This window comes from Oryctolagus cuniculus, chromosome 7, assembly GCF_964237555.1.
Source record: "Oryctolagus cuniculus chromosome 7, mOryCun1.1, whole genome shotgun sequence".
NCBI classification, from domain to species: Eukaryota; Metazoa; Chordata; class Mammalia; order Lagomorpha; family Leporidae; genus Oryctolagus; species Oryctolagus cuniculus.
The window spans coordinates 90,555,109-90,843,466 of NC_091438.1; the positions used below are offsets into that span (position 1 = coordinate 90,555,109).

The following is a 288,358-nucleotide window of genomic DNA, read 5'->3' on the forward strand; positions in this document are numbered from 1 at the left end:
AGGCTTGGGTCCCTGCATCCACATGGGAGACCTGGAAGAAACCCCTGGCTCTTGGCTTCAGCCAGGCCCTGCCCTGGCCTTGGTGGCCATTTGGGGCGTGAACCAGCAGATGGAAGATGTATCTCTCTCTCAGTCTCTCTCCCTCTCTGTCTCTATCTCTCTAAACTTATCTTTCAAATAAATAAATAAATCTTAAGAAAAAAATTACGTCTGCTTTGTCTACAACCGTGATTGGTAAATTGCTTGTTAAGGTAATCTAATGTCCATCTACTAAACTAAGCTGATCCTGTGAAGGGACTGGAAATGTGCAGATTGCTTTTAACACCAAGTCTATCATATTCACTAATACCGAAGTTAGCATTGGTTCTCTGAGGAAAACAAAATACCTCCTCCTCTTCACAAAGTCATTGTGATCGCAGAAAGGCAGAAAGCGACAGTGGTGCTTTGGCATCCTCAGAGAGTTGGCTCTGTGTCACCAAATATGATTTGGGATGCGCTGTGAGGCTGTACTCAGCTGGGAAGTCCAGGAGACAGTGACAGTGATTTCTCGCTCACCGTCACGGGAATGGAGCACCAGCTAGTTTCCTGTGCAAATGGAGAAAGGGGGTGTGTGTGGTGGGGTGGCTCTGTGTGGAGGGGTAGGACTCAACTCACCTTGCAGAGGATTTAGAAGGATCTTGCTTAGTGTATGTGTAGTGTCTTTTATGTCAATTGTTCTCCCTTTCTCTGTCACTTCTTTTTCTATCAATGAAATTTCTAAGAATAACATTGTAGTGGAATTTGTGGTACCAGTCTATATAGACATTAAATAGTTAATTCGAGAATAAATGTGATGCGTTTTTAGATATTTCAGCAGAGGCCTTCCTACATCTTACTGGGTTGGTGAGGAATTTTCCTTTAGATATATATTTAAACACAAACCAGAGTTGAAATGATTACAGCTGTAAATTAAATGTAACATACAATCAAATAAAGTGGATTTTAGAGAATATAAAGGCAGATCTGAGATTTATCTAGTGGACTCTATTTCCTATCTGACATACCTGAGGCATGGGAGGTAACATAACTCCTTAAGTTTTCTCTGAAAGTTTGTATCTGCTCCAGGATGGAACAAAGACCTTCTGCCTCTCGGGTGACGGGTTCTTTCCATTATATCATGCTTTGCTATGATGATCTGTCAGAGATATTCAAGCACAGGCACAATGACTGTCAGTCAATCCGAATGTAATCCACTAAGTTATGCTAATTCCCATAAAAACGAAGATGACACACAGCTGAAGGAATCCCCACTAGGATTTTGTTCATATGAATTTGCCCATTTATGGCAAATTCCTCCTGCTATTTGGAATCTTTTTGTTCTCGTTATGTTATTCCTATTGTCATAAGCCCAGAAATCTCTAGGATTAAAGGAAGACCTAATGAGGAAAAGTGAAATAATTGTAAGGGGTGCACTTTTCTACATAAGCTAGTGTTTCTGTGAAAAGTACTTGTAATAAAGGAGAAGCGGAAGACAGAAGATGGAATGTCATATCTGATAAGTTTCACCAGAATGGTGGTCAGAAGAGAAAGTGTCTGTTTTTAAACAGATCAGGGGAAAAGGAAATTCACATGCAGTACAGTTCTGGTAACAAGGGCTTTTAATAGTTTAAAGTAATTTAGCAAATACAAGATTATCATGGACTCAATGAGGCTTTAAATGTAATCAGAATGTGAAAAAATCCAGTTTTGAATATTCAATAATAATTATTATTATTTTCAAGTTCAATTTATTAAAATGTTCAAAAAAGACTAAAGTCTGAACACTTCAGGAAAGCTGATTTAAAAATTAGTATTAATGAAAGGAGAGAAATTCTGCAGAAAGAATTATTAAACTGTTGGCTGGAATGTTTGAACTCAGGATTTTGGTTTGGTAATAGGCAGGTCAAATTTAGGATTGAAGGAAAAGAGGTAATTTGAATAATCCTCTGCAAAAAACGTTCTTTAGAGGATTTTTTCCTTGTTCAGGAGACTAAAGAGGAAAAAGGAGCATTTCCTTCTAAACTATCCCCCAAATTTCTGTATTATTTTTCCTTCATATAAATTTCATTATCTGATGTCTCTATTTAAAATTGTCCAATGATTCTCCATTCGAAGTCAAAATAAAATTTGAATATAACATATTTAAAACTTTGATTTATCAGTGTGCTATACCAGATCTTTCAATTGTCCAAGGCTTCTCTCCCATGGCTATATATAACATGTGGATTCCATACACATGGAATACACACTGTTGCCCTATGTGCAACATGCTCTCATACTTTAGTGTGTTTTTTTTAAATATTTATTTTATTTATTTGACAGACATAGTTACAGAGAGAGGTAGATACAGAGAGAGAAAGAGAGAGAGAGAGAGAGAGAGAGAGAGAGAGAACGAGAGGTATTCCATCTACTGGTTCACTTCCCAAATGGCTGCAATGGCCAGTGTTGAGCTGATCTGAAGCCAAGAGCCAGAAGCTTCCTCCAGGTCTCCCATGTGGGTGCAGGGGCCCAAGGACTTGGGCCATCTTCTACTGCTTTCCCAGGCCATAGCAGAGAGCTGGATTGGAAGTGGAGCAGCCTGGACTCCAACCAGCACCCATATGGGATGCCGGCACTGCAGACCGGGGCTTTAGCCCACTGCACCACAGCGTCAGCCCTACTGCAATGTCTTGACATGTACAAACATTCCATTTGTCCTTTTTGGCCTAGTTAGCTTTTGGAAAGTCCTGTTTAATTGTCTGTTGTGAAACCTTCCACAACTCCAAGACGAGTCTTGCTGTGTTTGATGGTAGCGCTTACACATGAATCTGGTAGATCCTGGTAGACTTTGGTTATATGCATGTGAAAGTGGATCAGCGCTAATCCACTTGATCACCTGATCAGTGCTGGACGTGCTGGTCAACAGATGATTTAAGAATTAATGAATTAAAGAATCGATGCATTTACTGAAGTTGGCCTCACACAGAAAAAAATATGCAAGAGTAGGGGAAATTTGCGATTTCTACATGGATATTTTTTGATTGATACAGTGAGTGCTATCAAGCTAACAACAACATCAACAGCAGCTTCATAGGGAGAAAAGTGTCAAACATGAAGGTGTATGTAAAAATAGAAATAAAAGGAAACCCAAACTTTCTCACATTTTTAAATGTTTCTACCTATATGGCAGGATTGGTATACCTGAATCTCATCTTTTTAAAACAAAATGCTGCCCAGCGCCGCGGATCAACAGGCTGATCCTCCGCCTAGTGGCGCCAGCACACCGGGTTCTAATCCCGGTCGGGGCGCCGGATTTTGTCCTGGTTGCCCCTCTTCCAGGCCAGCTCTCTGCTGTGGCCCAGGAGTGCAGTGGAGGATGACCCAAGTCCTTGGGCCCTGCTCCCCATGGGAGACCAGGATAAGTACCTGGCTCCTGCCATCGGATCAGCGCGGTGCGCTGGCCACAGCGCGCCGGCCACGGGGGCCATTGGAGGGTGACCCAATGGCAAAGGAAGACCTTTCTCTCTGTCTTTCTCTCTCACTGTCCACTCTGACTGTCCAAAAAAAAAAAAAAAATGCTAAACAGGATGAGAATAACTTCCTTCTTTTGGCCTTATGTTTTTTTCTTCACCTTAGCATAGCTCTGATCTTCAGAGTTCTTCTCTAGACTAAATGACTCTAAAAAACCCTTTTCTAAATAATCGCCCCTAGGAACAGATAGCATTACTAGAACCAATATTCAAAGGTCTTTCCTACATACAAGTAAAGAGAACTATGTTGCTCTAATAGGTACCTAAAATACTGCAGTTAAATACTATGCTTTGGATATTTTGCTTCAAAGAAGAAAATATCCTTCTAAAAGTCACCATATTCATTAAGGATATAGTATCTCATAAATCAAGGGTTTAAAAGTAGGTAGGCATTGGATTGGTTACTTACAGATGTCAAAACCCAAGATTGTTCCCTACTTTTTCTTTCCTGTCTTCCAGATGTTGGCTTTTATCCTGAACTAATTGCTTTATTATCTCAAAAAAAAAACCTTTCATGGGTGTTATGGCTACTTTGAAAAGCAGAAAATTGGAGCCATCATTTGTCTATGCAGAAAATAAAGTCTACACTTTATTCCTAGCTACATTCATAAACAAAAGTGCCATCTGGCAGCTTCCAGGAGTATGGACATAACCCTTGATAGACAGGCATATGGGGTGTTCTACAAATTTAATGTATTTCCAACAGGACAAAACAAGAAAAATCTGAACGTTTCATATATGGGGACTTGAAGAGAGGGAATATATGATAAACATTTTTATACAAGTTAATTTTGCAAACATGAAAGCATGTTGACTGTAATTATATGTATAAGGGATGGCTTAAATTTTTTAAAAAAAGAAACAATTTTTTCAAGACATGCATATATAAAGCAAAGGCTAGATCAGATTTGCCTTTCTTGTTGTGACACAACAATAGGAAATTTGCTTCAGTAAAATTTTGCAAAAATTGTTAGCCTCTTTCTTTACTTAATATTTTCCAGAATATTTTCAACATGAAAACCTAGTTACAATTAATTAAATAAATCAATAGGGTGTGTTCAATGAGCCAGTGCTCAAGTTTTTAATGTTTGCCTTCAAACTATTTTTAAAGGAAGTTTTTGGTGTAAATAAGGGACTTCACTTTATTCCTTCCCTTTAACTCTGTTAAGGCACGTTTGTTTTTTTCTTCCTGCAGAGACAAGACTTAAAGTAATTGCTGCTCACAGCTTGAAAGAACAAGACCTTCACTACTTCTTAAGTCTTTCCTCCCCAGAGGTAGCCTCTTGCTTTAATAAATTGAGGCTTTAACCCTAATGATTTTTTTAAAAATTTGGTTCAAGGGTAAAGGGTTGTAAGGTAAAAACCCAGGCTGTATTATTTCTTCGATGAAAGAAATTTATCATAAAAATACATTATGCTAATGAAACTTACTCTGTTCCCCAAAAATAAAATTACAGAAAGGAGATGATAGTAAATATCTCATAACATACATTGGTTGTAGAAATGCTTAGCATTTTTCATTAAGAACGCTAAAACAAATACAGTTTTATAATGGAAAACTCTCAGGCATTTTAAAATAGAAGTATGAGGTCTTTTGCCCTTCATTTAACTCAGGACTGGCCTTAGTGATTTGTTTATAACTTAAAGAATGCTACAGAAGTGATTCTGGATTACTCTCAAGGTAAGATCAGGAAAGGTCATGTAACTTCTGTCTGGTTCTCTAGGGAAGCTCACTCTGGGGAAAGCCAGCTGCTTTGTAAGAGTTTAACTGTCGGGAGACTACCATGTTTATGGGTCACGTGCGGATGCTCTGGGCAGCATCAACTGCCAACCACACATGTGAGCCATCTGGATGCTGGTTGGGGACTGTAGTCCCTACCAACAACTGTCTGCACCAGGGACTCAGGTGAGAACTGTTTGACCAACCACTTCTTGAATTTCTGATCCATACCTCTACCTCATGAGCCCACTCAAATGCCTATTTTAAGTTACTAATTTTAGAGTAATTTGTTCTGCAACAATACCATGAGAAATTTTAATTGTTTAAAATCAGTTTCACAGAGGACAGGTTGTGGAACAAATTCAATGAAAATACATACATTTCAGTCATAGCATTGGAGTTCTAATTTACACCCTACTTTTTTTTTTTTTTTTAAGGGAATGAAATCTGCTTTGTTTTTAGGGAAAGGAAATGTGTGACTGATAGTTTTTTCTGTTGTGTGTATGCTTTAATTTCAGAAGTCTATTGAATTCCATAGCATAGTCATAAAAAGGAATATTCTCTTCTTCCCTGGAAATTTCTATGTGAGGTAAGACAGATTAGAACATAAATATGAGCTCACATTAAAAGGGATTCTTCTACTGTTTTTTAAAATTTTAATTCTTTTAGTTTTTAACAGATTCAAGGTCGTTTGTAAATACAATTCTAAGAATGTGATGATATTTCATTCCTCCTTCCCTCCCCCCTCTCTCTCCCACCCTCCTTCCTTCTGCTTTTCATTCTTTTTTGTAGTTTTTGAGATAACATTTTAAATTTACATTACAGTAAAAGGCTTAATACTTCACCAAATAAGAAGCTTAATAAGTAAAAAACAAAAAGACCCTAGTTTAGAGGAAATATAGACAATGGCTATAAGCAATAATTGAATGGAGAAATGACCATTTCACACACAGAGAGGAGAGTTTAAAGTAATCACCAATCATTAAAACTACAGTAGTAAAACATTCTTAACCACTGGTCTGACAAAGGTATAAAACAAAGTTTTACAAAACTATTATATTTGCAGCAATACTGATACACCCAGACATTTCTTTCTTGTTTGCTTTTTAAATTTTAGCTCCCACATATCAGGGAGAATACAGTATTTCATTCAATATTATGTCCTCCAGTTGTGTCCAATTTGCTGCAAGTGGTACAATTTCACTCTTTTTAAAAAGCTGAATAATATTCTATTGTGTATATACACCACCTTTTCTTTACCCATTCATCTGATGTTAAACACCTGGGTTGATTCCAAATTTTGGCTATTGTGAACAGTGCTGCTAAAAACTTGGTCATGCAGGTATCTCTTTGATGCATTGTGTTCAAATCTTTTGAGTGAGATTGCTGGATCATATGGCATCTATTTCTAGTTTTTAAAGAAATTTCCATATTATTTTCTATAGTGGATGCACTAATTTACATTCCCACTAAATGTGTATAAGTGTTTCCCTTTTCCACATCCTCACCAGCATTTGTTATTCTCTGTGTTTTGGATTTTAGCCATTTTGACAGGCATGAGGTGATATCTCTTTGTATTTTTTACTTGCATTTCTTGAATGGCTAGTGATGTTGAGATTTTTTTCATATATTTGTTGTCAACTTGTATTTCTTCTTTTGAGAACTATCTATTGAAGTCCTTTCCCATTTTTCAACTGGATTGGTAACTTTTTAATTGTTGAATTTTGTTAAGTTGCTGATATATTTAGGATATTAATCCTTTGTCAGGTAGTTTGCAAATGTTTTTTTGCATTCTGATGGCTGTCTCTTCACTATATTGATTTTCTTTGCTGTGAAAAAGCTTTTGAGTTTGACTTAGTTCAATTTGTTTAGTTTTGCTTTTGTTACCTGTGCTTTGGGGATCTTGTCTAAGAAGTCATCCCCTATACCAATGTCTTAGAGTGTTTCCTATATGTTTTCTTCCAGCAACTTCATAGTCTCAAGCCTTAAACCATCTTGCATTGATTTTTGTATATGATGAGAGGTGCGAATATAATTTCATTTTTCTACATATATACATTCAGTTTTGCCAGAACCATTTGTTGAAAAGATGATATTGGCCGGCGCCGCGGCTCACTAGGCTAATCCTCCGCCTAGCGGCGCCGGCACACGGGGTTCTAGTCCCGGTCGGGGCGCCGGATTCTGTCCCGGTTGCCCCTCTTCCAGGCCAGCTCTCTGCTGTGGCCAGGGAGTGCAGTGAAGGATGGCCCAAGTGCTTGGGCCCTGCACCCCATGGGAGACCAGGAAAAGCACCTGGCTCCTGGCTCCTGCCATCGGATCAGCGCGGTGCGCCGGCCGCAGCGCGCCAGCCGTGGCGGCCATTGGAGGGTGAACCAACGGCAAAGGAAGACCTTTCTCTCTGTCTCTCTCTCTCACTGTCCACTCTGCCTGTCAAAAAACAAAAAACAAAAAACAAAAAAAAAAAAAAAGAAAAGATGATATTTACTTCACTGTATGGTCTGAGCACTTTTGTCAAAAATTAGATGGCTATATGTATGTAGATGAATTTCTGGACTCTCTATTCTGTTCCATTGATATAAGTATCAGTTTTTATGCCAATATCATGATGTTTTTTTTTTTTTAACTTTTATTTAATGCATATAATTTTTCAAAGTACGACTTATGGATTACAATGGCTTCCCCCCCATACCGTCCCTCCCACCCACAACCCTCCCCTTTCCCACTCCCTCTCCCCTTCCATTCACATCATGATTCATTTTCGATTATCTTAATATACAGAAGATCAGCTTAGTATACATTAAGTATGGATTTCAACAGTTTGCTCCCACACAGAAACATAAAGTGAAAAATAATAGATGATTTTTTTAAATGATGATGAAATCAGAGCAGACCTATTGTCATGTTTAATCCCAGTGAGAGTCAAGTTGGGAATTGATAATTTTTTTTTTTTTTTTTTTTTTTACAGAGGATCAGTTTAGTATGCATTAAGTAAGGATTTCAACAGTTTGCACCCCCATAGAAACACAAAGTGAAATATATTGTTTGAGTACTCGTTATAGCATTAAATCTCAATGTACAGCACATTAAGGATAGAGATCCTACATGAGGAGTAAGTGCACAGTGACTCCTGTTGTTGACTTTACCAATTGACACTCCTGTCTATGGCATCAGTAATCTCCCTATGCTCCAGTCATGAGTTTCCAAGGCTATGGAAGCCCTCTGAGTTCTCCGACTCTTATCTTGTTTAGACAAGGTCATAGTCAAAGTGGAGGTTCTCTCCTCCCTTCAGAGAAAGGTACCTCCCTCTTTGATGACCTGTTCTTTCCACTGGGATCTCACTCGCAGAGATCTTTTGCCAGAGTGTCTTGGCTTTCCATGCCTGAAATACTCTCATGAGCTTTTCAGCCAGCTCCGAATGCCTTTAGGGCTGATTCTGAGGCCAGAGTGCTATTTAGGACATCTGCCATTCTATGAGTCTGCTGAGTATCTCACTTCCCATGTTGGATCACTCTCCCCTTTATTTACTCCATCGGTTAGCGTTAGCAGGTACTAGACTTGTTTATGTGTTCCCTTTGACTCCCAGTCCCTTCACCTTATAGCTTTGTAGTGTGTTTTGAAATCAGGTATTGTGATGCCTACAGCTTGAATTTTCTTGTTCGGGATGGCTTTTGCTATTCTGGGACATTTGTGATTCCATATGAACTTTAGGATTATTTTTTCTAATTCTGTAAAGAATGTCATTAGTATTTTGATAGGGATTTCATTGAATCTGTAGATTGCTTTAGGTAGTATAGACATTTTAAAGATATTGATTCTGATCCATGAGCAAGGAGTATCTTTCAATTTTTTCTGTCCTTGATGATTTCTTTCATCAATGTTTGATAATTTTTTTTTTTTATTTTTGACAGGCAGAGTGGACAGTGAGAGAGAGAGACAGAGAGAGAAAGGTCTTCCTTTTGCCGTTGGTTCACCTTCCAATGGCCGCCGTGGCTGGCGTGCTGCGGCCGGCACACCGCACTGATCTGATGGCAAGAGCCAGGTACTTCTCCTGGTCTCCCATGGGGTGCAGGGCCCAAGCACTTGGGCCATCCTCCACTGCACTCCCAGGCCACAGCAGAGAGCTGGCCTGGAAGAGGGGCAACCGGGACAGAATCCGGCACCCTGACCAGGACTAGAACCCGGTGTGCTGGCGCCGCAAGGCGGAGGATTAGCCTGTTGAGCCGCGGCGCCGGCCAATGTTTGATAATTTTCATGATAGTGATCTTTCACTTTTTTATTAAATATATCCCTAAATATTTAATTTTGTGGGTATTGTGAATGGGATTTCTTCCTTGATTCCTCTTTCTGTAAGTTCATCATTAGCATACAAAAAGCTACTATTTTTTGTATGTTTATTTTGTAACCTGCAACTCTACTTAATAGATTTATCAATTCTAACAGATTTCTGGTGGAATGTTTAGCTTTTTCCATGCACAACATCATGTTATTTGCAAACATGGATTATTTGACTTCCTCTTTTCTAATTATGATGTCCTTTATTTCTTTCTCCTCTCTAATTGTTCTTACTAAAACTTCCAGTACTATATTGAATAAAACTGGTGAAAGTGAACATCTTTGTCTTATTCCAGATCTGAGGGGAAATACTTTTAGTTTCTTTCCCATTCTGTGTATTTGTTGTTTGTTTGAAATATATAGCCTTTATAATTTTGAGAAATATTCCTTCTGTACCTGATTTCTTGAGGTTTTGTTTTTTCAAATCATGAAAGGATGTTGAATCTTATCAAATGCTTTCTCTACATCTATTGAGATGACCATATAGCTTTTGTTTTTCATTCTATTTATGTGATTTGTAAGATTTATTGATTTGTGAATATTGAACCATGCTTGCATATCTGGGAGAAATCCCACTTGATCTTGATGTATGATCCTTTTGATGTGGTTTTAGGTTCAGTTTGCTAGTATTTGTTGAGAATCTTTGCATCTATGTTCCTTAAGAATATAGATATGTAGTTTCCTTTTCATGGTGTGTCTTTGTTCTGTTTTGGTATCAAAGAAATGTTGGACTTATAAATAGTGGCAGAGTTCATCCTGTTCATTATTTTGGAATAATTTGAGGAGTATTGGAGCTACTTCCCCTTTGAATATTTTATATAATCCAGTAGTAAAGCCATCAGATCCTAGAGTTTTCCTTAATGTAAGAATTGATTACTGCTTCAATCTCATTGCTTGTCATGGATCTCTTTAGGTGGTCTATATCTTCTTGATTTAATCTGGATAGGTTATATGGCTCAGTAATTTATCCATTTCTTTTATTAGCATATAAATATTCATTGTAGTTTCTTATGGCTCTTTGTATTTCAGTGGTGCCAGTTGTAATGTCTCCTTTTTCAACTCTCATTTACTTATTTGATTTTTTACTTTTGTTAGTCTGACTAGAGGTTTATCTACTGTGTTAACCTTCTCAGAAAACCAACTTTTCATTTGTTAATCTTTTGTACTTTTTTGTTTCAATTTCATTTATTTCTTCTCTGAGCCTCATTATTTCTTGCCTCCTAAAGATTTTGGATTTGATTTATTCTTATTTTTACTATGTCTTCAAGATGCATCATTAGATATTTAATTTGAGACATTTGTCTTTTTTAATGTAAGCACTTAGTGGTATAAACTTCCCCTCAATACTTTCTGCTGTATCCCACAGGTATTGATGTGTTGTGTGGTCATTTTCACTTATTTGACAAAATTTTTTATTTATTTTTAATTTCTTCAATGACCCATTGATCATTCAATAGCATGTTGTTTCGTTTCCATGTATTTATGAGTTTTCTATTGTTCTTGTTGTTGATTTCCAGTTTTACTCCTTTATGGTCTGAGAAGATACAGGGTATGATTCAATATTTTTAAATTTGCTAAAGCTTGATTTGTGGCCTAATATGTGGTCTGTCTTAGAAAGTGTGCCATATTCTGATGAGAGGAATGTATATTCTGTAACTGTTGGGTGAAATGTCCTATAAATGGGGGCCAGTGCTGTGGTGCAACGGGTTAAAGCCCTGGCCTGCAGTGCTGGCATCCCATATGGGCACTGGTTTCTAGTCCAGGCTGCTTCCATTTTGATCCAGCTCTCTGCTATGGCCTGCAATAGCAGTAGAAGATGGCCCAAGTCCTTGGGACCCTGCACCTGCATGGGAGACCTGGAAGAAGCTCCTGGCTCCTGGCTTCAGATCAGCACAGCTCCTGCCATTGCAGCTATCTGGGGAGTGAGCCAGCGGATGGAAGACCTCTCTCTCTGTCTCTAGCTCTCTCTGTAACTCTGTCTTTTAAATAAATAAAAATAAATCTTCAAAAAAAAGGAAATGTCCTATAAATATTTGTTATGTCTATTTGCTTGATGGTATGTTTCAACTCTGATTTCTCTTTATTTATTTTTTGTCTGGATGATCTATCCATTGATGAGAGTAAGTGTTGAAGTCACCCACTATTATAGTATTGGGGTTTATCTCTCCCTTTAGGTTTAATAGTATTTTCTACATATATCTGGGTTGTCTTATATATTTATGATCATTATGTCTTCTTACTGAATTGAACTTTTATCAAAATGTAATGTCCGTCTTTATCTCTTTTTACAGCTTTATCAGGGGATTCCAATACAATCCCATCAAGGTTGCATGTACCAATGCCATCTTGCCAGTCCAAGTGATCAATTTCAGTTCACAATTGATCATACTGATAAGTCTAAGAGTCAAAGGGATCACACAAACAAGACTAGTGTCTGCTAATACTAACTGATAGAATAAAAAAGGGAGAGAAAATCCAACATGAGAAGCAGGATACACAGCAGACTCATAGAATGGCAGATGTCCTAAACAGCACTCTGGCCTCAGAATCAGACCTTAAGGCATTTGGATCTGACTGAAGAGCCCATGAGAGTATTTTAGGCATGGAAAGACAAGAGACAAGACACTCTGGCAAAAAAAAAAAAAAAAAAAAAAAAAAAAAAAAAAAAAAAAAAAAAAAAAAAAAAAAAAAAAAAAGGACCTAAATGAAAGATCTCTGTGAGTGAGATCCCGGTAGAAAGAACGGGCCATCAAAGAAGGAGGTACCTTTCTCTGAAGGGAGGAGAGAACTTCCACTTTGACTATGACCTTGTCTGAATAAGATCGGAGTTGGCGAACTCGAAAGGCTTCCATTGCCTTGGCAACTCATAACTAGAGCCTAAGGAGATTACTGACGCCATAAACAAGAGTGTCAAATTGTTAAGTCAACAACAGGAGTCACTGTGTACTTACTCCTCATGTAGGATCTCTGTTCTTAATGTGTTGTCCAATGTGAATTAAAGCTATAACTAGTACTGAAACAGTATTTTACACTTTGTGTTTCTGTATGGGTGCAAACTGATGAAATCTTTACTTAATATATACTAAATTGATCTTCTGTATATAAAGATAATTGAAAATGAATCTTGATGTGAATGGAATGGGAGAGAGAGCGGGAGATGGGAGGGTTGCAGATGGGAGGGAAGTTATGGGGGGGAAAAGCCATTGTAATCCATAAACTGTACTTTGGAAATTTATATTTACTACATAAAAGTTAAAAAAAAAGATTTTTAATATGTGTTAATCTCTTGAATCATGTAGTAAAAAAAAGTGAAATTTTGAACTACTGTTACAATAATCTGTTACAAAAATCTCAAAAAAGACTGTTTTCCCTGATATCAAGATAGCTTTGCCTGCTTGCTTTTGGCTTCAATTTGCCTGGTATACCTTTTTCCAGTCCTTTACTTTTAGTATGTGTGTCTCTTTGTAATGTTTCTTGTAGGCAGTTTATAGTGGAGTCATTTTTTTAATGATTTATTTATTTATTTGAAAGACAGGTTACAGAGATTAAGAGAGAGAAAATACAGGACACAGAATACAGAATCTTCCATTAGCTGGTTCTGTCCCAAAGTGGCCAGAGCTGGACCAATCCAAAGCAAGGAGCCAGGAGCTTTTTTTGGGTCCCCAACATGGAGGCAAGGGCCTAAGTACTTGGGTTATCCTCTGCTTTTCCAGGCACATTAACAGAGAACTGGATTTGAAGTGGAGCAGCCAGGACTTAAACTTGTGCCCATAAGGAATGCTGACACAGCAGGTGATAGCTTTACCCACTATGCCACAGTTCCCAGGGTCATTTTTTTTTAATCCATTCAGCCAACTTAAGTTTTTTCCTTGATGAATTTAATATTTTTACATTTGAGATTAGTATTGGTAGATAAGAACTAAAGTAAGAACTGTCATTTTGTTGATTAGATAATGATTCTAACTGCTCTGTTAGTGAATTTGGTGGTATTAGGTGTTTTCATGATGTTTACTTCTTTTTTTTTTTTTTTGACAGGCAGATTTGGACAGTGAGAGAGACACAGAGAAAAAGGTCTTCCTTCCGTTGGTTCAGCCCCAAAATGGCCGCTACGGCTGGCTCACTGCGCCGATCCAATGCCAGGAGCCAGGTGCTTCCTCCTCGTCTCCCATGTGGGTGCAGAGCCCAAGCACCTGCACCATCTTCCACTGCACTCCTGGGCCACAGCAGAGAGCTGGCCTGGAAGAGGAGCAACCGGGACAGAATCGGCGCCCCAACCGGGACTAGAACCCGGAGTTCAGGAGCCGCAGGTGGAGGATTAGCCTAGTGAGCTGCGGCGCTGGCCTATGATGTTTACTTCTAATGCAAGACACCCTTCAAAATTTCTTGTAAGTCTCATCTAGGGGTGGTGAATTCTCTCAGTTTTTGCTTATCTGGAAAATATTTCTCCTTCACTTTTAAAGGTTAGCTTTTCTGAATATAATATTCCTGGTTGGAAGTTTTTTTTTTTTCTTTTAAGACCTTGAATATATCATCCCACTCTCTTCTGGCCTATAGGGTGTGCACTGAGAAGTCTGATGTTAATCTAATTGGTTTTCCTTTATATGTAACGACATTTTTCACTCACTGTTTTTAGGATTCTCTCTTTGTCTTTAACTTTTGAAAATTTTATGGCAATATGCCTGAAAAACTTTTTAGTCTAGTCTGCTTAGGGTTCTTTGAGCTTCTTGAATCTGTATGTCCATGTCTCTTTTAAGACCTGGGTAATTTTAACTATCATTTCATTTAGCAGGTTCTCAACACCTATTTCCTTTTCTTCTTCAAGAATATCTATAATATGAATATTTGTTCATTTAATGGTATCCCATATTTTGTGCAGACTTTCTTTGTTCTAATTATTTTCTCTATTTTTTGTTTGATTGGGTCATTTTGAAATTCTTGTTAGAAATTCTTTCTTCCACTTAGTCTATTCAATTGTTAAAGCTCTCAGTTGCATTTTTTATTTCACTGACTGAAGATTTCATCTCCAAAATTTCTATTTTGTTCTTCCTAGTGATTTCTATCTCTTTAGTAATATTTTCAACCATGTCATGCCTTGATTTCCCCATTTCTTTGATCTGTCTCTGTTTTCTCTTGCATCTTGTTATGTGTCCTTACAATCATTTTGAATTCTAGAGCTGTAATTTCATAGATCTAATTATGGAGTAGTATTTGTGTTCTTTTGGAGGCATCATGCTATCTTGCTTCTTCATGTGCCTTGTGTCCTAAAGTTGATATCTGTACAACTGGTGTTATTGTCTCTTCTTTATGGAGTAGGTTTTATTGTATAAGAGTTTATGGTTTAGCTGGAATGCAGGACGTCACTTAGCTTGTTGCTTTGGCTTAGGTTCTAGATGAGCCTAGGAATTCTATCTGAGTGATTTATTTTATCTTAATGTCATCTGAGTCTGTAAGTGACACAGTGGTGTAGTCTGATGCAGTGCATAGGGATAGATGTATGACTCTGAGATGAATAAGTGTTTTTTGGGATGTGTATCTTTGGTCCACATAGAATCTAGAGTGGGTCTCCCTGGAAAATGTGATAGCCAGGGCCTTGTTCTTGGTGCTGAGGGAGAAAAGGGTGGATGCCCCATGGTCTTACTGTCAAGCTTGAGTGATGCTGGACTTGTGGCACCAATTGCTATGGCTCTAGTACTATGTTATATGGATGGACCCTTTCTCAAGTCCTGCTAGGAGAGTCTAACTGCTGGTGTAGCTTATAATACCAGCTTCCCTAGTTGTAGGTCTAGGGAATGTGAACTGACCCTGTTCCATTCCTACAGGGTGAGTACCACGTGTACAGGAAATTCCAGAGACACTGAGTAATTTAGAATGAATTGTTACAGTCCTGGTTTTGCAGAGTTCAGTGGGATCATTACCTAGATCTCTCAGAGTAGGAGCAGATTTTTTTATGGGCTCCTTCTTGTATTAGCTCCCGGAAACTAAAATGAATCCCCTTGCTCACATACAGTGCCTGAGTGTAGCTGTGGGGCTAATGCACAAAAATTCCTACAGTTTCAAGATGAAAGGGATCTCTCCATTGCCCCACATGTTGCCCTGACTCTGTCTATGATGCTTGTAGGAGAACACAACTTTTAGGCAGGATGCACAACTTCTTGCTAGAGTATGGTGCTCTATGGGAGAGGGGGCAGGGAAAGAAGCAAGGCAGCTTCCCTGTCCCAGCCTGGCAATTGCTCAGACCGTAGTCAAAGCTCCAGGTTGAAGTCAAAGTCAATATAGAGATTTCCCTCCCAGCTAAAACTGTGAGTGGCAGAGCATGTGGCAATTTCTTCCTTTCTTGACATGACAAGATGGCGGCTCACAAGGTGTCTTCTCTCTTGTCCCATGAAGTATTTCTTATCTTTTTTTTTTTTTCACTTTTTCACTGAAAATTTCTGTCAGTCAAATGCCCTGGAAATGAGGTCCTTCTCTTGTTCTTTTCATATGTCAGAGCAGCTTAAGTTAGTATGACTATACCCTATTCACTCATCGTGGATCCCCTTGATTCTTCTAGTCCTTAAAAGTAAATTTTTATGACCTCTTTTTGAAGTTTATAATAATTTGTCTAGCATCATATACTGTTAGACAAAACACAAATTGAGCAGAAATATTAGAAAATAAATGGAAATGATGAAATTTCTTCTCAGGACTGAGAGGGTTATGAAAGTTTCAGAAGCACTGATCATAGCAAAAAAAAAAAAGGAAAGATTTGTGGGGAAGTAGGAACGGAGCAATCAGCATTAGTGATACAATGCTTTGGATTATCAGCAAAGGAGAGTTAAAGACATAAAACTTTAAAGATGTAAATGAAAATCTATATGGAAGAGCAGGTTGTAAAGAATAACCGTATGTCCATAGTAGGCATTCCGTTACTATTTGTTTAAGCTGTCAAAGATCAAAGAGAGCTCTGAAAAAAGGAGAAAGTTTGAAATTTTTTATTCCTTCTTTAACATTACTTGTTCCTTATTTTCTCTCTGTCTGACTACATGAGCTTATCACTCTTTGTGAATTCTTTTCATATCTGATCCTTCCCCACTTTTATCTTTCTTTTCTAACACATCCTTTCTGCATAATTTTATTTGTTCCATTACAATACTAATAACTCTAAATCTAGAGGTTTATTTCTGGCATTGTTTCCTTCACTCCACACCCATTTTCTTTTTTTCATTTTTCTTTTTTTAACCTTTATTTAAGAAAGTTAAATTTCCAAACAACTTTTGAAATATAATGACTTTTTCCCCCCATAACTTCCGCCCACCCACAACCAGCCCATCTCCCGCTCCCTCTTCCACCCCATTCACATCAAGATTCATTTTCAATTATCTTTATACACAGAAGAAGATCAATTTAGCATATACTCAGTAAAGGTTTCAACAGTTTGCACCCACACAGAAACACAAAGGATAAAGTACTGTTTGAGTACTAGTTATGCCGTTAATTCACATAGCACAACACATTAAGGACAGAGATCCTGCATGGGGAGTAAGTGCACAGTGACTCCTGTTGTTGATTTAACAATTGAAACTCTTGTTTAAGGCATCAGTAATCACCTCAGGCTCTTGTCATGAGCTGCCAAGGCTATGGAAGCCTCATGAGTTCGCCAGCTCCGATCATATTTAGACAAGGTCATAGTCAAAGTGGAAGTTCTCTCCTCCCTTCAGAGAAAGTTACCTCCTTCTTTGGTGGCCTGTTGTTTCCGCTGGGATCTCACAGAGATCTTTCATTTAGGTCATTTTTTTTTTTTTTGCCACAGTCCACACCCATTTTTAAGCCCTTAAATCATAAGATATTAATTTCAACAGGCCAAAAATCATAATCATAATGTTTTTATCTGAAGTGTTCATTCTCATAATTCTTAAAAATCTTGAGTTAACTATATAATCAATTATATACTCCTTGCTTTTTTCAGCTTCTGTTTAATTATAAGTAACAGACAATCTGACCATATACAAAAATAGAATATTGATTATCATATATTGAAAATAAAGGATTTGTTTAATATCTTTTTCTCTCAGATAACAAAAACAACTAGAGATTAGGGCTGCAGAAGCATGTCTACTGTCACCAGCAAAAACTCAGTCCCCTTCTGTCCTCCTGTTCTCTTATCCTTAGCATTTGGCTTTCGGCCTCATGGTCACAAGATGGCATTTCATTTAGAGGCTTGATTGCATCACTGTTCCTGTCAGGAGGAAGAGGGTATGTGAATGTGAAGGGCAAATGTTCAAAGAGAACATGTCTGTTAAACTGAATCTCTTTAGAAAGCATTCTGAAATCCCATGCAGGACACTCCTGCTCACGGAATTTGGCAATAAGGGCAACCCTAGCTACAAGAGCCCAAGGCAGGGGTCAAGAACGTCTTGTCCATGGGCTGTATAAGGCCTGTGAAATGATTTTCTTTGGCCCTGTCAACGCAATCACCAGTGGAACTGGGAATTCAATAAATATATAGCAGCCTAAGGTCCTTAGCAGATAAAAAGGTTCCTCCCCCCTGGCCAAGGAAAATAATAGTATTATCAAGATACAAAAACATTCTTTCCAAACTAGAAATTTGTAGGTTTAGAAGATGAGAAAAGATATTCACAGATAAAGAGCAGGGTCTCCTATTTCTAAGGCAGGAATATAAGTCACTCTTAAATTTTCCGTCTCCCTTAAACCTTCTTTTGTGACTCTGCCCCTGTGTATCAATAATTCAACATATTTTATCGTTCCCCATCAAGTCTACCATTCTTCAGTTTCTCTTTCCATTGTATTACATTAGTGGGTTGAATGGTAGCTCCCCCAAGAGATACATTTACTTTCTAATTCCTAGAACACATGAATGTTATCTTATTTGGAAAAGGAATCTTTGCAGCTGCCGTTAAGTGAAAGACTCTGAGAAGAAGAGAGTTTGGAGTCTCCAGGCAGGTCCTAGCCCGATGATCCAGGTGTCTTCTAGGAACACACAGGGGAAATTTGACCGAGGATGAGAAGGCTGTGTAAACATGAAGGCAGAAGTTAGTGAGCAACCACAACCAAGACATGCCAGCAGCCACTGGGAGCTGAGAGTGGCAGGGAATGGAATTTCCCAAAATCCTGACACCTTTCTGCCACCGTGATTTCAGACTTTGGGTTTCCAGAGCTGAGAGAATAGAGTCTGTAGCTTTCTGCCAATAAGGGTTTGGTAATTTATTATAGCAGCCGCAGCAAACTAACATAATCACCTCAGTCTGCATTGGTTTTTTACCTGCATTGTTGCAGCTCTCTCTCTCCATTCTTCTCTGGTCTCATCTGTGCCATCAGGAGATTACTGTTATAACACAAATCTGATTATTACTTTGTCGTAAAGCTGTTTACGTGGCTATACATTTCCTATTGGCTAAAACTTAAATTCCTTCACAGGTCTTTTAAATGCCCTTACAATCAGCCGCTTATTTACTCAAATTTAGCCTCTTAAATTCTGAACTTGAATCATAGGTGGGTTCCTGCAGTGCTGAGAATTTGCCCCTACTTCTGTTATCCTTCAGTTCCGAATGCATCAGTTTCTCTACCTGGAATGTTCTTCATCCTTCTCTGGCGAGTGAGTGTCTCATCTTTGTATTCAGGTGAGTGTTCCTTCTGTGAACCCACGGTGCATGACGCTATTTTGTAACCCAGTTTGTCCTAGTTCAGTGGGAAGCCCCCAGCGGTCTAGCTGGTACTTCATAGTCTAGGTGGGACAACACAGCATTCCTGGCCCATTAAGGGCACTCTGACGTCCAGTAGCAGGAGGTGAGTGTCCTAGTGTAAGAGGGAGACTGTGAATTCACCTTTCCGCTAAATAATGCTTTACAGGCTGGCTACAAAACCCTTAATCCAATCACAGTGACACCTATCACAGTATGTGACTCAATGTTGGCCAAACGTTTCTCATGTTTGGTACTTTGAGTCTAGAAAGTACAAAAAAAGAAAGGGATCTAAATATGTTCATTCCAGTGGGGGCCCTTGATCACACAGCTGAGGAGTTCCTGACACTTCAACTCTCAGCTGACTTTTTTTTCATGACTGGATTTACCTTCACATTGTTTCTTGGAGCTACTAGCAATTCTTCCAAAAAACTTTCCTGCTCACATAAGCCATAATCAGTTTATATAATTTACAACCAAAATGGCTAACAGGCTTAACTGATAAATTTATTTATCTGAAATTATTATTTATATTAATGAATGAGGGACAACATTAAGACAAGAAAAAAGGCAATTATTTAGTGAAGACTAAAGCTAATATTTGCAGTGTGGCTATTATTCTTATCACGTTCATCAGTGCCCCATATTGAGAAAAAAAAAAGTTCTCTTATTCTGGGAGAAATTGAAAGTTAGAGCACATTTGAAAAATAATTTCAGAAGTCTTTGCGAAAAGTTAAATGTCATAGATTCAAGATTATTCAAATTTACACAGAGAACTACTTAGAGGAGATCAACTAGATAAAAACTGTGATGTTTGTCATTTCTAATTCCGGTAATTAAGTGCTGCTCTCGTTCTACTTGAAAAAGCCTCTATGGGATTATATTAATGGCATAATGGAGAGTCGGAGAAAAAAAATCAAAACTATTATGAAAAAGAATGATATTGAAAAATTCATGAGCTGGAACCTTCAGAAAAGGAGAGTGTTTATGGTGATAGATAATCAGCATTACTGGAATGCTATGTGGTCTTTTGTCCAGGAGGATGTGCCACCTCTCATATTCTTAAAATCTATATAATGCATTAGGACTATTCTCATCATGAAAACTACACTTGAGTGCTTTAACTGAAGTTCTTCCATTAAAATCTCACTACTTAGGTTTTTTCCTTATTTCTCCTAAGAAAAGTTTACTTATTTTAAGAAAGGATTATAATAAAATATTTTCACTAATTTCTTTCCAAAGGAATGATTGCTTTATTTCTGCTATAATTATTTGAGAAAGAGAAAATGTGATTGTTATGTCGAATGGTTAATGCTTTTTCAGTTTTAGAAATGAGAAGACTATCCTGTTTGGGCTTAGAGTGACAGTTACTTAACAACTGACAGTTACTATTTGTGTCTATTGGACTGATTATCTGGATTCATCTCCTCAGTTATCAAGACTGTCACTTCTCTAACCAGCACTTTGTGACAAGGACATCCCGAAATGGGTATGAGGAAGGTCTGAGAGGGATTTCAAAGGAAATTCAGAAAAACCGAATTGAACCCTGGAAGTCAAGTAACTGTGACCATCAGGAAGAGTAACACGCTTGTGTCTTAATTTTTTTTTGTTTGTTTCTGAACAGATTATTGTGCCTAATCTGCTTATCTCTTGGAATTAGTATAAGGAAAAGAAATAAACTATGAGAAAAGATTTACAAAATGATTCTATGTAAATATATATTATTAATTGGTTCTCATATTATTTTATGAAATAACTCTATGGATGTGCTTATTCATAAATAATAAAGCACACAAATTTATTAAAAATCATAAACTATGGGGAGGGCTGGTTTTGTGGTGCAGCAGGTTAGGTCACCACTTGTGATACTGGAATTCCCTGTTGAAGGGTCTGTTCAGGTCCCGGCTACTCTGCTTCCAATCCAGCTCCCTGCTAATGTTCATGGGAAGACAGTGCATGATAGCCTAAATTCTTGGGCCAGTGCCTCTCTTGTGAGAGACCTGGATGGAGTTCATGTCTCCTGGATTTGGTCTTGTCTAACTCTGGCTGTTGTAGTCATTTGGAGAATGAACTAGAGGATGGAAGGACTCTTCCTCTCTCTCTGTCTCTACCTCTCTGTCATTCTGCCTTTCTAATAAGTAAAATAAATATTTGAAAAATCATAAATTATATACAAATTTAAAAGTATTCAAATTCAATAAAATATACACGGTCATCCCTCAATATCCATGGGTGATTAATATTGTAACCCCCATTAATATCAAAATCCACAACACTCAAGTCTCATATATAAAGTGGCATAGAAATCATATCTGTGTATAACTTATGTATATTCTACATATACTTTATATCATTTTGAGAATACTTACAATACCTAAAATAATGTAAATGTTACACAAATAGTTTCTATACTGTTTGGTTTAGGGAATAATGATAAAGGAAAAAAATCTGTACAAGTTCAGTAGATGCAATTTAAAGAAAATATTTTTGACCCTTAGATGGTTTAACCCTCGGGTGAAGAATTCACGGATACAGGGGGCTGACTATATAACTTGAAGAGGTATTAAATACACATACTCTTAAGGCAAACAAAATACATTTATCCATCTTGTACATCTGGCATTGATTCTTTGTTTAAAAAAAAAACACAACAAAGAATCTGTAACAATAACACTAACAATACAAAAGGTGATGTTTGGCATTAATATGAAATTTGCCTTGAGTCTATGGTCTGTACTACCATGGGCTTTTACTCCAAACAAGTACTGACCTATTTCAATTAGTTATAATACCAACACTGTCATATAAAATGTGGAGTCCTTCACCCCACCTGTGTAGCAATTTTCTATTCTTATTCTGTAGTAAGTTGTAAGGGAAGATACAATACAATTCTTTTGTAAGTGTGTATTTATCAAGACATTTCAATGCATTAAAGAACTTCTTATGGTAGGCTAGGTTGAAATATTCTGAATGTTTACAAAATGTAACTTATTTTTTATAATTACATTTTAATTGAGCTATATATGCATTTTAAAAGATAACTGCAAATGTATTGTCTATTCGGATAATAACTCAAGGTACATCTTTTAATTTTATTTGTTTTATTGATACTGTTACAGTTTGTGATTTCCCCACAGCTGTTTTTATTTCATGAAAATCATTCTTCCCATGAGCATGACTATAGCTCTAAGCATTTTGTAATAAATTGTTATGATCATTAAACACATGTAGTTAAAGACTTCTTTGCATCCATTTCCTTGTTCTTAGCTTTAATTTTTCATCATCTTTATTAATTTTATATATCAAATATAATTTTTAACCCCCCAAATTAACAAGCTACATATGCTCTGCCTGTGCACTGAGAGCTGTCTGCCCACATCGCTCCCATACACAGTGTGCATCCCTTCCCAGGACAGCCTTCACAGCACTTTGGCTGTCTTCCTGTTCATGTTGCTGATTATCTCCCAATTCTGCCCTGTACGTGGTGATTTTCCTTCCTCCTGCTAAGTCTTCCTTTCAGATCTCCTAACCATATTCCAAGTACACTTCCTTTGCAGCTCCACTGCTCACTTTGCTCCCACCATCTTTTCAATGTAGTGCCTGTGATTGTCACAAGATGCTCATTTCACTGTTAGCGTTGATTATTGTTCGTACATTCAGTGTTCTCCCAATCCACAAGCTACTCTTTAGGGCCTACTCATTTTGAACATGAGTATGAGTTGAGAGATCCATGTTCTAGAGAGCAACTTTCAAAATTTGAAGGCTTAAAACAATGGTTTATACTTAAAATGTTTGGACCCCAAGCAAAGTTTGCTCTGGAAAACATCTATTCTTGGATCCCTTTTCCTTCCTTGAATTCCCAACGATCTAGAAGGTAGAAGCTTTGGTGACAGACAAGTTTTCATAAAACTTCAATTCAAAGCTATTGACTGTCGATATGTAACACCTGTGAACGAATACTACCTGTGACTTTTACCCTGCATATTGTACCTTCAGGAAACCCAGTACTTCATAAATAAAGGAAACAGTAATCAAATCTGTGCAGTAAGTAGACCACCACAGTTTGTGTTAGATTTATACTTGTAATCTGAAAAATCCGTTCTTGGCTTTACTTAATGCTAGACAGTAAAGCTGTTAAAATTCTGATTAAAAAAAAAAATTTGCACAATTTCTGTGCTTGGTGTCCCACAGGATAGCATTTCTGATGCAATTATAGAAGAAGCTGGACCCCAGGAACTATAAAGGTATGTAGACTCAGCCCAATGTAAACAAAATGTAAAGCCTAGACTAAACAACAAAATCCATAAACACTAATAGCAATCCTGCTTTGAATTTCCAGAAGGAGGAATTTTCCCTTCTTGTAAATCAATTTGCTCTTATAAAAATAAAATTCCATTTCATAGATTGTATTTTTTTATACATTGTGATCCCAGAGAACCTATAAAATACACACACAGAACCAGTATTGAGTAAGTGGAACAGTGTCATTCAACATCTGAGTAAGATTTCTACTTATAATGTTCTTTTAAAAGTCAGATGGGAAAATTTTCCGTGATATTAATGAGGAAATTCTAGCCTTCTGAAATGAGTAGTTGAGAGTAGCTGAGACCGGCTTCTTTGAGTCGTAAGAATGTAAAGTTATAATTAAACTGAAAAAAAAAAAGCCTCAAATTATAAGGATATGACAGAAAAAGCACATAATATAACAAGGAGGCTAAAAACTTAATGCAAACATAGACTACAGTAATACAAACAAAATGTCCCGAATAAGGAAATTTATAGTCCCAATGAAGTATGGTGTCAGGTAGTAGGTTTTGGCTGCCACAATTCTGGTAGACTTTGAGTAACTAGGATGCATTCGGAGAAGGCAGGCAGAATGGTAACTATTCTGAAAAATCTTGTTTCTTAGAGGAACAAAGAATTGTTAGCTTGGAAAAGAAAATATCCTAAGGGGATTTCAAAAGATGTCTTAAAGTATTTGAAGGATTGTAATGTTTAAGAGTGTAGACTTATTATTATTCTTTTTCGGATGAAAAAAAAAAGAAAAAAAATCAGTTGAAAGTTTTACTGATACAGGTTTCAATCTGCTATGAGAAAGACTCAACAACTGTTAGAGTCATCATCAAGAGCCTCTGGAAGGCAGGTCTTGTTGCAGTAACTACTGACTCCTGGAGGTATTGCCAGGTTGGGCCTGAATGTTCCAAGACTGAGGCTAACACTGACATACAGAGTTCTGTTACATAGATTATTATCTATCTAGCTAAATTAGAGAGGTCGAAGAATTTGGGCAAGTTAGTAAATAATTGCTAAAAGATTTGGTTAACAGATGTGACTTTTTTTAAAACTTAGAAGCCCTTTTTTCTTCTTTCATTCCTTCTTGCCATTATAGTAATTATATACATTTTAAGTTTCATATTTTGGGTACCCATATTAAGCAGCAAGAAATAAAATGCTAATTTTGTTGTATATCACTAATATGTTCAACATAAAAACTTTCCGTGATACTATCAATTCATAAATTGGCCAGAAAAATAGTAGTGAATCAATGGATAGGCATTAAACATCGCCATTACCTAAACTGATTCTCGCCTTTGAGAAGCTTATAATTATATTGTATAAAAACTGCTAACCTTATACATTGACTAAGGATCATTAAAAGAAAGACTATATGGACAAAGCAGTGTTGTCCTTAGATTTTTTTTTTTAAGATTTATGTATTTGAAAAAATTACAAAGAAAGGGAGGAAAGAGAGAAGCTGATTCACTCTCCAGATAGCTGCAATGGGGCCAGGGTTGGACCAGGCTGAAGACAGCATCCTGGAAGTCCATCTAGGTTTCTCCTGTGGGTGGCAGAAGCCCAAGGAAGGATTTGGGCAATCTTCTGCTGCTTTCCCAGGTACATTAGCAAGGAGCTGGATTAGAAGTGGAGCATCTGGTATGCAAACCAGTGCTCACAGGGGATGCTTGCTTTGCGGGTGGCAGCTTAATCCACTGCACACAACGCTGGCCCCTAATTTATTTTTAAGACCCTTATGAACTGTGGCATATAAGGCTTATCAAAATTGTCACACAGCAGGTGAAACTGCTGGACTTTTATACAGCTGCCTTGAAAATTTATTGTGTATACTTCTGTAAAGGAATGTCTGGCTCTTCGCCTCTGAGGCAAACCTTGAAACCTTGATCTGGGCTTGTGTCTAACAAAGAATTCAATAAATGACAGCAGAAATCTGGAGCCTCTGTCAGTGAAGCTGGGGGAAGAGATGCAGACACTCACCTCAACAGCATTCAAGGCCATTCAAGTAATTCCAGAATCCCACAGCATGGAATGTCATAATGATATTAAGTTATAGTTATACAGTGCTTGAGAGAACCACAGCTCTTTCTTGTGTTTGTGTGAACTAATTCTTTAAATCCTCTGTTTAACTATGCAACATACATAGAGAGGTTCCCCCTTATCCATGTAGTATACATTCCAAGACCACTGGTGCATGCCTGAAATCATAGATTTAACTTGTATCAGTTGTTTATTTCTGGAATTTTCCTTTTAATATTTTTGGTTCAAAAAATTTGGTTCACTTTGAGGAACTAAACCCACAGAAATTAAAATTGTGAATACAGATAAGGAGATGGTATAGAGGGGTTAAGTAATTTTTCCAAACCAGATGTGTTGGATCTAGAATCTGAACTCTTAATTATTACATATACTCTACACATAGGATAAATCTTCATGTAAAATTTCATGGCTAAGTCTACAGGTAGAGTTTAAATAAGAAAATATTCCACAAAATGTGTCTTAAAAACATGTAATATTTGACTTGGCATAGTCTAGGTTTAATAATCTGGGTTCATGGAAACTTATGAGACTCTAGTGGTCTATGGATACCCCACATCTGTCAAAATGAGTGTGTATTTGCTTGTATCCTCTTTTGAACACAGTCTTGTAGCTTTTTATTAAATGTAGAAATTTAAGAATCAGTGTTACAAGACCAATGAGATGAACAGATGTGAAGGCTAATAAGTGTTCTAATTTTAAGAAAGCAAAGAAGAAATTCTTGCTAAGGATGGAGTTTCTTATTTAGAATGAGTTTAGCAATCTGCTCCCCAAATGTTTCTTCCCTGTATTCTATGTGCTAGGCACTGCTCTAGACAGATGTTGAGGAACCAGTCATATTTTAGTTTCAGTTTTTCTGGAAGTGGTCTTTGAGACAAGGATTCAAATTTAAATAGTTTATATGGTAGATGATCTTCAGGGAGGAAGTGAGACAGGGAAGGGAAGAAAATCAATAAAAATGTATTATCAACCAAGTTACCATTATGAGTAACAGGAGCTTAAATTTGCTGAAGCTCTCAGGACACTTTTTAGAAATATTCCTCATTTTAGAAATATGGGAGCTGGGGTGATTACCTTCCAACTTCTACCAGTCTTTGGTAAAGGATTGTCCTTTAGTACAGAGGAAGGTTATTAGTTTGTGTAGGTTGACAAAAAGCCAGATTGGCTCTTAACTAGCTGCATTTAACAAGATATTACAAGTGGATGACCTCAGTCAAGAATTATACAGTTTAACATATATTATAACAAGCGTAAGAGAGCCCAAAATGTGGGAATTCTTCAAGGTTGGCATGTTGATGTACTGTGCTCTATGATGTAAAGAAGAGATATTAAAGTAAAGTTTGAACCAGAGAAGCTCAGTTAGCCACCTCAGCTAAACATAGGAAATTCTCTCTCGGTAAAGATCAGATTAAGGGTATTGCCATATTTATTTGAATAGTCTCATCTCAGTTGTCACCAGATTGTGAGAGAAATCTTGAAACGAGACAGCAAAAACATTAAGTCATACTTAAGAACTGTGTATGAGAAAAATATAAACAAAAAAAGGAACATTTTTTCTAGTGGTGGCTGGTACATAGAATTGATTTAGAAGCAAAGACTACAAAGATTGATATTGGGTTTCAGGGGACTGAATTTTCAGAGACCATGAGACTTGCCTGGGAAACACTGTCATTAAAACAACTCTTAGGCCTCCAAACTTGCCACCAAGAAGTAGGCTGGGAGAGTTCTACAGTACCAAAGACAGCATCTTCCTCAATAAAGCAGATGAAACCAGAGAAAGTGGTTGGAGCCTGCAGATCCTATTGCCAATCAGAGCACTCTGAATGAGAAGAGAAAGGACGCATGATTTAGTAAGACGAAGCTTAGACTGTTCAGTCAGGCCAATGTGGGGTTCTCAAACCAAAGTTGTTTGTTGGAAAAGTTCTGTGCATCACAGAAATTGGCCTGTCTTAGTATCCTGCCATATTCAATCATTGCCTGTGAGCGGTCTATGCAAAGTATTGCTTCAATACAAAAGCAGTTGTGGAGCCAGAGGAACAGCACCTGGGGACAATAATATATTATGTTTTCTGCTGCAGGAGACTTGCCACAATCTGCCACTTCTTGGTGAGCCTACATACAACTGGACTAAATTCTCGTGTGTCCTTTGTTGATAAGGATGGCCACTGACATTTTACCAGTAGAATGTGATTAGAAATGAGGTGCCAATTTCAGGTATGGCCAATAAGAGATCCCAAAGGACAACCTTGAAACCCACAGAGATGACAGTCTCTGTGATCATAGATACTAGAATGCATGGAGTGGAGTAGTCTTCCCAAAATGGCTGACTTTGAGTGAGAAATAAAGTTCCCTTACATTTTGACCAATATATTTGTTTGATTTATCTGATACTGCAATCTACCCTACCTTAAGTCTGATATTCTCATAAAAAGTTTTAAAATATCTCAAATGTCATTATTATATATGCAGAGAATGCTGCTTTAATTCTAAATAAGACAAAGGCTCTTTTGTTACCATGCTGATTCATGATTAGCACTTACTATTTGGTGAGGTAGGACCCCAGATTGGTACATATCTGTGTAACTAGTCTATGTAGCTAATTATGTGTTTTGGAGACATAGCATATCACAACTCAAGAAAAGCATCAGACTTCCAATCTAGCATTTTGGGTTAAGGATATGCAGGTGTAGAATAAATATATGGCCAGCAGCATGGGCCATTCTTCAAAAATGTCCCCGCAGTTGGCCACCATTTCAGTCTGAGGGCTATGGGCAGAGAAATGTAAGAGTGAGTATTGCATTGGAGTTATGCCAAACTCAGTCTACCAGTTGTGCTTTGGGAGTTGAAAAATTTCAAATTGTTTTATAAAATCATTAGATCCAATTATACAACTAAAAATTAAAATGGATTGGCCTGATCTTTTTCACAGAGTATTTGTTTAAAATCAATACATTGATAATTATTAATATTGGACTGAGACTAATGATCCTGTATTTGCTCTAAAAACATTCATTGAATCCCTTTTGAGTGCTAGGTACTGTTTTGGGCACCAGTGCTATGTTAGTGAATTAACCAGAATAAAACCCCTAACTATTTAGTTTCACACAGACTTGAAAACTGAGTGGGTTATAAAGAGATGATCATTTTTCTCAGACTATTTAATCAGGTGAACTCTCCTTGACTTAAGCTGTAGAAGTTCAGAATATGTAAAAGCAGATTGAAGAAAATATTAAAGACAACTTTCTGGAATGGTTGGCATTGCAGAAATTTTTGTTATTCATCGTTTAGCAGATGAAAATTATTGAGCAATTAAGATAAATGCAAGATCAAACCTTTATTATACCTCAATTAGGTAAAGTTTCTTAAGTGATAAATAAAATTTAAGAAAGAACTGAGAATTTGATGAGAAAAATAGTTATTTTAAAAATAATAGTTTAATATTTGCTTTGAAAGAGAAAATAGGCAGAACATGCTAAGGAAGGAAATAGAATTTAAAAAATAGTCTGTAAAATATGGTGCAAATGACTTATAGAAATTCTAATGAAAACATCAAAAAGCAGATTACTGCAGAATTTATAATTGAAGTATATTTTCAAATACACACATACACACAGATTAAGCTGCAAATATGTGGCCCAGTTCACAAATTTGGTTTTTATGTAATATAACAATTAGCATGACTCTTAAAAATTTGTCTGCAAATATTACTTGTGTTGAGTATCACTGTAACATCAAGCTCCTCACAAATGGAAATCCTGCCAACCTAATCTTGCATTTGAAAATACACATGGCCCATGCACATTTCTGATTTTCTTCACACATTCACAAACCTGATTCTTCACACTTTGCTATGTGAATAAATCTAATTAAAACAGAAAAGAGAAAATGAACTTATATGCTTTTCCCCTAGACACATTATATGAGAGACAAGAAAAAGCCATTGGAAGTTTTCAGATGGACTTATTCCATCTTGAACTACTGTACAATGTGATCACACTTAATTTATCTTTCCTAAATTTGAAACTAATAATTAGCACCTGAATCATTTCTCCTTTACTAGGAAAGCAACCATTTGTAATATACCTTGTTAAAGTATGAAAACTACTGATGGAATGAAGCTTGCTTGCTTGCTGGTTTTTCAGGCCTATCAGCTACTCCAAAGAATACTGCAACTAGTGAGAAGTTGTGCAACATTTTTCACTCAAATTGAATTTGCTCTTCTGTAATGTGGTCTGGAAAAAAACAATAGTGATGGAAATTCTATAGAGACAGATTAATTCATGGGTCAAACAATAACAGAATAGGAAAGAGAAGTTAATGAATCTTTACCATGTGAGGAAATGCACAGAGTGTCCTGGAGAATCCATAAGCCTGGTGAGAAAAGCTTGCGTAGTTTGTTAATGACACAAGGGCTTTCAAATTGAATTTATCTTGTATACTCAGCTGTTTGGAGAGTACATCGTTTATAAGCCATTCTTGTTATTAATATTTTCCATTCCATAGACTCTTTGACAAACTATATACTTTTTCACCACATTAATTTCAAATTTAAGATGAACATCTGGTTACTGCATTTGTTCATCTAGTTCTCAACCATCTACCCCCTCTGATTTTTTTTCTCCTGCTTTTCTAAATAACTGCAGGGAACCTGGATTTAGGGTCTGTAGATTTAGTCATCAAGTGCATAGTGTTCTGATTAAAAAGATAATACCTTTCTTTAGTCACTCAATCAATCATTCAATCAACCAGTGTTCTACAAACCAAAGATAACTTGCTTATCTTTTTCTGGTCTCAAGTAGCTTTCCTCTATGCAACCAGAAAACTTTATTCGTTGTTTTGTTTGCAGTTAACCCAAAAGCAGAGCCTGACACAGGCCTTGATGCAGGTAGTTTATTTGTGGAGAAAAGGAAAAAGGAGAGTGTAATGTGGGAGAAAGAAAAACTCATGGAACTGTGCATTACTGAGTTTGCTGCAGAAGGCAATGGAGGCTTAATTCTCTTGAGCCTCTGAATGACTTCCAGAATTGTCCATGTGAAGGATGGAGACTGGGGCTCTTCACTGCCTGCATGTCTTCATAGATATAGAAGATTATCATAGAAGATATAGAAGATTATTCATAGATTCCACTGTGTTAGAAAAGACACTACGGCAAAAAGTGATAAGATGGGTGGCAACATTTTGAGGTGAATCCCTGCTGTGGGGATGTAAATCTGAACTCACAAAGAAATTTCAACAATAACCGAAGCTGAATTTAGAAGTGGGCTCCATTTTTCTTCATTTTAATTATATTTGAAAGGCAGGGGAACAGTTGGAGAGATATCTACTATCCACTAGTTCCTCAAGCAATGTGAAGATGGGGTAGGGAGTTGACTATGTTATTCGATGTATCACACTCTTTAATTTTTGAAGTGCAATTGACCATCTCTTTTTACTAGACTGTGAATTTCTAAGGGCAGAGACCCCCCATCTCTTTCCTTAGTGCCCAAATCTGTGTCTGGCTTACCACAGAGTTCCACAAGTTTTTGTTGAATGAAAAGTGAAGTAATACTTCTCTATTCCATTGTATTTTGTACTTGATTGCTTAATACTCTCACATATTTTTTCAGAATCAAAAAAAAAATCATATTTACTCACCTAACTACAATATTTTATTCATAGACTTGAATCCATTTATTTATATATTAAAGTGTGGGAGGCAAGTCTCAGAGAAGAGTCTAAACTATTTACTCATTGATTTTATTATCTGTTGCTGCATGGGAATTCACTCCAAACTTAGTGGCTTAAAACTCTAATGATGCTATTTGTTTTCTGATTCTGTGGGATGCCTCAGCAGTTCTTCTCTTTCACATGGTATTTCCTGAGATGCTTCAAGTTCAACTTGGCCTCAGGTGCATAGCCGAAAGTTGAGTAAGCTTCTGCATGGGAGCGCTGGTGGACTGTTAGCCATGAGGTTCCATTGTTCTCAATGTGGGTCTCTAGAGACTTAACAATTTGGGTTTTTCTCATACAACATTGACTAGTTTGCAAGGGAAAAAGTGTTCCAAATGGATACCTATAAATTGGCCTTGGACATTATGCTGCAATATTGTCCCCACATACGAGTGGCTATAGTTCCTAAGTTCAGTATTTCAAGGGAGGAGAAATCATATCTTTAAAGGTGTGTGGCAAAATCTTCCCACAGAGGAACATGTAGGTTAGGAGACATCGTTGTGACCATATTGGGAAACATACTACCATGCCCAGTGAAGGGCTACATGTATTCAACATACTTACACTAAACACCAAGATCAATGAATGCATAGCCCATATCTAATTCATCTTTATAATCCTAAAAACAAATGAAACATCTAATAAATACTGGTATATAATAAAGGATGATTGGATCATTATTTGGAATGTAAGAAACACAGATTTACTAAAAAGGATTCTTTGCCTGTGGTGATCTTGGGATTGAAAAGAGACCTCCCTTTCAGAATCAGTTCTGCACCCACCATTCTTGGGTACTCATTGAATAATCAAGGACCATGTCTTGTCCCCTGGGTAAGTGACCTAGAGAGGAAAGGAGGTGTCCTTTTCAAGCAGAGAGTTTAAAAGAAAAAACTTGAATCAGGATTGTGGGTTGAGGATGAGTGCAGAGAGGCATTCTAGTTTTTGTGTCATATTTTTTCTCCTTTTGTTCCCATGAAAATGAGGGGAAGGGGACCCTGGTGGGGACTCTAATGAGAGATAAGTGCCAGACTGATGTGTCTTACTTGACAACTTAGTCTCTACTATGTTTTTTTAAATAGTGTCTCCTGCCCTTAGTTCAAGGATAACAAAGGCCTGAATAAGTTTTCATTTAGAAATCTGAAGAAAATGTCATGGCTGGAATGAGAGTGTGATCATTACATTTGTGACTCTCAGAACCTGTAAAATAAACACAAGGACCAAAGCCAAGGATGTTTCTTATGGGTGTAGGAAGATATTTTATGCTCTTGTTAAAGGAAGAGTTGCTAGTGACTCTTCAAAAATGACCACAAAATGCACTGCAAGTGTACTACACTAATTCTTATTAATATGGCAGCTAAATTTCCACTATTCTTTCATGTTCCATGTTTCCATTGAACATTTCTGTAGGGCAAAGTTACCTTGTCTCTTAGTATGTATTTGTTTAATGCATTATCATTGTTTCGGACTATATTTCTGGACCTCATTTGTTTAGCATTTATAAAGTTTTTTATTCTCCTTAGAAGGTCTACTAACAGTTCTGCTCCCTTATGCACCTCACATAAAACACACAGGTGACTCAGAAAGTTTTATGCAATTTTTAGGAAACTTGCTTTATCTCCAAACTTTCAATCATATTAAAAGAAACAGCAGAACAGAAGTGATAATGCATATGCTAACATTTGAAAAATTGCAAGTATCAAAAAGTCTTTTAAATGTTTATGGACTTCTTGCAGGAAAAAATTGAATATATTTATTAATATGCCCAAAATAAGATCCTGTCATTTGCAAGCTTTTGGGTTTTTGCCTTTTTTTAACTCCATTTATTTTGCTCTTTATTTTGGCACAAAACTGATATCATGGCTTGATTGTTTGCCTCCACTCCAGTTAAACTGTTTCTTTAGTGTAAGATTTTTCCCTTCCAACCAACCCTATTGACCCTGTTTTGTGGTCCTCTGTTTCTTCCATAGTCTCTTCTCTGCTGTGGTCCTAATTGTTATAGACTCTTCAAGGGATAAACCACTTACTCAAGAATAACTTAATGAATAAGTTATTACTTACTGTTCAAAATAACTTAGACCAAAGGATCCATAGATGGAAATATTTATGAACAAACAATGGAGTCTCAATAGCTATCTAATCTTCATGAGGAAGGCAGCTTACATAGTGATACAGAATGTAGGCTGTAGTTGGCAAACATGACTTTGCCACATATTTTTCAGTCTCTTCAAGATCTAGTTTTTACTGCCCACTGTGGCATAATGGGTTAAAGCTCTGGCCTGCAGCAAAAGCATCCCAAATATGCTCTGGTTCAAGTCCTGGCTGCTCCACTTCCAATCCAGCTCCCTGCTAATGTACCTCGGAATGCAACAGAGGGTGGCCCAAGTCCTTGGGCCCCTGTACCTACATGGGAGACCCAGAAGAAACTCCTGACTCCTGGCTTCAGATCTGATCAGCTTTGGCCATTGTGGCCATTTGGGTAGTGAACCAGCAGATGGAAGACCTCTCTCTCTCTCTCTCTCCTTCTCTCTATAACTCTTTCAAATAAATAAAATATTTTAAAAATATCTAGTTTTCATGAAGATAAGGAGATAATAAAAGTACTAAAATCATTGAATGTTTTACTGCTTTAAAATCATGTGATGGAACTTCAATAAGTTTGTGGAAAATGGAATTAAAGATGAGTTTATTTTGGTAAAAAATAACTGAAGTCCATGCACTTTTTTTCATAATATGTATTTACAATGAAATTCTTGAAGGCTCTTTAAATGTAAAAATTCAGTAGAGGATAGTAAGATTTCAATAGCATGCTCTGTTAATAGCATCTTGCCAAACAATAGTCTGGAGTGCGATTCTTTATGGGCGATCTTTAGGACAATTAAACATAGTAGTTCCTTGAATTTGAATATAAATATAATTTGGTTGATTCTTGGACAGCTCTTTATGGAAAAGGTTTTACCACATCTTAGTTCCAGTTCCAAATATGTGTTTATCTAAAAAGAAAAAGAAAGATCATGTTTTATTTGAAAATATTGTGACAAACATATAATGTTAATATGAGATGTTAATAATAGGGGAAGCTGGGTGAATTATATGGGAACTTTTTATACTACTTCACAACTTTTGATTGGTAAATTTACAATAAAAATAAATAGAAAAAAATGAAATATGTATCTCAGAACTTAGCATCTGAAATTTTCCTGATTAAGAATATTAAAGAAAAACTCCTTAAGTATATTTTCATCGAAAAGAATGTTATTTTCTGAAGACTGTTAATTTCTGATAAAAGACAATGAACATATTTCATTCACATACCATAGCTATGCTAACACAGAAATTTAAAAAGTTTTAAGAATAAAGAAAAATAAAAAATCGAAGAAGTCTCACAAGTTTTAAAAAATAAGTTTTAATTGCTTTTATTATCAAATTAGTTTTCAGAGTGAAAAAATTTTGGCTAATCACAAATCTATCTTCAGACAAAATTTCCAAATCCAAGTGGTTCTAAGTCTATCCACTTTACTGGGAGCACAGGGTGCAGAGTGAGTCAGTTACAGAAAAGAGTAGATAGAGCAGAGTTCGCTGAGAATGTACCACCTCTACAAAAGAGGTTGGCTTCATTGATAATTTTCTTAAACGGGGTGTTGTTGTAGTCTTAATTTTCACATGTATTCCATTAAGAGGTCTGCTTTATTTATGTGAGTCATCTCTGTGTTTGCACTGGCTCCTAGTTTGCTCCTAAGTGCAAGTTGGTTGCATTGAAATATTGATTTTAGTCCATCAAGTCCTGTATGGTTTGGGTACTATCTTCATTCACTAAATTTGCTTTCTAGAAGCTAAAGGGAACAAAGAGAGAACTGTTCACCATCTCTAGATATGTTATACTTACCTATCAGGGTGCTTCAAAAGGAAAATTCTCATTTAAAAATGAGAAAGAGAGAGGGTGGATACACAGAGAGAGACACAAAGAGTGACAGAGAGTATGTGAAACAGAGATCTCCCATCTACTGGTTTACTCCCCCAATACCCACAGCATCCAGGTCTGGGTCAGACTAATGCCAGGAGCTAAGAACTCAGTCCAGGTCTACTGTGTCGTAGGCTGAGACACATCCACTTGGGCCGTCTCTTGCTGCCTCCAGGGTTTCCATCAGCAGGAAGCTGGAATAGAGTGGAGCCGAGACTCAAACTTAGGCACTCTGATATGGGATGCAGCCATCCTAAGTGGTGCTGTAATGCTGTGCCAAGCACTTGTCTCAATCCACATTATCTTTTAATTCTATTACTCTACAGACTTTTTACAGCCCCTCATATGTTTGTGTATAGCTATATACTATAGCGTAGAGGCAGGGACAGGTTTAGATTTTGTGGAGATGAAGGTTGTGCAGTTCGTGAGAAGATGTTTAAAAGAAGATGTAATTACAATAACAATCACATATGAAATTGGAAAAAAAGATAAAACTATGCATTTTTTAAAAACAATCACGTTTATGACAACATACAAAGAAATACCAGTATTTTTTTCAAATTTGCAAACTGCCCATGATACCTCTATTGTTCATTTTATGTACATTTTCCCCCTTGTCTGGCATACTCCTCTATCACCTCTTCATATGCCAGACAGTATTTGTTATTATTATTTTCTTTAGAAATAACAGTAAGATAATGCAATCTTTTCTCGAGTAATTCAATCTTTTGTTGATTGAAATGTTTTATTATTCATGGTTTTAGAAAAGTTTCTGTCAGCTTTATATCTTATTACAGTTTTAGAATTGTAGTCAAGTTTGAAAAAAAGAAAGCCTTTAAAGGTGTAAAAATCAGAGTGCTTCAAGGGTTCTTGTTCAGTAACTAGTGTTAAATATTTTTTGAAGCAAGCTCTAACCTATCGCCATTTGCTGATGATGGCAGACACCGTAAAGCATACACTCACGCAGTTATCTGACCTCTGACCTTGCAGTATCTGTCACAGTCCCGGTGGGTCAGTACTGGGTGGCAGGTGTACTCTGAAGCCATTTGTGGTTCCACATGGTTGGCTAGAAATCCCTGAACTATGTACAGAAGTGACTGTGAACCGCTAAACCCAAACTAAACAGATTCATAACTGGCATAGGCTTTTGTTCACACCAAAGCCAGCAGACAGGAGGCAGAGCACAACTCAGGAGATTTTGGAGTTCAAATAGGTAGCAAATATATACAAAGACAGTTAAGTAGCATGTTTTAATAAATTTTACAAAAGTTAGCAGCCATTTAAACAAATATACAGCCAATCAACATGTTGTAGTTACGAGATGAAAATAAGGGTGTGCCACTAGGGGAACCTTGACCAGAAAGCCATTGAAAAATATCATTCCCTCTATTAATACAACAGTGTTACATTAAAGCATAGATTCCGGCTACTTAAGACTTGGGTAAACTCTGAGATGTTATTTAAATTTGAGTACAATAGTTCTACTTCTACTAAAAAAGTTCTGGAGTATATTCTTTCTAAGAGAAAGGACACAGATTGGGCCATCTGGGGATCTGAGCATTTCAGCTGTGTAGACCTTTACCTTGTTTGAGAACCTGCATGAGCACACTTGAATAATTTCAATACAGTCCAGTCTGGAAGAATATAGAAGGATTAAATGACAGAGTTTATAGTGGATCATCCATTATTCTCTACTGTTTGACACCTAAATAGAAGAGTAAAAACACATTCTCCTATATTTGTATGATACTGAAAACTAGTATAATAAAGACATATGTGGTCCAGATAAGTTAAAAGGGCAAAATGATTTGTTTTGTTTTGTTTTGATTTTTAGTGACTGAAAAAGGGCTGACAATTTTGCATGTTCGATATGAATTTTCTATGCTTTACCTTATGATTTGGGGGAAAAGAAGCTCCTGAAGGAAAACTGCGTAAAGGCAAAAAGCTTCATCAATTTGCTTTTCCTCAAATAACAACTGCAGGCTGTGCTCTATCCATTTCTATCTGAAGTCGGGACTCAAGAGTGGGATAAACAAGTCATGTCAGATAACAGTTGGCGAGAGTCGGGAGAGACATGGCTATGTACAGAGAGTGCTCCAGAGAGTGGAGCAGGATAGAGAACAGTGACATTCAGGGAGACACCAGGCTTTGCTCGGTGGGTAAGGGTTCCAGTAGACAAGATGCAGTGCAAGGCCAGTAAGTGGCTGTGAAAATTCAGATCACCAACCTGTGTTCTTGTCCAACACTGGGGCACATGACAGGACAAAGGGTTCTTTGAGGCCTTGTCTTGCAGATTCTGTGGTCTTAGAAGAAAAACATCCTTGAAGGAGAAAGGAAAAGGGAATTATAGCACAAAAGCATTGGTAAACAGAAATGTGGTTAATGTAATAAAAGAAAATTGAGCCCAGCAGAGATTAATGCTGGTACTACCTATCACACTGTACAATAGAGGCAAAAGAAGAATCTTATATTTTTCTGATGAGGCTGAAAAAAAGTGTCTGCAGGTATTCATCATCATGCACATAAAATTATGTAAATCCATGGAGAATAGACAAATGATAAACAAGGAAGAGCAGCAATCGTTACTTCAGAAAGCCTGCTACATTTGAATTCAAACTCAAGCATGCAGAGAGGAAAAATGCTAAACAAATAAATATTTAAGTAATAGGCTGTTCAATAGGATTTTCCCATTTACAGTGCTGAGACATTTTTCCTACATTCCTGGGGTGTGGGGGAAGTACTCTTACACAGCCAAATCAAGGAAGAGGCTAGAACACCACCAGGAATACAGTGAAACATTCCCCAGAAATGAAGGTTGACATTTTGATGTAGGCAGGCAGATAGGATAAAATGGATCAGATTTGTAAGCTGGCATCCATGCCCTCCACCACACCCCCTGTGTGATCTCATGCCCCTACCTGACCCCACCTATACACCCATCTGCCAATCAGACTACATAACCCCTCCCCTTTGGGAGAGAATAAAAGACCTGGAACACAGTGGGTCCCTCCCTTTTTGTTGCCCCACAGGTGCATGGCTTCCGGGCTGCCCACTCTGTCTTTGCTTTGCTACTTGTGCTAAGATACTTGTGGCTGATCATAACCAAACTTGTTCCACGTGGTTCCTGACCTGCCCTCTGTTTGGTATGTACCCGACTTAGCTTCTAGACTTCTCTTTCTCCCCTAACTAAACTCCTCACTCTCCTGCGCATTTCTCTCACTGAATAAAATCCTTAAAACTTACCATGTTGTCTGGTCTATTTGAGTAAGTATTCATAATTCTTCTCTGAATACATGGCAAGAACCCACAAGCTTATTGAAATTGAAAAATAATAATTGGATGGTATCAAGCTTTCCCTAATGGGTACTTTTCATGTTTCAGAAACCCACAGACTCATCTTATGGTGCCGCCAGAGTAAAGCACAATGCATCAGATTTTTTTTTAAGATTTATTTTATTTATTTGAAAGACAGAGTTACAAAAAGAGGGAGAGCCAGAGAGAGGGCTTCCATCCACTGGTTCATTCTCCAAATGGCTGCAATGACTAGAGCTGAGCTGATTTGAAGCTAGGAACTAGGAACTTCTTCCAGGTCTCCCACTCAGGTGCAGGGTTCCAAGGACTCGGGCCATCTCCCACTGCCTTCCCAGGCAATAGCAGAGAGCTGGATTGGAAGTGGAGCATCTGGACTTGAACTGGTACCCATATGGGATGCTGGCACTGCAGGCTGGAGCTTTGATCCGCTGCACCAGATTGCTGGCCCCCAAAGCATTAGATTTTCTTTTTTTTTTAAACTTTTATTTAATGAATATAAATTTCCAAAGTACAGAATATGGATTACAATGGCTTCCCCCCCATAACGTCTCTCCCACCCGCAACCCTCCCCTTTCCCACTCCCTCTCCCCTTCCATTCACATCAAGATTCATTTTCGATTCTCTTTATATACAGAAGATCAGTTTAGCATACATTAAGTAAAGATTTCAACAGTTTGCTCCCACACAGAAACATAAAGTGAAAAATACTGTTTGAGTACTAGTTATAGCATTAAATCTCAATGTACAGCAAACTAAGGACAGAGATCCTACATGAGGAGTAAGTGCACAGTGACTCCTGTTGTTGACTTAACAAATTGACACTCTTGTTTATGGCCTCAGTAATCACCCTAGGCTCTTGTCATGGGCTGCCAAGGCTATGGAAGCCCCCTGAGTTCACCGACTCTGATAATTTTTAGACAAGGCCATGGTCAAAGTGGAAGTTCTCTCCTCCCTTCAGAGAAAGGTACCTCCTTCTTTGATGACCCGTTCTTTCCACTGGGATCTCACTCGTGGAGATCTTTCATTTAGGTTTTTTTTTTTCCCCAGAGTGTCTTGGCTTTCCATGCCTGAAATACTCTCATGGGCTTTTCAGCCAGATCCGCATGCCTTAAGGGCTGATTCTGAGGCCAGAGTGCTGTTTAGGACATCTGCCATTCTATGGGTCTGCTGTGTATCTCACTTCCCATGTTGGATCATTCTCTCCCTTTTTGATTCTAAGAAGTGATCTTTGAAGTGTGGGTCCTTAACTCTTGCCTTAGAAGGCCAGGAAAATCTGGCTGAAATTGTCTTGAAAGATGTTATGAATGTCCTACACTTCCCGACTTTGTTTGACCAGGCTCCTATAGGGCAGAGCGGTCAATACAGGAAACAATTAGCCAAACCCAGCTTTCTCCAAAGGAGAAACTCCAGGGCATGACTGTGGCAGTGGCTCACCCTAGAAGAAAGTGGCTATTACGAGAGTAAGAGCTAAGAGTGCCAGGCACGCAGAATTCATCTCAAGATACATGGCCACTCTTGGAGAACTGTTAAGTTTTCCAGTTGGAGAAATGAGTCTGATAGTACTTTACTAGACAAATTGTTGATATTTGGCTGTTTGCCTTGCAGCAGTGAAGTCTAATCAGGAAAGGTCTTACCATTTTCCTTGCTTTTGAACTTCCCATCTTCTTTTCCACTCTTAGATGATGAATAGTTGATCACTTTTCCCTTACTCAAAAGCGGAAAAGATTTAAACCATATGTGAAATATGAACTTCGATTCAATTCTGATTAGACTTCTTAGTACCTTAAAATTCTACTTTCAATCTCTGAAAGCTAACAGATCTGCCTAACACATCTTCCCAAGAGTAGGAAAGAGGATATGGCAGAAAAGCAGTGGTGAGCAAAAAATGAAAGTGTATCTATTTTGTTCTCTCTCAGTCGTGACCAGAGGACCAACATCTGTGCGAACACCCCTTTGCGATGCGGCATTCCAGTCCCTCCATTAAGAAACAGGGGTTAGCTTTGAGATCTACTTCGGACATTAGCAAATATGAACAAAGCAGGGCTCTGAAAAGCACCTTGAGATTCGTCCTCTTTTTGCTCCTTTGAGACTTGTGCCACGTTAAGAAAACTGAACTAGTCAGCTGGGATATGAGAGACAAGTGGTCCAATTGTCCCCTCTGACCCAGTCAATAATCTCACTAGGCAAGTCATAAGTTGATCTTAGATCATTATACAGGCATGCATAGACAACACATGGGGACATTTCCTGACAGAAGTAGAGAGCCGATTGGCATGCACGTGGTGCATATATAGGGACTCTGGAGTGAGCCAGGGAAATGATAGTATTTCGAGAACTGACTATAACTAACAAAAGAAAGTGAATGTGTAGGCTTGCTGATAGTTCTCCCACATAGTGGTGAAACTTTCTCTGAAGTCACCTACTTGTGAACATGTACTGATCCAGAGGAATGGTGGGAACTAAAATGTCAAGGCGTAGCCAGGTGGTAGAGTTGTCTGCATTTGGGCCTCTCTTGAGGAAATTGCCATTCTGATCACAAACAATTTTTTCTTTAAGTTAAACATGTCATTCTCTAGGGTGTTTGTTGCTAATGGAGACAGAAATACCACTCTCATCTGGATTTAATTCATTTCACACACATCTCCATCAAGTGCACTATTTTCTCAGCAGAAGGAGAATTTTAACAGTTTTTTTGTGACTTTTGACACATCATCACTTACAAAGGGCCTTCCTTTAAGGGACTATGCAGAGAGATGTGGTGCAAAATTTGGCTTTGTCTTGTTCACAAATGGATAAACAGATGTCATTTACAGATTTTCCTAACAAAAACCAAATGACATCATGCAAAGAAACTGTCACAACAAAGCTTCTCTTGTTTTCTGTCCATTCTAACCATGTTGTACTTGACATACCGGAATGCTCTCACTACTTCCTCACTTTGTGCCAATAACCAAGTACAGTTAAATATTTTGGAACAATCGAGCCCTTCATAATGCACAGTATCATTTGGGGAGTCAGCCTGAGTCATTACAATAACCTCACATCCCCACCCTGGGATTTATCTTCCAGAGTTTTCATACTGAACTCATTTTATAGGGATGATGAGTGTAATCATGGCTGGTGAATTAAGCACAAAGCTTTGGAGGTGTTGTAGACTTTACTGTTGAAAGACAATGTGACACAGTAAGAAGAAAATGTCCTTTGAAGCCAGGCAAACTTGGATTTAGCCCTATACATGGGATCTGTTCTACACTAAGCTCCACAGGTGTTTCTGATAGAGGGACTCAGATTTTTGACCCTCAGTTTTCTCACCTAAATAATAAGGGCCTCCGTGACCTACCTGGCATGGTTTGTTGTAAGATTAATTTCTGCTTCGGAGGGGCGGGTGTTTGATGCAGTGGTTCAGATGCTACTTGGGATGCCCACATTTTATATCAGAGTGCCTGGGTTGGAGTCCTGGCTCTATCTCCAGTCCTAGCTTCCTAACACAGGGAGGCTGCAGGTGATGGCTGGCTCAGACACATAGGAACTCACTATGCATATGGGAAACTGATTGAGTCCCAGGCTCCTACATTTGGCCTGCCTTTTGGCCCTGGCTGTTGTGGGCATTTAGGGAGCTAATCAGTAGATACAGAATTTCTCTGTCTGTCTCTGTCTTTCAAATAAGTAAGAATAAAATGAAAAAAAAAAAAAACCTAAAATGTCAATTACCTTTACTAGCTTTGAAGAGTTGCAAAACATTTGCTGAATATATAGAAAAAAAGAAAACAATTCTTTTCATCCTCTCTGTAAACGTCGATTATGGAACTCCAAGAAAACATTCAGCAATGATCACCATCACCTGTAAAGTGGCATCTCGTCTTTCTTTCACAACCTGCCTGCCCTGGCAGGAAAGCTTCTGTTAACCCTTTTCCAAGGGTCTCACAGTGCCTTGAAAGTGTTTGGACCTGCACTGGACCTGCTGTGCAAATGTATGCTCTCTACGCTGTGCAGTCAACTGGGGAACAAGCCAACACATGTGCTGAGAGGCGACTGCAGGGCCAGGGCTAAATGAGGAACTGTCACATTTCTAATCTCATTTAATCGTTGTAACAACAGTGGAGGCACAATGTTAACCCCTATTTATAGTTGAGGACAATAATGTTCTGAGAGGTTCAGCAACTTGTTTATTATCATACAGATCCTGTTTCAAAACCCAACTAATTTTCTAAAGTAGCCCTTTGTTCACAGAAGCAGAGTATGTTCAGCAAAGCTGCCAATAAGCACATTATTCCAGGGGATTAGCACTTGTTGTCTCCTAGTGCCACGATGCATTAGATTTGGAAATAGTTGTAGAAATTGAGCGTAGTACTCTATCATTTTAGAGTTATAATAAATAAGACACTAGCAGGTACTTGCTCTGAAGTAGAGCAGAGCTGGAGCTTATGTCTCATAACCCCAGGAAGAAAAGAGAAGTAAAACTAAGGGAATGGCATAATTTTTCATTTTCTCAAATTTTAGTGTCTGTTTCTTAGAAGAATCTCCAGGATTTTGAGTTATGGTTAATGATAACCAAGGTGTAATAAAAATTTGATAATCATTTTACTTGTTGACCTCTTATACAGAGGGCCATCGTTGGAGTTGCCACTATAGGAGAAGTCACTTGGAATGTCATCAGCTCTGAAGTACCACATATGGCAATCACAGCACTTTTTTCTAGCCCAGTGCTGTTTGTATGACGCCATTTTATTGGCTTAGAATGAAAACATTTCATCGTAACCGAAGATAGACTATCAAAGCATTTTCTGTAACCCAATGTGCCTTGCCTATGCTAGAAGGAAAATAAAGAAGTTGAGTGGAAGCTGGAATGGTATCCTTTATGTCTGTATCTCTTTCAGTGAATTAGTTCTTTTTCTAGGTCAAAGGAACAGACCAAAATGTATAATGGTTCAAATACTGGAAACATGTAGTTATTTGTTGTTGTTGCTGTTGATTTTAATTAACAGTCAAGGTGTATGGTGAAATGAGAGAGTAGGGAGTCCATGTCAGGGACCTGATCTTCTTTAACACGGAACTTCTAGTCACAGTAGAGCTTGTCTCCTCCCCAGTAAGCCAAAGGAGACAGGTACAGGGCAGGTCATTATGAACAAAGCTTGGAAGTGGAATCTGTCACTGTCTTTTCCATAAATATCTAGAATAAAGTGTTGTGGCCACATCTGCGAGGAAGACTGGGATAAGGAAAGAAATTTGGGTGACCATTTATCATATTTTGGGGAGATTTTTCTAATACATTTTGGGCCTAACTATGTTGTATTATTTTTTTTTTCTTATCATTATTTATTTTTGTTTTTGCTCTGAATGTTTGTGGCTCTCTCTATGTATATAACTTCTGCTCATGGGTGCCTTTCTAAAGGCAGGTGTGAATCTTTTTCAAACTAATGTACTTAAAATGTGTGTACTGAGTTTACTCCCTGTCTGCCTTAATATATGAATGCAGCTTATTTTGATGCATACTCTTACTTCAATTTGAAAAATAGACTTTTGTTAAATACAGGTAGCTATAGGGATTAAATGATTGTTAAACAATAACTGAATCTCATAGGGATTAAATGATTGTTAGACAATAACTGAATCTCATAATACCTAACCACCATTCATGGATTGTTGAAGCATGTCACAGATTGCTTTTCCTACATTTGTTGAATTTTAAGCATTTACAAAACCTGTCTTTTGCTAATAAGAACTTATCAGCTCAGCTAATTTACATAGTGAAACTAAATATGCAGTTAATTTGCACATTTAAAATGTCTAAAAAAAAACATTTTCCCTTGCACACTGGGGGGGCTCTAAGTTACACAAATAAGAAACCTGAACTCAAAGAGGACCAGAAAAGCCCATGGATATACAAATAGGACTAATTGGTATTTGGTTTATAGCTGCATGCTGACAACGATTAAGTTAATTATAAGGCACATGGTGCTAAATTACCATCTTTTTCATATATTTTCTGAAATAGCAAGAACCCCAGAGAGGTTCTAGTTCAAAGTCTAGTTATTCTAAACAAGAGTGGAGTTGAAATCATTTTCAGAGTTAACCAGTTCACACTCTCAAGTACAAGTAATGTTAATATTCAGAAAAGCATTACATTTTGTAATATGAAAACTAAGAAAGAATAATTCAGGTTAATAAACACTAACATAGTTTCAAGCATTTCTGCCATGTTTTGATATTGAAAAATTGGCGTGTCAATAATGGATTCTAAAACAACATTTGAAGGGAAGACAAGAGAAAGTTTGTTCTGGAAGTGATAGGGTCAGGATCTACCAGCCATATAGGGAAGAAATTGAATTGATTCCAAAGACCTTTCATCCTTTCAAAGAGAGCTGGAGCAGAAGTAAATAGTTGTAGAGAAGATTGCATGTAAATTAAAAATCACTTTACAATGTAGATAACAATTGTTGTGTGTGTTCTAGAGACCTTTGTTAATTTTCCAGCTATAAGAGGTTCATTGCTAAGTCAGTAATGCATTCATTCCATTTTGTTCTTTTAGCTTTAATAAAGCTATATGTGATTTCAAATCTGTTCAAACTACTGAAATTTACCGGAGGCAGAAGAGGAAGAATCATATCTCTAATACCTTCAAATGGAACGTTTTTTAGTAATTGGGTTGCTGAGTTCATCAGGTAAGGATATTCTTCCCGTGTAAGCATCCAAATCCAGAAAATTTCTTTAACTGTTATAAATGTTAGAGCACGAAGACTTTAGTTATGCATGTAATTAGAGTTGATAAATGGCATTACAGAATCTTGGGTTATAGATCATAATTGAAAGGGGCCATAAAATTTGGTGTTGCAAAAAATTTTAAAAATTCATATTCTTTCCTTGATTCTTATCAAGTATTCTAATACTCCAAACCTGGCAAAGACATTCAAGATTTTAAGAAAGATATGTAATTGGATTAAAATAGACATGGTAGAGTGACCCAAACTCATAACCTTCCACTTGTACCTTCTTTCATTCTTCCCTTGTTCCATGCCTTTTCCCTTCCCTTCTCTTTTTTTTCCCAAAGAAACATTTTATTTAATAAGTGCAAATTTTGTAAGTACAATTTTAGGAATATAATGATTCTTCCCACCATACCTGTCCTACTACTCCCACTTCCACCCTAATCCACCTCCTCCTCCCTCTCAAATCCCCGATTTGAATCCATATGATTTCTTTTTCTTACTTATTGGCTCTGGCTAAAACTTCCAGAACTATATTGAATAGCAATGGTGAGACTGCTAATCTTTGGTGCTGGATCTCAGTGGGAATGTTTCCAACTTTTCCCCATTCAGTAGAACACTGGCAGTGGGGTTGTCATAAATTACCTTGATTGTGTTGAGGAATGTTCCTTCTATACCCAATTAGCTCACAGTTTTCATCATGAAAGGGTGTTGTATTTTATCAAATGCTTTCTCTGCATCTGTTGAGATAAGCATATGGTTTTTTCTTCAGTTTGTTAATGTGATGTATCACATTGATTGATTTGTGAATGTTGAACCATCCCTGCATACCAGCGATAAATCCCACTTGGTTTGAGTGAATGACCTTTCTGATGTGTGGTTGGATTCTATTAACTAGAATTTTGTTGAGGATTTTTGCATATATGTTCATCAGAAAAATTGGTCTATAGTTCTCTTTCTCTGTTGCATCTTTTCTGTACTTAGGAATTAAGGTGATGACAGATTCATAGAAAGAATTTGGGAGGATTCCTTCTCTTTCAGTTGTTTTGAATGACTTGAGAAGAATTGGAGTTAGTTCTTCTTAAATGTCTGGTAGAATTCAGCAATGAAGCCACCCTATCTTAGGCTTTTCTTTGTTGGCAGAATCTTTATTACTGATTCAATTTCTGACTTGGTTATGGGTCTATTTAGGTTTTCTGTCTTCATGGCTCAATTTAAGCAGGCTGCATGTGTCCAGGAATCTATCCATTTCTTCTATGATTCCCAGTTTGTTGGCATCCAGCTCTTTGTAGTAATGTCCATTGTTACACTTCCTTTTTCATCTCTATTTTTATTGATTTGGGTCTACTCTCTGCTTTATTTGCTTAGGGCCAATGGTATGTCAATTTTATTTATTTTTTCACAAAACCAGCTCTTCATTTTGCTGATCTTTTGTACTGTATTTTTAGTTTCAATTTTGTTGAGTTCTTCTTCAATTTTCTTTTCTCCTACTAGTTTTGGGTTTGGTTTATGGTTGCTTTTCTAGATTCTTAAGTTGCATTGATATTTCATTTATTTGGTGCCTTTCCAATTTCTTGTTGTAGGCACCAATTGCTATAAACTTTCTTCTTAACACTGCTTTTGTTGTATCCCATTAGTTTTGATATGTTGGATTATCATCATCATTTTTTTCCAGAAATTTTTTTATTTCTCTTTTATCTTTTTCTATGACCCACTGTTCATTCAGAAATGTGTTGTTCAGTCTCCATGTATTTGCATGTATTCTAGAGATTCCTGAGTTGCTGATTTCCAGTTTCATTCCATTGTGGCCTGAGAAGATGAATGATATGATTTCGATTTTTTTTTTTTTTAATTTGCTGAGACTTCCTTCATGGCCTAGCATGTGGTCAGTCTTAGAGAAGGTTCCATGCACTGGTAAAAAGATTGTTTATTATGCAACTGTAGGATGAAAAGTCTGTCGATATCTGTTAGGTACATTTGGTCTATAGTGTTGATTAATTCTGCTGTTTCCTTGCTGATTTTCTGCCTCATTGATATGTCTGTTGCTGAAAGTGGGATATTGCAATTACCCATTACTATTGTATTTGAGTCTATGTTTCCCTTTAGATTCTTTAGCATTTTTTAAAGTTTTATTTTATATATTAGAAAGAGTTACAGAAAGAGGTAGAGACTGAGAGAGAGGTCATCCATCTGCTGGTTCACTCCTCAAATGGCCACAATGGCTGCAGCTGTGCCCATCCAAAGTCAGAAGTCAGGAGCTTCTTCTGGGTTTCCCACGTGGGTGTAGGGGCTTAAAGACTTGGGCCATCTTCTACTGCATTCCCAGGCCATAGCAGAGAACTGGCTCAGAAGAGGAACAGCTGGGACTAGAAGTGGCACCCATCTGGAATGCTGATGCTTCAGGCTAGAGCTTTAACCAGCTGTGCCACAGCACTGGCCCCTAACATTTCTTTTCAATAGCCAGGTTCCCTGTAATTAGGTGTATATACATTTATAATAGTTACATCTTCCTGTTGAATTGATCCCTTAATCAATCATTCTTTGTCTCTTTTAAGAGTTTTTGCGTTAAAGTCTATTTCTTCTGATATTAGGATGTCTACACCAGCTCTATTTTGGTTTCTGTTAGCAGGGAATATCTTTTTTCTATCCTTTCACTTTCAGTATGTGTGCATGTTTGTTGGTGAGATGTGTTTCTTGTAGGCAGCATATAGATGGGTTTTGTTTTTTAATCCATTCAGCCAGTCTGTAAATTTAACTGAAGAGTTGAGGCCATTTATAATCAAGGTGACTATTAATAAGTGATGACTTTGCCCTGCCATTTTCCATAAATATTTCTATTTTTTACTTTGGATTTCCTTTGTACTTTTATTGGGAGATTTCCTTCCTTTATCTTCCTTCGTAGTGATGACCATGTTTCTGTGTTTCTGTGTACATCAGATCCTTAACCATCTTCTGCAGGGCTGTATGGGTGATGACAAATACTTTCAATTTCTGTCATGGAAGGTCTTTATTTTACCTTCATTTGTAAATGAGAACTTTGCAGGGTATATTATTCTGGGTTGACATTTCATTTCTCTTAAGATTTGGAATATATCTCACCATTTTCTCCTAGCCTACAATGTTTCTGATGAGAAGTCTGCTGTAAGTCTAATTGGAGATCCTCTGAAAGTAAACTGGCATTTCTCTCATGCACATTTTAGAACCTTTTATTTATATTTTACTGTAGAGAGTTAGAGTACGATGTGTCTTGGTGAAGATCTTTTCTGGTCATGTCTATTAGGAGTTTTGTGTATTTTCTGTACTTGGATATCCCTTTCTTTCTCCAAATTGAGGAAATTTTCTGTTATTATTTCACTAAAAAGACCTAATCCTTTCTCTCTTTCCATGTGTTCAGGAACTCCTAGAACCATATTTTGGGTTGATTGATAGTATCCTGTAGATTACCAATGTCGCTCCCCCTCTTCGTGGAGGAGCAACACAGGACCCTGCGCTGTTCTTTTCGTCTGCTCGGCCCTCCCCGGGTTTGCTGCTGGTTCTTCCCGGGTTGGCTACTATCCCTTCCACCTCCGTGGAAGGGCAGTTCCCCCTGGCCGCATTCCCCACTTCCGCAGGGGAGCGGCAGACCGCCGGCCGGCTTTCTCGGGGGCTGCACGGGTTCCCTTAGATGTTCCCCATAGATGTTCCTGGTGCATGCCGTCTCTCTCCTCCTTTATAGTCCTCCTCCGCCAATCCCAACTCGGCTGCCCACACGCCGAGTACGCTGCTCTCCTCCAATCAGGAGCAGGTCCTGCTGTTTATTGGTTGAACTGGAGGCAGCTGGGTAGAAGCTATTTTCTCCTCTCCCAGCGCCATATTGTGGGAGAGCAGATGCATAGAATAAGTCTTAATTTGAGTAATTTAGTCTAGTCCGGGTTGCTCCCCACAACCAACAGTGTTTTTCGTTTTCTAATGTCTTCTTCTTGTGTTTGGTCTGACTGTTTAATTTCCTGTGCTTTGTCTTTAAGTTGGATATTCTTTCTTTTGCTTCACCAATTCTGTTGTTAAGAATTACTACTGCATTTTTATTTGTTCTATTGAATTCTTCATTTCTCAGATTTCATTTTTATTTCTCATTAAGATATCAGTTTTGTGGGAGAAATTTTCTTTCATATCGTGTATGGATTTCATTTCATTCATGCATTTGCTTCTGATTACTTTTAAGTAATCCTATGATCAATTTTTTGATTTCCATTTCTGGCATTTCTTCAATCTCATCATCTTCACAATCTAGTATTGAAGTATTGTGTTCTTTTGGGGGTATCATGTTGTCTTCCTTATTCTTGTTTCTTTGAATGGTTGTTTGTTATTCAGCATTTGTGGAGATAATCCTTGGTTTCTTTGTTTTTTCACTCTCTGGCTTTTATCTTTGGACTATGCGTGGATTATTAGAGTGTCTGCTTTCAGGGAATACCTAGAGGCATGTGGCAAGTGTGTCCAAGGAGCTCTGTTCAGTGCTTCAGGGTGGAGAGTGTGTCTGATTTGACACACCCAGGTTTGGCTTGGCAAATCTTTTTATTCTTTATTATTTTTTTTTATCAGAAGGGAGGTTTGTTCTTGTCTGTTGGCATAGACTCAGCTGAGCTCCTCTCCTCAAAGGAGGCCAGTGCCTGGGCGCTAGCCCCAGTGGGTATATTATTTGTCTCGTCAGCCACAAGGACTATACAATGGATTTGGACAGTCCTCAGTGTAAGCTCAGAGTCCTAAGCAGTGTCCCTTGTCGGGTAACCTGGGAGCTCAGATCATGTGAAACCTCCCACAGTGACTGCCCGAAGTCCCAGCCACACTTTGGGTCTTCTCATCCAGCCTCAGTGTTTTCACAGTCCTGGCATATAAGCTTCCCACAGTCACAAGCACTCAGCCCCCTGTCTGTTCTCCCCACCAGAACAGGAGTCTTTGCTTGGCTGGTTGCTGGGCACCAACATGAGCTGGCACAGCTGTTATGTATGTCTAAAATGGCACCTGTTCTTTATCAGCTTGTAACAGGACACTGTTGCAGGGTGATCAGGGAGAGAGAAAATGTGCCCCCCTCTTTATCCTCAGGTTTAACAGATACACTATCCCCCATGGGGCTCCAAGATAGATTCCCTCTAGGCTCTTCCTGCAGCTTTTTTCACAAGTGGCTTGGGCTGCTGCAATTTGGTATCATCTCACTCTCCAACTCTAGTGCAGAGGCTCTCGGCTGCTGGGGTCCTGGGTTGTGGTATTGTCACCCTCCATGTAGGTCCACCGTGTCCCTCCAATTTGCATACAGTTTCCTCTGCTGTTTTCTCCCTAACTCTTCCCTGAGACTGCACTCTTTCTACTCTTTTGGAGCTATCTTTTCCCAGACTCATCTCTTTTCTTTCCTATTATCCTTTGCTACCTTTTCTATCCTGGAGCATGACCAGCCATGACCAGCATGACCAACAAACCACAAGCCTTCCAAAAAACTGCTCTCAAAAGATATATGCTGGCAGTTATCAATGTGGAATTGTACCAACAATAGCGAGTAAGAGGCAGGAAAAACTAGAATAATCTCCAGCTATTGTAACCACAATGTTCTGAACAGCTAGAGATGAAAAATTATTAACTGAGCCAAACCACAAAGATGTGTACCACTCTCTTCTGTTCACCCTCAAAAACTCAATTTGCTTCAACCTAGGAATTAAGTTTTTCAGATGTTCTCCCATGCACATTAAATGTTAGGTCTTTCACCTCTCTTTGAAGCACTTAAATTATTTGCTTTAGACAGGTTATCAGGCCAGGAGGAATCTGGGGGCGTTTTTCTCATTTTTTTTCATCTGTTTGATCCTTGTGCTTCTTTATCCAAGCCTTGAGGCCATCTTATCTTGTATGGTTAGGTTACCACTGTCAATTTACAAGACAGTTTGAAATTTGTGTGTGTTTAGAGTGATCAAATCATGCATGTTGAAACTATCAAAATGCAACTTATGTATATAAGAAATGCAGAATATCAATGAGGTCATAAGACTTTGTTTATTGTTTCACTTATCCTGCTTTAGCATTAATTTTCTTATAAAAAATTTAAGAGGGCAAATACACTACCAGAAAAAAAAATCTAAATTAATGAAAACACATAAAGCAAGACATATTGATTAATTTTTGTTCTGAGGAGAACAAATCAAAAGTAACCAATTTTACTCATAAATAAATCAGTGTAAAAGACATGGAAAATGTAGAGCTAAACTTAAGTGGCAACAAAATTTTACCACTACTTTTACTGCTTGTGCTAGTGAGATGGCTAACATCTTCCTGTAAGAAAAGAATTTCAGGTGAGAGACAGGGAGTAAACAAGGTAGCAAGGTTTAATGAGGTGGGTCATCCATCAGCATGAATGGGTGCCTCTTAAGATGAAGCCAAGACTGCTCAGTCCACATTCAGATGGGATTATGAGGGTGTGGAGTCTGCTTCTCCCCCCCCACCCCAACCTTGTCTCCTAGACAAACGTTTTCCTGTGCGTGAAATAGGAGAAATTCCTCTCAAGGCTTTATGTTATCAGACTGGGTAGCCCACTTGGTGCCAGGATTCTCCTAGGATGCTTTTTTTTGTGGTGGAGAGGGTAGGCTGGGACTACCTACAAAAGTTATTGGGGCATGGGCGAGACTGTTGTGTAAAATATTGGGCTGCTTCCACAGCATGCTCCTAAGACCCTTTCATTTCTTTTTGCAGATGTTTCTTTTTTCTGTCCCTTTCACACACATAAACTAATTTCTGTTTTCCTAATTAACACTTGGAAAATCAAAAAGAAATAAGAATCATGGGAAAAAAAACTTAGGATACTTTATTTCAAGCAAATAAATTTCTATCGCTAAAGTAGACTGATAATTTGAAATGTACCCATCATTTTATACTCTAATATAGACAAAAGGGAATATTTAGAGATAGTCATCAGTGTCACCATGTGAAATATATGTAATGACACCTGACATCTCTTTTGTTTTAAAAGGTTTGGACAAATCTAAAGCCCAGACTCACAACGTCTCACAGGTACAAGCTCTATCACACACAGATCATATCGGTATTTTATAGACTTAAAGTGTGTCCACGTACAGACATTGTTCTTTGACACACAATACAAATAATGCACTATTGTATTGCCATTTGAGAAATGAGACAATTGTGACAAAGAGATACAGTTTGCAAAAGTTACTCACATGTTGGGAAATACATACTCATATACGGAGGAATTAATATTAGAAACGACAGACATAGGATTTGGTTCTCACAGCTAAAAAAAAAAATACCACCTAGAGTGTGATATTAAAATAATCTTAATAACAAATAAATTACTTTTCAAATTATGTAAATGTTTGGCTATATTAAATTATATAAACTTTTTGGCTTTGATATTTAAATTCACTATAAGTTTCAGAATATAAAGGATTTATCGTCTGCAAAGAAAACAACCAAATGGGATAAACACTGAATGAACTTTAGTATATTTGGCAAGTAGTTGGGAAGAAATATCTCCTAAATGTAGCATATGCTTTGCATGCTATCTCCTGGTTTTATTGAGAATAATAATGGTACAAATATGTCAGCAAATAGAAAAATTGTCTACTGTTGGTATAGATGAAAATCATGTGATTATGGCTTATGTCCTTTTTACATTTAACTACTTGTTTCATGTTGTAGTGTGCCATGCACAGCCGCTAATAGAAGAGTCTTCATTTGGCAGTGTGCTTGTGTGACTTGCTAGTCAGGAGTTAGAGCACCTGGCAAACCTGAGTGGAGTCTGAAGCAGCCCTCCAGGCATACTTACATATCAGAACAAATAACTGCAAGCTTCACTTCCCTGCAATGCTTTATTTGGGTGACTGAATCTTTTCTATTGCACTTTGCTTAAACAAAAATTAAATTAAACTTCAAAATTTTAATGATTGTAGAGCTGCAAAAGAGAGGCTTAAGAAAAGATTATAATTAACATTTAATATTTCCTTATGCAAGATTTTTACCTAATTTTTGAGTAACATACGTTCATACAGATTTAGCGCTTTATAATAATATTCCATTGAAAAACATTACAGGGAATTAAACAATGAAAGTTCTCAAATTACCTAAATTTGCCAGTGCAAAAAGATATTTTAGTTTCTGTTTCACTATATTCCATGTTGTAAGTATACTTTAAGCAGAAGATTATTAGATATTAGATAGAGTATAATAATCTTATGTGTACTTAGAAATGAAATAAAACTTTTAATATTATAGATAAAAAGATAATATCGGTAAGAGTAAAAAGCCATGTTTAGGAAACCTAGATTGTAGTTTAAGCCAGGATAGACCTTTTTAGGTAGATTTCACCCAAGTATAAAGTTAATAGACAGGACATACCTGGTTTATAGGAAGAGGCCTAAGCTAGTCTATAGAGGTTTATAATTATCTGGGATTTCTCATTGTTTATGTATTTTCTAGATATAGTGTTTTGCCTCGGGTGTTGGCAATCTCTCTATCTTCATTCTCTGCCAACAGTTAGAACAAGAATTGAACTCCCAGCCCTTCCATATCAACCAAGAGAACACACATTAAAAGCGAATATATCTCTTTTATGATTCAGGTAAGCCCATTGGGGTGGGGCAGGAAAGAAATCCAATGTGTTTCCACACACTAATTGGGATCCATTGACTCAAAGAGCAGACAGTCTCCTTGCTAATTGGAGAAATATGTTTTCCCTTTCTCAGTATGTATTTAGAATGAAGCTGAAAGATAAGTTAACATCTGTCCTTGATAGATGTGCTTATTTTAATAGTTACATTTGATAAAGGAAGGAGCAGACCAGAGTGATACTGGTGAGAATTTTGAACAGGAAAAGCTAATTGTGTGCATTACTTCCTTTATCGATAGGGCAGCTGTTCACAAGCATCTTTGGAGTTGATTAGCAATGTATATCATTGTCATTGGGGGCAAACCTGAGGAAGACAACTTTTACAAGATCTTGACACAGAACAATCTATGTGGATAGTAATCTTAATAAAAATAATAACTCAGTGCTTTTGGGGTTGACATTTGTGGCATAGCGGGTACAGCTGCTGTCTGCAGTGCTGGCATCACATAAGGGCACAAGTTCTGGTCCTGGCTGCTTCACTTCCAATCCAGCTCTCTGCTTTGGCCTGGGAAAGCAGTAGAAGATGGCCCAAGTGGTTGGGAACCCTGCATCTGCGTGGGAGACCTGGAAGAAACTCTTGGCTCCTGGCTTCATATCGGTTCAGCTCTGGCCATTATGGCCATTTGGGGAGTGAACCAGTGGATGGAAGACCTCTCTCTCTCTCCCTGTCTCCCTCTCTCTCTCTCTGCCTCTGCCTCTCTGTAACTCTGCCTTTCAAATAAAATAAATAAATCTTAAAAAAATAAAAAACACACATCGGACTTATTAAATGACAACAATTCTTTAAGAATTTGTATATAATGGTTCATTCAATCCTCATAATCATCTAATGATATAGGCTCTATTACCATATTTATTTCACAGATAAAGAAATGTGTTATAAAGGGGTTAAATAAATACCAAGTGGTCACAGCATGGCAAAGCCAGGTTATTCTTCTTGTGTCTATTTTCTTAAACACTGCCATATGAAAAACATCGGTGATGAAGCTAATTTTGCTGCTGCTGCTGATATTCATGACATACTGCGTTCAGGTACTGATCTAAGCCTTTCCCATGTGTTAATTTATTTAGTCCTTTCAATAATTCTGTAGATAGGTAAAGTGGAAGGAATATGAGGCAAGCATTTAATGAATCCAGAGAATGAGATTTCACCTATGAAGGGGATTGGAGTTCTCCTGAAGAAGTGGGGTTGGAGTTGTATGGGATGATCTTAATCCAGAGGTTCTTTGAAAAGGTGTAGGCACCTATGAGAAGAGAAGAAAGGGCAAAATAGAGAAGACATTCATAGAGATTTTCTTTGATATGGCAGTCTTCTGTATTCAGATTCTTTCCTTCTTGCACTCACAGAAAATTCATAGTCGCTAAAACTTTAAGATTTTCTAACTGATGTAGAACCATACGGCAATTTAGAAAAGAAATGAACACACGTATCAAAACCTTGTATGCTGGTCTTGGAAAAACAAAAGGAGCAGTTGACTTCTGTTTTGTATCTTCTGAAAATTGAGTTAAGCAGGCAGCAGGGCACATAGCATGTGATTTGCTCATCGTGGACAGAAGCAAAGGACACTCTGTATAAAGCTGGCAGATACAGGGTACGGGCATGACATCAGTGAACAAGTGTAAAATAAGCAATAGTTTCATCACATTAGCGAGAAAACAGCTCTCTAAACCTTTCTTCTTTTCAAAAGACTAGGGAAACAAAGGAAAGTCAATGGACATCTGGGATACACAGGTGAATGGCTGTACAGTATTTTTGTGTGTGTGTGAAGTAAAACACACAATGTGAGGTGTTAGAAGTGACATCATCCTACATTTTAGGTGTTTTTCTGAGTCCTAGTAAAGAAAGAGAAAAGCATGATCTAGAAATATTTTCTGAAATTAATTACCTAAGTGTGTTAACTATCTCTATACTATGTTATTGAATTCATCTGTTCTTTACATTAAATGTAGATAATCTTATACACTCTACGTACTTCACTGAGTTGAATTTAGTTTTGTTGCATTTCATTTAGTTCTGAATTGTTGAAAATAAAATGAAAAACTACAGGTGACAGGTTATATAAGTGGCAGTGAACTAGAAATATTTGAGAGACAATTTTATTGCTTTCCATTGATATGCTCACTCCAGATCTAAACACAAGAATTCTCTACTTTGAGCCGAGGTTATTTTGGGTGTAAGAGATAGAATACCACTTTATTTACCCACTATCAAATTATTTGATCGGTATTAGGTTACCTCACAGAGCCCAAGAAGGGTTAGGCTTCATGAGAGGTAAACCAGGAACCAAAGAACCGGAAACAAAGTCAGATCTTTTATGTCTTCCAAGTTTATCTGCTAGCCTCTTTGCCCCTCTTTTTGAACCAAGCTTTGCCATACACGGTTAGGTTCAGGGTGTATCAGGTCTTTGCATCGGATGGAAATATGCAGGACAATACATTTTAGATTTCATTTAAATTCCACTGGACAGATCATTTGATTGAACCAAGCTGGCACAGGTATTAACCCCTACTCAATAAGATGTGACGGATGGCAAGTGGGGAGCTGGGCAGTATATAAAATTATATTGAAGAAGCTTGATGTACGCAGACCGTTCCTGTGGAAGAGTGGCAGTGCTCAGAAGATCATGGGACAGGACGTGGGCCAAGAAAGTCTTCTGAGCAAGCAATGCAATCTGAAGATCATTTCTAAAATAAAACTCTTGTTACACACACACAGACACGCACACACTCATGCACATATGTGCCAATGGGGGCAGGGATGTGGCCAATTCCACTGCAATGGCTGATTTCTTTCTTTCACTACCTCACCAGAGATCCTCCCTTTGAAGTTGGCATTAGTTATCTATTAGTTATAAGCTTCAGTTTATAATGGCAATGAAAGTGGTAATAACAGCTGCCTGTGGAGATTAAAAATTCATTTAGAAAGTATTCCCTCTGTCTCTCTTTATCTCCATGAGAAGACCATATTTCCCTATCCCACTAATGTTGGGCTGCACCAGGTGAGTTACTTTGCTGCCACGTTAGCAGGTAACATGTAAGCAAGGGGTTGAGATATGTCATACAGGTGGGCTAGCTCGCTTGAGCTCCTGCCTTCAACTGTGAAGAGCATACGCTTTAGGTTCCCAATGGTTCAAGGTGATGAGAGATAGGCAGAAAACATTTGGACTCATCACAGTCTTAGAAATCAGTCCAGAAGAGCCCACCTAAGATTGGTCAAATCCTAGCTGAGCCATAGACATGTGAATAAGAAAAAATGCCTGGAATTGAACATTGCTGAAATTTTGTTGTTATTCTGAAAAACATGGCAGTTACAAAATCTGCTTCCCATGTACTAGATATATTGTTTCATTTCGTGTATTACTGACATCATACTATGAAGCATAACTCAAGTTAAATGTCCAAGTTTTTTTTTTATTTATATAACATCTATTATGTTGGATATTTATCTTTTATAAAATTTGACCTCATTCAAGTTGTATTAAATGAATTACTGTTTACATAATTAACATAGCTTTTGTTTTTTTTTTTTTTTTTCCTTTCTTTTAGGTTAATTTAAAAGATTCTGAGGGGGTGGGTATTACGGCACAACAGGTTAAGCTCACACTTGCCACACCAACATCCTTTATTGAAGTGTTAGTTCAAGTTCTGGTTACTCTGCTCCTGCTCTAGCTCCGTGCTAATGGGCCTGGGAAGGCAGTCGATGATAGCTCAAGTACTCAAGTCCCCATCACCCACATGGGAGACCTGAATGGAGTTCTGGGCTCCTGGTTTTTATCTGACCCAGTCCCAGCTGTTGTGGATATTTGGGAAAGGAATCAGTGCATGGAAAAATCTCTCTCTCTCTGTCTCTCTGTCTCTCTCTCTTTGTGTGTCTCTCCCTCTTTATCCATCACTCTGTCTTTTGAATAAACCAGTGAATGAATACATAAATAAAACATTTTGATTTCAAATTCTCATTAAGTCCAACTGTTAAAGTTTGCCATTTTGATAGATGAATATGAATTGAGTTCTAAGTCAGAATTCTTAAGATATATTTTTCCACATTGATTTCAAATGCTGAATATTTTATACAGTTATGGACAAGGTTTATAAATACTGCTAAAGAACATAGGTATGATAGACTGAGGAAACTTAAACACTTTTCTTGTTCTCCTTTCTCTCTATTCTTGCTTCTTAGTTTATGACTTCAGTGATTAACTTAGATTTCTGTGGTAGCTGGAGTTGTCTGCTCTTAAATTGTAGAACAATTGATTCATCAGTGCTATGTTTTATAAATAAGTTTAAATGCCTTTATGAGTATAATAACTTACAAAATACACTATACAAGGAAAGTAATTTCATAGAAAGATTTTATTTATAGATATAATACATTACATTTCAACTGGTTCAGTGTAACTACAAATTGTAGTTTATATATGATTTTGTGTAATATAGAGCCAATTAAAATCCCTGTCTAGGGTGGTAGATGGTTCCAATATTATTTTGGTCTGGAAATTTTTGGGTCATTTAGAGAGGAAAGTAATAATAGCAATTAATGGTTTCTCACATAATGTGTTGTTTATCTAACAGGCTTCAAGTCAGCACCTGTAGTTTTCATTTTACTCTTGAATTAGCTGTTCGGAAATTTTTGAAGCATGTGATTTGATCTAGATATGTAGAAGAGAATAAGGAAAATATGACCCCTTTATGTTTTTTTCAATTTAAGGCTAATGCTGAAAATATATTAAAAAACAGTATGGAAAAAGTAGCAAAAATTGCTTACCAAATAAGTGTTATTGAAAGTGTGCACATTTTGTCCTAAATGCATTGAGTAGGAACAATGATATTTAAGTTTATTCATTTACATGTTTGGTCATCCACATAAGAAACTGCATAGATATATGTGTCTCAGAGATCAATTCCTAACATCTGTCTCTTTCCAACAATATCTGACCATCAGGGAGCTACAACTCCCTTGTAGTTGCTGGGGAAACAATGACAGAACTCAAGCCAGGAATCAATTAAACTAAGGAGACTGTTTCATATCTTTGTTTTCTGGGAAGAGAACAGGTGTTTAATAATTTACATAAATTATGCAAAATCTGAAGCATTTACAGTAACTAAACACTTAGCAACAGACATGAATGAAGAGGTGAATTGGCTGATGATGTTTGTATTGCAGCGGCGCCTGCTAGCACTGCTATTGTTACAGTCTGTCAGCATTTCCATCATAAACAGTTTTTCGGGGATTTATATTTTAGTCATAAAATCTGCCTCAGATTTTATTATTTTCTTAAAACCATGATAGACACGGCCCTTACATGGCAATGTGTCTTATTTTTGTGTACAAAAAATCTTTTAAGTTATATTTAAATTACTGAAGCACAATATAGTAATGACACTTAAATTTAAATTCTTCTTTGAGCTAATCTTCATCAACAACTACAATCAAAGAACGTGCCTTAGAGATCACTTAAAAACCCACAATATGGCTTTGAGTATTTGTGTTATATTTTGTGTACAGTGCTGAGGGCTTCATCTCAAAACAGAAACATTGTACCAAACACAGTAAGCTTGATCACTTTAATCAGAGATTTTATTGCTTGTTAATTTTTTGGTGTTTATTTTAGATAATTTTCCATTTTCCAATTAGTGAATTTTCCATTCACTTTCTCACTTGCTAACTTCAATAGGGCATAGAAGAAATGAAACTGGGTATCTGCTTAAAGGAGACAGTCATCCAAGTTGGGAAATAAAACACGGATAAGTTGGGAAATAAAACACAGACTTCTAACAATAAATGAAAATGTCAGCTGTACTTGAAACTACATTTTGTGCTGATACAGCAAGGAAATGTTGAATTATTTGTCATGGTAAAATGTGCCATCACAATACACTTTTATCTCCTTGTAAATAACTTCCAAATTAGTTTGTCAATATAAGAACTTTTAAAATCCAACCTTATTATTAATACTTGCTCCTTAATTCTTATCAGATATACGAGAGTCTTAAAAATTTTTGAGTAAATAAGTCCTTGGGAATAACACGCTTTCAGTTCCTGATATGATAACCAAGAAATTTAAAATTCCTCCAGAGGCTGGCGCTGTGATGTAGCTGGTAAAGGTGCCGCCTGCAGTGCCAGCATTCCATGTGGGTACCAGTTTGAGTCATGGCTGCTCCACTTTCGATTCAGCTCTCTGCTATGGCCTGGGAAAGCGAAAGATGGCCCAAGTCCTTGGACCCCTGCACCCGCATGGGAGACCAGGAGGAAGATCATCGCTCCTGGCTTCCAGATGGGCCCTGCTCCAGCTGTTGCAGCTATTTGGGGAGTAAACCAGTGGACAGAAGATCTCTCTCTCTACCTCTCTCTCTCTCTCTCTCTCTCTCACCATCTCTCTGCCTCTCTGTAACTCTGCCTTTCAAATAATAAATAAATATTTAAAAAATAAAATCTCCCATATATAACATGTTTTAGTAAGTTAAACATATCCTCTGTGTCCTGGAAATTTTAAACTCATCTGGCAAGCTGAACCCCAAAGTAAACCCAGCTGTCTACCTACTCTGTACCTGTGCCTCCATAGCTGAATGTAGTTGGAGGAAAACATACCAGTAGACAACTTGTCTCATTTTAGATTCATGACTATGAATTTCAAGAGAGGACTCACCACAGCTAGTCATTGCAGTATACATTCGGAGTCTCTTCATTTTCCCAGTTTGACGAATATTTCTCACTTTTGCTTCAATGTCAATACCTCCTCTGTTTTTCACTGTTAGCTAAGGATCTTACTACCATTTTTATTGAGAAAATTAAACCATTTAGACAATGCATTTCACCTACCACAGCCAACCTCCTACACTATTTCTGCACTTACACACTCTGTTTTCCTATGTGGTTCTTTAAATGAGTAACATTGCAACTGCTTAAGGTAATGTCTCCTTGTGAATACAAGATTCATGTATAAAAATTGTCCATCATATCTCCAGGGGATTGATTCCAGGGCTCCCTGTAGATACTAAAATCTGTCAATTTCCAGGTCCTTTATATAAAATAGTGTAGTATTTCCATGTAACTTACCCACATCCTCTTGTATGCTGCCACGGTCTCTAGGTTGCTCCTGATGCAGTACTCAATATTCTAATAGCCTTTTCCATTTCCTTGTACTTGCCGAGGTCAAGAAATTATGGACTCATACTTGATTGTTTTGTTTTGCAAACACCATATATAAAATGTCAGAAAAAGCTTTTGTTTCTGTCTTCATACTGTATTCATAATCTGCTACATTTCACCACAACTGTATTTCTACTGTGATCTCTGGGTCAAGCTATTATTTCTTACCTGATTTTCTGTAATTAGCCTCTTAACTTGCTTCCATGTTTGTTTATTTAGATCAGTTCACAACATAGCAGATAAATCTTTGAAAAATGTAATTTAGGTGATAGCATTTCTCTGCTCAAAATTCCCTAAGACTTCTCATTTGATCCATATTAAGGCCAAAGTCCATAAAGTGGCCAAGGAGATTCTACGTGATTTTTCCTCTGTGACAGTTAGATCCGCTAATGGGCAGTTAGATTAGGACCCTGAGGAATAAGAAAAGGGGTAGTCGCTTTAAGAGTGTACAAGATGGGGATGGTGCTGTGGCATAGAAAGTTAAGCTGCCACCTGTAGTTCAGGCAACCCGTACGGGTGCCAGCTGGAGTCCTGTCTACTTCATTTCAGATCCAGGTCCCTGCTAACGTGCGTGGGAAAGCCGTGAAGGACAGCCCAAGTGCTTGAGCCCCTTCACCCAGATGGGAGGCCTGGATGAAGCTTCTGTTATTGTGTATTGTTATTATTTATTGTTATTATTGCTTATTGTTAAAAATTCCCATGGTTTATCTGCAGTAGAGTCTTTACATTGGCTCTTTTCTTCCGTTTGGTTCTTTCTTCCCACTGTTACCTGCACAGCTCCCTTGTTTCTTCTGTTTGATTCTTTCTTCTCACTGTTACCTGCACAGCTCCCTTGCTCAGCTCTTGAAATTTTGCTCAAATTCTGCTCTTTGAATGGGGCCCATCTGATCTCTAATTAATGTTATAAGATGGACTCCGCTGATATTGTGCTAGATCCCCCTGGCTTTACCTTTCCTTTTTTTTTTTTTTTTTTTATAACCTTTTCTTTTAACAAAACATCCCCTAACATATCATCCTCTAGTATGCTACTAATTGCTTCACTGGTTTTTGTTATGGGGGTTCTATCTCAATAGAACGTAAGCTCTATGAGGATGAAGGTCTCGTATTCACTGGGGCAGTCCATGTTTCTAGATCAAGTCACATTATTGATATTTAATATATAGTTATCTGGATGAATGATGTGACTGACGAAGACCCTGGAACAGCATATCCAGTTAGAATCACATATGCTGAGACCCAGGGAATCTAGAAATGACAAAGTATTTTATTTTTCTGCCTCATATTGAAAGTTTTCTTGAGAATAAAGCCACTATGGGAGAAAGTTAAAATAGGTGATTTACTTCCAAGGGAATTATCAGAGCGCAGCAACACAGCTATTCCCAAAGCTAGGAATCTTCAGGGTATATTGATATAAGTGAATGTCTGATAATATACCTTCTATTTCCTTTACTGTTCCTCTTTTCACTTCTTTAAACAGCATGTAGGTTCTGTCAATTTTGTTAAAAGGTAATTTAAAGAGTAAAATCATGACTAGCTTAGAGATATAAAATGAACCATGATAAAAGTTTTTATTTAACTCATTAATGAGAAAGCTGCTGAGGCATTACAACCAATTCAAAGGAGAATCCAAAGAACAAACACATTTATAGACTTGGAATATTGAAATGAATGTATAAATTGAAGCAAAACTAGCCTTTTCTTCAGTGAGGGAGGGAAGCTAATTGAAGTTGTACTGGACAGAACAAAATTTGCATGAGTGCAGACTGGAATTATTTTGTATTTCTGTTATTTAAAATTTAGGTTGCAAAATAGTTCCAATAAAATCATAACCAGTAAACCCATTTGGATGTGTTATAGACAGTGCTATTTTCCATCAGTATAATTTTTCTCTATACCTTGCAATAATATCTAAGAATTTGTATCACAATAAGTAGATTCATTTTATATTAAAATTAAGATTACTACTTGCATTGGTTTCCTATTGATGCTCCAATAAGTTAGCACAAATTTACTGATTATAAGTAACTAATATACCGTTTTACATTTCTAGAGGTCAGAATTCCAAAATGGATCTCACTGGTCTAAAATCCACGTGTGAGGAGATAGATAAACTAATAGGCAGTTAGGTCAGGTCCCTGTGGGAATGAGAGAAGCAGAAGGCCCAGTAGAATGTACAAAATGATACTTCACCACAAAATCTACTTTTAGCAAGACGAAAGTGCTAAATCCACCCTTGCTAGTTTCTAATTTTAGCATGAGAAAAGAAGTTTCCTATCTCACCCTTCTGATTTGTTTTGTTTGTTTTGTGTTATGAGCAGACTAGACTGGATTACAATTCCAGCCTTCTGATTGGTTGGTTTTGTTCCTACTCTTTGATTGTTCCCTGAACTATGCTTAAAAGACTCCAGGATAAGTAGTTTCTCAGGTCTTCCTGTCTTGGAGGCCCCATCCTGGTTGCTGTGGCAGGAGTTTTCTGACTTAAATAAATGTTGCTTTGCTCACTACCTTGTCTGTGAGGAAATTTGGAAATTCTTCTACATGAAACAAAAACTCAGGTCACCTCCTTTGTTATCTTTTTCCCTGTACCATTTTGTCATATATTCCTTTTAACATGGAGGTTTAATATATGTTTGTATCCTAAGCTAGAAAATAGTATGTCTTTATCTTAAAAATCAATAACGAAACAGGAGGATATTTTGTGCTTTGTTCCTGCTAAAGCTCTAGGACCCCGTCCCACCTGTCAAGACATTAACAACATTTCCTCCTCCCTTTTGTAGTATCACTTTTTTTTTCAGGGTTTAGTTTGAATTCTGCCTCTCCTCTGAAGTTTGTGTTGGCTTGACTCGCCTTTGAAGCTGAACCTGATAGGTACTGAATGCAAGTGGTTTATTTGGGAAGAAATCTCAAGGAGCACATTGCAAGTGGGGACAGGACAGAGGACATGGAAGGGAGCTCAAGTAGGTACAAGAGAGCACCTCAACACGCTTGTGAAAAATGTCGTCAACAGATAAATGGACATTTCCCATGAACTTTTTGAAGAATCAGCATATAAATGAGAAGGAACCTCTGTAGCTACCTGAGGCTCAGTCTCTCTGGGAACCTGTGAGAAGTCACAGAGAAGGTTCCTCAGAGACATTCCACCTGAGAATGAGGAAGTGAAGTCATTTGTCTATGGATTCTTTTTCTTATGCTACTGATTGAGAGCTCTGGGAAGCGAGGAAGAGGAGGTCATTAAGTCTCAAGTGCATCTGACCTCCACAGCCCAAGCAGAGCAGCTCACATGGCGCGACTGGCAATCAAAGTTGCCTGCTCTTCGGAGCGATGTGGGAGAGTTTAGGTGGATTGATTTGGGAAGAGCACTGTGGACATGAGTTGCTAATCTATGACCTCAGTTATTTGTAAGTATTGCTATATTTCGGATTATATAACCACAAGTACACATAGACACACATATGCCTGCAGTGGGAATGCCTAAAGCGTAGTTTTGTCAGATCGCTGCATCATTAAATCCTGTCCAGAACTGTGTTACTTTGTGCTGCTTGTTTATACTCTGAGCCTTAGGTTACTGGCTAGAGAAACTTGACTGTGCTATTTTATTTCCAGAGTTATTGTGATAATTATACGAACTGGTTGAAGTGAGGAATCCCATAAACCTGAGAGCTCTCTTTTGAGCTCTTACACATTCTTCACAAGCTTTCGGTATTTTTTAAAGCTGTTCTGTCGTGCATGTGCTCACTTACATAGAAGAAAGCGTGTCCCCCACATTCGTTTTCACTTTCACTCTCACCTAACCTCTTTGCTTTATTATTTCTCTCCAAATGGAATTATGTTAAAAAAGAAACTAACCTTAAAGTTGTAACAAGTAAGATTTTTTTCCCCCAATCTGATCTACTTTTTCTACTCCTTTCCTAATTCTTCTATCCAACTATGTACAATGCCAACCTCAAGGGAGCCCAGAGTAAAGAAAATGCTGTCTTTGAAACTCTTCTACAACTTTCCCTGGATATAGGCTCTGAACTCCCACAGGATTCACATGGTAAGATAGCTTTGTTGCTTCCTTGGAAACCCTAATATACAAAGAAGGAAAACCCCTTTGGATCGTGCTGTTCATTATAGTGGTGATTAATCTGACAAGAGTCTGAAAGCAAGGGGATATTGGTTCTGTTGACAATGGTTTTTCTTGTTGTTTTTTTTTTTTTTTTTTTTTTCCCTTAGGTTGTAATTTTGAATTCATGAATTAGGGATCTGGGTACATATCCTGTTACTTTCAATGCTGTAGAATGTTGAGAAAGTTTTCAACATGTTCATTTCTAAAGTGGGATAATAGTACCTACCTTGATGGATTATTGCAAGAGTCCAGTGGGAGATGACATGCAAAATGCCCAGCATAATACACAATAGCAGGTTTGTAATAAACATTAGTGTCTCTGCTATGCAATTCTCAATATTGCTTCTTAAAATTTTGTAATGATTCCACCCTTAAAGTTAATTAAGATATGGGAGAAACAAGATCATTCCTATGGATATAAAAGCATTTTTGTTTGTTCCTTAAAAATGCCAGTGTTCTCTGGTGAATTTTCATATGAAAACCAGAAATTTCTGAGTGGTAAGCACCATATGCTGTACTGGCTTTTATTTTATTTATTTTTGAAAATTTATCTCTTATCACATTAGTGCAAAGCCCATTTCAAAATGCTTCACAGAGCCTTTTGCAGCCTGTAATGAATTGTTGAAAAAAAAAGAAAAACAGGTTTAAATAAGCTATTAAAAACAGGAGTTTGTTGAATTGAATAAAAGCTGTCCTTGGAAATGTGGTTTCAATTGAAAAAAAAAAAATCTTCATGGAAGTGTTTACTGGTAAAGCTTGTTTGATTATCCCCACCTGATGTGTCTCACCCTGCAGTCACTGCTGGGTAGATTACATAACGTACATGGGTTTTGAAAACATATAATCCATTGCTTTTGCTATAGTGCTTGTATTCCATGCTGACACATTCAGCTAAAACCCTGTCTGATATATCAAGCTCTTTATTTTGCCTTACTTGATGGCCTGAGAAAGGAACAGCAACATTAGTGTCTCCTTTTTTGCTCTCTTGGGTACCTTTTAGTATAATCTCCTTTCAGTGATGGACAAACAACTTTAAATACATATGTATGTGGTTTCTCCCTCTCCCTGCCTCTCTCGCTTTCTCTAGCATTCTATTTTTCGGTCTTTGGTAACTATCCCAGGGAATATTCAGTTAATGAGACAGTGTGCTATACTTCTGCACTCTCTCATAATGAATAAGGCATTTGTCCTCATCTATAACAGTTTCTGATTGCCATAATTCCCAAGTCTTTTTGCACTTTGCTTTCCACTTCCACCTGCACAGACTCTGCCTCCTGCTGATTTTGGCCCCCACCCACCCCCAATCCTAGTCATAACTTGCTGTTCTAGAGACTTAGCAGTTCAAGTTGTCCTTGCCTTAGCCTAAAATAAAGGTTTAATGTTGTGGAATATGTAGAGAAGGATCAAGTAAATTGGCACTCAGCCAGGCAGAATATATTTGAGCATGCCCCTGATTGTTCAGGATCATGACATTGATTTGATTTTTGGCATCTCATGCCAGTTGGAAGTTATGGACATGGCAGTCAGAGATACGATCAGACTCACCCAATGATTTAATGGATATGACAAAAATTCATAAGTTACATGGCTGATACAAACTAAAGTCTCAAACTAGTTGAATCAAGAAATGGTTCTAGAAATGAAGTTTATTTGGCTAAAACTACTAGTAAGAGAACTGCTCCCCTCATATAGTTGTACTTTACAAATGGCTTGGCTTTATCTGGAAATTGATTAGAATTGCAGCTTTAGTATGACCCACACAAAGTGATGAAGAAGAAAATGATGCCTAGGGAGCAGGCCTGATCATCTATATCAACTGTGGGGATCAATAGGCCTGAAATGTCACATTCGCTCCTGGAATTTATTTCAAGCATTGATCAATTGACCTGGGAAGGAAACTAGACACCATTTGCATGTATTGGCAAGGAGAGAGAAAGCATTCTATGCTTGCCATTTTCACAGAGTGAATTTTGCCACAATCTCTGCTCTGGGTAAATGGAAACACCTCAGTGACATATTCACAAGATATTATCTTCAGATTATCTAATTTCTTTGCTAAAGAAGAGGCATCTGCATAAAGCATATTTCTTTTGAGATTGAAGAGGAAGAATGCTGCTTGCTTTGCTACTTGATTTTTTGATTTTCTATTCTTTTTACCTGATAGTGTATTAGTCTATATATTCTTTCTACAGTTTGAGGAAAATCTCTTCATCAGTTGTTTTCATTGAGCCCTGTTTCCTTCCTACTCCATTCCTTCGAATTAGTAGTGTTCCACGTTGAGTAGATCAAAAAAGTTGTTCACTGTATGACTATATTCTGTCTGGATAGGATAACTTCACAAGTTTAATATTATGTAATACTTACAAAGGACCCTACTTTCAGCCAAGAAATGCTATTTAAACTTTAAGGAGCTCTGCTTGCTTGATGAGTATAATTATGATGTGTTGAAGGCTTTAGCTTTTGTATGAAAATACTCTTTCCCAGTATTGTTTTATGGAGTATGTTAATTCCACAGTTATTCACTGCATTCATATCCATGGTCCCTCCAGACATGGTATTATACACTTTATGAGCATTTATGCTATAAGATCTGTGGCTTAAATGCAATATCAGACTTTTCTGGCACACCCAACTATATCACAAAGAATTTTGCCAGTTTCTATAATTGTATATTTTGTATAATTCCTATCTACAGAGTGCAAATTTGATGTGAACTTTCTGCAAAAAGGTGAAGAGACTCAAATCCCTAATTCTTTCCCTTTAGAAAGAGGTTGCAGCAATACTCATTCAAGTTGGAAAAGAGAAGGCTATGAACAGATGGCTATGGCAAACAGCACATTGCAATTGGGGAGCAGTGCACAGGTACTAGTGAACACGACATTTGGTATTCCATAATAGTCTTGAAAATTAATTTTAAATCAGTCTTCAAAATCATAATAAAGAGCAACTCATATATTATTCATTTCTTTATTCTGAGGGCTAATGTTCAGAGCATTAAGTACAATAGATGTAGATAGAAGGCAAAGGAGAAATGATTTTTCAATTAAATACATAAAGTGTGTTTGAAAACCACCAACATGACCTTTGTTATTATTTCTAGGATCATTGGATAACTTTTTCAGCACCCTGAGACTGTTAGCCTCAAGGACTACTTAGAACTAAGGAGAATACACAGTTAAATGTTGTAAAGAAACTATTTTAAAAGTTTAATTTCTCGTTTTATGCAGACTCTGGTTGAATTTTTCAAGGTAATTAGTTGGTCAAATGCCAGAAGTGGTAAATATTTTATAGTTGCTCATGGAAACAGGTAGCTAGAATGTCAACTTCATACACATCATCAGAAAGCAGGCAATTATTATCTATGCTAATGTATAGATGGATGCCTCTGGGGTTCACAGGCAATCAGAACTTTTATCAACAGTTCAGCACATATTTCTATTTCTGTTCAAAATAAATATTGCTGTCTGAATAAAGCTTTTCATATTTTTTGAGGAACTGCTTGAGGAATGGTGGTATCATGATGGGAATGGTGACGTGTTACAATATGATTCCTTTGAATTACTGGTTTTGATATACTTAGTGGTATCGCAGGCAGACCATTCTTTAAATGAATAAAAATGTTTTCGAAGTGAAACTTTCCAAATTGCACTTGCTTTTGCAAGAGAAGATAGTTATGTAAAGAAAAGAAATTAGAAAATAAGAAATATTTCCATGAACATAGAGTTTTCACCACAGCATGTATTATTCTCATTGTAATCATTAATACCATGAAGACATATACTTCCTCTGTGTGTGTGTGTGCGGGTGTGTGCATGCATTTACTTGACTTTGGAACAGATTCGAATTGTTTGGAGCTTGTTTTGTAATTGGGAGCCCTTAGTGGGTCTGTTTTTCATGCTGATAATATTTCCTTTAGGGATTCAGGAAAAAAATAGACAACAAATAGAATAGGAATAGCATGATGAAAATAATATATATAATATTAACCAGTACACCTGTGTTGAACCTATTCTCTTGCATCTACCAATTAAGAAACCTGTAATAGTTATGTAACCTCTGTAATACTTATGTGTGAAGTGAAGATAAGTCTAGAGTCCTCACTGTGCTGTTATAAATATTATTTAAGTATTATATATAATTAATATAATTCATTTACTTTTATTATAGTTTAATGTGTTATTAAAACCTTCATATATGTGCTATTGAAGGAGCTTAATTTTGATGAATGGAAATTTATGGAAGGTCTAGTGTACATACAGAATTGTGAGCAGCAACAAAATAATTGCTATTTTTCCAACTTGGCAGCATTTTTGTAGAGTTGTGGCACAGATTATCTCATTGGAGTCTTGCAATATCTCTAAAATTGGAAAGCTAAGAAAAGTCACAAAAACTTGCCTGAGATGCTGCAAGCTCTTCCTGGCAGATTGGAGACAAGAATGCAGTCCCTGACTACTGATCCAGGAGTTGTTTCTCCACACTCCATTGCCTCCCAATGAAAGTGAAAATTCTCTGCCTCTGAGTGAGATGGAAAGTTCTCTTCACTGACTAAAATTTCTCTCATCTTATCTATTTTTATTTGAGGTCACTGTAATAAACATGTTAATTGTTTATAATGACATTTGATTAGTCTGACTTCTCTTCCTATTGATTCTGTCAAATAAGAAGCTAAATTTCATACAGGGAAAACTAAGTATGCAAAACATAATTTAATTAAAGGAGACAAAGATTTATTACATGCTTTATCTGTGCAAAGAAACTGTGCTAGGCGAAGTGTTGGTAAACTTGCATCCATGAATAACTCCTAGGATGTACTATTGTAATGAGAAAGGAAGTAGATTTCATTCATAACCAGGAGGAAATTTATGTCACTATTAGTTGATTATATGCACAAATGGAGTCTTGAAGGCCTTACAAAAACATTTTATACTTCAGTTCTGGGGTACACAGTAATTATATTAAGTGTCTAAGGGACTCATCACAATGGTTTTCTTCTTTGTCCTCTCAGCCTTGTAAATTGCCTTGATCTTTTCCCTCACTCTGCTACCTGCTGAGGGTCCTGCCTCAGATCTGGAAGTATAGAGTATGTCTTCCTTGGATGGTGATGGTAGTGGATGGTGTATAACTTCAAGAGTTTAAAAGGGGAAATATCTAACAAACAAACCTTTTTCTTATAATGATTGCTTCTTAAACCATGAGTATATTATTTTTAAAAGAAAACCAAGTCTTTCAGGCATTAAAGTATTAATATTTAAGAGGATTGATCATTTCTGTTACTCTGAATTGTGTGACCACAGCAAGTAACTTAATCCTTTTGAGCCTCAGTTCTTTATTTGTAAAATGGGAATAATGGTAAGATCTTTCTCTTCTGGTTGCTAGGAAGATTATGATTTGATGCCTATAGGACCATTAGAATATTACCTGATACAACTTACTAGAGTTATTAATACCCTGATTTTAATGGCTTAATATCCTACCAAAACTTACTCTTGTTAGGTTGAAAGGGAAAGAAAAGTGTGAGGAGAGGGAGAAACTCAACCTCTCCCCTATAAGGGAACTAAAAGTTCATGGAAAACGTAATTTAAAAATAAGTTTATTTTGGTAGAAAAATTGTTTGAAATCCATCGACAGTGCTTTTTTATAAAATACATTTTCCATGCACTTTTTGAAGACCCCGTCATACCTACTTATTGATCAATTAAATGATTAACAAAATATTTAATATGCAAAGGTTTTGAATCTTTCTTACCCCTGATTCTCGCATATCACACACAGGCATACACATAACAATTTTCTCCCCAGTCCATGTATATGGCTATGAAAATATGTCTTTTCTTTTTTTATTTTACCAAAAACAAGAAAGAATGTAGGGAATTCCCACATTAGTGCTGTAAGGTTGCAACTGATGGAGTGACTAATTTTATTTTCTGGAATGAATAATGAAACACACTTGAACCTTGATCTGAAAGTAAAAGAAGGAATTTATCCAGTTGAAAAATGGCATTTCAGGATGAAAGAAAATGGGCTATGTTTATGTCATAGAGATATGAGTTACCAATGTTACAGAATGGAGGTCACTGAAGGTATGTTTGTGTCTTAGTTTGAGTTCTCTGAAAGTAGACTCTGAGACAGAGTTCCATGCAGAGGTCCACTGGGGAATGCTTTCAGAAGAGACACTTTTAAGAAACTGAGAAAGGCAGGATTTGGTGGAAAGAAACTGACCCCCAAATCAGTTGGAGTTGAGATCCTAATCCACCAAGAATAACCTTCAGAGGTGTTGCTCACTGGGATAGGGAGGGTCAGATCTTGATGTGCCCACGTCAGCAGTCTTAGCTGGAACTGTCTTTGGATAAGATATCTACATCTATGTCCTAGATCAGGGATCTTGTATACCATACTTTCTGTCACTTCACTTTGTTGATGGAGTACAAAAGCAGATGATGTACTCATTTGCTGCTGAGTTGTGGGATGTATTTTTCCTACCCCAAGCCCAGGGTAGTTCTCATGGAGGAGCAAGTTCTCGGTCATCTGCAGTTGGTTGATAGGTGTAGCAGTGGGGGCATGATCCTGAATAGGAAATTTGGGCAAAGTGTCTGGAGATGTGTTGCAGTTCACTCCTTGAAGATCTACATCATATGCATTTGGTTTTATGATAAGTTTGCCACATCTTGCTTCTCTGTCTTTAAGGCCAGTCTGCATCTACACTTCAACTAAAGTCATCACTTTTTTCAGGCTTCCAAGCATATCATGGAAACATGTTAGCTGCATCTCCCAGGGTCCTTGTCAGAGCTGTTCTGCCATGAGAGAATTCATTCCCAATTTAGTGAACTCCACTTTAGCCAATTTGAGATTTCTTCCTCCATTCTTACCCTTGATTTATCATCCTAGGGAATCCACTCCCCTGCAAACTCTCCTGACTTATGTTAATACCTTTCAGATAAGCTGTATAACATCTTTGGTGTTTATTCAATTTTCTTTCACATCAGGCCTCCAAATCCCTAGTTAAAGCTATGCTGCAATTTGACACTGGTTATTTGTCTAATTGTCGCAAGGGGAAGTGAGGATAGACCTTGTGTCTTGAGGAGGATTTATTTTTAAAGATTTACTTTTCTGAGAGGCAGAGTGACAAAGAAGAAAAGATGAAAGAAAGAGAGAGAGAGAGAGAATCTTCTGTCCCTTGGTCCACTCCCCAAATGCTCACACCAGCCATAACTGTATTAGGCTTAAGGCAAGAGTCAAGAGCTCCATCAATCTGGGTCTCCCACATGAGTGGCAGGGACACACATATTAGAGCCACCATCCACAGCCTTTCCACATGCATTAACAGGAAGCTGGATTTGAAGTGGAGGAGTCAATACTCAAATGTCACTATGATATGGGCTCCCAAGCATTAGCATAATTGATTATGCCACAATGTCCAGCACCTGAGAAGGATTTAACCCTGGTGTCATGTTTATCCATATTCTGAAATGTTACCTTCTCTCACCATGGTTTCTTAAGTTATTCTGGCAGGTTTCTTATGTAGGAGGCAGTGGAGACACAACCACCATAGAGCAAATCTGAAAATAATTAAACACTCAAAAACAGTACAGCATCTATGTTAAAAACGGGAAGTTCAGAGGTAAATTTAAAATTTAATGAGTTTTTTATATATAGAAAGATGAAAGAAATCTCAAATGAGACCTGCTTTAACAAAATGTCTAGATTCTACCCAATATTCATTTTCTCCTTCCTTACTAAAATAATTCTGATTTTTGGTCTTTTAAAGTGCTACCCAAAACAGACATCCTGTTTTTCAATCTCATTTGTAGCTATGCTAAGATACATGACTATGTTCTGGCTAATGGAATGGAAATGAAAATGATATGTGAAACTAAGAATTCTTCAAAAAATATTGGCAGGAGACTCAGTTTCCCTTTTCTTCCTTTTTAATGGAGCACAGAAATCATGGCTAGGGTACTAGTGACCACCTTTTATGGGGATTTAATGTAAGGGTTAAACTGTGCCCTAGAAATTTGATAATTACAGAGAAACTTATATTCAAATTTGGCATTCTGTTATTAGAATATCTCTAAGTTGATGTCTTATAGTTGAATTATCCTAATGCTTTCATTTGATCTTAATACAGAATCTCTAGACTGCTTATTTTTGACAACATAGTTGGGTATGAGAAATAGAAGGTGTACATTTTCAGCCTTGGGTATAAATTGGCCTTTGGAGTTGATGTGTTTAATGTACTGTATAATCAATTTCAGATCAAAATCAGTTCAGCACTGCAATCAATTGGGATTCAAATCTTTACTGCCCACCAGTGGCTTGAAGAAGATACTCAAAGGAAACACTATCAAGAAAATGGTTTTAGGAAGATAGGAGCAGCTCTATTCTGATGAACTGTAAATGCTTCTAGTTGCTTCCTCATATAATTGTCTCCTTTCTTACTAAAATATCTCTCACTTTTATTGCAATGAAGTCCCTTTCAGGGCAAAAATTGCTGCTATCCAGCCTCCTTTGTAGCTATGTGGAAGGGAATGATCACAGACCCCAGGAGTCCTTTGCTTTAATTCTTTTTTTTAACTTTTATTTAGTAAATATAAATTTCCAAAGTACAGTTTATGGATTACAATGGCTTTTTCTCCCCCATAACTTCCCTCCCACCCACAACGCTCCCATCTCCTGCTCCTTCTCCCATTCCATTCACATCAAGATTCATTTTCAATATCTTTATATACAGAAGATCGATTTAGTACATATTAAGTAAAGATTTCATCAGTTTGCACCCACACAGAACATAAAGTGTAAAATACTGTTTCAGTACTAGTTATAGCATTAATTCACCTTGGACAACACATTAAGGACAGAGATCCCACATGAGGAGTAAGTACACAGTGACTCCTGTTGTTGACTTAACAATTTGACACTCTTGTTTATGGCATCAGTAATCTCCCTAGGCTCTAGTCATGAGTTGCCAAGGCTATGGAAGCCTTTTGAGTTCGCCAACTTCGATCTTAATTCTTAAGATCAATGAATTAAAACCACAAAAACCTTACAAAAGTCTAATGTTGGTGTACATTGGCAATGCTTATTCTGCATTCTTGGTGTTTCTTTTTATGTTGACTAGGCTTTATGAACTTAATAATAAGCCCATGGTTTCTCTCTTCCCTTTTTCCTACTCCTTTCAGTAAAGGTCGAGTGACATCTAACTAGGGAGAGGTGTCCTCTCTCTTTTCTCTTCTGAATGAGCTGCCTGAAGAATGTACATATCCGTCTGAGAGGTAGTTCAGTGTTCTCTCTACATGGGTAGACAAATCAATCTTACCTGGGAAACCTCTGACATAAAGCACACATTCAAAATAGTACATAAATGGATAAGGAATAAATTGAATGATAAAGTTAACACTCAACTGTCACTTTATCAAGAAATACATTATCAGTGCCTAGAGACTCTCTGTGCCTTTTCTGGATCTCAATTTTATCCTTTTTACAGCAGCCCTGGCAATCTAGTGCAGGTTTATGCAGTTGTGTGCTTTACAGACTGACTTCTGATTCTCAATAATTTTGTGTGGTCACATATTTTTATGTAGCTTGTGTTTATTTTCATTTTATATTTCATTCTGTGAGTGTTATAAAAATTATTTATATACTTGGCTGGCGCCGCGGCTCACTAGGCTAATCCTCCGCCTTGCGGCGCCAGCACACCGGGTTCTAGTCCCAGTCGGGGCGCCAGATTCTGTCCCGGTTGCCCCTCTTCCAGGCCAGCTCTCTGCTGTGGCCTGGGAAGGCAGTGGAGGATGGCCCAAGTGCTTGGCCCTGCACCCCATGGGAGACCAGGAGAAACACCTGGCTCCTGCCTTTGGATCAGCGGTGCGCCGGCCACAGCACACCGGCCGCGGTGGCCATTGGAGGGTGAACCAACGGCAAAGGAAGACCTTTCTCTCTGTCTCTCTTTCTCTCTCACTGTCCACTCTGCCTGTCAAAAAATTTATTTATACACTTTATTCATTTTGCCCTAGGTGAATATTTCTTTCCCATGCCTTTGAACAACCAACCACACCATGTTTCATTGGTTCATATAATTTTGAGCCACTTCCTTTTCCACAAAAAGTAGATGAATGTTTTCATCCGAGATCTGCCCATTGGAAGGATTTTCTCTCATCATTGTTCTTGTTTTTAATGATTTATTTATTTATTTGAAAGTCAGAGTCACAGAGAGAAATGTTGCCAGGGGAGTGATGGAGGAAGAGATCTTCCATCCACTGCTGTACTCTCCAAAGCATTGACAGAGCTGGTGCTGGTTCAGGCCAAAACCAGGAGCCTGGAACTCTGTCCAGGTCTCTCACTTAGATGCTAGTAGGCGATGCTTAGATGCTTTGGGCCCAAGCACTTGGACCATCTTCCATTGCTTTTCCAGGTGCCTTAACAGGGAGCTGGACTACAAGTAGAGCAGCTGGGACTGAAACTGATGGTAAAATGGGAGGCTGGCATGGCTGGTGGCAACTTAACCCACTGTGCCGCAACAGTGGTCCTGTGTCCCCTCTTAATTATTATTCAAGCCCATCCCTGAGTGAGGCTGTGTTGTAGCAGCCATTTTGGTTCACCTCAAATGTAGACTCTGACTCTATAAATCTGTATTAGTCTGGATTCTCCAGGTTTTAATAACGTGTTCATTATTGCCATCTGAGATAACACCAGAACCACCTTTTTTTTTTTTTTTTTTTTTTTTTTTGACAGGCAGAGTGGACAGTGAGAGAGAGAGACAGAAAGAAAGGTCTTCCTTTGCCGTTGGTTCACCCTCCAATGGCCACCGCGGCCAGCGCGCTGCGCTGATCCGATGGCAGGAGCCAGGATCCAGGTGCTTTTCCTGGTCTCCCATGGGGTGCAGGGCCCAAGCACCTGGGCCATCCTCCACTGCACTCCCTGGCCACAGCAGAGAGCTGGCCTGGAAGAGGGGCAACCGGGACAGAATCCGGCACCCCAACCGGGACTAGAACCCGGTGTGCCGGCGCTGCTAGGCGGAGGATTAGCCTAGTGAGCCGCGGCGCCGGCCAGAACCACCTTTAACATAAATATTTCTACCAGCATTCTGTTCATGACAGTATACGTGTATCTCTAAGAAAATACAAATGTTTTTTCTGTAGTTCTCCTATATTCTGAGTCCTCACCAGAATCACCTTTAATGCCCATATCCTAGCAACAATGTTTTCAAAGCAACCTAAGCCTTTTTTTTTTTTTTTAACATGCACCTAAAAAAGTTTTCCAGCCTCCAATTGTTACGCAGTTCCAAAGCTACATATACATTTTTTGGTATTTGTCACAGTAGCATCCCACTTCTTGTTATCCAAATCTGTGTTAGTTCACTGAAGCTATTTTCTAGAACTTCAGGATATGAGTTCTGGGAGGAACTCAATTCTGTCCATAACAGTAGACATGAACCAAGTTCAGTTTTTTATTTTCCATGTGGCCGTGCTAAGAGTTTTCTCAACTAATGCCTTAATGGTATTAGTTGGACATTTAACTGTTTTTGAAGTTAAGCTACTCTATTAAGTCTTAGAATTGATCCTCAGATTTCTTCTACCTTTTCAATAAAGTTGATGAGAATTTTTTGTAGGAAACCTAGAAGACAAGAGAATTTCACCATTGACTTTGAGTTGCCAGTTCATTGCCTATAGCTACTCAATATCTTTTTGTAGAGCAGTAGTTATTCGGCACATACGGCCACTGCTTTTTTCAAAGCTCTCCAAATTCTGATACAGAGGCATTTCCTCTCAGCAGCACACCCTCCCCACTCACTGCCAATAAAAGTTTTGCAATATGATCAACACCTGTGTATAGGGGCAGTTCATGTTTCACCTACCACTGTTGATGTTGCCAGCCGGGCAGAGTCTGATCTAGCCTCAAATTACAACTTGTCAGCTACTCTCTCAGACCACTCCTAACACCAGATGTCCTATGTGGATTTCTCTAGAAGCAAGTACTGAGATGGGATTTGGTGTATGTGATACGTTGTCGGGACTAACACCTGTAAAGGAGAGGAATCTATAGCGGGATTGGGCAGAGAAGTAAGATGAACTGAAATAAAAGTCTGACTAAGTCTCAGCAAACTTGGCGGCCAAGTCTGAAGCAAATATATAATGTCCAAATGGCATGCCCTTGGAACCCTGCTACTCTGACCTGGAGAGGGCATGACGTCGGGCAGTGTAGTTCTCTGCAGCTGAGACTGACAGGGAAGGAGAATGTTGCTGGAGAGTGTTGGAGACTGTTGGCTAACTGCTCTGCAGCTGGGCGGCAGATCCTTTCCTGGAAGTAGGTCTTGAAAGCAGATCACTAAGTCTAACTCAGGTACTAAAATTAAGTCTCCTGAGAGTATACTTGATGAGTAGTATTTCTGAGTGGTAGACTATGTGTACATTTCATTTTAGTCCATAATGTCAAACTCTTTCCCAAAGTGGCTGTGCCAGTTATTACTTTTATTAGTATGTATGAGAGTTTTAGTTGTTTCAGTTGAATGTCAATAGTTAGTACTGCATTTTTCACCATAACAGCTCCAAGGGGTCTACAATTATGTTATTTTTGATGTTAGTTTGCATTCACACTTTACTAACAGATTATTTTCTTTTTCATGTGTTTATCAGTAAACTTGGAAAAGCTCTTGGAGGGTGACCATTCAAGGATTATGTCCATTAAAAGATTTTTTTCTTGTATCATATGTATGACTTATTTTTCAATTGTCTATATTGCAAATTTCTTTTTTTCAGTCTAACTATGTTCATGATAATTTTGAAGAAGAAAAGTTTTAACTCTTATGAATTCCATATTTTTTCCTTTTTATAAGAAGGACCTTCAAAAAGATCATGGAAAATATATATTATGGAAAAACTACACATGATTTCAAAAAATTTTTGCACCAAAATAAACTTATACACCCTAGCTATAACTTGTCTGAATAGAATCTAGTCTGCTGTGTTAAGTATAGACATCAGTTTGAAAAAGCTCCTAGGAAAGAAACATGAATTCTGCTAAAATTTAAGCAAGAACAAAGATCAAACTTATGATGAAGCTTTGATGGAAGAACAGGGAAATCATTGATTGACTACAAAAGTTTTGGGGATAATGCATCCCTAGAATCAGTAATTGGCAAATGGATAACATTTAATGCAATAATGAGAGTATGTTGGAGGTAAAACCTGAAACGTCAGCCCTCCTACCACCATTTGCTAGGAGAAAATTAATTGTGTTTGTTCCCTAAAGGAGGGGTACTGAACATCAGCAGAAGAAAAAGGAGCCAACATCATAGACAACTCAATTAGCTCAATTTATACAATTCTGAATGAGACATTGAAATGAATAAAACTTTCTGCTCAATGAGGGCCGAAACTGTTGCATCCAGATCAGCAGCCAACCAGAGAAGTTTTCAATGGAAATTGGAAACAAGTGGGTTCAAGATCCTGAAACAGTTCTTTGAAGAATTAGGGCAGGAGATCAGACATAGCTTCTCCAGGATGACCCTAAAAATGGCTACCAAGAGGTGGAAGCTAAGGTAGACTGGTCAACAGCAAAGGTCATGGCAAAACTTTCCGTGAGGAAAAAGGCATTTTGCTTGTTGAACTCTGGGGGACCAAAGAATAATAACATCTGCTTACCATGATAGTGTTTGGGAAAGTTAGCCAGAGCTTTAGCAAAAAAAACACCCGAGAAATTTCACGAGAGTCCTCCAACGATTGGCAGTATCCATATGAAATCATTAGGCCTCTGTCTTACAGTCCTTTTTGGGATCTTTATGACTTCCTTTTCTTTCTTAATCTCAAAATCTATAAAGCGAATACAATTTTCTTCAGTTAATAATGTAAAAAGACTGCACTGACAATGATTAAATTCCTAGGACCTTCATATCTTTAGGAACATAATTGGCTAATATTGTCACTGATACACATTTCCTGAATTTGGTGGAGATATTAAAATAAGAAATGAAGTTTATATTTTAATTTTTTAATTCCATTTTCCATGAATTTTTGTAGTCCACTTGTATAGATAGTGTTTTTGTGTGTGTGTTTTGTTTAGGAACATTATGCTAACTTCCTAAACATGTGCCCCTATGATAGCTGTTGAATTAATTTTTTGTTTTGATGTGACTTGCAGCTCACTAGATATTAATTTTTGTATGTAATATGAGGTAGAGGAGGGTTTTAGAAAATTCTTCTCTATTTTAAGCTACTTACATCCTGGCATGATTAACAGAGAAAACTACAGAAAATCTTCTTACTTCTTTAAAGTAGAAACTTGGATCATTCAGAAAAGGCTAGATTTTGCTACAATAAAAATGACTCATAAATCTCAACAGCTGAAAAATCACAAGGCTTATTTAATTTACACCCTTTATCCATCATGTATAGGCCTTAGTTATAGGCCGTAGCCTCCCTCTGGAGCATTCCTGGTCTTTGTGGAAGAGGGGTAAGGATGGAGAACATGCATGGGCTCTTAATCCTTTTAAATTTCATGATGTGAACTCCACATATTTCATTGGCCAAAGCTATCACTTGTGAACCTTTCAACAATTTTGTGCATATAATATCCTTGTGCAGAGAGGACCAGCAAATTTTGGCATACATTAGTGCATTGCATCATACATCTTTGATATAAAACAAGTCTAAATATATAGATCAATCAACTTTTTGTCTTTCTATTCATTTCTATTTAACCCTGTACCAATGTCCCACTGTCCTAATTACCAGAACATATTAAGACTTAGTAATAAATACAGGAGTCTTCCTACCATCTTTTTAAAGAATGTCTTACCTGTTTTGGATCTTTGGCATTTTTTATACATTTTTAATTTTAATGAGAACAAAAAGAGTGCTTTGGGTTTTATTGATATTTATTGACTATGTTTATTTATTTATTTATTTATTTTGACAGGCAGAGTGGACAGTGAGAGAGAGAGAGACAGAGAGAAAGGTCTTCCTTTGCCATTGGTTCACCCTTCAATGGCCGCTGCGGCCGGCGCACCGTCAGGTGCTTCTCCTGGTCTCCCATGGGGTGCAGGGCCCAAGCACTTGGGCCATCCTCCACTGCACTCCCAGGCCACAGCAGAGAGCTGGCCTGGAAGAGGGGCAACCGGGACAGAATCCAGCGCCCTGACCGGGACTAGAACCGGGTGTGTCAGCGCCGCAAGGCGGAGGATTAGCCTAGTGAGCCGCGGTGCCGGCCATTGACTATGGTTTTATAAATCAAGTAATTCATTGTTTCTTATGTCTCAGGAAAATAATGTCTACTTTCTTAAAGTTATCACATACAAAACATATATGAAGTATATATTTGAAAATTATCTGAACATCGTCCTAAGTACTGAGATTTACAGTGAAAATGGAGTCCCATTCTTCTTGGAGCTCAATGATTGAGGGGAATGTTAAGAGTTTGTTATAGTCCTTAAGAACCCAAGATTTGATGCCTGAATATAATAAAACACTTATTTGGTTTCAATATTATTGAGCATGTACTCAATTCATTTTGCTAGGTATTACAGGATCAGCATTGAAATCTAAGCTCTAAAAGGCACCTAATATAAAATCCAATGTGATAAATGACTGAAGAAGTTACAGATGCAGTTCTAGAAAAGTAAGAAGGAAATATTTCTTTTTGCTATTGTAATCAAAGGAGACATAATGGAGGAACAAGGATTTGATGAGGGGCCCTGATGCAAAATTAAAGTGTTTGGAGGGGTATTCCAGAGCTGGCAAATTAATGATGCCTCATTACTATTTCCTTCTATCTCCTATGGCTTCTTTCAAGAATTTTAAACCATAAAGTCTGGCTCTTTAAATTGTAAAACTCATTTTTATTTCAGATGAAAAATTCTGGGAAAGGGAAAAGTATAACAAGTGCATTTATTATAATGAGTACAAATTCATAAAAGGATGCATAATTAGGCATTTAAAATTTTGTTCACTGAATTTTAAATCACACATTCATGAGAAAATGTATTATGAGTGAAATATGAGTTTAAGAATTCTGCAGATGTTTTTATATTTTATTTTCACTTTTTGCTATGGAAATAAATAGCAAAATACGTTATTAGAACATTAGGGAAATGTTTCTTGTCTAAGTCAAAAGTTCCAAGTTATGTCTCCTTTAGTAACTGCAACTATTTGTATACATATTAAAGCAATAATTGTAATATGGTATACCATTGTGCAAAATGATCATGGAACCTGATTTATAATCATCATATATAAAATTCAGATGTGGAACACTCACGTTGAAGGGAAGAAGAAAGTAAAAACAGAAATTGATATTAATTATGTTATTCTTTTTCCTTATAACATTGCATTTTATGCAAGTATCTTGGTATTAACATAGATATTTTAGTTTTTTGTACTTATGTTTATGTATTTGAAAGTGAGAGAGAGAGAGAGAGAGACCTATATGTTGGTTTACTCCCCAAATGTCTGCAGCAGCCAGGAGGTCCGGGACATGCTGAAGCCAGGAACTCAACAAAAGTCCTCCATTTGGATGGCAGAGACCCAAGTACTGGAGTCATCACATGCTGCCTCCCAACTACCTCCCAGAGTACACATTAGCATGAAACTGGGATTGGCAGTGGATATGGGACCCAAACCTGTGTGCTTCACTGTGGGATGCAGGCATTCCAATCAGCATCTCAACCTCTGCACCAAACATCTGCCCCTAGATTTTTGGAAAAAGAAAAATGTTTAAAGCCAATGGTAGTCTGGTTCCCAAATATCAAGTTAAGCAAAATGGCTTGGAAAAGTTCAGGATATCTTTAGTTTACTGTCAACTTTTTAAACAGTTTTTTTTTGGCATCAAATTATACTATTATATATAAAACATAATTTATAATATATATGACATAACTTGACATCTCTAAAGTATTATTTCAAGATTGTGCAATGATCAACAAAATTCAGTATTAGAATTTTCTCAAAACCCACCTCCACACACATACCCACACCCCAAAATGCCCCTTATTTACTCAAGTCCATTTATAGGCAATCTCTATTCACATTCCTGTCCAAAACAACCATTGTTCTGTTCTCTGTCTCAATAGAATTGAGTTTTCTGGAAATAGTGTATAAGTGGAATTATACAACTAAACTTTGCATTTTGCTTCCTACGCTTAGTGTAATGTTTTTGTGGTTCATCCAGGTGGCAGCATATGTCAGTAGCTCATTTGTAATTATAGATGAATATGTTCCAGTATAGGGATAGATATTACTTTGTTTAAACATCTCCAAGTAAATGGACATCTGGGTATTTTCCACTGTTAGGCTATTATGAATAATGCTGTTGTGAATATTAGTGTGTATCCTTTCAGTGGAAGTGTTTCATTGCTTTTCCCTAGACTCTTAGGCACGGCATTGCTGAATTACATAATACATTGAGCTTTAGTTTTTTTTTTTTTAATTTCCAATATTTTACAATTTAACATCCCTGTCATCAATAAGTATTACAACTCCTCCAAATCCTCATCTACTATTGTTATGAATGATCTTTCTAACTGTAGTCTTCCCAGAGGATATAAAATGATATTAATTTCATTATTGTTTTAGTTTTCATTACCTTGATAAAGAACTCTGGTAAGTGTCTATTCATGTATTTACTAGCCATTTCCTTCAAAGTGAAATGCACATTCAAATCTTTAACCATTTTAAAATTTGGTTGTTCCCATTCATATTTAGTTGTGAGCGTTCTTTATATATTTTGGATATAAATACATGACCACATATATGATTTGCAACAATTTTCACTTATGCTGTGGCTTATCTTACCATTTTCTTGATTTCCTGAGAACAGGAAGTTTTAAATTTTGATGATTTCTGAATTTTTCCTATTCTGGTTTGTACTTTGGGCAGAATATTTAAAAATTTATTGTGTAATATGAGATCACAAAGATGTTCTTTTGTATTGTTTCATATAAAATGCATAATTTTTATCCTTATATTTAGATCTTTTATCTAATTTGAGTTGATTTTCTGTATGTTTCATAAAGTATGGTTCTTAGCTTACTGTTTCATGGTTTAATTTTTTGTTTTCTATATCAAGCAGCATTTGTTGAAAAGACTGCTGTTTCCCCCATTGAGTGACTTTGGCACATTTGCACAAGATCAGTTGAACTTAAATATAAGGAATTATATCTCACCTCTTAATTCTGTTTCATTGATCTATTGCTTTTTTAAAAAGATTTAGAATTTTTTTAACTTTTATTTAATGAATATAAATTTGTAAAGTACAGCTTATGGATTACAATGGCTTCCCCCCCATAACGTCTCTCCCACCCACAACCCTCCCCTTTCCCACTCCCTCTCCCCTTCCATTCACATCAAGATTCATTTTCGATTCTCTTTATATACAGAAGATCAGTTTAGCATACATTAAGTAAAGATTTCAACAGTTTGCTCCCACACAGAAACATAAAGTGAAAAATACTGTTTGAGTACTAGTTATAGCATTAAATCTCAATGTACAGCACACTAAGGACAGAGGTCCTACATGAGGAGTAAGTGCACAGTGACTCCTGTTGTTGACTTAACAAATTGACACTCTTGTTTACGGCCTCAGTAATCACCTTAGGCTCTTGTCATGAGCTGCCAAGGCTATGGAAGCCCCCTGAGTTCACTGACTCTGATCATATTTAGACAAGGCCATGGTCAAAGTGGAAGTTCTCTCCTCCCTTCAGAGAAAGGTACCTCCTTCTTTGATGACCCATTCTTTCCACTGGGATCTCACTCGTGGAGATCTTTCATTTAGGTTTTTTTTTTTCCCCAGAGTGTCTTGGCTTTCCATGCCTGAAATACTCTCATGGGCTTTTCAGCCGGATCCGAATGCCTTTAGGGCTGATTCTGAGGCCAGAGTGCTGTTTAGGACATCTGCCATTCTATGGGTCTGCTGTGTATCTCACTTCCCATGTTGAATTGTTCTCTCCCTTTTTGATTCTATCAGCTAGTATTTGCAGACACTATTCTTGTTTATGTGATCCCTTTGGTTCTTAGTCCTATCATTATGATCAATTGTGAACAGAAATTGATCACTGGGTCTAGTGAGATGGCATTGGTACATGCCACCTTGATGGGATTGAATTGGAATCCCCTGGTATGTTTCTAACTCTACCATTTGAGGTAAGTCAGCCTGAGCATGTCCCGAATTGCACATCTCTTCCCTCTCTTATTCCCACTCTTATATTTAACAGCAATCACTTTTCAGTTAAGTTTCAGCACTTAAGAAGTATTGTGTATTGATTACAGTATTCAACCAAAAGTATTAAGTAGAACAAACAAAAAAAAATACTAAGAGGGGTAACATATTAAGTTGCTCATCAACAGTCAGGGTGAGGGCTGATCAAGTCACCGTTTCTCATAGTGTTCATTTCATTTTAACAGGTTTCCTTTTTGGTGCTCAGTTAGTTGTCACCTATCAGGGAGAACAAGTGGTATTTGTCCCTTTGGGATTGGCTTATTTCACTCAACATAATGTTTTCCAAATTCCTAACAGGGATCACTTTTCAGTTAAAATTTAAACACCTAAGAATAATTGTGTGTTAATTACAGAGTTCAACCAATGGTACTAGAACAAAAAAAAATACTAAAATGGATAAAGTATTACATCGTACATCAACCATCAGGACAAGAGCTGATCAAGTCACTATTTCTCATAGTGTCCATTTCACTTCAACAAGTTTCCCCTTTGGTGCTCAGTTAGTTGTCACCGATCAGGGAGAACATATGATATTTGTCCCTTTGGAATGGGCTTAATTTACTCAGCATGATGTTTTCCAAATTCTTCCATCTTGTTGCAAATGTCCGGGTTTCGTTTTTTTTGACTGCTGTATAGTAGTCTATACAGTATATGTCCCATAATTTCTTTATCCAGTCTACTGTTGATGGGCATTTGGGTTGGTTCCAGGTCTTAGCCTGAGTGTTTCATTTGCAGTGTGTAAGTTTCTCAGGTTGATATAAGCCCATTTGTCAATTTTAGCTTTGATTGCTTCTGCTTCTGGGGTCTTTTCCAAGAAGTCTTTGCTTATGGCAATATCTTGCTGAGTTCCCCCAATATTCCTTTCTATATTAATTTGATAGTATCAGGTCATACATTCAAATCCTTGCTCCATTTTGAGTTGATTTTTATAAGTGTGAGGTAGAGGTCTTGTTTAATACTGCTGAATGTGGTGATCCAATTTTCCAAGCACCATTTGTTGAACAGACTGTCCTTTCTTGAGATTAATTTTATCTCTCTTGTCAAAGATTCGAAGGTTGTGGATGCATGAATTGATTTCTAGGGTTTTTATTCTGTTTCATTGGTCTACATGTTTATATTTGTTTTGATTATAACTGTCTTGTAGTATGTCTTGAAATCTGGTATTGTGATACCTCTAGCTTTGTTTTTGTTGTTTAGCATTGCTTTATCTATTTTGGGTGCCTTATGTTTCTAGATGAATGTTAGCATATTTTTTCTTGATCTGGAAAGAGTGTCATTGATGTTTTGCTTGGGGTTGCCTTGAATCTGTAAAGTATTTTGGTTGGTATAGAAATTTTGATAATATTAAATCTTCCAATCCATGAACATGGAAAATTTTTCCATTTTATTGTTTTCTTCTATTTATTTTTTTTAACTTTTATTTAATGAATATAAATTTCTAAAGTACGGTTATGGATTACAATGGCTTCCCCCCCATAACGTCCCTCCCACCTGCAACCCTCCCCTTTCCCACTCCCTCTCCCCTTCCATTCACATCAAGATTCATTTTCGATTCTCTTTATATACAGAAGATCAGTTTAGCATACATTAAGTAAAGATTTCAACAGTTTGCTCCCACACAGAAACATAAAGTGAAAAATAATAGATGATTTTTTAAATGATGATGAAATCAGATCAGACCTATTGTCATGTTTAATCCCAGTGAGAGTCAAGTTGGGAATTGATAATTCCTTCTTTTTTTTTTTTTACAGAAGATCAGTTTAGTATACATTAAGTAAAGATTTCAACAGTTTGCACCCCATAGAAACACAAAGTGAAATATACTGTTTGAGTACTAATTATAGCATTAAGTCTCAAGGTACAGCACATTAAGGACAGAGATCCTACTTGTAGTGATGTTTCACCTCCTTGGTTAAATTTATTCCAAGGTATTCACATTTTTTTTGTAGATATTTTGTGTGGCATTGATGTTGGAAGTTCTTCCTCCTCATGGCATTGTCTGTGTATACAAGGCTATTGATTTTGTGTGTTGGTTTTATATTCTGCAACTTTACCAATGTCTCTTTTATGAGTTCTAATAGTCTCTTAGTGGAGCCTTTTGGTTCCCCTATGGATAGAATCATGTCATCTGCAAGCAAAGGCAATTCAACTTCCTCCTTTTCAATTTGTTTCCCTTTGATTTATTTTCTTGGATAATGGCTCTGGTTAAAACTGCCAGAACTATATCAATAGCAATGGTGAGAGTGGGCATCCTTGTCTGGTTCTGGATCTTAGTGGAAATGCTTCCAACTTTTCCCCATTCAAAAAGATGTTGTCTGTGGGTTTGTCACAAATTGCCTTGATTGTGTTGAGGAATGTTCCTTCTGTACCCAATTTGCCTTATCATGAAAGGATGTTGCATTTTGTCAAATGCTTTCTCAGCATCTATTGATATAATTATATCATTTTTATTCTTCAATTTGTTAATGAAATGTATCACATTTATTGATTCACAAATGTTGGACCATCCCTGCATACTAGGATTAAATCCCACTTTGTCTGGGTGAATAATCTTTCAGATGTGTTGTTGAATTCAATTAGCTATTACTTTGTTGAAGATTTTTCTATCTATGTTCATTATAGACATTGGTGTATAGTTCTCTTTCTTGGTTGTATCTTCTAGTTTTGGAATTAAGATGATACTGGCCTCATTGAAGGACTTTAGGAGGATTCCCTCATTTTAAATTGTTTTTAATAGCTTGAGAAGAATTGGAATTCATTCTTATCTAAATGTCTGGTGTAATTCAGCAGTGAAACCATGCCTGGCTTTTCTTTGTTGGGAGGGTCTTTATTACTGATTCAATCTCCTTTTTTGTTATTGGAACTTTGGTATATGTCCAGGAATCTATCCATTTCTTCTAGATTTCACAATCTGTTTGCATATAGCTTTTTGTAATCCTTGATGATTCTTTCTATTTCTGTGGTATCTGTTGTTACATCTCCTACATCTATTATGATGATTGAACTTTTTGTCCTTTACTAATATAGTGTATAAATTAATTGGTTTATAGATGTTTAAAAGGCCTTCTATCCTAGAGATAAATCTATTTGATTAATATGAAATCTTTTCACACATGGCCAAGTTTATTTGTTGCTCATATTTTGTTGGAGATGTATTTTGATGTCTGTATTCACAGTGATTATTGATCTCTCTAGTTTTATAAATTCCATTGTAGTTTAGGTATCAGGGTATTATTGAATTAACAGAATGAGTTGGGAAGTATTGACTTCTACAAACTTTTTGCAAAAAAGATAATTTATTTGAAAGGCAAAATTATATATAGAGAAGAAGACACATAGAAAGAGCATTCTTGCACCAGCTGATTCACTTCTCAAATGGCTACATGGGTTGAGGCTAGATCAGGCAAAAGCCAGGAGCCACAATAGGCTGATCCTCCTCCTGCGGTGCCGGCACCCCGGGTTCTAGTCCCAGTTGGGGCACCAGATTCTGTCCCGGTTGCTCCTCTTCCAGTCCAGCTCTCTGCTGTGGCCCGGGAGTGCAGCGGAGGATGGCCCAAGTGCTTGGGCCCTGCACCTGTATGGGAGACCAGGAGAAACCACTAGCTCCTGGCTTTGGATCAGCACAGTGTGCCGGCCACAGCAGCCATTGTGGGGTGAACCAATGGAAAAGGAAGACCTTTCTCTCTGTGTCTCTCTCTCTCTCCACTCTGCCTTTCAAAAAAAAAAAAAAAAAATCCAGGAGCCAGTAACTCCATCTGCATCTCCCAAGTGAGTAGCAAGGGCCAAAGGCAGCTTAATTTGTTGTATCTCAACTCCTGTTCCATTTTTTTTTCTACCTTTTTAGAAGAGTTTTTGTAGTACCAGCATTATTTCTTTTTTGAATATTTTATAGAATAGTTTTCTGGTTGAGCCTCTGGGCTTTGGGCTATTCCTTACAAAAAATTTCTAATTAATAATTCAATCTCCTTTTTTATTCCAGGTTATCCAAGATTGTTCATATTGAGTTAGTTTCTATAATATCTCTCTATAAAAGAGTATATTTATTGAATTGAAGTTGTTTATTTTTAAAATAAAATTCTTAACCATCTAATGCTTTTAATTTTTCTAAGTTGCATAGTAATATCTCAGTTTTTGCTTCAAAAATATGCTTATGTTCACCATTTTTGTTTTCTCTTTAGCCTATTTAGCAGAAGAATGCCAAATATTTTGTTCATTAAAAAATTCTCAATTTCATGGATTTCCTCTATAATTTATTTATTTTTTACTTCATTGATTGTTAAGTCAAATTTTATTGCTTCCTTAGTTCTCTTTGATTTTTTTTCTTTCTTTTATTGATTTTTATAGTGAATGCTTAGGTTGTTATTTTTTCCTTGAGTTGTATTTCATGTAGCATAAAATTTACTATTTAAAAGTGCATACTTTAGTGATTTTTAGCACACTGTGATCCCATTACCACTCTAATTTCCAATGAAATATAAATCTACTAACATCCAGTTCTAATTCCCCCCACTTCACAAGTCCCTGAGAAATCACTAGTCTACTTTCTTTCTCTGTAAACTATCTGCACATTTCATATACATCAATTCATATATATATATATATATGTATATATGTGGTCTTTTCTCTACTTATTTTTACTTAATATAATGTATCCTTGTTTCATGTATATTGTAGTATGTATGAGTCTTCTCCTTTTTATAGCTCTGTAATTGATCATTGTTTACATATATATTTTGATTATTCATACTTCATTTGATGGACATTTGGCTCATTTCTACCTCTGGACTATTTTGAATAATGTTCCTATGAATGTTCACATTCAGGTTTTTGTATGAGTAGATATTTTAAATTCTCTTGGGTATAAATCCAGGAATGAAATTGTGGGATTATGTGCTATTTCTACGTATAAGTTTTTGACAAATTATTTTCACAGAGGCATGTTATTGAATTTTTTTGGTCCTTTTCTAATATAGGCATTTAAGCTGTCAACTCCTGCTAAGCACTGTTTCATTGGTGTCTCATAACTGGTGTGTTGTTCTGTGATTTGTATGTGCCCTAAAATGCAAGTGTTAGAAACTTAATCTTAATGTAACAGTATTAAGAGTTGGGATCTTTAAATGGTCATTAGGCCTCCAGGAAGCTGAGCTTATCACAGGAGTGCCTCTATCACTGTAGATGTGGATTCCTTTATTAAAGGACAACTTTGGTCCCCTCTTGCTCTGTCGTTCTCATCTTCCCTTTGCCTTTTTGCTATAGACTGACAGAGTGGGATGATGCATTAGGATTCTCCAGAGAAATAGAATCAACAGCATATATGAGAGAGGATTTATCACGGAGAAGGGTTCACATAATCCCAGAGGCTGAGAGGCCCTAGGGCAGGCTGTCTGTACGCTGGACAACTGGAGAAGCCTGAGAACCAGGGTGGCCAACCATGTGGCCCTAATATGAGTCCAAAGAACTGAGATGACTCAGAACCACTGCTGAAAGTCTCAGAGCGCAACAGCCAAAGATCCCAGAAGTCCTCCTTTGCTCTGGGAAAAATTCTGTCTAAAAAATCCCTTTTTCTAGTGTCAGTATAACCACTCCATATTTCTTATGGTTTGATTGGTATATGCTTTCTTTTTCTTTTCACTAGACTTATTAGTGTCATTAAATGTGAAGCATGTCTCTTGCAGATTGATTATTGTTGCTAATCCTACTTGGAATTTTGTTGAGCTTCCTGAATGTATGAGTTAATGATTTTCATCATGGTTGGGAAAAATTCACATATTATTTCTCCAAATATTTATTCTGGCCTTTCTGACTTCCTTTTCTTTCCCTTACTCCAATTATAGATATATATTGGCTTGTTTGGTGGTGCTACATAGCTTTTCTGAGGCTCTTTCTTTTCTTTCTAGAAATTGTTTTTTCAGATTATATAATTTTTATTGATATTTCTTCAAGTTTATTGATTCTTATGCTTCCTTACAAAGGTGTTCTTGAATACCTTTTTGGATTATAGTTTTAACAGAAAGCTTTCCAATTGATTCTCCTCATTTCAGTATTTTATTGACATTATGTGTTTTACAAGTCATTGTCAGCACAGTTTTCCTTTAGTTATTTACATATATTTATATCAGCCATTTTGGAATCTTTAGCTTCTGACTCCAATATCCAGTACACCTCAGAGATAATTTCTGTTGTCTCCTATTTGCATGTATCATTTTGATGTTTCTTTGCGTGTCTCCTGTTTCCACCTGCAAACTAGACAATTTTTAAAACACAAAAATCTAGATTATGTCTTCCCCTCTTCCCATGGATTATTGTAATGCTTAATATTTTTACTTATTTTATTTGTTTATTCTCTTGACTGTACAAATTCTGCAGAGTCTATGTCTTCCTCAGTGTGTGGTCACTTTTAATTCTGCTCAGGTTTTACTTTTTTCTTTTTTTCATTGTATTTCTAAGCCTGACATCCTGGAGATGAATCAGTATAACTCAGTGGTTAGACAATGATTGCTCAAAGTCATAGTTAAACACCTTGAATCAATAAATCTTTGGTTCTTTGCCTATGGAATTGGTTGTGGATTCTGGAATGTACTCACAATTTGGGCAGCTTACAAAAGTGCTCTATATTTTATATTTTGCTGAGTCATCCCATTTTTATCTTTCCACACCAGACCTCAAAGTTAGTCAGCAATAAACAGATAGCAATAGACCTCTCTGATGTCTCCAGAGTATGTGTATGCTCATGTGTGTGTATAGCCTACAAGATCACGAAGGTATTGGAAGCACACCAAGACCCCACATGGTTATCTTACCCTCTGTTACATTTCTGGTCTCATGTTAGACTGTGGCTTGATACTTCCAGTGTCGCTGCTTCAGTCTAATTGTAATGTTGAGCTCCTTGAGCCACTGCCACCAGGATTATTATTGTTTCAACAATACCTTTTCAGGAAACATCTTGATCTAAATCAAGTCATCTTGCTCTAGCAAGTGCGATAATTTTATAGCTCACCTCACTCTGACAGATCTATTGAGCTGATAGAGCTGAGGTAAGTGTGGGGTTTTATCCAAGTTGCAATATTAGTTCTTGAATGAAAACTTCCAATTTCTTGCATGCATTTGGTTGATTTCCAGAACACTAAAATTGTTTCTTACAATTTAATCCAGATTTGTCATTTCATTTTGCAGAAAGCATTTGCAGAGCTTCTGTCTCCACCATTCTGAATTATATATTTTTTATTAGAAAAATAAAAATTTTCCTCAATGCTTGCAGTTATTCCTGATTACACATCATTGAATAAAGCTGAGTCATCTGGATTATTCTTGGTGCAAGGGATACTGGGCAAAGCAAATAATGATCTTGGTAACCCATATAGGGAAAGCTGGCAAGTGATATCATGCATATTCGAACATGGGTTTGAGATGAAATAGACACTAATATTGCACCCTCAAACGCTATCACAATAAGTATGAAACAAATATTCTTTTAAAAATACTTTTATAACACTATTCCAAAAGCAATTACACATTAATTTCATTAGGTCCCAAGGTGAAAGCCTTAGAGAATAGAAAGTTATGTAGTGAATCCTGAGGCATGCATTCTGAAGTTGAACTACACGTGTTTGACACTAGCTTAACCATGTAGTAGCACCATAACCTTGGGCAAGTTACTTAACCTCTGTTTCAGTTTTTCCAGATGTCAAGTATGGGTAATAATTCTATATTTTTAGAGATTGCTGTAAGGATTTAGTGCCTATCAAGTCCCTGCCTAGAGTCTGGCTCACATCTACCATTTGACACATATTAGCTTCCTGTACGCAGAGGGCGCTTTGTGGAAAACACAATCCACTTTAATAGGAACCCTTCCTTTCTCCTCACATAATATTTTTCAGTGATGACAAAAGTGGACATAAGAATGTTTTAATTCTACATCAACCATGGATTATGAGACACATTTGTATGTTATTCCATGTAGAGAAATGTCTAAATTTTATGTATGAAACTGAAATTAGGAAAGGTACTCACTGATGTTTTAGCTAAATCTCTCTGGAATTGAGTCATGAAACCAACAACTATGACTTAGAAAGCAATGACAAGAGACACCATTGTGTAAAAGACAACAATATCCTTGTGGCTGATGTACTGCTTAGGATCTGAGATGAGAAGAAGAACAGAAATGCATTTTAAAAACAAAAAAATGCATTTAACAAACATTTTAAGCATTAGTTATATGTTTCTGTATACATCATAATACATGGTATACATTTCTCACTGTGATCATATACAAAATTGATTTATATATTATAAAATGATTATGAAAATGAAATAAAAAATACATGAAATTGTTTAATATAATGAAAGTGACTAAGAGTCAGAAAAATAAATCAGCATCTATATATGTATGTGTGTAAATACATGTGTGTGTACATACATGTGTATACCATAAACAGATTTCATTTTCAGTCAGCCAGAAGTCATTGATAATTTGGTTATAATTAAAATGAAGTTGCTTTGTGTTTATAATGAATTAGTGCTCATTAGTGATACCTACAAGTAATTATAAAATGTTTTCTTAATAAACTGGAGCAAAAGTATAAATCATGTTTTGGAAATAAAAATATATATAGTCACAATATAGTTGAGAAATTTATTATAAAGATCAGGACTTTGTGACGAATAAGGAATGGAAGTAAAGCTACCTCCAGTACAGCTTTATTTAAACATGAAGCAATGGGAACCATCTTCTGCTATGATTAGTGCAATTACCACAGTTCTTGCCAAATTTTCCACCCACTGCTTGTTATCTCATTATTTCTCCAGAGAAGCAATGCCTGAATATGTCATTGTTGATGGTACAGACAGTGTGAATACATTTGCGCTTTTTAGGGGGAGGGTTGGAACGGGGGCAGATGCATTGTGTGCACAGTGACTATCTCTCTACTGAGATGACAGTGAGTGTTTTTCTAACTGGTCTCCTCTGAAATTTAGGTCACTGTTAGTGCCCTGTACTGCTCTCATTTCCCCGAATTCCTTCCTGAAAATTGCAGACCACCTTAACATTGCTTCTTCCTACCTCATAATAGCTGAGCTGTAACTGCTCTGTTTTCTGATTACCTGAAACTGAGATCAGGATTGGTACCTAATAAATCCTCCAACTCAGTACCCACATTGTGTACCATATGTTGATTTCAGAGAGGCTAGTCAAAACCCATGAAAGGTAAAAAAGTACAGACCTTTCAGCAAAATTCATTACAAGGAAAAAGTCTTTAGTAAGACACATATCATTTGTGTCATGTTGCTGGGACTCCATTGTGTAAGAAGAGCTAAGGTGTAATTCTCTCTTAGCCAAGTTGAGTGGGGTATTGAGGAAAGTCCTGTGAATATATGTCACCTTTTAAAAATTAAAAGAGATACACAGTGGCTATGAAGAAAAAGGAGATAACAACTTAGGCTGTAGTTACAGATAGCGAGAGTAAAAATGAAAATAATGAGGAAGGCAGAGAAAAAATTTCAAAATATCAAAAAGTATTACACATCAAGTGTAATATTTGTTGGACAGTAAGTGCCTTGCTCTAAAGCTGCTTATAATTATGCTATGAAATTAAGTCTGGTATTAAGATCTTTGCAGGTGGACACACTCAGGGATTGGAAAATTCATTTGCAAATTTATGCTACCCCATGGATTCTGTAAAGATATATATTATTTTATGATTTGAACCTGAGATAAAGGATGGATTAAAGATTATCTGATATGTTCTGTATATTGATATACCTGTGCAGTATATCAATACACCAGGAACCAACAGAGTTTAATAGTTCAATGGCGACTGTGGAGCCAAATTATGTTTGAAATCAAGTTCTAGCATTTACTATAGATGCGAATTTTGAGTAAGTAATTTTGACTGTTTCTTCTCCTGTGTCCTCATCATTCATAAAGGACATATATGGGTATGCAGCAGAGTTGCTTTAGGGTGTACTGTGTTGTCTCTAATCCAAAAATAATAATTTTAGCATAGGTCTCTATTTTATTCAGTAAACAAATTTACTCTTGTCAGGAATTTGCAATATTATTATAGATCCAATTTGGATCAAGTGCCTACATGTAGATGTACCACGTGGTAGTTGTAGGTTCTGCAATTTTGCAGCAGCACTAAATCATATCCCACAGTTGTGATCAAGGCATAGTTCCTTTTAAGACAGAATTGCTAATTCCCTTATTGGACAGATAAAACAATCAGTTTTGACTCCAAAGTCTGATGTGATTAATCTGAATGTCATAAAATCCTTGAGATCATCCTGGGCATTTGGGTATCAATGACATCCCTCATCATAAGGCCATTATTCTTTTTATCAGGCATGATTTGTTTCTTACTGTTTTATTGAAACAGCAATTATACAAGTTGAGAAGTTGAGAATGAACAGAACATTCGCTATTAAATTGTTCTAGAATTTGCTCTTCCAATGAAATTGGATGATATTAGATGTAGATCTGTGTTCTAAATAATAAATAACTGTTTTTTGATGAATTCATTATGTGTTTTGCTTTTACATAAATTCAGGCAGATAACTGAATCTATATATTTTTCACAGTGTCTTCTGTGAGATTTATACTTTCACATGCTTTTGTGTTATAGCTTGCTATCTTTCTGTTTTAATTTGAAGATCTCTTTTAGTACTTCTTGGAAATGGGTCTATTGATGATGAACTGTATAGTTTATATATATACATATATAATTCTATGCATATATATATAAAGGAAGAGGTCTAGAAAAGTCATTTATCTACTATTTATTCATAAACGATAGTTTATTTCTGAGCATAGTATTCATCTTGTCTGGAAGTTAAAAATGATTTTTTTTTCCTTTCAGTACTTGAATATATCATCTCACTCACCCTTAGCCTGTAAAAATTCTCCTGAGGCCGGCCAGCGGCTCAATAGGCTAATCCTCCGCTTGTGGCGCCAGCACACCGGATTCTGTCCCGGTTGCCCCTCTTCCAGGCCAGCTCTCTGCTGTGGCCCGGGAGTGCAGTGGAGGATGGCTCAAGTGCTTGGGCCCTGCACCCCATGGGAGACCAGGAGAAGCCGCTAGCTCCTGGCTTTGGGTCAGCGCGGTGCACCGGCCGCAGCACACCGGCCGCGGCGGCCATTGTGGGGTGAACCAACGGCAAAAGGAAGACCTTTCTCTCTGTCTCTCTCACTGTCCACTCTGTCTGTCAAAAAAAAAAAAAAAAATTCTCCTGAGAAATTCACTGATTGTCTAATGGGGGTTTTGCTGTGTGTGACAAGTTGTTTTCCTCTAGTTGCTTTTAAACTAACTTTCTTTCTTTTTTTCTTTCTTTCTTTCTTTCTTTCTTTCTTTCTTTCTTTCTTTCTTTCTTTCTTTCTTTCTTTCTTTCCTTCCTTCCTTCCTTCCTTTCTTTCTTTCTTTCTGAGTTAGAGTTACAGACAGTGAGAGGGAGAGATGAGAGAAAGGTCTTCCTTCCGTTGGTTCACTCCCTAGATAGCCGCAATGGCCAGAGCTGCATCTATTGGAAGCCAGGAGCCAGGTGCTTCTTCCCGGTCTTCCACTTGGGTGCAGAGGCCCAAGGACTTGGGCCATGTTTTACTACTTTTCCAGGCCACAGCAGAGAGCTGGATTGGAAGATGGGCAGCTGGGACTAGAACCGGCACGCATATGGGATGCCGGCACTGCAGACAGAGGATTAACCTACTACGCCATGGCGCTGGCCCCTCAAAGTTCTGTCTTTGACTTCTGATAAATTAATTATAATGTGCTTTGTTACTGTATTGGCTACCTTTGGAATTTTTTTAACCTTTAAATTTAATGAAACTGAATATCCATGGCTTTCCCTAGATATGAGAAATTTTAAGCCGTTAACTCTGTTTTCAGCCCTTTTTTCTCTTCTTTTTCGTGAACTTCCATAATGTTTCATTTGATTGTCCCCCGCAGACTTTCTTCACTTTTAAAAGTCTTTTAATATTTTTATTTCTTCTCACTAGGTAATTGTATATGACCTGCTTTCAAGTTTGCTGATTCTTTGGCTTGTTCAAATCTAGTTTTTGCAGCTCCATTTTGAATTTTTCAATTTAGTCATTGCATTAGCTGTAGGATTTTAGTTTAAGATTTTTTTAACTTTTATTTAATGAATATAGATTTCCAAAGTATAGTTTATGGATTACAATGGCTTCCCCCCCATAACGTCCCTCCCACCCACAACCCTCCCCTTTCCCACTCCCTCTCCCCTTCCATTCACATCAAGATTCATTTTCGATTCTCTTTATATACAGAAGATCAGTTTAGCATACATTAAGTAAAGATTTCAACAGTTTGCTCCCACACAGAAACATAAAGTGAAAAATACTGTTTGAGTACTAGTTATAGCATTAAATCTCAATGTACAGCACACTAAGGACAGAGGTCCTACAGTGACTCCTGTTGTTGACTTAACAAATTGACACTCTTGTTTATGGCCTCAGTAATCACCCTAGGCTCTTGTCATGAGCTGCCAAGGCTATGGAAGCCTCCTGAGTTCACCGACTCTGATCATATTTAGACAAGGCCATGGTCAAAGTGGAAGTTCTCTCCTCCCTTCAGAGAAAGGTACCTCCTTCTTTGATGACCCATTCTTTCCACTGGGATCTCACTCGCAGAGATCTTTCATTTAGGTTTTTTGTTGTTGTTGTTTTTCCCCAGAGTGTCTTGGCTTTCCATGCCTGAAATACTCTCATGGGCTTTTCAGCTGGATCCACATGCCTTAAGGGCTGATTCTGAGGCCAGAGTGCTGTTTAGGACATCTGCCATTCTATGAGTCTGCTGTGTATCTCGCTTCCCATGTTGGATCGTTCTCTCCCTTTTTTTATTCTATCAGTTATATTTGCAGACACTAGTCTTAAGATTTTTAAATATTTTCATTTATTTAATTTTGAATTTTCTTCACACATTATTTTCCTGATTAGGCTTGTTTGTTTGTTTTTAAATGGTATGTGAGACCACCTGGCACCATGCAATTTTTTTTAAAGATTTATTTATTTATTTGAAAGACAGTTACACAAAAGCAGAGGTAGAGGCAGAGGCAGAGAGATCTTCCATCTGCTTGTTCACTCCCCAGATGGCCACAATAGCTGGAGATAAGCCCATATGAAACCAAGAGCCAGACGCTTCTTCCTGGTCTCCCATATGGGTGCAGGGGCCAACACACTTCATCTTCTGTTGCTTTCCCAGGTGCATTAGCAGGGAGCTGGATCTAAAGTGGAGCAACTGGGATTTGAACTAGTACCCATATGGGATGCTGGCACTGCAGGCATGGTTTACCCACTATGCCACAGCAACAGTGCAGATTTGGTTTATTTTTTTTATCAGTGTTCTTTAGTGGATCATGGACCTTCGATATAAATGTTTTGAAATCTTTGTCAAACAGTTCATGGAGGTCATATATTTAGGGAACTCTACTAGTTACCTTTGGTTGGTGTCACATTTGCTTTATCCTTGTAGTCTTTTATTAATGTCAAAGCATTTGAAGGAACAGTTGCTTCTTTCAGTTTTACAGACTCGTATCAGTAAGTAAACATCTTCTACCAGATACCTGGACAGATGGGACTTCTTCCCAGACAGAAGGGACTGCTGACAAGCAGGCTGAGAGACAAGTCCATAGGAGGATGAGGATGCTTCTGGGACTGTAGCCAAAGTTCTCATTTATGGATCTACTACTGAGGTGTAGCTATGCCTTCTCAAAATAGCTTTCCTTCATCTAGTGTTCAACAGAGGAGTTACAATCTTCTATCTGGTTCCTGAAGTTGCCACAAATGTATTTTTTAATGAATTGTAGCTAAATCATCATTTCTATGGTGGGTGAGGCCTGGAGACAATCTGTTCCACCACCTTTCTTTGGTCATTGGCCCAGAAAATTATTGAAAGCATTGAAACAAACTGAACATATTAGAGCCTTAATGAGTTAGGATAAGAGACAGGAAGAAAACTAAAGGGAAGAAACACTTGAGACATTATATTAATAAAAAGGTATGATGTAAGTAGAGCAGAGAAAATTTGAAACTTGAGCATTTGTATACTTTTATCTTTAAAAGGGTTAATTTTAAATAGAAAATGTTGAGAGAATTTTATTTCCATGGATTACCACAGTGTCCTCTCTGAGTTTTTGTTAATTACATTGAAACACAGATGCCTATAGAATTGGTAATGTAAATTATTATTGCATTATTCTTTAATGTATACCACTTTGAATGAAGAGAAATTCAACACTGACATTAGCTAATTTTTGAATCTTATGCATTTAAAAAATTAAAAATTTCAACATTACCTTCTGCTCACCGAATTATTTGACACAGGTAGTCTTGTGGATGTAAAGACATAGTTCAGATATCTGAACATAATGGAATGTAAGCAGAAAGCTTAGGTAGAAGTCACAGCTCAGCATGTGGACAAGCCTCTCAATGTAGGCACTTGAAGGCAATTATATTTGCAACTCATCTAAATGATGTATAAAAGCATACACAGCATTACTAGGGTGATGTTGAATGGGAGTCTTTAAAGTAAGTTGAGTATCCTTATCTGAAATTCTTCAGACCAAAAGTGTTTCCGATTTCAGATTTTAGAATATATACATGTATATAATAAGATACTTGGGGATGGGACCCAATCATAAATACAAATATTTCATATTGACTTTATACACATGGTCTGAATGTAATTTTATATAATATTGTTTTATATAATATTGTACAAGAAATAAAGGTTATTTACACTGAATAGTCAGAAGGCAAATGTGTCAGTATGTCAGCCACTCACATGGACATTGTGTGATTGTTTGGAATCACAATCACTCATACCTCTGAATTTATTTGCTACTGATAAGCATTCTTTTTCTTACATACATACAGACTTAATAATAAGAAAGAGACCCACCATTAGTACAATGAAAAACAATGTGTTTAGTGCAACTAACTAGCATAGTAGCAATACCACAATTCCTTTCTCAGACATCACCAGACTACCTGTATCAGCTATTAAACAACTGCAATAGCAAACAATGGCAGGCTTTCAGTCTCCACCTATAATGCTTTGATTTTATAAACTGACATGATTTCTTGTTTGTTTATTAATACATACTGTTCTAGTCCTTCAATAATTTCATTGCACATTTAAAAATATTTATTTATGTATTTATTTATTTATAACAGAGTAATAGAGATACAGGGTGGGGAGAGGATCTTCTATTTGCTAGTTCACTCCCCAAATGGCCACAACTGCCAGGGTTGAGCCAGGCTGAAGCCAGGAGACAGGAGCTTCATCTAGGTCTCCATGTGGGTGCAGGGACCCAATTACTTGAGTAGTCTCTGCTGCCTTCCCAGGCACATTAGCAGAAACCTGCTTTGGAAGCAGAGCAACCAGGGCTTGAACCAGTACTCCAACATGAGATGACAGTGTCACAGGCAGCAGGTTAGCCTTCTGAGCTACAATGCTGGTCCCCCACAACAAATTTTTACTATGTCAGCGATAAGCACATTTTCTGCAGTGCTGACAAGAATATCATCTTCATTATCCCTAGTATCATGGTCATCTTGATTCATAACTTTCAGTTATTTCACCATTGATCACTGAATGAGCAAGGGTGTCATTGTCAATGTTTAAAAATCTTCTGTATCCTCTTATTCCTGATGGATTCTGAAGGTACTTTTTTATTTTCAGATACCAGGTCATCAGATGTTATTTTTTTCTCACTTGTCATATGGGATCTTTAAAAGTCACTACTTGTTCATCATCACCACTGAACAGTCACAGACTAGTTGTGAACAACTATGACCTTAGTTACTCTGAGTTCCAGACATTATCAACAATGTGTGTGACATCTTTTGCACCAAACTCCTTTTGAAATCCTTCCTCACCCATACCTCTGTTCACTGCTGCTATCACGCTGTTCAAGAAAGTATTTACATATTATATGCACAAAATATTATATCACTTTACTATAGAAAATTTTTAAAAATAAATTATGTAAATAGCCAAATTATATATAAATAGTATGTATATTCTTCATTGATCTGTAGATGCCTTGGTCAAATGACTGATGATGAAACCACAGTTTGGCGAAAGTAGATGGCACGAATATTTTAGACAAGAATTTCAGTTGGAGGATGAGCAGAACATTTGTCAAGAAATAATAAAACCTTGCTGTTCTCATTCAATCCAGCTTCCCTGCAGTGAGCATGAGCTGCAGTACAAAATGTTTGTGAAACCATGTAGCTCACGATCCATGCCTTTTTTGTTAGCATAATAATATACTGGTAAGAAATTCACTCCCTTAAAGCAGGGAGAACACAAGTTTTTGCCTATCACAGCAAGTTTACGCTCAAGTGTGCCTCTTGCATTAACACATCTCCACACAGTTATTCTGTCCTTGGCATCCTTAATTCCTGTAGAGGCTGTCTCATCAGATGTAGTCAGAGTCTTTCTGGAGCAATAATGCCAAAACAGTGATGTTTCATCAGCATTGTAGACTTATGCTGGCATCATATTTTCATCAGCAATAACCTTGGCAAACTCAATGAATTTCTGTACTGCTTCATGATCAGCAGATGCTTTATCACCACCAATCCTTAAAAATGCAATACCGTGTCTTTTCTTAAATTTCTGCACCAAGCCAGTATTCACAGTTCCTTTCAATTTTCAGTTCATCGTGACAGACTTTTTTGTTTCATGATCAGCATTTGATTAAGTGGTATGTGTTCATGGTGATACTGATTGACCCACTTTTTCAAAGCATGATCAAGATCTTCAGGTTTTATTTTTTAATTTTTAATTTTTTTTATTTATCTATTTGAGAGGAAGAGTTACAGACAGAGAGCAGACGAGACAGAGAGAAAGTTCTTCCATCTGCTGGTTTGCTCCCCCAAGTGGCTGCAATGGCTGGAGCCAGGCCAATCCAGAGCCAGGAGCCAGAAGCTTTCTCTGGGTCCTCCATACAGGTGCAGGGGCCCAAGCACTTGAACCATCTTCTACCGCTTTCCAGGCCATAAGCAGAGAGCTGGATTGGAAGAGGAGCACAGGGACACGAAGAGGCACCAATATGCAATGCTGGTGCCATAAGTGGAGGCTTAGCCTACTATGCCACAGGGCCCATTTCATTAATGTCTGTACATCAGTGTCAGCATAGAACTTCTACAATGTATCCTTCTTTTGTTCAGGTCATGTACAGTGGGCATTGGAACACTGCACTCTTCAGCATGATGTTTGACACTTGCACTGCTGTCCAGTTTCTCCAGCAGTTTACCTTTCAGTGTTACAGAGTAACATAAATGTTTCCAATTTTTCTTATCACTCTTCCTCATATAGTATTCTAAAGGCTTCTTTGACATATTTAACAATATCATTATTGTCTCAGAGTAGAGAATACACGAACACAAACTAGGGATAGTGAGAAATGCATGCAGGTCTGGGCACCATCTGAGGCATTGTGGGAAAAGTATTGGTGGTGCATCCGGCCTGCACATGTGCAGTTTTATTGCTTTTTGTGAGAATTCTTTCATGTGAATCCAGTTATGAGTGAGAAAGATATATCTGAGCTGAAAGGAGTTTTGAGGGTCTCTTCCTTTGGGGACACTGAATATTCTTGTGTGCTGTGTACTTGCATTTTGACCATGACCTGTTATATCACATCAGATGTGGAATTTTCCACTTGTGGCATGCTATCACAGCCAAATGTTGCGACTTTCACACTAGAGGTGTTCAACAAGTAGTAATGAAATAATTCCATCAATCAAGACATGGTATGTGGATTTTCATATACAATATTCAGTTTATCTAACAAATTATCATCTCTACAGAAAAATTTTTGCAGTTGAGTTTGATGTAAAAATTTTTTTCTGATTGTAAAAATTTCTTTTTCTTCTGATGTAAAAATCTTTGTTATCATTCAGCAAGCTTTTTATTGAGTGCTTACTGTGAGCCAAGAAACATGCTCTTCATTAAAGATGAAAAAGGAGTAAGATATCATTTTCCAATATATTTTTTACTTGTGTTAATTAAAGTCAATATAAAAATACTACATCACTAATGTCATATTTCACAAATTCCCCTGAGCTGTTCATGGACGTTTTTTCTATTGCTTAACCCTCTATGCCTTCATCAACCCTTCCAGCCTATCAGTCTTCTCTCACACTACTGAAAAGACAAATATCTCTACACCATATTTTAGTAAACATTTATGAAAAAAGTATTATTTCCATGAAAAAAGTATCTTGAGTGTAGATACCTTATTTTTCCCATGGATGTACACAGGCAGAACTTTGAAGAAGGCCAGGCAGTCACTTCCAATACTACCTTGGTCTAATTGCTCTCTTGCTTCTCAATTGGCAATGATCCCACCTCCAGCAGCTAAGTCTAAAGTTGTTTTATTTCCTCTTTTCCAGAAGAATGGAGATCTCACAGCAATCTGCTTGGCATACTCCCCATCTGAAGTGCACACATAGCAGTAATGCACTGTCATTTTGTCAGGGGAGAGAGGAACTTAGCACATTATGTGCATCAACCATATTATTTCCTTCCTTCTATAACTTTTCGTCCCTTGGCTAGAGAATAGCTTTCTTACCAGGTACTCCAAAGGTATTTCTTGTCTTTCAGATAGTCTTTCTATTATACTTCCACCAACCATATTGAAATTGTGAATTTTTAGAAATCCGGAAATAAATAAATTTGCAACTGTAATGATCATGAGAATGATCCAGAGAGATTGTTAAAACACTGAGTCCCGAATCCCACCAAAGAGATTCTGATTTAGTAAATGGGGTGGGGGCAGGGGATGGAATTGGATTGCTAATCTTCCAGGGCGTGCTTTTCCGCATGCTACACCTTTAGTAGCACTGCAATAGAATGATTAAGAAATTTTAATATAAATATTCAGCAAGGCCGAAGAGATGACCAATTTAACCCACTACTTTCTGAAGAGCAATCAAAGCAGCGAAATTATTTGCATTGAATTATGAACAATCATTCTCTCTTCTTCACATATAGGATGTAAGAGGGGGATATATCAGGGAGGATTGCATTTCAGTTGGTTAAGGAGGGTAAATTTTGTCGGAAAACAGTTCAATAAGAAAAGAAAAAGAAATCTGCATGGTTGGCAGGTAGAATATATGGTAATAAAGGTGCTGTGGAGGATTACAGCCAGAGAAGAAGGCAGGGGACAAATAATGAATAATATTGTTATATTTTAAATATGTCTTTAGGTGATATATAGGCAATGAGATAATCATGTATCTTTTAGAAAGATTCTTTGGCAATAGTTTAGAAATTAGAGCAAGATGGTGCAAGACTGAATGCAGAAGGAACAGTGTGAACAAAGCAGTTAAACTAGGATAGGTGACTAATAATATAAGATCTGACTAGAGTAGTAAGTTCTAGTGGAGATAGACTGATACACTAGTTAGGAGAATCTTTTTTTTTCAAGACTTATTTTATTTATTTGAAATACAGAGTTACAGAGAGTGGTAGAGACAGAGAAAGAGGTCCTCCATCTGCTGGTTCATTCCCCAAATGGCCACAATGGCCGGAGCTGAGCCAATCTGAAGCCAGGCACCAGGAGCTTCTTCCGGGTCTCCCACGTGGGTGCAGGGGCCCAAGGACTTGGACCTTCCTCTCTTGCTAACCCAGGCCATAGCAGAGAGCTGGATTGGAAGAGGAGCAGCTGGGACTAGAACCTGTGCCTGTATGGGATGCTGGCGTTTCAGGCCAGGGCATTAACTCACTGCACCACAGCGCCAGCCCCAACAGGAGGATCTTACGGTGATTGATTTGATGCAGGGATTTTCATATGGAATGTCTCCCAGTATTTAAATACTATTGACATGATTACTGCAGATGGCAGGGTAATGATTACAGGTGAAACAACAGGTTTGATGGCAAGAGGGGAGATGAAGATCAGTTGATAACGTATTTTGGAGATGTGGAGCTTGAGTTTTGGGGCTCTACTCAGTTGCAGATATGTTATAGGCAGTTACCTATACAGTCCTGGAGCTCAGCGAAAGAGCCTGAGCTGAACGTACAAATTTTGGGGTTATCATATAATAATTGTAATATTGTTTTGGGGACAATGAGATCAAATGGAAACACTTAGGAGAAGGTGGAAAATAAGACGGATTCTAAGGACAGAAAAATCTAAAGCATATTTTCCACTTTGACTATGACCCTGTCAGAATAAGATTGAAGTCGGCAAACTCAAAAGGCTTCCATAGCCTTGGCAACTCATGACTAGAGCCTAGGGAGATTACTGATGCCATAAACAAGAGTGTCAAATTGTTAAGTCAACAACAGGAGTCACTGTGTACTTACTTCTCATGTGGGATCTGTCCTTAGTGTGTTGTCCAATGTGAAGTAATGCTATAACTAGTACTGAAACAGTATTTTACACTTTGTGTTTCTGTGTGGGTGCAAACTGATGAAATCTTAATACATACTAAATCGGTCTTCTGTATATAAAGATAATTGAAAATGAATCTTGATGTGAATGGAATGGAAGAGGGAGCAGGAGATGGGAGGGGTGCGAGTGGGAGGGAAATTATGGGGGGGAGAAGCCACTGTAATCCATAAACTGTACTTTGGAAATTTATATTTACTAAATATAAATAAAAATTAAAATTAAAAAAAGATAGCATATTGCCTGCAAAAAAAAAAAAAAAAAAAAGAATAGCCTGAGTAAGTAGATCTCATCATGGATACTGAGAAGGTTGAGATAAAAGAAAACAGTATCACAAGGCAAAGGAAGAAAAGCTCTAGGTTGTCACCACATGACTCAAAGACACCAAATGCAATTGTTATAGAAAATAATCTTCTGTATTTGACAATCAGGAGATCATTGGTGACCCTGAAGAAATGTCATTCAGTGAGGTGATAAACATGGTAACCTTATTGGAGTAGCTAGAAGATTTAATAAGGACTGAGGAATTTGAGATAGCACACACACTTCTCTCTAAGAGAGTCTGATTAGGAGGCCAAGAAGGCAGAGTGTGTCTTTCCTTGTTTTCCTTAAATCAGCACAATCCACAAGTTGGCACCAGTAGATAACCAAGATGGGGATTAATCAGAGGTCAACAAAAGGACACCATGCATGAGCCTACTGCAGGAGACTAACAGGAAGAACTCAGTTATAAAGGAGGAGGAGATGACTATCAGGGAGCAGGAGGGGAACCCCCAGTGAGTGATGGCTATTTTTCAAGTGCTTCCAAACACATCAACAAACAGCACCTGATCAAAGCTTCTGAGAACCCTAGCTCAGAAGCCTGATTTTGCAACCCAAACTTGGCAATTAGTAGTTGAAAACCACATTCATTGTCTAAAAACCACCCACGATTACTTTGACATTTATTGTACCTAAGAGAATACACAACCTTGATTTGAACTGAAATGAAGGGGAAACAAAAAGCTATTTGCAATAGTTCCAATCAAGTTTCTCCAAACATCAGACTACCAAGTGATATTGCCAAGTCCAATAAATAATCTCTTGAGTAATAGTTCATTGTGTTTAAAGGAAAAAACAAAACAAAACAAAACTCTGTCCCTGATTTATATACACATGCATGTTTCATTTGTAGAAACCAGTGATTTCAGCTGAAAATGGCTTTTATTCACTATGTTTCCCAAATTAGGAATACTTAAGATGATTTTTTTACTATATTTTTTGAAATACATTGAAAGAAAATTTTTTTAGGAATGTGACTTGACATACTGAATGCAGGTCTGAAAGTAGGTAATGATGAATCCTTCAAGAGAAATAGATTTAAAACTGAATGGGAAAAAAAGAGAGAGGTGAAGAAATTATTAGATCATTTATTGAGGGAAAAACGGTTACCCAACTAGCTTTAATGATTACATACCCTGGTTCAATTATTTATTTCCTTCATGGCTTTGTAGTAGTTTTTAAAACTGGACTTCTCACATTACTAGTAATCTTTCAAGTATTAATATATATTGCTTAAGAAAGGAGTTGTGGCGTAATATTATACCTATATATTAGTTTTTTAATATTTTTATTTATATAAGGTGAACCAATTTATATATTCATGTGTACAGGCTTAGAAGCACAGTGATACTTCTCACCCTACATTCCCTCCCAACCACCCTCTAATTCTCCCTTTCCCTTTTCTTTTTCATTTTTCTTTTAAATTTTATAATGGCATACTTTATTTTATAATCATAAGCTTAATCCTCCCCCAAGTAAATAATTCAACAAATAATAATAAGAAAAAACCACTTGCTTCTCAAGAGTAGAGACAAGCGCTATAAACAATAATCGAATCTCAAAATGTCAATTTTGCTCATATACACTACATTTGTTTGTACTCTATTAGTTACCACAGATCAGGGAAAACATGATATTTGTCTTTTTGTGATGGGCTTATTTCTAAGAACAATGGTTTTGAGTTGCATCCATTTCCATTTTATTATGAAAAATAGGATTTCATTCTTTTTTTTTACAGCTGAATATTATTTCGTAGTGTATATATACCACATTTTCTTCATCCAGTCATTGGTTGATGGGCACCTGGGTTAGTTCCATATCTTGCCTATTGTGAATTGAGCTGCAATAAATAAGTGGATACAGGTAACTCTTTCAAATTATGATTTCATGTTGTTTGGGTAAATTCACAGGAGTGGAATGGCTGGGTCATATGGTAGATCTGCTTTCAGACTTCTGAGGAATCTCCATACTATCTTCCAAAATGGCTGCACCAGTTGATTAGGGTACCTTTTCCCCCACATTCTCACCAGCATGTGTTGTTGTTGATTTCTGTATGAGTTATTCTAACTGGGTTGAGGTGAAACTTCATTGTTGTTTTTATTTGCATTTCCTTGATGGTTAGTGATCCTCAGCATTTTTTTTTTCATCTGTTGGCCATTTGAATTTCCTCTCTTGAAAAATGCCTGTTCAAGTCATTTGCCCAAGTCCAGGATTGTTTGTTTTGTTGTTGCTGAGTTTCTTGAACTCTTTATAGATTCTGGATATTAATTTTTTATCAAGTGCATAGGTTGCAAATATGTTTTCCCATTCTGTCAGTTGCCTCTTCACTTTGTTGAGTGTTTCCCATGCATAACAGTAGTTTCTCAGCTGGATGTAATATCATTTGTCTATTCTGGCTTTGATTGCCTGTGCTTATAGGGTCATTTCTAGGAAGTCTTTGCCTCTGACAATGTCTTGCAGAGTTTTCCCATTGATTTCCTCTACCAATTTGATAGTATCAGGTGGTAGATTTAGATCATTGATCCATTTTGAATTGGTTTTTAATAACATGTAAGTTAGGGGTCTTGTTTCATACTTCTGCAAGTGGAGATCCAATTTTCCCAGTACCATTTGTTGAAGAGACTGACTCTTCTCCAGGGGTTGATTTTAGCTCCCTTGTCAAGATCAGTTGGTTGTAGACAGATGGATTACTTTCTAGGTATTCTATTCTGTTCTATTGCTCTAAATGTCTATTTTTGTGCCAGTACCAGGCTGTTTTGATTTTAACTGTTCTGTACTATGCCTTGAAATCTGGTATTGTGATACCTCTAGTTTTGTTTTTACTGTTTAAGATTGCTTTAGCTATTTTGTGGTTTCATACAAATGTCAGCATCATTTTCTCTATTTCTGAGAAGAATGTCATTGGTATTTTGATTGGTATCACAGTGAATTTGTATGTTGCTTTTGGTAGTATTGACTTTTTGATGATATTAATTCTTCTAATCCACTAACATGGAAATTTTTTCCATTTTTTGTGTCTTTTACTTTTATTAATGCTTTATAATTTACATTGTAGATATCTTTCATATCTTTGGTTAAATTTATTCCAAGGTATTTAAATGTTTTTGTAATTATTGTGAATAGGTCTGATGTTATAAGTTCTTTCTTAGCCACTTCTTAGCCATTTTCTGTGTATATAAAATCTATTGATTTTTGTGTGTTGATTTTATATTCTGCAACTTTACCAAAGTCTCTTATGAGTTCTAATAGACTCTTAGTGTAGCCTTTTGGTTCTCCTATATATAGAATGATGTCATCTGCAAACAGGGAAAATTTAACTTCTTCCTTTCCAATTTGTATCCCTTTCATTTCTTTTTCTTGCATAATGGCTCTGGCTAAAACTTCTAGGACTATATTAAATAGCAATGGAGAGAGTGGGCATCCTTGTCTGGTTCTAGATCTTAGTGGAAATGCTTCCACCTTTTCCCCATTCAATATGATGCTGGCTATGGGCTTGTCATACGTTGCCTTGATTGTGTTGAGGAATGTTCCTTCAATACCCAGTTTGCTTTATCATGAAAAGATGTTGTATTTTATCAAATGCTTTCTCAACATTTATTGAGATAATCATGTGGTTTTCATTCTTCAATTTGTTAATGGGATGTATCACATTTATTGTTTTGCATATGTTGAACCATCCTGTATAACAGGGATAAATCTCACTTGGTCTCTCTTAAAACAGTTTTGCTACAATTCATAATTTTTTATATGTCGCACTGTCATCTTCAAACATTTCCAGGAATGTTTTGATTTCCTTATTGATTTCTTCTGTGACCCACTGTTTATTCAGAAGTGTGTTTTTCAGTCTCCATGTGTTTGCATATTTTCTAGAGATTCTTAAGTTGTTAATCTCCAGCTTCATTTCATTGTGGTCAGAAGATATACATGGTCTGATTTCATTTTTTTGAATTTGATGAGACTTTCTTTATGGCCTAGCATATGGTCTATCCTAGAGAAGTCTCCATGCACTGATGAAAAAGATGTTATTCTGCAAGTGTGGGATGAAAATTCATATATATAAGTTAAGTCCATTTGTTTCATAGTGTCTATTACCTCCTTTTATTCTTTGTGCATTTTCTGTCTGGTCGATCTGTCCATTGATGAAATTTGGGTGTTGAAATCACAATTTCTATTGTATTGAAGTCTCTGTCTCCATTTAGATAAATTAACATTTGTTTTAAATAGCTGGGCACCCTGACATTGGGTGCTTATACATTTATTATATTTATATCTTCCTTTTGAATTGATCACTCAAACATTACATAGTAGTATTCTTTGTCTCTGAGCAATTTTAATGTTAAAGTCTGTTTTGTCTGATATTAGGATGATTACACCTGTTCATTTCTGCTTTCTGTTAACATAGAATATCTTTTTCAATCTTTTCACTTTCAGTTTCTTTGGTGATGAGGTGTCTTTCTTGTAGGCAGCAAATAGATGGGTCTTGTTTTTTAATCCCATCAGCCATTCTGTATCATTTAATCGGATAATTTAGGCTTTTTACATTGAACTTTATTATTGATAAGAAACTATTTGTACTGTATCACAGACTGGATGCCTTTAGCAAAATAAATTGATTTGCTCACAGGTCTGAATGCTAGAAATCTGAGGTCAAGTTGTTAGTAAAGCTGGTTCCTTGCAAGAGCCTTAAGGGAAGGGATTGTTATAGGTCTTTCTGACTTATAGATGGTTCTCTTTGTATCTCCGCTTAATCTTCCTTGTCTGTGCATCTGTGTCTAAATCCCCTCTTTCTTTAAGCATAAAGGTCACATTGGACCAGGGATCATCCTAAAGACCCCATTATAACAGAACTACCTCTGTTAATATGCTGTCTTCAATATAGTCACATTTTGAGATACCAGGGGATAGGACCTCAACATATGAATCTTTGGTGGAATAAAACTTAGCTCATAATAATATGTATTGAATACCTTTTACTACATAACTATGTCACTACAAATTTTAGCAGGTTAGAAAAGCATATATCTATTACCTCATATGGCTCACCTGCATCTTCTGCAATACTTCAACCATGGTATCACTCAGGGGTAGAGTTCTACTTCAGGGAAAAATCTACCTCTAAGTCACTTAGTAGTTACATGAATTCAGGTGTGTGTGTGTGTGTGTGTAGGTGTGCTGTTACACTGAATGCCTCAGGTTTTTGATATGTGCTAGATGTAACTTTCAATATTTTGTTCTGTGTGTCTCCTCAACATGGTCAACTTACTTTATCAAAAACATCAAAGGCAAAGTCATCTAGCAAGACTGATGGTACATTCATATATATGATATAACCATGGAAGTGACATCCCATCATTTTTGCCATATTTTGTTGACTAGAATGTCATGTGTCATGCCTATACTCATGAGGAGGGAGCTGCACAAAAATTTGTATTCTGGAAGGTGGTGATCATGAGTGTTGCCACACATTCTTTCCGCCATAATGTCCCTTTAGTGTGTTACAATGGTTTAAATAGATTAGATTCTCTGGGCATGCCATATGGAAATATCCAACTAGGACATTAGGATAAAGTATTCTTTATCTCAGCATATATGGACTTTCCACAATTTTCTTCCAATATATTTCCTCAGATGATGTCAATATACATCACTTATGTACAATTTAACTCACTACATTGTAGAGCTCACTCTTCTCTAGATATGCCAAGGCTTCTGTCTGAAACTTTGCTAATTTATCTTTCTACATTCTTCACAGTATTCAGGGTTAGTTCAGAATTCACTATGTCCATGAACATTTTTTCCAACATTATATATATATATATATATATATACACTATATACTATATATATTATGTAATATATATATATATTCAATTCTTCATTCTACAAGTAATTATTTGAGACTATGAAAAAATGCTAGGTATGGAATGTAGAGCAATGAAGAAATCAGATATGATCCCTGTTCTCCTGAAATTTATATTCTGAAGAAAGAGATAGGTGTAAATAAAAAGTAAAGAATCAAATGATTGTATAGCTGCAAATACAGATAGGTGCCATGAAGGGAAATATAGCACGATGCTCTTAGAGAGAAACAAAGTAGAAGCCTAATTTTGTTTGGAATGGTCAGAAAAGGCCCTCCCCCCAAAAAAGTGACTCTGACCCTTCAAATATGAAAGAAAATTGAGGCAATGATTCCAGGTGGACAATAGACTTTGCAAAGTCGCTGAGTTGGGACACAGGTTGGCATTCACGGAATTGAAGTAAGACAGATGTAACTGGAATGTAATGAGTATATAGAAAATGTGAAGAGGGCAGCACAGTCCAGATGATTGCAGGCTTTGGGACCACTTATCAGTTCTGCTTTTTTTTTTAAGATTTATTTATTTATTTGAAATTCAGAGTTACACAGAGCGAGAAGGAGAGGCGCAGAGAGAGAGAGATCTTCCATCTGCTGGTTCACTCCCCAGTTGACCTCAATGGCCAGAGCTGTGCCAGTTGGAAGCCAGGAGCCAAGAGCCTCTTCCAGGTCTCCCACGTGGGTGCAGGGAATCAAGGACTTGGGCCACCTACCACTGCTTTCCCAGGCCATAGCAGAGAGCTGGATTGGAAGTGGAGCAGCTGGGACTTGAACCAGCGCCTATATGGGACTGTAGGCAGCAGCTTTACCCCTTATGCCACAGCACTGGCCCCAGCCAGCTCTGTTTTGATACTAATCAAAATGTACAATGAGTAAAGGACTTTAGGTGGGAAAGCAACACTCTCAGATTTATCAAAACACCAATCATGGAGCTGGCTCTGTGGTGCAGTTGGTTAATCCTCCTCCTGCAGTGCCAGCATCCCATGTGGGTGCCGGTTCTAGTCCCAGCGGCTCCTCTTCTGATCCAGCTCTCTGCTATGGCCTGGGAAGGGAGTAGAGGATGGCCCAAGTCCTTGGGACTGTGCACCCGCATAGGAGACTGGGAGGAGGCTCCTGGCTCTTGGCTTCTGATTGGTGCAGCTCCGGCCATTGAGGCCATCTGGGGAGTGGACCAGTGGAGGGAAGACTTTTCTCTCTGTCTCTCCCTCTCATTGTCTGTAACTCTACCTGTCAAATAAATAGATAAAATACTTTTTTTTTTTTTAAAAAAAGACACCAATCATGTTGTTCTTTTAAAAGTTCAAAGATGGATAAGGAAGCAGAGAAATCAACTAACATTAACTTTTCAGTGTTTATCTAGTAAAGTTGATGGTGGAATCGTGGTCACAGTTCAGGAGTTAGCAATCTATGGCTTCTGAGTCCAAAGTCCACTATAACCTGCTTCATATTGCCTGTAGGTTAAGGATGGTTTTTATATTTTGAAGGTTGTAAATAATAAACAAGAATATGTGACAGAAACCACATGTATCCCACAAAGCATATGGATATTTGCTATACAGACTTCCACTAAACAAGTTTGCTGAGCCCTGGTCAAGATCAATAGTGGAAGTGGAAATGTAGAGAAGTGGATGCTGTTCAGACAGCTCTCAGGAAACCATGAATCACATAAATCCATGCCGATCATTGCTAGCTCTTGAGGAATTCTGCTAATATACGTAGTGATGATAGACTACAGCTATCAGCGGGTAGGCAGCCGTGTTCACAAGATCATCTTCCTGGGTATGGACATCAGAGTCACCTATGGAAAATTTGCATGAGTGGTAGCCATGTAAACAGCAGCTACAGGGCTTGTTTACAGTAGCAAGGGCAGTGGTTTTCTCAACAAGGAGGTTCTGTTTGTTCTTATTTTTCTTAGTGATTTAGCCTTAAATCTATGTTTCCAGCTCCAACAATATTTCTAGTTTCTCCATATTTCTTTCACTACTTCTTTTTGATTTTTCTAATTAGCCAGTTTTTGTTGCTTGCAACTAAGAGCTCTAACTGATGAAGACATTTAATTTGATATGCCTGTAGGCTATTCAAACAAAGTCGTTAGATAGAGAGTTAGCTCTATGAGCCTGAAACTCAAAAGAAGTCTTGACTAGAAAGTGAAAGTTTGGAAATATGAGGTTATAAATGTGATTTAAAACTAAAGGACTGGATATAGTTGTTAGGAAGAGTGTGCAGGGAGGACACAGAATTGGAAATGGAACAAATTCAACACGATTAACATAGAGGAGTTGAAAAGCAGCATATTTTTCATATTACTGTCATCATAGAATTTTAGGACTATAGTACTTAATACATCTGCCTCTACATTATGATTGGTTTATCAATGAAAAAGATTTGTCAGTTTCTTGGTGGAAATGGCTGTTTAGTTTTTAGCCCTCATGTCTTCTCCAGCAGTAGGCATGGGACTCTCTGTGAAGCTGGTACTCAGCAAGGGATTTTCTGATGGAAATTAATTTTTCACTCTTTCACTTGACCCCTCTCTCAAATGTATTGAATATTTATTTAGGAGCAAACTATTTTTGAAACAATTGCTGTTTATGTTATTGGGGTTTTCTCTTGATCTGTTGGCACTTAATGGAAAAATAATTGTTTTCTTGCTCCCTCAGGCATTTCCAAATTCATAGGATAGATTGTTACTATACATTTTTTCTAGAATGCTCTCTTTGGAATGCTTAATTGGGAAATCTGCAACTCTACTTTTTAATGTTTTCCCTCACATACCAGTAATGGCCTTTTGCCGCTTCCAGAAATTTGCCTGATATTGAACTGTTTTTCAAAGTGTACAATATCTTCAAAAACCGCTGAGTACATAATTTGACAACCTTTCTCTTCACTTTAGATAAAACACTTTCAAGTTAGCATCATTTCTTAAAATCCCCATGGAAAACATCTTGCCATATCTTTCGCTGGATATATTAGTATAAGCAGATATAATATGAAAATCCTATTATTTTATTTAGTTTATTTTGTATTACAATATTTTGCCTACAATACAAAGATATTTTCAAAATATCATGGAAAATAGAACCAATAGATGTTTATTTTGGTGCAAAAATCTTTGAAATCTATGCCAATAGAGACCTTCAAAAGCTTTATGGAAAATGCATATTAAGAAAAACAGCTGCATGGATTTCATTTATTTTTTGCAATAAAATAAACTTATCCTTTCCGCTTAGGAAAAAACACAGTTTATTTGGTGACCAAAACACACACAGTTACACACACATGTAGCAAAAACGGTATTTATTCTTACCAAGTGGGATGTGTTGTAGAACGTTCTGCACTGTGTTCTTTCACTAAAAAATGTGCTAGTCACAACTTAATAGACAAATTTTGTTTTCCGTGAACTCTTTGAATTACTAACTTATATAAAGCTAAGAATGGAACTACCATGAAGTTTTCTATTTTAAGAGTATAAAGAAAAATAAAAGAAGGCCCACAAAGAATTCACAGGCAGTGTAAATAGCCTTGAAAATAGTTGATTTTTGTGACTTATTCTGTTATCATATCTAATATTTCTACTTATAAAAATATTTTTAAAAGGCCCAATGGTATTGTCTTTGTTTAATATAAACTTACATGTGAAAAAACATATTTTGTGAAATATTTCATGAAAATCTAAATACTGTTCTCCTAGAGAGTAAATTTCAATAGAGTTTCTGCAGGATGCTATAAATTAGGAAATCTACTTTACACACTCAAAGTTCAGTTGCCACTCAGTGGGCCTCATCTGCCTCAGCTTTCTGTACATTAGAACAATTATGACTTCTTCACAATCAAAATAGGACCTTTGAGAGTCATTGTCTGGGGAATCCTTCCATCTTTCCATTCTTACATGTTCTCAAATAACTGCTATATTATTTCATGACACTTGCAAATACACAAAACTAGGTAGATGCTATTATCTGAATTAGCAATACCAAGGTCACCAGAAAAGTAACTTGCTTTGCTGGGAATAGAAATATGATCTTGAGATTTTCATTCCTTATGTTTTTCCCCTCTATATTTCAGAAACTACATAAAAAAGAGGGGGAAAAGTACAAAGGGATTAATAGCTATAAGTGATTTTAGTTGTGATATACCAACCAGAAGTTGTGGGTTAGAAAATTTCTTTAAAAGATTAAAATTTTTGGACATGCGGTTTGGAGCTTTTGATAATGTGTATTTACTATAATTATTTCTTCAAATGGTACACATATTATAAATTATTCTCTGCTTCATGTGTATGGCAGATAAAGAAGAAGAGCATGTAGATATGTAGAGAAGCACTGGAAACTGATTCAAAAAGCACATTTGTAAAGGCACACCCTCTGCTACTGCAGGGAGATAATTATGCTAAAAGTATTCTCATATCTAATAATAGATCTGTGTTGGCTAAAACACAGATATAACAAGTGATTTGCCTTTAGATGGTTCCTATTGCCTTCTGTCATTTCCCCAATATATTTAAAGCATTACAACATCTCTTCTGATCAATGTGTGGGGCTGAGTACAGCGAGATTTGTGTTTTGGGGAAGAGGGTGGTGCACGTGTGACACTTCAGTGCATCCTCTGTTGAGAATCGCTGGTCTGACCATTACCACCGGCCTTTATGCTTTACCAAACCTGGATGCTTGTTCTTTCCTAAAGTTGCAGCATAAAGAACTCCGTTCACCTTATTCCATGAATTACTCAATTGTGATTACCTTTGTGTGGTTGTCCCTAACTTTCTCCCGTTGCCCTCTGAAAATTACCGTCTCCTTCTCTTATATCCCGAAAATGTTGCACAATGCTTGAAATTCAGTAGATATATCTGAAAATGTTCAATGACCAAATTACTTTATTTGACTGGAATCAAAACGCTATTTAATGCCTGTTGCAAAGGAAAACAGTTTGGGACTTAACTGCTTTTACTTCTTGTTCCTAGTGTAAGAGATTTTGGCTTAATGGCAGACCAGGAAAATTGGTGTATATTAAAAACAAATTTTTATTTTAAAAATCCCATGTTTCACACCATATAACCAACACCACTAAACAGCTTTATAATGAGGGCTGGGAAAGTGCTTGCTAAATATTCTTCTTTCTAGTGGAATAAATGTCTTTTAACTTCCATACATTTGTATTTAGAAAATAGTAATCTATTTACTTTTTCAAACCCCTGACATTCTACTCCAAAGAACAGGCTATGCTACAATATTACGATGTGTTTAGTAACTGTTCAAGTGAGCCATTTACCATGTCTAAGTCAAAATCTTGTCTTCCAGGTTCAAAATACAATTAATTTCTGGCTTTTTGGGAGACAGAAAAATAAATAAATAAATAAATAATTATGTTCCCTATGTAATTATACTACCAAAAGTGTCAAGTGATTCTGTACCCTTTACATATAAGTCAGCTGGAATAATTATTAATAATAATGCTTGATATTATGTATTTTAATGTTTTTTCCTCAGGAGATCAAGTTGCTTTAAACACATTATTTCATTAATACCTACACCAGTTTTGTGAAACAGAAAGAAGTGGGCTCCTTTCTATGCCTAACATGTGATTCCTGCTCTGGGATGTAGCAATTGAAGCCCAAGGAGGTTGAGGAAGTTGCCCAAGGTCGCACACTATGTCCATTGCTGACTTAGATCTTTTTATTCCTCACTCCTGCATTTTCTCCTCAAAACGACACTGCCTTCAGAAACAGTCCCTTCAGGCTCCATTGCATGGTATACTGACCCATGTCAGGCCTGAATTTTATTAAGTAACACAAGGTTAAGCCCTGTACAAAAGAGGCCCTGAGTCCACAGGGAGTGCATTGCGTCTTTGTTTTATACAAAGTCGTCTCTATATGATTGAACTGTCAGAATAACATCATAATTCATTGTTTTCAGCCAGTTTACAAATGGCATTTTCTGGTGAATGGGGAACACACAAATGATGTTAAGCCATAGCAATGAGAAGAACAAGATCCCACTGTCAGTAGAATTAATTCTTTCTGTTTTCACTAACTGTGTTATTCTAACACTTTTTGACTTTGGTCCTAAGAATGTAAATGAAAGGGAACAAAATCTAAGCAGTTTGAATATTCTAATGAAGAGCAAACAGGACTGGAATTTTACATTGAGCCACTGTGATACTTACTTAACTTTTCAGCCCTCAGGCTGCAGCCTTTAACCTACAAAATGATAGTAGTAAGCCAAAACAGGAATTTTAAAGATGCTTCACTGTTAGTTTGTTTCAGAAAGCATTTCTTATCCTGATGACATTTAGAATAAATGATGACAAAAACTGAACTTCATTGCTAATGGAAATGCTCCAGACAGGCAGACTGGATGGGTATTTTTCATTTTCTCCTGGTATGAAAAATAATTGATGTTTAGCTGGGGACAAATTAAAATAAAAACAATAATATGATTCCAGAATGCTTTAGGGGTAATAAGGCAACATTGCTGGGGAATGGCTTCAGCCAAAGGTTAGATAAAACATACAGGGTACAGCTTCTCAATATGGAGTCTGGTGCTCAGCGTTGTAACTCTATAGGAAGCTTCCCGACATCTCTCACTCTGCCCCTAGCAATATTTGACTCCTTGGGTAATTAATTCTTTTTGCTGAAATATGCTATTCAAGCCCTGCTATACATTTTTGCCTACATCTAGAATTCCTAGAGAGGAACAGAGTACGGCACTATTCCAATGGTGAGATCCACTCTTCAAAGATAAATATCTCCTCTGCTTTACGTTTTGTTTAAATTGGAAAAGAACAGTCCAACAAAGCCTGTGTAATGTCAGTGTTGAAGATTGAGTTGTTATGGTATTTACAAGAAAAAAAAAGTGAAGGAAAAATAAGCCATGCATAGCAGAAACCACGGATCTTATTATGTGACTGCCTCTTATTTTACCAGTTGATTTTAAATATTTTTAAAAATTATTAGAACTTGGAAGCTCAATACAAATTATAAGTAGATTGTAATGAACTTTGAAAAATGAACTCTTTAATGGAAATATCATCTGATACTAAAATCCCAATTCATAAGTATATTAAACATAACACATGGTAAGCTTAAAAATATTTAGAGATTATAGGAAAATAATATGGAAATAGAAAATATGATGATAAAATGTTATTAGATTATTTTAATTAATAGTGTCACTATTTTTCTGAATCTTTTATTCATACAACTAATTGTATTTCATAAGTCTCTTAAAGTAACAATTAGGCATACGTTTTTCTTTTTTATCACATCTTTCTATTACCTAATGATAATACATTTGTGTAATTTTCTTTCCTTTTTATGATTTATTTATTTATCTGAAAGTCAGAGTTATACAGAGAGGGAAGGAGAGGAAGAGAGAGAGAGAGAGGTCTTCATTCTCCAATAGGCCACAATGGCCAGAGCTGAGCCGACCCAAAGCCAGGAGCCAGGAGCTTCCTCTGGGTCTCCCACACAGGTGCAGGGGCATAGGAACTTGGGCCATCTTCCACTGCTTTCCCAGGCCACAGCAGAGAGCTGGATTGGAAGTGGAGCAGCTGGGACTCAAACCAGTGCCCATATGGGATGCTGCACTGTAGGCAGCGGCTTTATCCAATGAACTACAGCCCTGAGCCATTCTTTTTCTTTTTTAAGATTTATTTCATTTATTTGAAAAATGGAGTTACAGAAAGTGAGAGGCAGAGAGAAAGAGATGTCTTCCATCTGCTGGTTTACTCCCCAAATGGCTGAAAAGGCCAGGGCTGGGTCAGGCAGAAGCAAGGAGCCAGTAGCTTCCTCTGGGTCTCCCATGTGAGTGCAGGGGCCCAAGCACTTGTCATCTTCTGCTGCTTTCTCAGGCACATTAGTAGGGCGTTGGATCGAAAGTGGAGCAGCTGGGACTTAAACCACTGGCACCCATTTAGGATACTGATTGTGCAGGCAGAAGCTTAACATGCTATGCCAAAGTGCCAGCCACTTTTTTCTTTTTCTTCTTCTTCTTTTTTTATATTTATTTACCTGAAAGTCATAGTAACAGAGAGAGAAGGAGAGGGAGAGGAAGAGGGAGAGGGAGAGGGAGAGGGAGAGGGAGAGGGAGAGGGAGAGGAAGGGGGGAGGGGGAGGGGGAGAGGGAGAGGGAGAGGGAGAGGGAGAGGGAGAGGGAGAGGGAGAAGGAGAGGGAGAGGGAGAGGGACAGGGAGAAGGAGCAGAAACTAGGGCCAGGAGCTTCATCCACATCTCCCACATGGGTGACAGGGTCCCAAGCGCTTGGCTCATCTTTCATTGCTTTCCTAGGCACATTAGTAGGGAGCTGGATTAGAAGTACAGCAGCCAGGGCTGGGACTCATATGGGATGCCAGGGACACAGGTGCAGCTCAACTTGGTTGGCTACAATGCTGGCCCCTGTAATTTTATTTTCGTAAACAGAAATGCCTTCCAAATTAGGTAGGTACAGCAAGCTCTTAATCAGAAGTTTGGTTGCAAATTATAGTAATTAGGAGCACCTTTAGTTTGTGGTCATGGGTAAGATACAAAACCACACCATAGAGCTTTTGTGAAGACTTAATGACTTAATCTGAGGCAAGTGCTTTGTGTTTGACATATCATAATTTTCATAAAGTGTTAGCTTTCATCTATATCATGATCTATCAACAGTTTTAAGGTTTTTTCTTTTGTCATTATCCACTTTCCTTTTATTTATTTTATATGTTTTTATATGTTTATTTATATATTATACATATTTATATATTTTATATTTCAGTGAATGTTAGTGGTGGAAAGAGAACCAGATAATAGTGTTCCTTATGTTAGTCCTGAATATATCATTGTTAATGTTGCTGAGGAATTTCACATCACCACTTCAGGTTTTTAATGTTCTTATTTCAAAAATATGAAGGAACTAAAGATCAGAGTCATGCTTTCAAGGTATTTTGAAATCAACCTGTAAGTTCAAAACCAAATAAAAGATGAACATAGTGGTCAAATCTTTATTTTATCAAGGAAGCATATCATAAAACTCTATCACTAGATTTCACAAAAGACTTTTTTTTTTACACCACAAAAAGAAAATGACAGTCTCAGCACATAAAGAAGTTCTTTTTATTCAATAAATTTAGCTTCATAAAAACTCATATGACAGAATAATAAAAATGGAATATTTTTGTATAAGTTTTGGCTGAGGACCCAACACAAAATCATATTAGAAGCTGGTTTATGAAGGCTGGCACTGATGGCATAATGGGTAAAGGCGTGCCCTACATCTTACATGGGCATCGGTTTGACAGCTGGCTGCTCCACTTCTGATCCAGCTCCCTGCTACTGGCCTGGGAAAACAGCAGAAGATGGCCTAAATGCTTGGATTCCTGCAACCAGGTGAAGCTCTTGGCTTCGGATTGGCCCAGCTCTGGCCATAGCAGACATTTTTGGAGTGAACCAGTGGATGGAAGATCGCTGACTCTGTCTTTCCCTCTCTCTCTTCTCTCTCTCTCTCTCTCTCCCCCTTTGTAACTCTGCTCTTCAAATAATTAAATAATATCTTTAAAAAAAAAAAGAAGCAGAGTTATGAGACCACCATGAAGGAACTGCTGGAGAAATTATGGAAACCAGTTTTATGGATCTAAATATTCTCAGCCACTTTGCAAGGGGGAAATCATTAAAAGTAGAGGTAATAAGTGGATTTTTGGGAAAACGTATGCTGTTATGTCCTACTCTACCTTCTCCAATGGGAGGTTTTGGAGGGTGTGGGAGAAGTGTGATCCACTAAACAACTCTGCATTTGAAACGTGTACCTTGGAGCTTGGGAAACAAAACATACTGCCAACATCCAAAGAATGTCAAAACATCTGAAAGGCACCCTCCGTACCCCAGGAACTGCCTAGGAGGTGAATGAAGTGTAAGACCTCCCCTGGAGGGGCTGCAGACTGCTAGAGACAGCCAACAAGAGGCCATAGCGGAAGTCCTATCCATGGGGCTGCTTACAAGCTATGGAGTCTGTGAGACAGGGGGGTGGGGAGGGAGCAAGTAAAGAGCAGGAATTGCCTTCTTTGCGCTCTTCACAGGAACGTCACCCAAGAATTGTTAGGTGAATGTCTTAGCTAATCTGTGACTATTTCCCATAGACGAAGATGTCAACTTAAACATGTGACTGACCAAGCAGCACGACTCAGTCAAGGCACATGGCAGCTTTAAGAAGACTCTTCTTCTCCTCCCTTTCCCCATGGAGGTAGAGCATCTTGTGAGCCACATGGAGGAAGACGGGTGAAAGGGCCAGGGACTGGTCGGGGAGAAAATGCAAATCAGTTTCTACCCCCTCCATGCAGACACTTAGTCTGAGTCAGGAGTGAGCTGGTGAGGGGCAAGAGGACTTCCTCTTGAGTAAATGCAAAGCTTTTATTATTATATCCATAGGGAAAATTAATTATAGAGCAAAGACTGTCTTCATGAACCGAAAGTAAGCAAAAACCATAGGACCCATCAGACCCTTTGTCCTTCGGCAGAAGAGCAAGTCCCAAAAAATGAATTGACAAGGATTAAAGGGATGAAGACGTCTTACAAGTTGTGCATTTCAGATAACTTTTGGGCTCAGGGCACCTCCTTCGTTGATTGTTTTTTATATATTTTTAAATGTTCTTTTTTGCTGCAGAGTCTCACATTGGGATATTAGTGAACCAAGGAGTCATTAGAGTAGATGAGATCTGTGGTCTCTGTACCAAACACAGATAGGTCAGAACTTGCAGTACATGCATTTGTAAATTTCAGTTCAATTTCTGAATACTGGACTACGAGATGGTAGCATTTAATGTACACATACTTTATATTGAGAAGCATATATAGAACATGTTAGTTGATATTTATATTAACATATGAATAGATGTTTATATTTTAGCTGAAGTATTAGAGGATACTTCATAAAAAACTCACTTTGGGCTATAGTTTTCAGGGTTCACTAAAACAGTAGTTGTCATCAGAGATAGAATTTCATTTTTTCTTAGTGGGAAAGAAGATAGGTTAAGAAAGTTGTATTTAGGGGCTGGCACTGTGACGCAGTGGGTTAAGCAACAGCCTGCAGTACCAGTATCCCATATGGGCACTGGGAAAGCAGTGGAAAGCCAAGGAAAGCAGTCCTTGAGCCTCTGCATCCACACAGGAGACCTAGAAGATGCTCCGGGCTCCTGGCTTCAGCCTGCCCCTGCTCCGGCTATCATCTAACTCTCTGCCTCTCCTTTCTCTCTCTCTCTCTCTCTCTCTCTCTCTTACTCTCACTCTCTACCTTTCAAATAAATAAATAATCTTAAAAAAAGAAAGTTATATTTATCCCAATAGGTTTCAGAATTTTACTACAAATTGGCAAAAGAAACTAACCTAGCTGAACAACTGCTATGTTCCAGGGAATATGTTAAGTGCTTAGCATGTAAAACTTCATAGGGAACTGGTAATGGCAGTTATTACCCTGATTAATGACAAATGAGGAAACTGATGTTAATATATTTAAATTGACATTCCTAGGGTCTAAAGTTTCAAAATACAGGACCAGAATTTTAAATCAAGTTTAATCTCAGGGGCCAGCACTGTGGCTTAGCGGACAAAGCTGCCACCTACAGTGCCTGCATCCCAGCTGCTCCACTTCCAATCCAGCTCTCTGCTATGGCCTGGGAAAGCAGTAAAAATGGCCCAAGTGCTTGGTCCCCTGCACCTGCATGGAGAACTGGAAGAAGCTCCTGGCTCCTGGCTTTAGATCGGCGCACCTCTGGCCATTGCGGTCAATTGGGGAGTGAACCAGCGGATGGAAGACCCCCCCCCTCCACCGTCTTTCCTTCTCTCTGTGTAACTCTGACTTTCAAATAGATAAATAATTTTTTTTTAAAGTTTAATCTCTCCAAACTCTGTTCCTTTTCCATTATATGCTATGGAAACTTTGCAAATTTCTTTATTTAGCAAAATTTTATTTGAATATGTTGGAAAGATTTCCTTATTATACAAATTCTTTCATTTTATCAAAGCGCTTGCTTTACAACATTTTTATTTAGTCTTCTTACCTCTAGTCTTATCCTTTCTAGAGACCCCAAATCCTTTAAGATTATACTACCAGGTATTTGAACAAAAATTGCTGTATATCTATGTTTAGTATAATCTAGTAAATTATTTACAAAACGAAATACTGTCTCATTTACTTTCTGTTCATAGGGTCTAGCACAGCACCTATAAACTAGAAAGTACTACATGAATATTTTATTGATTTTATAAATAAATGATTGCAAACAACACTTCCATTCATTCATTCATCTAACACTTTTTTGCTAAATGTCTACTTGTTCCAAAAATTGTTGATTCCATCAGTGGTAGGCAAGCAAGGGAAGATTCCTGCCAAATGGATTTTGCCATCTAGTGGGGAGGATTTAGATTTAAGCAACATCGGTGAATGAAAGCACTGCATTGTTGGAGTCCCATGGGAGCACATATCCGGATTCTCTAGCGTAATGTGCATCCTTGTGGTTGGGGGGAGTGCTTTCAGTGTTTTCCATTCATAAGTTTTGTTAGAGGTTTAAATGTGGCATACGACGAGGTAGCATTATCATTTTTCTATGTCTAAATGGAGAAGCAAAAGAAGATACAAAGTTTACTCAAAATAGAACCAGTATCACCCAAGATCCATCAAGAACAAGAAAAGAAAAGCAGATGGTTACAGAAATAGTTACAGTTTGGGTAGCTGGGACATCAAGGAAACTGTTAATGATAGATATGATGCAGTTGCCAAAGATGGAGCTACACCACAAGACCTACCCACCTTTCTTTAATACTTTGTATCTTTGCCGGCCTGTTGTTTTTGTCAGTTAAGATTGCCTACTTTCAAGTCTTAACTCAAGTGTGTCTTGTGGATAACATCAATCTTTGAATTCCCCAGAAAGTGCAATCACGTCTTTCTTTTATGAACCTGCTCCATCTTCTACCTTGATTTTAGCACTTACTACAATGAGCTACATTTTTTGGTTTACATTCCTCTTTTACTATCAGAATCTTCCCTCTTGCAGGTCACAATAATTTTTTTTCAATCTCTGTATCCAATACCTAGAAAATATGTATTTTTGTGGAATTTATATAAAAAGGATTGTTGATTTTTTTTAAATGTAAAACATCCCCATGAAAACTGCAATCTTATATTACTTGTCCAGATGTCTCACAAAATGGAATCAGACATGAGGATATTGGAGTTAGGGAATTTTCCACATTTTTATGTGACTTTTTGGGAGCATGTATTTTGAAGTGTTACACATACTGAAAATGAGTAGCATGATTTCTTGAGATAAATGACCAGGAACTAATGCTAAGCTTTGTGCTTTATGGACTTCATAGACTTCCTTGCTGTGGTTTTCTCAGCTCTACAATGGTTATAACAGTGGTACCTAACTGAGTACAGTGGAAAATACTTAAAAGTGCTTTCCTTAGTCCTTGAGCATGTTCTCAGTGAGTGTTAAAAGTCATGATTCCTGTTTCACTGTTTAGCGTTTCTATAATAACTGTTACAGATTGGATTCAACAGGAAGCAGAGGCTAATATGGAGATTGTGGGGAAAGAAACTTCTTAGGTACTCATATGTGAATGGAAGGAAGGGTTCACAGTTTTGGGTCGAGGAGGAAGGTAAGCCTTGGTGCTAGTCAATAAAGTCCCTACCATCCTGAAGTGGAGCTTGGAATGAATACGGCATGGCAGTCTCTTTACCTGAAGGTAGAATATTCTGGACCTCACTTAACCATCAGGTGTAGATGACTTCAGAAAGCAGAACAAGACTGTGGACAGGTAGCTTTCTGTAGCATACCTTGAAGTTGCTTCAAGTTGGGAGGTAACGTGCAGTCCATGGTTGCAGCTCTCAATGGCTAACACCCTAGCTCCACATGTTGTGAATCAATGGAACACTGCAGTAGCACAATGCACTGAATTGAAATGATGAATTTCAAATTTCCTTCAATGTATTAAGACAGAAGTCTAATAATTTCCCTTTAATTTCTTCAAACTTTTTGTTCTAGCTACAGAGACGTATGTCTCTAAAAATCTTTTCCTTTCCTCTTCCTTTCCAAAAATAATCAATAACAAGTATCCAAACTAGAAATGTGTGTTTCTGTGTCAATCATGGCCTGGGATGGCACATATAGTGTCTCAGTCTATTATGTGCGGTTATGACAGAATACCACAGATTGGGTAATTTATAATGGGTAGAAATTAATTGGGTTTATGACTTGATCCTAGAAGGGCACGAACGAAAGACCCCACCTGGTGAGGGCCCTTTTACTGGATCACAACAGAAGGCATCACCTGTGAAGGTATGGGGCAAGGGAGGGACACACTGCTTTCATAAAAGCTCACTCTTACCATAAGGACATTAATCCATTCTAAGTGCTGAGCTCTTCCCGACCTGATCACCTTCTAGAGGTCCCGGATGCACTGAGGAATGTTTCCGATACCTAGACCTGAAGGGCACATTCAAACTATTGTTATATGATAGGCATTTTCAGTGATTGAAAAAAACAACCAACCACCCCCAAAAGGAAGAATATTTTATTTTGCTTGATTTGTTTCCGTTTTTTTCCCCCTGTTCCTTGTTCTTTCCCTTTGGTTTTTATTCCTTCCCTCCTTTCCTCCCTACCATCTCCCATTTTTCCTCCCTTCCTCCCTTCCCTTTCTCCCCCATCTATTGTAATTCTATTTTGAGTAGTTTCCAGTCCTGTACATTTTGCTTATTTTCTTACAGAACCAAGTATCAAAAGACCCAATGTTTATTTGTGCTATTTGGCTTTCAGTAAAGTTGTATTTGTGCTTTACTTTTCCTCATTTGCTATTAAAATTTGCCATGGTCCTGCTTCAAGTGACCTTGGGGCTCCTACTAACTGAATACGTTGCAAAATTCCTTTCAGCAGCAGCAGTAAATATGTTTTTGGTCCAAAACTAAACAAAAGGAAAAGTACATAGATAGAAATTAACAGATAGATCATACAGACTGAATCTTTTTCTGTGTTACAGAGAACATGTTAATGTTTTGCAGAATTAACAGAAAGTTATTCAAGGTTGTTTTCTACTAAGATCTAATGTTACTTTTTTTGTAATATAGTCAAGCTTTTAGTAAATTTTTCTATAGAGTGTCCAAAGTTCTATTGTATCCAAAGAACGTATTTTTAAAGGTTCTGTATGGGTGTATGGTTTTGATTGAGAAGCATAGATTAAATCTAGAAACTATTTTTTAGGGTAGAAATATCATGAAAGAGATTGCGTTACCCCTTGAGGCTATATATATATATATATAAATACATGCAAGCTAAAGGTAAATTGCAAGTACATCCTAACCCCAATTCCAATACTCTTCTCTAAAAACAGTATTTAGTGTATTTTGTTTGTAATTCAGACACATGGGGCTCAATTTATTAAATTTTTTCTTTAAAACTTAAATCATGATGATTAAAAAAATCGAAAGAAAGTGCATAAACTCACTTTTTCCCAAAAGAGCTACAAAAAATTATTCCGTGATACACTGGACTACAAGGAACATTTGCCTTTAGTAAGCTGCATTATTTATAGATAGAGAACTCAACTCTCATCCTCGGCTAGTGGTTTATTCTAAATCTATAAGATTTACAAAACAAAAGTAAGTGAAACATGTGTTGAGCAGTAAATAAACACTGCTAGTGAGCTTCTGTATTCTTTCAGCATTACACTATTTTCATCATTTTTGACATAAAGATGTGTTTTGCAGGGAGAGGAAAGCACATTTTGAAATAACTAGTTAAGCAAGGGATGAAAAACTGGTAACAAAAAGAAAGGAAATGGTTTTGATTTACATTATGCTAAAGGTCATATACAGGTCATGTTTAACACAGATTCCACTTTCATAGATTTTAATAAAATCTGTATAGGAAATTTAAGTAACAGCTATGGAAAGAATGTGATCTAAAGGGACAAAGCTAAGTGTCATTTTAACATTAACCTTCTAGTGATGAATAAGCAAACAGAAAGAAAAAAACAATGCTTTGAATCCAAAGGCAGAAATATTTGTGTCCTAGCGACCAATGTGAAAGAAACATTTGATAGAAGTGATCTTATCTACCCAATAACCTGCGTTCGATGTTACACTAAAGGTAGTCACTTATGTAGCAATAAACATATATTTCTTAAACACTGAGCATAACTGGAGAGAAAGGGTTAAGTGGTAGGTTGTCCTGTCCTTGGAGCTTTGGGCACATAGTGCAGCCAGAACTGAAATTGTCCCAAAACCACCTACTTCTGCTCTTCTTACTTTGCATATTTTCCCAGAGACATGGCATCTCCTCTACAACTTTGCAATCATTCTTGGAAGAGAAGGCTGGTCTGAATCTTGTAAGTCTGTCTCCTGTCCTTGTGCTTTTTAAAGACACACTTTGCATCTCTTTCTGTAATAGCTTATCTGGCCAGGAAGAATCTCATTGCAACTTCAAGCACAATTTCAAGCTTCCAAGATGAAATCAATCACATTTCACTGAGACATGGCGTTAAGAATCAGCTTTCTTTCCCATGGGTGGTATTCTGCTTATTTCTCTAATTTACACAGCTGTTTTCTTTTGTGTTGTGTGAAATGTAAAATAACCCACAAGTCGTTCTGAATGAACAGCACCACGTCTGCTACTCAACTGCTTGAGTCCGCATGCAATAATGGGCCTGAATATATAGCTAAGCCATTATGGAACTTGTTAAAGTTTGTGTCCGTTCCCTGCAATAATTACTGCAGGCCTAATTCAGACCAGCTTTCCTCTACAAAATTAAATAAAAGAGGTACTGGATCCACCATGCGTTGGAAGGATTAGTCAATTCTCTTGGCACAGCAGTGACCTTTGTCTCCCCTCTGTTAACGAGTGGGAAAGATTTAACTGCACTGCACGTGCCCTTGTATTTTCCGGCTATTATTTAAAACATGTCAAAACGAGTTCAGTAACTCTTCAGTCTTTTTTAACCTCACCTGTTCCTCAATCAAGTATTTCTAGCCCCACTCCTTCCTTCTTCCGTGCTTTCTTTCATTCGTTCTCTTCCTTTTTATCAAACTGAGAGCTACTTGGAGTTTTTATCCTGCATAATGCCGTAGGAGTCTTGGAACTGCACACTGCTGAAGTTCTGTACAATAACTGTACTGCTTGTCAACGAGGAAGTGAATGTATCCCCTGATTCTTGCCATGAAGGTCACTCTGTGTCTGGTATTTTGTGATTTAATTGCGCACTGAATGTAGACTTGAATCTGTTAGAAAAAAGACAGATGCAGGCTTGATGAGGTAATCTTTTACCCTCCACACCATATTTCAGTTAAGTGGTAGTCAACATGCAGCCCTAATTGGCAGTCAAATCAGAACTCTGTTGACTGTAGCTAAATGCATATTGCCTAATTGTATAATTCACATAACTTCATGCAAAATTCAAGGTATGAATGCACTTCCTAAGGATCGAATCACTGAGCATAAATCAATGACTTTTTTTTAATCTTGAAAATTTCATTTATTCATTGGCCTATGACTTCATGGGTCAGTTAATTACTAGATTTCAGAGTTAATTAGGTTAATGGATATATAAGCACCGTAAGTGATATGAAACCAGTTATTTTACGGTTTCATAAATAGGGCTGCTTTTTGGGTTGTTTTCCAAGGTTACAGTACTTTTAAAAAAACCTTGCTTGCATAAACCAAGTTTTTCCTTATTCTTCCTCTTCTTTTGTCTTCATATTAACTTGTTAACCTCGTTTTGATTAAGCGACATTATATAAATACTGTACCAATATGATTATTACTGGATTTTGATTGAAAAGAATATTTAATGCATTTTAAGTTCTTAAACCTTGCTTTTGTTGATTAATTGAAGCAGTGTTCAAAGAAACATTGGGTAATCATTTGTTGAATTTCTTACTCAAAGGAAAATTAACCCTTATTAGATACTGAATTAATCTTATTCTTGTAGTTCACAGGAACTTGCTGCATTTCTGGGAAGTACACTATATTATCATTTGTAAAAGTTTTACATTTCTTTCTCATGTTAAGTAAATATCTCCTCTCTCCATCTTTCTCGTTTTGTCACTAAGAATCTCTGAAACTAAGTCCAATATCTTTCAAATGATGGCCATTCAAATACTTGTAGTCTGATGTTCCATTCTCTCTACTTTTAGTTCTTCCAAACAACAACCCCAGCTTCTATAGCCAAGCTATAGAGGATGTTTGTTCCTACAGCCATCATAATTCTTGGAAATTTTCTAGTTTAGAGACTTCCAAAACAGAATAACCTGCTCTAAGTACAACATGAATAATATAATATAGACTATTGTTTATTCAATACCTATGTAATTCAATTAATTTAAACAATATCATATTAATTATTTTATTGACCTAATGAAGGATTGGCTAATTCTAAGCTAAAAGGTAAATAAAATATTTCAAGATATTTCCTCTCTAATTCATAGACAATATTGGTAAAAATGGAGTATTAAGTTATATGTGGAAATTTGAATTCTAATTTTAACTCATTACAATATTTTGAATCTTTTCTTCCAATTTCATATTATTTATAAAATTCATAAAATAATGTACTTTCACATTTAGTTTGTGGGACTGTGTTATATGAAATACGACAAGAAAATAAAAACCAGTTTATTACATCTTTCCTCTCCATCTCATCTCCCAAATTACTCACTAATAGAGGACTTAAATCATGTACATACAAAGAATTTAAAAAAACACAGATGGAAATTCAATATATGACAAATATAAGCTTTATAAAACACATGGGGAAATGCAGCATATGCATTCCATATGTGTGGTTAAAATTCACAAGAGGAAAGAAAAGGACAAATTTTTAAATGCTCTTGAACTGTATTATCTCATTTAATCCTTACAAAAACTTTTGAAAGAAGTGTTATTATTCTCATTTTACAAATGAGAAAAAATAAGACAGAGAATTAAATTATTTAACAACAAATGCATGGCTATTAAGTGGTTTCTCTGGAATTAAAGCAATTGGTTCCAGCTACAAAATTTACACACTATCTACTGTACCAAGGCCTAAAAGGAATGTTTCAACAATCAATAAGATTTTGATAAATAAGAGTAAGAAAAAAGACCTTCAATACAAACCAAAATGGGCATAGTGTATTTTTCAGAAATGCTAAGATGTTTGAATATTAAAAAAGGCGTAAGATGGTGAAATTTGAAAGATGTTGTTTTCATCTAAAATAAGTCTCTGCCTTGTACATATTGAAGTGCTTCCGAGGAAATTCGTAGAAGCTGGGGCCCAGAAGAGCTGTATTAGAAACTGCTGATATTAGACGGCTAAAATATTAACCAGACTCAAGGTTGAACACTCAGTCCTGATGACAATATGCAGGCAATTTTCTTCAAGTTGGCATCAAAGAATCTATTTCAGCCCCTTCTGTACATACTTTATTGTACATGGACTGTGAGAAAAAAGATTCACTAAATTTTTTCATATGCATTACAGCTTGTACTTTTATCAGAGGATAAAAAAATAAATCACTATATTACAGTCCAATGATGGTAGATAGATATAGGTGAGTCTTGTTAATAAAAACACTTGTTCACAGGATGCTAAGGAGAGGCTGTATTTCAGTTACAAATGAACTGTATTTTGAAATATTAGTAAAATAGTCTGGAAGAAAAAGGAGTTGAACAATCTAGAAATAATGAATAGTAGGAGCAAAAGCACATGATGTCAAAAGAGCATGTTGGATTTAGGGAGGCATTCCTTATATGAAATTGCTTATGTTTAAATTGTAAAATGGAGTGTAGGAAAGGAAGGAAGGAATCTGAAAAGCCAAGCAGAGACTAGAACTCAGAAGTCCTTGGATACCATACTTCAGGATGCAGATTTTGTCTTATGGTTACTTGTAGCTAGGAAAGAGAATGACAGCAACTTAGACCATTTAGTTTTATCAATATAATAGAATTAATGCTGGATTTTGAGAAGGAGAACTAGAGAATACCTGACCATGAAGAATGAACTTACTCTGGTGAGATTTACTTCCTGTATGAAACAAAGTCTAGCTTAAGTAATGGGACTTATTACATTCATACATATGTGAGAACAGGAACTGTAATAGATATTATGATCAATTTCAATAGCAAGAATTTCTAGTTCACAGAAATGCTTCAGCAAACATATAACTCCATTTTTCTGCATTGTCTTATTAAAGATATATCTCAGGATAGCCATTCCTCCCTCCAGAGTTTTTGTTTGTCTGTTTTTTTTTTTTTTTTTTTTTAAGATTTATCTTATTTATTTAAAAGAGAGTTACAGAGAGACATAGAGACACAGAGAGAGGTATTCCATGTGCTGGTTCACTCCCCAAATGGCCGCATGGCTAGAGCTGAGCCAATCAAGCCAGGAGCCAGGAGCTTCTTTTGGGTCTCCCACATAAGTGCAGGGGCTCAAGGACGTGGGCCATCCTCCACTGCTTTCCCAGGTGCATTAGTAGGGAGCTGATTTGGAAGAAGTGCAGCTTGGACTTGAACCAGGGCCCACATGGGAATCTGGTGCTGCAAGCCAGGGCTTTAACCTGCTGTGCCACAGCGCCAGCCCTGTCCAGAGTTTTTAATCACTGCTTATTCTCTTTTATCAATCTCTTCATGTTTTCACCATTCTTGTAACATTGCTTTCAAATGGTTTTTGCTTATTAATAGCACATCATATCTTCTTAGGTTTTTTTTTTCCTGCATTGGCAATCTCTTAGTTCCTGCTTCTATGCCAATTCTCTTTATAGTCTCCATTTCCTGTATATTGATATTTTGGTGGACACGTTTTGGAACACAGATTGTCACACAAGACCACCTCTAGTGTTTTTTTTTTTTTTTCCATCTAAGGTTATATGCTCCCACTAACTCTAATCCATTATAGCCAGAGGAAATAGGGTCATGGTCTTCATTACATACAGCTTTCCTTTCAGAACAGTTTTCCTTAGAAATATAATACAATATCATATAATATAAACAATAAATATAATCAACCTACATCCTGGCAAATGTGATAATGCTTACATGGTAATAGAGAGTAAGGACAGTATCAAAGAAGTGGCAATGAAGATGTAGTCATGAACTATTTAGATAAATTTGTAGGTTGGTCTTTACATTTATGAAGCTTGGTGATGAGAGGAAAAGAAGACTCAAAAAAGATTTCAATGATCTGAAGTTGTAGGTGTATTTGGTGTCAAGCAAACAATTGAGATTGGAAAAGATGGAGACAGAACAATTTTATGCATAAACAGAGTGAAAATCTGTGGTATAGTTTTCAACCCATTACCCTTGAGTTGTCTGTGGTTCACCCAGAAAGATGAATGAACCTAATTTTTTTCCATTAAATCAGTCCTATCTGTATGTACATAGCAGTTAGTTCTTCAAATTATGAATGCGAATGATGTTCCTTTTGGAGAAGACAGGCTGTAAAATCGTAAGGGCAACAACATCACAAAGTCAGACAGAAAAGGAACATAAGACTTGCAAAAGAAAACAGATTATTAAAAACATAAAAATCAATAAGGAGAACATGTCAGAGAAATCTAAAACATAGAATTTTAAGAACATTGTTTCATGTTTCCAAAAAATCAAAAAATAAGGCAAGATAACTTAAAATTGTCTGCTTGCTTAGCAATTAGATGTCCTTGATGGTGTTTCCAGGAAGAGTTTTAGAGATGCGTGGGGGTCGGAATAAGATCATTCCTGGTAAATGAGTAGCAGGAAGGTGAAGGAATGAGAATTTAAATGTGATCTATTTTGTTAAAGCTCTTTATGGGAAAGGAAGAAGACAATAATGACATAAGCATAAACAAAGGGATTTCAAAAGATTCAAAGAAAATGTGTGCCTTGAAAAAACTATCCATGGATTTCAACTATTTTACGTCAAAATAAACTTTTAATTCAATTTTCTACACAGTGCATTTCTTTTTGAAGCACCCTCATATGGCATCAGGAGATACAAACTAAAAGAAAAGATTCAAATGAGGAATAAATTTCAACTGATCAAACCAGGATACCAAAGAAAAAAGGGAAAAGTGAGGTTTTGAGGAATGGCCATGAATCAGAGGAGAGCAGGTCAATATAAGGATGTGTTATGAGTTTGGCGATTCTGTTACAGTTTGGATAATACTCTGGCTGTTCCCCAAAGTCCCATGTATTAGGATTATGCTAGTGGTGAAAGATTAATATTAATGGTGACTGGGTTAAGGGTGAAGACTTGAGCTAATTATGAGGTACACCCTATGGGAGGACTTTATATCATAATTTTTATTACTATTACTATTACTTTTATTTATGTGAGAGGCAGAGAGAACATGGGGAAAGTTAGAGCAAGAGAGAAAGAGAGTGGTCCCAGCTACTAGATCACTCCCTAAATGCCCGCAACTGTCGCAACTGAACTGGGGCTAAAGCCAAGAGATGGGAATTCAATCGAGATCTTCCACCAGGGTGGCAGGAACCCATATCCTTAAACCATCACCACTGCATCCCAAAGGCTGCGTCATCAGGAAGCTGAAGTCAGAAGCTGGAGCTCAGTACTGAACTCAGGCACTGTTATGTGGTACAAGGGCATCCTAACTTGCATCTTCACTCCTAGGCCAAATGTCTGATCCCTAAATTGCTTTTTTTATTTTGTGCTGCTCTTATCTTCTATTATTATTCAAAGACTATCTGCAGGAGTACTGAGATATATTTTGCTCATTCCAAGTTTCCTACACATTGTACTAGATCTGAAAAATAAATTCATTTAAAATCATTAGATATTTTCTTTCTAGCTTTCTACATATCCTGGGGTTCAGTGGCTCGCTTATGGACTACATAAGTACCCAACAAAAAATTATAGCAGCTGAATTAAAGAAGTTGTCCTCTTTTTATTTTGTATTCTAAATTAGATTTAGGCTTTTTAGTTCTTATAAAAACTATGTTAATTTTCTTACATGAAAACACGTTTTCAAACTAAACTTGCACTCATGAGTGTTACTGCAGTTAATTCATGTCAGTCATGTTTGCAAAACATATAAACAAGAAATAATGTAATAAAGTCAATAGTTTTGATATTATCACCAAAATGATCCAGTTCTGAAAAGTCTCCTCCAAAACTAAGCTTCGCAATGATTATGTTGCAACAGCTATTTTAACAAGCTCAAGTGGCCCAGATGTCCATGTGGGATCTGCTCTCTTACCTGAAATAGAGAATAGCATAGATTTTTCCTTCAAGATCAGGCATATTTTAAGCGAGTAGATTCACCCAAGTTCATTCTCAAAGAATCCCAGCAGTGTAATTTAAATGAAGATAGAGGGAAGTGAGTTAAAACAAAACACTTTGCATTGTAATTTCAATGGCACTGGTCAACCATGCCTGCAACAGGGGCTGTGTGTCCATCAATTTATTCTTTGAGATGAGGCTAGAGCCACATTAGCACCACTGGACTGCTGAGAAGCAGATTTTAAAAAGTGTACACTGGTTCAGAGGCTGCAAATTAGACTAAGTTTGTAAATGATATCTTCAATTTAAATTCATATTCCAGAGCAGACTCAGCAGTCAGCATGTTTTATAATATCAGCATTTAGGTACTAGCCAGGTTAGATTTATTACTCATCCCATTGTCTGCTGAAAAGACGGAGAGAATTGATGAAGCTATTTTATTAGCTGTGCTACATATTGAGTGCTCTTCCGAAGCCTCCTTTTATCACACTTTAAAAATCATTCTCTAATTTAACAACGATATTAAGAGAGCTCTTTTATTCAGTCCAATTACGTGAAGCCACACTCATTTTTTTAAGGGGTTAATCTTCAGGGATGAAACAGATTATCAGCTTTTGAACCAATTTAAGTAGAATCTCTAGAAACAAAGCCAGGACAAATAATTATTGGCAGTTCTCAGAAGGCATTCTGTGCCCACCGCTCTGCTGGATTCCGTTAAAGTCAGCTTGCTTGTCTTAATGGGAAACACCTGTGGTCCGGAACGTAAGAAGACAAATCAAACTAACTGTGCTTTGAGACACTCAAACTAAATTATGGAAATAAAAATCGCCTCCTCTCAGCATCACCGATGTCCCTCTTTCCCTTGAAACAGATATTAAAGAGAGGCTGTTTTGAAAGTACTTATTTCCCTGAGGCATTCCAGAACTCTCCACATTGTCAATGAACATATCAGCCCAAAGACAAATCCCCTGGACCCCATGGCCATAATTTCAGTGGCCCATTAAATAATTTTAAAAGTGCAAGCTTGTAAAAATAAATGTAAATTCTTTTCATCTCAAACTTGGAGAATTATTAGGATATAAAAAGGCACAGAAATAATTTTCTGTCTATTTATTCCAGGTAAGATATTCTAGCTAGGATGACTTTTTTTTTTAAAGGACAAGCTTATTTAATTATTTTTAAAATGACTAAAGAATTCAAGTAGGGAGGGTGAACTGATAGAAAGGTGATGATGTCTGCAAGATATCTTGTATTAAATATGATGAAAATGATACATTTCTGCATTATTGGATGCTCACAGAAAACTCCAAGGAATAAAAGGATACCTTTGAAAAACTACATACAGGACCACATGGAAAGAAGAGGCTGACTTCTTTAGGGCAGAAGCGATGCTATCATTAGCCAGGGGTAGAGTTTCCATTTTACTTTCATCTTTCCTAGAAGAAGAGTAGCCCTCAAATTGGGCATTGTAGAGCATAATTTATTCAGAACAGACATATTTCCTGAGGCTGCAAAACTTACAGGATACTAGAAAGGCATGATTGACAACATAATTTGATTATTTTTCTGGATAAGAATAAGAAAAGGAAAGTAGCAAGGAACGTCATAAGTGAAACAAGGTTTACAAAATCAAATGCCCATGGAGAAGGGGGAAAGGTTGACTGGCATGCAGAGCACACGGAGCTGTCCAGGATTTGGGAAACTCCTGTCTTGGGTATTTTTCTCTTGGAGGCTAGAACCATGATCTTCTACCCCTCTCTTCTTTTGATGGGGATATTGGTACCTAACTGTATAGTGTATAAGACAATAGACAATAAATAATAATGAACTTGTAATCCAAATATCAAAACACCAGCAGGTATTTATGAGTATTATGGTAAACTAGAGAATACAGGCTTTCTCTAACAGAGGCAATCTAGATAATTCTCACCACTTAGGAGTGTGGCCCATGGTCGCCAAAACTTCCAACTTTGCCAGAGAAACTGGAAATCCAGGTTTAAAGAAGAATCTTATAATATTTACTTGTCAATTTTTTTTCGTTTTATTTTTAAATCTAATATTTGTTGGAGGTTAATCTTCAAAATCACTTTATGTATTTGTTTCTTTGTAGATTTGTTTATGACACTACCTTGGTCCACACTGACAGGTTATGTAAACATCTCTGTAATCCAGGTAATCACTGAAGGTCATTGTTTTGGCACTCCAGGTTTATAGAGGGTGAGCTGTGGAACTAAACAAGAAGAAATTCATAAATAAAGGAGGAACACATGCGATATTCTCCAAAGGCCTAACAACATGGAAAACTTCTAGAAGGACTGGATAGTAAAACTTTGCTTCCTAGGTAGTACAAATACGGCAGTTGGAATAAGATCTAAGCCTACTTTCCCCCTCTTTCCTAAACATGTTCCATTTTTACAAGATCACTTAAGCCTCTTCACTAAGGAATTAATTAACTTTTATTGGGGGATCTGGTGGGCTTTTACCTCAGAGAAAGGGAAATGAAGCAGGACACAGAATGGGTAACATGGGTATAGCCTCTGTTTTTGATCATCAGTGGACAATAGAAGCAGTTCCTCTGTAGACCCCTAGCTCCACGCTGTACTAGCATCATACTACTGAAGATGCTGCACTTCTCTTAGATTTCCCACTTTCTAGAATGTATCTGGAGAGAAACAAATTCTGTAACATGGAATTGCTCTCAAACAGACTACTGGGCTGTACTTTTCATACTACTCTGCAATATGCCTTTTTGCATCCTTCTCATTCCTATGAGTGACTAAAGGTGTGTCCATAGCATTTATTTAAGTTGTTTAATCAGTGGTTCCCAATGATGTTGCTAGAGACCAGTTTACATATATGTATGTACTAGAAAGTATTTATGTGTTTCTGATAAATATCCAGAAATAGTATTATACATACTTAACTTTAAATGGATAATACAAAATACCATCAAAAGGGATAATGAATTTCTGCTTTGTGACCAACAATAGATATCCATATATAAAATATTTCCCAATCTAATGCATAAAAGTAGTGTCCCCACCTCCATTTTTTTTTTTTTTTGGTCTCCAGTGAAGTTGAGCATCATTTGTCATGTAAAACTAATTGTTTGAACAATTTATAAAAATTCAGAAAATTCACTCTAGGAATCAATAATCTTAATTCAACTTTTGTGTTGAAGGAGGCAAGAGAATTTTAGCCCAAAATATGGAACCCTGATATGCACTTTAGTTCAAATTCAATGGCCCTTGAAGGCCAGTGGATGCTGGAAAACACTTTACTCTGATATTTCCTTCCCTTATTTCACTCCAAACTGTTAAAGGGAAAAAAAATGTTTAATTTGTTCTTATTGCACAATGAGCAAAGCCACCATCTACAATGCTGACATCCTGGATGGTTACCAGTTCCTGTCCCAGCTCCTCCACTTCCAATCCAGATACCTGCTATTGCTCCTGGGAAAGCAGCAGCAGATGGCCCATATGTTTTTTTCACCAATGAGGGAGACTAGAAGAAAGCTCCTGGCTTTTGGATTCAGACTGGCCTAGCCCTGGTCATTGAAACCATTTTGGAGTGAGCCAGTAGATTGATAAATTCTCTGTCTCTATGTCTCTCACTCACTCTCTGTAACTCTACCTTTCAAATAAATTTAAAAAAATCATTAAAATATAAAATTGTATAGCCACATTGGATGGACCATGTCACAAGCTAATGTATGTCCCTGGGACACATTCAAATTTCAAATAAAATGATTTAACAAGTTAATCTGTGGCTCTGAGTTCATTCATTGCACTAATAATAATTTACCACCCTTTAGAATTACATGCATTCTTCCACCCCCTTTCTTTATGATAAAGAAGTGTTGATAAACATACGAATGTCACAGGGTTGGTGACATAGTTCTATGATTTCCCCTGTGTACATTAAATAAATAAATTTTCATACCTTCAATTCCTATTGATTTGTTACTGTCAGTTCACTCCAGTGAACCTGCACATGGCAAAGGAGATTTCCCTGTGTCTTGTGCTGACAAAACACTAACTTGCACAATCAAGAATAAAAGAATATTTCCAAACATTTAAACTTAATGATTATAATGTCTGATTTGAATAATAATCTGTTTCAATGGATAGGCAGCTCCTAGAAAGAGTAAAAATACTCATATTCCAATGATTATAATGTAAAAAAAGCAATATGGGAAATTTGGTATTTATTTTACAAAAAGTGTTAAATATTTACTTTAAAATATCAAAAATTGTTTAATAGATTTTCAATATAAAATTTTTGCTTTAATATACAAAGTAAAAGATATTATATGATGTGTTCTCCTTTAAAGCAAATTTGGTAGATAAAATTAATAGAAAGTAAATAATATTAAAATCAAGCACTTCATAAAAATGTATCAAATTTGGTGAACCATCAAAGTTGAAAAAGCATATCATTGAAACTTATATTAAAAGAACTCTCTTAGTACATAAAATGCATCTGTGGTATTATCACTGAGTCCTGAGTGTAGTTTTGTGGAGATTTTTTCATAATGTTGATAAACTCTTTCTGAGTGTGTAGTAGCCTTGGAAATGTGAAGAGATATTTCTGAGCTAACTGGGAAGAGTTTCTTCTGACTTCTTCATCTTCAAATAACCCGATCTCTTACTTGAAAACAGGAAGAATCTTTTTCAGAAAAACTTTTTGGCAAGGATGAATAGTGAATATAAGTTTAGTTTCAAAGAAACCATTTCTAAGTTTGTTGCAGATTCCACTAGTGTCATGATGCATGTGTGAACATTTTGAGGCAGAGTTACCTGTGTCATTTTCAAGATTGTCATGTTCCTATTCCACTTGTTGAGAAAGTCTTTGAAACAGAGAAAGAAATATACTTGGCACATAAGCTTTGTTTATTGTCGTTTTCTTCCTCATCTTGAAGATTTTGAGCCATAGCATAGCACCTGTACTCAATACAAAATTTAATGCTGGGTATAAAACTCCAAGAATGTGTCAAAACTTCATGATTCAATTTTCAGATTTTATAAATCAAAGGAAAATTTGTATCCACCAATATCCATAAGTATCATTATCAATGTTTTTGAATATCTGGGTTCTGTTTTGGTTGAAGGGCTATCTCTAGACAGTGGTCTTAATTGTGTTAGGTGAGGCTTTGCCCTGTCTTAGTGAACATTAAAGTCAGTTGATTATAGAAGGACACTGAAATCTGCTTGTTAAAGCTTTATGACCCAAAGCTGAGACAGGTAGTAAACTACATTTAATGTTTCTGAACTGAGATTAAATGTAATCTCTATTGGTTAGACTTTAAATCCCAAACCAAGAGGAAACAGGATAAGTATGAGTGTAAATAATCAAGTAATTGAGTTTAAGAAGCTTCAGTGTGCATAAGAGTGTTAGCAGTAGACATAAAAATCTTCGTGAGTTACAAAGGAATAAAGCTAATCTGACAACTATTTGGTTCCCGGCATATCATGGGCAGTTGTAGAGGACAAAATCCCATTGTTTTCTTCACTGGTCAAATTGCATCACCTTGATTGTTTGACATTGTCATTGTTGACACCAAGATACACCAGACTGGAAACTTCCCAGACAGTGAGTCTACGAGAGATATTAAAAACCCATTCTTTGGAGATAATCAGAAATATAGCTCTGGTTAACTCTCGTTTGCACCAGCAACCACTAATTGTCAAAAAGGAAAATGATCCAGTTCCAGAGCATGTATGAAATCTCTTATTTTGGATCTGAACATGTGACTCCCCCCCCCCCCCAAAAAAAAGTTATTTATAGCCTTTCATTGCTTTCTAAGACTGGTGAGTTGTACTAACTATAGGTCTTTTGTTTTCCAAGCATTCACACACAAAATTGTCATCTTTATCCTAATGACCTCTGGCATTTTTAAAAACAGTAGTGGGTAGGGGTAAGGGTGCTGGAGAGTGAAGCAAGACAGAGCTCAATTGTCTTGACTGAAATAGGGAGAGGGATTTGGAAAGTAAGGAGTGGAAATGAAAAATCAGAGGCAGAGAAAGGATGAGGCAATGACTAAGAAAGCCGAATACATGGAAGAGAACAAATCAAGAACTGGGGTTAGCCAAGGCTGAGAGACTCGTTCAATTGGGATTTTGGTAAGAAAAACCCTCAATGTATACACTCTCTTTTATTCTAATTAATACACCTTTGGAAAATTCTACATTGTTCTTTGGTGAAAGGAAGTTATTTTGTGGAGAGCCCAAAGAAGAAGACAAGGGAAAACTGACATACATTACTTCCAAATGTCAAGAAAAGGATATATAGGGGTGGGCATTCGGTGCTTCATTGAAGCTACCATGTGGGGTACCCACATCTCAGAATACCAGGTTCAAAGCCCAGATTTACTTTCTAATCTGGCTTCCTGCTAATGTACATCCTGGGAGGCAACATTTGATGACTGGGGTACTTTTTTCCCTGCCATCCATGTAGGAGACCCACATTGAGTTCCTAGCTCTTGACTTTGCATTGGCCTAGCCCTTACTGTCACAAGTATTTGAAGGGTAAACCAGTGGATGGGAGATTTATGTCATTCTGTCTGTCTCTCTGCCTTTCAAATAAGTGAGGAAAAAATTATTTTAAAAAATGCATAATTATATTAACTGAAAATAAGTTTCTTCAAACCTCATTTAAAAATGTTGGTCATACTATAAAAGAAGAAATCAGTAATTATTCACAATTAAATATAAAGGAGATTTAAATGAAGATCAAAGAGCATAAACCTAGGGAAATAAGATTTTACATTTTTTAAATCAACTTTATTCTTAGAAACTTCTATGAGGGAGAAGAGCATAACAGGAAAAGTAGGATAATGAAAGAACAGAAAGAAAAAAGAGGAGAGGAGGGAGAAAGAAAGAGAAAAGGGAGAAGAGGAAAAAAGAGAAGGGAACAGAATGGGTGGGATCAAGGGTGAATTTGTGTGTGTTCTATTTCCCATTCCAGGGCCTTTCAACAGGAGGACTGGAAGAGCAGTGAGAAAAAAGATTTATTTTTTAAACATGTACAATTATGGAGAAAAGGCCATGACATGCCAAAACGTTGAAAAAAGGCAGCCCCTGAACTCTGACTAGGAGGATTATGAAACTCCAAAAATACACCAGACTGTGAGAAGTACCACCTACATTTGCAATGTTTTACAAGTTAAAAATGTCACAGTGCATAAAAATAGTTTTTTTCACCCCTAAGGACTGGTGGTTGGTGGTTTAAGTTGAGAACAGAACTGCTGTGGTAGTTTGAATAGCCTGAGTATGCATTCACAGCGTGGAAATAGAATGAAAAATGGCTTTCATCAGACTTTCCTTGTGTCCAGGAAGCAGAGTTAGTCTTCTGTTTCCCTAAATGTCTTTTTTAGGGAGCAAAAAGGGGGACTATCTGCTATCTGTTTTCAGACGTGCTTGTAATCCATCCTTTCAAATCCAAAGTGATTGTGTCAGTTTTTGTCGTAATTACATAAAGGTCTTTACATTTTTTTTAAATGTGGCAGACTAGGAAGAGTAAAATATGAAACAATGCCACAGAATTTCTTAAGAATGGACTGATTCCGAAAGATCTGCTGTGAAATCTGAACGGGCTGACTTGAAAGGGCTGTTTGCCTGTGTTCAGCACAGTAGCTCAGTGTGGAGAAGCTTCCAGCTTTGATCCCCGCCACACAAACAAAAGGGGCTCTCTTCCAATCTCCTTGCGTTCTCTGTTCAGACAGAGTGCTCTCATTTTCTCCTGTGGATCTTCTGCTTCACAGTCCTGGGGCATTAGTAAACACCAAAGGTGTCCCAAACATATGGCTAACCACAAGGCTTCCGTGTGGGCTTTGACTTTGAGAGTATCTCATGATTACACACTTCAAATAGAAACCCAGCTGGTGATCCCCGGAGCCTAGCAGGTCTCCATTTGGCTCCAAATGATCTGGGAGTGGATTTTCCTGTATGAGGATTACCCATCTCTGTAATGGCTCAGCTTCTGTTCCGTTGACCCTTTGGTCACCTCTGCACCCTGGTGATCAAGCTGCAATGATAGCTCATTGAATTGTTCAGGAGCTGCGGCAGCCCAGCTGAGGCCAGGTGGGTCCACGGGAGCAGGTGGAAATGACCCATTAGTAGAAACAGAAACATATTTTTAAATAGGTTCACATGTGCAATGTACTGCTAAGGTTTTTATTTTCTCCTTGAACTTTTAAAAACAATTTTAGCTTGTGGTTTTCCTTTTAACCCTGACATTGGTTCATATCATCAAAAATTATTGATAATGGAGAGTTGAAGGCTCAATTTTTATTTTGCATTCTATCAGAGGGAAAAGCTAAGAAACTCTTTGAAGTCCTTGAAACATCTGGGGCAGTATAAATGCTTCCACATAGTGTAACTGCGTAACAAGTTATCTTTCTTTATCCCTCTTTTTTTCTCCTCTCACTTTGTCTTTGAAGATACAGTTCTTTCTGCCAGGAGCACTCCTTTACTTCTTTTTCAGCTAAGTTCCTTAGGAAAACCTATCAAAACAGATGCCCTGTCGTGGAATGTGTCCCTTTTATGTGTTCACGTAAGCCCACGTACCTTTAACACACATGTACCAGTATACAATTGTTAGCAATTATTAAGTGTGTTATAATTAAGCAGAGGTTACCTGTATAACGGCCATCTCTCTCTCACTAGTCCATTTTGTAAGAGAGCTGAGGTGGTGTCAATTTTTTTCAAACATATCAGTGGTTAGCAGAATTCCTGCCCCAGTTGGAGACACTCAATAAATATTTGTTGAATAAAAAAATAGAATATGTGGATGAATGAAGTAATGGAAATCTCAGTAACCATTTCCTTCACTTTATAGATTTTAACAAAGCATTCTTTTAAAAAAACTTCTTGGCTAATTCAATAACTTTTTTTACACAAAGAAGTAGTTTGGGCAACCTAAAAGAGGAAACAACCCAAAACAGGGGTTCAAGGCCAGCAGGTGGTGTTCCTCTGGGCTGTCCTATTGCCAAGTGTTATACTCTCCAAGACCCAGCTCTGAGTGAACAGAAAGAAGGGAAAACCCAGGAAATAGCAAAGACAGTTAAGAAATGAGCATGGAAGTTGAGCTGATTTGGCTTTTAAAGGTGTACAGCCAGGGGCCAGTGCCGTGGTGCACTAGGTTTATCCTCCACCTGCAGCGCCGGCATCCCATATGGGCACTGGATTCTAGTCCCGGTTGCTCCTCTTCCAGTCCAGCTCTCTGCTGTGGCCTGGGAAGGCAGTGGAGGATGGCTCAAGCGCTTGGGCCCCTGCACCCACTTGGGAGACCAGGAGGAAGCACCTGGCTCCTGGCTTCGGATCGGTGCAGCTCCATTTGGGGAATGAACCAACGGAAGGAAGGCCTTTCTCTCTGTATCTCTCTCTCACTGTCTATAACTCTACCTGTCAAATCAATACAAAAAATAACAGTAGATAGTAACACTAGACATGTGATCTAGGGCTGATTTTTCTCCCTCCTTCATGCAATGACATACATCATCTGTCTGGCAGATTGCATCTGCTTGAAACAGCACATAACAAGGACAACAAATACCTGTTTTCTGTTTTCAAAGGTCTCTGTTAAACTTCTTGTGCCAGTGATTGCCCCCCCCCCTATTTTTTTTTAAATTAAGATTTCTTTATTTTACTTGAAAGGTGGGTGTAGTTACAGAGAGGGAGAGTCAGAGACAGAGACAGAAAGAGGTCTTCCATACGCTGATTCACTCCCCAAATGGCCACCATGGCTGGAGTTGAGCTGATCTGAAGCAGGGATCCAGGAGCTTCTTCCAAGTCTCCCACGAGGGTGCAGGGGACCAAGCACTTGGGCCATCTTCAAGTGCTTTCCGAGGCCATAGCAGCAGAGCTGGATAGGAGTGGAGCAGCTAGGACTTCAACAGGCTCCCGTATGGGATTCTAGCGATGCAGGAGGAGGCTTAGCCCACTATACCACAGCGCTGCTCCAGTGATTTTCTCTTGAGAAAGCTCTCTGTCCTCTGGGTTATTTTTTCTTCCTTCGCAATGTCTCTGCCATGTGTCTGAATACTGAAGGATCTGTTCTCTCCAGAGGGCAGAATGGAAGGAACTTAGGCTCTAGAATCTCTCTGGATTGCAGTCACTCCTTAGAGGATAAATTACTTTATTGTCTATGTCTCCTTTTTCTCATCGGAATATCCATTCCATTTATTTCATATTTCATGTAAGGATAAGCTATTAAAACACTGCATAGAGATGACGCCCATGTGTCATAGTCCCACATCAGAATGCCTAGGATTGTGACTTGGCCTAATGGGCAACATTAGGCAGCAGGCTCAAGTACTTAGGTCCCTGCCACCCACATGGGAGGCATGAACTGAATTCCCTTTTTGGGCTTCAGCTTGGCCCACCACCAGCTGTTGTGAGCATTTGAGGAATGAACCAGCAGATGGGAAATCTCTGTCTCTCTACTTTTTGAATAAATAAAACCAATCCAAGCCAAAACATAATAAAACACAAAAACACTTCAAAAATCTCTATAATGTCTCCTGTTCCTCACCCTGCTTCATATACAAACTTTCTAGATGAGTAAATATGCCTCAAAGTACTCTATATACCATACCAATTCTACTGGCAAATACTTAAAATCAAGTAATTTATGAAGCAACAACAACAACAACAAAAAAAACAAATGTTTACTAAGCACCTGCTGTGGCTAGGTAATCTAAATAGCAGTAACTAAATCCGAATAATTATTTTCTTTCATATATTTGGAAACTGATATTCAAAGGTTATGTAGCTGCATTTTAAATTCAGTTCTGATATAAAAACACCATCTTGGTATGTTCTATCCAGAAATAACATTCCACTTTTTAGAAAGGGTTCATTGCATTGTTAAAGATTTTAGATACACTAACAAATTTACAGGAGAAATTTAGAGATAGGAGTTTCTAGGCTTCCAAACATTTTTAAACTGTGTACCCCTATTTAAAAAAATTCACACATGAACAAAATTTGCATATAATTTCATACAATTTATGAAATATTTTAAGATCTTTGACTTAATAACCCCTGCATTAAGGTAATATAAGCCCCATCTACAGTACACAGCTAGCTTGGGAGTGCTAATTTATATGAAAGCCAGTTCAAGGTGGTTCTTGGAGAGAAAACCCAAGATTTTTCATCATTGCGCTGTTGGCCTTTTGAGACTTTTTAATTCTTTGCTAGTGGGTATGTTCTGTGCCATGTAGGATGTTACCAGCAAACCTGCTCATCCTTTCCACAAACTAGCTGTCAGGAACTGCCTCCAGATTCTGCAGTCTTGAGACTGCAATTGTCTTTAGAACTGCTTAATGTCTTCTGAGGATTAAATCTCCCCCATTTGAAAGCCAGTGAGCTGAACTCAGGGTGTATGTAGGGGGTATGCTTGAGCTTGAGTTTCCCAGCACTGATGTTTGTGGTCTCTGGATTTATGAACGTTTGTGTTTAGTGAGCCTCTACAGCTTGGCTTCACAGAATGATGTGCGAGTCCTTGGCCACTGTCACTTTGATTAGCTAGATTTTTTCACCCCAGTGGCAGTCTGGGTAATGATAAGGGGGTGCGACTGTGCTCACAAATATTTCCATCTCACTTTTCACCATGTTGAGGTCCATTTTAGATAAACAACAACAACAACAACAACAACAACAAAAAAGCTCTCCCCAAGGAGAGATTAAGCCATCCTTGGATATAATGTGATTTTCTGAATTAAAGCTTGCTAAAAAAAATTTGCACCTTTGAAAGCACCATCTTTTGAAAAAAATTTTAAAAAAATTTGGAATGTTGTATTCTACAATATAGTGTCAACAGGAGTCTAAGGGGGCTGGGACCTGGAAAGCCAATAAGTTTGATATCACCTGCTTCACAGTAATGGGTAGTGTTCTGCCTGAAGTCATGACTGACAGAAAAATAAGAGTGGTCAGATCCACCATCTACCTTTCCTTCCCCTGAACCACATCCAGCGTTGTATTCCTTCCAGGTAGAGATGAGAGTGAGACAGGAACAAATAAGAATGTATAGTCATATGAATTAATCTCATTTACTACTCATTTCAACCCTAGAAATTAAATTCTCATTTTATTCCTGAAAACATGAAGTTCAAAAATTCTAAAGAATTTATCGAACTTCAAACATTCATGAATTGTTGGAATCAGGATATGATTTAGTTCTGATGGCGTAGCTCCCACATTTTCTCTTACCTTCTTCCTCTCCTTTCCCCATTTCCTCTTTTCCCTCTTTCTCCAAATCTCCTCTTCCACTTTCTTTTCTTCCTCCCTATTTTAAGCAATACTGAAGAAATAAAACATATAAATGTATATGTTAATTAAATCAATCTTCCCAAACCACTACTCAGTAACCAAGGCATTGCCAAGATAACTGTAGCTACTTCTGTCATTCTCCCATTTCCCAGATCTCTACTTCCTTTTAGATATAATCATTATCTTGACTTTTAGTGCTTATCATACCTTGCATTTATAACATTGAAGCACACACACAGACACACACCCACCACACACACCACACACTTATATAAGTACCTGTCAACATATAGTCAGAAAAAGCTAGAAATCTGGTACAGAAGCATTTCAAACACAGAGGTGGAATACACTGCATCACTGACTCCCTTTAAGTGAAATGTCCTCAGCCCATAGAAGACTGACATACCTAAGAGAGTATCAGAAAAACGACAGGAAATGTATCACTTTAAAAAGATTTTAAAAAAATGAACAAATTCAATGTTCTTAGGAGTCATCTGTATTTTGGTATGTAGCTCAAGGTCATTCATTTATATGGTTCTGAAATGTATTAAATTGTGAATATACCATATTTGCTTAACCATTTTCTCCCTCATTGGAAAACTGAGACTTCTGCACTTTTTTATATATTATACATAATGCTCTTAAGAACATTTGTGAGCACGTTTCTTGCTTTGAGAAATCTGTGCCTCGATGCCCCTTTTAGTGTCCAAGGCATAAACTCAGAAGGAGTATAGCTGAGCTACAGGGAATAACATACATCTTTACTCTCTACAAGGGGCTGTCAACCTGCTTCCCACAAGGACTTCTTCCAATGTGTATGCCCACTGAGAATATCCAAGAGTCTATATTGATAAGCATCATCTCCTACTCTTGGTATTTCACAGATGTTGCCAATCTAGTGAGTGTAGTCTCATCTCATTCTGTTCTGTTCCATTCTTACTTGGGTTTTTTTTTCTGATTGCTAATGAGGTTAAGCATCTTCTCACACAGTTATTTGCCACTTGAGTTCTCTCTGAGATGACTGACCATACTTTTGCCAATTTCTGGTATTTATCTTTTTCTTATTAATTTTCAAGTTTTATCAGTGTTTTGGGTTATAGTGTGGCTTATGTTTTACATATTTGTTATCCTGGTTTGGCTTATCTTCAGTTTTTAAATAGGGACCACGACTTGTACTTTTTAAGGTGTATCTTAACTTCTCAGGAAGACTGACACTTTTGTTCAAATTTGTCTTATCTAATCTTTTTTCTTTTTGTAAAAAATCATAGAACATTATCTGGAGTATTTCTCTTTCTTAGGACTATGTATTTTCACTGGTACCCAGCTAATCCACAGAACGTATAGAGGAGTTTTCAATTTGTTAAGGAGTTGGAAATAAAGCCTTGTTGGAAATAGCACATTTCAGAGAAAGCAAAAGGGGGACTGGAAGCCAAAGTCTTGGTTTATGTATCCAGATTGTTGCACCTGGGCAATTAAATTTTGGAGGCAAGACCAGATGTATGCACGTAGAAATCAGTCTTTGGCAGAATGAGACTTACAGTAGGGAAGCCATTTGCCCTCCATTCTATGCTTTCTTCTTTCAGAAACCAAGTCAATTATCGGCCTCAAATCTGTGTTCATCTCCCTGATAGTGGTGGAATTCTAGCAATTCAAAATTGATTAGAATTGGAACTAAAATCCCCTTCTCGCCAGTATTTATGGTCTTTGCTTATTGCTAAATGCCAAGTCTGAAGAAAGAATATTTTAACCAATTCGCACTTTGGGAATAGGAGCCTTGGGGCTTGGAGAATTCTATTTACACAGAGTTGGGAACTCAGCTCAGCTCCTTCATGTGTGAGAGTGGCCCCTGGGAAGGAGAGGAATCAGAAAACGTGGGCCTAGCTGCGGTTCTTCAAGGAAGAAGAGGCACTGTCTCATCCTCAAAATTTGAAAAACTGTCTACTGTGTCTAAATTTTCTTCTTTTTCTTTCTGAGATGCCTAGGAATACTTTAATTGGCTGGGTAAAAAATGTGATTAGAGTCATTTACTTTTTCTGTTCCACATATCTATAAGCACCACGTGGCAGAATAATGATTTCCGACACTGCTCAAGACGCGCCAAATTGTCTCTGTTGTCTGTTTCATCTGAGCCTGGTTTTAACGTGTGAGCAGCGTGCTTGACCTTTAGTTGAGCCAGCTGGTGTGGGCGATTGCTTACAGGCAGTGCATCAGAGTTTAAAAAAAAAATCACTCGATCAAGGGGGGAGAGGTGAGAACTGTGAGGTCAGAGAGAATTGGGTTCCAAAGTGGGCTCTGAAAGTCCCCAGCTGTGTGTCTCAGGGCAACTTACTCTTGTGAGAATCTATTCCACGGTGTCTAAAACAGGCCACACAGAATTTCTAGTTGTTCTGTAAGAATAAGGAAAGATACATCTGTAAAATTTGGCACCCAGTGGATGCTCAAAATAGTAATAAGAATATATCTTTTGGTGATTTTATTATTTTGTTTTAAAATATTTTGCTGAATTTTGAGGGTTTTTCCTGCACTGAGTAAACCTGGCAACCACCTAATCCTTCTGCCCTGATTACCGGGATGAAGCAATTTTCAAGTGAACCTTTGGACCCTCTTAAAGCTGGGATGGGATTATAGCTCTTTAAGATATAAAGTAGCTATTTTTTTCTTTTACTAATCTCTGTGGGAAACTTGACTAAGAGTTTGTGCAGAGGAAAGAGAACACATTTTTTATAGATCTTTAAGATTTATAGAAATGACTGATGATTGTTTAATTGCCAAATTGTAGAGAATTAGCTAGCATATAATGCAATCAATCATTTAACCAACATTTACTGAATGCAGTGAAATTCTATGGAAAGAGCATGGGCTTTAGATTCTAGCAGGATAGGGTCTGAATCCTAGCACTGCTATTTTTTGTTTGTTTAAGCACAAATATATTACTTCAGTCTTTAAGTCACATTTTTCTTGATAATATGGAAATAAAATACCAGCTGGGAATTAAGAATATATTTCATGTAAGTTCATAACATACAACTTTGAAAAATGTAGGCTTTCAATATATAGCAAATGTCATCAAAATAATGGTGATGATAGTATGGAAGTATAACATTAAGGTAAAGATAAATAAAGCACAGTAGTTCCCTCCAAGTAATCCAAGATATTATTCCAATAAAGAAGTAATGAATGTGTAATTGTCCATGTGTTAGAATAAACCTATGCATCGATGTACAGAATGTTGTAGATTTATAGAGGGCAGAGTTATGAACTGATGAATTGGGTGTAAAAGAAAGGCCATCCACTGAGCTGAAGGCAGGAAGAATATTGTTGGCAATGAGCTGCATTTTTCAAAGCAGTAAGGTAAGAAATAGTAAGTGCAGGGAACAGCAAGCAATTTAATAGGACTCAGCACACTCAGGAATTTTCTCTCTCCACATTGAGCATATGTAAAGACTACTTGGAAAAATTCTTAAGAATGCAGTATTCTGGACATCTCTTCAAGAAATTGCAATTTGTTATTTGTGTGGAATAGCCCCAATGTACACATAATTTTCTTTTCATTTATTTATTTGAGAGAGAGCAAGAGAGCTCTTCCATCTGCAGGTCCACTACCCAAATGTCCACAATGGCTGGAGCTTGCCCAGGAGGAGGCTAGGATCCAGGAGTTCCGTTCAGGTTTCCTAAATGGGAGGCAGTCACTCAAATACTTGTGTTATCACCACTGCTCCCCAGGCTCTGCATTTGCAGGAACCTGGAATCAGGAGCCAGAACTAGGAATGGAACCCAGGTACTTCGATGTGAGACATATGCATCCTAACTGCTAAGCCAAGCCTCTGCCTCTGCATTTCTTTTTTAAATAAACACCCAACTGGTTTTGAGGTAGGTGGTCTTCTGATCACCCTTTTATTTTTTATTTATTTATTTATTTATTTATTTATTTATTTATTTTTAATGATTTATTTATTGGGGCCAGCGCTGTAGCGCAGTGGGTTAATGCCCTGACCTAAAGCGCCGGCATCCATATGGGCGCTGGTTGGAGACCCGGCTGCTCCACTTCCTTTCCAGCCCTCTACTATGGCCTGGGAAAGCAATAGAAGATGGCCCAGGTCCTTGGGCCACTGCACCCACGTGGGAGACCCGGAAGAAGCTCCTGGCTCATGGCTTCCAATTGGCGCAGCTCTTGCTGTTGTGGCCAATTGGGAAGAAACCATCGGATGGAAGACCTCTCTCTCTCTGCCTCTCCTCTCTCTGTGTAACTCTGACTTTCAAATAAACAAATACATCTTTTTTTTTTTTTTTTTAAGAGTTTCTTCTGGGTCTCCCATGCAGGTGCAGCGGCCCAAAGACCTGGGCCATCTTCTACTGCTTTCCCAGGCCATGGCAGAGAGCTGGATCGGAAGTGGAGCAGCCGGGTCTCCAAGTGGTGCCCACATGGGATGCCGGTGCTTGAGGCCAGGGCATTAACCTGCTGCACCACAGTGCTGGCCCTTGATCACCCTTTTAAATAAAAGGTCCTAATGAAATCTGAAGTATAGAGAACAAACTTTCAAGTAAAAGAATCGAACTGGACTTCATTAGCAGTTTTCCAATGAGAAAAATTAGACTTCACAAAACAAAAAAATCTTCATATTATAGAAGATTTGGGGAAGATAATAAAACTTGCTGATATGCTAGATAAAGACAATGGCAAAGTATTTATGCTTGAGGAAATGCATTTTTCCTGTGAAGATACCGTTTTCAAACTGGTGGGACTCTGATTCTATTCATTTATCTCTCTGTCAAGTCCATCCATCCATCCAACCACTTGTGGTCTTCTAAATTAACATTTACCTCATTTGATTCAATAAGAAAAAGAAAACTAGTTGAAGCTGCAGAAGTCATGTACATTAATTAAGGAAGGGTAGAATTAAATTGTATATTATTAGTGGTAGTATTCATTCTTTTACCTAAAGAAGAACGAAAATCATTTTGAATGAGTTATTCTTTTCTGATGCATGGAAGTATTTTGAGAGTAATAAGAGTCAAATTCCCCAGCATTAACATTTCTCTCCTACTCCTCACTTACGTTTCTTCTTTGCTACCACTCATTCTCTCCCTCTTGTAAGAAGGCTTGCATTCACCACACTCATGTCTCTCCACATAGGAATGCTCCCACTATCATTTCATTTTGGGGGTTCATTTCTGCTAAAATACAAATACACTTCCACACAGTGAGACATTATGACTCATTACTAATTTGTACCTAGGTCTAATGAATTTCTAGAATTCTTTTCTGTAGCCTATCTAGGTGAATCGACTCTCTATACACAGAATGGTAAGCACAGAATGGAAATAGCAAAATGAGGTTTAGAGATGCTCGTCAAGGCAAAAATGAGATTCTGCTAGTCCTCTGTATCTGGTTCCAGCATAGTCACCACCCTAGACTACAATGGCCAGCTACTAAACATATGAAAAGAATATCGACTTTCCTAGTTAGGGAAAAAGAAGCTCTGTGAAAAACTGCTTGTGTAAATAAAGCTAAAGGGAACATTGGCTGTTAAAACCATTTTGGAAAGTAATCTGTTAGTATCCATTAAAATTTAAACATGGGTGTATCTGGGAAATGGCACGCCTACATTTAAGGACAGCTAATACAATATAAAATCACCAATAGGGAAGATGACATGTATAAAGATAATGCATTCTTGTTCTTAGTGGTCCTCAAACTGGAGGCGTTTTGAGTATCCATTGGAAGATGATGTCTTTAAAATTTACTGTAAGAGTCCAAGAAGAAATATTAGTGGGCTATTAAAAATGAGTTGGATCTATATGTATTGACTGGAAGGAATGGCCATAATATATTATTAAATGGGGAAAGCAAGATGCACAGTTCAGTAATCTTTTTGATAAAAAAAGGCTTGGGAAAATACCTGCCAAAATTTCATACCTTTGGTTACCTCAGAGTGGTGAAATTGAGAGCATGTATGTGTAGTTTTTGTAATTTTATGACATTGCATATTTCTATATTAAATACAAAATGTAGTGCAGTGTAACATTAAATAGTATAGAGGATGAGTTTTGGTGAGGAAGGTGGAAGCTACTGATAACACAGCTCAGTACAGACAACCTAGCACACATGACTTTCATTTACAAAATTCAGGCTCAAACTTGTATATCAAAACCTGGAAGCTTTTTATATTTGTTTTGGCATGGACGACGTTTGATGAAGCCAATGATTAGAAATACATTACTGATCATCAATTTCTTGCAATAGTTATTTTCTTTAAAATTAAAGCTTTTCTTACAAAATACTGGAATATTGCCAAGAGATTTGAAATTTTTAACAGAAATTCCAGGAAGCCAGAAACCTCTGGGTAATGCATGAGTCACAGGGAAGGAATCTATCACTATCTGGACAAAGCTTTTCTCTAAAAACATAAGCAGGGCAATAGGTCACTGGTGGTCGATTACTTTATTTGTAATGACATAAGTAAATATTAACAGGACTGCTCTCTTCAGAATAATTGATGACTAGTCAAAAAAAAAAAACGGAATAATTATACATTTCTTATTCAGGATTTTAAGGGGTTGATTTTGCCCTCCCCCTTTTTTCTCCTTTCACAAACCCTTTCCTGGCGGTAGATATTTAAAGGTTTTCTGGGAAATCAAGAAACTTAGAAATTTCAAAATGAGGAGCTGTGCTTTGCACCAGAGCAAGAGAGAGAGAACTGTGTTCCAGGCAATTCTCAATGCCTCCTGAAGTTTTATCATTGACTTAACATCTAAATCAGAAATTTTTCCCACATAATGCATATGATGTGAATTCAATAACATTAATTTTGCTTGACCATCTTGTGATGCCTTTTCACTCACATTTTTATTCAACGTGTATTTAACAATCACCATTTTTGGGAAAGGTATTCTAATGAAGAACAAAACACTGAAAATCCTTGTCCTCAGGGGACTTGCTTTTTACAAGCGTGGATAACTGTACTTATCTTTCTCTATATTTCATTTGTATCTGCACTCAAGCCCAAGAAAGTGCTGAGATGTTTTGTCCTCTACTAATTGATCCTAAGGTTCCCATCTGATATAGGCAGGCAGATAGGATCAAATTGATTAAATTTGAGAGCTGGAGACCACTCCTTTATCCTGCTCCCTTTCATGATCTCATGCCCCTACCTAACTTCACCTGGATGCTCACCTGCCCATCAAACTATATAATCACTCCCCTTTGGGAGTAAATAAAAGGTCTGGGACAAGGTAAGCCCTCCCTTGCTGCCCCATGCCTTTGGGCATGCAGCCTTTGGCCTCTACCCTGCCTCTTCTTTCCTGCCTGCATGCTTGCTCCAGGTGACAGCCAGAATGCTCTCTGCCTGGTATGGACCCACTTAGCTTCTAGGCTTCTTTCTTCCCTAAATAATGCCTTCACTTTCCTGTGTATTTCTCTAACTGAATAAAATGCTTAAAAACTTACCATGTCAACTGGTGTATTTGAGCTGATATTCATAATTCTTAGATTAGATAGCAAGAATCCACTGAAATAATTAATATTAAAATTATTAATAAGGCTGGCTGATAGGACATCTAGCTAATATTTTAGATTTTATATAATTTGGAGCCTACTTTGTAACCTGGAAGTTTATCACATTTCATAATACCTCAATTAATTTTAACTGCCTATTTACTAAAAAAAAAAAAATCACATGTGAAAACACAAGTCCAAGGATACTTCAAAATGTTCAAGGAAAATAGAATTAAAGGTTGATGTACATTTTCTACAACTCTTTCAAGACTCCTTGTATATTAAAAAGATGTTCAACATGACTAATCATCAGGGAAATGCAAATTAAAGCTACTGCGATGGCATCTCAGCACAGAGAGAATGGTTATTCATCAAAATGATAAAAAAGGGATGGGCATTGAACCTAGCAGTTAAAACTCTTTAAGATGCCTGTACCCAATGTAAGAGTGACTGGGTTTGATTTCTAGATCTTGCCCCGATAGAATTCCTGCTAATTTGAACCCTGGGAAGCAGAGGTGATGGCTCAAGCTGTTGGGTCACTGCCATCCACATGGGAGACTTGGATTAGTTTCCTTTCTCCCAGCTTCCTTCTTCAGCCTCTATGTGGTTGTAGGCATTAGAGAATAAACAAGTGGGAGGTCTCCTCCACCCCACTCTTTCTTTCTCTCTCTCTCTCAAAAAGCAGAGAGAAAGAAAAATAACAGAGACTTAAGAAAGGGAAACTTAAATACACTGGTGGTGAGACTGAAAATTAGTACAAAGCCATTATGTAAAACAGCTGGGAGATTTCTCAAGACTTCAAAATCAAATTGCTATATGGTCCATCTACCCCACAACTGGTATATATCTGAAAGAAATGAAATCAGGAGAACAAAGAGATGCCTGCGTTTCCATGTTTATTGCAGCAGTGTCCACAATAGCCAAGATATGGAATCAACCAAAGTATCCATCAACAATGAATGCGTAGAAAAAACATAGTATATATACAAAATGGAATATTCAGCCATAAAAAAGAAAGGAAGAATTCTTGTCATTTGTGATTATACAGATGGGCTTGGGGGACTTTATGTTAAGTAAACAACCCAGGCACAGAAAGATAAATACTACATTTTCCATCTCCTATGTGAAAGCTTAAAAAGCTGATGTCAGAGAAGTAGAGATTAGATTAGGAATTACTGGAGGCTGGGAGGGGGAGGGATAAAATGTGGCTGGTTACTGGGTACAAAGTACAGTTAGGTCAGAGGAATAAGTCTTTGGTATTCTGTATGGCATGATAGAGTGAATAGATTTAACAGTATTTTATTCCATGTTTCAAAATAGCCATGAGAAAGGATTTTGAATGTTTACAACACAAAGTGATGGTAAATGTTTGAGGTTATGGATATGCCAATTGCCCTGATTTGATCATTACACATTATATATGTGTATTGAATACCACAGTGTACACAGTTTATTTGTACAGCTATTACATGTCAATTAAAATAATAACAACAACCATAATAAAGAAATCTTGTTGGACAGTGTTTTAAGTATCATTTGCTCATTCGTTCATTAAGCCAGTCAAAATGTGAGTGCTTTTTAGGTCAGGCATTCTACTAGGCATTGAGGAAAAATAGAAAATGAACTGGACATTGAATGCTATAACTGGGATAGTGTTGGCTTCTTGGGTACACATACTATGCAGGTATGCAGGGCCCTGAGCTCAGAAGGGTTTATGCTTGGCTTAATCTCTGCTGTCACTGAAACTTCTTGATAGTCTTTCTTTGAGCTTATGTTTTGTACGTGAAGTGCATTAGAACAACTGAGGATATGTGTGGCTATAGAAGATATGCACACTACGCATGTCTGCTGTCATTCCTTGCCTTCCATTGGCAACGAGTGTTTGCAACACCCAATGAGCACCCAATGAATTCCAGTTGGTACATTAAGCATAAAAGTTCAGCAAGACTCAAAATAAAAGCTGTGCTATGTCTCTGACTAAGTGAGGGCATCTAAAAATCCAGCAAGGCCACGTTTTTCTGTTCAAAGCAGAATTTGCTCCAAACAGAAAGAAAACAACGTTTCTAAGAAAGATGAAAGGTCAAGGTGCCCTGTGGTATCTTTTCTCATGTCACTTTCCCATTCACATTACACTTGAATATAAGGACACGGAGGTGTCAGTAATCATAACAACCCATATTTTCTTGTCCTGTCATTCCTCCCTGACTCCTCTATAACAGGAAGCCATGGAACCTAAGTATAAATAGTATTATCAAAAGGTGTTATAAAAACTCTTGAGATAGTTTTCTTTTGTGTTCTATTACTGCAGTAAGAACAAAAGACACATGATTGTACACACTGTGAAATATGTAATGTCAGTAATTCTGCATTTGAGTTAAATATTTTCATGTTTCACTTAAAGCTAGCATTGTAAAACCTAGTGAAGAATGGTAAAATGCCTGCTCATAATTTAAATATTTATGCATCTCTTAAATTAGAATGACATTAAATAGCAAATAAAAAATATTGTAAATCTAGAGACAGAGGACATGGAAGAAATGAAAAAGACTCATATTTTAATAATTTCAGTGACAGTTTTTTCTTATCTGAGTAAGTGACTCCACACTTTGATTTTTTGCTCAGCCACACGAATTATGTAACTGGGCATGAACAGAACTAGTACAGAGCTCGGATTTTCCTGATAACACAGCCAGAAGGGGTAGAGTTTGTATTTAAGTCCAGATCTGGCTAATTTCAATGCTTTTAATGGCTATAATATATCGCATAAAAATCTTAGCTATGCTTTCATGATGATGATGGGAACAGACCAGAATGAGGACTGAGAGAAGAAAGTGGGTCATAGATTATGAATGATATCTATTTCCCTACTTTGGATAACCCAGTACAAAGCTAACATTAGAAAAATGGCAGCAGAAATTTTAACTCTTGGCATTGACTTTGTTCACTTTTCATGTTGGTGTTGCAGTTTATTGTGGCAAAAGAAAGATTTGGAGATATAAAGCCAGTTATAATTTCAAAAGCCAGAATTAGGCCATCATTTGTTTGCAAATAAATCAGACTTTGAAAGATGATTGAGGTTTATGCTCTGTAATAATCACCTATTGACAATCATGTTATAACAGTGTATATTATTGTGCTATAAATATTATATGGAAGATACTTCAAAAGTTCAGGGAGAAATGGGATTAAAAGATGTTTGTTTTGTACAAACATTTTCAAAATTCATGCATAGTTTTTTTCATAATAAGCATTTTCTGCAAACTTTTTATTGAACTCTTATATGTAAGGATTTCAAATTTGGTACCAAAGTAAATATCTTTCAATCTCATTTCCTTGAACTTTTAAAAGCCCCTCATATAGATAGATAGATAGATAGATAGATAATGAATACATACATACATATATACCTAAATGCTTACAAAGGAAACTTTAGGATACTGTAATGATTTTGTTCTCTTCATTGTCCATGAGAGTGGATTGATATAAACTTGATTTCCAGTCACCACTGCTCTTTTATCTATAGCAGTAAAGATAAATCACATATTACAGTCATGTTGTGATAATATATAAGACAGAAAGATAAAAAACATTTAGCTGAACATCAAGTTTGGAATCTGGAATTAATATGCAAGGCCAGAAAAAAAGAATGTAATTCCAAATGTGGCTTCAAGGAATAATAGTTAGTGGCCTATGGCTTTTAAAGTTTTAGTTCATATGTATGTGGTTGTGCTTTAAATAACCATGATATTTTTCTTTAGTATCCCCAGATTAAAAAGAACAGCTCCAAGAGAGGCCTGGATAATATCCCTCTATAAAAAATAAGAAGAAAAATTATATAATTAGGAGTGAAAATAGAATATTTTATACTATGATTCTATCTCTATGATGGTTGAAACATCTAAGAATGTCTGTCCACTGGATTATAAAACTAAAATACTGCAGTCTGAAACTTTGACTGTAAAGACTTTTGTTTTCATAGGCATAGCAGTTAGGTAGATTAGAGGGAAGCCAGAGATTTAACAGTTTCTCATATTGTCTCCAAAATATGACAGACAAGTATGAATTGTTGGTAGCTGAATTTATAACTGCTTAACTTGTGCTCCCAGGGGTTGATAACAAGTGATGTCTGCTGTTAAGCCATTAGTGTTGTTCAATGCAAGGCCAGTGTATGCAGACTGGAGATTAGACAACAAGGACTTAGTACATAAGACTAAAAGAGATCCAACAGGATGAAAGAAAGGACTGAAAGTAATAAGATAAAGTCCTACAGGGATAATTGTGAAGTCTTAGGACTTGGTTCAAAATATTTATTATGCATGTGTAGGAGAGAAAAGATACTTTCCACATTATCTTTGTACTTAGTGGCTTTCACGGAGTGAGTCTGATATTTGTCCACTAGTGAGTACATCAGAAAAGATGATCCCCTCATAGGCTGCATAATTTAAGAGGTGTTCAAGAGGTTCATGGAAAATACATATTCTGAAACAACTATGCATGGTTTTCAAAATAGTTCTGTACCAAAATAAATGTATCTTTCATTTTCATTTTTCCATGAAGTTTTGATGTGTCTTTGTAGAGGTCGAGAAGCTAACACAAAGAGGAAATTATTCCAGGGGATCAGACACAGGTGGCACTGAGTATGCTCGTTAGATCACATCAGGAACATCATATTAAAAGCATATCAGATAAGCATTTGCAGACAATTGGAATCCTTTATCTGTAGAAAGAAAGATATTGGGGGTTAGTTGCTTTATCTTTTTTAAGGAATCATATATGGAAGTGGTATAAAATGCATTCTTTGTTACTCAAGTAGATATGTGACTTTTGAAAGGAAATCATAGAGAACCGAGTCCACTTTTGATCCAGTAGAAGGAAAAAGCTAATTGGGGCTCTTAAAAAGCAGAATGGACACTTTTCCACACAGTGAATTCACTTACACTGAAAGCATATAAGATACTGGAAATTCAAGTTATCATTGTAAAAGAATCCTTTACTGAGTGACAGATTGAATTAGATAACCTCTCAGTTGCAGCACATTTCAACAATCAAATTAAGACTGGGAAATTAGGCGCCACGTGAATGACAACTATGCCATGAATAAGGCAGTATCTTAGCCATAATACCTAACTATGAACTAAATATTGATTACTTAAATATAGACCAATGCTTTAGCAAACTGTCTCATATATAGACTCGTATTCATTGTCTGCCATGTATTTTATTTAAGATTTTTATTTTATAAATTTGAAAGTCAGAGTTACACACAGAGAGAGAAGGAGAGGCAGAGAAAGAGGTCGTCCATCCGATGGTTCACTCCCCAATTGGCTGCAATGACCCGAGCTGCGCTGATCCAGAGCCAGGAGCCAGGAGATCTTCCCGGTCTCCCATGCGGGTGCAGGGGCCAAACGACTTAAGCCATCTTCTACTGCTTTCCCAGGCCACAGCAGAGAGCTGGATTGGAAGTGGAGCAGCCGAGACTCGAACTGGCACCCCATGCCAGCGCTGCAGGAGGTGGCCTTACCCACCATGCTATAGCACCCGCCCCAACTGGCATGTATTTTAACTATGGAATACCTATTTGAAAAACATTTTAGTGAACTAAACTCACAATAAAATTCTTCTGTTTATGGAATAATTGAAGCATATGTTGAGATGCTGTGATATTTAAACTGTGATTACTTCTTAGCCATCAATGTCTAATATTTTCAATATTTGTAGTCCTGTCATTGCCTTACACTATAAAAATACATCTTCAGATTAATATTCAAAAGGTATTCAACATAGTTAGTCATGGTTAACTGTAAAAATAATAATAAAATAATAATTTTTCCCTCCTTTTTTTCTCTTGATGGTTTGCCAGTGTACTGTGATATTAGACTGTGGGATAAGTGCTAAAGCTGACTGGATTTGATCAAAGCCTTTTTTGTCATTTCAATCTCTTAAAAAACTTGCCAAACAGACGTGGTCAAAGATTAGGCAGCTGAGTTTATCTTTTATATCCCAGTCTCTTTTGTAAGAAAGTTTTATGCTTTAAAAGTCAAATAGATACAGTGACAAATAAGAATATGATTTATCTTAGTGTAGATATAAATTTGATTTGCAATATCCAATATAAGAAACTTGAAATCACAGACACATTTGGCCAAATCAGGCCAAATTCTAAGGTAAACTTTAACTTCCAGTAGGGATGTGCAATTCAGCCTCTCTCTGGAGCTCAGGCACAGCTCTAGGCAGATTTTTGAGTGTTGGCCCTAATCCAGGAACAAAAGAGTAAAGCATGACAAACAAACAAAAAACCAACAAGCAAAAATGGAGTCTACATTGACTAGACTTGCTGCTTCGTAATTGTAAACCACAGTATTGTGCGTGATTACCATGTCTTATTTTTTCAAAAGACAAGTTACAAGAAATATTTATGCAAGGCAGTTAACTCTTTCCAATCAAGGGAGATTGTCAAGGCACCAAGTGGGAAGAAAGAATTTGGCCTGAGGCCTAGTGCTATTGGTAAACCACAATTTTTGCACTGCCACTATAATTTAAATTAAGTAGAAGCCAGGCTTATAAACTCACATTATGACCCAAAGTTTATAGCCCTTTTATATCTCCTGGGTTCTGATCACAATGAAACTTTCTCGTCTGAAGCAATTTAGTACAAACATTCCCTTGGCAGACTGTAAAATGTGATTTTTTCAGTCAACCTTTTATAGGTATGTTGGGTGCATGTTGTATGCCCAGTTGGAAAAGGGGGACATAAATGAAGAAATAATGATAATATAAGCGTTGAACCATATGTGTGGTGCTCCTACTAAACAGTTCTGCACATTAAAAAGATACTAAGGGTTCTTCTTAGCCCAATTTTTCTTCTCTTTGTATAATGCAGATGAACAAAGTTTTGGCTGAGTATCTTAGTCTGTTAAAGACTAAAAATCTTGACAATTAGAAATTTTCTAGCTCTCTTAAGTTCATTTTTTTTTTTTTTTTTGACAGGCAGAGTGGACAGTGAGAGACAGAGAGAAAGGTCTTCCTTTTCTGCTGGTTCACCCCCCAATGGCCACAGTGGCCAGCGCACTGCGCTGATCCAAAGCCAGGAGCCAGGTGCTTCTCCTGGTCTCCCATGCGGGTGCAGGGCCCAAGGACTTGGGCCATCCTCCACTGCACTCCTGGGCCACAACAGAGAGCTGGCCTGGAAGAGGAGCAACTGGGACTAGAATCTGGTGTGCTGGCGCCGCAGGCAGAGGATTAGCCTATTGAGCCGCAGCGCCGGCTTTAAGGTCATTTTATAATCTCTCTCTCTTCTAACCCCAATGAAACAAACTGTTCATCTTTGCAAGAGGGAAATATTTCTTCTGCTTGTGAGTTTTATTTTCAGCAATAACCCCTGAACATTTAAGATGAATAAAGAGAGAACAGCAAAGTTTCACCTCATAATTTTATTGTATTGATGAGGTAACAAATAATGCTAGATATTTTAAGAGAATTGTACAATTCTCTTAAAATATCAGAAAAATACAGCATTAAAAATAAGTCATTAAAATATGGTAGAGACAGGTGTAAGATTTAAACAGGGAGAATTTGTCTAGAAAGAAATGTATGGGTTCCACATTTTCTGTTTAAACACCCAGAAATATGCGTTACTAATGATTCACTTGGGGAGTTCAAGCATTGAATGTAACGACTATTTCAGGGTGGTCACTATCAATTCCAGCTTTTCAGATGACATATTTTGAATGATTCTTAACCTTACACAGAGAACAAAATTTCCAGCCAATTCAATTTTCTCTCACCAGTTCTTCCCATACTTTTCTCAAAGATCTGAATGTAAGGGAACAGATTGTTTTTGCATGTGTGATAAAGATAATGAATTGCTCTGAAACTAAAATTGGGAGGCAAAGACAATCATGGTGACAGAAAGACCCATTTGAATCCCAGTGCTTGTAATATTTTTTAAGTGAAGAATCAGTTACTTACAGAAAAAAATATGCTTAAAATGAGACATTTGTTCTACTGCAAAACAACAAAGAGTAATTAGGTCACATGATAGATGTGTTAACTAACTTGATTATGAACATTTCACAAAATATATGTGTAGCAAATCATCACTTCACTTACTTTAAACTGGTGCAATTTACTTACCAATTATATAGGAGGACTTCAAAAAGTTTGTAGAGTAATGAAATTAAAAGACTATTTTTTTGGTGCGAACATTTCTGAAATTCTTGTCCTGTTTTTCATAACATGCATTTTCCATGAACTGCTTGAAGATATTTCATACCTCAGTAAAGCTTGGGTGAAGCATGAGCCATTTAATATTGAAGCAGAGGAAGTCAACTAAGTTGGTGACATTCTCTCTCTCTCTCTCTCTCTATATATATATATATTTATGTATATATATTATTTTATATGTGAACATTTTCTACATATATATAAAATGGGATAATAGTCACTCTTTAAGAAGAAGGAAAGTCTTCCATATCAATAGCATAAATAAACCTGGAGGACATTATGCTAAGTTGGATAAAGTCAGACATAGACAAATAGTGCATGATCTCACTTAAATGCACAACCTAAAATGCTGAGCTCTCAGAAGCAAAGAATAGAATGATGGTTGCCAGGGGTAGGGGGCGTGGGAAATGGTGAGATGCTGGTCAAAGAGCCAACTTTCACTTATAAGATGAATGTGTTCTGGAAACCTAATGTTCAGTACAGTAACTAGAGTTAATATTATATACTTGAAGTTAGCTAAGAGTGTAGATCTCATGTATTTCACCAAATGCATATGCACACAACTAGTAAACATATGAGGTGGTAGGTTAATCGGCTTCATTGTGGCAATCATTTCACAATGTATAGAAATATGAAAATTTCACTTTATACACTATAAATATATTGAAGTTTTATTTATTAATTGCATTTGAACAAAACAGACTGTATGGCAATTTAATAAATTAGCTATGTGTCCATTGGCCAAGCAAAATAAGACTTGCCTGATATCCAATGAAGTGCAGATAAACTGAGTTCGATTCTGAGTTTGGCCTGCTTTATACATCCATCATGTTTTTGCTCTATTTCTCGCTCACTGAAGCTGCATTGCCTCTAATGGCCTTTCTATACACTGAGTGGTATCACATGTGCTCATGGTGCTACTCAGTACTACTCGGCCAAAACCCCAGGAAAGAAGGAAGCAGAGGGTCGCGTTTGCTGCAGCAATCAAGCACCCACTTGGGACTCCCACCCAGCATTTCAGAGGGACTTTGAGTCCTGGCTCAGCTCCCAATTTCCGCCATCTTTAATGCACACGCTGGGAGGCAGCCAGTGATAGCTCTGACAGCTAGGTCCCTGCGCCTCACTTCCTGTCTCTGCCCTGGCTGTTGCCACAATTAGGAAGTGAAGCAGAGGATGGTAGATCTCTTTCTGTCTTTCTGCTATTGACATAAAATGAAAAGAAACAAACCAAAATAAAAAAGAGACCAAAGAAGATTGACAAGGAGTCCCCTGCATAATGGCCTTTAATAGATTTTTTCCTGCTGTCGAAGCGTCAGGACTGGCACCTAAACATGGCTAAAGGCCGACATCGCTTGGGTATGTGTAAATTTTAGCAGTAGCACAATTTAAAAATCTTTTACATTTCTCTTGAGTAAACCTAAAGAGCTGTCTTCTACTTTTTGTTTTTTCAAGATCCTAGGAGAAGGAAATAGGTAGGAAAAAGGTAGTCCGCTAGCTAAAATGAAAACCTCCAGGCCTCAGGTTTAATGAGCGTTTTTCAAAAAACCTTTAAGATATTATTCTGTAGTATGGTGAGTTAAAAAATAAAATCTAGGTTCCTGCGTTGTAACTTCATTGGTCTAAGATTTACTTGAGCCTGTTTCCTTAGTTTGCCCAGTCTTTCTATTTAAGTATCTTATCTCACTCACATCCTGTCAATGAAAATGTACAGGCTGGTAGCTACATATTGAAAATGATTTCTAATTTTCCAACTGTGTCACACATGTACTCTAATTTCCTTTTCAACAAGAAACACTTTGCTTTTCACAGTTTCTTTTACAGAGAAATTATCCAAATTCTACTAAGTCCAAGGCAATTAGCCTTTACTTTTTCCACAAAAACAACTGTGATGACAAATTATAATGGTACTCCTAAAACTACTTTTCTACAGTGCTCCATACTGATGCTTAATGTTGTGTTTCATGATGAAAAAAAAAAAAACATGAATTGTTACAATTCCATAAAATAATTAGATTGAAAAATATCCACAGCCTTCAAAATTGATTTATAAGAAAATATCTACTCTTTCCATCTTCTCATTACACCAGAAAAAAATATCTTAGCACTGGAACTCAATTTGGAAACAAAATGGAAAAGCAAAATAAAATTGAAAAACAACAGCCCCCCTCCCAAAAAGCACTACTCTGGGACAGTGTAATTTCAAAAGTGTTTTCCAGGGGGAGAGACAGATTCTTTTACCTTCCAGGTTGGGACAGCTACTTTGAGTTTTATGGGCCACTGAAAAGTGGCAAGCATTCAAATTAACTCGTGGGTGTGGGCTTAACATGTGAACACATCTTCTTGGAATTTAATTATTTTTTCACATAATTAGTGCTTTGTGTGAGATTATTGTTACAGTAGAATGACAAATATTCACAAAGTATACTGCAATAGTAGGCAAGGGATATAAACTGTCAAAAAATCCATTATCAAGGAGTTCCTAGAGATTTAGGAACATGGGACACTCAGCACAGGGATTACTATTTACACTTCTCTCATGTAGTCTGATGCCCAGCTGGACAGTACTCACTCCAACATTTTAAAGGATCAATGGGATGCTAATTTATTTGCAGTAATATAATTTTTGATTTTATTAATAGGGCTATACTTCTCACAGGGATGGTTTTTTCTTGGATGATGCCTGAAAAGGAAGAAAAAAGAAAAATGAGAGAGAGAGAGAGAGAAAGAGAGAGAGATTCCATCCACTGGTTTACTTCCCAAGTAGCTGCCAATGGCCAGAGCTGGACTGGTCTGAAGACAGGAGCCAGGAGCCAGGAGCCAGGAGCTTCTTCTGGTTCTCCCATGTAGGTGCAGGGACCCAAGCACTTGAACTGTCTTCCACTGCTTTCTCAGGTGCATTAACAGGGAGCGGGATCAGAAATAGAGCAGTTAGGCAGCTGGGATTGGAACTGGTGTCAATATGGGATGCCGGCACTGCAGGCAGTGGCTTCACCAGCTACACCATGGCATTGGCCCCTTTTGTAACATTCCTAACTAATTTGTTGTTAATTAATTGCTTTTGTAATAATAATTTTTAATCATGAGTAAAATGACATTTAATGCTTTATTCTGGCACCAAGTGGAATATAACTTAGTCCTAGAAAATTTGGCAGTGAGAAAAATATAGATTTAAAAATCAATGATAGTTTAATTTCAACATTTTATTATTATAATAAAATATATTTAGGTTTTGTTCATTTTACATGATACATTGTGCTAAGCACTTTAAAAGCAGTATTTGTGTAATGTTTTTATTCCTGGGATAAAAAATTGCTAACATTTCAGAATAAATTTTCAGTTTTTCTCAGTGCACATCAATTTATACATATTTCATAAGCTCAGTCAAATTTTATTTTAACACAATTGGAATCACCCTTTTATGTTGTTTTGCAAGTTTTTAAAACTTGAATAAATTGTAAATATCTTTTTAGGTTAGTAATTAATTTTGCAGTATAACTTTTAGTGTTTGAGTGGCTTTCTTTTGAATGCCACAATTTCTTTAATCTTGTTATTTGTGATTTAATTTTTTCTGGTAAGGAATAAGAACATAACTTATATATTTGTATCTGGATTCATGCATATTTATATACATTTAAAAATTAAACTCCCCATACCATATGTTAAAATACATCAAGTTGCCCAAGATTATTATTTGTTCTTTGAAATACTGAAACACAAGTTTGCCTAATTATTTGACTCCAATTCTTTTCATGAGAAGAATTGTCTTCAACTTATGAATTATTTTGGACTATTTGATCATATTTTTGAGTCAATTTAAAATATTTTTGCAGAGAAATAGCCATTTTAACTCAAGTTTTTGATGTATTAGCTCAGTTATTTAGTAAAATACTGCACTTTTTAAAAAAAAATCTGTATGTTTGACCCCTTTGCTTTTTTTTAAACACCTAAGACAAGAGGTTTACTTTAGCTTTTTCTAGCTCATATTCTCTTTTTTTAAAATATTTATTTATTTATTTATTTACTTGAGAGGTAGAGTTACAGATAGAGAGAGGGAGAGACGAGGGGGAAATCTCCCATCCACTGGTTCATATCCCAAAGGGCTGCAACGGCCAGAGCTATGCTGATCCGAAGCCAAGAGCCAGGAGCTTCTTCTGAGTGTCCCATTTGTGTCCAGGGGCCCAAGCACTTGTGCCATCTTCTTTTCCTTTCCCAGGCCATGGCAGAGAGCTGGATCAGAAGAGGAGAAGCTGGGACTAGAACCTGCACCCATCTGAGATGCTGGAGCGGCAGGCGGCAGGTGGAGGCTTATTAGCCCACTATGCCACAGCACCGGCCCCTGACCCCTTTTATTACAATTTTGAGATCTTTGACACTAACTTTCTTCAGTACATTTGGAAAATTGATGATGATTATATCACAATTTAAAAAATCCTTACAACTCTTTAATTTCTTTGGTGATTGTGTAGCTTGTCTGATATCTGGTTGGAGTGGACAAAATGTGAAGAGCGGTTGCTGACTGACACAGTGACCAGTGAGAACTGTTGTCTGTTGTTAGTAACCTAGGGTAAATGTGACTACTGTGCTTGACCAATAGCATTATCACAGAGCTGGATACGGTAAAAATTATTCTCAAGATCTACGTAAAGGAAGAGACAATATGGCTGTGTCTGTGTGTCTCAACTCATTTACCTTGCTCTTCAGGGCAGCAGAGAAACTTTTATTCCATAACTGATAACCTTAGGAGGGATAAATATTAGGTTGTCATTCTGTTAATGCACATTTTGCCAAGAATTTGGTAACATTTTCTAATCTAGATATCCAATGGGACCTTAGTTAAGCATAAATTTAGCCTAGCTAATCAAATAATTCATACAGTCATCAAACACTTTTGAGTGTTTTCTATATATCAGCATTTGCAGTATTTATTGGGAACATTAAATTGGAGAAAATGGAATCTTTGTTCTAAGAAGCTTGTGGTCTGGGAAGTGTCATGGGACAGCAAGTTGAGCCACTCCTTGGGACACATGCATCCAATATCTGAGTGCGTAGGGTTGTATCCCACTTCTGCTTCTGATCCAGATTCCTATTAATGGGTCGGAAAAGGAGCAGATGATGGTCCAGATACTTGTGTTCCTTTATCCACATGGGAGACCTGGATTGAGTTCTGCTCTCCTGGTTTCATCCTGGCCTACCTACTGCTGTTGCAGGCATTTTGGGGAGTAAACCAGCAGATGGAAGATCTCAGTCTCTCCCTATTTTTCTCTCTCATTACCCTCTCTTTAAATCAATCAATCTTTAAAAGAGAGACTTGTAGTCAAACGGAGGGGACAGATATAGAAATTTAGAACACAATGTGATAAAAGTTAGCGCTAGGAGCATACAAAATTGTTTTAGAACCACAAAAATATTCGATGCCTTTGAGGAGTCACAGAGGAGTTTACAGAAGTTGTGAAATTTTAATTAGTTGAGAATCAGTCACCAGTGCAAATTTGAAAGCTGCACTTAAGGAAAGGGCAAAGTCTAAGAAACTTCAAAGAAACGGATACGCACACATTCTGGAAGGGAAGTACAGATGGATTGATATCTGGAGCAGCACGCAACAGGCCAGGACGCAGCAACTGGAACTCGTCTCATTTATAAAGGCAAGACAGAGCAGACTAAATCATTTATAGTAGCTTCAGATTCCTGACTCTTGTCCAGAATGATGAGTCAAAGGTTAGGAACTTCGACTTATTCATTCTCAGCTCTTCAGTGTCTGGCATATATTCCCTATAACATATAAATGCTGAGTGACTGAGAAATCCAACTTCAGCTAAAGACCATTTTCTAAAGACAAATTTTCATAAGGTGTGGGAGAGCATGCTACAAAGTTTGATGATACGTTTCAGTGCTCAAATAGATACAGTGAGAGGAACCAGCATCCCTTGATTTTAAAATAATTCCCATAAACAATAAATTTGCATTCTACCCTGTATCATAATAAATTATTCTTTGCTCAAGTGAATCAATAAAAAGCTTTGAAGAATTCATTTCACTATCTATTAGTATGGTCTTATAAAGAGCTTTTCAAGTATTGACTAATGCTTCAATATTTACATGAGTTAGCAAATTACATACAGTGTTGCGGCTGCACAGGTAAATAGCAACATGCTAATGAAGAACTAGGGAGTCAACATTAACATGATGAAAAGTGAGGTTTTATGTCAAGGATTACTAATTTTTCTTTGTTGTTTCCAGAATTCTAAATGCTTAGAAAAACAATGTAACCAGTTTTGTGCTCTATGTGTTTTGCATGTGCTTACAAAACTATACACTTTTTAAATTTTATTTGTCATACAGGTTTCATGTATTTCATATATACAGATTTAGAGCATAGTGATATTTCCCAACCCACCCCCCCTTCTGACCACACCCCATCTCTTCCTCCTCCTCCCTCTCACATTCCCACTTTTAATTTTTACAAAGTTCTAATTTCAATTTACTTAACTACCCTATAGTTAACCCTACACTTTGAAAATGGTTCAAAATATAGTTGGAAAAAAAAATCACTGTTCTCAATGGAAGAGGCAAGGGCTGAAAACAATCATTGACTCTCAAAATGTCTATTTCATTCCATTCCATTACATTTCAGGTTGTCTATTAGTTACCTCAGATCAGGGAAAACATATGATATCTGTCTTTTTGGGACTGCTTTATTTCACTAATTATAATGGTTTCCAGTTCCATCCATCTTTTTGCAAAAGATAGGATTTCTTTTCTTTTTTATAGCTGAGTAGTATTGCATAGTGTATATATACCATAATTTCTTTATCCAGTCAACAGTTGATGGACAACCGGGTTAACTCCATATCTTAGCTATTATGAATTGTGCTGCAATAAACATGGGAGTAAAGATAACTCTTTCACCTGCTGATTTCTTTTGTTTTGGGTAAATTCCCAGGATTGGGTGGCTGCATCATCTGGTAGGTCTATATTCAGATTTCTGTGGTATCTCCATACTGTCTTCCACAGTGGCTGAGCCAGTTTACATTCCCACCGACAGTAGACCAGGGTACCTTTTTCCCCACATCCTCGTCAGCACTTGTCATTTGCTGATTTCTGTATGTGAGCCATTCTAACTAGAGTGAAGAGAAACCTCACTGTGTATCACATTTATTGATTTGTGAATGTTGAACCATCCCTGCACACCAGGGATAAATTGCACTTGGTCTGGGTAAATGATCTTTCTGATGACCAAACACATTTTGTATCTCCTTTCCACTGCCTGTATGAGAAGGAGAAAAATAGAATAATTAAATAAATTTTATCAGTGATTGAATTAGGTAATAAACTATTTTTGGCAGATATATGTGCATCCATTCCCTAGCTGATAATGCAGTGAGAAAACAGGGCCCTTTAGAAAGAGCTTTATGACGTAAGTGTAAAAAATGCCTGCAATTTCAACTGAATCACAATAGTTTTGAATTATATGTATATTTTGTGTAACTATATTCTTTGAAAAATAATACCGAAGATATGGCAAATCTAATCAATCACATTTCTTTCAGTATTGAATTATGGAGATATCATCAATCATGGATCCGTGCTGTACAGTGAAAATAAATCTAGTTTCTTAGCATAGTTTTACATGCCTTATATGGGGCAGAGAGTAAGGGGTGACACTAAGATGGCATGAAAGTTGAATGGCTGAAAACGGAGACCAGATTTTTATTTTAATTAGTTGGTGGTGAGAGTTATTTTATTTTAAATTTAACAAGGAGTTACAGAGTATTTTAAAATTCATCCTTACCCATGCCTCAGATCATTAGCCTTCACTCTCCTTTACAAAACCACACACATTTTTAGCTCATAAATTCTATTTTCTCTCACATTTATTGTTAAATGCCTTTTTAATCCCAAAGAGAAAAGTAAGATGATATGTATTTTAAATAAAATAAAAAATGTCTTTAAGCTCACTTTCAGGTTAGTAATTCAAGTACTATTAAAAAAAACCTCATAACTGTGGTTTATATGAGCAAACCAATCTGCTTCCTGAATGGATGTGCAACTGTTCAAACCATGGTTCTTCTATTAAATAATGTTTGGAAAAGGCCCCCTGGTTATTTGCAAACCGTGTTTAGATTTCAACTTAATATTTTGAGCCCTAGAGAAAGGGATCACCATAAACTCATCTCATCTGTCAAATAGATGACACACAAGAGGATTCTTTCAGTGCAGAGGTGAGGATTGGAGAGTGGTTGCCAAAGGTGATAAGACCTAAAGCAGATTTGGAGAAATTTAAATATGGCTTAATTTAACATTTAAAGTCATTAGTGGAGTGCAAACGTCATTGAGAGGCTATAAAAATAGAGAACAGAGGTTCTGAATACTTTATGTGGTTTGCTGTAGGTCATTTCTGAGAGAAGCATGTACTACATTTTTGTGTGCAGCACTACAAATTGGCAAACAGCAGTACCACTACAAATGGGATATTTGCCCAGTGTTTTGACTTTAAAAATCTTCCAATTAAGATAACTAATCAAATAGGAGAATAATGTCTCCAGTGACTTTGAGTCATTGCCAGATGAGAAAATATGTGACAGTAGCAGTAATATTAAACCTATGTAAGAAATGCTAAACAAAAACACAATAAATGCTGATTATATTTATAACTGGATGCAAGTATAAGACATAATGTTGACTTTTTCATATAAATATATGCTGCATTTCTACAAACCCACAAATATAGGCATTGAGCAGTTGTGTTCATTCTGAGCTATTTAATTCTTGGAGATAGAAATTGCCACAAGGGATAGGCTAACCTAGTATCCTGACTGTCTTAAGGGACAAATAGCTGCCAATTCTATTTCTCTTGTAATAGAGACTCAAGAAATCATTCTATTCATTGCTTTATCATTCTTACAGCTACAGAGGACTTATGATTTTCAAATTATGCTCCTTATAAATTTATTGTTCAGTTTTAAAAGTGAATATATGAAGGTAATTTAAAAAGTTCATGGAAATGTGAATTATGAAAAAGTTATGCATGTATTTCAGCTTTTTCACCAGCACAATCTTATCTTTTAATTCATTTTCTATAAAATATTTCAATTATCTTTGTGTATACTTAAAATAATGTGTGGCTTTATAGTAGTGTTTCAAAGACAGGAGAAATAAATATCACCCAAAGGAAAAAATATCAACCAAAGCAAACACCCAACCAAGCAAACAAAAACCCCCTCCACTCTGGAAATTTAATATCAGGCAGATCTCTTGATTTCTACACTTTAGATTGAGATATATTAAAAAGAATATCATATGCAGCAATATTTAACATAAAATTATGTAGGCAAATAGCTAATATTTATAAAAACAATATTACAGGGACAGTTTTAAGCTCCTTAGATGAACTCATTTCAACCTCAGGAAACTCTAAGATAAGGATAATATTTTACAGTGGTTAAGAAAAGGTGAAAAAAGATTTATGTGGCTCACGTCACCCTTTATAGCCAAGATTCTAATTCAGCCCCACCAAATTCAGAGATTCTACTTTGGCTATCTTAATTTGTTACCTGCAACAAAGTTTTAAGTTCATAGATGAAAGTTAATCTATCTGTATTAAGTCTACAGGGAAAATACTTATATAATAAATGCTCAGTAAATATTAAGTCAAGATTATGATGATGACGTGATGATGAGTTTGTGATCCATTATGAGCTGCATTTTCGTATAGTATAACTTATGAAATAAAACTAAAAACCTCATGAGTAAATATTTGGAAGTATTTGGCAATAACATTTGATTTATTTTTTCTTCCATCACTATGTAAAACCATTTCTCATTTGTTAATGAGTGAACAATGTTTATAATCTATATTATATATAATGTATATTCACAGAAAGCGCTTAATGCTTTGCCTTAACAAAGTTTTTATGTAACTTGAGAAGTCAGGGTATTCTAGTTGCATAAAAATTGAACACTTTAAGATCAACTTAAAACAATTAAAAATTAATTTAGTGCCAACAGCATATAATGTAATAATAATTCACATTGGTGTTGCTTGCCCAGTAGCACATATATAGAACTCATCATGCTTTACAGTCTCCAAAATGCTGTCACATTTGTCATTTCACTTGTGCCCCCACCATCTTTTAGCTGCTTAAATCCCTGTTGGGCTGCACACATATATTTTCAACTGTATCTGGACATCTTTATGTGAAAATTCCATTTTCTAATTACCTTAAGGCTTCTTCAAATCAGATTACTATCCTGCAGAAACTCAGCACTTTGCCCTCTCCTCTCTCTTTTTAACTAAAAAATGATGGGCTGATATAGTGTTTTTATTACCTTATAACATTTGCACAATTATTCTAAATTCTGCTAGAAAGTTATCATATTTGATTCACCACTATGCATTTATGGATTATCAGTAAATGCTTGTAAAATAAGTAATCCCAATGTTATAGGAGAGGAAACTGAGGGTGAGAGAAATTGATCAATGTGTTGAATTGTAAAGAGACTGAAGGTGTGAATAGAAAAAGTAAGAAAGCTACAGAATATCAGATGTATGTGAAAGTTTATCTGTAGGATACAGATGCCAACATCTAACATATTCTCCATTGCTGTCATCCTTTCTTCTCTATATTCTGCCCAGATGCCCTTCCAACAGCGTGGAAAACAGCTCAGCATCATTACAGTGATCAGTCAGCACAATGAGGTTTTCATAGCATTATAGAAATAAAAGTACAAGGCATTAAAAAAAAACTTTGAGGTTTCTGTTCTACATGGAAACAGAAATAATCAAGTAACATGTCTTCAAGTATTTACACACTCATTTCTATTTGAAAACACTATCCTAAAACACTCCTTTGGATTATAGATTTAAAAAGCCACAGAAGACACACCTTACTGCATTTTGTGGAAAACAATAAGATTTACTTTGGCATTGATCCTGCAGAACTTTGTAGATAAATGTCAAATTACTATTTGCTTATATCCAGAGCAAGGAAATTTTCCTTGACACTCCTTGGTGAGTTTTATTCCCAAAGGGGACTATGAATTATAGTTAAGAGTTTGTGTAACTGGGTTTAATCTCTCACCAGAGTTTTTTTTAGTCTTCACCTTCAGCAAGGGATCTATTAATAACTTTGCTAATGGGACAAATTTCATCCATTTCTGGGATGTATGCAAAACAGAAGCCCATATAAAACTTTCTGTAGTACTGTATTCAAACTTCAATAGAAAATGACAAGTTTCTAGGTAACAAAGTCATTCTTAACCAAGGTGAATCTGATGTCTTGTTTCAATATTCAAATTTGCTGGATATTTTGGATATTTTGCCAAATCCCAATGTCTCTCTACCATGCTCACAAAATCTCCTTAAACAACCTTAGGTTTCTGGTCTATTGTCTGCAACTTGACCTTTCTTAGATGTAACACAAATTGATTTACACGAAATGCTGAGATTAAAAAAAAAAAAAAAGCTTAAACTTCACTCTGTGTGCATGGAATTTTGTTTCATTCTTAATATCTCTGGGGTTCTGGTGGAGAGGACATTTTTAATTTTTCCCAGGTACCCTGTGATTCTTACTTTCTCTATGTGCTGGTATATTGCAGTTACGTTTTAAACAGCCGTTAAATACATTCTATGACATTTTCTCATTCTTAGGTCCAAAAAAATGGTTATAGTTCCTTAATTTCTACCCAAAAGTGTATTCACACAAGAAATTTGTGAATCTTGTACATGAAAGCTTGAGGTAATAGGGTTTATAGCAATTATACCATATAGCACAAATTAAATTTTGAATATTCTATATTCTGTTCCCTAACGATACTTTAGTCCTGCTACCAATTAAACATCTCTCTGTGACATTTAATTTTGTGTGTCATCTTGGCTAGACTATGGTGCATAATTGTTTGCTTGACTAGATGCTACTGTGGATGTATTTTGTCAATGAAATTAGAATTAGTGTTTTTTTTATTTTTTAAAAGATTTATTTATTTATTTATTGAAAGTCAGAGTTACACAGAGAGAGGAGTGGTAGAGAAAGAGAGAGAGGTCTTCTATCCACTGGTTCACTCCCCAATTGGCGGCAATGGCCGGAGCTGCGCAGATCCGAAGCCAGGAGCCAGGAGCTTCCTCCAGGTCTCCCATGCAGGTGCAGGAACCCGAGGACTTAGGCCATCTTCTACTGCTTTCCCAGATTAAAGCAGAGAGATGGATCGAAAGTGGAGCAGCCTGGTCTCGAACGCCCAAATGGGATGCTGGCACCTCAGGCCATGGTGTTAACCCGTTGCGCCACAGGGCCAGCCCCAGAATTAGTAGTCTTTAAGTCAAAAAGATTACTATACAAAAATATCACACAGAAATCCTGCCTGCATTTCTAGCTTCATCAATTTTGAATATGCCAGCCCCAACAATCTCATCAACATTTTGGTACTATAATGAAATACCTGACACAAGCTCCTATTCAAGAAAACAGATTTATTTATCTCATAGTTTTTGATGGGTTGGCATAGGCTTGGTTGCCAGAGGCTGACTCTTGACTGTGTTACCTCATTGCAGGCAGCAATGATGAGAACCTGTGCAGGAACAGGCTTTTTTACCCCTTCCTGTTCAAATCTGCTTTTGCTTTGCTCTAGTAAAATTTTTATTTCAGATATTGTACTTTCCAGATTCAACTTTATTGGGGGGATGGATGTCTTTTTAATCTTTAAAAGTTTTTCACCTTTTTATGGGTATTTCCATTTTGATCATACATCATTTTCTTGACTTTATCCACATCTTCCATTAGTTCTTTAAGCATCATCAAGATAGTTGTTTTAGAGATTTTCACTAGTAGATCTGTCATCAGATCTTTTGAAAGAGAGCTTCTGTTGGTTTCTCTTTCTTTGAATGGACCAAAGTTTCTCACCTCTTTGTTTGCCTTGTGATTTGTTTTCAATTGAAAACTGAACATTTGAATCTATAAATGTGGAAATGATGGAAATTAGATTGCTTTCCCCTAAGATTTCTAGTTTTTGTTGTTTGTTTTCGTTTTGGCTGCTCTAGGCTGCTTCTGTGCCAGTGGTCATCCTCTGGCATAAAACTAAGAACTTCTTTTTTTTATATTTAAAGATTTATTTATATATTTGAAAGGCAGAGTTACAAGGACGTAGATGTAGAGGGAGAGGTCTTCCATCCACTGGTTCACTCCCCAAATGGCAGCAACAGCCAGAGCTGGGCTGAACCAAAGCCAGGAGCCAGGAGCCAGGAGCCAGGAGCCAGGAGCCAGGAACTTCTTCTGGGTTTCCCACACAGGTGCAGAGGCCCAAGGACTTGTGCCATCTTCTGCTTTCCCAAGCCTTAATAGAAATAGCTGGATCAGATTTGGAGCAGCTGAGACTCAAACTGGTGCCCATACGGGATGCTGGCACTGCAGGCAGCAGCTTTACCTGCTATGTTGCAGTGCTGGTCCTAAAGTCTTAGTTATTTCTGAGCTTGTACCTCTTCTTGAGCTGCTCTGTCAGTATCTCATTTTCTGCATATCCTAGTCTTTAATGTCTGACTGCCAGCTAGGTAAAAGTAGAAACATGAAGAGAAGTAGCATTAGGGTGGAGACATTTTAAATCACCTAGAAGTCACTGAAGATGGAGGGAAAATGTGCAATGATGGAGGAGGTAAAAAAAAAAAAAAATATTGGCTCCCCAACTCTGTCTTCCCCTGTGTGATAAGAAGGAGTAAATGACTGTTAGTGCCCAGTTCCCTAACATTTGGAGGACAGAGTGCTTTTTACCCACACTAGCTCCTTAAGCAGCTTTTGGAACATGTGCATATTTGCTTTTCATGGGACTGGGCATGGGGTAATAGGTGGGTGCTACTGTGCTAAGGGCTGAAATTGACCAAAATAAACCACAATTAGCTTCCAACTCTTCTTCCAGAAGTTGAAAGCCTTCAATAGACTCCAGAATTCTAAAATAGTTACATAGATAGATTCTGGCAGGGTAATTGGTGTCTAGATGAGCAGACAAATTACTAGTGTTTCCTACTCTTCCATCTTCCCAGAGCCTTCTTTTCTTTTGTCTATTTAAAAAAAAATGTTACTGGCTTTTGTCTTATTGAGTTAGGAGTTTATTATATAGTCTCAATCTAGATCTTTTGTTAGATAGGTGTATTGTGAACAACTTTTTTCTCCCTTTAACCTATCTCATTATAGAATGAATATTTTAATTATGATACAATACGATTCATCAACTTTTTTCTTTATGATCACTAGTTTTTGTGCCCTCTGAAAGAAAATGTTGTTTACCCTCAGGTTGTAAAGAAATTTTCCTGTTTTTCTCTAAATGTTTTGTGGTTTTAGATTTTGTTTTTAAGATATGATAAATCCCACAATAATTTTTATGTATGATTTGAGGTATGTACAAATGTTAATTTTTTGTTCCCGTGGATATCCAACTGTAATGTTTCTCTTTTGAAAATCATGCATCCCTCTAATGAATTTGGCATTTTAAAAATCAAGTAATCATTTTTGTGTCAGGCATGTTTTGATTGTCTAATATTCCACTGATGTGCTTATATACATTCTAACTAACACCACACTGTCTTTAATTATTTTAACTCTACTAAGTCACTAAGTGGAGGTGTTAGTTTTCTGTTACATGGTAGCAAATGAGCCACATGTTGAGCAATGTAAAATACAGCTCTGATTGTCTCACAGATCTATAGGATCAAAGGGAATCCAGGGCACAGCTCACTCTGCTCCATTCCCACAGGCCAAAATAAAGACGTCAGTGATGAAATTCTCATCTTAAGTTTAGAATGATTTTCCAAGCTCATTGTGAGTATCAAAATTCAATTATTTGCAGCTGTGGGACTAACGTCCTTGTCTTCTTGCTGGGTGACAGTGTATTCCCTGAGTTCTTAGAGATTACTCAGATTATTTGTCACATAGTGCCTCCCTCTTCAAAACCAGCAATACTAATTTATCTTGTGTAGATTTTCTCTTAACATCTCTGACTTCTAGCATCAGAATTAGACGACTCATAAGTTTAGGTCAAGGTCACCTATATCATCTCTCTGTCCTAAAGTAAACCATACCGTATCTCATGCATTAATCATGTAAACCCTAAGATATTATGGATCCTGAGTGGGAAAATGGGCCTGAAATTTGAAATAGACTGGAGCAGCCATTTACCAACTAGAAGTTAAACATATATCAAGCTATGATCTATGATCCTAGAAAATCACTATGTGGCCCTTATCTGTGCAGGTTCCTATTTCAACTGCTGACATAAACAGTTCAGTTGGCCACCTGGACCTAACTAATGAACTCTCACCTGTGGTCAGTTTTAAAAATCAACCAATTGGGACTCAGCACTTTCCCACAAGCATGCACTCCGCATTTGTATAGTGGGCCAGAAAGGGGAACTTGAGCCAGAATCTGTTTTGCACAACCTCCCTCTTTTTCCTTCCTAGCACACTATTATCTTATGCCAGCGACTGCACTTCTCCAGTTCACAAACTGCTCCCTTAAATAAAGATTCCCTTTTATCATACATTATTTTCTTGCAAAATTCTGTTGAGATTCTCTTGCATTTTTTTTTCAGAGTTTAAGGATATAAATGCTGGGGGGGGGCATCTTGTGGGACATTCTAGAATTCTGCCTATCACAGACAGATAGTAAAAAATCCTGATAAGCTGATTTTTTTGATTGAGTCTGTGAATCAACTTAGGAAAAACTTATATTGTAGGGATATTGAGTCTTTCAGTATATAAGCCTGGCACATCAATCTCTTAATATTTCTAAATTTTCATTGAAAGACTTCAAATGACTTTTATTAAGTATTTGGCTTTTGGTGTTACTAAAATTTTACTCTTCAATTGTTTGCTGTTTTTATGGAAAAATAACAATTTTCTGCATATTGGATTTTTTTGGGAAAGCTTGAAACATCATTTATAACCTCTAATAGGAACATTAAGTTTCTTAGGATTTATATGTAAACAATGATGTTACCTGTGCATAGAGACAACTGCACATTTTTTCAAATTTTAATGTCTTTTATTTATTTATTATATACTTCCTTGTATTGGCTAGGACATCCAGGCACACAGAATAGAAGAGATGAAAATAAACATATCTGATTAAATCCAGATCTTAATGAGAAAACGTCCAGTGGATGTCGATCATCTATAGTTCCCATTTATCAGATTGTGGGAATTCTATTTTGTGTTCAGTTTGATGAGACATTTAGAGAGTGACAAGTAGGCATTATGTCAATTTTTCAGCAGATTATCATGTTATTTTCTGTCAACATAATATATTTTATGCCGGATATTTTCAAATATTAAGCTTGTCTTACATTCTGGGGATAAATTATATGTTGCCTTAATGCACCATGATTTTTATGTATTTTTGGATTCAATTCCCTAATATTTTGCTAAGAATTTTTACATCTATGTCTATGAGGGATGATACTCTATAACTTACCACTTGTAGCACAAGTCATTAATAGAAATAATCAATAAGCTCAATCAATCTTTTTAGTTTTTGGAGAAGTGGGTTTATACATATTGTTCATGTTTTCTTACAACCCTTCTCCTGTCTATGGGATCTGTGGTGACATACCTCTTTTCATTGATGGTATTGGTTATTCACACTTTCTTTTTTTGTTACTTCATCAGTTTTTCTAGAGTTTCATCACTTTTATTATTTTTTAAAATGCATTTCTATGGGGAGTAGTAAAATCTTCAACGAGGAATGTTATTTCCATTAACTTTTTTATAATTTATTTTGAAGTCGTATTATTTGTACATATGCATAATTATTGTATTTTTCTATACTGAGAGTTATCATTAAAAACTGTCCCTTTTTACTGATAATATTCTTTATCTTAAAAGCATGTTTTTATTATGATAATATCCCCTTTTATGCTAACTCCTTGTACAGTTTAACTTTTTCTTTCATTTTACTCTTAACATAGTTGTGTATTCATATTTATAATATTTTCCTTTTAAATGACAAGTAGATAGGTCTTAAATTCATTTCAATCTGGCAATCTTGCTTTTTCGCCAAGACTGAAACTTGAACTTTTTAATTAGAGGGTTTTTTTTTTTTTTTATAGGTAGAGTTAGTAAGAGAGAGAGAGACAGAGAGAAAGGTCTTCCTTTTCCGTTGGTTCACCCCCAAAATGGCCACCACGGCCGGCACGCTGAGCCTATCCGAAGCCAGCAGTCAAGTGCTTCCTCCTGGTCTCCCATGTGGGTGCAGGGCCCAAGAACTTGGGCCATCCTCCACTGCCTTCCTGGGCCACAGCAGAGAGCTGGACTGGAAGAGGGGCAACCGGGACAGAACCGGTGCCCCGACAGGGACTAGAATCTGGAGTGCTAGCGCTGCGGAGGATTAGCCTAGTGAGCCACGGCATCGGCCTAATTAGAGTGTTTTATAATAAATGATATCTATAAGTATTTAGCAAAATAATCAGTATGGTTGTATTTAGGTCTGAGATTCTTTTGATGCCATGAGTTTTTATTTTTCTGTTCTTCCTTCTCTACCATTTTGGTTCAAAAATTTTTTCTATGTAGTTTTGATTATTAATTGCCTTTACTGTTATATGACTTTGCATTATTTTTAATGATGTCTCTAGGATTAAAGTATGCAAATTTGGTTTATCAAAACCTACTTACACTTATATTATTTTTAGATCATTGTCATTCCTTTACATTCAAAAAAGTTCTTTTTCCTCTACTGAAGTTTGTGACCTCATTGTTTTCTTTTGAGAAGCAATTGTTATGTATATCATTGTTCCCTTATATTTCACATGTAGTTTTACTGCTTTTTTAAAAATATATGTCTCTTTATTTGAAGGCAGAATTACAGAGAGATAGAAGCAGAGAGAGAGAGAGAGAGAGAGAGATATGTCTTCCATCCAATGGTTCACTCCCCAAATGGCTGCAAAAGTTGGAGCTGTGCCAATCCATAGCCATGAGCCAGGATGGAGCAGCCAGGCCTTGAACTGGTACCCATATGGGATGCTAGCACTGCAGGTGGCAGCTTTACCCACTATGTCACAATGCTGGGCCCCCTTACTGCCTTTAAAATCATTAGTTTTTCTGTGGATTTTGGCAGTTGAACTATAATACACTTAGGTGTGGTATGTTTTTATTTATGTTGTTTTAGTTTCTTTGAAAATTTGAGTTGATGCTTTTAAAAGTTGGGAAGATTATGTTCAAAATTTGTTTCTATTTTCTTCTCTCTTTCTAGGAATCTATTTACATTGAGATTAGATAACTAGATATCATCCCACATGTCTTTCAAATTCTGTTTTTTTTTTTTAATATTTCAAACTGTATAATTGCTACTAATGTATTTTCAAATTCACTGTGCCTTCCACTTGAATTTTCTGTTAAGCACATAGAGTAATTTTCATATCATTTTGTTTATTTATTTACTTTTTATTTATTATTTTATTTATTCTTACTGTAAAGTTTTTATTTAATAAATACAAATTTCATAGGTACAGCTTTAGGAATATAGCAGTCCATAGAGTAATTTTTAACATCCCCAGGTATTGCATGCTTAGCTTTAGAATGTTTTTTGTTTGTTTGTTTCTATTTCTGTTTTTCTGCTTCAGTTTGCCCTCAGTCATTATGTCTAATTTTACTTTGAGTTTGTGACCATACTTATTGTAGCTCTTGTAAAATCAGATTTTTAAATTGATTCCTTTTCAGAGAAGGCATGGGTAATAGCTTCTTGGTTTTTTTTTTTTCTGTAATTGCATAACTGATGAGTTTTAATTGTGTTCTGGACATCATGAATAAATCATTGTAGAAGTTTTTGATTCTGTTTTCTCTGAATAGTGACATGTGGTTAACTTTCTGCCCTGCTTCTGCAGTAGTCTACTCTATGCCTATGTATTATGCCTTTCAATTGCTGCTTTTCTTTTTTTCTGTGCCCCTGAATCCTTTGTCGTGTATAAACAGTTATTTGTCTTTCAAAAGTTAGTGTAAATTTTAAAAATAATTATTGGGATTTACTCATGTGTAGTCCCGATCCTGCCTAGATTTCTCATAACTCTGCTGTCCCAACTTCTATTATGTAATGATCTGGTTCACCAAACCTACAATGTTTTGCCCTTGTGCCAAATTAAGTTTAAAGTTGACCTTGGACTGGAGCTGGTGCTGTGGTATAGTGGGTAAAGCTGCTTCCAGAAGTGTTGGCATCCCATATAGGTGTTTGTTCAAGTCCCGGTTGCTCACTTCCCATCCAGCTCTCTGCTATGGCTTGGAAAAGCAGTGGAAGATGGCCCAAGTTCTTGGGCCCCTGCATCCAAGTGGGAGACCCAGAAGAAGCTCCTGGCTCCTGGCTTAGGATCGGTGTAGCTGTGGCCATTGAAGTCATTTGGGGAGTGGACAAGTGAATGGAAGACCGACCGACCTCTCTCTGTGTGTGTCTCTCTCTGCCTCTTCTCCTCTCTCTCTGTGTAACTCTGACTTTCAAATAAATAAATAAATCTTTAAAAAAAGTTTCTCTTGGACATAAACTGCATTATTTCATGCAAGTTCTCAGTACTGATTTTATTGTCATTTGACTCATAAGAAAACTAAGACTCAGAAATATTACAGTAAGTGATTTTAAAGTTACCATCCTGGGTAGCTCAAAGAACATGACCTTGTGCTGAAAACCTTGACTTCAGAATACAAGTCTGGGAAAGAACAGGTGATCTCCTTGGAGCACTGCTGTCATGGAACTCAAGTGCAACTCTCTGAAGTCCCTCAGTGCCTCCACTCTCTAAAATAAGTGGCCAAGCCTGCACAACGTGCTGTAGTTCCATTTGGGCAGAAATTAAATCTATTTTTGGTTAAAACATTCACAAAGTCTGTTGTGAAAGAAAGTGTGGTAATTGTGCACTCCTAAAATCTGGGGTAAGTGCTCCTGGGACCTGAATAGAAGCTGAAGATGGTGAGACTCTGGGGCTGCCACTAGAGAGAGAATCAACAAAATAGTCAATTCAGCAGCCAACACTTGTACAAATACTACATAATGTTTCCAGACTATGCCAGAGGCTGAGAATAAATAATGAACTAGATACCATCTCCAATAGTTTAGTTTTGTTAGAAAAGGCAAACACATACATAGATGATTATTCTATTATGCAATAAATGCTATCATGTAGTGCTACCAGCTGCTATTTGAGCCCAGAGGATGGAGATTTAACCTAGACTGTGAGGTTAATAAAGGAGTGGAGGTGATATCTGGGCTTTATCTTGAAGTGTGACATACCATCAGAGATAAACTGGAAAAGGAGCATTTTTGACTGGAGGGCTTCTGTTGGAAGGCTGAGTGGTATAAAACAAAGTAGCATGTTTGGAAACTGAAAAAAAAAATCTGGATGTTGAATGACGGAAGGGGGAGGGATGGTGATAGGAGATAAGACAGTAGAGACCTCAGAGGGCCTTTTGACGCCATGCTAAGGAGTTTGAACTTTTCTTCAAGATTCTTGGACTTTATCAAAGTGACTTGATCAGAATTGACTTTTATAGAGATCACTCTGCTTGCTGAGTAGGGGTGAGACTGGAGGAAGGAACATTTCAGAGAAGGACTCTGACATGGAGATGTTTTCACTAACTCAGGCGAGAAATCACAGGACCTGGATCTAAAGAAATGATTCTGGGATTGAAGAAGAGATAATATATTGGTTACATTGCATGCACATGTTGATGATTGTGGAGAAGACACGAAATCTGTAAAAATGACTTTGGTCTCATTTAAAAAAAATTTTAAATTTAGTTATTTACTTGAAAGGCAGAGTTAAGGAGAAAGAGGTAGAGACAGAGGGAGAGAGGGAGAGGGAGTGGGGGAGGGAGAGAGAGAGAATCTTTCATACACTGATTTATTTCCCAAATGACTGTAACTGCCAAGGCTGGGCCAGGTAGAAGTCAGGAGCCAGGATGTTCTTCTGGGTCTCCCAAGTGGGCACAGGGGTCCAAGGCCATGAGCCATTTTCTGCTTTCCCATACGCATTAGTAAGGAGCTGGATTGGAAGTGGAGCAGCCAGGACATGAACCAGGGCCCATATGGAATGGCAGCATCTGCATTGCAGGCAGCAGCTTAACCTGCTATGCTGCAATGTGGGCCCCAGTATCATCTAAAATAACTATATTGGCCAACCTACACTATAAATTAAATTGTATTTCACAGGAAGAATTGGGTCTCCTCAGTTTTGTTCATCTATAGCCACCACATTCTGACAACAGCAGAGAACTTATTTCTGTCTTTAATATCTAATTAGACAGATCTTGCAATTATATAAATAATATGATCTACTTGAAGGGGGAGATTTTGGGGTGAGAATTACAATCTAGAATTTGGCTCCAATTTTATCGTCAATTATAACTGCAAATGATTTCAAACAATACAAAGCACCTGCAAAAGTTGAATTACTGGAACTCAAAAAAATACACCAAAGGAAAAATTAGCCAATATCATTTTGCTAATCCTGAGGAGAGCAAACTCAATGGCATGATTAAAGTCATGGAAATAGGGTGAGGTGGATCTAGTCCCAGATTGAGGAAGCCACTGTGGACAATGTTAAGCAGGTAACAATAATGTACAGAATCTGGGGCTGGCACTATGGCATACAGGATAAAACCTGTTTGCAGTGCTGGCATCCCTTATGGGCACTGGTTCCAGTCCCAGCTGCTCCACCTCTGATCCAGCTCCCTGCAAATCTGCCTAGAAAAGCAGGGGAAGATGGCCCAAGTGCTTGGGCCACTACACCTACATGGGAGACCAGGGAGAAGCTCCTGGCTCCTTGCTTTGAATTGGCTCAGCTGTGACCATTGCGGCCATTTGGAGAGTGAACCATCGGATGCAAGATCTCTCTCTCTCACTCTGCCTCTGCCTCTCTGTAATTCTTCCTTTCAAATAAATAAATTTATAAAAAAAAATGTGTTGGTATTTAAAAAATGGCCAGCGCCGCTGCTCAATAGGCTAATCATATGCCTGCGGCGCTGGCACCCCAGGTTTTAGTCCTGGTCAGGGCGCAGGATTCTGTCCTTGTTCCTCCTCTTCCAGGCCAGCTCTCTGCTGTGGCCAGGGAGTGCAGTGGAGGATGGCCCAAGTGCTTGGGCCCTGCACCCCATGGGAGACCAGGATAAGGATCTGGTTCCTGGCTTCGGATCAGCGCGGTGCGCCGGCTGCAGAACGTTGGGGGGTGAACCAACGGAAAAGGAAGACCTTTCTCTCTGTCTGTCTCTCTCACTGTCCAGTCTGCCTGTCAAAACAAAATTAAAAAAATAATTTACAGAACCTAGTTTCTTCGTCTGTAAATTAGTGAGATTATTCTTGATAGCTTTTAAGATTAATTCCTTCTTCAAAATTTCTCTTCAGGGTTCTAGAATAAATGAATTTCATGATGCCACCATCATCTTAATATTAAAAAACCAGAAATTATTTCTATTATTAATATGTACAAAAATCAACATTACATGTCATTTATAAAAATATCATATAATTATATACAAAGTAAACAATGTAGGTTTTAAAAAATTTCATAGTTGAACATGCACTATATAACAGTCTTTTATTACACATTGATCTGTTCACATTTACCATTCATTAGACTTATTTGAGAAGGTAATTTGAAGCACTCAGTTTTAAGTATAAAAGTTCTTGCATTCTTGACATTAAGCAATAGCAGACATAAGCACATGAGGCTTATATAAATTAGAAACATATGTCAAATGACAAGTAAATGTAGATCAAAATGTACTCATTAAATGGTATAAATAATAATATTACATGAGACCTCTTGCATAATTCTATGAGAGGAAACTCAATAATATAATAAAATGTAGAGTACTATATTTAGGCGATTTTATTAGTTTTTAATACTGATTTCTTAGTTCTATGAAGCTATCCATAGTGAGAGGATTAAATCAGTCACAGACATAGTACTATGTGTAGAAAATAAAGAGATTATTTCCTATAATTCACAATAAAACATGAAAGAAATTTATATTCATCAGGAAAAACTTTAAAAAGTCAATTTTGTATAAGTGATTGAATGACAACAGAGTTTCAATTAAGAAAGCATGGTTTTGTGTCCTAGTTCACTCAGTTGAGATAACTTCAGAGAAATGGCTATCTTTCTGGGTCTTATTCCTATCTGGAAAGTGAGGATTTCAATGAAGTTTGTTAAAAATTTAATTAGACAACTTACATTATACAAGATTCTCATTGCAATTAATAGAAAACCTATTCAAATTGGCTTAAAAACGAAATGTATAGTTTCAAGTCACTGGGAAGTAGATGAGGGCAAAATGATTCACATGGATTCATGAATTCAGTTGATATGATTAACAATCTGTCTTTAATCTGATTCTTATTTCTATTTTTTTCCTGTTTTAACTTCATCCCCTGTTTGTCTCCCTCCATGAGGTGGCTAAAGAAGATAGCCTTAAAAAGATTTTTATGGTTAACAGTGCTAAAAGCATTTTTAAAGCCAACAATGCTAATGAAAATAAAATGCTGTCTTATTCCAATAATTTCAGCCTGTTCCTAGAGCTAAGTTGCTTATCCAGGCTGGCACCAGACGTCAGGCAGGGACTCCTGTGATTGGCTAAATAAATAAATCTATTTTCTAAGAATGAGTGGGGGTGGTCTACCAGTAATGAGAATGTACTCTGCAGACTTCCTTTAGGGAATGTAATTGATGAGGAAACTCAGGCACTATGCTTTAAACCCGTGGGTGAATTTGCACCAAGGCTACGTTTCTCAAAGGCTGTCTTTAGCCAGTGACTGAGTGTGCTGGGAATACCAAGACAAACCCATTCCGAGGAGGGACACAGTTCCCATGTTGGCCCATGGGGGCTCAAGGATTCCCCAATGGATTTGTTCAGTCTGTCCCTACATGGCTCAGATGATAGTTCAACCAGAATTCCCTCCCACTTTTCTTCACGCTGTGTTCAGATTTTACAGCAGTCTGATGATTTGCTCAGTCACTCCTGAATCCTTCCATGCTTCCTTTACATACGAATTTTCCTTATGAACTCCTGCTTATTTAACTTTTTTTTTTGACAGCTGCTTTTCAGAGTAGCCAAATTTACACAGGTAGTTGTAGAAAAGTGGGGTTCATTTCATGCCTTGATAATATGCTTTCTTGGAAGGCAACAGGAATAGATTTCCTCTACAAGGGTACACTAGTTTTTAAACAGTCAATGATAGGAATTTTTGGTTTTGAGTGTTTTATTTTGCATATTTATATCAGAATAACCTAGTATAATGTTATGGTCATCAGTATGTGGAAGTAAAGATTAAAAATATTAAATTTCCTATAAACATATAGATTTATCAAATTCTTATCTAATATGATGATTTTAACTAATATTTAAGAATCCCTGGTCCATCTTTGAATGATAGCTATCAATTTTCTATGTCTGAATAAATCAAATGATATTATCAAGATATTCAATGATCATTTAGCACAGCATTTCTGGAAACACAAAGTGCATGAGAACTGACTGAGAGATTTCCAGATTCTGCATCATTATCTAGTCCCACTGAGTCAAATTATCCAAGAAAAGCCTGGCCATGTGTATTTTCAAATTTTTCCACATGCAACTCCAATACGGAATTTTGGCTAAGAAATATAGACTATATGAACATCTTCATTTACTAGGTGATGGAACGAAGCACTCAAGAATTCTAAAGTGACTTTTCTGAGGGCATGTGTCTATGAAGTGATTAAAATAGAAGAAAAATCTGTTACCTCCTGACTCCCCTTCCACTCCTCTTTCCTCATTCAAATGATTACCAGGCCTCTGACTCATCTCTTGTCTCAGATTCTTACTACTTGTTCTCTACTCCTCTGCATTGCTAATCTGCTTTCTACTTTGCATCTTCTGTAACTCTCTAATCCCTAGAGTCCTTGAAGTGGTTGTTTTCTGCTGTATGAAACACACTTGATTCCCATCTCTTTTACACTGTGAGTTAATAAAATTCATGTTGCCAGATAATTTCGTTATTTATGGAAGAGTTTCTCCTGACTATATAACATATTTATGAGAAAAATCATTTAACTATAAAAGAGCATTATGTCTTATTTCCCAGCTCACCCTACCTCGCCTTCCTTCCTCCCTCCCTAGGAAATTAGAACTAGATCAGACGCTTGTCAATCACAGAAGACACATGTCATAAATTTGAAAATAACAAACTTCACATACCTAACAGCTGAATGTACATGTCCACATAAAGTTTCAGTTTTTAATCTTCTCTTACTTTTCTTTTGTCCTCTAGTTTCCTTGTTCTCAAAGACTAAGGTGAAAATGACTGAGTGGGACCAGCACCACTTAGAGTATGGTTGCTGGACAGCATTAGCCCTACCTGGGGAAGTAATCACGGAGAACTTTGGGTCCCATGCAGATTTACTAAGCCAGAATCTCTTGGGCGGGAATTAAGAATCTTTGTTTAATCAGCTCTCAGATGATTCTTGTGTACACTAAAGTTTGAGAATAAGTTGACTGTGGTAAAGATAAATGTTTAAGGTGCCAAGTCAGATTTTATTTAGTACTACTAATGTAGAAGAAAGACGCTTCAAGTTACCTGCATTCAACTCCAATCCATAGAGTGGTAACTGGGTGTTTTAAAGCCAGAGTGAGGGAAATTGTAAGCAAGGAAAGGGTTGTTCAATGTAGTTGGGCCATCTGGGTTTATTAGTTGGTCCTTAGCTGGAAGAACATATCTTCATGACAGGTCATTCTGCATATTGGAACAAGACACTCAACAAAGCGAGGCCCTTACTCCCCGCCTCCCTTCCCCACCACCAGGGCTAGGTTTGCATTTCTAGGGCATGGCTCCTACGTCCTTGAGAAACAATTTCACTGCTAGAAGATTCATATGTCAAAGAGGCAGAAAAAGGATTTAGAATTACAAGGTGTGTGAAGGAAGTGCTCTAAGAGGGAGTTGAGGGACCTATTGCCAGATTTTAGTCGGAACAAACAGTAAATTCCTTTGGTAATGTTCAACTGTCTCAGAAAACATTTTAAACAGTACTGGGGTCATCTTATGGACATAGCCTTGAATTGATGACACCTGTGCTTGTGCTCAAGTTTCTTAGTGCGACAGTGAATAATATCATTTGTTCTGGGAGTTGTACTTGAAAGTCAAGGATGAGTCCCAGCTGAGAAGGATCCTGACTGTAGGATGGTTAAGGAGGAAGTCTTTGTCACTTCATTGGCTTGGGATTCATAGGTTTAATTGCTGAAGTTAGCAGCCTTCAAAAAATAATATAATGGCAAATTATTTTATTTCTACCTAAAGGAAACTGAATTTGGATTCAGTTTGTTTTCTCTTCTCATTTTGATGCTTTTCTGTGCACACAATGTCTTTATTGACCCATCTGACTTTCAGAAGACTCTACCAAAAAGCACTTTTAAAGAATATATTTTGAGGTTGGCGCCATGGCACAACAGGTAAAGCCACTGCCTGAAGTGCTGGCATCTGTTCAAGTCCAAATACCCTCTTCCAATCCAGCTCGGTGCTAATGAACCTGGGAAACAGCAGAAGATGATCCAAGTGCTTGGGCCCCTGTACCCAAGTGGGAAATCCAGATAAAGCTCCTGGCTCCTGGCTTTGGATAGGCAAATCTCTGGCCATTATAGCCATTTGGAGAATGAACCAGTGGTTAGAAAAGCTCCCAAGTATGTGGGCCCCTGCCACCCATGCGGGAGGCTAGGATGAATCTCCTGGTTTCTGGCTTCAGCCTGTGCAAGTCCCTGCTATTGTGGTCATTTGAGGAGTGAAGCAGCAAATGGAAGATCTCTTTCACTCTCTGTCTCTGTCTTTCTCTCTTTCTGTGTTTAACTCCGACTTTGAATAAATAGAAATATCTATATGAAATCTATTTATATTTAAATATAAATGAAATATATTTATATATATAGAGAAAGGGAAGTTAGCTAATCTCATTCTTTCATCAGGAATTCAATCCTAAATAAGTAGAGCACTTATGACTCAATCTCTTATTAAACATCCTATCTATCAACATATTTGCATTGGGGATTAAATTTCTAGCACATGAACTTTGGAAGATACATTCAAACCATAGCAAAGTACATAGTCAATTGACCAGATGTTATTAGAATTTTCTGTAGGATAGCTGATGGAATTGGCTTGAATTATCTCTAACCCCTTGTTTCAGCATAAAATGGGGTTACCTATAATTTGTAGAATTGTCGCAACCAATCAATGAGGAATCTCTAAGGAATTCAGGAAGAAAGAGAAGCTTGGAATGTAAGAAGGAAACTGTTCTGGAAAAATTCTACTCTCTCTTCCTTTATGTCCCTGTCTCTGTTTTTCTCTTCAAGAACAAAGAAAACTTATAATATATAATCTCGGCAAGTTTTTCAAGGGTATTGTTTTTACAAAAAGGAAAATGATGTATGATACAAATATATGTCTTTTAGCATAAAATGTATTCATAATTTAAAAACAGAACTTAGTGAAGCAGTGAAATAGAAGTGGACACTTCAGATTACTTAATCAATGAATTAAATAAGCTGAATAATTCTGCTGTAACTCAAGGAAAAATGACTAATAAAAAATGGACATGATTACAAAATTGTCAAAAGCATAAAAGATGAATTCAGGAATTTCAAGAACATTTAATGAGGTTTTTAGGAATCAAAATACACATAGAAGAGAAATATTAATCAATGTAATAACAAAAATATCAAAATTATTACTAAAATATGAAGATTTAAAAAAAACATGGAAACTTCAGATAAAGGAAAAACTGCAAAGATTTCAAAAAAATTTTGCACCAAAATAAACTCACTTTTTAATTTTACTTTTTCTTTGGACTTTTTGAAGTCACTCTGTCTTTCCTAATGTGTGCATCCTTTAAGCAAACTATGAAAAAATAGTAGAAAGAAACCTCAACTTGAACATATCCTGATGAAATTGTTAAATTTTAAATAAAAAAATAATTCAGGAGGCATCCAACATGGAAAAATATATACAAACAGATGGGTCTTTACTATAGCCATTAAAAAACCACTTGAGATGCTCTCTCCAGTCGTAGTGTCCCTGGGTGTGAGTCCTGGCACCACTGGCTCCTGCTGATGGGGAGACAGCTGATGAAGCCTCAAGTACCTGGGTCCCTGCTGCACATGTGGGAGGTCTGGATTGAGTTCCTGCCTCTCAAGTAAATAGAATGAAATAATGCTTTTTAAAAAGGAGACACACACAAGAATAGTGTAATTTTAAATCCTGACAATTTACAAAGGTAAAATGCATCAGATACATTTTTTTTTTTTCATTCAAAATGTTCAAGACAATAAAAAAGCCTCCACTTCAGGGGCAAAACATAGCTATCAAAAAAATCTTCACTGAACCAAACTATGCTTTAGGTAAAAGCCAAAAGAAAGCTGTTTAGAAGATAAAAGGACTCGGGAGGTTTATATTCCCCAATTGTTATCCTTTGATAAAATTTGGAGAAAAAATTCAGTTTTCTGAACTCACATATAGGAAAATTTACCTTCAAATAAAAGCCCATGAGAAATGTACCTACGATTCTTTGATTTGATACCTAAATATGTGGAGTCATTATGATTATGAAATCAAATACAAGTATCAAAAGTATGTATTGGATGATATAAAAAATGATAGTAGTAACATTCCACATAAAATTCACGTTACCCAAAGAAAATGTGTAAGATGGAAGAAAGGTTTAAATGGAGGTAAAACACTTTAAAGGATAGTTAAAATCTCTATAATTTATATATTTTGGTATAAGTGTGTATGCATACAAAGACACAAATAAGTTTTGCAATTGTTAGAAGTGCATAAGTGCTTACCAATCCGATGTCTTGTATTTTCCTTGAACTTTTTGAATCTTTGTATACATGGATTTCAAAAATGTTTGCAGCAAGAGAAATTTTTTTAAAAAAAATATTTATTTGAAAGTCGTAATTAAAGAGAGGTAGAGAAAGAGAATCTTCCATCAAGTGGTTCATTCCCCAGTTGGCTGCAATGGCCGGGCAAGAGTCGGCTGAAGCCAGGAGCCTGGAACTCCAGTGGGGGTCCCATATTGGTGCAGGGGCCCAAGTACTTGGGCCATCTTCCATTGCTTTCCCAGGTGTGTTAACGGGGAGCTGGATTCAAATGGAACAGCCAGACTCGAACCAGTGTTCATGTGGGATGCCAGTGTTTGCAGGTGGTGGCTTAACCCACTGCACCAAAGCTCCAGTCCTTAGCTTATTAAAATAGTATCAAATGTTAAGCATCTGAAAAAGTTAATTTAAACATATTTGCTCTGCATATGAAGCAAAGTTCATTTTAAAAGATCTACCTCCTCTATAGTTAGTAACATAATGAGTGTTAAAATTTAACTATTAAATAAAGCTTTAGCAAATAAATAATTCTGGAGTCATTGATATTTAATCATTCTATAAAATAAATTCTGGAGAAATTCCTTCTAGAAGAAAAACATGTAGTATAATTAGCTGAACTTGAAATTCCTGAAAATATTAACAAGTCTCATTGTATTTTTTTCTGACCACAGAAAGGAAGACACTTATGAATCTGTGTCTTCACATTTGTTGAGGAAAATATTAAAATATTTTTAGAATTTTATTGAATTGATAAATAATATATTTGTATTTCTCCCTGTTGAGTCAGAAAAAGCAAATGTCAAATCAGAGAAAGTAAACACAGGTAAAGATTTATAATCAAATATGATATGAACAGATATTTACAAAGATATAATGTATTCCTTTTTAAAACCAAAACCCAATAACTCCACTGGAACCCTTGATGTGCTTATGTCCCACTTGCTACACTTCGTGCATGTCATTGTCTCTTTCTCCTTTCTTCTCACCAACTTTATATGCTTCTGGGTTTCCTTTCACAAAGAATTGAAGTATATTTTAGCTCTTGTAAGCTATATCAGAACAAATGGCAAATTCTAGCTTTTCCTTTTCTTTCTTTCATTACCTTTTTTCACTTGTCTCCCAAACTCAACCAATACAAACTTTCAAAAAAATCTGGCCGTATTTTTCCCAGGTATCGACTGTTCTGAGTCATTTCTGCTCTTTGCTACCATGTGCCTCACTCTTCTCTTTACCATACCATCTGAATATAAAATACTACAAGTTCTAACCTATCTCTTTGGAGAGGGGATTCATTGAATTGTCTGGAATTCCATCCTAGACACAGAATTCCTTTTTTCCCCTCCATTATACTTTTATGCTTAAAATGTGTTGTTTCTGATTCTTCCCTGAAGTCTTCCTCTTCATTGCAAGAATTTCAGTTATTGGAGTGGGCACTGAGGTGTGGCAGGTAAAGCTGCTTCCTGTGGTGCTAGCATCCCGTGTGGGTGCCAGTTTGAGTCCTGGCTGCTCCACTTCTTATCCAGCTCCCTGCTAATGTGCCTGGGAAAGCAATAGAGGATGGTCCTACTGATGTGGGAAACCTGAAGGAAGCTTCCAATCAGCCCATCTCTGGCTGTTGTGGCCATTTAGGGAGTGAACCAGTGGTTAGAAGATCTCTCTCTCTCTCTCTCTCTCTGTGTCTCTCTCTCTCTCTCTGTGACTCCATTTTTCAGATAAATAAATAAATCTTAAAAAAAATTAAAAACAGAAACCAAAATTCTTTAAAAAAATTTCTAGTTATTTCAAAGGTAGTGTGGAATTAAAATATAATCCCAAATAGAAATTGTGTTCAAATAAATTATCTGTTTCTAGAATTGTATTATTTATTTTTCTGAATGTAGGTTCTAAGATAATTCCTGACATCTGCTAAGAGGTTCATATGTGTCAATAAATGAATACAAGAAGCACAAATATTGAATACTGGCCATGGTCATGAAATCAAACTTATGAAGTATAGCGGCTATTAAGTTGTGAAACCTTTGTCCTGAGCATCAACTTTTACTTACAATACAATATTCTGCTCTACAGCTTTTACTTTTTCCTCTTTTTACCTTCTTGCTCTGAGCTGCCATCTCTGGGGATCAATTTTATATTCATGGTGTATTGTGGGATTTACAAAGACATATTATTTATAGAAGTGCATACACCTTTCTTAATTTTGCTGCATATGATTTAGATAACAAGAAAATTACTCATTGGGATATACTAAATCCCATAATCCATACAGCAAACCTGATTAATTTAATCACCAAAAAAAAAAAAAAAAGAAAGAACTTGAATTTGAGCCACAGTTCTGAAAATTACCATTTATGAGATTTGGGGGTAAGTTATTTGATTTCCTTGAATACTGGTTTCTAAATCTCTAAAATAGCAATAATAATGCGTGTTCCATTTCAATGATACCCAAATGAGGATGGCCGTGCAAGAAAGTGAAACACATGCCAAGTTGCTCAAACCTTCCAAAACATTGGTGCCTCCTACAGCAAATGAATATTATGTATTTCCAAATTCTGAGAATATCTACTGTTTTATTTATTTATTTATTCATTTGAAAGTCAGAGTTACACAGAGAGAGGAAAGGCAGAGAGAGAAACAGAGAGAGCAAGAGAGAGGTCTTCCATCCGATGGTTCGATGGTTCACTCCCCCATTGGCCACAATGACCAGAGCTATACCGATCTAAAGCCAGGAGCCAGGAGCTTCTTCCGAGTCCTCCACGTGGGTGCAGGGGCTCATGGACTTGGGTCATCGTCTACTGCTTTCCCAGGCCACAGCAGAGAGCTGGATCAGAAGTGGAGCATCCGGGTCTCAAATCGGCGCACATATGGAATTCAGGCGCTTCAGGCCAGGGTGTTAACCCATTGTTCCACAGTGCTGGCCCCCATATCTACTGTTTTATAGCATGTCTTCCACTCCTAGCACTAGGATGCATCTTCCTTGCATCACAATAGAGAAAATATCTTACTCTGCAGACTGTTTCCCCACATTCCAATGCTACCCTGTCACTTATTCCACTTAATCCTTTAATAGTTTTGTGGGCAGCATAGGTTGGCTTACTCAATCTCCATTCCTAATTGTATTTCTCTTAATCACCTCTTGCATACAGACTTAAAAGTTCAATACAGTGAATTTTATTGATGTTGAGAAATTTTTGATTTCCTCACAAGATGGAAATAACATGCATAAAAGGGAAGAGGGCACTGCTAATATTTTTTCTCTTCTTGCTTCTTTCTTAATGATTATTTTTTTCAGCTGCTTGAAAGCAGACCAACAGAGAGCAACAGAATGAGATAGAGAAAGGGGAGAGAGAGAAAGAGAAAAGGAAAGGGATATCTTCCACCTACAGATTCACTCTCCACATTTCTGCAACAGTCAGATGTGGGCCAGATAGAAGCCAGGGGCCAGGAATTCCATCAGGGTCTCCCACATGGGTGGCAAGAGCCGAGCACTTGAGCCAGTCTGCTGCTACTCAGTATGCATTAGTGGGAAGTTGGGTCATAAGTGGAACAGCTAGGATTTGTACTTCCAGTCCAATACAGGATGCAGGCATCCCCAAAGTAAGCTTAACTCCCTGTAAGCAGCACATCCCTACAACACACCATAACCTTCTCTTGTTGTTTCTTTGTCCATTACATAGAACAAAAACACTTGGAGCCTCTACCAACTCCTTATGCCTGTAAGAAAACCAAGAAAGGCAGAGATGTGATGTATGATATGGACAAGTTGTGGCATCAGTGCGTTTCTTCTAGGATTTTGGTGAGACAAAAATAATATTTGTTTAAGCCACTGAAGTTGGGTATGTGGCTTCCAGTTTTAATTGACCCTTTTTATCTATTGCCTACATGATAAAATTCAACCCTTTTTATTGGTTGTATAATATCTTTTATGGATATTTCTTGCATAGTTACCCAGCTTCTTTTTTTCCCCAAAGAAACCTTTTATTTAATGAGTACAAATTTCATAAGTACAACTTTAGGAATATAGTGATTTTTCCCAACATACCTGCCTTCCCACCCCCATTCCCACCACACCTCCTCCTCCCTCTCCCATTCCCAGTCCCATTCTCCATTAAGATTCGTTTTCAATTAACTTTATACACAGAAGACCAACTCTATTCTAAGTAAAGATTTCCACAATTTGCACACACACTCTCACACACATACATACACATCTGTGAGAACAAGTTTTACAGTTAATTCTCATAATACAACTCATTGAGGACAGAGGTCCTACATGGGGAGTAGGTGCACAGTGACTCCTGTTGTTAATTTAACAATTAACACGCTTATCTATGACATCAGTGATCCCTGAGGCTCTTGTCATGAGCTGCCAAGGCTCTGGAAGCCTTTTGAATTCACAGTCTCCATCAGTGTTTAGACAAGGCAATAAGCAAAGTGAAAGTTCTCTCTTCAGAGAAAAGTACCTCCTTCTTTGATGACTACTTCTTTCCACTGGAGTCTCTCTCACAGAGATCCTTCATGTGGAACATTTATTTTTGCCACAGTGTCTTGGCTCTCCATGGCTGAAATGCTCTACCCAGCTTCCATTATCCATGCTAAGATGCTTTCATTGCTCCAGGTTCTTGAACACACCTGTGCCTTTAAAAATATTAACTCCTTTGACAGTATTTTCTTTTTTCTGGTTTTCTCAGATGTTACTACTAATGCATCTTCAAGATATTGGTCAGATATTTTAATCTTTAGGAATTAGTTATACACAGAAACCTTATGTGGTATATTCTCACACATGAAAAGAATGGAGTGGGAAGAGAAACAATTAAAACTGAGCCCTCCATCAGACCCATGCGGAGTTCTGAATCTGTCATGGCTTTACAGAGCTGTCACACATACAGGCCAGGAGGCCAGACTTTGGATTCCTGTAGAACCCTGGAAAAATAGTTTCATACATATAAGAGCAATTCCCTGTGAGGGAGGCAGCTGTGCACAGGTCTTCAGCTGCCACATTTCCTAGCACCTAGGAATTCAGTGACAGAATCGAGGACGTCTTTGTGGAGTACTAAAATACCCACTGGTGGCAGTGCACCGGTAGAATGTAAAAAGAATCTGATATAAAGTACAAATTCTTTTGTAGAAGAATTTTTTTTCATTTTTAAAGACGAATAAAAAAAAAAAGAGTAATGAATGACTGAAATTTTCTCAATGTTGTTTTTATAATGTGAAAAATCCAATTTTAATTAAAAACAATGGTGCTATACTTTCATGAATGTTTCATCAGTAGAGTTAAAAGAGACGTATTAATACTTTATCATACAGTAATAATTTATATTTTTAAGAAAGCTATTGCATTACCTTCCTATGGTGGTATCTATCCTAAACAAAATTAAATTACTTGTATTAATGCTTTACAATTTTCCTTCTATCTTTGGAAAATATATACTATTTTAAAAATAAATAAGACACTAATCATAAAATCCTTTATGCATTTATGAGGTTGATTTATTTTCACTTAATTTACATATCTATTGATTTTGTCTGCAAATGATAAATTACCTAACAATGGATTAAGCAAATAAATGTTCATTTTATTCAGTAAGAAGTCATGTGGAGGCATAATAGGGCTGTGGAGATGCTCAGCCTTATCACGACACTTCCACATTCTTTATGGCCTACACTTTGCCAATCTTAGCAATTAGCTTATTGCTTCATGATGCTACAGTTCCCAGCATCATGGCCTCATTTAAGGATGGAGGAAAGCAACTGGGATGGAATTTTTCTCTCTCTTGTTTATCAGAAAAGCGTGTCTTTCACACACCTCTCCAACATAACGGCTATCAGATTTCTGTTACATTTCAGTAGCTGGCCCTAACTGCAAGGGAGTTGGAAAAGACAAATAGTTTTTCCTAGTCTCTATGAGGGCAAGTAAGTAACAGTGAGAGAGGGGACAGGAATGGGCATTGATCTGGTCAACAAATGGAAATCTCACACTTGAAGCAATGCTGCTTGCATGAACAAAAATGTTGAGTTTTTCTGAGGGCAGCAGAGGGAGGGAGTACATTACAGGAAACTGAATGGGGATAATTTTATTTTTATGCGTGCATTCCCAGTGATTATCAATATGTCCTTGCATTTAAGAGATACTTAATAAATACTTGATGAATTAATTAACAGTAACCATATCCTTTTAAATCTATATGTTACAAATACAGATGTTACTTTTAACTTTTATATTATCATGGTTTTTATGAGAGCCTCAATGCAAGTATAAAATCATTTCGACGGTATGATTATTAAGATATAATTTAAATGCTACAAAGAGGAAGTGCAGCAACATACATTTAAGAATGTCGGTATTTAGAACTTGCTCTTAAAAATGAAAGAATGAAATAAATATTGAATACTAGTAATCTGTTTTACGAGTGTCATAGTATTTGTTAAAATTCCCTATAAGTATTTCAGTAGCGGATTGACAGTTCACCAAATGAGTTAGAGCACCATATAATTATCCTTAAGTAATGCAAACTAAGATCCCATATGACTAGTGATAGTGGCATATAATGATAGTGTCCTTTCTCCATTTAAGGTACAACATGCCATCAGAGAAGATGAGATGAATCCTAAATGGGTGGGTAATGCTCCATATTACACACTTAACAGATTATGACATCAGGCTGATACCCAATCCATCTGTTAGCTGTGCAGGACAGAGGACATATTGTTACGGTGATTAGGCCAGGTGGTACTTCATTTGATATCACAGCTGTGCTAAACTTCCACTCAGAAACCCAAAACCATGTGAAACATTCCTTATTTGGGGTCACACTGAAAAGAAAGAGCAGCAGCTGGGATATGCTGTTAACAAGTTCCATGCAGAGATTCTTTAGTTGAAATTAAAAATAAAAACTTTTGCAATATGAAATAAGGAATGAAGATTTAAAGTCTGGGTTCTGCTGTTTGCTCCCATATTATTGTGCAGTATAATTTTTGAATTTCAGATCAATTCATTCAGTCATGCAAAGCCAAAGGCATTTATGGCATTTGCAAAATCTATTCAACAAAATATTGAGATGATCAAAGCAGAAAATGCATTTGAGTTCCTGGGACACAGTGAACTCTTAATAAATGTTAGCTGTTAATTTCATACTCTAGAATGCTGTGAATTTATAATTTCTGAGTCCCTTGTCCTACCCTATGCCATCCCTAGTAATTTAATTTAGCATTTTTTAGAGACAGCTATATGTCATACAAATATCTATGGATATGTATGCACATATGAAATCATGCAACCTCTCCAGCCAGATTTTACCTTCCGGTTCAGAGGAAGAATGAGGCTGCCATTGCTTTGATAAGATAGACCACAGAATAAATGTAGCAATGGTGCACCCTTAATTTGCATTGTTTGTGGATTTGTAACAGGGTACCTTCTGCTATAGGGATGAAGCCCCATGGGACTCAGGCTTAAAGAAAGGAGTTCTGGCTGGATTTCAGCATTCCCTCATGACCTTGGGAGGCAGCTTTATAGAAAACCTAGTCTGCATTACCTTTCTTGATGTTACTTATCATTGAAATAAACAGCCTCCCTGAAATAAAAATAATAATGGAAAACAAAAACCAATAGCCACTAGTTGATTTCTCACAGCAGAATTTACTTATCCCTCATGAAGGGTATGGGGATCAGGAGGCAAAAAAATTAAAAAAAAAAAAAAAAGAAAATTGTTGTTTGACTTACTTCTTTACAGAGACATGTTACCTGTGAAGGCAGACAATAGTCTTTTTAGGCATATATCCTAATAGAGCTGTTGCCTGCAAGTTCAAAAATAACACACTTAATAAAGAACATCTTTATTGCATTATAAAATAATACAGAGATGATACAGAAAACAATCAGATGTTCTACAAGACAATGGCCTATCCTATAATTTATCAGGATTTCTTTTTACTATTAAGTAATTCCAAAGATTCGAAACATGCGGTAACTTGCAAATTGGCTGAGATGCTTCACAACTTGTTACAGTAGCTAAAACCAGTCAAAAATTCTCGCCTCCACGTGGTCCTTTGGTGTTACTTTTCCATATTTCTAATAAGATGATGAAAACAAAAAGAAAGAGTTTTCAATGCATGTATGTGTGTGTGTCTGTGTGTGTGTGAGAGAGAGAGCCTCAAATATAAATCACATTGAAAATGCTAGTGATGTACGGAGGCACAAAGTAATCCACAAAAAATGATGCTTGTGCTAAGGGAACCTACCCACAACTTGGAAATAAAGCAGAAGCATCATTGCCTATGCTTCAATGTCACACTAGAACATTGGCTAATGTCTTTGCCAAGGATAATTTACTCCTTATGAGACTGTGTCGTGGTTTGATCTTCTGCTGATTACAAGATAGCTTTTCTGAAATTTTACTCTAACTTGTGGATTTTGTCCAGTAGAAATGCAAATGATTCCTGTTTCCTACAGAAATCGATACTAATTTTGACTGTTGCATTGCCTGGCAGGACGTTAACCAGTTTTTGTCTATAACTTAGTGAACTTACTTCAGTATGTCTTTCCTCATTAAGTATGTGCATCTGTCTCTCAAATTCTCTTTGAATTGGCCTTACCATCTTGCTGTTCCCTCATTAATGAGTTGAATACATCTTTGGCAGGTTTTCATTCTCTATTTGTATGAAAGTCATGTTTTAAACATTTTGAAAATTGTACTTGCATATTAAGAATGTCCTTTGTGAAAAAAAGTAAATGTATTAATAAGAAATTTAGTATGTAACAGTATTAATGCTTAATTTAAAAATTGTAAATTATGAGCATGTTGTCAAATAGCACTAGGATTTATTAATGAGAGATAAACTAGGTAAACGTGGCAAATTCTTAACATTTAAATCCTCCTCCCCCAGAATTGACAGCTCTCTTGAAGTAAAGTTTATTTCTGTTCTACACTGGACTAGGTGGTAGTACCATGTCTTTATAATATGCATGATAATGTATTTTTCAGAGGGAACCTGTTTAGGCCAAACAAATCATTTCCAAGGAAGGCAAATTTTTTGCTTTCATGCTTTAGTCAAGAATTAAAGAGAATGTTATTCACTGGCAAGCAGCTGAAATAATTTTGTTATAAAATTTATAAAATAACATTTCTAATTTGACTTGAATATTTAATCCCATTGGAATTTACAGCATATATTTTCCTATGGTATTTTTAAAAAATGAAGTTCTGAAATGTCATCTGCACTTTGTAATTCTGATGAATAGTTTTGGAAATTCTTTTCCGGTGTATTTTTCCTTAAAAAAAATAGAATTGAAAAGAACTTATTCTTAGCTACAAAAAATAATCAGCTTTAGCATCATCTTTGATTAGTACAAAGGAGTCACTACAAACCTAACGTGTCACTAACTATTAGCAGTCTCTTCCCTCTACTGAATAGAACATATTCCCCACGAGCGCCGTGTGCATAAATGAGGCAGGCGAGTTCTCGATGGTGTGTTCTAGGCGGGAGGAATAGTGAAGGAAGCCATCAGGAGGGTCAGCGGGCTCAGAGGCCTACTGTGCTGCTGCTTCCTTGTTTGAGAGGCTTCATGGAGGAACTGAGACATAGAACTTGGCCTCGAAAAATGGCAGGAATTTGAGCAGGAACAATATAGAAAAATAAATGCCTCACAGCTTAAAAAAATGAAACAGGCACATAAGCAAAATATGCAAGATTTTATGTAGGAAAAGGGAGCTGAAAAATAATTTAAAAGTAAATGTTTCTATCAGACAGAAACTGAAAATATTCACCCTTGTACATCAACTCCAGATACTCCTTAAAGTGCTGTAAGAAGGGTTCTGAGGGTGGATTCAGACTCATAAGGAAAGAGAATTGTGATTTCCTGCAGATCCTTGCTGTTGCCCAGGAGTTGGGTTCTAGGGTGAAGGAGGGCTGATGGGGTGAGGCACATGTTTGAATAGTCCCATGTGAGGCCCACTGTTAGGCTCCATCAACAGGCAAAACCACACAGGGGAACTCTGGAATAGTTTGAAATTGGCTTCCTCACTTCTCTTCAGTTCTACATAGGATAGTAGTAGAATACTGATACAAGGATTGAGTCAAAGTATATTTTTGGTTTCCTGTTCTTTTAAAATTGGCAATCTCAAATTTTGTTCTCAGAACTCTCAATCCAAAGGCAGATTTTTAATGTGACAGAGAACACTGAAAGTACACAGGATGTTCCACAGGTTTTTCCTTTGTAGAAGTAAGTGTCCACTTCAAAGACCAGCATCTTAAATGAGCAGAAGGAAACCCATGCATAGAACAATGTACTTTATAATTTGACAGAAAGTGATTATATAAAATGGTCAACCTTCTAATGCCTAACTGCTGAGGCCCTGTGTTTGAAATAGGCATAATTATATTGTAGGAAAACTTCCTTAAAATAATTTTATGTATTTTTCTATTAATTGAATGATCTGGTAAATGCATTTTAATGAGCATTTCTTAGAAGAATTCAAAATGAACATATTCATCTAATTGGTATTACAGTCTCATAGATTATCATTAGTGTTGATAATACTATTTATCAGATATCAAATTAGATCACTGTTTTTGTTATAATGAAGTCCAAATATTCTAAGGAACATAGCAAAGAAATTCCTGCCTTCTCTCTGTGCCACATTAAAAACTACAGGCTTTGCTTCAGTTTATGAACAGGAGTAAAATTTACAAGTAAAAAAAATTGAAATCTGGTTTAGATTACTAGATTAAAAAGTAATTTTAACATTAAATTTATACCATATTTAATCCTTGTTTAAAAAACCTTCCAGTTTCTCTAATGAACAGGACCCAGTATAGATTTATATTTTTAAAATTATCTTCATTTTTGACATTAAAAAATACTGAAAATAAAAGTTAAATTTAATAAAGCATATGAAAAAACATGAATTAGTACTCAAGGTCACTGTAGTGTGTATATATATATATACATGAATACACATATATATTCTTCATGCATACACATATACAATACATCTCTACATACTTAATCATTAAGAAATGGGTCATGTGATATATATTTGTCTGAAATTTGCTTTATAAATTATAAATACATCAAAAGCATGTTTAAAGGTTAGTATTTATGAACCCGTCTTTAAATTAGATACCACATAATTTTTGTTGATGTATCTTCGTTTACCTAACTATTCCCCAAATGATACACATTTGCCTTGTTTTGCATTCTTTGTCAATGTAATCCATATTATAGTGAACATTTTCTGTGTGTCTTTTTGTATAAAATAGAACTGTTTTTCTGTTACAGAAAAGGAACTCTGGACTTAGCAACTGCAGCAAATTTGTCTTCAATGGAAAAGATTTTAATCAAAATTACATGACAGTACTCATTTCCCCACACTTTTGATAACACACAATTTAAAATATTTCAATACTAATAAATTTTTTATCTTTCTCTGAATATTTAAAAGTTTAATATATATTGAAAATATTTATCTACTTTTTTACTCACTTGTTAATTTTTTAACAACATATCTTGGTCACACAGCAGTGTTAAAATATTTGATAGCCTATCTATGACTATTTTTAAAAGATTTGTTCTATTATTTCTTTTCACTTCTTTTCAAAAACATTTTGTTCATTTGAAAAATGTACTCATATAGTGAATTTCTAGGCAAAGGGAGATAGACAAATGTCGATATATGTGTTCTCTGTCTATTACCACGTGATGCTCTGTGCCAGCTCAGAACTCTCCCAACAATACCATAACCGGATAAGTTCTCTAGACTTCACCTATCCAGAAGTATGAACAAAAATATAACTCTTTTTAAAACAAAGTATCCTGCCTCAGGCATTTTGCTATAATAATGAAAAATAGACTAACAGAGAAAACTGGTAACAAAAGTGTGATTGCTATTAAAAATATAGCTGGTGGAGCCAGCTTTGAAATTAGGTAACTGGCAGAAGTTGAAAGAGTTTGGAGTAGCAAGCTAGTGATCCTGTAAGAGCTGAGAATATGAGAAAACCAGGAATGAACTAGAAACTCGGAGAGACTGGCTAAGTGGTTGTGATCAAATAGAAATGTGGACAGGTAATACCACGGTGACAAGATCTCTAACGCAAATTAAAGATATTGAATTAAATTTAGAGCAGAAGCAATCTTTGTCACAAAATTGCACACAATTAGGTTGAATTGTATCCAAGCCAAATTCAAAAAAATGTTCTGGGATATCTTGCAGAAGAGCTATCCAAACTATAAGACATTTAGGCTGCTGCTTTCAACAGCATACAGTAGGATTCAGGAATGAGAACATGACTTAAATGTGTAAGCAAAAGGGAAACACAAAAAGATTTGGAAAATTTGTAGACCAACTGGAGAAGGAAGGCAGAAAAGATGAACAAGGATGTGACATGGAAACTGCTTGCTACGAAGTTTAGTGTGGATTAAGGGGAATTCCTTGTTTTGTATTGGAACAATTAAACAAGGGCCTTAATGGTTTCTCAGAAATTTCTGAAGACGGCTTCCCAAAGCCAATAGGACTTCCAGGGCATAATTCTTTCACTGAACCTGGGGTGCTCTGAACAGGCTCACTGCCTTAGCCCAACACTGCCTGGGGTTTCTGACTTTCTGATAAAACACTCCACAGTCATGGCAGCCATGATGCAAGTGGGTCTAGGCAAACTTCGTGTCAGCAATAGACCTCAGCATCCAACTGGAGCTGTTTCTGCAGGTGTGCAGAATGAGACGTTATGGAGTCCTACTGACTTCCACCCAACTTTCTAAGGAAATTCTGGGAGACCAAGAAGTTGCTACTGGATGACATCCTGTGCAGAGAGGACCTATTGGGACAATACCTAGTGAAGCCTCAGGCTTGAAGCTGTAGTGGGGACTTTGGACTCTGGAGTTTTTAAATGGTGCTGCACTGACTTAAGACTTGGGGTCTACTGGGGATGAATGATTGTGCTTTGACTTAAGAGATGGACAGGAAACTTTGGGTGCCTGGATGAGCATGCTATAGTTTGATGTAGTTTGAGGTCCCCCACACCTTCATGTGTTGCAATTCAACTCCCATTGTCAGGTTTTAAGTGAGTGGAAATTTAATCTGACTGTGGTGTTTAGAGGTAGTTCCTGGGTAAGGGATTTAGGTTGGAGGCCTCCTGACTGGGTGTTGGTGGCTTTATAGAGTGAGGAAGAGAGACACACGGGAAAGTCTACTCTGCTGCGTCTGGTGTTGTGGAGCTCTGCACCGCTTTAGGACTCTGCCACAAGATGAGACTATTAGATCTTGCACCTCTAGACTATGAACCAAAATAAAACTCCTTTCTTTATAATTGGCCTCAGTGATTTTCTTAGAGTAATGACAAATGGTCTAATACAATACCTGAGGAAAATCTTCTGTATATTGTGAGTGTATTTCAAAAATTATAGTCACTGCCACAGAGGAAGCTGATCCCCCCCAAAAATGGTTTTTAAAATGCCAGTTTTATCATTCTATAAATTCAATGAGACTTTTTCTTCTCTATTCTTTTTTATCTAAATATCTTACTCTGAATCTATGCTTTGCAAGTACTGAAATGATTTAATGACATTTTAAAAATGAGAATTTCCTCATATTTTTATGAAAAATTATTTTCATCAGGGCCTGTGCTTTGGAATAATGGGTTAAGCTGTCATCTGTGCCACTGGTCTCCCACTTGAACTCTGGTTCAAGTCTCAGCTGCTCCACTTCCAATCCAGCTCCCTATTAATGTCCCTTAACACAAAACATGCCTCTTTGTTCATGATAGTATGTATGAGAACAAATTTTATGCTTTATAATTGTTAATCTTATTTCATATTCTACTAAATGATCTTTAATTATGCTTTCTTCCATCATTCCTTAGTTTGTATGTGTTCATGTCTGCACCTTCTTCTGTGTATATGGAAAAGACAGGTATGCTAGTTCTTAAACATTATGTCTGAATTTTGTTAGTGATTTTTTAACATTTTTGTAAATGATCCTATCTAAATTTTGAATAATGGTTTTTTACTATTGAGTCTTCCTGTGTTCAGAGATAAATATATTTGATTACAGTCTATTATTCTGCAAATATATTAGTGTCATAGTTTCCCAACATTTAAAATTTTATATCTATGATTATTGGTCAGGCTGATCTGTACTTTCTTTATTGTAGTTTCATTTATCATAAGTTTTAAATACACTGTAGATGTTTGTTTTACATGATCTCTGAAGCATGTGATGGAAATCCTTGATTTATTTCTGTACACTTAATGACTATTTTACATATTTGAGCTCACTTTAGTGATTTACAGTCCTAGTTATAGTTTTATTTAATTTGGATTTTTCAAATGTGTGTGTATTAATTAGTACATAATATAGCTTTACATTTATGAATAAGTCCACTTTTATTCCCTGTTTCATTAAGTTCTTTCTTACATCTTCATTGTGTGTTATTCAGGTTAATTTAGGTATTCTTGCTTTATCTTCTTGAGTTAAGAGCTTATTTTGTTTTTTTTTTTTTCAGTCTTATTTTCTAAACAATGCATTTATGATTGCACAGTTGCCTCTGAGAAATGTTCTGGCTTCCGTAATTTGTTTGATAGAAGTCCTTTCACCATTGGTCATTTTTACATAGAGTATGATTTCTATTTCTACTTTCCCTTTGAGTTAAAAGTTATTTAGGTAGCTAGTTTTTGATTTCCAAATGTATTCAATTGTCTATGTATTTGCTTTCCTCTTTTTGCCAACATCTAATATATTCATATTCTTCCAGGAATGTGACCTCTGTGATATCCAGAATTTATGGAGGATTTTTTTTCTTTGTAATACGGTTAGATTTATTTTTTAAAATTTGTGTCTGGAAAAAGCTTCAGTTTTGTAGTATCAACGGAGTTTTAAAAACTCTCCATATGCATATATCTTTCACCCTGAGTTTTATCTGCCTGGATGTTTTTCAGACTCTTTCACAATGGATGAAGTTTTGTCAATTCTCTCTGAAATTTATATTTTTATTCTAATCCTTCATTTCCTTCCTGCAGAAGGTTTACACATTAACACTGTTTACCATGTGGACTTGTGTGTACTCCCAAGCAGGTAGGCATCCTATACATATCCAACCATGTGTCTTACTTTTGCCATGGACTGTTAAATGTGGGCACACACAGGAGGTGAAAGCACTTGTCTTGTTGGCCTGAGAGCTTGTGTACCCTCTTTCTGGTTGAGAATGTCATGTCTAGATAACTATCAGATCCATTATCAAAAAATTAAACAGCAATCAAAAGTCTCTAATGTTTGATGATTTTATTTTATGTGGCACTATTGTAGCCAAAAGATGACTAAAACAGACCCTATTTGGGTTGCTAATGCAATGAAACTAGAAATACATGGAGCTGGCTTTGGTTGAGAGTGACAGACAGTGAAACTATTATAGGAGGATGGAGAAATGGTGAGCTTTGTTATGATATGGTGCAAGAGCTAGAGAATCTATCTCCTGATGAATTGTAGTGTTAGACAAGCAGGTTTCATGGCAGAAAAATGAGAGTATGAGCAGGTTACAATGAGTTGCATTTGAAAAGTGTCTCAAAAAGAACTGGGGATGTGATGTTGCCATATGAAGATGATTGAAATCAACTCTTTTTTTTTTTCAAAACTAAAATAAACTTTCGACAGAACTTTATTACCATTCTGGATCAGAAAGAGATTCTGACAGTGAAGATGGAAAGACAACTGGTCCCCAACTTTGGCCAGGCAGAAAGCAGACTTAAAAAAAAATCCTGTGTTGCCAGGGAGGATACATTGTTCTTAGTCCTTTGCAAAAGCAGCTAAGGAATGAGGATGATAAAAAATGTTGCGGCCGGCGCCATGGCTCACTAGGCTAATCCTCTGCCTTGCGGCGCCGGCACACCGGTTAGGGCACCGGATTCTGTCCCGGTTGCCCCTCTTCCAGGCCAGCTCTCTGCTATGGCCCGGGAGTGCAGTGGAGGATGGCCCAAGTCCTTGGGCCCTGCACCCCATGGGAGACCAGGATAAGTACCTGGCTCCTGCCATCGGATCAGTGTGGTGCGCTGGCTGCAGCGCACCGGCCACTGCAGCCATTGGAGGGTGAACCAACTGTAAAGGAAGACCTTTCTCTCTGTCTCTCTTTCTCACTGTCCACTCTGCCTGTCAAAAAAAATGTTGCAATGAGATCATTTGAGTGGGTACTTATGCCCAGGAAACAGAATTAAGCCTATGCTAGAAACTGGGATAACTGGCAATATCCAGATAAAGATATCTGAATTGTTATGGGCCACTAATTTTGACGTGTCTCCCATGATTCCCTATATATATATATATATATGTATATATGTGTATATATATATATATATTCTTTGTTTTAAAGATTTATTTATTTAGTTGACAGTCACAGTGCACACAGAGAGAAGGAGAGGCAGAGAGAGAAAGAGAGAGAGAAATATCTTCTATTTGCAGGTTCACTCCCAAACTGGCTGCAGTGGCCAGAGTTGTACTGATCTGAAGGCAGGAGCCAGGAGCCTTTTCTGGGTTTGCCACGCGGGTGCAGAGGCCCAAGGACTTGGGCCATGTTCCACTGCTTTTCCAGGCCATAGCAGAGAGCTGGATCAGAAGCGGAGCAGTGAGGACTCAAACCGATGTGCATATGGGATGCTGGCACTGCAGGGTGCGGCTTTACCAGCTACATCACAGTGCCGACCCCTATAATATATACTTAACCTTATATATTAGTAATACATATATTATATATTTATATACTTTACCTGTCCCTGTTCCACCATTGCATGCTGAATATAGAAAAAACAGGTTACTTTTCTTTTAGTTTAAAGTATTCTGGATCAAGAGAAGTCAAATTTGGATCTGACTTACTCATTAGTCTTTGTCATGCAATGTTGACTTGATATTAACCATGTAATGTTTGGAGAAATAGAATATTAGGACCTGTGATAGGAGTAGAGACTTTCAATGTGCTTTCAAGTTTTATCTTTGACAATTGCATCAATACAGGATAACTGCTCATTCCAGAATGAGAGACACACATAGAATTAAGTTGAACCAGAACTATACCAGTCAACTTGAAGAAATGGGAGGAAAAATAAAATGTTTATTTTTAGAAGGCATTGGGATTTACTTTACTAGCAAACAAGCATTCATACTCTTTTTGGTTTCTTTAGCATTATAAAGTTTTTTTTTGCATTACATTATATTTTGTCTCTATAATATTGTTACATCTGCTTTCTTTATGCTCACATCTGACGATATATATTCATATTCCTTTGAAAGTCTTTCTTTGTCAATTGTTTCAGGACCTGCTCTAAAATTAATTGGCATGTGAATAGATTTCTTTTTTCAAACCCATTTTGTGATTATACTTCTTTATAAGACAATTTAATGCATTTTATTACTTTTTGTTTTTGACTTATATATGGAATTTTATTTAATGCAGTAATGTTTTTTGCTGTGACTGATTGATTTTTGTTGTTGATTGTTATATTTTAGACTATAATCCTACAATACTTTTCTAAGAGTGCCTAGAAATGTTGAACAAACCTACTGACTAGTTTAAAATTTTTTTTAAATGCATTATTTTTGAGAGATGGAGGGAGAGAGTTTTGCCTTATGCTGGTTCATTCTCCAAATGTCCACAAAGGCTGGGGTTAGGATGTACCAAAGCCAGGATGACCAGATCAATCCAGTTCATCCAATGGGTGGCAAGTGCTCAATTACCTGAGCCATGACCAATGCCTCCCTGGGTCTGCATAAGATGGAAGCTGGAGTCAGGAGCCGGAGAGAGGAATTAAGGCCAGGGGTGGAATGCAAGCATCTTCGCCACTAAGCCAATCACTCTTGCTATAATTTTCATAAAAACAGTAAACATAAATTAGAAATTATAATGTGCTCCCTCTAGTACTTCAAAAGTCATTGCATTTGATTATAACAGATTAGTTTGCTTGACCTATTTATTGCTATCTCTATTGATCTATCTAGGTTTGAGTTTTTTTTTTTTTTTTTGAGTTTGTTCTTGTGAATGCTCAAATTTCTCTCATTTGGAATATGAAAATATTTTGACCTCACATTTGAAATAAAATAGGCTCAGTGGAAACATCTAGGTTTAAAATTATTTTTCCACAAAACTTTGGAGATACAATTATTGTTTGTTCAAATTTATTCTTGATAGTAGCATATGTGATAAAAATCTGCTACCTGTTTCTTTCTAGGTAAATGTTCTTGTGTAATTTTTGAGGATAATTCTCATATGCTTGGAGTTTAGGAATTTTATCACTACCTATCTGAAAAAGTGTCTTTACTTTTTTTCTCAGTGATAGTTGACAATTCCCATGTTAAATTTCATGTTTTGCTTCAGTTCTAAAATCTACTATCCATATATTTTCTGGATTGAAAATTTCATTCAATTTATTAAACACTGTTTTTTTCCTTCTCTCATCCCTATTAAATAGAACCTAGAATTTTTAGAATTAGCTCCATTTGCCTTAAAATTTCTCTCATTGTTTCTATCACGTTTCATAGTTTCCTCTAGACTCTTGAGAAATTGTGTTTAATTCATATTCTAGATCACAAGCGCATTTTGTTACTTAACATGACACATATAAATGCATGATCTGCAGTAGCAGAAATTTGAAAGGAGGAGGTTCACTGTATGCATCATTTCATGTAAGTCAGTTCATCTTTCTATCAGCTGGTAGTGGAAGCATGGACATCGTGTTTTTATATGCACTTTCGATTTATACCATCATTTCATATTGTGTTCCTGTTGCGTTTGATTTTCTTGGTTATTCTAAATCTTTTTATTTGTGCTTTTCCACATCACATACGTTTTGTTTTCATTAATTATTTCCTGTGAAAGAAGTTGATGTAACTAGAAACACAATCTCTAAGACTAAATTTCCTGATTCAATACTATGTCAACATTAGTTTGTGGTTGTTAACTTAAAGGTACATGATCTTCAGTGAACTTGTTTGGGTTCAATACCACTAGGTCTGATGTAGTAAAGTTACTTCATTTTTTGGCCACGTTTTCATCATCTAACTTGGAGATTGTAGTTACTTGTTTAGAGGGTCGCTGTGAGAATTAAATAAACACACACACAATACACATACACACACACAGACACACAGATTTCCTGACATATAAATAGATTTCAATAAATATTAACTATTTAGTTATATCTTTTTAGTTTTTGTATTCATTTATACAGAAGAAAATGAAATAGTCAAAAGGAGATTATAACTTAAAAGACTAAAACATAAGAGGATATTTAAATATTAGCTTTTGTGGTGTCAGCGCTGTGAGTTAGCCAGCAAAACCACCATGTGATGCTGGCATCCCATATGGACACAAGTTCATGTCCCAAGTGCTATACTTTCCATCCAGCTCCCTGACAATGGCTTGGGAAAGGAGCAGCAGATGACCTAAGTGCCTAAGCTCCTGCCACCAACATGCAAGACCCAGATAAAGCTCCTGCCTTTGGCCTGGTCTTGTGTGGGTTGCTGTGGCCTCCTGGGGAGTGAACCAGCAGATGGAAGATCTCTCTCTCTGTAATCCTTTGAAATAAATAAATAAATAAATAACACTTTGGTTTAAATGCCCTAGTTATCAAAGAGTCATAGTTTTATAGTGCGTTTCTATTTACAGATGAAAAACATTCTATTTCACAATGAAATATATTAGAAGTCATTGAGCTATCTCAAATAGCTTAAGCCTAAGCCATATTTCAATTCACTGAGATGTACTGAAGACTTACTAATTGAAGATGACTAACTGAAGATATTTACTTTAATAAATTAAAATAGGAGGGGATTTAAATAACATGGTTCCTGTAAGCGTGCTATTCTAAGTTGAAAATATAAATAGAAATGGATACTCCAGGCTGGCGCCGCAGCTCACTAGGCTAATCCTCTGCCTGCGGTGCCGGCACCCTGGGTTCTAGTCCCTGTGGGGGCGCCGGATTCTGTCCCGGTTGCCCCCCTTCCAGGCCAGCTCTCTGCTGTGGCCCAGGAAGGCAGTGGAGCATGGCCCAAGTGCTTGGGCCCTGTACCCGCATGGGAGACCAGGAGGAGGCGCCTGGCTCTTGGCTTCGGATTGGCACAGCAAGCCGGCCACAGCGGCCATTTGGGGGAAAAACCAATAGAAGGAAGACCTTTCTTCCTCGCTCTCTCACTGTCTAACTCTGCCGTCAAAAAAAAAAAAAAAAAAAAAAAAAAAAAAAAAGAAATGGATACTCTTCTAATGGGGATTTATGAATGTTAACTCACATCTTTGTTAAAGTTGACTTCATGGTAAAAAACCACTTTGTTATCTGCTGGTAGAGAATGTTGACCAAAAAAATTAGAAAGTAAAAATATTTTTTAAAAATCTATAAACCATAAAGCTTGAGATTAGTTACCTTATTGCAGTGTGAAAACTACTGTTTTTGGAGCTAAAGAAGATTTGGCTTTATTCTTACTCCAAAGATATAACCAAGTTCCATCATTTCCTTTGTCACAGTTTTTAGCCATACCAGTACTGAGTTGGATAGTGACACTTATTTAAAAGTAAATTCTCCAAGACTTGTGCAATGATCACAGTGAGAGACGTGCCAGATGGTTTTCCAAGGCAACAATCTGGTTCTCTTACTGTGAACTCTAACCAGCCTCAGCCTCAGAGTTTATCCACGCGGGAACCAGGCTATTGCCTCGTGAAACAGCTCGGTGCTCCTATTACGGCTTAAGTAGAATTGTATTTAAAGACTTTGTTGATTCCATTTAGAAAATTAGTTTTTATCCTGTTTCATCAACAGTGGCTTCTAATAATCTTGATGATATTTTGATGCGTGCCCAATTATGTTTTCAAGAACAGAAAACAATAGCTTTTTTAAAGTTAAATTTCTGTTGGAAACATATGTCCAATCTTTCTTGGTTTAATGTTGTATTTGACATTCCTTTTCCTAAGATAATTTATTTAACCTCAGTAAAAAGCCAGTTATTTCTTTATTATGAATAGTTACATAAAAATTAAGATTTAACTTTTCTCTCTTTTTTTTTCTTAAAAATCAGCAATGATCAATTTGGTTTCAGTGATAAGTGTTTATCATTCATTCTAACACTAGACAATTTTAAAGTAGGTCCTAGAGTTTTGCAACTAAGTTTAAGTTCCTTGTGTACTAAGCTTCAGTTTCCTTATTTATTAAAAATCATATTATAACAAAAGTAGATTTATCCTGTAGCAAATTTAATGAAAATTAAATGATAAAAATATTCAATTAGAATTTTTGCATTGTATTTTATCAGTCATTTCCTATTTTATTAAAAAATGTATGCATTGCAGAGCTCACAAAAGAGAGAGTTTAAATAAAGTAAAGCATAGAAGAAATCTGGCCAGTTATTTTTGTAGCAATTAAGGATCATGGGCTAACACATAGGGAGATAGAAATTAACTCATCTAAATAGGATAAATTTCAACATTTTAACAAGAAAAGGGATAATTTGAGATGGAGTCAAAGAAATCGCAGCAGAGTGTAGAAATGATGGTTGGATTTCCTCCAATATCCCTTAGCCAATTCATTCAAAATCTAATTGGGGAGGACCAGAGAATTTATTTTTATGTCAAATATTACCATTAATTCCAAAGCATTATGTTTTGTGTGTGATGATTACTTTATTGCAATGGAGCAACAATTTTGGATTTCATGAATTGCTCTTTGTGTCATGCGTCTCTACTATGAAGTGTGAAATACTTTTAGGCACTAGATCAGTGATTGCCCATCCTTTCTTTTAATTGACAATCACAACTATAACTCATGTGACTCAGATTTCTTTCATGCTCAAGTATGTTTCCTTTAGTAAAATTAATAAATGGAAAATTTTTGAAATTCTGTTCTTTCACAGCAGTGCAAGCATCATGGAGAGACTAATCTTTAATTTTTTTTTACAGTAGAAACTATGTATCATACTAACATAAAACTTACTCTTCTAACAATCAGTGTGAAGTAACAATTTGAATTCTGTAAGTAAAGGAAGTATTAAGTACCATCTTATATACTAAAGGCATATTAGAGCATCTGGAGTGTTGTGCAGTCTAATAAATTTAGATTACATAAATATTCTTAAAATTCCTAGTACATGGTAGATACTGGGCTGGGAACACAAAGTGTTTCTATTTTTGTCATTTTTACTAAGGTGGGTCTTCAGTTGCCTGTCCCTAGATGTTTATCCACCTTAATTTTTTTTCTTCCCAAACTATATAAAGAGCATCCTGCTGAAAGGGGCTTGAGAAGAGAACTATTTTCAGCTGTGGAACTTTGGGAGCGAAGAACAACTGGTGTTGTGGCTAACACCAGTGAAGGAAAAAGACAATGGGATTCTGTTAACCCCATGTAAACATATGACATTCTGCAGTCAGTTCTATATTATTTCTAGAAAATATCTTGATTGTAAACAAAAGATAATCATTCTTAAATCCACTGACTTCATTAAATTACACACTCCTCCTATGAGCCAGCACTAATAAGACTAAGCTTTAATGTGTAACATTTTCCTGGTCCCTTGAAAAATGACCTCAGTGAAATTTTCAGAACCCCTTACCATCTACCCATAGGGGCATTGTGAAAATGCCCGTTAACATTTATGGAGTGCTCTGAGCTCTTCAAAAGAAAGACATTACCTAAGACCAAAATAAATAATTTTAAAAGCAGCCTTTGAATAATTTAACTTTAAATGAATCAAACACATATGCATTAAATTTATGTAAATAAAAGAATGGAATGAAGCAGTGAAGTTCTGGGCCAACCCTGCTTCAAGTTTCATGAATTGGAAATACTTTAAACATAGTCTGAAATACTTCATAAACCTAATATGTATGTTTGCCAATCTTTGATTCTACAAATAAATATTTTTGTGAGTATGCAAAAGAACTGTGCAAAAACTATTCATATTTCTAATAACAATCCCATAGATTCTCAAAAGAAACTCATAATGTTTAACAGATATTTATTTCAAAACAAAACATTGCTTTGTTTCCATTAAATACTGATTGCAAAGATAAGTCTCATTTACTATCCATTGAACTTAATATTTGATTACAGGAGTCAGACTTTGTTGTACCTATTAGACATGCAACAAATATTTATTGAACAGTTTGGGGAGTATAAAATGCTGAAATAAGAAATTATAGTTGGCTGAAATATCCATGGAGTCAATGTCTAGCCTTGGAACTTCAAACATGACATTTAATGGGCCACAGAAGACTAAGAATATTGATGAAAACAATGATTACCAAGTCCTGGAAGAATCCAACATTAATTAGCCTTATGCAGAGACTCAATTTATGTACTAGACCATCATTTTTTTTAAGTGGAAATTGGTTTTCTAGCCAAAATTAACAAGAGTAGAGCAGGACAAAAAAGAAAATATAAATTGTATTTTTTGCTTCTCCTTTTAGCACTGCTAAAGGTTTTTTATGAATGTTAATAAATGCATCTTCAGGAAAATGGAGACCCTTGTCCAAATTCTTATAGGTTAATTTTATTCCAACTAATGCATACCACTTTGGCTAATGAAAAGTTGCAAGTTTTTCCCCCCTCAGGTCATTAAACTGTCAAATTTGGTACCTTGTCTTTGAAGGCATTCACACAGATAATTCCATAATTAGTAATGATCACAGCTTAAGATGAAATGAGAAGAAAAACAAAAAGATTATCATTAAGTACTAACCATGTGTCAAGCCATAAGTTTTATGGATGTTTCCTTATGAAATCATAGTAACCATATAAAAGTGCTACTACCATTTCACAAAAGCATAAATTAAGTCTCCGAGAGTTTGAATAACTTGATTAAGATTACACAGTAAATAGAACACAGACATAGAATTAAAATCCAGGTTTTTGTGGTTCCAAGTCTAAGATGCTATGCTTACATTCTACTTCCCACCAAGATAAAATATTTTGTTGGTTTTTCACAGAAGTGACCACAGATGCTAAGATTATCCTGGAAGTTATTACTTTGATAGTAGCTGAAGAAATTGTGAATGTTAGGGGCTCTGTAGAATTTTAAAGCACAAAGAACTTACTTCCATATGTTCCCTGATTAATCTGTTGAAAACTATGAGTGACTTTCCATCAGTTCAACAAATACAGAAAAAAATGGGCCAGAACTATATAGAGATTTAGCTAATTTAGGGAAACAGCAAACTTTATATTAGCTCATTCACTTTTGTTTTGCTTGTTTTGTTTTGTCGTGGATTTATTAGAAAAGATGGAAGGAAACAGGGGTACCTAATAGATGAACAAAATACATCAATGAGATTAAGACAAGACATCATTGAGAATGAAATAGTTCTTAGGACAAAAGCTAAAACGGCCAAAATGTGCCTTTTCTAACAGATTCTGGGAATACATATATATTCATCTAATTCTACTTTGAAGGTGGAATCAAAGACAAAAACTGATCTTCAATGGTACTCAACTAGGTAAGTTTTAATCAGGTGTAGATTTATTTTTTTTTAACATTTATCCATGTATTTGACAAGGCAAAGTTACAGAAACAGAGGGAGAAACAGAAAGAGAGTTTTTCCATCTGTTGGTCACTCCTCAAATGACAAAACTGTCCAGTAACGTGCCAGGGCAAAGTCAGGAACCAGGAGCTTCCTACAGGTCTTTCACATGAGTGCTTGGGACCAAGCACCTGGGCCATCTTCCACGGCTTTCCCAGGTGCATCAACAGGGAGCTGGAAGAATCAAAACTTAAACCCCTGCAGCACAACACCAGCCCCCAAGTGTAGGTTTTACAATGAGGAGTGATGAAATATAAGAATCTGGACTGACTAAATCCTCACATAAAATATTCTCATTTAAACAACTCTGTTTTCTCTCATACTGTTGGGAAAAGGCCAGGAAATGATTATTTGTTTAAAACAGTAATTTCCCATGTATTGTGCACAAAGCATGTTTCATTACTTTGATACATACTTTATTCATACCTTGTGTTTTATCTTTCAACAATTTCATGAAATGGAACACACTCTACTTCTCCTTAACAGGATAAAGGTTATGAAATCAATAGCCCTGAGGTTAATCAGCTAGAGAGTATCAGATCTTAGATGTCAGCTCTAGTGATTTGACTGCCCAATTGTGAGTGGCAAGGGCCCAAACACTTAGGCCATCTTCTGCTGCTTTTTTCCCATGTCATTAGAAGGGAACTTGATTGGAAGTGGAGCAACCTGGACAGGAACTGGTGCCCAGTGTTTTCCTTTTTTATAGATTTATTTATTTATTTGAAAGGCAGAGTTACAGAGAGAGAGGGAGGGAGAGAAAGAGAGGAGAAAGTGCATGTGTGTGAGAGGGAGAGGTCTTCTATTTGCTGTACAATCTCATAATATCCACAATATCCAGGACTGGGCAAGGGTGAAGACAGGTGCCTGAAATTCCATCCGGGTCTCCCATGTCAGTGGCAGGGTTGGGTCATCTTCTGTTGGAGGAGAATTAGCAAGGAGCTGGATCAGAAGTAGAGCAGCTGGGACTTGAACCAGTGTTCATATGGAATACACATGAGCAGTGCCACAATACCAGTCCCTTACTCACAGAGGGAATATAGGGGAAAATACTTAAAAATCATCAGATGTATTCTTCGGGTTATAATGGAGATTTCAGGGGCTACCTAGTACTTTCAATAGTGATTTATATGTGTAAAAGAGGCAAGAAGATATTCCGTACAGATTTGCAAATAAAAACAATCTGTATATTAACAATTTTTCAGGCAACAGCAAAAAAAATTAAGAACAAAAATTTAGATTGTAAAGACATGTTTGGTGAATGACTTTGAAGTAGTAATTTTAATGTTAATAGGCAAACCTCAATAGGAATGGTCTACTTAAACCAATAGCCAATGAGATACAGAGAGATTCCTATGCCATTATTCACATGCAGGGTGGAGTCCTAAGAAAGATTAATTTGGTTAAGAAGATGTCTTATTGCTTCATAATTTGGGGATTAGATATATTATTTTTATTCATTTATTCATCAATGTTTGAGTGTGCCTTTGTGCCAGCCAGTGCAGGGAATATAGCAACAAACAGTGAGTTAGATGACAATCCTGGCCCATAGGGAGGAGGATCTACATATGGTCTGAGGCACACTGAGTGTGGAGGGGCTAGTGAAACAGACTTGTCGGATCAGTTCTTGGCAACGTCTGGATCCATTTCGTAAAATGTGTCCTTAATTCTTAAATCTATTCTTTCAAAATCAGTTGTTTTCCTCTTTATTGCATTATATACTTAAAAAAGTTAATATAAAAAATGATTGAATCTAAAATAAAATAAAACTCAGAAGATAAAGTTGAAGGATAATTCTTTGTGAAAAGGACTAATGTCAACTGCTGAATGGGCCACTTTTCTTAAGGTAATTTTTTGAGTTTTCTCCAGCCACTACATGTCTATCCTGGGTCTATTTATACTATCTAATATAATCAGACCACATCCATAACACCTGACCTGAACCCTGTAGATCAGAACAAATAGCCATTCTAGAAGGAAAATAAAACCACTGAGTAGTGGTTTTACAACTTGCAATTATTCATAAACCATAAATTCTTACAATCTCACATTGGAAGACAATGTTTCTTTGAGAAAAATACAAGAACTATTCTCTGCAGTTTCTTAGTTTTTCTATTTTAAGGTAGTAGGCCTCCGTGAAATGTAAGGTTTTGTGAACTTGCGCTGGATGGAGCTTTTTGAAAAGGCCAAGGCGAAATTCTAAACTTCTTTCTGTGATATATTCTTGTTCCCATCAGTGACCTCTTCATTGAGGATAGAGGGAGGAAGGAAGAAAGAAAATGAGGTTTTCTCTGATGACAAGTCAATTTAAGAAAACCCTCTGATCAATGAGCATGCTTGGCTAAGGCAAGAGGTTTCTGGTTTCTTTTAAGGGAAAAAAATGCCAACACATCGTTGATGGCTTGTAGTCTTTGAAAGTGGGATACATGTTCTCAATAAGGCACCAGAAAGTTAAGCTTTATTTTTGCATAAGGACTTCATTTGCAGAGTATAAAAATATCCTCAGTTAACTAATGACAAGGAAAGAGGAAGTTAAACTCAAAGTTATATTTGAAAAAATTCATTAGAAAAGAAGTACTAATAAACATTGTGTTATTAGATGAAATATGACTTCAGCTAACAGTGAAGCATTTTTAAAAATTGGCAAGGCATCATTGTCGATCACTTTATTGTACCAGTGGGGGGAGTGTTGTCCAAACTGTATTCAATTATACCACTTATAAACATATAACCTCTCCTGAGTTTAGAAGCAATAGTATGCAGTATAGTTGAATATGAATTGCTTATAAGATACAAAGCACTAAGAAAAAAAAGATCCCACCCAGAAAGCCAAATCAGCTGTTAGATTTCTCATGGCATTGGGTGTGCAGCATGAGCTAAGAGGCTGCCATGTCTCCATCAGTGACAACTGCTTATGGAACTGTACTTGTTTACTCTGCGAAAAATCACTACAGTAATGATTTTCAGCATCCCTTATCTAGCATGCCATGAGCTCACACTTTTCTTTGTTCACAATGTTTTGCAAGCAGCCAAATGAATAACAGTAATACTTTGCTTTAATATGGTACTTCTCATCAAAGTGTCTTAAAGTGCTTTTTGCAAAGAATTTATAATGCATATCCTGTGTTGCTATTCACATTGCAAAGTGAAGATATAAGAACTTAAGTGGCTCTTCCCAGATCTATGGGAAAATCAGTCAAAGATTCATGAATTAATTGCAGGAATCCTGGCTCCTAGTTCATTGATCCAAAGCTGAACCTCATATTTATTAGATAGACATATTTGTCTTTAAGAGCTAACCAGAAGCATGCATTTCTCACAGCTCTAACTATCCCAGTCCAGTAATGAATAATAAAACAGAACTGCCAGGAGAGTGTAAGGTTGAAATGCTACATTTGTAATGAGTTTGACTAATTTTTTCAAGTATATAATACTTGGCAAAAATAATATCCCTTGTGTGTCAATCATCTCTTCTTATTTAATTTGTTTACCTATAATTTGCTCTGTTACAAAAGCATTTTGCTTGTCTTTGATCAAAAGAGCAGACTTTTTTTTCCAATTGAAATTTTTAATTTTGGGGTGACATTTGATTTGGCCCACTAGTTAAGACATAAGCAAAATTGTGCCTGCTTCTCCGATCAGAGTCACTGGGTTTGATGCCCAGATCCACTCTACCTGTCAATGAGCACCCTGGGAGGCAGCCACAGGCCTGGATTCCTGCCACTTCCTTGGAAACCTGGATGGAGCTCTTTGCTTCCTGTTCTAGCTCCTGCGAGGGCTGTTGTAGGCATTTGGGCCAGGAAATTGGAGCCCACTCTGTTTCTCTTCATCTGTCTGCCTTTCAAGTAAATAAATAAAATTTAGAAATAGATTTTTAAAATAGCTCTCTTTTATTATGTTATTTTAACAGTAAGCATGGCAGCTAAGTTTAATGAAGAGAAAAAAACCAAGAGAGTACACTGGAGAGACCAGGAGGGCATCTCAGCCACAAACTGAGAGCTCTGTCTGCATTCAGACTGGTGTACTTATGGATTTGGGGTTATGGGCCGTTTGTTTCCCAGTATCCCTCCTTCACACACACACACACACACACACACACACACACACACTCCCTTTCTGGGATATTGCTGAGTGGAAGCCTTCCTGAGCATGGAATTCTTAAAATTTCGCCTAGAAACTAAAATATCTTTAAAAATAGACGAGCAAGTAATGAAGATCTCTCTCTGCTGTTAAAAATGGGAAAAAGAAAAGGGCAGAATTTTTTTTTTTAATCTCTGATCCAGTTAAGAGAATTAGGGATTCACCAGTGAATACCTCCCTTAGAAGGAAGTGGTGACTTTGGATTTTTTCAGGTTTCATGTAAATATTCTTATGTGTGGATATCCCATTTGAATATTACACGCACACACACACGCCATAACATTTACTACATGAAAACATTTTCCTTCACTGCCTTTCATGGAAATGGCTTCCTGGAGTATTATAGTAAATGCAAATATGAAAGCTGCATATTCTTGCTTACATGTGAGATTAATGCATTATCGAGAATGATGTATTTTACTTGGTCTAGAAAACTTAGTTTGAAATGATGCAAACCGCTTTCATTCTCTGGGAGCAAGCTGGCTGCCAGGTCTAAGCAATATCTCATGTTGTACTCAGCATCCATTCGGAAGATAACCTTGTTGTTATAAATGTTGAAAACTCAAAGGACTGGGTGACCCTTCTAAATATTGATACTTTTGTGCAGAGACATCCAAAAACAAATATCCGGACTGCCCGAGGTAAATGTAAGTGCACCTTTTAGGGGGAATATCTTCCTCCTATTTAACAGACTACACATGCTCCCAATACAGGCCTGAGAAGAGTCTTCCTCCTAAGCAAGTTACACTTGACGGTAACCAAATCACTTTTCCAACCACTTCCAGTTATGTCTAAATAACACGTAATCTGGTAGAAATATCTGGACTTTGTATACGTTTCTTGAGGCTATTAACTTAGACTACATTCCACACTCTTCTACAGCATTGTCTACGGTGTTTCTCCTCTGCATATTATAGGAGCTATGGCGTGGCTGTTGTAGGGTGCACAATTTCTGCTGTCAAAGAATCCCAAATGTGGTCACCAAGATCACTTAGGACACCAGGTAGTGAACTGCATGCTAAGGATAGACCATCAGTACTAAATAAAAGGGAGACTCAAAGATAAAATCTCAATGTAAATGTCATGGAGAAGATTTGCATGGGGATATGGTCTACATTGACAAATGCAAAGGCATAAATAAGGCATTTAAATAAGCAAAGGTGTGCTGGTAAACTTTACTATTTAAAACTGCATAAAAAGCTTCTGTAATCCAAAAATATTTTGTCTGCGTTTATAATGTGTCAGATATGATAGAGGTTATTTGAGTGAATGTTCTCATCCTTGGGGAGCATGTAGTTTGGAGAAAGTGGAGAGATGGAAAATTTCTTTTTAATTATAGCAGCAATCAGTGAATTGAAGGAACCATGGCATTATCAATAAGTACATCTAAGTCAGTGTGCAGAACTGTGGAAAACCTCATTGAGAAAGCTACGTTTAAGCTGAGACAAGAAATATGAATAGGGATTTGAAGGTACATGTATAGGAGCATCATGATTTGTAGAAGTTTAAAGCAGGCCAAAATGTTAGGGGTGCAGTTAGGCATGAGGCCCAAGGTGGCCAGGTAGCTGATAAAGTGGATGAAGAGTGAGACCACACAATGCCTGCGTAGACTTGCCAATGCACTCGGGTCTTCTTGCACAGGAAAACAGGAAACAGGTAAAGATTTTTAAGCAGGAGAATGAGACATTTAAATTCCAGTTTTTAGAAAAGATGGCTGGGTGCTGTTTGAGAATGTTTTAGGAGTGGCAAAGAATGAATGTGAAGGGATATTTGAGAGACTGTTTCAGTGGTCACGAGGAAAGATGATAGGTTCCCTGTGATACTATCGCTGAAAATATTCTCTCTCTCTCTCTCTCTCTCTCTCTCTCTTTCTCTCTCTATCTCTCTCTCTCTCTCTCTCTCTCACACACACACACACACACACACACACATTTTTAGCATCAGTTTCTGGAAAAAAAAGGAAAGTATGCTTGTTTAATACCAAATTCTGCTTCCTGATGAGATCTAAACAGGAAGCCTGAGTATTAGCCAACTGTGTATTCAAAATGTATGGACTGTAAGTTGATGGCTTGTGTGTGTGTGCTCTTTTCTTTCTAAATACTGAAATTTTTATTACTTGATTTTAAAAATTATTTTATTTTATTTGAAAGGAAGGCAGAGAGATAGAAAGACAGAGATCCTCCATCTGTTGGTTTACTCCCCAAATGCTTGCAACAGCTTTGGATGGGCCTGGCTAAAGCTGGGAGCCTGGAACTCTGACTGGGTTTCCCACATGAGTGGCAGGGACCTAGATACTTGATCCATAATCTTCTGCCTCTCAGGGTATGCATTAGCAGGAAACTGCAATTGGAAATGGAAGCAGGACTAGAACCCAGTCACTCCCATACGGGATGCAGGCATTCTAAGCAGGGTTTCCCATCACTGTGTCCGTATCTGTCCCTGTGTATTTGTGCATTGTCCAAAACATGCTTACAGGCTTTATGAATTGACTCTAAAGGATACAGATGATGGTGTTGTGCCCTAAAGAGGAAGGTCGTATTAATCTATCAGTAAGATCCCTGAATATTTGCAGTAAGACCAATCTTTCAAAACTTTCCAAATCAAATAATATATTCCTTTGCCTTTTCTAATGTTAGGAATAAAGCTTTGACTTTACACAAAGAATGAGTGTGTTTTGATATACCCACATCTTTTATCTAACATTGCAAAGTCTACATAAAATATAGGTAAATACTTTCAATATTTTATGTGGCAATACATTTTCTTCTACAAAATTTACTTAACATTGTAATGTAACATGTTTCAAATAAAATGTGATTCCATTTTACAGAAATTCTTCAGTTTCATAAGAATTTGATATTGTTAAAAATATCTCAACTTTTACATTACCAAATAGTATTAGGATTGATTACACAACAGTTTAACTTTGGCAACCATATGAATCAGCTCAACACTTCTCCTCCTCTTCATTCATCTTGGAATGAGATAATGAGGCAAGACTACTGTAGTAGAGATATCGTTTTTACTTGAATAATTCATCTGTGAATAGCCCCAGATTGCAAAAATTACAGCATCATTTAAGCATTATTTATAGTTAGCATGAGGTTAAAACTTTTGGCAATATTTTGTAGTGCATGGGAAATTTTTTTTGTGGTAGCATATTTAAATATGGCATAGAAATGGATGAAGATGATTCATCTTTAAAAAAAGGTAACATCCTATTGAATAATATTACTAATTTAGGTTAAATAATCTTTTTAAGCTACAAGGAGAACATTATGTGTTAAATAAACTCTACAAATACCTATTCCATTTCAAAATTGAAGATTGGATATTACTATGTAGTCCTTGTCCCTATGTTTTAAAATATAAGTATGTATTATTATTAAATAATAAAAAACTTAAATTTTAATCTATGTTCTTATGTAAATAATCTGCTATATACTGAAGAAAATAATTACACATAATATAGCAACAGTTATGGAAGCTGAAAGGACAGTTCTTAGCTGAACATTAAAGATACAAAATTGAGGCTGTTAAACATTGTTCATGGAAATTAGACAAAAATGCACAGATGTTTGTAAAGTCTCCTTAGATCTCAACACAAATTGAAATGTCTTCTTTTATTCATCTATTTCCCTAGAGTCCTATTTATCAAATTGTGTTAGCTGCCCTTGGTCAATCTTTTTTTACCCTTCCACTGATTGAAATAAAATATGATCACAAAACAAATAATGATGATGTCTCATTCATTGAAGAAATTAAATAGACAAACTACAAACAAACAGTAAATAAGTGTTCTCGTACTGTCTTTGATTTAGTATAATAACATCTCAAGGATCATTTGTTTGCCAGAAAAAATGAATTTAATTGACTTAAGAAGAAAAATGTTTATTGCTACCTTACTGACAGTCTTAAAATTCAATACTGAGAATTTGGACTTTATTTAGAAAGCTAATACAGTCAACAAGTATTACATGCAGGAGATGATGATGTGAGTTTTCTGTTTCAGTGGCCTTTAAATTTAATACATAGCTGTGAATTCATTTTGTAATCACACAAATAATGGATATGCACTGCAGATAAATTTGAAAACCAGCTCATAAAAAAACAAAAACAGAAAGACAGAAAAGAATGTTAGAAGAAATAGGGAACCCTATAGTTAGCCGCTCTGCCTTCTTTGAGAACTGGGTAGGTTCGGTGGAATAGCAACAAAAACAGAGCATATAATAAGTATGGCCATGCCATAGAATTCCCCTAAGTGTCCTGTGATGAATCCCTAAGTTCTGGCATCATCCACACTGCTCATTCCTTGCCAACTGCTCAGACCATCAATTCAACGTGGGATAAAAGGAGGTACCGGGGACTATTCCCACCCTTCTACACTTCATCTTCAGGATGGTCTTTCAGTCGCTTTACTGCTAGTTCAGATTTGTTACAAAAATAAAAACAACTTTGAGCAGAATTTCATTATTTCTCCTAGGTTTTAGTCACTTCAGGACTTTTGGTTAGCTAAACTCAGGCGCTTGATACCCAACTCTTGGCTTAACCAAATTTAAAAAATTATGTCTTGAATTCTGGTTGTATTGAGTAAGGCTCTCCAGAGAGACACAATAGGAGAATACACATATGTGTACACACAGAATTATGCATTAATAGGGGGGAATGGTTCTGAGAAATGCATCATTAGGCTATTTCACTATGTGTGAACATCATTGAATACACTTACGCAAATGTATGAGGCTACTGCTGGTATAACACAGAATACTCTTTGACAGTAAGTTTTTTTTTTTTTAATAAATAGGAGTGTAATCTAAAACAATGACCAAAAAAACTATAGTGTGATAAATGCACAAACATAGCTGTCTATTATCATGATCAAAAATCTTAACAGCCTAATGATTTTTCTTTAAGTTCGGAGGCTGTCTCCTTTAAGGGATTGCAAAATTTAGTGCCCTAAGAGTTGTATCACCACCTTTAGGGGGAAAATGTCATTTGTTCTAGATAGATAAAATGAATTCACTGTCACAGTTACTTTGGAATTAACAAGCCCATCAAAAATAACTTCCACATTCAACTTTTCTGGAGAAAAGTATAAAGAACAAAAGCATCTGCAATGTGTGTAAGTTGGCAAGTATCCTCGTCTGGCACTTTCCAAATTGTTTTAGCAACGTTTGGCAAGAGTCTATCACAAATTATGGATGATTATAATTTTGCAGTATGTGAAAGCAGATGGAGAAGATGAATTGACAGAGAGACTGTTTCTTCCTAGGAAACTGATTGGTAATAATAATTATCCTTAAAGGAGGCCAAAAATAGGGTAAGAATTACCCACTGACTTTTTGATGTATGTATATAAAAATTTGAAAGCTTATCATATGGCAAAAAACCTTCAATGTATAGTGATTTGGAAACTGATGGAAAGCAAAGAATTGTACAAAAAAATACTCCAATGTATAGTATACACACTGAATAGTCTGTTCTGACTTTTGCAAAAGCAGAATTGTTCCATTAAAATGTCTGTTTGCTAAGAAAAAATAATTAATTAAATTGACAGTTAATTGAAGAAAAGCATATAATTGATAGTAGCTTATTTTTCTTAGAGGAAGAATTCCAGCATTTCTAACAAATGAGATCATTTTTCAACCATTTTTTTTAACTCATGAGTAATCATACGGAAAATCATTGTAACTTGGAAATTGCCATATTTCAGGGGAAGTAAACTGAAAATAAGCAAATTTTCTTTAAGGAGAAGTCATAACGGTGCTTGGTGGTTTAAGACACTGTGATTCTTTTTTTTTTTTCTTTTTCTTAAAGGTTTATTTATTTACTTTGAAAATCAGAATTACACAAAGAGAGAGAAGGAGAGGCAGAGAGAAAGAGAGGTCTTTCATCTGCTGGTTCACTCCCCAGTTGGCCGCAGTGGCCAGAGCTGCACCAATCCAGAGCCAGGGGCCAGGAGCCAGGAGCTTCCTCTGAGTCTCCCATGCAGGTGCAGAGGCCCAAGGACTTGGGCCATCTTCTGCTGCTTTCCCAGGCCATAGCAGAGAGCTGGATCAGAAATGGAGCAGCTAGGTCTCGAACCAGCGCCCATATGGGATGTCAGCCCTGCAGGCGACAGTTTTCCCCGCTATACCACAGCATCGGCCCCCAAGACACTGTTATTCTTAAAAGGGCTGTATTCCAGTCAGAAATCTCTGTTCAAATCCTTGGCTACTTAATCTTTGCAAATACTTAGGTTCTTTCTTACTTCTATGATCTTTACCTTCACAACCATACTCCCAGTATTCTTCCACCTCGTACCAATTCCACTACTGTAACCTGGCCCATGTTTCCCCCAGCACTCATTTGGATTATTGCAATAACCCAGTTTCTCTTCTTTGAACCTTGCTCTCTTCAGACAGCTCTCAAAATGGCAATCTTTTAAGTCTAGTTTAATCCGTCATTGCTTGAGGTTCTTCTGTTCAAACCGTGGCTGGATTTTCCTGGTCTACTGGACTCATTTGTGCTGTTGTCCCTATCCCTATCCTTATACTTCTCACCTTTTCTTCCTTCTTTCCTTCCTTCTGTCCTACCCGCCCGCCTGCCCACCTTTTCTTTTTTTACAGAGTTACAAAAAGAGAGAGACAGAGAGACAGAGAGAGAGATCTTACATCTTCTGGTTCATGTCTGAATACATGCAACCTCTGGGTCCGGGCCAGTCCAAATCCAGGAGCCAGAAACACCATCCAGCTCCCCCACATGGGTGGCATGGACCCATATACTTCAGCCATCATCTGACACCTCCCAGTGTGCATATTAGCAGGAAGCTGAATGGAAGCAGATGTGAGATTAGATCCCAGCACTCCAATACAGTGGTGTCAACCCAGTGCGACACAATGCCCACCTCTCACTTCATCTTTTGTACTTTCACTCATGTTCTTGTTTCTCAACACCTGCTGGCCTCTTTGCTCTGCTATGACCACCAAGCATGCTCCAGCCTTTGTACATGCTATTCTCTCTGCCTGGAGCATTTCTCTTCCAAGTTACCTATTGACTCGTTCCTTTCCTTTAGGGCTTCATTCAGGAAAGCTTCCCAACATGGCCTCCTTAAAATCGAAAGCTTCTATCTCTCTTTCCTTATTAATTATTTTCTGCAAGACTAATTGCCATCTATGTGTAAGTTATTTGTAGTGTTTGTTCACTATGTTTCACTAGAAGGTAAGATCCATGAAAGAAGGATTTTCATTTCTACTGTTTATGTAGCACAAAATAATTATATTTATTTTGAATATCTATTATTATTGTGAATAGGAATTTAAGTTCCAGCTGCTGCCTCTGGAACTCACTGGCAGACAAGTGACTCTTGTCACCTTACAGACAACATGAGGCTAAAACTCCTACTGCTTTAAGTTGTTGCAGGGACTCATTGAGATAAAAAGTATCTACTTACAGGATGCTTTGAGGGTTAAAGAGAAGATTTACATGAAAGTGCCTAGTCTAAGCTTAGCATATAAAACATGATGAATTAATGTTCATAGAATCTGAAATTGAATGAAGAGATATGTTATACAAATAAAGGCACCATGTATTTGGTTTAGATGTTTGTATTTAGGAAAAAGAAATGTTATAGATTATATTTGTCCTGGAAATTTGGCAAGGTATAGAACATTTATGGATTTATTCCTATACTCTTTATACTCATTTTACTTTTCAACCATAAATTGCATCATAGACAACACTTGTGTACTGTATCAATGTCTCCAGTCCAAAGTGTACCAAGAACAAATCTGTGATCCAATAAAGTTGAACATTGCAGTGAAATACAGATGGTACTCCGTGAGAAGCTGTGTAACCTCAGAAAAGATGTTCAGAGGGGCTTATTATTTGATTTAAGCTGCATTTAGAAATTCCAGGGGAGCATTCACGAAGGCACTATTTGGATTGAGCACTCTTTATTTTTTTAAGACTATGTATTTGAGAGGTAGAGTTACAGAAAGAGACAGGGAGAGACAGAGAGAAAGATCTTCCATCTGCTGGCTCACTCCTTCAAATGGCCACAACAGCTGGAGCTGGGTTGCTCTGAAGCCGGGAGCCAGCACCTTCTTCCTGGTCCCCCAAGTGCGTGCAGGGGCCCAAACCCTTGGACCATCTTCCTAAAATCTTTCAGCACTGTGCAGTTATATCTTCTTGGACTATATCATTATCAGGACAAATTGCTCTCATTTTATATACAGATACAAATATAGATATTTCGATGTTACAGATATAGAGGTAGATAAAAAGATTACAAATAACCCTCGTAGATTTTTAGCTCTGAATATTCATCTAGTTGAAACCATTCTTTTACTATAAGGCAAATGAGACACAAGATAGATATTAAATTACACTCCAAGGCAAACAGGGCTGAAAATGCAAAACTGAAGTTTTCTACTTCAGAGGCAATCCTTTTCCACGATGACACTCGTCTTATCTCTCTGGGTTAACTTGAAAATCCCCTGTGGATTTATCTTTCTTATATGTCAATTCATACAAATTCAACATTTATTATTTGGGGAACTCATGAAGAATAGTGAATAAAACTGTCAAATTCCTTTTATTTCACCACATTTTGCTAGTCAGAAAAAAGCTTCCTTGATCATAAAATGCTCCAATAAAGGTTAGACATGGCTGACTTCTCATTATGTAACATGGACTGAGAGCTTCGAAAATGATGAACACTTCTGTTGATATCCCCCCAAGCAGTCCTTAACTTTTTTTTTTTTTGGTCAATTAGCTAATTGTTACATGGCACCTAAAAGAAGAATTTTGAAGTTTCAGCAGCTTTTGATAAAAATGTTGCCATTCTAGGTTAAACACTCTCTATGAATAGTTCACTATACTTACATTACTCATGTATGTAGAATTTGAACATGCTAAAAACCTAATAGAACACCAAACTTCCATGAAATACAATTCCATGCATGTTTCATTGTTGTATTAGGGAGGACTTGGGGGAATAATTCAAAATGGATTTAGAGTAGAATATATTAACTTTAAAGTTCAGTTTTATGCTACAAATTACTTCTTAACGGGAATTCTTCCAGCAAATGAGAAAGAAAACAAAAATAAATAAAATTCAGATGGATTTCAACAATTTTAAAAGTTTTATTATCTCTTACAATAAGTGATTTTATAAGAGCTTTTAGGCTTGTAAAAGGAGTCAGAAATTTTGCTTATTCTTCCTAAATCTCTTTTTCTAATCACACATGTAGTCCATGTGCATGTGTGATACATTTTGCTAAATGAAACACTCAATTATAGGACTGTGTCTGCTGTGTGCCAATTTAGTCAATGTTTTTGCATTGAGGCCATCCTTATTTAACACCTCATAAAAAGGAAAGCCAGCCTCTTACAAAAGAACTAATTTATTGTACACCAAGGATCTGTGCTTAAAATGGTCTCCTACTGTATGTAAAGTAGGTCTAATGCTTGTAGAATATTGTGAGTGTCTCTGTGCTACAGATTCTCTATACCTTGGAAATCAAGATGCAAATCACAAAACAATAAATTCCAGGTTTGTAACAAACACCCTGAAGAAAACTTTAACAAATCATAACTGTCAGTATGATCGATGATAAAAGTTTTTGTCATGCAAAAAATACAAATCAGTGTGCTGCTCTAAGTCTCTCTCACTCTCTCTCTCTCTCCTTCTCTCTCTGTCTTTTCTTTGGTTGCAGGCATATCATCAACATTAATGATAAAAGCCTTCCACAAAAATAATTCTTAAGCCTCAGGAACAAACACCTCTTTGGCACCCAGAGAGAATATTCCACAAACATCATCAATCTCCTTCGGATCGTGATTTACAACCTTTCGTTTCGGCCGACTTGGACCATTTGTGAGCATGCCCCAGCAGCGTCACACTGGGATTTTCCTCCACTTTGCCCTCTAAACACAGAGCAACGTAGCTGTGTTTGCTACTGCCGGTTTGGAAACATGTGTTTGACAAAGAACTCAAGAGCTTGTTATGGAATTAGGCTGGAAGAACACTTTCCCAAAGAACTGCTCGTTAATACCTGGCCTCTCCAAAAAAAAAAAAAAAAAAAGGGTAAATGAAGATTTGAGGATTGAGTATTGTCTATGTAGGTCTTCTAGTAAATTTTCCAGTTCCAGATGTTAATTGCCAATGTCCTACAGAAGAGTAAAGTAAGGACTTCAGGGTATTAAACTTGTTTTCTGCCGGCGCCATGGCTCACTAGGCTAATCCTCCGCCTTGTGGCGCCGGCACACCGGGTTCTAGTCCCGGTCAGGGCGCCGGATTCTGTCCTGGTTGCCCCTCTTCCAGGCCAGCTCTCTGCTGTGGCCAGGGAGTGCAGTGGAGGATGGCCCAGGTGCTTGGGCCCTGCACCCCATGGGAGACCAGGAGAAGCACCTGGCTCCTGGCTCCTGCCATCGGATCAATGCGGTACGCCAGCCGCAGTGCGCCGGCCTCGGCGGACATTGGAGGGTGAACCAACGGCAAAAAGGAAGACCTTTCTCTCTGTCTCTCTCTCTCTCACTGTCCACTCTGCCTGTCAAAAATTAAAAAAAAAAAAAAAATTTTTTTTTAATAACAGGAAGTCACAGAAGTAATTTGAACAAGAGTGTATTTCTTCTAATGAAATTTTATCTCAAGAATCTTTAACAGTTGTCTTAACAAATGCTATATTTCTAGGTGTTTTCCTTAAAACTCAGGAAAAGAGTCCTGTACCATAGCTGAATTCATTGCTTTTACTCTGTACTCACTAAAACGGATGCACACCTATTCAGGATTGTTGACTAACTTGCAGTCATCATCAAGGACAGAAAAGCTACAACCCCTGTAAGGAAAAAATAGAAACACGATAAATAATTGAAAACATAGATCTTTAGGATGTTTGCATTGGATGAAATAGTAGTTTATGCTTTACAAAATAAAACATTTACTGTAACCACGTGATGCCAATCAGATGCACTGGTAAAAATGTGTACTGGATGGAGTTGCCAAGACTGTCATTCTCCATCTCCAACCCCGACAAAAAACGTGTATATGTAGTGACTGGAGTGAGAGGTGGCAACAAGGACCTTTACCTTTGGTCTTAACTGAAGATTTTAGTGTTTTTTTTTGTGTGTGTGTGTTTTTTTTTTTTCTGATACTTGGATTATGTTATGGGAGGTGATGACTCACCAATGCAATCCCTCAGGAGTACTGGTGAAGAGCCATCAAGTCATAGAACATCTATATTAGGAAAATCAGCTTCATGCTCATTACACAGGCATAGGGGTTCATATTTTCATTTTCCTCTTGCTTGAGTTTTTACTTGCTCTGGAATATGGGTTGGGCTGTTTTCAGTTTTAAATATCAAGTTGCGTGTCAGAACTAACTAGAGCTTTGCAAGATAAACTCTCTCCTGGACACTTGGTGGGATCATAAATAGGGAAATTTTAGACGGCAAAAATGGAATAATTTTACACAGCCTTAAAAAAGCCAATATACTATTTTTTTGACAGGCAGAGTGGACAGTGAGAGAGAGAGAGACAGAGAGAAAGGTCTTCCTTTTGCCGTTGGTTCACCCTCCAATGGCCGCCGCGGCCGGCGTGCAGCGGCCGGTGCACCGTGCTGATCCGAAGGCAGGAGCCAGGTACTTATCCTGGTCTCCCACGGGGTGCAGGGCCCAAGCACTTGGGCCATCCTCCACTGCACTCCCTGAAAGCCAATATACTTTAAGAGTATTTTCATTTTTATGAATTGATCCAAAGGACAAAATTGCATATATATATATATATATATATACACACACACACATATGATATATATGTGTATAGTAATTCATTTTGTCATAATTAAACACTGGAGAAAAATACTCAATGATAAGAATAGCTTGGTAAAGTGTGGTATAAAATATGTGATAATCAGAAGTATCAAACTATATGCATGTGATGTATTCAGTTACATATCATATAACATGATATGTATATTACTGTCAAGTTGAAAAACACTACCTACACCTGTCATCTTTATGCTCAGACAAAGTACTAGAAGGAAATACTGAAATATTAACAGCAATTTCTCTCAAAGTGAGATCATGGAAGATCCTGTTATTTAAGTTTTACTCTTCTGTATGCTCGAAGCATGTAACTGCTCTATAAAGGCTCCTTTAGAATTGGTGAATATAGAAGAGAAAGTACTGTATTCTCCAAACTGTCTTATTTCCCAGAAACTGGTTCTCACAACATCAGGCGTACAGAAGTGATATTGTAGTCCAAATGCGCATTCTCCATGTTTGAGTTCTACCATTGTAATCATTGAGTTATTGTAGGTCTTTGTGTTATATAGCATAGCCTAGCATCTGTTTTAATGTAATACAAATCAAGTGCTATTTTCCTTTCTTTTAAAAATATTTATTTTAAAGGCTGATTGACAGATAGGGAAAGACACAAAAGGAGAGATTTTTCATCAGCTGCTTCACTTCCCCATCTAGCCACAACTTCCAGGGCTTCGGCAATCTGAAGCTACGAGCCGGAAACACCATCTTGGTCTCCCAACAGGGTCACAGGAACCCAAACATCTGAGCCATTTTCAGTTGCTTTCCCAGACATATTAGCAGGAAGCTGGATTGGAGGCAGAGAAAGCACTCTGGTATAAGACATACATGTCCCAAGTGGTTGCTTAAATTGCTATACCACAATGCCCGCCCCTAGTTTTTTTTAAATTAATATTATTTAATAACAAATGTTAAAATTAGGTAAGCAAAGCAAAATATATGCATATCACTGCTTTGATATATATTGGTAATTTTATGTTGAAATTGATTTTGAGATTCTTAGCTTGGTTGTTTATCTGCTAGAATCAAAGCGTGGTGAGCTTCTAGATTTTATATTAATGGCAAATTGCATACAAAATGACAAATATGTACATGTTATTGCTGCAAGACACACACTCTTCAATATGGGAAAATTTTACTACATTTGCATGCTCTTTACAGATTGTTCTTTCAGCGTTTATTTTTTCCTTCTCTACATGGCAAATGCCTATTCATCTTTAGAGCTAAATATAAATTTCACTCTTCTAAAGTCCTTGCTCATTTTAGTCCCCATTGTGTATCATCCTACATAAGTTATAGTTGCAGAAATAATGAAGTATTCAAAAAATATTTCTGCTCCTAAGTCTTAGCCAAAAACTTATCATAAAAGATATAATCATTAAAGTTGATATTGTCTGGCAAAAACAAAAACAAAAACAAAAATCTAAATGAAAGATCTCTGCAAGTGAGATCCCAGTGAAAAGAACAGATCATCAAAGAAGGAGGTACCTTTCTCTGAAGGGAGGAGAGAACTTCCACTTTGACTACGACCTTCTCTAAATATGATCAGAGTTGGTGAACTCAAAAGGCTTCCATAGCCTTGGCAGCTCATGACAAGAGCCTGGGGTGATTACTGACGCCATAAACAAGAGTGTCAATTTGTTAAGTCAACAACAGGAGTCACTGTGCACTTACTCCCTATGTAGGATCTCTGTCCTTAATGTACTGTACATTGAGATTTAATGCTATAACTAGTACTGAAACAGTATTTTTCACTTTGTGTTTCTGTGTGGGAGCAAACTGTTGAAATCTTTACTTAATGCATGCTAAACTGATCTTCTGTATATAAAAGAGAATCGAAAATGAATCCTCATGTGAATGGAAGGGGAGAGGGAGTGGGAAAGGGGAGGGTTGCGGGTGGGCGGGACGTTATGGGGGGGAAGCCATTGTAATCCATAAGCTGTACTTTGGAAATTTATATTCATTAAATAAAAGTTAAAAAAAAGAAAACACATAAAAAATGTTGTATTTTTAATGTTCCATATTTAGCAATTCTACTGTAACAAGTGACAGAAACATGAGTAAATCCCATTACTAACTCTTCCTAATTAAATTATAATACTTTCTTTTTCTTTTTTTTTCTTTCTTTACATTGAAATACTTTTTGTTCCATACATTCACGTCATTCTTTTTTCCTTTGTTAACTGAAGTCACTTTAAAAAAGGCCAACCTAAATTTTACCTGTTTCATTCAAGTTAACTATACTGTAACAATTTTTAAATTAAATGATAGTTTATCTGTTTTAATTAGGTTAATATGCTAGTATGTAAGTCTTAGTTTACATATACGATTTATGGACTTATGCAGTCATTGAAAGTAGTGTAGCCTGTGGCAAAAATGTCCAACATGAAGCATCTTGGTGGGTGAGACCCTAGCGGGAAAGAAGTCGTCATCAAAGAAGGATGTACTTTTCTCTGAAAAGAGGAGAGAACTTCCACTCTGCTTGTGGCCTTGTCTAAATACTGACAGAGCTGTGGATTCAAAAGGCTTCCATATTCTAGGCAGCTCATATCAAGAGCCTCAGGGGATCACTGACATCATACATAAGAGTGTTAGTTGCTAAATTAACAACAGGGCATACTGTGTACTAACTTCCCATGCAGGACCTCTGTCCTCAAAGAGTTATATTATAATTATGTCTAAGTGCTTGCAAAAGATGTATCATTCCTGGTTGCTTTTTAAAGTTAATTAAGTTTCTAAAAAAAAAGAAGTGAAATTAACTTCAAGATGCAATGACTTTTAACAGCTCTTGTCTCGACTGTTGAACAGTTTTGTTTTTTTTTTTAATTTTTTTCTGTGCAAACTGTTGAACTTTTTACTTAAGTATACAGTTGGTCTTTTGTGTATACAGTTAATCAAAAATGGATCCTAGTGGAGAATGGGACTAGGAAAGGGAGAAGGAGGAGGAGGAGTGGGAGAGTGGGTGGAAGGTCGGGTGTGGTGGGAAGAATCACTATGTTCCTAAAGTTGTACTTATGAAATGCATGAAGTCTGTATTCCTTAAATAAAAAGGTTTCTGTGGGGAGGAGATAAATTAAAAAAATAAAAAAGAAAGAAGTGTAGCAAAGCTAGTTTTAGTTCTAAGAGCTCAAACATTTAAGTGTTGCCAATATGATTGGATTAAAGTGGTACCTGTGCAAGGTGATTAGGACATTGGGGATCTTGCCCGGCGAATGGGGTTAGATGCCCTTGTGAAAGGGCTTGAGGAGGGATGTTTATCCCTTCCACCTTTGCATCCTCTGCCCTGTAAGGACACCACATATCTTCCCCCTGTAGGATGCAGCATCAAGGCACCATCTTAGAAGCAGAGAACAGACCTGCTGCTACCTTAACTTGGACACCTCAACCTTCAGAACAGTCAGAAATATATTTCCATTATTTACAAATCCCAAGTCTACATAGGGTTAAATGGACTAAAGCAGTTAACATTTGAATCAGCAGATAGAGCAAAGAAGATCAAATTCATCTTATGCACACAAATGTATTATTTCAGAAAATCTTCCAGTAATGTAATTGAAAGGGGGTGAGATTTTGATCTCTACTGGATGCAAGATTACCAAAAGAGATACATAAATTTTTCTTCATTTAAAACACTTATTTATGTTAATGCCTAGAAGGCAAGAGAGATAAAGGGTTATCCAGAACATGGTAGTATACAACCTTAAAGAATGAGTGTTGATTATGTAACAGTAATGTAATCTCATAGTCTAACAATATGATGCCCCTTCTTCATGATAGCATTCCAATAAAGTTGGTTCTGGACAACAGACTTTGTGTAATGTTTGGAATGACATGAAGAGAGACTGAATTTAATAGTTGAAAGAGATGCAGTTGAAAAAAAAATGCAGAGGGACCAAGAAGTATTCTTTGTACAATCCATAGAGCTTGGAATGGGAGACCAAGACAAAAGTTTTTATGATTATTTACAGCAGTGAGATCCCCAAATAATATCTGAGTTATATGAATATACCTAGAAAAAGACAAGTATTCATCCATAAACAATATATTATTTGTACTGTTATTTTACTACACATTGAAAGAATTTTTACACAATTCCACAAACTCATATATTTTTCCATCCATGTGAAGAAAGCAGATTTATCATGGAACCTTTCCTCTCTGCACGCCAGTGCTCCTGGTGGTGATCCAGAAAGCTCAGGGAAGACAGAGGAGGAGAGACAGCAATGGCGTGGGCCTCCACACCTCCATCTCCTGTGATGTTGAAGTTGAGGAGAATTCCTTTTACGTTTAGGATGGACTTAAACATGATAGCTTTTTATCCAGAGTACTTTTATAGAGCACTTCTTTAAAAAATGACTTTCTACGACATGCTGTTTTTTCATGAAAGGAATACAATGTATGAAGTGTGATCATAGTTCCCATCACACTCTTCCTCAGCTGGTTTTCTTGAGTGAGCATGAAACTTTCACTTATGCTTTTCTATTGCATTTATCATTACAATAAGCCTTTGTTACTTTATTTTTTATATTAGTGTGATGCTAACACAAACAGATTCAATGTAATTTTTAGATTCTATTCTAAGAATATAATGATAGTCCCTAGATTCTACCCCCATCTCTCTTTCTTCCTTCCTTCCACCTTTCCTTCCTCTCTAAATTTTTACTATATTTTTAACTTAAATTATATTCAAAGGCTTAATACTCCACTAAATAAAGAGCTCAAAAATTAAAAAAGACCTAGTTCAGCAGGAAGATAGACAAGGTCTAGAAACATTAATTAAATGAAAAGATAACCATTTCACTAACATACAGCAAAATGTTAAAACAATCATGAGGCATTAAAACCATAGTAGTATACAACTCTTAAGCACTGGCTTGACAAAGGTATGCAACAAAGTTTAAGAAAACTATATTTGCAGAGCCAGCTCCATGGTGCAGTAGGTTAATCCTCCGCCTGCAGCGCAGGCATCCCATATGGGTGCTGCTTCTAGTCCCGTATTCTCCTCCTCCGATCCAGCTCTCTGCTATGGCCTGGGATAGCAGTGGAGGATGGCGCAGGTGCTTGGGTCCCTGCATCCACATAAGAGACCTGGAAGAAGCTCCTGGCTCCTGGCTTTGGATCAGCGCATTTCCAGTCTTTGCGGCCATCTGGAGAGTGAATCAAGGGAAGGAAGACCTTTCTCTCTGTCTCTCCCTCTCACTGTCTATAACTCTACCTCTCAAATAAATAAATAAAATCTTAAAAAACGAAACAAAACAAAAAACTATATTTGCAGCAATACTGATAGACACAGGCCCTTCTTTCTTGTTTGCTTTTTTTTTCTTTTTTAATTTTAGCTCCTGCATATAAGGTAGAACATGCAGTACTGATCTTTCTGTATCCAGCTTAATTCACTCAACATTAGGTCCTCCAGTTGCATCATTTTGCTTCAAATGGTAGAATTTCATTCTTTTTATATATAGATAATATTATACTACATATATATATATATATATATATATATATTATTTTGGCTATTGTGAACAGTGCTGCTGTAAACAAGGTGGTGCCTGTATCTTTTTGATATGTGTTCATGCTTTTTGGGTATATACCTAGCAGTGGGATTGCTCAAAATAATACAAATGTGCAAGAAATATATGAAAAAATGTTCAACATCACTAGCCATAAAGGGAAAACAAATCAAAATCACAATGAGATATCACCTCCCCCCTGCGAGAATAGCTAGTATCCAGAAGACAGAGAGAGACAACTACTGGCAAGGCTATGGAGAAAGGGGAACTCTCACACAGTGTTGGGGGGAATGTAAATTAATGCAGCCACTGTGGAAAACAGTATGGAGATTTCTTTAAAAACTACAAGTAGACTCGCCATATGACCCAGCATGTATTACTTCCGAATTTAGGAGTCATTGAAAATGATAAATATTGGGGCCAGCATTATGGCATAGCAAGTTAAGCTGCCTCTGCAACTTAGGCATCCTATTGGGGCACCAGTTTGATTTTTTAATTCCTGTACCCAGGAGGTAAAATTATTATTGTTATATAATCTGAGCGATTTTGTGTCCTATTAAATTTTTATGTAAATGTATAACGTTTTGCAGGTTGTTATGTGGTTTTTAATGGACAACGTGTTTAATGACTTAAAAATACTTCAAATAACAAATGCATTATTACATATTAATATTTTACTACTACTTGACTATTAAAGTTTTTTCTGCTTTTTCCATAGTGTATTATTAGATAAATTATTTGCAAGTAACAGAAATTGAATTGACTTATCATAAGCAAAATAAAAATGACAATTTTAAGTGACTCTGCGTACTGAAAACTTTGTTCAAGTTTTCCGTTATATCTAAGATGGACAGATCTCGGATTCTCCATATAAAATCACTCAGTTATTGACATAATTCTGTTCCCAGCACGTAGTCTTTATGCCATCAATTCAAATTTCAGGAAAGAGATCTGAATGACCTGATTAATATGAAATGGACAAACACGGCAGCTAGAGAGAGATGCCCATTACAAATAGGCAGTGCTGTGTTAAAATAAATAGTCCTTAGAAAAGGCCTTGCAGACATCTCTGTAATGGACTCAGAGTATTAAACAATGGGGGACATAGAGTTTTACTTGTCTTAGGATTGTTTCCTTTAAATAAATTGCCAGATACAGACTTTGTCAAAGAAAGGACATAAATCTTTGAAATATTTCTTTAAATATTGATATCTTTATTTCCTTTGCATGGCTCACTATGAGCCACTTTCCTCTAAGTTAATCTCTTTGAGTTCTACCCAGAAGTGGATATTTTCTCCGCAGATACCTAGAGCTCCAGTTCCTCTCTGGAGCCCCAGACTCACATCTCCAGGCTACTTGCTTCTAACTTCCTACAGAAAGTGGCACTTGAGCTTCCAAACCACCAGATCTAAATTAAACTCATAATACTTTACTCCATACTTTCTTCTCCCCATCGTCTATATTAAAATAATACTTAGTTGAAAATGTCAATGTTCTCCAAAACTTTAAGAACAATTTTAATTATTTGTAGTATTCATTTAGTTTTCTTTTTACATTGGGAGTGGAAAAGAAGTTGTACTTCCAGCCCTTAGCCAGCGCCTCTTTGAGAATACAGTCATTACAATGAAACGATTATCCATTTTCTCAGATCTCAATAATTTTTGGAGCACTGTTGATCCTAACATAAGCCTCATCATTTTTCTTAAGCTTGCATAACAAGTTAGTGTCTTGGAAGCAGACAATAAAAGTGGACTCTACCTACACTAAAAAAAAAAAAAAAGTTTGAAAAAACATGAGGGACTCAGAAAAATTATAGGAGCTAAGAAGTCCATATTTCAGTGCTGCTGACCAGGGAACTCTAGGAGAATAAAAAGTAGAAATGGAGTTCTTGACTGCATACTCTACATTAGGTAAGATCCAGGTATTCAAGGGGAAGAAGATACAAGCTGTACGCACAATGATCTCCTAACCTATCGGAGATCTTATGAGCTACATCACAAGGGACAGACTCCCCTTTCACATTCTTATGAAAATTTAGGAAAATATTATCCTGTCACTGAAAAACTAATAGAACACACAAGCTCTAAGTGGAGGATGAAACAAATGATTGCTTTGGAATTCAGCTTTCAAAGGACTCTACAATATTTATGATTTTTATATTGCCTGATCATTGAATGATTGTACAACCATTGATGAATCAACAGATAGAAAGATTCATATTATTGTGATAGTTTAGAAGTAAATTATTAATTCTACTTTTAAGTGTGAAAAGAGTTGAGGGAATCTTCCTTTGGAGTTTGTCATCTGTGCTTTGAAGAAAAAATTGGACTTTCCTGTAAGGTGAGATCAGGAAAGGACATTTAGAGCAGCGATAATAGGACCATGTAAAAAACCATGTGGGCACATAGGTTCCAACCATGCTGAGGACATTAAGTGTAATGCATTGAATATCCTGCATGAGGAAGAAGTAGTGCTAGCTCAAGATAGAAATACAGTGACAGCCTGTGAAAGCTAGGCGTGCAGAGGAGTTGGATTTAACCATATAGGCAAGGAGTTCTCCTGGAAGCTTTTGAGAAAAGGAGTAAGAAAGTAAAATTTGCAACTCAGAAAGATCACTCTGGCATCAATAAAGCAAACAAACGAGAAGAATGGATAATGGGAAGGTGCTCAGAGTAGGGTTTTCTTGGAAAGTAATTTCAAATAGTTTAGTATGAAAAATACTAGCATATAAACATAACATAAACATATAAGCTAAGGTTGCCAATCATTCTTTTAAAATATTTATGTGTGAACTTGTAGACTTTTGTAATGACTTATATCCTTTATTAATACATTTTTTAATACTCCATTTTTTAATATTCCTATATATTCTTGGCTCATGTTATACTTCATTAGTACTAGCTCTGAGTATATTCATAGGACAATAACAATTAATTTCTCTTTAGAAATTAAACCAATTTTTCTTGTATGTTGGAGTAATAATTCTAAATATAACAAATATTACAATGAGACCCAGGCTAGTCAGTTTTCCAGCTCAATAGATTATCCAAGGTCAAATTTTTGATAAACATATGTTGAAGATAATAAAGAACTTTAGCGAATTTAAACTCCTAGAATTAATATGTTGCAGTGTATCTCCACAACTGATATTATATCTCAGAAATTGCTATTATGATTGTTATACTGCCCATTTTATCAAAATTGCCATCTGAAGGCATTTGGTGTGCTACAAACCTGAAATTTATATTCCAATTTTGTTTAATGTCTACCAAGTACAACGTTGTAACTACAATTGATGCCAAGAATATAGTATCATCAAAATTTTAAAATAAAACCTTCCTTATTTACTCAAAGTAGAATACTGAATTATTAGTTTGATGTCTTGAAGTCAGTACAACAGTTTAACTTTTAATCATTTTGGCAAATTTAAACTCATTTTATTTTCCTCCCTCTTTCAACCCTTGATTATGTACATTGTATTTAAAAAGTAGGTGAACATGTTTTTTAAAAAAAATTTAGGAGCCAGAGCTGTGGAGCAAGAGGTTAAGCCTCTGCCTGTGGCTTCAGCATCCCATATGGGTGCTGGTTTGTGTCCTGGCTACTCCTTTTCTGATCCAGCTCTCTGCTATGGCCTGGGAAAGCAGGATGGCCCAAGTGCTTAGGCCTCCGCACCCGCATGGGAGACCTAGAAGAAGCTCCTGGCTCCTGGCTTCAGATCTGCCCAGCTCAAGCCATTGTGGTCATTTGGGGAGTGAACCAACAAATGGAAGACATTTCTCTGTCCCTGTCTTTCCCTGTCTCTGTGGCTGTACCTCTCAAGTAAATAAATAAAATCTTTTAAAAAAATTAATTTATATAAAGGGAACAAATTTGCTATATTTCATAGATTCAGTTTTAAGAGAATAATGATATTTCCCACCCTACTTTCTCTCCCTCCCTCGAACCAGCCCTCTCTCCTTCTTCCTTCCTTACTCACCACATTCTCAATCCCATCAATATGGAAATAGTTTGCCTATTTTCTCCCCTTTTTTCTTATAATACTAAAAATAAATATTTCCTCAGATCTTGGATAAGTGAACAAGGTAGCCACAGATCAGTTATAGGACTGTTAATGCTCATGTTCTAAAGTATGCTTTTTGCCTATATGAGAATGCCAAGGAATATGCCAGAAAGTCAAAATATCCTTTTCTTGGGGTCCAATGGAAAGAAAACTATTTTTTTTTCATCCTGATATCAACTGAATTAGATAGCAAATTTGTGTTTACTACCTACTCCAAGTGTAAAAGTTTTAGATTGATTGGATCCTTTGGTTTGGATGATACAAAAGCATTAACTCTATTCCCATAAAGTTTATAAAATAGATGACAATAAAAAAACAAAATACAGAAAAATTTTGTTAAAACTTAGTGTGAATCTTAATGTGAATGGACCTTTTATAAATACACTGAGTTTGAAGAAAATAGAGATTGCAAATAATCTGAAATAAATTATTTAAAGAATGGTATGGAAATGCTCAAATAATAATATATAAAAAAGAAAACATCAAGTCAAGCAAAATACTGGTACATTTTATTATGTAAGAGATAGAGGATGAGAACACTGAGCCATTTGGAGTGCCTAGTATAGCTGGAAATATAATTTCAGCTCAGTATTTTACTTTCTTTTATAATATGTTTAGTGGGAAACCTGGGGAAGGAAGGAGACTTAATTACACAGAGTAAGTAGTTAAACAAAATATCCGTAAGATGCTGATAATGAAATAATTTCAAAGGAAAAGATATTTAGTGATTTACCATGGTTATTATTTGACTTGTCTGGGTGACCACTTTTCATTAATGAGGTTGATGAATATTTGGAAGATATTTTCAGAAAGTTGGTAATACACATTAAAGTGATGTCATATTCAGGATCCAAAACCAAATCATGGTAGGCTATATTTTACTTTTAACATGGCCTATCTTTTTTTTTATATGTTCACCTAACAAAACTACATATTGAATTAGATATTATATAAATGTCAAATTATTATAATACTTTCTAAACACTTGCTCTCAACCTCTGTTTGGTCAAGTACCATGGGTGAGAACTGTTTTAGGAGATTACCTTCTTATTTATAAAGAGTAATTTAGCACCCTTACCCTTTGAGTGTTTTTGTTTTTTTTTTTTTTTTTTTTTTTTTTTTTTTTTTTTTGACAGGCAGAGTGGACAGTGAGAGAGAGAGACAGAGAGAAAGGTCTTCCTTTTGCTGTTGGTTCACCCTCCAATGGCCGCCGCGGCTCGCGCATCGCGCTGATCTGAAGCCAGGAGCCAGGTGCTTTTCCTGGTCTCCCATGCGGGTGCAGGGCCCAAGGACTTGGGCCATCCTCCACTGCACTCCCGGGCCACAGCAGAGAGCTGGCCTGGAAGAGGGGCAACCGGGACAGAATCCGGCGCCCCGACCGGGACTAGAACCCGGTATGCCAGCGCCTCAAGGTGGAGGATTAGCCTAGTGAGCCACAGCGCCGGCCACCCTTTGCGTTTTACTAGGTTATTAGTTCTTGATTACTTGTACCAAGTTCTTTTTGCTTTTTTCAGACTGTATTTTATAATGTGAACTGAAATACTATGCAAAGGGATCCTAAAGTCAATTATATAAGTACAGAATGACAGAAAAATACATAAAGGCTTAGTTTATGAAAGAATCAGTATAAGCCAATATGAACAAATAAGGATCGATCATAAATTGAACTTGGAAATTATTTTATTTGCTTTCGTCTGTCAATTTTCACTATATTATTGTCTTTGGTTCCATGGCTTATAAAAAGAAACAGGGGCAGACATTGTGACACAGCAGTTAAGACACCGCTTGGGAAGCCCAATCCCATATTGAACTATATATATTCAAGTTACATGTTACATCCCTGCTTCCTATCCAGATTCCTGATAATGTACACCCTAGGAGGCAGCAAATGACAATTCAAGTACTTGGGTTCCTATCACCCATGTGGGAGACATGAATGGAGCTCCTGACTCCTGTCTTTGGCCTGGTCCAGCCCTGCCTATTGCAGGTATTTGGCAGTGAACAAGCAAATCAAGAGCCAGAACTATCAATCTGTTATCTATCTATCTATCTATCTATCTTCTATCTACCTACCTACCTACCTACCTATCTATCTCTACTTTTGCTTGTAAAAATAAAATGATAAAATAAATAAAGGGTCAATGTTGAAGAGAAATTCTGGCTCATTTCAGAACTAAATAGAGTTAAAGAATTTTGTAATAGAATACATGGATGGGTCTAGGAAAAAATAGAAGCCAGAATGCAGTTTGAAAGTCAGAAGAAGCTAACACAGAGTTTAAAACAGAAGAATAATGTGATTTTTATTTTCTAAAGTATTTCAGAAAATCTCTTGTAGCAATGAAAAGCAAGCCTGAAGCAGTGTGAGTAGTTTGCAGTCTGAGACACACGGGGCAAGTAACAGTAGGGAAAGAGTAGAGACAATTAAAAAAGGAAAGTTTACACCACTTGGCAACTAATTATATATCACGGAAGGAAGATACTTAATTTTTTCTATTTCCCCAGGAAGCAAAACAGAAAAAAAGACGTTAATGAGCAACTCCCCAAAGAGTAAACACAAATGGCCAGTAATTAAATTATTATGTTGAACCTTACTTTTAACAATAAGAAGTACAAATTAAAACAACATACCAGGCACCAAGTGTTCAGCAAGTACTGGATTCTGGTGAAACCTCACCTTGCACATGAGAGCAAAAGGTAGGAAGTAGGAAATGTCTGTGCTGATCAGTAAACATGACCACCCCCTCAAATGCTTATAAAAGTTATCAACACTGCTGTACCTGCTGTCAATGATTGGTTAAGTTCATGGTGATATTCCGGCTAACGGTGATGCTCAGGCTGGACAGCTGCCTCATCTAGAAATGAATTGAACTGAAAATCTGAATGTAATTGAAGAGAAAAAAAATTTAGCTTCTTGGGATGCCTGGAGGAAATTTACAATTTCTTATATTCTAAAGGACTTCAGAAAATTCAGGACCTGGGTGCATGATGTATTACTCCCAGGCACAGACAAATTTCAATGGTAGAGTGTTGCTGGCCCCAGAACTAAGAAACATTTACAAATGCTCTTTACCCTGTATCCAAAAATAATAATAAGCTCATGTGAGGCAGGTGCAGAGAGTTGAACATTCATGCACTGTATACTGATGAGGGAAGAAAACAGTCCAACCAACTTTCTGTGCCACATTGGTGTAATGTATGAAGAACCTGAATAATGATGTATTCCCCTGCTCTCATCAATCCATCTTGTGCAAATCTATCTTATAGAAATAAGCAAGGATGCTGTGATCAATATTCAAATAAGCTCATTGGAGTTGCATATGTAAATAACTGCGGTTAAGTACAAGAAATATTTTAAATAGCAAAAGATAGAGGAATTATTAAAATTATAATATAGTGCTATGCAGCTAAAATGAAATGTTTACAATAAGCAAGATGCAAGTAGGATGACTAGAATATAATACCTTAAAATATTAATGTTGTTTATTCCTTGAATACAGGTTTGTAGATGTTTTTATATGTTGAGCTTAATTCTTCATATTCACTACAATGAAATGCATTGCTTATGTAACCAAGAAAATAGCATATTTAAAAATTTTAAAATTCCAGCTAGATAAAGTTTTATCTTAAAATATTATCTATTATTTAACAAAATACAGTTTGTCATTTCCAATTTTACGACTTATTTTCAAATAGAGAGGATAGAAGAAAAAGGATTCAATTCGTTTAGCCTGAATTTTCTTGTTTCTTAATATTGCAGTATATCGCTGCAAATCAAGAGAAACAAGTGTCATGGTTTTGTATGATTTGCTGATTTCCATGTTGTAAGGGCTCCCATGATGGTGAATATGCAAATACCACTATTTAAACTCTGGACCTCAGCTTATCTCATACTTAGCAGTTGACCTTATCCTGGTAGTGCAAGTCAGCTCCAACACCGCAGGTACACAGGCTCAGTCATGTTTTAGTCACATGCTTTCTGTCAAATGTTCATCCTTGTGGACATCACTTTCTTCATGCAAACATTAGTAACTTCTATCATTTAAAATATTTGTCTTTGATTGTGCACTTTATCCAATCTTTGAAATGTTTACACATCCTTCATGAGAATTTGATTCTTTAAGGAGACCTAATACCTACTACTTTTCCATGGATATAAATCAAAATCGACTTTTAATAGCCTCCTTTTCCTTTCTCCTTTAAAAATCATTTTTGTAATATCATGTTTAATCAGTATATAAATATTTAAGAATCAATTTATCTATAATTTAAGGTGCTTTGTATTGTTTCCCAGTTTTTAGTTATTTTTATTAAAAATGACTTAGTTTTATGTGTTTTGACTTTATTTATTTGAAAGGCAGAATTATAGAGAGAGAGGGAGAGACAGAGAGACAGATCTTCCACCCAGTGATATACTCTTAAATGGCCGCAATGCCTGGAGGTGGGTCAGGCCAAAGCCAGGAGCCAGGAGCTTACTTCAGGCCTCCCACGTAGGTGCAGGGGCACAAGAACTTGGGTCATCTTCCTCTACTTTTCCCAGGTGTGTTAGCAGGGAGCTGGATCAGAAATGGAACCACTGGGACAAGACCTAGAGCCCATATGGGATGCTGGCATCTCCAGCAGCAGCTTTACACCATGCCATAATGGTGGCCTCTACTTTTACTTTTGTCTATTTCAGAATCCAGGCTGTGTGGCCACTTTCTCCAAAATATGTTCCTTTTTTTTAATCTTTGCCAGGTAGTGTTATCCTTTTTTTCAGATTAATTAATTTATTTGAAAGATTTATACAGAGAGAGAAGGAGAGGCAGAAACAGTCTTCCATTCGCTGGTTCACTCCCCAGTTGGCTGCAACTTCTGGAGATGTGTCAGGAGCCAGGAGTTTCTTCCAGGTCTCCCCCACGGATGCAGGGGCCCAAGAACTTGGGCCATCTACTACTGCTTTCCCTGTCCTGACTGTCGATGAACAACTTAATGTTTTATCTCTTTTAGTATTTTTTTGTTGTTGTTCTACTTAATACTATTGGTTGAACTCATGAATTAACACACAATTATTCTTAGGTATTTAAATTTAACTGAAAGTGATCCCTGTTAAATATATGAGTGGGAATAAGAGAGGGAGGAGATGTACAGTTTGGGACATGCTCAATCTGACTTGCCCCAAACCATAGAGTTAGAAACGTGCCAGGGGATTCCAATTCAATCCCATCAACATGGCATGTATCAATGACATCTCACTAGTCAAAGAGATCAGTTTCAGTTCATAATTGATCATAATGATAGGATTAAGTGTCAAAGGGATCACATAAACAAGACTAGTGTCTGCAAATACTAACTGATAGAATCAAAAAGGGAGAGAACCATCCAACATGGGAAGCGGGATATACAGCAGATTCATAGAATGGCAGCTGTCCCAAATAGCACTCTGGCCTCAGAATCAGCCCTTAAGGCATTCGGATCTGGCTAAAAAGCCCATGAGAGTATTTAAGCCATGGAAAACCAAGACACTCTGGAAAAAAAAAAAAAAAAAACTAAATGAAAGATCTCTGCAAGTGAGATCCCAGTGGAAAGAATGGGCCATCAAAGAAGGAGGTACCTTTCTCTGAAAGGAAGAGAGAACTTCCACTTTGACTATGGCCTTGTCTAAATAAGATTGGAATCGGTGAACTCAAAAGGCTTCCATAGCCTTGGCAACTCATGACAAGAGCCTAGGATGATTACTGACACCATAAACAAGAGTGTCGATTTGTTAAGTCAACAACAGGAGTCACTGTGCACTTACTTACTCCTCATGTAGGCTCTCTGTTCTTAATGTGTTGTACAATGTGAGTTAATGCTATAACTAGAACTCAAACAGTACTTTACAGTTTGTGTTTCTGTGTGGGAGCAAACTGTTGAAATCTTTACTTAATATATACTAAGTTGATATTCTGTATAAACAGAAAATTGAAAATGAATCTTGATGTGAATGGAATAGGAGAGGGAGCGGGAGATGGGAGGGTTGCAGGTGGGAGGGAAGTTATTGGAGGGGGAAAGCCACGGTAATCCAAAAGCTGTACTTTGGAAATTTATATTTATTAAATAAAACTTAAAAAAAAAACCTCTACTTCTCAAATAAATACATAAAATCTAGAAAAAAAAAAAAACAACATAATCTTCCTTTTGAGTGTTTTCATACATTTAGCCTTGCCAATCTTTTTTTTTTAATTTTTTTAAATTTTTTTGACAGGCAGAGTGGACAGTGAGAGAGAGAGAGACAGAGAGAAAGGTCTTCCTTTTGCCGTTGGTTCACCCTCTAATGGCTGCCGCTGCCAGCATGCTGCGGCCGGCGCACCATGCTGATCCGATGGCAGGAGCCAGGTACTTATCCTGGTCTCCCATGGGGTACAGGGCCCAGTCACTTGGGCCATCCTCCACTGCACTCCCTGGCCACAGCAGAGAGCTGGCCTGGAAGAGGGGCAACTGGGACAGAATCCGGGGCCCCGACTGGGACTAGAACCTGGTGTGCCGGCGCCGCAAGGCGGAGGATTAGCCTATTGAGCCGTGGCGCCGGCCAGCCTTGCCAATCTTAAATGTCTATTAATTTCTTCATTATTATTGAAAAGGTAGTGATTCATAGAAGCCATTTGGGGGTTGAAACAACGGAAGGAAGACCTTTCTTTCTCTCTCTCTCACTGTCTAACTCTATCCGTCAAAAAAAAAAAAAATGTAGTGATTCTTTAAGCATTCTCAAAATTCCAGTCTCATGAATTCAATGATTGAAAGTCTGCTTATGGATAATTTTCATTTTCTCCTACTTGCTGAGGAAAGGGACAATTCCTTTTTTTTCATTTTCATTATCTCTTAATTGTTTAAATTTCTTCATTTTTTGAAGAAAAAATTCAATGTCAATTGTGCCATAGCATCAATATTTTATTTCTAAATTTATTATTAGGGAATCTATTTTTCTCTTTGTTGTTTGACTTTTATTCTATGTATTTTAGATATCTTTAATCTTTAATTATCTCATTTTTCATATTTTTGCTTATCTTTTCACTTTGGAGAGTAACTGAAAATTTATTACTTTTATTTTTGTTCATTTCAAATATACCATCTTACTTTTAGTTTTATAAAAAGTGGCTTTTTAGCAGCATTAAAGTTGTCTGAAGGTGATTCTTGTACATCAGAATAACCAAGGAGATGTCTGTGGCAAACACAGACAAATCATGCAAAATCCATTTTTTTGACTATACAGAGGACACAGATCATAAATGTAAGATGAGAAGAGCTGAGTTGGCTTAGAATTTCTGGGTATTCACTTTGGAACTTAAGGAAAATTGTGTTGAATATTCCTTTTCCTGTACTGATATATGAATACCTTGAATTTATTTGCAGAAATCATATCAATCCCTATGCATAGTATTCTTCTCCTAATAAATTCTACTACATTTGTACTTAACCACCAGTGTCTCTTTGCAACTCTGCCTTAGAATTGGGGCTTAGGAAACAAAATGCCCTTACCCTTTTTGCTGCCATTGCTGTCAATCTTCTGTCCTTGGCCAGCATTGGTAAAACTCTGGCAGACTAAGTTTATAACCTTCAAGTAGAGTAAAATATCAGATGCTCTGCCACTCTTGGTGCAAATAATAAACATTCTTGACTTTGAAAAAAATGTTTGTTGAATAAAAAGTTCCAAATTTCCTAAAACTGATTACTTCCTACTCTGTGCATTAAACCATGATTAATCCAGATATGATAGTAATCATAAAGGGTGAGAAAAAAAAGAGCTAATAAAAATTAATTTCAGTCAGTTCTATAAAAGATTGAAATGGTCAGTTAAGTGTTTGAGAACCACAAAAACTAACATAATGGAAAACTAAAGTCTAAACTATGGGAATGAGTTTAAAAAAAGCAGTACATGGAAATCTAAACAAAGTCGCAAATCAGAAAATGAGGTAATTCCTTTGACTTATGTTGTAGGGCTATCTAAAAAATTAGAAACTCTTGTAATCAGTACTACAAATGCGAAGAATAACTGATAATTAAGATTAATAAAATATGAAACTTTTGTGTAAATTAGAAGAATGCTACTCAGGCACATACAATGCATCAATTTGGAAGGGTAAAAGTTCCTTTATGTCAGAACACACTTCTCCTCCAGGGTTCAAGGTCTGATGCCTGTGTGAGTAGGTCTCTGTAATTTCAGCCTTTACCCAGTATCAGCTGGGCACCTTAGGGTAGATGTTAGGGCAGCTTCCCATTGTGGACTGGCAGCCATAGTATTCTTTCACGTAATGTGTGCCTGTGGTTTATAAATAACAGCTGCTATCATAAACATGTAATATGAATCAGGCATTGTGCTAAGCACTTAAAATGCACTAATTTTGACGTTAAAACAGCCATGTGAAGCAAGTGCTATTGTTAACTTCAATTTACAAGTGAGGAAAATGTGGTTTCAAGTGAACACTTAGACTGTAAGTATCATAGGCAAGGCTCAAATTCAGACGTGTCTGACTTCCAAGACCTTGCACATAATCATCACATTTTACTGCTTTTATTTAGTATATTCATATTCCAAGTTGAAGTCAAGAGTTTTGATATCCAGTTTGCAGCTTTTTCATGAAATTTATTTCTCTCTTTTTCTCATACTCTTAAGTTGCTCTTAAATTAATTCTCATAAAGTACTTTTGTTTCTTGTCATCATTATGATCATAGAACAAGCAAAACCTCACATTACATTTTAGTGTTAATCCCTTTGTTTTGTGCTATGTACTTTGTTATGCTTTTATTCTGCTTGAAAAAAAACCAATGTTTCTGAATGCTAACTTGCTTAACATTTTTTTAATTTAATGTACTATAACCAACTCATACTTGAAAATTACAGAATTCTTGTTCATATAAATTGTAATATTTTGGTATATTTGTATATTTTATAAATCCTTTTTATGCTTAGTATCTCTGATATTTTATAATAAAATCAAATTGTCTCAATCTTATGATTTCCTATCATCACATCTGGAAAAACATTTCCTTTTGAATTCTCTGCTTCCCAGAATTCAACAAAAGCTCATTAATTTTTTGGTCTCTTGAATAAAGAATTAATAATAACTTGAAATTAAATAGGCTCAAATGATCTATATTTTAAAGTTAGGGCATGTGTCATGGGTGCAACTTGATTCTCCTAAATCCACTGAGTTTTTTTTTTAACCCTCTCTATTTACATCTGTGTGCTTCTGTGAAAGAGAATGAGGGCAACTTTTGAGGGAGTTTCCTCAAAGTAGCTTCCTTTACAATTAAGAGAAATTTAACTATTTCATCTATTTCTGAGAAACAAACCAAGCATAGACAGATATGAGGGTTGAAATTCTACACTGACAGTGTGTAAGCTCATAGCCATTTATGTTTACCTGTGGTCTTTCATGCCTCTAGTGTTTTCTTTTGCATTCTATTTTGCAAGATCCAAAAGAAAACATATGCAAATTATGAAGATATTATGATTAATGAGGATACTTTTATTTAAAAAGCATTTGAAATGATTTTAGAATAATGAGTTGCTAAGTTTTTATCTCTAGTGGCAGAGTCATATCACCAATAATACAATTTTTATTCCTCTAATTAATTTTTTGAACATTGTTAATAATGGTCTGTGAGAAGATTCAGGACTGAATGCTGTAAGGAAAATTTTAATCAAACTACCAAAGTCAAACAATATATTTTGCTGTCATAGCATTATATTTAATTGCAAAATAAGCCATGATATTCATTATTTGCCTTTGCATTGTTGTTATTATTGAATATGTAAGTTTCACTTAACAATTATTTTCAATACTGTTTCATCCTTATCTGAGTGTTGTCTTATTCGAGGCGATTTGTTATGATTCAGAAAAATGGAGCATTATAGAAATACTTAAAAATATTAAGTACTACTAATAGCATTGCACTTATTAAGTCATCAATTTCAGATATTTACTACTGTATCAAATTCCATTGGCTTGATATTTTCATAAAAGCACCCTTCTTTGTGAGAAGAACATATAGAAAATAAAATTCAAAAGATTTTCACATGCAAAGCATGTCAAAATTTGATGCATATTTATTAATTTTATAGGCATACTATTCTCTAAGAGTACAAGAAACTAAAAATATGCAACATTACTGTGGAGTTAAATAATCTTCTAGTTGTGACAGCAACCAACTTAATGAGCCAATTCTAGCAATAATTGAGTTTCTGTGCTTTTCTTTTAATTTCACTACCTGATGATACCTGAGAGCAGTAGACTTCGTTTCAGAATCCCATTAGGTACCGTTATGAGATCCTATTTCCTGGGGTTTTAAAATCTAATTGTCAGTCAATGTGTTACAGTAAGTCTAGTTTTCGTCTGATTCTCATGGCTGTACGCAGTGGGAAAAAAACAAAAGAGGTATGTTCCATCATCCTGTCAAGGAGGTTTCTTAACAAATTACCTTACCCCTCAAAAGAAAACACAGGGATATTTTTTGTTGCTTTAACAATTCTCATAGTTCATATCTTCTTTTCTAAGCTATTAAAGGGAACAAAAACTGAAAATCCACAGTCTACTGCAAACATCCTGACAAGTGATGTCCTTAAGATTTATGAAGAAATTTACATATTTAATAACTGTATATGGGTAAGCTATGCTTCGTAAAGATATATTAGATCTGCTCACAAAGTTCAGTTTTCTCTAAGAGAAAGTGTACCCAACATGGGTTTCATTTGACCTACAAGAACATCTGACTTTAAACTGAAAACTTAATTTTTTTTTAATATTTTGTAGTGGAAGATGTTTTCTTCATCTTTTTGTCATACAACTCTTGTAGTTCTGATATATTTCTGGATTAAAAAAAAAACACTAAATATTGTTAGCACAGTTCAACTAATGTCGAATTTCCAAAGTCTACAACTCTACAACAAACAATTCAAGGTCGGGAAAGACTACACTACATGTTAAACTAAGTAGATGTTTTCATCAACACTGCATCCACACATTTAGATTGCAATTATTTTACTTTAAAGGAATTTTTACAAAGACAAAAGTTTATCTATGGGCTATTACAGTTCATTGATTTCTTTTTACTTTTTCTGCTATGTGTAAGAAAACTCCTCCAATGGTTTTAAACAAGAGTCTTCAAAGATACTGGAAAGTACAAACTACTGCTTCTACCTTATGATAGCATGATTGCTTATATATCATATTTCCTATTGGAAAGGAAAAAGAAATGAAGTCATGTTCTGTCTTCTTTCAAATCCTTAAGCATCATGGTCATTTTTTTTTTTTTTTTTTGCCTTGAATTGGAAGAACTGATTTACAAGTGGCCTCAAATTGATCTGTCAAAACACACTAAAAGGTCCTGCTCTTGGACTAGGAGATAGCTCAACAGGTGGGCTTCTGTCTGCCATCTATGCTACAGTGCTGCTGTAATTTTTCCAAGGTTTCATTAAGTGCACTGGGTTATGTAACTATGAGCTCAGAGCTCAGCTCCCCTCATGAAGTTGTCATAGACTGCTGCTGGGAAGGCAATAGAAAGAGCAGCACACGAAAGCAAAATATGGTGAGAACTAATCTTTAACAGAGGACCTTCAGCTCCTCCCCCATGGCATTTCCCTTTTATCCACACAGCCTTCTAAACCACAAAAAAATCGCACACCAAGGACATTTTTCCTAATGAAGATACCAATAGGAGGAAAGAAGCAGCACCAAAGAAGCTGCTAAAATAAACCCACAAATGGCCAGTAGTTTTTAGAAATTAGGAACAAGTTTAGTCATTGAGAAAAATATCGACATCATAGTACAATTTTTGAATCATGACTTGTGTTACCATTTGGTATTAATATGATTTTTTAAATTTGGCATTCACAATACTCTAAGTGGACATAATATTCACCATTGTACAAATTAAAAAAATGGCATTACCAGAAATATTCAGGTTTATCTAGTTAGTATATAGCTAAAGCACTGCTTTTTTCTTAATATTTATTTATTTATTTGAAAAACAGAGTTACAGAGGGGCAGAGAGCAAGAGAAAGAGGGCGAGAGAGAGAGAGTCTATCATCCATTGTTTCACTCCACTAAATGGCCAGAACGGCCTGGGCTGGGCCAGATGAAAGCCAGGGGCCAAGAGCTTCTTCCAGGTCTCCGACACGTGTACAGGGGCGGAAGCACTTGGGCCATCCTCTGCTGCTGCTTTTCCAAGCATATAAGCAGAGGGCTGGATTGGAAGAAGAGCACCCAAGACTCAAAGCAGTGCCCATATGGGATGCTGGAGCTGCAAATGGTGGCTTACCAGTGCTGGGCCCATGAGATTGGGTCTTTAAACTCAGTCTCCCAAGTGGCCTGTATTGTGGTATAGCGGGTCCAGGTAGCTCCACTTTTGATCCAGCTCCCTGCTGATGCCTGGGAAAGCAGTGGAAAATGGCCCAAGTTCTTGTGACCCTGCACCCACGTGGGAGACCTAGACGAAGCTCCTAGCTGTTGCCTTCTTTAAGAAATCTTAAAAAAAAAAAAAAAAAAAAAAGACTCCCATGACACCAAATATCATGCTAGCTATATTCTATAGTCTATTTAAAAAAAAAAAAAAAGATTAATTTTATTGGGGCTGGCACTGTGGCTCACTTGGTTAATCCTGCACCTGCGGTGCTGGCATCCCATAAGGGCGCCCGGGTTCTAGTCCCGGTTGCTCCTCTTCCAGTCCAGCTCTCTGCTGTGGTCAGGGAGGGCAGTGGAGGATGGCCCAAGTGCTTGGGCCCTGCACCCGCATGGGAGACCAGGAAGAAGCACCTGGCTCCTGGCTTCAGATCATCGAAATGCCAGCAGTGGTGGCCATTTCGGAAGTGAACCAATGGAAAGAAGACCTTTCTCTTTGTCTTCCTCTCTCACTGTCTATAAGGCTACTTGTTAAATTAAAAAAAAAAATTTAAAAAAGATTTATTTTATTTATCTGAAAGAGTTACAGAGAGAGGTAGAAACAGAAAGATCTTCCATCTGCTGGTTCACTTCCCAAATGGCTGCAATGGCCAGAGCTGAGCTGATCTGAAGCCAAGAGCCAGGATCCAGGAGTCTTCCACACGGGTACAGGGGCCCACGGACCTGGACCATCCTCCATGGCATTCCCAGGCACCTTAGCAGGAAGCTGGATCAGAAGTGGAGCAACCAGGACTCGACTCAGGGCCCATATGGGATGCTGGCACTGCAGGCAGGAGCCTTAACCTGCTGTGCCACAGCGCTGGCCCCTCTGTAGCCCATTAAATCATAAAGTCTTTATTTATTTATTTATTTATTTATTTATTATTTATTTGAAAGAGAGAGAGAGATCTTCCATTCACTGGTTCATTTCCAGATGGCCACAACATCTGGGGTGGGCCAGGCCCAAGTCAGGTGATGGGAGCTTAAGTTCATCAACGCATAAGTAAAATAAATTCTGGGAAATGAAAATCAGAGCTTTAACTGTAGTTGCAACGGGTTCCTTCTGGTTTTAATACATGTTTGCTTAAAGCTCTTCTCATTGACTTATTTGATCGCAAAGGCATTGATAAATACTTAACCACATGCATTTTATTTTGAATACTGTGCTGAGTTCACCCTACTTTGGGCTGATGTCTTTGAGATATAAATAAAGCATAAATAGAACCGAAATATTTCATGAGTTTTTGCTATATGAAGATTTAGAACATCAAGATATTGCATTATGAGAAAAACCAGACATGAATATCAGATCAGACACAATCCTTTAGAAGGCAGAACGCAAATGGAGAGTTTGGTCACCATTTGCTTTAGTTATTATGCTAAAAATAAGAGTTCGTGATAATATGATGCATGTACAATAATACTTGTTAGCTTATGTCTACAAATTACATTTTGTTGCCTTGATAGACAGTACTTTCATATTGACAGACAAATATCTTCCAACATTATGTCATGATTCTAAATAAATTTATTTACTAATTCTTTTGATATTTAGTGAATTAATCTCCAAATTCTGTATCAAAAACCTATCATCTCAATCTAATACATAATTAGTTACCCCAAATCACAGTGCTTTGTAACAAAAATGTATTTTCATTGCCTTAAGTTTGCAGGGTGACAATGTTTGAGCTGATATGGACAGGATTCCAGTTCAGGCTCTGTATTGGCTGGACTTGAACTCAGGTTGTATAGGTCCCTTTCATATCTGTTTATTCCTTTTTCATTTTTAAGATTTATTTTATTTATTTTAAAGACAGAGTTACACAGAGAGGTAGAGACACAGAGTTTCTCCTGGGTCATCCATATGTGCAGGGTTACAAGCACATGGGCCATCTTCCACAGCTTTCCCAGGTTCATTAACAGAGAGCTGGATCAGAAAACGAACAGCCAGAACTTGATCCTGTGGCCATATGGGATGCTGGTGCTACAGGTTGGGGCTTTAACCTACTGCACCACAACACTGGTCCACATTTGCTTTTGCGGAGACCCATATAAACGGCATAGCAGCTAAGATAGGCACTAAACATAAGTACTAAACAAAACTATTTAAATGTAATTCATATTCTTATGCCACATCCAGAGAATTTCATTGGCTAAGTTCATTTGTATAGCCAGTCCCAACCTCATGAGTGGAGAACTATGTTCCACCTACAGAGGAGTAATTTAAACTGTCATACAGTAGTTATATACTTAGTGACTCTTTTTGGGCAGATGGCCATTCAATGGGGTTTCCATTAGGCCATTTCTGATTCTGTTGTTGATTTTCCTGAATTAATTATTCCAGATACTTCATGATTAGGTAAAGACCAGAGAGTTATAAGTTTGGGCTATATATTCAGTTTCCATATTCAAAGAAAGAATAACAATTACTGTATACTGTCTCCATCATATTACAGAGCCAAGTGAAGAAATGAAGAAACACATTCTACTTAAATAAGCAGTTCTTATTTATTTCTTTGTTTTATTTATGGGGCAGAGGATGGAGAGAAAAAGAGACAGAGAGAGCTCATATTCTCTGGTTTACTCCTCAAGCACTCACTCACTGGGGCTGGGCGTGGCTAAAGTCATGAGGCAAGAATGCAAACCTGGTCTCCCACCTGAGTTGCAAGAGCCCAATTGCTTGAGGCATCACTGCTGCCTCCCAGAGATTGCATTAGCAGAAAGCCAGGTTCTGGTGTCTGGTGTCAGGTGTCAGGTGTCAGGGCCAGATAGTTAATGAAGGTTCTACAATATGGGACATGGGGTTTTAATCCCTAGTCTTGACACCTGCTCCAAGATATTATTTGTTTATCCATCAAAAGTTTTTAGTTGAACATATTTCCTGTATGAGGCACTGTTAGGAGGCCCAGGTTCTAAGAATAAAGAAATAAACATTGTGCTGATCTATATCAAACCTAGCCTATGTCAAGAGGAAATTGCACCTTTGTGATAGAAATTCAAGGTAGCAGTGCTGATACTGATAATGTTAGGTATAACTAAAAATCTGCAGCAGGATTGCCAGGGATATAATACCTTTCGGATCTGGCTAAAAAGCCCATGAGAGTATTTCTGGCATGGAAAACCAAGACACTCTGGCAAAAAAATAATAATAAAATAAAATAAATGACCTAAAGAAAGATCTCTGTGAATGAGATCCCAGTGGAAAGAACGGGCCATCAGAAAAGGAGGTACCTTTCTCTGAAGGGAGGAGAGAACTTCCACTTTGACTATGGCCTTGTCTAAATATGATCAGAGCTGGGGAACTCAAGAGGCCTCCATATGCTTGGCAGCTCATGACAAGAGCCTTGGGTGATTACTGACGTCATAAATAAGAGTGTCAATTGTTAAATCAACAACAGGTGTCACTGTGCACTTACTCCCCATGTAGGATCTCTGTCCTTAATGTGTTATACTATGTGAATTAATGGTATAACTAATACTCAAGCAGTACTTTATACTTTGTGTTTCTGTGTGGGTGCAGTCTGTTGAAATCTTTACTTAGTATATACTAAATTGATCTTCCGTGTTTAAAGATAATTGAAAATGAATCTTGATGAAAAATGAGATGGGAGAGAGAGTGGGAGATGGGATGTTTGCGGGTGGAAGGGTGGTTATGGGGAGAAAAAGCCACTATAATCCAAAAGTTGTACTTTGGAAATTTATATTTATTAAATAAAAGTTAAAAAAAGAAACTAAAGTGAAGGAATTAAATGAAAGTGACTTGGGGTGTAGTTGTTACAAAGCAGCCTGGACAACATAGCTAAAGACTCCCTTTCCTGCCTTCTTTTCAGCCTGAGAGCTTGATCCTTAAAATATGGACTATGCATTTAACAATATCACTAGAGTCTTCAAGTAGTTCACAGTAAACATTATAAATATTGTTTTCACTGAAATATATAATATACCCTTCTTTCCTCACTTTATGACCATTGTCATGCATCTCATATTATCAGACACTGATATCCATAATTTTTTAAAGATTTATTTATTTATTTGAAAGGCAGAGTTACACAGAGAGAGGAGAGGCAGAGAGATAGAGAGAGAGAGGGGTCTTCCATCCTATGGTTCCTCCCCAATTGGCCACAATGGCTGGAGCTGCACTGATCCAAAGTCAGGAGCCAGGAGTTTCTTCCTGGTCTCCCACATGGGTTCAGGGGCCCAAGCACTTGGGCTGTGTTATACTGCTTTCCCAGGCCAAAGCAGAGAGATGGATATCCATATTTTCAAGAAAATGGCCGTATCTAATATCTACATATAGTGATTATGGCAAAATGGTAAAGATTGTTAAACCTTAAAAATAGATGCAATTAATAAAAAAGAAATAAACAATTGATTTTTAAAAGATAAAAATGCATAATATAAATAAACCATGCATGGGTTTTAATTTTTAGCACCAAAATATATTTATTTTTAGTTTCATTTTTAATAAACTATTCAAAGTACTGTTTGATACTCTAAAATAGATGTTATATAATGATATATCCCTTTTTCAGTGGAGAAGACAACTTCAGTCAAATTTCAAAATATCTCAAAGTAATGCAGGTGCTGTAGTTGCCACTTGAGTGATATCATTGTTCTCCAAATCTGAGAAAGTTACTCTACCACACTACCTAAGTGAAGAGTCAGGCTAATACCCTAAGTCAAGGAAGAAAGTCATGTTCATTGCTTAATATACTATAATCCCAACAGAAATGTTTGACATTTGACAGCAATCATATATTCCAAAGCATTAATGTTGAGAATAGGAAATCCTCCGAAAAATCACATGCTTTCCTTTTAAAAAGAAATAAATCATGAAGTAGGAATGGGCATCTGTTGCAGAGATTACGAAGCTGCTTGAGACATTCGTATGTCCTATTGCAGTATCTATGGTTCTATTCATCTCTCTATTTCAGATTCCTACTAATGTAATACTGGGAGGCAGGAGGTCATGGCTCAAATAGTTGAGTCCCAACCATCCAGGTGGGAGGTCTGGATTGAGTTTCTGGCTTCTGATTTCTAAGGTACTCTGCTTGGCATTTGGGGAGTGAACCACTGGATGGGAGGTCATTGTGTTTACTTTCAAACAAATAAAATTAATTAAAATAAATCATAAAAAAGGAAAATGAGTATTATGAAAAAACTGGACTTGGTGTTCTAATTGGTTTTTTTTTATTTTTTACCTAAATAAACTTATCTGTTAATACCGTTTTTCCACAACCATTCTGAAGTCTCCTTATTCAACTCAGTGTGGAGAGTTACATTTCAAATACCTCTGTTGTGGCATACCTGTATTGGGTTTTGTGCTCTTGGATTTGGCCTTGATAGCCTAGGCTATTGTGGCCATATAGAGAGTGAACCAGTGGATAGAAGATCTCTATCAGTCAGTCTATCTGTCTCTCACCTTTTCACTCTCTTTCTCTCTCTCTCTCTCTGAGTGTGTTTCTGCCTTTCAAACAAATAATAAGATAAATACAAATAATTAAAAGTTGAAAAAACAATATGAATGCAGTACTTTATTCCAAGACATTAGTATTTTTTTAAGATTTTTTTTTTAATTTGAGAGGTAGAGTTATAGACAGTGAGGGAGAGAGACAGAGAGAAAGGTCTTCCCTCCATTGGTTCACCCCCAAAATGGCCACTACGGCCGGCACGCTGCACCGATCCAAAGCCAGGAGCCAGGTGCTTCTTCCTGGTCTACCATGCGGGTACAGAGGCCCAAGCCATCCTCCACTGCCCTCCTGGGCCACAGCAGAGAGCTAGACTGGAAGAGGAGCAACCAGGACTAGAACCTGGCGCCCGTATGGGATGCTGGCACCACAGGTGGAGGATTAACCAAGTGAAACACAGCGCCAGCCCCGACATTAGTATTAATACTGGCAATGGACTACTTGGTAAAATTCTGGCTTATTACTATCCAACCTGACAATTTAGAGTCACATATTCAGTTTTATAAATGGAGATTCAGTTTCACAGGGGCCAGCAAGGCCCATAAAAGGTTAAAGAAAAAGTAATAAATGACTGACTGACCTTATTCAGAGCAGGCAATCTCTTTAGTTGAGTGGCATATGTGTGACTTCTGTTCACAGTTAAATATATTTAAGAGTAATTAAGAGATATCCAATTTAAATACATAGATACAAGCTAGGAAAATATGTCAAAATATCACTTACATAGGACATATTTAAAAGAATAAAAGTAATATAAATTTTGTTAAAAAAGTTACATACTAAGAACAAGAGATTGTAAAAGAGTTAAAATTAAAAGTAAAACAAATATTAATTGGTAAAATTTTAGGGAGAAAGCCAGGTAAACGACATGTGAAAAATTAAAAAGAAAGAAAGCAATGATGGATGGAAGAAAAAGTTACTTGGAAAAGACCAAGCAGGCTAAGAAGTTTTAATATACAGTGAATCAGATGAAGCAACTAAACGTTTTAATGGGCACAACTAATAAAATAAGAATATAAACAATTTGAGTGCAAACAGAAAAAAGCTGAAGGCCAGAAAAAGAGACTAAAGAAGGTACGGAGCGTAAATCAAGACATCACCTCCGCAAAGTAACGTTAGGGTGTTGCCTACCAGCTGTCATGTTTGGGTCAGTGTTGATTCAGAAATGTGTCCTAAGGCCAGGAGTCAGAAATCAAAACCCTTGGCTTTTGACCTTTATCTAACACTTCCTCAAGCCAGCCTACTAAATTATCAGTAAAGGAAGGGTCCAAACCAAATCCTTCCAGATCCCATGTAGGAACACAACACATTGTCTTCCACTAGGAAGCCACGTGCTCCTTTGACAAAGGTGTTTTGCTTTGTCTGCAAAATACCCAGTTTGTTGGTGACAGGGGAGAATGATATTTTCCTCTGCTAAATGGATAACTTATGCCCTACTTACTATATAGAATTGATTTATATCTGAAAAGAAAGAACTTTCTGATTTTCGGGAAATATTTGAATTTCAGGCTTTGGGCAAAAATTCTAAATATTAAGTGATAAAATATCAATCAAGAGCCATTAAATAGATAGTCTCTGACAACATGGGAATAGAAAATGTCTTGCACTTTACTACTCAGTGTTATTTAGCTACTTGCTTGACTATTGCTGGCACTTAATAAATATTAGTTATTTTCCTTCCCTGCATTTATTCATTAACTTGACAGATATCCGCTGAGCACCAGTCATGTGTCAGGAAATGTACAAGGTACAGGGGTACAAAGGTAAACAGTATAAACCAAGGGACTGTTCTAATTGAAACTTATATCCTGAAAGATGATACAGAGAAGCAAACAATACAACCAAAATATCAGATAGGGATATGTACTGTGAAAGGATTTAGTTGTGTTGATATACTTGTGAACTGCGGCTCTGCTAGAAGGTGAGGGTAGATGCCTCGGAGGAGATGATTTTGAAACACAGCTGTGAATTATTATGCCATCCATTCATCGTTCAAGGAGAAAAATCCTAAAAGGAGACTGAGTTTGGCAACTTCCAGGAAATGACTGACAGCCAATGTGGCAAGAGCAGAATAGACCAGAAGCCATGGTCTGGGATGACATAGGCAAGGATTATGGAAGCCACATCAAAGTGTTCTTGAATCTCCTGAGAAGGTTGCATTTTATTCTACATAGATTAAGAAGTTGGAGGGGTTTTCGAATTATTTCTTTATTTCATTTATTTGAGAGGTGTCAGAGAGAGATATATATCTCCCATTTCTGGTTTCACTCCCCAAAGACCCGTGACACCCAGGATTGCACCAGGCTGAAACTAGGAGGCAGAAACTCAGTCCAGATCTCCCACATGGATAGCAAGGACTCAATTACCATTATCTGGTGCCTCTCAGCGGGTACACTAGCAGGAAGCTGAAATCTGCAGTGGAGCCAGGGCTCCAACTCAGGCACTCTGCTATGGATAGGCTTCCCAAGAAGGGTTTTAACCACTGTGCCAAATGCCCACTGCTGTTGAGGGGTTATAAACAGGGGACTGAATTCACATGATCATAGGACTATCTATTTTGCAGTTTTGTGGGCAAGTTTTATCTGTTAAGATAAAACTATGAGATTAATTCAGTACAAAGGCTGTTGCAGCAGATTCTGCAAAGAGGCCTTGTGGGTTGGAAGGAGTTGAGACAAGCAGTGGAAATATCTGCCTGTGTCTCAGATGACAAAGTCAGTGACACTTGCTGATTGCTGATGTAGACAAAAGAAGTTTTAAAGTATTGTTGTTTTAAGCAGCCAGACGTGTGATTATTATACATACTGAATCTAGGGAAGATTTTGCTAGAATGCTTGATGAGGAGCTAAGTGGTGTATGCAGGAGATCTTTCTTGCATAGGTTTTATCTAAAGTGATCATGTAGAAATATCCTCACAATAAAGGATTCTAAGAAAGGAGAAATTAAAGTTCAAATAAAAAATTTAGGGACTGGTAATTTGTTGGGTGATTAGAAGCTACTTTGTTGATGTCATGGTTTTCTAGATCTCTTCCAGTAAGAATATGTTCTTTGTAGCAATCTTTTTTGAGTTGGATAGGAGCTGACACTGGGGTATGGTGAGTAAAGCCACTGCTTGTGATGCTAGCATTTCATATGGGTGCTGGTTCAAGACCTGGCTGTTCCACTTCCCATCCAGCTCCTTGGTGATGTGTCTGGGAAAGCAACAAAAGATGGCCCAAGTGCTTGGGCCCCCGGAACCCACTTGGGAGACCTGGAAGAAGCTCCTAGCTCCTGGCTTTGTAAGTGCCCAGCTCTAGCCATTGTGGTCACTTGGGGAGTGAATCAGTGGATGGAAATGTTCTCTCTCTGTCTCTCCCACCCTCTCCCACTTTGCCCTGTAACTCTGCATTTCAAATAAATAAATAAATATTTAAAGAAAATGTTGGGTAACTTTCATGTCTACATTGTAATGCTCTATTTTCTTCAGTCTATATCAAGTTTGCTCATCCTTCTGACACTCCAAGATCCTATGCATGACTTATATTCCAGAAAAACTGTTTCTTTTGTTACTTTATAAATATGCCACACTTTGCCTTTTCTGCTACATCATTTTTCTCTTCCCTTGTCTGTGAAGGTTTCCAGTTCTCTGAAAGTTTCAGTTCTTAGTTATGATGTAGGAAAAGAGGAACCTAAAGTATTATTTTAATTTCTCTGAAACCTAAATCAAGATATACATTTCCCATGACAATTTCTCCACTTCTAAAAAAATGGATTATTAGACTCCAGAGTTTTACAAAATTGTGATATTTAAGTGAATCTTCAATAGATTTAGCGTATTATTTTTAATATCATTGTTATTGTCAGAAACAGTTCTTGCTGTCATTTTTTGTCCATATAAGAATAATAAAACATAATATTATCAAGAGTTTTACCTTGGGTGAAATAAGGAAGTGTTTATGTTTGCTTTTATTTGGGATTGCTGTTAGATTACCTTAGCAGGAGAGAATTTAATGAGAGAACAATAAGGACTCTCAGAGACAAGGCTTGGAGGGTGAGCAGGAATCAAGGAGAATGTGAGAGGGAGAAGACTCAGAGAGCAGGAAGCTCAGCAAATGCCCTGCTAACTGTTGGGTGTCTCCCACAGATGCTGTTGAGTACTTCAAAGGGTGTTTTCTTGTCCTGGTTTGGACAAGTCAGCTTCCAAAACTGTGGGCTGGAGAACTTTCTGCTGAGCTCCTGGAGGGGAGGTATCAGGGATCTCTGCCTGTGTCTGTCACCTTCAACAATAAAAGCAAAGAGCCAGATGCCCAGTCATTACCACTAGAGAAGCATCTCAGTAAAGAAGGACAGTAGACGTTAGACCACCAAAAGCTTAAGAGTTAGTACTGCAACCTTTTGGAGATGAATGAGTTCCAACTAAATGTTGTTTATATGTACCTTGAACTTTTAAGTTTGAGAGAAATAGGTTTGAGTCATTCACTACCATTGAATCTTATTGCATTGTTGCAAGATTTGAATAGAATGATGTCAGTAGAATGATACACAATGGTTGGACAATATTCAGTAATCATAGATTATGATTATCAATATTACTAATATACATATGACAGAATTATCTATATCATTCACATTAGATGAAAAAGATACAGCTTATTTTAGATTATATAATAACATGCCAAATTTTAATAAAAGAACTCATAACCATTATGAAGCAACTATCCTTCAATCACATTTATTTAAGCATATAATATTAACATTTCAATAAATAAATTTCAGTTTTTAAGAGCCAAATATCTAAAATATAGTTGGATACACTGATTAACATTACAACAGTTCCTTTCATCATAGTTAATGCCACTTCCTAATTATTGCATTTTTATTTTAATATACTGTCAGTACAATACAGTGCTTCTCTCATAATCTTCCCAGCTAAGCAATGTACAGGAGGAGGCACCCATTCGCAGTAAGCAACAAAACTTTCTGACAATCTCAAAAAAATGTTAAATTGTATTCTCTTCAAAGCACTTTTTGATATTAAAATATCTTTAACCTCATCATAGCCTGTTTCATGGTCTGGTCCTTTAAGCTATTAATCTCATTATATAACCTCCCTGGCCAACTCACTCACTTTAAAAGGGCTTCCCTTTTGCCATCATTGTAAAGACCAAAGGAAAAGCAGATAGCTTTCTAAACCTCAAAAGGGAAGGAAGTGATCTATTCTTTATTACACTTTATTATGTCCTTTTAAAAATCTTATCATGTATTAGCAGTAATATTCATGACACTGGAGTACACTTACAATAGTCAGCTCTCATGGTTATCAAAAAGCTTCACTTTAGCATTTAATCAACTCTAAAAGCCATTCATTGCTTTGGATATTCCCACTGCAATGAACATTATCCATAAGCATTTTTTTAACATAGAGAAGCAAGATGGCATAGGGGATGGAACACAGCCCTAGTACGGACTTATCTGATTTTAAAAGAGCATTTTAATTTCCATAATAACTTCTCTAAGGAGCCTGTTGAGTGTCCATTTAATCTACCACATTTAGGACAAATTTAGAAGCATTGTCTGACTTTTTGTCTAGGGCTTCTTTCAGGAAGTGATCAGATATCCTGGTACAGTCTCCCACAAAGCTTCAGCACAAGGCTGTATCAGCTGGTTGAGGGAGAAGCTTCCTTCTCCTGTGATGGGCATTGAGACACAGAAAGGCCTGTCAAACTCAGTTTGTCACTTCTTTCTGTGGATATCATATCTGCTCTTCTTTCTGATAGGACAGCTTCTGAGAATCTTTTCTCTGAATCGAGGAGTCAAGGATTTGAGCATCTGAAAGAGAATGGTCCCGCTTAAACTTCTATGCTCATCCCACTTTTCCTACAAAGCGTTTTCCCCGGTGGAGCAGTCACACTACTGCTAGTATCCCATTACTGTCACAGTGTTACCGTTAGTCTGACAGAAACAGGGATGTGATCCACTTTTCAGTAAAAATAAAACCTGTTTCTCTGCCTGAGGCTTTCTAATAATGCTGAGGGAACGGGAACCTCTGCTCTCCAAGCAACTCAATCAGCTTCTATGATGAATAGGGTACTAAATTAAACAGTAAATGAATATCTGAGAAGTTGAGAAAGAGAGAGGGGGATGGGGTAGCCAGCCCATCATCCAGTTCACTCCCCAAATGCCTACAGTAGTGTAGGCTGAACCAGGGTCAAAGCTATGAGCCCAGAATTCAATGCAGGTCTCCCATATTGGTGCCAGGAACAATTAGTTGAGTCATCACCACTCCTTTTCTGGGTCTGCATTAGCAGGAAGCTAGAATTAGGAGCAGGTGCCAGAAATCAAACCCAGGCACTTGAATAAGGAACATGGATGTCTTAACTCTAGACTAGATGCCTGCCTCTGAACTCCGTTCTTATCCCTTTTACTTTCTATGTCCTGCTACACGTGTAATCACTTATTATCTACTTTGGTAATTCATTTTGTCCTTCTGAAATCTGTTTTGTGGATGTTCACTAAGCCATACAGAAAAGGGTGACTTTGCTTTCTCTAGGTATTTCAATTATTGTTTTTATGTATGAGCTTTAATCTGTCACATTGTTACCATTTTGAGCTTTATGCTTGGCATTCTAACAAGAATGTCCCATAATCATCTCAAAAAACCATTAAACCTAAAGGCATTCGGAGCTGGCTGAAAAGCTCATGTGAGTATTTCAGGCATGGAAAGCCAAGACACTCTGGCAAAAGATCTCTGCGAGTGAGATCCCAGTGGAAAGAACAGGTCATCAAAGAAGGAGGTACCTTTCTCTGAAGGGAGGAGAGAACCTCCACTTTGACTATGACCTTGTCTAAACAAGATAAGAGTCGGAGAACTCAGAGGGCTTCCATAGCCTTGGAAACTCATGACTGGAGCATAGGGAGATTACTGATGCCATAGACAGGAGTGTCAATTGGTAAAGTCAACAACAGGAGTCACTGTGCACTTACTCCTCATGTAGGATCTCTATCCTTAATGTGCTGTACATTGAGATTTAATGCTATAACGAGTACTCAAACAATATATTTCACTTTGTGTTTCTATGGGGGTGCAAACTGTTGAAATCCTTACTTAATGCATACTAAACTGATCCTCTGTAAAAAAAAAAAAGAAATTATCAATTCCCAACTTGACTCTCACTGGGATTAAACATGACAATAGGTCTGCTCTGATTTCATCATCATTTAAAAAAAAAATCATCTGATTTTTTTCAGGGCAAGATGTCGGAATAGGAAGGGAGCACACTGATAGTCTGGGGAGAGATAGTTTAATAAAAGTGGAGATACTGCAGGTTCAAGGAAGAGTAGGGGAGGAAACAGCAGAAGAAACTCTTCCGGAACGCGTGACTCACAGCGGACCTGCGTGGAGAGCGTGGGAGCCCACAGTTCGGGACATCAGCGGCAGACTCAACACACCAGCGCTGGAACGCGAGGTGAGCCGAACCTCAATAGCCCGAGACACCGGCAGGCAAGCGGAGAGAGGAGACTAGAGGGAACGACCCCCGGGGGGGGAAGTTCACAAGGCTAACTGGAAGAGAGAGAGAGAGAGAAAAAAGGGTGACTAGTACGGACACGGGTTTCTCTCTCTCCACTCACCTCTCAAGGGCGAGCAAGACAAAGAGCAGGCGCCATCTTGGACATACGTCATAAGCAGAGCGACCTCAGGTCTGCACCGGCCCTGAGCCTAGCAGAAAAACCTGACTCTGGGCGGGGCAAATTAACAGGAGATTAGGAGCTAGTAAATTTGTGGTGCTACTGAACTGAGACTGTGAAAAAAGAGACGGTGGGGGAGAGAACTCACGGAATTCACGTGAGCACTCTCCAGAGACGCTACAATTCCGTAACTTTGGCAACCCAGTGGGAGGCTGAAGGAGAATTTGAGCCCACTCTGAGGGCCGAACAGATTCCCTGTGGGGATCTTGGGAAAGAGCTTCCGATCTCTGGCTCCTGTGGGTATATCATTTGCCTGCTAACTACCTCCAACTTCGTTCAGCTGTGCAGAATAACTTCCCTTTTGAAACAAAAAAAAAAAAAAGAGAGAGAGAGAGAGATTTACCACGCCTAACCTGGGAGTGTCACCTTTGGCACACCAAACAGAGCTCTCAGGCCACACCCATCTCAAGCCCTAAGGCTCCATCAAAAACAGATAGTCCACTTAATCTAGAGTCATAGTATAACAAGAAAAAGCACCACAGTGAAGAAACCAAATATCTCCAATATGCCAAATAACAAACGCAAAAACCGAGGTAATAAAAACAAGGAAGTCACCATGACGCCCTCAAATGAAAAAGACACCCCAATTCAAGATTATGAAGATGATGACATAGAAGAAATGCAAGAAGCAGATCTCAAAAAATTGATAAGAACATTAAGAAGTTCTCAAAAACAAATTCTTGAACTACACAAATCCTTAATGGACAAGATAGAAAATCTCTCTCGTGAAAATGAAATATTAAGGAGGAATCAAAATGAAACGAAATAACTAGTACAACAGGAAACTGGGATAGTGACTGAAGTGAAGAATTCAATAGATCAAATGAAAAACACAATAGAGAGCCTTACAAACAGAATGGGTGAAGCAGAAGAGAGAATATCGGACTTAGAAGACAGAGAACAGGAAAGGATACAGTCAGACCAAAGAAAAGAAGAGGAAATTAGAAATCTGAAACATATTGTCGGAAATCTTCAGGATACTATTAAAAAACCCAACATTCGGGTTCTAGGAGTTCCTGAAGGCATGGAGAGGGAGAAAGGATTAGAAGGCCTTTTTAGTGAGATATTAGCAGAAAATTTCCCAGGTTTGGAGAAGGACAGAGACAACCTAGTACAGGAAGCCCACAGAACCCCTAATAAACACGACCAAAAGAGATCCTCACCACGACACGTTGTAATTAAACTCTCCACAGTGAAACATAAAGAAAAGATCCTAAAATGTGCAAGAGAGAAACGTCAGATTACTCTCAGAGGATCTCCAATCAGACTCACAGCTGACTTCTCATCAGAAACTCTAAAAGCTAGGAGGGAATGGCGAGATATAGCCCAGGTACTAAGAGAGAACAACTGCCAGCCCAGAATATTATATCCTGCAAAGCTATCATTTGTGAATGAAGGTGAAATAAAGACTTTTCATTGCAAACAGAAATTGAAAGAATTTGTTGCCACTCGTCCAGCCCTGCAAAAGATGATTAAAGATGTGTTACACACAGAAACACAGAAACACGGTCATCAATATGAAAGAAGGTAAAGGAAGGAAACCAAGGAAGGAAACCTCACAGCAAAAGATCACAGGGAATTCAAAGCATATATTAGAACTTATCTTTGGCAAATGGCAGGGCAAAGTTACCACTTATCATTAGTCACTTTGAACGTGAATGGCTTGAACTGTCCAGTTAAAAGACACCGATTGGCTGATTGGGTTAAGGAACAAAACCCATCTATTTGCTGCTTACAAGAAACACATCTTTCCAACAAAGATCCATACAGACTGAAAGTGAAAGGCTGGAAAAAGATATACCATGCCAACAGAAATGAAAAAAGAGCGGGCGTAGCAATCTTAATATCGGACAACATAAACTTTACCACAAAAACTGTTAAGAGAGACAAAGAGGGACACTATATCATGATTAAGGGATCAATTCAACAGGAAGATATAACAATTATCAATGTATATGCACCTAACTACAGGGCACCAGTTTATCTAAAAGATTTATTAACGGACTTAAAGGGAGACTTAGACCCCAATACAGTAGTACTGGGGGACTTCAATACTCCACTCTCAGAAATAGACAGATCATCCGGTCAGAAGATCAACAAGGATACAGTAGATTTAAACGACACTATAGCCCAAATGGATCTAACAGATATATACAGAACTTTCAATCCTACAGCTAAAGATTTTACATTCTTCTCAGCAGTACATGGAAGCTTCTCTAGGATTGACCACATACTAGGCCATAAAGCGAGTCTCAGCAAATTCAAAAGAATTAGAATCATACCATGCAGCTTCTCAGACCATAAAGGAATGAAGTTGGAAATTACCAACTCAGGAATCCCTAGAGCATACGCAAACACATGGAGATTGAACAACATGCTCCTGAATGAACAATGGGTCATAGAAGAAATCAAAAGAGAAATCAAAAACTTTCTGGAAGTAAATGAGGATAACAGCACAACATACCAAAACTTATGGGACACAGCAAAAGCAGTGTTAAGAGGAAAGTTTATATCAATAGGTGCCTACATCAAGAAATTGGAAAGACACCAAATAGATGAACTTTCAATTCACCTCAAGGATCTAGAAAACCTACAGCAAATCAGACCCAAATCTAGTAGGAGAAGAGAAATAATTAAAATCAGAGAAGAAATCAACAGGATTGAATCAAGAAAAACATTACAAAAAATCAGCCAAACGAAGAGCTGGTTTTTTGAAAAAATAAACAAAATTGACACCCCATTGGCCCAACTAACTAAAAAAAGAAGAGAAAAGACCCAAATCAATAAAATCAGAGATGAAAAAGGAAATGTAACAACAGACACCACAGAAATAAAAAGAATCATCAGAAATTACTACAAGGACTTGTATGCCAGCAAACAGGGAAACCTATCAGAAATGGATAGATTCCTGGACACATGCAACCTGCCTAAATTGAACCAGGAAGACATCGAAAACCTAAACAGACCCATAACTGAGACAGAAATTGAAACAGTAATAAAGGCCCTCCCAACAAAGAAAAGCCCAGGACCAGATGGATTCACTGCTGAATTCTACCAGACATTTAAAGAAGAACTAACTCCAATTCTTCTCAAACTATTCAGAACAATCGAAGAAGAGGGAGTCCTCCCAAATTCTTTCTATGAAGCCAGCATCACCTTAATTCCTAAGCCGGAAAAAGATGCAGCACTGAAAGAGAATTACAGACCAATATCCCTGATGAACATAGATGCAAAAATCCTCAATAAAATTCTTGCCAATAGAATGCAACAACACATCAGAAAGATCATCCACCCAGACCAAGTGGGATTTATCCCTGGTATGCAGGGATGGTTTAATGTGCGCAAGACAATCAATGTGATACACCACATTAACAGACTGCAGAAGAAAAACCATATGATTATCTCAATAGATGCCGAGAAAGCATTTGATAAAATACAACACCCGTTCATGATGAAAACTCTAAGCAAACTGGGTTTGGAAGGAACATTCCTCAATACAATCAAAGCAATCTATGAAAAACCCACAGCCAACATCCTATTGAATGGGGAAAAGTTGGAAGCATTTCCACTGAGATCTGGAACCAGACAGGGATGCCCACTCTCACCACTGCTATTCAATATAGTTCTGGAGGTTCTAGCCAGAGCTATTAGGCAAGAAAAAGAAATTAAAGGGATACAAATTGGGAAGGAAGAGCTCAAACTATCCCTCTTTGCAGATGACATGATTCTGTATTTAGGGGACCCAAAGAACTCTACTAAGAGACTATTGGAACTCATAGAAGAGTTTGGCAAAGTAGCAGGGTATAAAATCAATGCACAAAAATCAACAGCCTTTGTATACACAGACAATGCCATGGCTGAGGAAGAACTTCTAAGATCAATCCCATTCACAATAGCTACAAAAACAATCAAATACCTTGGAATAAACTTAACCAAAGACGTTAACGATCTCTACGATGAAAATTACAAAACCTTAAAGAAAGAAATAGAAGAGGATACCAAGAAATGGAAAAATCTTCCATGCTCATGGATTGGAAGAATCAATATCATCAAAATGTCCATTCTCCCAAAAGCAATTTACAGATTCAATGCAATACCAATCAAGATACCGAAGACCTTCTTCTCAGATCTGGAAAAATTGGTGCTGAAATTTATATGGAGGCACAAGAGACCTCGAATAGCTAAAGCAATCTTGTACAACAAAAACAAAGCCGGAGGCATCACAATACCAGATTTCAGGACATACTACAGGGCAGTTGTAATTAAAACAGCATGGTACTGGTACAGAAACAGATGGATAGACCAATGGAACAGAATTGAAACACCAGAAATCAACCCAAACATCTACAGCCAACTTATATTTGATCAAGGATCTAAAACTAATTCCTGGAGCAAGGACAGTCTATTCAATAAATGGTGCTGGGAAAATTGGATTTCCACGTGCAGAATCATGAAGCAAGACCCCTACCTTACACCTTACACAAAAATCCACTCCACATGGATTAAAGACCTAAATCTACGACCTGACACCATCAAGTTACTAGAGAACATTGGAGAAACCCTTCAAGATATTGGCACAGGCAAAGAATTTCTGGAAAAGACCCGGGAGGCACAGGCAGTCAAAGCCAAAATCAACTATTGGGATTGCATCAAATTGAGAAGTTTCTGTACTGCAAAAGAAACAGTCAGGAGAGTGAAAAGACAACCGACAGAATGGGAAAAAAATATTTGCAAACTATGCAACAGACAAAGGGTTAATAACCATAATCTACAAAGAGATCAAGAAACTCCACAAAAACAAAACCAAAAACCCACTTAAGAGATGGGCCAAGGACCTCAATAGACATTTTTCAAAAGAGGAAATCCAAATGGCCAACAGGCACATGAAAAAATGTTCAAGGTCATTAGCAATCAGGGAAATGCAAATCAAAACCACAATGAGGTTTCACCTCACCCCGGTTAGAATGGCTCACATTCAGAAATCTACCAACAACAGATGCTGGCGAGGATGTGGGGAAAAAGGGACACTAACTTACTGTTGGTGGGAATGCAAACTGGTCAAGCCACTATGGAAGTCAGTCTGGAGATTCCTCAGAAACCTGAAGATAACCCTACCGTTCGACCCAGCCATCCCACTCCTTGGAATTTACCCCAAGGAATTTAAATTGGCAAACAAAAAAGAGGTCTGCACCCTAATGTTTATTGCAGCTCAATTCACAATAGCTAAGACCTGGAACCAACCCAAATGCCCATCAACGATAGACTGGATAAAGAAATTATGGGATATGTACTCTTTAGAATACTATACCGCAGTAAGAAACAACGAAATCCAGTCATTTGCAACAAAATGGAGGAATCTGGAACACATCATGCTGAGTGAAATAAGCCAGTCCCAAAGGGACAAATACCATATGTTCTCCCTGATCGGTGACGACTGACTGAACACCAAGAGGGAAACCTGTTGGAGTGAGGTGGACACTATGGGAAATGGTGGCTTGATCAGCATAGCCCTGACTGTTAATGAACAACTAAATACATTATCCCTCTTAGTAGTTTTTTTTATCTGTTCTACTTAATATGACTGGTTTAGATCTGTAATTGATGCACAGTTATTCTTAAGTGTTGAAAATTAACTGAAATGTGATCCCTGTTGAACATGGTGGTGGGAATGGGAGAGGGAAGAGATGTATAATTTGGGACATGCTCAGGCTGACTTGCCCCAAGTGGTGGAGTTGGAAGCATACCAGGGGATTCCAATTCAATCCCATCGAGGTGGCATGTACCAATGCCATCTCACTGTTCCAGGTGATCAGTTTCAGTTCACAGTTGGTCATGGTGGAGGGACTGGGAGTCAAAGGGAGCACATAGACAAGTCTAGTACCTGCTAACGCTAACCGATGGAGTAAATAAAGGGGAGAGTGATCCAACATGGGAAGTGAGATACTCAGCAGACTCATAGAATGGCAGATGTCCTAAATAGCACTCTGGCCTCAGAATCAGCCCTAAAGGCATTCGGAGCTGGCTGAAAAGCTCATGAGAGTATTTCAGGCATGGAAAGCCAAGACACTCTGGCAAAAGATCTCTGCGAGTGAGATCCCAGTGGAAAGAACAGGCCATCAAAGAAGGAGGTACCTTTCTCTGAAGGGAGAAGAGAACCTCCACTTTGACTATGACCTTGTCTAAACAAGATAAGAATTGGAGAACTCAGAGGGCTTCCATAGCCTTGGAAACTCATGACTGGAGCATAGGGAGATTACTGATGCCATAGACAGGAGTGTCAATTGGTAAAGTCAACAACAGGAGTCACTGTGCACTTACTCCTCATGTAGGATCTCTATCCTTAATGTGCTGTACATTGAGATTTAATGCTATAACGAGTACTCAAACAATATACTTCACTTTGTGTTTCTATGGGGGTGCAAACTGTTGAAATCCTTACTTAATGCATACTAAACGGATCCTCTGTAAAAAAAAAAAAAAAAAAAAAAAAAGAAATTATCAATTCCCAACTTGACTCTCACTGGGATTAAACATGACAATAGGTCTGCTCTGATTTCATCATCATTTTAAAAAATCATCTATTATTTTTCACTTTATGTTTCTGTGTGGGAGCAAACTGTTGAAATCCTTACTTAATGTATACTAAGCTGATCTTCTGTATATTAAGATAATCGAAAATGAATCTTGATGTGAATGGAAGGGGAGAGGGAGTGGGAAAGGGGAGGGTTGTGGGTGGGAGGGACGGTATGGGGGGAAAGCCATTGTAATCCATAAGTCGTACTTTGGAAATTTATATGCATTAAATAAAAGTTTAAAAAAAATCATCTATTATTTTTCACTTTATGTTTCTGTGTGGGAGCAAACTGTTGAAATCCATACTTAATGTATACTAAGCTGATCTTCTGTATATTAAGATAATCGAAAATGAATCTTGATGTGAATGGAAGGGGAGAGGGAATGGGAAAGGGGAGGGTTGTGGGTGGGAAGGACGTTATGGGGGGGAAGCCATTGTAATCCATAAGTCGTACTTTGGAAATTTGTATTCATTAAATAAAAGTTAAAAAAAATAAAAAAAATAAAAAAAATTTTTAAAAATAAAAAAAACCATTAAAATACACACACATTTTCAATGTATATTTGTTTTGTTTAAATCATAAAATCCTTGTAAAAGGAACAGTATCTCTGGTTCCTTTACCCCATTACAATTTCTCATTAACACTATAGATGTAATGTAAAGATACTGTAGAAAGACTCAAGATGAATTAAATTACTCATTATAAAATAAACTTTTGTCATTTGCTTTGTATTTTTAATTTTAATTTTTTATAATGATTTATGTCAGTGTCTTCCAGGAAGAGCTAACACTGATAATGTTAAGGAAAACAATAGCTGGATGGTACTCAATGCAGTAGAAACAGATTTTGTTCAGGAATTAATGCACTAGAAGAAAGGTGTAGTATAAACTTGGGCTCCATTCCAAATACAACAGGAACAAGTGGGAATTTATAGCCAAGGAGCAGGTTTCGGATGGTGGTAGGAGATGGAAAACTGTTGAGTAGAGAGATAGGGATAGTACTTAAGGTAGGCCAGGTGGATCAGATATCAAGAGTGCTAGATGAGGAATTCATTCAGATATTAAAGGGAGTTAGATATTAAGAGAGGATTCTCTATGCACTAATATAGCAGGGCTCTTCTAAAACTTGCAGAGTAGGCAAGACAAGGACAGACACCAATCTTTGATACTAAAATGCAGTTGAGGAGAGGGCTTGGGGAACATGACTGAAGTCCAGTAAAATTTTTTCTTTGTTAATAAATATATATGCAACTACCAAGTGGCTAAAATTCAGTAAAACATGCTTGGCATTTGCATACATTATCTTATAGAAGTGCCACAGCTGCTGACTCTGGTAGTTTTTAAATGCCTATATGGGGGCTGGTGTTGTGGTGTAGCGGGTAGAGCTGCTGCCTGCAAGTGCCAGCATCCCTTATGGGCGCCTGTTTGAGTCCCAGCTGCTCTACTTATGATCCAGCTCTCTGCTATGGCCTGGGAAAGCAGTAGAAGATGACCCAAGTGTCTGGGCCCCTGTAGCCATCTGGGAGACTAGGAAGTAGCTCTGGCCATTGTGGCCATTGAGGAATGAACCATCAGATGGAAGACTCTCTCTCTCTCCCTCTCTCTTTCTGCCTCTGCCTCTCTGTAACTCTGTCTTTCAAATGCGTAAGTCTAAAAATTTTTTTAATGGCCATTAAGAAGAAAAATATCACGGCTCAGAAAGTTTAAACTGCTTACCCAAAGTCTCACTGATAATCAGTTGCAGCGTGAAGGCTCAAGCCCAGGTCGGTCTCACTCCACAATTTCCCTTTCTGACAAGCTGTCAGGAACAAAGCACGATTTCAGGGGGAAAAGCCCCAGGAAGTGTGGTATGACAAGCATATTACTTTCAGACCTCAAGTGATATGCTGACTGGGATAACGACAAAGATGAATTGTGGACAATGTGGAGAACAAATGCTAGATGAAGAGGGGCTTCCCCAATATGTTTGCAAGTGCTTTGCCTGAACTGGAGGATGAGTACCTTAAAAACACCCAAGACAGGATTGTCTCCAGCATTGTGGAATAGGAACTCAGAATCCAAATTAAAATATCATTAAGACAAAAAATTATACCTGTATTATTTTCAGCCATATGTTTAGGTTTGGAAGAATGAACTTTTCTATTTTAACATTTATGTATATTAGCTTAATGTTATACATGATGGAAATTTACATGTATCTTTTGCAAAATTAATTTGTCCTTTGTGTTAAACTTAGCAAATTCAAAGCTTCATTGTATTTATTTGAGAGACAGAGAGAAAGACCTCCCAGCTGCTGGTTCACTCCCCAAGTGCCCACAATAGCTGGGACTGGACCATGCTGAAGCTGGGAACCACGAACTAGCTTTTGAGTGGCAGGAAGCCAACCACTTGAAGCATCACTTGCCTCCTTCAAGTGTGTACATTAACTTGAGATGTGAATTGGCAATGGACCTAAGATGTGAATCTAGGCATTTCAAAATAGGATGCAGGTTCTCCAAAAATAGTCTTAACAACTAGCCTGTCATCCCTAAGACTTAACTTTAAATAAAAATTACAGACTTTCTCCTTGCCTTATATTTTTTTGTTCTTATATAGAGACCGGTGAGCAAAAATCAGGAACCATGTTTTATAATGATAGTAGAAAAGCAAGCCCTAACCTGACTTAAATCTCTAAATGATTTGGTGGCTGAATTTCCCAACAGTGAAGTTGCACCAAAAATTGATCAACTTCAGTGTCATCAACAGATGTCCCTAAAATCATTAGCAACTAATGGATTGTTTAAAGGATGTTAATAGCACATTTGTCTCATCAAAACCCTATCCACTCAACCTTTAAAAACCGTACATTTCTGTCATTAGGAAATTAAGTCTTTTGTCCTTTAATTTTTAAATGACATGTATTACAAATCAATTAAAGCAGAAAGACCAATTATCTGGTGAATTGGTAACAACCAAAGTGTTATCTATAGCTGATGAAAAAAATAGCTAAAGCACAGCAAGCTGTGTAGTGATGAATCAGGTAGAGACACCAAAAAGGAGATGTATATAATCTTATTATAAATGTGTTAACTCCCAAAAGGCTATTAAATAAGATGTATGTGTCTTCTTCCAACAGCTCCCAGTGGTTTTTAATAATGAAAGCTTGTATTTAACGACTTCTATCTTTTCTATACCTCTTTGAGAGATCTGGAAATAGTCATTGCTTAAAGGTTCAGTTGTATCTTACTATTACACATTTTTATGTTCTTATTTTCTTATCTTCCATAGCTATGGTAATAATCTGCAATTTATTATGTCATTAAAACTTAAAAGCTTTTATTTATAAAATTTGTTCTTGCACAAAAGAGACACTTCTCATCTTGTTTCTATGTTATCATTAACAACATATCTAAACTTTGGTCAGATAAATGCACATAGGTGTGCAAAATTTCAGTATGTTTATCATAATTTTTTCAAAAGGCTACATCCATGGGATTTTAAAGCACATTTAATTGTCATAGTGTCACTGAAAAGGTAGATGTGTTAATCAAGCTGAAAATAGTGGTCTTGCTATCACTCCTGCAAAGCAACTCCATGAATATTAATAAGTGATAAGGAAACATATTTGGACATACAAGATACGCCAACTACATAATATATTCTTGAAGCTTTTACTCTTTAGTGAACACTCTCTTATTTTTATGCATACTGACTTCATTTAACACATTATATTGAAACACCAGCAAGCTTTTTACTTAGAAATTAATCACCTTGCTTAGCATATACATAAATCAAGAGTATTCAAGATTTGATTTAGTATCATCAAATTGCTAATATTTTAATTCAATTGACCTAATTTTTGAAGACAAATAACTTAGACAACACAGGGAATGCCTTGCTGAATAAAGCCTTTATTTCCGATTTTGATACAGAAATATGACCCAGGTAGTGTTCAGTTATGCTAATTTTTTTATTTTTTTATTTTTTGACAGGCAGAGTGGACAGTGAGAGAGAGAGAGACAGAGAGAAAGGTCTCCCTTTGCCATTGGTTCACCCTCCAATGGCCGCCGCGGCCAGCGCGCTGCGGCCGGCGCACTGCGTTGATCCGATGGCAGGAGCCAGGAGCCAGGTGCTTTTCCTGGTCTCCCATGGGGTGCAGGGCCCAAGCACCTGGGCCATCCTCCACTGCACTCCCTGGCCACAGCAGAGAGCTGGCCTGGAAGAGGGGCAACCGGGACAGAATCGGGCGCCCCGACCAGGACTAGAACCCGGTGTGCCGGCGAGGCAAGGCGGAGGATTAGCCTAGTGAGCTGAGGCGCTGGCCCAGTTATGCAAGTTTTGACACTGTAAATAGTTGTGTAACCATCAGGAAAATAAAGACACAGAACATTTCCATAATACCCAAACATTTTCTCTGGTCTTTCTGTAATCAACCCTCTGTTCTTACCCTTAAGAACTAGTAATACATCTTTTAAAAAGATTTATTCATTTATTTGAAAGAGTTACAGAGAAAGAGAGTCAGAGAGATAGACGGAGAGAGGAAGAGAGTGAGAAAAAGAGAGGGAGAGAGAAAGAGCGAGAGTGAGTGAGAACGCGCGTGCGCGCGCGCGCGAAAGAGATATTCTTCACCCACCAGCCCCTTCCCAAATGGCTGCAATGGTGAGAACTGAGCCAGGCTGAAGTAAGGAGCCAGGAACTTCCTTGGGATATCCAGCATGGGCGCAAGGTTCGAAGCACTTGGGCCATCTTCCATTGCTTTCCCAAACCATTAGCAGAAAGCTGCTTCAGAAGTGGAGCTGGGACTTGAACCAGTCAAGCTGGTACTTGAACCAGTGCCCATATGGCATGCTGGCTCTTGCAGGCAGTGGCTTTACCCACTATACCACAGCATCAGCCTTGGTAATACATTTCTAGTGTCTGTTTCTACAATGTAGGCTTTTCTGGGTGTTATTATAAAATTATTTAGTATGTAGCATTTTTATTCTGATTTCTTTTTTGTTGTGTAATGTACTTTAGAATCAATTAGCTGTGCTACTTGGATATACTAATAATTTCTTCCTCTGTATTGCCAAATGGGAATCTATTTCATGTGCTATGATTTATTCATGCATTTCTCTGTTGTAGGGCATTTGGATTGCTTACAGCTTGGGATAATTATAAATAATGCTACTCTAAGTATTCACATATCCTGGCTTCAGATTGGCCCAACTTCAACCATTGTACCCATTTGAAGAGTGAACCAGTGGATGGAAGACCTTTCTCTCTGTCTCTTCCTCCCTATGTCTGTAACTCTACCTTTCAAATAAATAAATAAATCAAATCTTTTTAAAATGCATGTAAAGGATCTGTGGAGAATATAGGTTTTCATTTTTCTAGGGTAGACACTTCAGAGTAGCATTATTAAATTGAATGGTAAACCTATTTTAATTTAATAAAAAAATCAAGCAGTTTCCAAAGTGGTGTAAAATTTGTCATTTCATATAAGCAGTGTGTGAGGATTTCAATTGCTCTGCCTCTTTTCCAGCTCTTGGTATTGTCAAATAGATCTGTTGTGGTATCTAAGTATAACATTAATTTTCATTTCCATGGTGGCTACTGATGTTGAAAATCTTTTCACATGCCAATTAGTCCTTTTTTGTGGATGTATTCAATTTTTTTATAAAGATTTATTTATTTCAAAGAGTTACACAGAGAGAGAAGGAGAAGCAGAGAGAGAGAGAGAGAGAGAGAGAGAGAGAGATCTGCTGGTTCACTTCACTCCCCAATTGGCCGCAATGGCTGGAGCTGTGCCAATTAGAAGCCAGGAGCCAGGAGCTTCTTCCTGGTCTCCCACGTGGGTGCAGGGACCCAAGGACGTGGGCCATCTTCCACTGCTTTCCCAGGCCATAGCAGAGAGCTGGATTGGAAGTGGAGCAGCCAGAACTCCTACTGTCACCCATATGGGATGCTAACACTGCAGATAGTGGCTTTACCCACTACTCCACAGTGCCGGCCCCTCAATTCGTTATTTAAACATTTATCAATTCTTTGGTCGATAATTTTCTTAGTAAATTCTGGAAATTTTTTTTTAACTTTTATTTAATGAATATAAATTTCCAAAGTACGACTTATGGATTACAATGGCTTCCCCCCAATACCGTCCCTCCCACCCACAACCCTCCCCTTTCCCACTCCCTCTCCCCTTCCATTCACATCAAGATTCATTTTCGAAATTTTATGTGCTTCATTTTATAAGTGCTTTGAGCATATTTTCTCCTGGTCTGCCTCTTTTAATTCATTTAATAATATTTTGTAAAGAATAAATGTTCTTAATTTTCACGAAGGATAATTTATCATTTTTTTCTTTTGATTTGTTCCTTTGGTCTTATGCCCAGAAATTTTATCCTAACCCAGATTCACAATTAATTCCTCCTGGGTTTTAGTTTTTATTTAGTTTTATGCATAAGTATTTCCTGCATTGTGTTTCTATTGTAAATTATACTTGTAAGTTTTAATTCTTAATTGTTTATTCCCTTCATATTGAAATGTATATTTTTATATTGCCTTTGTATGATGTAACCTTCCTTCTCTCACCATTAGCTCTGCCATTTTTGGTTTACTTTCTTTTGTAGATTCCTTTGAATTTTTTGTATAAGTAATCTTTCCAATTGCTATGCAATTTTTTTCATTTTATTGCTTTCTTGAATCTGATATAATCTCTGATATGATGTAAAATCAGAATGGTAAACATCTTTGTTTTGTTTCTGATCTTAGGTCACTCAATATTAAATATAATATTAGCTGTAGGTATTTTGATTTTTACATTTACTTAGGAAAGTTGCTTCTCTTCCTAGTTTACCGAAATATTTAAAAAATCATGAATAGTTGCTGAAATTTCTCAAGTACTTCTTTTATATTCCATATATTGAAATGATTATTCCCTTTTCTTCTTAAGTCTGTTAATATGATGAATTAAACTTATTACTTTGCTACATTAAATGAGCTTTGCATCAGTGATGTAACCCTATTTAGTCATGTTGTCATATTCTCTTGATGTAGTATTGAGTTAAATTTATTCGTATTTTGTTGAGAGATTGTCATCCTATGTCATTGTATTTGGAATCTTTTTTCTTCAATGTCTTTGGTTTCTTATCAAGGTTAACTCAGGGCCATAAAATGAGCATTTACTCCCCTTTTATGTTCTTGAATATTTTGAGAGCAATTGGAATTATTTTGTCCTTAAATGTTTTGTGGAATCCATCTGCAAAGCTATCTGAATGTGAGGTTTTCATTTTCATAGTGTTTTAAACTGTGAATACAATTTCTTTAATAGATATCAACATACTAACAGAAATATATATTTAGGCTGTCTGTTCCTTTGTAAGTGAGCTTTAACAGTTTGTGACTTTCAAAGACTTTGTCTATTTCAGCTACACCATCAAACTTATTGGTATGAAATTATTGTAGAATTCCATGATTCTTTTCATTTTTGTAAGATCTGTAACAAAGAGAAGTTCTCTCTTTCCTTTCTGGAATTTGTAGCTTTTCTCTTTACTTCTACTCTTTACCCCACACACACTTTTTAATTTGGTTCAGTCTAGTTACAGCTTTAGAAGCCTTATTAATCTTCACAAACAACCAGCTTTTTATTTAGTTAATTTTATTTATTGTTTTTCTGTTCTTAATTTCACTCATTTATGATTGTTGCTATTTGTTTCTTTCTGAATGCTTTAGTTTCAACTATTCATTTTTCTAATTTATTGCTTAATTTATTTACATAATTTATTTTTGAATATAAGCATGTATAAATGTTCCTCTTAACACTTCCATAGTACTGTCCAAATTTTGTCACATATTGTTTAATAAATGTCATTCAATTTGAAATATTTTCTGATTTTAATTCTATGATTCTCTCCAAACATGGATTATTGTAGATTTTGCATATATAATTCTTATATTGATTTCTAGTTAAATTCTGTTATGATCTAAGGATATGTGCTATATAATATAATTTTGTCAAATTTGTTAAAGCATGTGCTATGATCCCAGGTATAACATAGCTTGATGAAAATTCCATATATAATTGAAGGAATGTATCCATTTTCTGCATTGCTGGAGCGTTCTGTAAATCCTAATTAGGTTAAATAATTTATACCTTTTCAGTTCTGTTTCACTCATGATTACATGCATCTACTTGTTTTCTCATTTGCTGAGATAAGTATGATAAAATTTCCAATGATAAATATAGATTTGACTATTCCTCCTTAAGTTCTATCAGTTTTACTTTATATGATTTGAGATCTTGTTGTTAAGGCTATCTTTAGGGCTGTTACCAAATTTATCTTTACCCAGTTTCTCTGTCAATCAGTTGCAGTATTCCTTACTCTGAAATCTGTATAGAGTGATATCAATGTAACCAATCTAGTTTTAATTTTGTGTTTGTATGGTTTACTTTTTCTTCTCCTCTCCTGAATGCATTAATGTCTGTCTTACATATTTTGTATTAACCCTATTTTTAGGCATCTTTTATTAATGCCTTGCTATATATTGTTATTTATTTGGACAACTTCTAAAACCAATGTCAGTTTGGACCTCGTATGTTTACCACTGTTAATATGACTGGATTAAGATCTATTTTTTGAATGTTGTCTAATGGTCACATATGGTTTTCACCTTATTTAATTTTTAGCATTAAATATTTTGTGTGAATCCATTTTATACCTCCTTGGCTGCCATGAAGAATCTTCAGAAATTTAATGGGAAATGCACACTATGAAAAGCCTTTGCATGAATTTCAAATTTTTTTTACATAGAATAAAATTAGCATTTTAAATATAGTTTTCCACAAATTTTCTTTTTTTTTTTTTTAACAGGCAGAGTGGACAGTGAGAGAGAGAGACAGAGAGAAAGGTCTTCCTTTGCCGTTGGTTCACCCTCCAATGGCCGTCGCGGCCGGTGCGCTGCTGCAGGCTCACCGCACTGATCTGAAGCCAGGAGCCAGGTGCTTCTCCTGGTCTCCCATGGGGTGCAGGGCCCAAAGACTTGGGCCATCCTCCACTGCACTCCCTGGCCACAGCAGAGAGCTGGCCTGGAAGAGGGGCAACCGGGACAGAATCCGGCGCCCCAACCGGGACTAGAACCGGGTGTGCCAGCGTCACAAGGTGGAGGATTAGCTTAGTGAGCCATGGCGCCGGCCCACAAATATTCTTAAACATCATCTTTTAAAATTTTTTATTATTTTTCTCAGATTTCTTAATTTGTATGTTTATTAATGAATTACAACAAATAATACATGCATTGTGCTACACTATGTATAGTCAAAATATCTTGCAATGACACCTTCATAGTTCTTTTCTTCTATCCTTTGTTCTGATTTGTCACAAATGTTACTTCTACACATAGGGCCTGGCATCATGGCACAGGGGGTTAACAGCCCCCACTTGTGACAACAGCATCCCTGGTTAGAATGCTAGTTTGAGCCCCAGCTGCTCTATTTCTGATCCAGTTTCCTGCCAATGCACTTAGGAAGGCAGGAGAAGATAGCCCAAATATTTGGACTCCTACAACCCCATGGGATACTAGGAAGGAATTCCTGGCTCCTGGCTATGGATTGGCCTAGCCGGGCTGTTATGGCCATTTCGGGGAGTGAATCAGCGAAGGAATTTCCATCTTTCTCTTTCTGTGTCTCCGCCATCTCTCTCTCTCCCTCACTCACTGTCACTCTGCCTTTTCAATAAATAAATAAACATCAAAAAAACTTCATGTTAGTTTTTTGTTGTATATACATACACGTGGTACATTGAATAAAAACATGATACATTGCTATAATTTTACCTTTAAGCAGTCAGGCATCAGAGCAATTACAAGATGACTAAAATGAGATATATTTTTGCCTTTATTATTGCTATTATTATTACTGACAAGACCATTAGAAGCATTCTTCATCTCTTTCACTGCTTCATCACTAGCATTTCGCTGTGTTCTTTCCTATATTTTACTGCCTGATCATGTGCCTTGCCTGCTGTTTCCACAACAGTCTCAATTAATTAATTATATACATTTAAAATTCCACATCTGATAGTTCCAATAGTTCTGTGACATCTGAATCTCATTCTATGGATTGCTTTGTTTCTGGAGCATGTTCTGCTTTTCTTGCTTCTTTCTAAGTTTTATAACTTTTAGATGGAATTCAAACATTTAATGTAGACTGAGAGTGGAGGCAAATAATATTTATACCTAAAATGCACACATGCCTTCTTTTTAAAAACATCTTTAATGTCAGAATTTGAATCAGGTTAGTCAGGGTTGCCTCATATGTGATTTTTAAAAGGAATTTCCCAATATTGTTGCATTTTAGGTCTTCCCATTACACCCAAACTCTGGAGGAGACTTCTTCCTTGACATCTTCCCAGTATTACAGCTGTTACTCAATTTGTGACTTGCTGGGTTGGTAGATGTCGTAGACTGAGGGGACACCTCCATTCTCCCAGTTCAGCTTCAGTGCTCAGCAAGGGCTATGTGCCCAGCTCGCAGAGATGGAGACTTCTCAGTGGTCCTTCCCCTTACCGGGCAGTGCAGGCATTCTTGTGTCCTATGCTCAGAATGTGTTCTGGCCTTTACTCACAGAGAAGAGTACTTTTCTCTGGTTATCTTCCCTGAGCTGTGATGCATTTTTACCAATGTCAAGAGAGGAACAATTTTTGCTACCTTTCTTGTGGAAGCTTTAGGCTTTTGCTCCTTGGGAGGTATAAGAGAAAAAGATCCTGGTGAAGATTTATGTCTTTTCCACAGTTGTTATTGTTCTCCTTAAGCTTCTATCACAAACTCTTGTCCAGTAACTTGTCTTCCTTGTGAGTACACAGTAAAGTATGTGAAATGCTTCAAATGGGCATGAATATGAATTCCTCTTATGTCTGAAGTCAAATGGGCATGAATATGAATTCCTCTTATGTCTGAAGCAACTCAAGTTTTAATTCACACAAGAATTATCACATGCAGCATTAGGCCTTTATTAAAAAATTCAGCTGAATCCTTCTTATTAGCTTCCCTGGCATTTGGCATTTGCTACAGACAAAGAATGCTCCTATCCAGTTTTTCCTTGAGAGTACTTGCCTTCCAAGTCCAGGATTATTTGATTGTCATATACCCTCAACTATCTGATGGGTTCAATCAAATTCATGACCTTAAAAATTAACCATCTTATAAAATATGTGCTAAAGCGGAAAGAATGCTTTTGTTATCTTTCTACACCCAAGTCAAAGACAATGTTGGCAATTTAATGAGCTTTGTAAGTGTAAGTAATATCTAAAGTTGAAATATGGATGAAGCGATGGAAACATGCCAGTTGGGAGGATGATGTTATTTTGCTTTATATGTTTACAAATGTGATGGGTTGTATGAAATATAATGTAAAGTGTAGAAAATACTTGACATACTTACAAATTCAGAAAATAATGTTGTGCTTCATATAACAGAGGTGATCCAGTGATTCTCTTTCTTTTTTTCTTTACTTTTTTTTTTTTTTTAACAGGCAAAGTAGACAGTGAGAGAGAGAGACAGAGAGAAAGGTCTTCCTTTGCCATTGGTTCACCCTCTAATGGCCGCTGAGGCTGGCGCACTGAGGCCGGCGCACCACGCTGATCCAATGGCAGGAGCCAGGTGCTTCTCCTGGTCTCCCATGGGGTGCAGGGCCCAAGGACTTGGGCCATCCTCCACTGCACTCCCTGGCCACAGCAGAGAGCTGGCCTGGAAGAGGAGCAACCGGGACAGAATCTGGCGCCCCGACAGGGACTAGAACCCATGTGCCGGCGCTGCAAGGCGGAGGATTAGCCTAGTGAGCCGAGGCGCCGGCCTCCCAGTGATTCTCTTTCAAACAAAATGTAGTTCCCAGGTTAAGCAGTAAGACAATAATTTCTTTAAAAATATAAAAAATAGGGATTTATATAGCAAATATTCAACATTTGTAGCCCATGAAAGCAAGAGTTGCTGAAAATTTTAAATAAAAATTATATGAAAATCCTAATCTAAATATTTGTAATGCAGTATATATGTTTAGATGATGTCTGCATTTTGAATACATTTTCCCTTTTTTTAACAAAGAAGAGGGCCCACTTGAGTGTTATGAGAAACTCAGCATAGAATTTCCATTAGAGAAATATGCATAGAATTTTTAAAGATGGATCTTTGCTTTAAATATTTAAGAAGATTTTTAAGAGGCTGGAAAATTAGAAAAATTAATGCATTTATCATAAAAATGAAAGATTATACATTCTGATTGTGCTGAAAAATTGGTGCAAGGATTGATTTGGAGCACCCGTGTTGGATCTGCTTTCTTGCCATAGGTGATTATGGTAAAAATATTTAAATTGAATCTTCTGGATTTTATTTTAGAAATGGAAATATCAGAAATTAAATAGCTGTTCTGCCTCTGTTATGTTATATGATACACGATGTGTATAATGAGGCACAGCTTGGATTGGAATTTTGTTTATTAATAAAAGCAAAACCTCATTATTCAAGAAGAAAAATATAAAGCAGCATAAAAGAAAGATATGGCACACAATGAAAACTATGGACACTGCGATAAAAAATACAACCTATCCTTCTGTAGTCTTTTAAAAGTAGTTTTACTGAAGTTTAATAAACATCTAGAAAGCATCACAAATCACAAGAAGACAACTTGATGAATTTTTGCAACTAAGTACCCTGGTTTAATCAGTTCTGAGATAAAACAAACAAAAAAAGAACACAATTCCCCAGAGCGTCCAATGCCACAGAAGCCCCATTTTTTTACCATCTACTCACTATGACTGTGCAAGTAACCCCCTACCCTGACTTCTAGCACATACATTTGTCTTATATGGTTTTGTATTTTATATAAATAGAATCTTCCACTATGTATTCCTTTCTTCAGATTTCTTCTGCTTAACTTGTTAGATTTATTCATGTTTTGCTGTGTAGTTGAAAATCATCTATTCTCATTATTGTAGGATGGCATTCCATTGTGTGAATATGACACACTTTATCCAGTGATTGGCATTTATGTAATCGCCATTTGTTGGGGATTATAAGTGCTGCTATGAATATTCTGATACATATCTTTGGCAGAGAAATGCGCATTGTGTAGATATAAACCTATGGATTGAATTGCTAGGTTATGAGGTACGTATATTTTTATCTTTGGTAGATTTGCTATCTTTTCTGAAGTCATTTTACCAATTTGTACATCCACCAGTAGTTTATAAGAATTTAAGTAACTCCATGTCCTTGCTAACACTTAACTTCTTCCTTCATTATACTTTAACAATTCTAGTATATGTTTCATGGTATCACATTATTATTTTAATTTACATTTTCCTGATACATAATGATGATGAACATCTTTATATGTATTTCTTGGTAATTTAAATAGACTTTTTTGTAAAACGTTTGTCCAATTTTCTACCTATCTTTATTGGAAGCTATGTTTTTCTTGTGGACTTACTGAAGAATTTGATATTATCTGGGAAATAATCCTTTCCAGTTAAATATAGGGGATATATATTCTTATGTGAAGTCTATGTACTTCTTCCTATGCTATTGAAGGTGACTTCTAATCAACAGAAGTTCTTAAGCTCAGCATCACCTAAGTTACCATTTTTTACAGATTAGCACTTTTTGTGTCCTATTTAAGTAATCTTCACCTATTCACCTTATAAATTATTCTATTTGTCTCCCAAAAAGCTTTATGGATTCTCTTTACAGTTAGATCTGCTATCAATCTTTAATTGATATTTTGTAAAGCATAAGTTAAGAATCGAGATACATTTTTTAAAATCTCAGCCATCTAATGAACTCTGCACCATTTATTTAAAAGATCATCCATTCCTCAGAGAACTGTACTGTCACCTTTTTCATAAATCAGAGGGGCATTTATTTGTGGATCTAGTTCTTGGATGTATTCCAATGGTAATCTAGTCTAACGGTGCATCAAAATCTCAATCTCTAAGTTCCTGTAGCTTTATATTAGATTTTGATAAGTAGAATAAAATTTTCACCTATATTTGTCTTCTTCAAGATTACATTGCCTGTATTTATCATTTTTATTGCCATGTGAACTTCATAACTTCTTTGCCCATTTACACACATACACACACACAGATTTGCTGGTATTTTTCATTAGAACTGCTTTAATCTATTAAGGAGAATTGATATCTGACACTGGATTTCTAACTCAATATTTGCATTTTTAATATCTAACTTTCCTCATAATCTGTTTTAGTTTTTACTCTAAAGTTATTACACATTTTTGTTATACTTATTTAAGTATTTAATATATTTTACTGCTTCTATAATTAACATATTTTAGAATTAGTATTCCCTGTGTCACTGATATACATAAGTGCAATTTATTGTGTTTTGGCTTTATACTTTACCACTTGGTATGCTAATTAGAAAAATTATCTGTAGATTTTTCTGAATTTCCCACGGAAACCTGATATCTTCAGGTCATGCAAGTGCTGTATCGACTTTTTAACTTTTATGCAGTTACTTTTCCTTGCCCCACTTGCCTTATATTGATTGCATTATACAGAATGAGCAAAGATTTGAAAGACATGATGAGAGCAGGCATCCTTATCTCATTCCCAGGAAAAGGGAGGAAGTTCACATTAATTGAGTGGAGTGATTGAATTTATAATTTTTGTAATCTCATTTTCTTTTGTTTAATACTTTTACCTAACCAGGATACATTAAAATATTTAATTTATCCGTTAAGTCAAAATATCTAATGGGAAAGATGGAAGGCAAAGCAAGTCAGTAGAAAATGGACAAAGAATTTTTTTTAAGATTATATATTTATTTATTTGATAAGTAGAGTCACAGACAGAGAGAAGACTTATCTCTGCTGGTTCACTCCCCAAATGGTTGCAATGGTAAATGCTGAGCTGATTTGAAGCCAGGAGCCAGGAACTTTTTTCAGGTCTCCCACGTGGTACAGGGGCTCAAGCACTTCAGTTGTCTTCCACTGCTTTCCCAGGCCTTCACAGGGAGGTGGACTGGAAGAGGAGTAACCAGGACAGGAACTGGTACCCATATGGCATGCTAGTGCTGCAGGCAGAGACTTAGACTAGCATGCCACATCACCAGCCCTCTGGACAAAGGGATTTTAATAGTATCTTAAACTAGTTCTTACTCTGTCTAGAGAATAAAATGTTTG

The 288,358-nt window shown here is 36.9% G+C and overlaps 1 long non-coding RNA gene across 2 annotated transcripts; it reads left to right on the forward strand.

The window, feature by feature from the left end:
* The first annotated feature begins 64,192 nt into the window (after positions 1–64,192).
* LOC138850624 (uncharacterized) lies at positions 64,193–194,789 on the forward strand. Of its 2 annotated transcripts, none has more exons than XR_011390609.1 (4): positions 64,193–64,455; positions 65,006–65,093; positions 67,930–68,027; positions 136,269–136,722. It is a non-coding gene; the product is annotated as an uncharacterized lncRNA (long non-coding RNA). The 2 variants fall into 2 exon arrangements; XR_011390608.1 differs by lacking the exon at positions 136,269–136,722 and adding an exon at positions 194,675–194,789 and having other exon boundaries at positions 64,197–64,455.
* The last annotated feature ends 93,569 nt before the right edge of the window (positions 194,790–288,358 follow it).